The 288,358-nt window shown below is 37.5% G+C and overlaps 6 protein-coding genes, 3 long non-coding RNA genes and 2 pseudogenes across 20 annotated transcripts; 7 read left to right on the top strand and 4 right to left on the bottom strand.

Moving 5' to 3' along the window:
• The first annotated feature begins 539 nt into the window (after positions 1 to 539).
• On the top strand, positions 540 to 6,616 carry LOC143214801 (uncharacterized). Its single transcript, XR_013010227.1, has 3 exons — positions 540 to 1,167; positions 5,934 to 6,024; positions 6,099 to 6,616. It is a non-coding gene; the product is annotated as an uncharacterized LOC143214801 (long non-coding RNA).
• Positions 6,617 to 11,277: 4,661 nt separating this feature from the next.
• Positions 11,278 to 66,559, top strand: Nf1 (neurofibromin 1). Of its 4 annotated transcripts, none has more exons than XM_076437636.1 (25): positions 11,278 to 11,498; positions 13,983 to 14,310; positions 14,392 to 14,610; positions 15,268 to 15,958; positions 16,363 to 16,633; positions 17,482 to 17,859; positions 17,939 to 18,125; positions 18,519 to 18,560; positions 18,698 to 18,771; positions 20,067 to 20,929; positions 21,103 to 21,404; positions 21,485 to 22,046; positions 25,232 to 25,780; positions 28,702 to 28,896; positions 28,980 to 31,071; positions 32,514 to 32,654; positions 32,745 to 33,003; positions 33,093 to 33,208; positions 34,440 to 34,556; positions 42,045 to 42,104; positions 43,114 to 43,316; positions 47,162 to 47,348; positions 54,955 to 55,214; positions 57,157 to 57,327; positions 62,522 to 66,559. In XM_076437636.1, the coding sequence occupies exons 1-24, from the start codon at positions 11,439 to 11,441 to the stop codon at positions 57,242 to 57,244; spliced, it is 8,244 nt and encodes a 2,747-aa protein (XP_076293751.1). In that variant the 5' UTR covers positions 11,278 to 11,438; the 3' UTR covers positions 57,245 to 57,327; positions 62,522 to 66,559. The 4 variants fall into 4 exon arrangements, with proteins under 4 accessions (XP_076293751.1, XP_076293750.1, XP_076293753.1 ...); XM_076437635.1 differs by having other exon boundaries at positions 42,018 to 42,104; positions 62,522 to 66,558; XM_076437638.1 differs by lacking the exon at positions 18,519 to 18,560 and having other exon boundaries at positions 42,018 to 42,104.
• Positions 66,560 to 81,007: 14,448 nt separating this feature from the next.
• Positions 81,008 to 84,247, bottom strand: LOC143214846 (uncharacterized). 2 transcript variants are annotated; one of them, XM_076436324.1, is made up of 3 exons: positions 82,845 to 83,763; positions 82,590 to 82,768; positions 82,036 to 82,264 (listed from the first exon to the last, which is right to left on the bottom strand). In XM_076436324.1, the coding sequence occupies exons 1-3, from the start codon at positions 83,380 to 83,382 to the stop codon at positions 82,184 to 82,186; spliced, it is 798 nt and encodes a 265-aa protein (XP_076292439.1). In that variant the 5' UTR covers positions 83,383 to 83,763; the 3' UTR covers positions 82,036 to 82,183. The 2 variants fall into 2 exon arrangements, with proteins under 2 accessions (XP_076292438.1, XP_076292439.1); XM_076436323.1 differs by having other exon boundaries at positions 81,008 to 82,768; positions 82,845 to 84,247.
• A 26,045-nt stretch (positions 84,248 to 110,292) lies between these two features.
• Nplp1 (Neuropeptide-like precursor 1) lies at positions 110,293 to 206,088 on the top strand. Of its 4 annotated transcripts, XM_076436169.1 has the most exons (6): positions 110,293 to 110,757; positions 184,770 to 185,233; positions 187,855 to 188,642; positions 191,132 to 191,294; positions 191,432 to 191,552; positions 199,112 to 199,234. In XM_076436169.1, exons 1-5 carry the CDS (start codon positions 110,683 to 110,685, stop codon positions 191,532 to 191,534), a joined length of 1,593 nt encoding a protein of 530 aa, XP_076292284.1. In that variant the 5' UTR covers positions 110,293 to 110,682; the 3' UTR covers positions 191,535 to 191,552; positions 199,112 to 199,234. The 4 variants fall into 4 exon arrangements, with proteins under 4 accessions (XP_076292284.1, XP_076292283.1, XP_076292282.1 ...); XM_076436168.1 differs by lacking the exon at positions 191,432 to 191,552 and having other exon boundaries at positions 110,315 to 110,757; positions 191,138 to 191,294; positions 199,112 to 206,087; XM_076436167.1 differs by lacking the exon at positions 191,432 to 191,552 and having other exon boundaries at positions 110,317 to 110,757; positions 199,112 to 206,087.
• A 10,616-nt stretch (positions 206,089 to 216,704) lies between these two features.
• Positions 216,705 to 217,725, top strand: LOC143215028 (pyrroline-5-carboxylate reductase 3-like). The gene is made up of 2 exons (XM_076436716.1): positions 216,705 to 217,162; positions 217,230 to 217,725. Exons 1-2 carry the CDS (start codon positions 217,072 to 217,074, stop codon positions 217,352 to 217,354), a joined length of 216 nt encoding a protein of 71 aa, XP_076292831.1. The 5' UTR covers positions 216,705 to 217,071; the 3' UTR covers positions 217,355 to 217,725.
• Positions 217,726 to 237,086: 19,361 nt separating this feature from the next.
• Positions 237,087 to 246,923, bottom strand: LOC143214772 (DNA repair endonuclease XPF-like; annotated as a pseudogene). The gene is made up of 21 exons (XR_013010208.1): positions 246,562 to 246,923; positions 244,448 to 244,551; positions 244,251 to 244,378; positions 243,628 to 243,748; positions 243,406 to 243,561; positions 243,184 to 243,315; positions 242,930 to 243,109; positions 242,662 to 242,842; positions 242,426 to 242,579; positions 242,229 to 242,342; positions 241,948 to 242,102; positions 241,707 to 241,868; positions 241,393 to 241,620; positions 240,906 to 241,080; positions 240,654 to 240,821; positions 240,439 to 240,582; positions 240,148 to 240,366; positions 239,795 to 239,968; positions 239,582 to 239,670; positions 238,911 to 238,962; positions 237,087 to 238,834 (listed from the first exon to the last, which is right to left on the bottom strand). The product of XR_013010208.1 is annotated as a DNA repair endonuclease XPF-like (transcript).
• LOC143214774 (uncharacterized) lies at positions 239,070 to 239,982 on the top strand. Its single transcript, XR_013010210.1, has 2 exons — positions 239,070 to 239,702; positions 239,783 to 239,982. It is a non-coding gene; the product is annotated as an uncharacterized LOC143214774 (long non-coding RNA).
• LOC143214773 (uncharacterized) lies at positions 246,212 to 252,673 on the top strand. The gene is made up of 4 exons (XR_013010209.1): positions 246,212 to 248,452; positions 249,213 to 249,319; positions 249,750 to 249,872; positions 250,053 to 252,673. It is a non-coding gene; the product is annotated as an uncharacterized LOC143214773 (long non-coding RNA).
• Positions 252,674 to 256,601: 3,928 nt separating this feature from the next.
• On the top strand, positions 256,602 to 264,870 carry LOC143215115 (uncharacterized; annotated as a pseudogene).
• Positions 264,871 to 265,429: 559 nt separating this feature from the next.
• LOC143214771 (uncharacterized) lies at positions 265,430 to 275,675 on the bottom strand. Of its 2 annotated transcripts, XM_076436155.1 has the most exons (3): positions 274,779 to 275,675; positions 274,471 to 274,641; positions 265,430 to 265,802 (listed from the first exon to the last, which is right to left on the bottom strand). In XM_076436155.1, the coding sequence occupies exons 1-3, from the start codon at positions 275,016 to 275,018 to the stop codon at positions 265,797 to 265,799; spliced, it is 417 nt and encodes a 138-aa protein (XP_076292270.1). In that variant the 5' UTR covers positions 275,019 to 275,675; the 3' UTR covers positions 265,430 to 265,796. The 2 variants fall into 2 exon arrangements, with proteins under 2 accessions (XP_076292270.1, XP_076292268.1); XM_076436153.1 differs by lacking the exon at positions 265,430 to 265,802 and having other exon boundaries at positions 271,396 to 274,641.
• A 6,970-nt stretch (positions 275,676 to 282,645) lies between these two features.
• Positions 282,646 to 286,457, bottom strand: LOC143215029 (uncharacterized). Of its 3 annotated transcripts, XM_076436717.1 has the most exons (4): positions 285,682 to 286,457; positions 285,088 to 285,258; positions 283,168 to 285,001; positions 282,646 to 283,091 (listed from the first exon to the last, which is right to left on the bottom strand). In XM_076436717.1, exons 3-4 carry the CDS (start codon positions 283,798 to 283,800, stop codon positions 282,660 to 282,662), a joined length of 1,065 nt encoding a protein of 354 aa, XP_076292832.1. In that variant the 5' UTR covers positions 283,801 to 285,001; positions 285,088 to 285,258; positions 285,682 to 286,457; the 3' UTR covers positions 282,646 to 282,659. The 3 variants fall into 3 exon arrangements, with proteins under 3 accessions (XP_076292832.1, XP_076292834.1, XP_076292833.1); XM_076436719.1 differs by lacking the exon at positions 285,088 to 285,258; XM_076436718.1 differs by having other exon boundaries at positions 283,168 to 286,457.
• Positions 286,458 to 288,358: the final 1,901 nt, after the last annotated feature.

The raw sequence follows: 288,358 nt of genomic DNA on the forward strand, positions 1-288,358 counted from the left end.
GTAATCCGAAAAATCTGAAAAAATACACATTAATAATCAGGATGAGACACAACTAACGTAATAATATAAATGTGGTCAACTGAAGACTTTGATGTATGTATATACATAAAATCGGCTATTTTATGTTTTCCGATTTGTTTAAAAATCGATTTTGCAACCAAAAATTTTGAAAAAAATCTCAGTAGTGTATGCTATTCGGTAGAATATTCATGAATTTTTTCATAATTTTCTGTTGAACATGACGTGACTAAAAACAAATTTGGTTGGATACTTCTGACCATCTTTTCCGGCTATACCTTAAGAATCAACGAAAACATTATTTAAAAAATACAAAATATATTTCTTTTTACATCGTTAAAACCGATTTTTCAAAAAAAATTAGGCCTACATAATTTCTCTTCGATATCTCATTTAGATCAAATGTTATAGCAAAATGCGCGCCGTCTCCAGATTCCGACTTTTCGCCTCATGCTTCCGAAACTTCGGCAACGTGAAAATCGAAGGAACGCGTCGGCGTCGATCAGTCGAGCAGGTAGTCACACGGCATGGTAGAGGTACGTTTGTTGTGTAGCGCGCGTGCAATCGAACATGCACCAACACGGGCAAGCGCGGTGGACACCGCTCACGGATACGACGATACGTCAGGGAAGGGGAAACTGCCGTTCAGTTTTCAGCAGTTTTCAGTTATTCTCTCAACTCTCAACAGTTCGCAAGTTCTCGTTCGCTTAGCTCGGTCGTAATATCTGTGGTTGTCAGGAGGACGCCGCCGCATGTCCCATTGTACTTTCACTTTCGAGATATTGTCGTTTAAAGTTTTGATCACTAATGCTTTGACAAGGACATTGGTTATAAATTGTATTATTTTTTCGAGCCTTTTGAATTGATTTTCGTGACGTTTTTTCTGGTAAATACCTAATTCTACACTATAAAGTTCAATAAATGCATAAACTGAAATTTTTTGAAATTGTGACATGCAGCGTTTTTCTTGACACAATCACAGATATATTTACATAACTTCGCTCTGTGGTTACACGTTACACTCGCGAGTGCGGTCTGCGTTGCGGCATTTGACTATTTGACTATTTATTAGATTGACTTGCTTGGATTATGTGATTACGTGGATTACTTGGATTACGTGCACTACGTGGAAGGCAGGAAGAACGGAAGGTATTTGTACATATTTATATTGGTTAATCGGTTTCATTTTGCTCAAATGTCTCCAAAAATCTTCGCGTGAAAAAGCGTGAGAACGCTTGTCGGCACACCACGCGACAGTGCCATTTGCCATCACGTATGAGGTGCTACGGGGCGAGTATGTTCACTTCAATGTAGAGTCCAAAATAGTAAATTGTGTTGAATAAAAATCAGGAGCAGTCCGTAGTATGGTGTACACATCCATTTATTATAATATCACACATAACTTATAACTTATAGTATAATGAAAAGTAAACTATGAGATCTGTGTATAATAAGTGTTCGCTTAAACACGCGGGACGCGAGAGAGCACATGCCCGCAAGAAGAACTCGCAAGAAGGAACTAGGCTGCGCACGCATCGCCCATAGGTCGCACGCACACATGCGTATAGCGGGAAGAGCAAACTGCTTCAATCCCCCACTTTTGCTGTTCCCAGTTTCAAATCTTTGGTACAAGCCTTGTGAGCCACACATTTTAGGCCCTTTGTCATTATGTCCGCCAAATTTTCGTTGGAGGCAACGTATGACAATGCGACTGATTTCTTTTCGACCTCTTCTCTTATAACATGGTATGCTATATCGATGTGTTTAGTTCGTCGGTTTTCAATGCGACTTTTTGAAAACTCTATTGCTGATTTGTTATCGCAGTATATATTGCTAATTCCCGAGAAGAACTCGTAAAGTTCCAGTTCGCTTAAAAACATTCTTAACCATATTGCTTCTTTTGCCGCAGACGCTAACGCGATGTACTCGGCTTCCATGGTCGACATGGATATACATTTCTGTTTGGATGACATCCATTGTACAGGATTAGATCCTATCATTACAACCATACCTGTGAACGAATGCCGATCGTCCATATCGCCTGCCCAATCTTTGTTCCGTGAAATAGCTATCCAGTTCAGCATTCCAATTTCTGCCTGACTGTTTGAGTCCATAAATGGGCTTGTCTAATTTTACAATCCTTGCTTCCTCACATTTGTTCGACGGAGGTAGCTTCATAAATATCTCCTCCTCAAGCTTTCCATAAAGGTATGCGCATTTTATATCCAACTGCCTAGTGTGCCAACCGAAAATACCTGAAATTGCTAATAACAACCTTATTATTGAAAAACTAGCTACTGGTGCATAGGTTTCGTGGTAATCAACCCCCTTTTGTTGGGTGAAACCTTGTGCCACCAATCTGGCCTTATATCTAAGTACGTTACCATTACAATCTCTCTTTAATTTAAACACCCATCTACTACCTATAACCTCTCGGTCTGCTGGTACGCTGTCTATGGTCTTCCAGGTTTTTCTTTGTATCAGGCTATTCACTTCATCTTCCATGGCGTTTTCCCATTGTTTTGCTTGCGGAGACGACAGGGCTTCGTCTAGGGTATTCGGTTCCGTAATCTCCATAAGATTTAGTTCTATGCTTTCCCTGTCCTCTTCTTCAGTGTTGCTTATTTGGTTCTCTTCTTCGGTGTTGCTTATTTGGTTCTCTTCTTCAGTGTTGCTCATTTGGTTCTCTTGGAGACGAGGTTTGCCTTTTCTTCCATATGGATTCCTTACGACTTTCTTTGGTCTTCCACCTTTCTTTTCCGGCTGAGTCTTTTTCACCCCCACTGTCTCGTTAGTCGGGTTATTAACTGTGGTTGAAGTTTGCTGCTGCTTTACTTCATTCGTGCTCGCGATCTGTGCAACAGTTTGTGATTCATCTTCTTCTTCATCCGACCAAATGTCGTTATATGCAAGAGTATCACATTCATAATCTATATTTTCGCGGTGCAACCATTCAAAACCCATCTTCTCTTCTATGAAACGTACATGTTTGGTTACTATTACATCCCGTTTCTCCGGGCACCATAGACGGTAGCCTCTCGTTTGCGTTGCGTAGCCGACTAATACGGCTGGAGTGGCTCTATCGTCTAACTTCCTCTGTCCTTGCTTTGGTAAATGTGCGTAAGCCAATGCTCCATACGCTTTTAAGTGTTTTACACTTGGAGTTATACCTGACCAAATAGCAAGTGGAACTTGATCCTTATTGGACGTGTGAATTACTCGGTTCCTGGTATACGCTGCCGTAGCGACGGCTTCAGCCCAAAATTTCTGGGGCAATCTGGCAGATTTCAACATTGATCTGGTTAAATCAAGTAGCGTTCTGTTGATTCGTTCAGCTATGCCGTTCATCTGGGGAGTCTCTACGTTCGATCTTTCGTGTTTAATCCCCTTTTCCTCAAAATAGGTTTTTAGATCTTGATTACAGTATTCTTTTCCGTTGTCGGATCGAAATCTCTTGACTTTCTTTCCCGTTTCGAGTTCTGCGCTGGCTATATATTTCTTAATATAATCCTTGATCTCGTCCTTCGTTTTTAGAAATACAACTGTAACATATTTTGAAAAATCGTCGACAAACGTTGCAAAATATTGTTTCTCACCTAATGACTTAGTAGGCATCGGTCCGCAAATATCCGAGTGAATCAGCTCGCAAACATCCTTGGACTGTCTACCGCCAATTTTTCGGCAAGGCATTTTTGTTGACTTCCCAATATAACAATCTTCGCATGCGTTTTCTCCTATTGTTGTATTTTCTAGTCCTCGAACTCGACTTGCTGTCTTTTCAATTGTCTTCATGTTTATATGGCAGAATCTGTGGTGCCATAATTTACTGTCTTGTATGGCTACGCTATGAGATTCCAAAATTTCCCTCTGGTTCCTAATCGTTTTTGCACGAACTACGTACAAATCATTTTGTCTGTCGGCTATGCACATAAGTTCTCCATTTCTGCTTGTATCATAAATACTTGCTTTTCCGTTCTCAAATACAATTTCCTTGGCTCTTCGCTCGATTTGGGAAACAGACAATAAATTTTTTCTAATACGAGGTACGTAATATACATTATGTAATGTTATTTCCTGCCTTCTATTACCAACGAAGGCTGTTATTATGATATCACCTATTCCTTCGGTTTCCAGTGTGAGACTCTTTTCTCCATTGGATTCAGCAGCTGTGTTGACTGGTTCCAAGCGAGTTTCCTTGAATTTTACAAACCAATCTCTTCGCTTACATACATGGTGCGTACATCCGCTATCAAGGATCCATGTATCTTCCATGTCTATATTGTTAAGTGATACCAAAAAACCTTCGTTGCTTTCTTTCCTCTGGTCATTGTGGTTCTGACTTTTAGTTTTGTTTTTAAACCAACAATTCTGTATATTATGGCCTGCTTTCCTGCAATGCGAACAAAATAGAGGTTTTGGTTTATGTGTTTGATAAGTACCTTTGTATGTTGTCTGTTTTGGTCCCTTTCGTAGACTCAATGCTTCCATGCGGTCTTCGTTGCTGTCAGTGCATCTGGATTTGCGCCTATCATACTCAGTCAGTAGTATTTTTGTTATCTCTGACGAGGTAAACTGTTCATCTGGTAAATTAGCTAAAGACATGTTCAAGTTTTCATAGTCGTTTGGCAATCCAGCTAGTAAAGTGTACGCTGTGTCATCGTCTCGTACTTCACAGCCTGCTTCGTTGAGATTCTTGACAACTATTTTAACTCGAGATACATATGACGACATTGATTCGTCTTCTTTCATTCTAGACTGGTAAAGTTGTTTCTTTAGCTGCAATATTCTTACTCTAGATTTGGGCTGATGCACTTGTTCTAAGGCAACCCATGCGTCATGGGCATCTGTGCAATCTTCAATGTGAACTTGTTGATTAGGTTCAATGTGCAATCCAATGGCTGCTATAGCTTTATCATCTTGTGTTTGATGTGCTTTCCTTAATTCATCTGTAGTCAACTTCGCTAAGTCAACTTTCCTAAGCACGTGGTCTAGTAATCCCTTGCCCTTGAGAAACCACTTCATTTCTATCTTCCACGTTCGGTAATTATTGTCTGATAACTTTGCGATTCGTAAACTCAATTGCTTATCTATATCAGCCATTGTTTTGTCTATTTCTTTTGTTTAATTCGCTTTAGTAAATATTCAGACTCACCGGGCGTGTGTGCTTGACCACGTGGCTTGTTTGAGGTTAGATCGACCTTTCTACGCTCCTGGGCCCATAACCATTGTTGAATAAAAATCAGGAGCAGTCCGTAGTATGGTGTACACATCCATTTATTATAATATCACACATAACTTATAACTTATAGTATAATGAAAAGTAAACTATGAGATCTGTGTATAATAAGTGTTCGCTTAAACACGCGGGACGCGAGAGAGCACATGCCCGCAAGAAGAACTCGCAAGAAGGAACTAGGCTGCGCACGCATCGCCCATAGGTCGCACGCACACATGCGTATAGCGGGAAGAGCAAACTGCTTCAAATTGTTTGTTTCTTTATCACTTTATCACTCTCTTTTCATTATCATTATTATCATTTATCACTTTAAACAAATCCAACACAATTCAGCTTTGGCCCATTCAGATTATAATTAGCTTAGCATTATTCTAAATCGGCAAAATGATGGCTTAAACCAATTCAGTAAGGCAAGTATTTAATCTTCTTCACTTGCTTCTCATCATCGAATTTTTTTATTTCTGGTAGTACATTCTTTTGTTTGTAGTTCACTTTAATCGATTTTTTATAAATATCATTGCAATGTTTGAATCAGTTAGGTATATTAGTTGATGAAAAACGTCAGAAGACCTTTTGTAATTGTAGCACCAGAAATTAGAAAATTCGTTGAGATGAGCAATAAGCGAAGAAGATTAAATACTCACCTTTACTCACTGTGTAATTGAAAATCTAATTACAGAACGGAGGATAAATATAATGTGCTATCCAGGGAAGGAGAAGAAGGAAGCTGCGGCAACCGGGGAAGAGGAAGACCTCTAATTTTTCACGTGGTACGTATATCTAATTATGCCATTCAACACACATGCATATATTGTACATTACTGATTTTCTTTGTATTTTTTAGGTATCCCACCTATGCCAGAACGTGCTACGGGCCACAAGTTTTGGGAAGCAGAGGCAACAACGTGTAATAATCACAATATACAGGGTGTTCCGTTTAAATACGAACACCTAAATATCTCTTCAGGTTATTGTGATGCAAAAAATATTTGTTACGTAATGTGCATGGTGTCAATGGACCAAATATCTGGCACACCGTGCACATTACGTAACAAATATTTTTTGCATCACAATAACCTGAAGAGATATTTAGGTGTTCGTCCAATAATAAAGCATAGTAATAATAAAAAATTATAATATTTATTATATATATATATATATTCCTTGTGTCATTGTCCATGTGTCTTTACCAACTCCCTGCGGCGTATTAAAAAATAAGAAAAAGTAAATTTTCTTTTCCCTTATATGACACTTTGTCTTTTTTTGCATGGGGACATTTTAATCTTAGCTTCCATCTCTTGCAATCGATGCAGAGAATTTTTATTTTGCACAGATTATTTTTTTTTTCGTTTTCTCTCCTTGCATGTGGCTGAATATTCATTCAAAAATCAGTATTGTCGGTAAAAAGGAAAACTGCTACATATTTGTACAATAAAAATTTACTTTATCGACATCTGCCACATTAGTGCGATCTGCCCTTACCGACGGCGCTGCCCTGTACAACGACATTTGCCGCATTAATCAGTGCGACCGTGCTGCCATCTTGCGGGGAAGCGGAATCCAGGATAGAGTGGCGTTCCAGCTGGACTGCAGAAAGCTGCATTCCGCGTGGACTGGTTCCAGGTGGAGTCTACCTGTAATCGTTTTCGTCACTCCCCGTGGAGTCCGTTGTGCTATCAGGGTCCTTATACTGTACATACACATTCAAGTTTCCCAGACAGCCAAAATCCTTGATTGTGTCCAGGCCACAAATGCGCGTGTGGGCTCGTAGTGTTCCCCTGGACACAATCTTGGCACATGATGTCGTTGCCACAACCCGGGATATCGTGCCCAGATTAACGATCGGGCCGTTGTAAGATGGCAGCACATAGCCGCACTAACTCTTCCTTTTTACTTATTTTGTACGCATTCGAGGCGGGAAAATTAAATGATAGATTTTATTTATTGTAGTATTTGTAGTAGTTTTCCTAGACTGCGGATCTTTATGCAAAATAAAAATTGTCTGCATCGATTGCAAGAGATAGAAACTAAATTGAATGTGACTCAGGGGAACGACCCACGGCCCACGAATATACCATCACTGGTCCCAAGTCCCAAACAGTCCCAAACCTTCGCGGAAAAAACCGTTACGTTTATTACTCAGGTATAGATCGTGGGGGAGAAGTAAAAGAACGACTGGCGACGAGAGCCCTTGACGAAGGCTCAATAGGCATAGTGGCTCTGGAAGTCAATGCGAGCAGATCGAACTGCACAGCGTAGAACAGCTTAGTACCGAGTGGACTTTTCTTTTCGATATAGTTAGTTTAGGTTAGCTTAGTATCGTTAGATCTTAAATAAAGTATATTTAATTTTACGTTATCTTACCCTTGCAATCCTGGAAAAAGGAGATACTGGAACTGCAGTTACTCGAATTAATATTCGGACGTTCTAAAACAGACGAGAATTTTTTTAATATTGTACTAAACGATTTGAACTTTTTGGGGAGCTAGAGCAATTAGTTTACTACAGGATGTGAAAAGAAATTTTTTCAAAAATTGCAATTGATCGGAATTGTATGGAAAAATACTAAGAGTTGCATTTTACAACTTTTTTATGTGGGCCCATATTGAAAAATTGAAAAATACGCTTCGTAGATCTGTGTCGACTAAACATATTTTGAAAATTTCGTCAAAATCGGTTAACGTTGCAATGAGCTACGTTTAAAACGTTTAAAAATGGTAAAAATCGCAGATTTTCAGCCTATATCGAAGAATTCTTACATCTTTCAAGGCCTGTCGTGTTTTTCCCGCATCAACCGATTTCGATGAAACTTTCACAGTGCATATTATTTACGCAGGCCTAGAAAACGTACTTTTTAAATTTTCAATATAGGCCCGCACGAAAAAGTTGTAAAACGTAAGATCTAGTATTTTCTCTGCAATTCCGACCAAATGCAATTTTTGAAAAAATTTCTTTCCACATGATGTAGTAAACTAATTGCTCTAGCTCCCCAAAAAAGTTCGAATCGTATAGTACAATATTAAAAAAGTTATCATCTTTTTTAGATCGTCCGAATATTAATTCGTGTAACTGTACGTATTAGGGGATAATTAATGTATTACTAGTTTATTAATTTATGTGTAGGTTTACTCTTAATGTAACTGTAAAGATAATGGAACGGCGAGGGGGGAAGAAGTAACATAAGGAAGAGATAACAAAAAGGAAGAGAGTGCCCTGTATAACTCACGGCATTCGGCACATTAGTGCGACTGTGCTGTGCTAACAAATAAGATTGTCACGCCTTCCTTTTTAAATGAAATAAAATTTGATTCGTTTCTAATGAATATTTATGTGAGCATTATAAAATAAATGTAGCTTTTATATGACGAGAATTTTTTTTTTGCATAAAAAAGTAACATTCAATTTAGTTTCTATCTCTTGCAATCGATGCAGACAATTTTTATTTTGCATAAAGATCCGCAGTCTAGGAAAACTACTACAAATACTACAATAAATAAACTCTATCATTTAATTTTCCCGCCTCGAATGCGTACAAAATAAGTAAAAAGGAAGAGTTAGTGCGGCTATGTGCTGCCATCTTACAACGGCCCGATCGTTAATCTGGGCACGATATCCCGGATTGTGGCAACGACATCATGTGCCAAGATTGTGTCCAGGGGAACACTACGAGCCCACACGCGCATTTGTGGCTTCGACCCGCTTGGTTGTCTGGGTTAATATACAATAACGTACACATGTGATACATTCATATTTCGAAATTGTATAAAATAAATTTGTAAAATTATGCGGGGGGGGGCCAAGGTACCCCGTTTTAGCCAAACTTTTACTTTACTAATGCTAAAAATCATCGCGCATGCGCGAAAAAACCGTGCAATATCCCACCTATACGCTCATATGCCTACGCTACGCTCTCGGTGACCGTATCCCCACCTCACCGCAGTCCAGCGATTGTCAGTGCCGTAGGCGCAGACACTGTTATGGGAGACATTGGAACCCTCAACAATTTAGCCTAAAAGAAGATTTATTTATTTCACTAAAAGTACTTTTCAACTTAAAAATTTTTATTACATATTGACTATTGCAAATATCTGTTTTTAAAATTTGCAAAGTAATTTTAACAAAGTTCACAAAATATAGAGAATCAAAATACTGATTAGTTTTAAAATTGTCTTGAACTTTTATTGATAAAATTTTATTTACAAAAATAATTTACAAAAATATAAACAACCCACCTAATGATCTAAAAAAATGTTAGATACCAATAACCATGAAGACTGATTTATCGTTTTCGTTAACATGTTCTAAACTGTACAATAAAATAAAATCTATATGCATGATAAATTGTATATAGTGCATTCTATACATGTCATAAGCGACAAGAAACTTATTATATCTAAAGTTGATAAGATGAATTTAATATTGAAAAATACCTTCAAAGAATGTTATGATTTAATTGTGTAAGAATCATGTGTGCGTAAAACATATATGTATATTATTTACACACTTATACATATATATAGATACTGGATATAGATATTAATAGATCTACTGCTATGAGTCACTGTGATTTAGTATACATATAAAAAACATTTTCTGTTTTCAAATGTACTGTGAATTGTTATGTAGATGTACAATATAAATGCAATACCCTATTAAATAATAAATTAAATTATTAACTTTCCTTACTAAATTATTAACTATCCTTACTAAAATAAAAAAAAATACAGTTTATACAATCATATTAATAACATTTAAAAAATAATTTCGCGTTAAACATATAAAATTATAAGTAAATTTTAGGTTTCATAATTATAACAGTACTTTATGGAAATACATAATCACTATTACAGCCTATTTTTTGAAAGAGAACGTCTGACATACATATATATACCTGGATAGTTCATAATTACACTGCGGATGTTTATGCAATTTCCAATTTTCATAGACGAATTTTAAGAAATTCGAAGGAAATAGAATTTTATTTTCCGTAGTTTTTTTTAGACCTTTTCAGATCTGAAATAAATTAAAACCGTACTAAACTCTGTCATATTCTATCCTAGCATCTTTTGAAAATTTTCAAAAGCCATAATTGCATAAAGATCCGCAGTCTAGTCATAATATAGTTGTCCAGCTCGCTCGTATTTAGTTCACACTTGGAATGTGGGAGTAGGGTGGACAAATATTATGACTGTGGCGATATTTCAGATGTTTTCTTTCGAAAACGGAACATTAACCCTTTGCACTCCGAATTATTCTTCAATTTTATTGCCAACAACTCATCCCTCCTATTTTAAGTGTTTTATCTGAAATTTACTTCAAGGAACAGTTCTGACTGCTACTTATTTTAATCAATAATATAATTGTAATTATATTAACCCCTCGCACACACGATTTATTTTACGGTTTCTGTGATTAGAACTTTTTTGTAGTTCGTAATTTCCTAAAAAAGGGGAAAATTTATATCCATCGTATGCCTGTAAATTGTCCAATAGCTATACATTAACAAAACCAAAATAGAATTTATATATGTATTAGACTCCGTTCAGAATCTTCATCACGAGTCTCACTCGATATTGTAAGGATAAGGCAAGTTATTTATATTTGGCAAACTTATATTTGTTTTTACTCAAAAATAATATAAAAGCCCGTTTCATTTACAATTATCTTTTTCTGATTTTGGAGTGCGAAGTGCAGTGCGTACATTGCGGAGTGCAAAGGGTTAAAAGCGTAACATTATATATTCTACGTTGAATTGCAAAACTTGTACGCAATCATTATTTTTCTTGGCCAAGCTGTGTTTCAAATAATTTGTCGAAGTTTCGAATTGTGCTGTTGGCGACGATCGATGAAAAGCAAATGGAAGCAAATTTTTCATACATCCCGAAAGATAATATTTAACAGGGTTGGTGCACAGAATTCGAATATCGGATAGCTTCGGTCGGTATCGGATCCATCTACTCGGATCTTCGTCCCAGACCCCGCTGTAATTCTTGAGGGCTCTGTGACGGCGCCCCTCCCCAACGAACGGGAGAGAAAGAACGAACGAGCCGTTGCGGCGCGGCGCTCTCTCGGTCTCGGCTGGCAGTCGACGTTCGTAAATGGCGACATACCGATGTCGAATGTTCGTAGCGAATTGGTGAATCGTCGTACGTGATGATGGCTCGTCACTGAACCTCGGACGGCGATGGGCACGCAAAAGCCGGAAGAATGGGCGAATTTGCTGATCACACGTTTCGAGGAACAGGTACATCCCAGCTGTGACTCGGTCTACAAATCTGTTTAGCTTTCTTTTCCCGTTCTATCCGCCTTTCTTCTTCTCGTAGCCGTCTCCTCTCTTTTTCTTACCTACCCTCTTCCGGTGCTTTCTCTCGCTCTTTCTCTTCCCTTCCTTTCTGTTCCTTTCTATTTCTCTTTCTTTACCTTTACCTTTACCTTTACCTACAGACACTTCTTATTTAGACCTTTCTTTTGTCTCGTCCTACCTCGTCTCCTCTTATCGTGTCTGTCATGCTTCCTTTTGTTATTATTTACATCGTTTCGTTTCCGTTCGCCTTTCGGTTCACATTGTATCGAAATAATTCTACTGTGCTCCGTACACAATAGGAAAGGCCGGTAGCGGACACTTTGATTGCTTATATAAAGTTTTATAAGAAAACACGATTCCGTGCGATTGACATCATTCGTGCACTAGAGCCATAGATCAAAGTGTAAAACACAGTTTCTATTAATAAGTGAATACATATTGGTGAACAGTGAACAAATTAAAGAACGAGAGGATATTATACTTCAAGGAAAATTTCACACCATCTAATATCTACAACACAGAACTATAGGAACAGTTGACCGAATAGAACTCAGAATGAGATCTACATGTTACGTTCAATCCATTATTTCCGTTGTCCTCCTTTAACTTTATCAATGAAAAGAAATACGCGTCTGTATGTTTCTATCTGTTTTATCGATTTGTTTTTTAACTTTATCAATGGCGTAAGTACGTTCGTTGTCTATAAACGTGACGGTGTACCGCGGTGATTTTCATTTTCTTTGAGAAATTTCGTATGAAAATGTTATTTAACGTATTTATATAGACAATTTATTATTATCTTCTCATTTACTGGTGTAGTCATTAATAGTTGGTATCATTGTCCTCATGACTGCCTGTATCGTTCAGACCGTCCTTCGTTTGTTCGTTGATTGATTCGTTCATTCATGGGAAGATGCTTTCTCGCGGTCTCCTCCCTCTACACGCCTTGGACTCCACGATTTGACCTTCGCCCCTTCTCCCTTTCCTCTCTACCCTGTCAGCTATTCAGTTAAGGTGTATACAAGGTGTTCGAAAATTCCAGTGAAATTAAAAAAATTCATTACAAATCATATTTTTTAATTAATGGCTTATATATGCTCGTAAAATACAGTTATGAGATTTTCAAAACTGACGTAAAATTAAATATATTTAAAACCCCTGAAAAGATGCGATTAATCTGATTAAACGGATTAAATGGAAACGTAAACACATGTATTACATTTCATATTAATGGTACATATCATTTCATAAAACATCGATCCATTCTGACTAATATTCATTGTACATATGTATCTTGTTTTACCACGAGGATAATACAAATTTGTTAAACAAAAAATTCAAAAGTCACATTATTGGAATACTTTTTATGGTTTTCGTGCTTGTTTTGCAACATTTTTATACACCACGTAACATCACTTCTATTGTATAACATGAACGGATTTGTGAATGAAAATTACACCCGGCTTATAGTAGAAGAGTTCGATTCTGTGATACCTACACTTCGAGGCATTTAAATATGTACCGACAAGTCAAATCCAATTATACGAATATGCATGTAATATTAGAGTTTTATGACAATGGCATATGCCATTGCAACGGTCTCTTCGATCGGTTAACATACATGCACACAAATGCAGTGTATATGAATCTTGATAATGTTTTATTGTAAATAATATTAATTCTCGGAATAATCGTTACGTCAGTAAATAACAATAACAAACAGGAGATTATATTTCCGTAACAAAATTTTTATCTGATATTTTCATATTCGAAAAACCGCAAATATATTGGTTATATGCATACATATGCGTGTATAAAACTATGTAAAATGTAAAAACTCGAAAGTTTAGCAATAAAAATATGTTTTCAACCAACAATTGTATGTTTTATATTTACGTTTGATACACTTCATTGACAAGTTTGTTTTCTTACTTATCCATCCTTCTCATTTCGTGTGTTTAATAATTTATTTGTTTGTTTATTACAATTTATTCATTTTAAATATTAGCAATAAATATTGATAATGTTGTATGAATTGTATCATCCATTTTGTTCAAGTTATTTTGCTAGTAATTTCGAATATTAAGCGGTTAATATTGAGGGATCTTATCATGTAGAAAATTGTATTAAAGTAATAACAGTTTTAACCCTTAGCACTCGAGTGGTGACTCTAAGAATTGGTGTACCATTATTCACAATATTGTTTAATTATTAAATATGTTAGTATCCAGTCAATTATTAAACATTTAAAATAAAATGAAGAAATCACATAGAATGGAATTATTCTAGGTCGGAAGAAATGTTTAATTTTCGTGTTAAAATAAGTCGGAGTGCAAAGGGTTAATAATTGTATGGTCAAGTTTAATCGCACGCAACATTGTCCGTATTCAGAACTAATTAGATAATAATTTTTTTTATACATAGTTGCCGTGTCGCAGTGGCCCACAAACCACCCATTCTCGTATGAACGAAGAAAGAAACAAAAAATGCTTGATAAAAATTTCTCGCTATCGTTTTTCCCTTGTAATATCCAGTCTCACTAAGATACTTCAAAATGTTACTGAAACTGTACCATGTCCTGGAGGTCAACGCATATGCCACAATACGGACCAAGATCGGCATTGCTACGAATCTATCATCATTGTTTTGGACACTTTGGAAAAGTGTCTTGCGAATCAACCGAAAGACACAGTTAAATTCGATGAGGCTATGAACGTCAAGTTTCTGCTTAGAGAAATATGCCAATTTATAGGTATTGAAATTTTCAATATAATCTTTGTAACTCTGTATTCTTTTAACATTGAAAATCAAAATAATCGAATACTATTTGCAGATATTCCAAACGATAGTGCCCAAAATACTCATTTAAAGAATTTGGCGAGCAAAGTATTGTTTGCATTGAGCTTAAACTTTTTCAATGCTGTGTTTAACAGAATATCTGCTAGACTTCAAGAATTAGCAAAATGTGGCGATGAAAATGTCGATTATAGCGATATCGAACTAATTCAGCATATTAATGTGGATGTTCATAGACTAACAAAACTTTTAAACGGTAAGTTTGCCATTTTTAGAGACACTTAGAATGGGTATTATACAAATATTAAATCGTAGCATGTAGTAGCATATAATAAATCATAAAAATATTACATTTCAATAATAAGTTTATTCTAATTTCACTAGACATAATCTTTTTCATCAGAATTCTAATGTGTTCAGAAAGAAAAACAATAAAGTACAGCTTGTCAAATCTAGCTCTGCGGCTGAATGTCCCCCGCAAGGGGAAATGACCCCGCTGCGCAATGGTAAATAGGCGGAACTACGCAATGATAGAGAAACTGATTGTCACCTGTCAAACGATGCACGTGGTGACAGTTCAGTTAAAAAGTAAAGTGACACAAGTGTATTCACACAAACATATAAACAGTTGTTTTGTATGTTTACTGCTGTAAGAAATAATGAACAGTATGCACTTTCGACGAGGTGTATACCTTACCGTTCATATGTTGCATCCTACTCTCGTCGAGTGTGGTCTTTGTTTTTGTCTGCGCATTCCTAAGTTTTGGTCAACCGCACAGCTAGATTTGACAAGCTTTAGTATATTTTATTTGTACATTAATTAACAGTTTCTTATTTGCTATTTTCTTAGTATTTGTTTTATCGGTAATGCTACATAGTTTATTTACTATTATCATATTGTTTATTATTGCAGAGACCATTAAAAAATTTAAGCAACTGAGAAAGTCTGCGCACATAGTTCTCATGAATTCATTGGAGAAAGCAATTTGGAACTGGATGGACACTTATCCACATGAATTTGCTGATATTCAAAAAAAGCCTATCGAAGATCTTGGGAAAGCATGCGAAGAATTGTTCGACATTCTTGACACATTCGCAGACAATAAAAAAGGAAGAGCTGCAGCTGTTTGGCCTCTACAAATCATGCTTCTGATACTTTCACCGAAAGTTTTAGAGGAAATAGTTAATGCTGATTCTGGTTCTCCTTGTCCGGCAAAGCATATGAAAAAGAAGCAATTTATTGAAATGGTTAAAAGAGGTGTAGGAATGCATGGTAGCTCTAGCAGACAAATAGTAGAAGCTGCAGCAGCAGTCACCCGTATTAAACTTTGTAAAGCGTCAACATACATAAACAATCTAGATTCAAAGAACGTCATCTTCACGCTTGTTCAACATGTAATCAATGATTTAATGACACTACTTTTTAGTCCAGGAAAGCTATTCTCTCGTGGTCAAAGCTACGTTGCCCAAGACATCGACCTAATGATAGACTGTTTTGTTAGCTGTTTTCGCATTAAACCTCACAACAACGAAGTACTTAAAGTCTGCTTGAATCTGAGTTTTCCATCAACATACCAATTTGTCTTGGTCAGCTCATTGTACAAGTAAGACCGAAGTTATTACAACAGAATCAATTTGTAATTTGTTTGAATGTCTTAGAGATTTTACTTTAACCCATTGCACTCCTTCGTCGAGTGTGATTCGACATCAGAGAAAGAAAAATGTAAATGTAACGGGTTTTTTTATTTTTTAGTTGAAAACTGATATAAATTACAACAAAGCTTGAAAACTATATTCAATATAATTAGTAAACAAAATTGTTTAAAATAAATAGCAGCCAGGAAACTGTCCTTCGAAGTAAATTTCAAATGAAACACTTAAAACAGTAGGGAGTTGTTGGCAACAAAATTGAAAAATAATTCGGAGTGCAAAGGGTTAATATTTCCATAAAAACATTTAACTTTTCCGAGGTCTTAAACAGGAAATTTTAATGCATCTTTTGTTTTAGAATTGTAACTCAACCAAGACTGCCGTGGTGGCCTCAAATAGATCTTCTGTATTCACGCAGTACAGAACTTAGGAATATGTTTACCGATATTTTAAGTAAAGTGACACAGAGTTACACAACACATACACCATTGCGAGTGATTCAAAGCTTCACGCTGAAAGGTAAAGAGCAGAGCAAGTATAGAGACCGTGGAGAAGAAATATCCAGTTACAGAAATTTGCTGCTGTGGATGGTGAAACTTATCCATGCTGACCCCATGTTATTGCTAAATGTAAGTATTTTATATACAGTCGAACCTCCATAACTCGAATCTCATTGTCAGGGGAAGGACTGAAATCTTCGAGTTACAGGGGGTTTGTACAAGTGTTAATAATTTACTGATTGTAATAGTTTTAAAGAAGAAAAAGTTCAATTTTTGGAGATGAGTAATTTATTATATGTATAATGTATATACTAGGCTCTTACATATTAAAAAAATCTGTGATTTTACTCTGCGTTAATGAATTAACAGATTGTTGATCAATGGTATCTTCGGTAACCAAAGCAGAGATATTTTCTTCAATATCGTTGCATCTTTCTACGAAACTTCGTAAAACATTTACTGCTGTTTTGGCTCGTTTCGCTTCCAGCTTGTTTTTTCAGCTTGTGGAAAATAATTCGAGTTAAAGGAAGTTTTATTTCGATTTATAGAGATTTTTAAAGTGCAGCAGAAGGGAATGAACAAAATTTTCCAGTTAAAGAGGTTCGAGTTATCGAGGTTTGACTGTACTAAAAGGAGATTTGTGAAGAACTTATGAGAAAACATATTGTTAACACTTTACCTACCGGAAGCCTATTAATAGGATTTTCAATAATTGTGCTGTACCAAAAGAAAGCGAAGAAATTTTCTTTTACGTTGCAATCTTAAATGAAACTATTACATGACGATATTGTGAGTGACTTGTTAGTTCTCAATGAAAATTGCTGTTGCCATTGAAGGTTCCATTAAAAAGTGTTTAGCCATGTACCATAGATTTCTTAAAATTATGCAATAATCACCGGTCGGTAATGTGTTAAGTTTTATATTTATATGTATATGTATTACATATGTATAATACAAACTTCTGCTTTTCTTTACAGAATCAAGGGAAAGCTGGTCATGAAATACAAAGTTCTACATTAGAATTAATCAAAGGTTTAGTTTCCTTGGTTCATCAACCGACAATGCCAGAAATAGCATACGAAGCAATGGAAGCATTATTAGTATTGCACCATCCAGATAAAATAAAAGCATGGAACCCAGAAGCTCCGATCAATACATTTTGGGATGTTAGTTCACAAGTTCTGTTCTCGATTTGTCAAAAATTAATTCAACATCAAATTGTTAATTACACCTGTATACTAAAATGGCTTAGGGAAATATTGATTTGTAGAAATGCTTTTCTAGCACAGCATAAGGATTATGCGAATGTGGGTAGTCAGATTGCTATCTGTAAGCAGGCACACATTGAACTGGAGGTTCGTTTCAATTCGAACGAGTAGTTAAATTTATTTTGCATCGCTTACACTGCACATTCATTACAATCTATATTTTCAGGTTGTACTTTTTATGTACTTGTGGAGTATCAATATGGAAGCGGTTTTAATATCAATGTCTTGTTTTGCGTTGTTGTGTGAAGAAGCAGAAATACGTTGCGGCAGCGATGAAGTAGCCGTTACTTGCTTACTTCCTAATTATCATTTATATCTTGAATTGGCACAAGCTTCTACTGTGTTAATCACTGGTAAGTTTTAATATTTTATACATCAATGTGTGGTTTGATTTACTTTTAATTGACATGTCATATTTTCTAGATTAAATTTTGAAAAATAGGAACTCGAATCGAAAAACGAAAAACAAACTGATAATAACTAACTTTTAGGTATACAATAATATGTTCGTTTTTCCATTGGGAAAAGATTATTGTAAAAAATACACTTACTATTATTATTATATTAGTTTTTCTTGCGAACTTAACTTACTATTTCAAAATTAATTTCGCTTCGAGTTTCTAAAGCAAATATTTTTACCCGAATTCAAACATTCATTCATGAATTTTTGAATTCACTTTGTATTTTGATTAGTATAATCCTTATACGGCTGCAGTAGAGTATTAAAGACCTTGTTACCATAACAGCCAGCGGGGAAAGTGAAATATGTTATCACGATCATAATCATGGTACGTGCTATTCAAAAGATACATTTCAGATATGATTGAGATTACATTACTATTTCTTTTTAAATTAATTCAGTTGTAATGATTGATATATAGCTATCTAATGAATAATGGATAATAATGTATAGAATATATTTTAGGACGCGCTGCTTTACAAAAGAGGATTATGGCCTTATTGAGGAAGATAGAACATTGTGTGAATGGTGTACAACCTGTATGTATAATGTAACAATTTATATTTTATGTTTTAGATACTGTAATTAGTAATTACTAAACTGTACAATTTCAAATTAATAGTATAAACTAAATATCTGACTAATAACTAACAAATTAAATACACTCCTCAAAAGAATTAAGGGATCACTTCTGCGAACTCGAAAAATTGCTCCCACTTTACGTGATCATAACTCCGTCAAAAATTGCTGTATCGATATCGTTAAACAATGGTTTGAAAGCCTGTTAACTTCTAGTTCCAGATGCTCTGTTTCAAATTGTTGCTATGTTGGTTTTTTACACAGTTATAGCGAGATGAAAACAACATTGACGGTTAACAAACACTTTGTGCAACTTTGGAACATCACATGGGGAGCAACAAAATTTTTTGATAAATCGCGTTAATATCATTTGGAAGGGTTATCTTTCCTGTGTAAATTGTGTGGTTGTTGAATATTGTGCGATTTTTTTTATTCGAGTTATTCAACATTGAAGTAAATATGAGCTTTTTAACTTTAACTGTTTCCAGAAAGAGAAAAAATTATCGTAGAATCTTGTGCAAAAAAGAAATAGAAAGAGCGTTTCTTTCTCTTCAAGGCACTCCTTTTGTTCTTTCAATTTCATGAACATTTCGATATACCAGGTGTTTCTGAAAACATACTTAAAAAATGCACAATTTCCATTTTTTCTTTAACTCGCTATATCTCGGCGAGAAATGATCGTAATACCATGATCCGAACGTCAAATCCGAGCAGAGATTCTGCCGATTCGATTGAGTACTCCATGAATTCGCTGCGACAATTTTTTACCTATGACAGCTGTGTTTGAAGTTAGTGCTTCGCAGAAATTAGTGCCAAAGTTGCACAAAATTTTGCTTAACCGTCAATGTTGTCTTCATCTCGCTATAACTGTGTAAAAAACCAACATAGCAACAATTTGAAACAGAGCATCTGAAACTAGAGATTTCAAGCTTTCAAACCATTGTTTAACGATATCGATACGGCAATTTTTGACGGAGTTATGATCACGTAAAGTGGGACCATTTTTTCAGGTTCGCACAAGTGACCCCTTAATTCTTTTGAGGAGTGTAGTATAAATAAACTTCAATAATGTTTAACAGATTCATTGCATTTGAAATATACTAAAATTGTTCATAACGAAGTAGATTTTTATCTAATTGTAAATTCTTTATATTGACCTACAAAAATATAAATTTACATATACTCCCACAGTCTAGTAATTACTTAGTATTTATAAGTAAAAAGTGATGTGAACACAGCCTTTCTTTATATTCAGGCTTGGGAAGAGACATTTAAAAATTGGAAAATAACTTCTCAACAATTGGTGAATTATCCTAAGTTTAAAATCGAGGACGGCCAAATGGAATCTCACCGAAGTACAGGAAAACGTAGAGCATCACATCAAAATTCGGAACATGAATTAGAGGATCAAATCAACGAATGGGCAAATATGACAGGAGTTCTCTGCGCTTTAGGCGGAGTGTGTTTGCAAGAACGCTCTTCGAATAAACCGTTGTCAGGGATGCTACCAAATTCTGATTTAAAGAAATCTTCTCTAAAGCAAGACCATTACGTATCAAATCCGAGTCAGGAAGTCCAACATTGCACGCAATTTGTTTCGCACCTGTTGCATTTGCTGGTTTGCAACAATGAAAAGTTTGGAAATCAAATTCAGAACCACGTGAAAGAATTGGTTGGTCATGAGATGAGTCCTGCGTTATATCCAATACTTTTCGATCAGATCAAAAGTATGGTCGAGAAATTCTTTAATCAGGCTGGGCAAATTGTTGTGGAAGATATTAATACTCAGTTCATCGAACATATAATATTTATCATGAAGAATATATTGGATTCGAAGACAGAACAACCTTCTGAATACCTTGGAATGACCAGTATAGAGGGAATGATGTTAGCAATTGTCAGATATGTTCGACATTTGGACATGACTGTGCATTCTATACATATTAAGACAAAATTATGTCAGCTTGTTGAAGCAATGATGGAAAGACGAGATGATTTAGCGTTTCGACAGGAAATGAAGTTTCGAAATAAACTCGTGGAATATTTAACCGATTGGGTAATGGGTGCCACACACCAAATTACTCCATCAACTAGTGGAGATATAACTGTTTATACTAGGTAAATTGTTCTTTATGTTAGTAATTATTTAATTCTATGCGATTAAAAGCAATACGAGTGTTATGTTTTTTAAAAATACGCAATACCCGGATTACTTTTCGTACGTAATTCGAAACTGTAATAAATAAAAGATTCAGATGATTCGTTTGAATATTTGTATTTTGGCGTTTTAGGGATTTGGATCAAGCTTGCATGGAAGCAGTGGGAGCATTGTTACGAGGTCTTCCTTTGCAACCGGAGGAATCTGACCGTGGTGATTTGATGGAAGCAAAATCTCAATTATTTTTAAAATATTTTACTCTCTTCATGAATTTGTTAAACGATTGCAACGAAGCCGCTGCGGAAGAAAAGGAACTCGCATCTCAGCAGCCACGTTTATCCAGTGGTAAATTGTCTACACTACGCAATGCTACCATACAAGCAATGAGTAATCTTCTCAGCGCAAACATCGATAGCGGTTTGATGCATTCGTTAAGTAAGTCATACTATATGTACAACTTAAATTGATTTGTTTCTCAACATTTTTTCCATTTTTAAATGTCTCAATAATTATAGGTTTGGGCTATAATCCTGACTTACAAACACGAGCAGCATTTATGGAAGTTCTCACAAAAATTCTTCAACAAGGAACAGAATTCGATACGCTAGCAGAGACAGTGTTAGCTGATAGATTTGAACAGTTAGTTCAACTTGTTACGATGATCAGCGACAAAGGAGAATTACCTATCGCGATGGCTTTAGCTAATGTTGTAACAACAAATCAAATGGATGAGCTTGCTCGAGTGTTTGTCACATTGTTTGATGCAAAACACTTATTGTCACCACTTTTATGGAACATGTTCTATCGTGAGGTTGAAGTTTCCGATTGCATGCAAACCTTATTTCGAGGAAACAGTCTTGGAAGCAAAATTATGGCATTCTGTTTCAAAATTTATGGCGCAAGTTATTTGCAAAATTTATTGGAACCGTTGATAAGACCACTGTTAGGCGACACGACAACTGGTTTCGAAGTTGATAGCGCAAGAATGGACACCAATGAAGACATAGAACAAAATGGACGTAATTTAATAGCGTTGACGCAGAAAGTATTCGACGCTATAGTATCTTCAGCCGATCGGTAAGTTTTTAAAACGTACAAAATTAAAGTATACAAAATGGGTCGCTTAATACTATCTTTTACATGAAGAGAATGTTTATACAATTGTTCTATAGTATTAAGGAGTGCTTAACGTACATACAGGGTGGCTGAAAAGTTCCCGGAATTTTTTAAAGCATTTCAGCAGCATAAAAATACCGCACAAACGAATGAATCCACACACTTGACCGAATAATAAGTTTTATCAATTCATTAACAATGAAATGAACCAAAAACATTTACAACAAATGTTCGAAATTGCCTCCTTTTGATTCGATACATTTACGGGTCCGCTTTCTAAGAAGGTTCTTTTCACGGATGAGAAAATTTTTACGGTCGAACCCCTACACAACCGTCAGAATCACCGCCAGCTGCTCAAGAAGGGCCAGCAGAAGACTTCGGCCCCGAAAACCATCGGCCGCAGTCATTTTCCAGCCTCGGTCATGACTTGGGCAGGTATCTGCACCACCGGGAAGACGCCACCGGTGTTCATCCCGAGAAACGTAAAAATCAACGCCGCCGAGTACCAGGAACGTGTCCTCCGGAGGGAATTAAAGCCGTGGGCAACGCGACACTTCGGCCAGGGCGTATTCACGCTTCAGCAGGACTGGCCGCCGGCGTATTCCGCCAAATCCACCATCGTCGTCTGCAAAGAGCTGTTTCCCGGCTTTTGGGGAAAGGATGTTTGGCCGCCGAACTCGCCGGATCTTAACCCGATGGATTACTCAGTATGGTCCATCATGGAGCAAAAAATTTCAGGAAGATGATACGCCACGGTGGAACAGCTGAAAGCGGTGTTGACGCGTGCCTGGGACGAGATTACGGTGGAAGAGTGCGCGACCATCGTCGGGAATTTTAGAAAGTGGGTCCGTAAATGTATCGAATGGAAAGGAGGCAATTTCGAACATTTGTTGTAAACGTTTTTGGTTCATTTCATTGTTAATGAATTAATAAAACTTATTATTCGGTCAAGTGTGTGGATTCATTCGTTTGTGCGGTGTTTTTATGCTGCTGAAATGCTTTAAAAAATTCCGGGAACTTTTCAACCACCCTGTACAATTGTACATACATTAAAAAATTAATGATTACTGATATGTTCTTTAAATTTTTTGTTGGAACTAATGTTCGAGATATGTATTAACTAATAGAGATGTAGTTTTTTATTTCTTGCATGAATAAACTGTACGTGCTTCTTAAAAGTATATACGCTGTTATTACCCTAAGTATTAAAAATGCAAAGAAATGTTCAGACGAATGTTGTATGGTATCAAGGACACACAAGTACATTATAACGAGAACACATCGTGATGACAATTATTTGATCTTTCTCGTCAGTTGGAGAGTCCTGTGAAGATCACATTTATATTTAAAATAGTTCTGCATTCTTTTTTTACTACATATTCTTGTCAGTGACATCAAATTGTTTACACTAAACACTATTTACACAATGTAAATACGGAATAAAATACTGCGTCGGATTTTGTTTATGCGCGCAGCTCTTCCTACTTGACGTGTTATATGATTAAACTTCAATTTTGTCATCATGTCGACAGTAGCATTACCCGATGTAGGTACACATTGTAAGGTGGTTGCACAATTGGATTTTGAACTTGTATGTGAAGTGTAACATTGGAGTACACTATTGTATTGCTACATTACTAAACTTTCATTCAGTGTTATACTGACTAAAATATTAGTACAGTTTGCTATGCTATTTTCTCCTACAAGAATATGCAGAGCCAAGTGTTTGAAAATCAAAAATAAATGGGTCAATCATATAAGTAGTAATCATAAAATAATAGAAGAATTTTTAATAATGGAAAACAGTAGACAGACATTGCGACTTTTGCAGGATTCTTCAAGGCTGTTGTAAAGTCAAACAATTATCGTCATTATGTGTCCTCTTTGATACAATACAAGATTTTTCTGAACACATTATTCGTGATTTTAACACTAATGTCTAATTTAATTTAATATTTTATTAATTTAATATACAGGGTGGTCATTTTATCTGAAGACATTGAAATATCTCGAGAACTATGCATCGGATCAAAACAAGTGGGTAATGAAAGTTGTTCGTCGCGAAGGGGGACATTCAATGATACCAAACTCGACCCCCCACCGTCATCCCCTGGTTGTGGGGGTGGGGGAAGATATAATTAAGAAGATATACTTAAATGGGAAACCCCATTTTTCATTGCAGATTTGGATTCTCCAGAAAAAAATACACGAATGTGATCTAGGAGTTCTTGCATTTTGGTTCACAGATGGCGCTGCAATGGACAAAAATAAAAAATGGGTAAAAAATCGTTGAAATTTGGGGATATCTCGAGAAATACACATCAGATCAGAAAAATAAAAGTAGACGTATTTGATATTTTTAACAATGCTATTCAATAACACCATAATTGACCCCCCACCCTCACCTCCTTAGGGTGGGGGAGAGGGAATTATTTCAAAATCTTCAATCGGAAACCCTTACGAAATTGTTAAAGATGCTTTCAGTTCTAATTCTGAAAGAAAAGTGACCTCTGACCGCACTGCACTGCCTTTTATACCTAGTAATAAGACGTAGTTCGCCACACGCTCACAGCGGCGCGTCGAGCAGTCCCCTCTTCGATTTGTCGGAGAAATACAACGTTGAGAATGGGGTTTTCCATTGAAGATTTTGAAATAATTCCCTCTCCCACCCCCCCCCCCTCAGGAGGAGGGAGTGGGGGGTCAATTATGGTGTTATTGAATAGCATTTTTTTAAATATCAAATACGTCTACTTTTATTTTTCTGATCTGATGTGTATTTCTCGAGATATCCCCAATTTTCAACGATCTTTTACCCATTTGGATTTTTGTCCATTATCAAAATGCAAAAACTCCTCGGTCAAATTTGTGTATTTTTTTCTGGAGAATCCAAATCTGCAATGAAAAATGGGGGTTCATATTTCAGTTTTTTATCTTCCCCACCCTCACACCCAGGGGGTGTCGGTGAGGGGTCGAGTTTGGTATCATTGGATGTCCCCCTTCGCGACGAACAACTTTCATTACCCACCTGTTTTCATTTTATGCATAGTTCTCGAGATATTGCAATGTCTTCAGATAAAACGACCACCCTGTAATATTGATTCTATTTTATGGATGCCATTCATAATACTAGTCAACAATTCTTCCAGGTTTCCACCGCAATTGCGATCCATGTGTCATTGCCTATATCAAGTACTGAGCAAAAGATTCCCACAATGTCCACAAAACAATATTGGCGCAGTAGGAACAGTAATATTTTTGCGTTTTATTAATCCGGCTATCGTATCACCTCTGGAAATGGGTATTGTGAACAAACCTGTACCTTCTCAAGTAAAAAGGGGCCTCATGTTAATGTCTAAAATACTTCAAAACATTGCGAACCATGTGGAGTTCAGTAAAGAACAACATATGTTACCTTTCAACGATTTTTTACGGGCGCATTTTGAAATTGGAAGAAGATTTTTCATACGGATAGCATCGGATTGTGAAACAGTAGATCAGGCCAGTCATCCAATGTCATTTGTGTCGGATGCTAATGTTTTAGCGCTGCATAGATTGCTTTGGAATCATCAAGAAAGAATTGGTGATTACCTTAGCAGCAGCCGTGACCACAAGGCGGTTGGCAGAAGACCTTTCGACAAAATGGCCACCTTGTTGGCGTACCTTGGTCCTCCTGAACACAAACCGGTAGATTCACAGTACGTAATCGTCAAAATATTTTCAATTCATTATAAACTGCAGTGTTGGGCAAAAAATTGTGCCATTGTATTTAAATACATTGTTTTTAAATTGTATTTAAATACAAATTTCGAATAACGAATAAAAGATACAAAATTTGTATTCGTTATTCGAAGGTTCGAATACTAAAATATCTTTTATTTAAATAATCTTGTATTCGCCGAGAATGTATTCGAGGAATAATAGTTACAAATTGTATTCGAAGTGGATGTATTCGAAGCTTCGAATACAATTTGTAACTGTAACTATTATTTATCGAATACATTCTCGGCGAATACAAGATTATTTAAATAAAAGTCGAATAACGAATAAAAGTTATGTATCTTTTATTCCAATCGGTATTTAAATCATTTTAATGGTTGGTTAATGGTTTATTCGTTACTCCATATCGTAGTACAGAGATGGCATTGTAGAGCCGAGGCGAGAAATATTTAAATACTGCCCAACTCTGATAAACTGTCATTATGTCAATCAGGGCCGTGTCGTGTTCTGATACAGAGAGGCGGACGCAACAAGCGTAAGCAGCGAAATCAAAATACAATTTAAATCATTCAATAATTAAAAATCTTTACGCAACCTTTTTCTATATTGATGTATATGATTTATTTTTTTTAAACCACCATTGAAGGGGTTGGTTTAAAGAAAAAATATTTAACGAGCGACATTTCGGAGACTTGCATCTTACCGAGAAAATCTACCGCACGGCCCTGATCTCAATCCGTGTCATTTTTAATGCCCGTGTATTTCTGTTTCACGGATACACGCGGCACGTGGAAGTGTTAAGAATCCGTGTGGACGGATCCGTTCGACAAGTTCGAGTCCGGCGACTCGTGCGTTTATGTTTTTCGATCGAATTCTTCTCAACTGTTGATGTTAGAAGTGAGACGCAAGCGAAACAGCAATAAATTCCGAGTTACCCTGGGATGTTTTTATCGACAACGCTACTTTTTCATCGACACGGTCAATTCGTCGACAAGTGTCTTCATCGACATGATTTGACCGACACTATGTTTTCATCGACACGGTAAAATCATCGACAGTCTGTGTTTAGCGACAGGTTTGAGTTTATTCGTTTCCACTGACACCAAGTTCGTATTTGCTAATGTAGATTAATCGTTATTATCATTGTTATGTTCTCGACACATTTAGTTGCTTGCATAGTAAACAATAAAGGTAATTACAAAGCATTGTTATTTAGATCAAAGTTTTTATTGCTACTTTATTAATCAGAGTTTCTTCAAATAAACAAACTTTATTAATAGGTACACACAAATGAACAAAAATCATAGTATTTCATTTAATTTCAAGCATAATTGTGTAAATACATATGTAAAATTTGAATAAACAGAACGAATGATATAAATATACGTACAGTAGCGGACAAAAGTTTGAAACCACTCCAAAGAAGACGATAACTTTTTTAATATTGTACTATACGATTTGAACTTTTTTGGGAAGCTGGAGCAATTAGTTTACTAAAGGATGTGAAAAGAAATTTTTTAAAAAATTGCAATTGATCGGAACTGTTGAAAAAATACTAAAAAGTTGAATTTTTAACCTTTTTTTGTGGGCCTATATTGAAAATTTAAAAAACACGTTTTGTAGATCTGTGTCAATTAAACATATTCTGAAAATTTCGTCAAAATCGGTCGACGTTGCAATGAGCTACAAACGTTTAAAGATGGTAAAAATTGCAGATTTTCAAGATTTTCGGCAATAAATCGTAGAAAATACGCCGAAAAAAGTGGATTTTATTTTTTTCAACAATGCAACATTGTTGCACCACTCACAAAAATCTGAAAAAAATTGAGCATAATACTTTCGATAATATCTCATTGCTAAATTAATTCTGAAGTGGTACGAGACCTACTTTTATATGAAATCTGCATTTTTTCGATTTTTTCCGTGTTTTTCATTTTTTACAACCATAGTTTGCAACGGAAAAATCTGGAAATGATACCTAATATGCGGCTTGGTATCCGAAATGTGTCAGATTTAATTCAGAATTTTGAATTGTCAATAAATAGGGAAAATGGGCCAAAAACTGGCATTTCGATTTTTTCAATAACTACCCTTACAGATGAGATATGGGGCTGATGCTTGTTAGAGAGGGGCCTTTTTCGGTAGGCTATCGAATGGTTCAAGTTCGATTAAAATCTCGCCGGGGGCGAATTTCACCCGGCTATTTTCTTTTTCATAATTAGTGAACTTTGAGCGCGGATATCTCGGAAACTATGCGAGATAGCGAAAAACTGAATCCAATCAATCTTGTGGCACATTTTGTCAGCTTTAATTTTGTATAGAATGGTGTTATCGCTAGGACGCATAGTTTCCGAGATATAAGCGGAAAACCTAAAAAGGGGACCTCCTAGGAGTGGGGACTTTTAGTATGTTTACCTCCTAACCAGTCCAAACACAGACCCAAAGTTAAAAATTGTGTTCTTTCCATTTCCCTCTACAACTTTTCGTTGACTGGACCATACTGTATCACCGTATAGTAAAATACTCGAATATTTGTGAAATTAAATTACACGGGCAACCCTATATTTAATATTATATGGATTAATATCCGAATTGCAAATACGCGCGGACACGTGTAATAAACCAATCCGGATCTTAATCCATGTAATATTAAATACAGGATTACCCGTGTATTTTAATTTCATTTGTGTATTTTAATACACGATGATATAACGTCGAAGAATTTACCGCGAATGTATTGCTGTCTTGCTTGCGTCTCACTGCTAACATTGACAGTTGAGAAGAATGCGATCGAAAAACATAAACGAACGAATCCGTTTACTTAATACCTTACTGCACGGTTCATGTGCCACGTGCCACTAGTACCAATGCCTAAAACACTTTAATTTCATTTGAACAGTTTAGTATTTTCTTCATCTTACGCTCGGTGGTCAAGCATTGATATGTCTTCAACTAATTTCGAAGAAATAATGGTGAAACACAATATGCATGAAAAGGAAGAATTTAAGAGTATCAAGAATTTAAATATCTTCTATCAAGCGGGAACCAGTAAACAGGGATATCCTATATTTTACTACATTGCCAGACGTTACAAGTGTGTACTTCTATCTTTAACATTTTATTCTTTAATACTAGGGATAATACCTACATATTAACTCGAACTTTATATTTTTATAGAACATGTCTTGGCGACACACACGACGAGTTGCTGATATATCATGTAATTCTCACGCTGAAACCATTCTGGCATGCTCCGTACGAATTGGTTGTTGATTTCACGCACACGTGTTCAGACAATCGGTTCAGAACTGACTTTCTACAGAAATGGCTGTACATATTGCCTAAAACCGCCTACGAGAAAATTCACGCTGCATATATTTACAATTGCAATAGCTGGGTAAGGGAATACACGAAGTTCCACGACAGAATTTTGGCGCCCCTGAAAAACAATAAAAAAGTAATCTTTCTCGACGGACCGAATCGTTTGAACGATGCGATTGACATTGACCAACAGAAACTGCCCGGTGCTACGCTCTCTCTTGACGAAGATCTGAAGGTTTTCAATAGCGCCTTGAAACTTTCTCACAAGGAAACTAAGGTATCCGTGAAAGTTGGACCAACTGCTATACAAATTACCTCGGCGGAGCGATGCAAAGTGCTTTCGCATTCCGTTCTTTTAAATGATGTTTATTACGCGTCTGAAATAGAAAAAGTTTGTTTACTAGACGACAATCAATTCACGTTAACCATCTCGAATGAAACTGGCCCTTTATCTTTCATTCATAACGATCGCGATAGCATCGTTCAGGCTATAATTCATATAAGAAATCGATGGGAACTGTCACAGCCAGAGTCTGTGTCTGTTCACCCAAAGATTCGACCGAAACACGTACCTGGCACGTTACTGAACATGGCTTTATTGAATCTCGGTAGCTCGGATCCGAATCTGAGAACAGCAGCATACAATCAACTGTGCGCTTTAACAGCAACGTTCGACTTGAAAATAGAAGGACAGTTATTGGAAACATCTGGACTCTGCATACCATCGAATAATACGATATTCATCAAACACCTCAGTGAAACGTTGGCCGCAAAGGATCCACACCTCACACTGGAATTTCTGGAAGAATGCATACAAGGATTCAGATTATCAAGCATCGAGTTGAAACATCTGTGTTTAGAATATATGACTCCATGGTTGAACAATCTCGTGCGATTTTACAAACCGAACGATGGGGGAGGGAAACGTCAGAAGCAAGTCACAAATATTTTAGAGAAATTAATTACATTGACCATCGAGGAGGTAGAAATGTATCCGAGTATACAAGCCAAGATATGGAGCACAATTGGAAGATTGCCGGACTTAATAGATACAGTACTGGATAATTTCATTCAGCGTAGCGCCAACGAACTTGGGTCCCCAACGGTTGAAATAATGGCAGACACAGCAGTGGCTCTAGCATCTGGAAACGTTCAGTTAGTCGCGAAGAAAGTAATAGGAAGACTCTGTCGAGTTGTGGATAAAACCTGTACTTCTCCAACGCAATTACTAGAACAGCATACAGGATGGAACGATATTGCTATTCTCGCAAGATATTTACTGATGCTGTCTTTCAATAACTGTCTGGACGTGGGGAAACACCTGCCCTATTTGTTTCACACAGTAACGTTTCTGGTCTGTTCCGGTAGTTTGAGTATGCGAGCATCTACGCACGGGTTGGTTATCAACAGCATTCACTCGCTTTGCACTTGTAGCTCTCCTTCGTTTTCAGAGGACACGTACAGAATATTGCGAATGAGTTTGGACGAGTTTTCTCTTCCGAAGTTTTATTTACTCTTTGGTATTAGCAAAGTGAAATCTGCTGCGGGTACAGCATTTAAATCTAGTTATAAACAGACGAGCGAGAAATGGGCTAGCAACGAGCGTAGCGTCGCGAGCACACACGACAGGGAGAGGCTCTCGTTAACTAGCTTAGAAATTATCACGGATGCTCTCCTTGAAATAATGGAGGCTTGTATGCGAGACATTCCACAATGTGATTGGCTGAAAACTTGGACTTCTTTAGCGAGAAATTTCGCCTTCTGCTATAATCCAGCTCTTCAGCCGAGAGCTTTGATCGTTTTCGGATGCATCAGTAAAAGTATCACCGATCAAGATATGAAACAACTACTAAAGATATTGGTGAAGGCATTGGAAAGTTTTAGCGATATCACTTTGCTTGAAGCGATTATCATGTGCCTCATTCGGTTACAGCCGTTACTGAGATCAGTAAGTTATAACTTATATCTTCCTTTATCGTATACAGGGTGGCTCACCAGATATTATCACCTCGATTTTCGTCGTTATTATTATTCGTAGCGAAGAATGTTTATACACTCCTCAAAAGAATTAAGAGATCACTTGTGCGAACCCGAAAAATTGCTCCCACTTTACGTGATCATAACTCCGTCAAAAATTGCCGTATCGATATCGTTAAACAATGGTTTGAAAGCCTGAAACCTCTAGTTTCGGATGCTCTGTTTCAAATTGTTGCTATATTGGTTTTTTACAAAGTTAATAGCGAGATGAAGACAACATTTACGGTTAACAAAAATTTTGTGCAACTTTGGAACATCACACGGGGAGCAACAAATTTTTTTGTTGAAATCGATTTCTTGCCAAATTTTCCACTGTGGGCCGGCGCGGCGGTAGCGTATTCAGTGATGTCAGGCAGCCGCTGTACGTGGCGTGCTAATTTCTGCGAAGCACCAACTTCAAACACAGCTGCTATAGGTGAAGAATCGTGGCAGCGAGTTCATGGGGTACTCAATCGAATCGGCAGAATCTCTGCTTCAATCTGACGTTCGGATCATCGTATTACGATCATTTCTCGCCGAGATATAGCGAGCTAAAGGAAAAATGGAAATTGTGCTTTATTTAAGCATATTTTCAGAAACACCTGGTATATCAAAATGATAATTAAATTGAAAAAACAGAAAGAGTGCCTCGAAGAGAAAGAAACACTCTTTCTATTGCTTTTTTGCACAAGATTCTACGATAATTTTTTCGCTTACTGGAGCCAGTTAAAGTTAAAAAGCCCATATTTACTTCAATGTTGAATAACTCGAATAAAAAAAATCGCACGATATTCAACAACCACACAATTTAAACAGGAAAGATAGCCCTTCCAAATGATATTAACGTGATTTATCAAAAAAATTTGTTGCTCCCCGTGTGATGTTCCAAAGTTGCACAAAATTTTTGTTAACCGTCAAAGTTGTCTTCATCTCGCTATAACTTTGTAAAAAACCAACATAGTAACAATTTGAAACAGAGCATCTGGAACTAGAAGTTAACAGGCTTTCAAACCATTGTTTAACGATATCGATACAGCAATTTTTGACGGAGTTATGATCACGTAAAGTGGGAGCAATTTTTCGGGTTCGCACAAGTGATCTCTTAATTCTTTTGAGGAGTGTATAAGGTTGAATAGTTTCGAGAAATGCATCCATATTTTGGTGTTGTGAGTTTGTTTGTAGGTGGACACGTAGAAGTGATACGAAGGTCATCAGTATTTTTTTTTAATGGGATTGTATGTTGTTTCCTGCACCAATAATCCTGTACGAATAATAATAATAACGAAAATCGAGGTGTTAATATCTGATGAACCACCCTGTATGTATTGTACCATTGAGTGTGTTTCGAATATTTTATAATCTAATACTTCTCAGGAATCTCCGATACATCGATCTTTATTTTGGGTTGCAACGTCGGTTCTTCAGTTGGATGAAGCATCTTTATATGCATGCGGCTTAGCACTTCTTGAACAGAACCTGCATACTTTAGACTCTCAAGGAAATTTCGATGACAAGGTTTGGACTTGGCTTGTACATTTATTTACATTTTAGCAGTGTTAAGTGCATTTCGTTATTGTCTCAAAAATATGTACTACTTGTATTTAGACTCTGGAACATGTGATGATGTCAACTCGCGAACCATTGGAGTCGCATTTCAAGCTTTTGGATCAGGCTGTAGGACTGTCATTTAAGTCCAATTTCCATTTCGCGTTAGTTGGACATCTTTTAAAAGGATATAGACATCCTACGCCAACTACTGTAACGAGAACAGCCAGAGTACTGACCATGTTGTTAGGTATTGTTGCGAAACCATCCAGAAGGGACAAATTTGAAGTAACACCAGACAGTGTAGCTTATTTAGCTGGTAAAGCTCTTTTTACCTTATTTTTAATTACATGTTTGTTTGTGTTTGCATACCGTAAAATAATAATTGATATGTCCTTATGCAATTAGCTTTGGTATCTGTGTCTGAAGAAGTGAGAAGTAGATGCCATGTTAGACATTCGGTCACCAAAAATGCAGAATCGGATAGTACAGATTGTATCGATAATTTGCTTCCTCATAATGCAGTGAGTAGGTTTTGTAATTCTCTTTATGTAATAAATTATTAGTGTGATATATTCAGAGTTGGGCAAAATGTAATTTCAATTACAATTACAATTACTTACCAATTACTGTAATTTGAAATTGCAGAGATAAAATTACAATTACATGTAATTGTATTTGGCAATTGCAATTACTTTGGCTGAACCAGTAATTGTAATTGCGGACCACAATTATAATTACAGTCATTGTGAAAGGAGGAATTGCAATTACTTAACACGATTACAGTAATTGTAATTGAGTCTAACAATTACTTCAGTGTAATTGTTCTTTTAAACCACTAATTTTTATGTTTTGGACCATTTAACCGTTTTCTTATCGTAATTATAGTCCACTTTTGCACATGTAATTGAAGATGTAATTAAATACTCTTGTAATTAATTATATTACTGCCCAACTCTGAATATATTATATTCCATATTATGCATTTGCAAATGTAAATGTTGATATATCTATAATTTAAAGTCTTAGATAAACTTTTCTTGGCAGTCAATATTTAACCGTTAGCACTCGAATGGTAACTTTGAGGCGCCACTAAAAATTGCTGTATCATTATTCAAAATATTATTTACATTATTAAATAGTACAGTCATTTAGTTCGAAAAAAAGATGTTACCTGGAAAGTTTTCCGGGAGTTTTGAAAATGGATAATTTTATAGATTTCGATGTGCGCTTCCCGAATTTCAACTTTGCCACCTCGTATCTTTGCCGCTCGCGCCGCCATATTGGAAAAATGGCGCCTAATAGCAGTTTTTTGACAATATCTCCTTTCCGACTCATTTTACGACTCATTTTCCGACTCATTTGATAAAAACATTTATATACAAAATTAAACTAGAGAAAATTTCCTATAATTTATGTAATAACTATTTTTTTTTGTAAAATCAATAGTTTTTGCGTACATCGCACATCGAAATCTATAAAAGTACACATTTTTAAAACTCCCGGAAAACTTTCCAGGTAAAACTACCAAATGACTGTACTAAAATGTGTTGGTATCTAATCAATTGCTAAACATTTAAGTATTGTACGAGGTATTATACCAATTTCGTATCCATAAAATTTGAAAAATCATAGGGAACGGAAATATTCTACGTCGCAAGCAATGTTTAATTTTCGAGTTAAAATAGCTCCGAGTGCAAAGGGTTAAATATTATATGTACGAATATGTTTTATAAATTATATCTTCATGTATAGGATACATCAAATGCAACAACTAGCAATCCTACAAATCGCAGACAGAAGTCATGGGATTTATTGGATCAATCTGCACTCACTCAGGCTAGGCAACAAAAACAGTATTCAACGCATCAGGTATGCGCCCCTTCATTTAATTACCGGTATATTAATTATTACAGAGAATAAATAATATTATACATATTAATTATGCATATGTACCGAGTCAGCCAGGCTGCCTCGAGCAGATATCGAGCACAGCCTGGCGAGCAGATGGCGAGCATTATCCTGTCAGAACGTCGTTCGAAGCTGCGCGAAGCGTAGGGTGCTGGGAATTTGCCCGATTCTGCGGGGCACATCCTCCCAGTAAGCAAAAATGCTAGATTCTGGCCATGGCACCTAAGCTCGCGTGGGCTCGTATTCTGCCCTCGGCACCAGCCCGGCACAATCCTGACCGCTCGGTTCATTTTAAGGGCGCCGGTCCATTTTAAGGGCGCGGTTACACACCGCTAGATACATATATTATTAGATCATGCATTTAATTAAACAAATTAACTTATTGAAGTTTTATTAACACATCTATGAGCACAAGGAAAACACGTCTATTCGATTTAAACATCACACGTCAATTAAGAATCATTCAGGCTAGAAAGCATTGAACGATACATCGAACAAGTAAATAACGGGTTTATAAATAAACTGAACTATACACACACATATTTCAATATATATATATATGTATACACGAGGATTGCAAGGATTCGGGAAATTTCAAATCACGTCTCAGTAATGCACATTTGGGGTCCGCACGTAGTCACAATCGCTAGATAAAAGACCAACCTAGCGCGCATGGTGTCTAAGATGGCCTACTTTTGCGTTTTCGAGGCGTAATCTTCATTATTCGACAGCATGTAGCGGAGTTCGAGAAGCATTGGGCGCCGCGACAGTGCTGCCACTGTCAGGACACATACATTTTCTTAAATATCGATAGATTTAGGGTTCTTATAGAAAAAGCATACACCAAGCACACTTGCGGGGACACATACAATGTCAATGTAACCTTTATTATGTTAAACTATACGTGTTTAAACTTAAGGCGGTAGGATAATCACACACACACGTGACAAAACTAGCAATTAAATAGAATCTAATTAGATTTTGGGTCGAAACATGGGTTTGCGAGCCGCGGCTTTTTGTCCTTATTTGAGCAGATTTTGGGCTGGGTAAGGGCTCATTCTAAAGAGGAAGGTTAGATGCAGCGTGCTGTGCCCCATCATATGAGACAAAAAAGTCTTTTAGTGACTGAAAAATACATTGGAATCTGCGGGTATTTTCACGATTTTTTCCTTCACTTTGGGCACTCATATTATTATATATGAACATAATCTCGTTAAATCAATAGCTGCGCGCACTGCATCTAACCTTCCTCTTTAGAATGAGCCCTCACCCAGCCCAAAATCTGCTTAAATAAAAACAAAAAGCCGCGGATCGCAACCCATGTTTCGACCCAAAATATAGTTAGATTCTAATGGATTCTAGTTATTTGCTAGTTTTGTCACATGATTATCCTACAGCTTTAAACACACAGTTTGAAATTTGCCGAAGTACATCCCTAGGCGGAGGGTTGGGTACAACTATAGTTCCGGCATTTTTCGCTAGGAGCGCTAATGTCTGTTTCTCATCATTCAGTCACTGTTTTACTGATACAGTCACTGTATCGGTAAAACGGTGACTGTATGATCAGAAACAGACATTAGCGCTCCTAGCGAAAAATGCCGGAACTATAGTTGTACCCAACCCTCCGTCTAGGGGTGTACTTCAGCAAATTTCAAACTTTGCGTTTAAACACGTATAGTTTAACATAATAAAGGTTGCATTGACATTATATGTGTCCCCGCAGGTGCGCTTGGTGTATGCTTTTTCTATAAGAACCCTAAATCTCTCGATATTTAAGAAAATGTATGTGTTGTCACGTTAACCTTTTTCCGACGAGCGGTTTGACTCGCGGAAGCCGGTCAACTTCGGGCCTTGCAGGCGCTGAGACCAGGCCGCGGGCAAGCCGAGTACACGCGGTCCGCCCGAGACAAACGAGACTCGAGGATTCGACGATTTCCTCACGACAAACGAAAGGTTCGGGCGCCAGGCACCGCAAGGATGCCACACGGAACGCGGAACAAGGCTCGAGCTCGGAGAAGCCGAGGTCGAGAGTCGAATCTTCGAGACACGCGGATCGAAAACGACGTCGCGACTGGGCCAGATGGTTCGAACACGGGATGACTAGGACAGCCCTCTCGGCAGGACGGATCTCACAGGGAATCGAGTAATTCGACTACGATATGGTCTCGAGCTATTTATTGTAGCAGTCGTTAAATTACAAAATCTGCGGCCACGTGACCGCGACCCGAGAGCCCGCGCTCTTCATACAAGATAGCGAGAAGGTGGTCGTTCGCCGCGCGGTTGTCTTACCCATTTTGCTCGCACGATACCGCTGACAATTACCGTGGTTTCGTTCGCAACGAACTTCGGAAACGCGAGGCGCAGATGCTCGGCGAACTGCGAGACTGTCGCGATGACTTCCGCCCGGGATTCGCCCCGACGCGTACGTTAACGATTACGCGATCGAACGCCGACGAAAACCCTACGATGTTCGGCGAGAGACACAGGATTCGAGAAACGCGAAGAGACCGAAAAGATCACTCGCACGAAACGCGACTCCTCTTAGGACACTCTTTCGCACGTAATTTAAAGACGAAAACTCTCAAAATAATCTCGAAATCTCAAAGCATTCCCGAAACGAACGCGAGCGAATTATCGAGGACGGAATGGGAAGCATTCGTCCTCTCGCGACGAAGGTCGAGCCGTCGCGCAACGAACTACCGAATGGATCACAAGTGCGGCTTACCGTTTCTCGTTTTCGATGCCCTTTTTCGGAACTGCTCTCGATAGAGCGTGAGGCACGGCCGGAGCGTAGGTGGACTTCATCTTAGACACCACGAAAACCTCCAACGGGCACTTCTCGGTTTCCCGACGCTAAGTTACAATTAGTTCGCAACGCGAGTGCAGAGCGCACGACATGCGATAACGAGAGCCAGCGCGACAGTGATCCATCGATTTTCGGCAATCTAGCGGATCGAACTCGGTTCCCCCCACTCGACCGCTTTTCCGAATTGCCTATGGCGTGTTTCCACGGCGTAACTCTACGGCACAGGAGCGTTCCCTCTTCGCGCCCTAGGGCCCCGGGCAATCACGAAATTGGTCAAGGAGCCTATCGCTCGACTTGACCAGCGGAGGGGCTTCCTCTTCTTGGCTACGAGGGCACCGACCCCGGGGTAGCTCTCCCTTGACGGGGCGAGACGGCGTCAGGTCTTCCAGTCCGTCACCTTGAACGAGATGTTTAAGAGAGCTACTGTCCTGGCGGCGCCTCCGGTTTGCTTGCCGAGTGTCCTCGCACCAAGCTCTAATTTCTCGAAACGGCCATTCGCTTTTCCGTCGGGCGCTTCCTGGCCTTGGGGCGATTGTTCATTTCCCGTGACAATTCGGACGGTCGGTGGTTCCTTCTGCGCGTTCCATATACGGCTCTGAAACTTGCCGTTCTCGGCACGCGCAACAGATGTCATTAGGAGGTCCTCGATAATATCGGGATCTCTTAAAGGAGCGCTCTCGAATCCTGTCTCGGTACGTGTCCCGTTAGAGGGCGGTCCGGTCCTTTATCGCTCTCGAAAATATGCGCGGAATTGACGGAGAAGGGACGTCGCAAACGTTGCAACGTCACAGTGTATAGTTAGCTAGAAAGGAACTAGAGAATCTTACTAGATTTTGGGTCGAAACATGGGTTTGCGATTTTTTCACTTAATGTTCTTATACGACCAAATTTTGGGCTGGGTGAGGGCTCATTCGAAAGAAGAAGGTTCACCGCAGGGGCGCTGGTCATCCCATCAGTCAAAAAAGGCTTTTAGAGACAGAAAAATACATTGAAATCTGCGGGATTTTTTCTCGATTTTTTCCCTACTTTAGACACTCATATTATTAGATATAAACATAATCTCGTTAACCTCATAACCTGAGCACCCCGCGGTGAACCTTCCTCTTTCGAATGAGCCCTCACCCAGCCCAAAATTTGCTCGTATAAGGACATTAAGCAAAAAATGGCAAACCCATTTTTTCTAGTAAGATTCTAGTTATTTGCTAGTTACAACCTGAAGGTATCCCTACACGCTTAAGAGTGCAGTACGGTCCCTAGATTTAGAAATTTTTTTCTTTTTGCATAAAGACGTTGTAATCAATGCAACTGTAAAGAAAATGGTACGGCAAGGGGTTAAAAGGGAAGAAGTAACATTCAATTTAGTTTCTATCTCTTGCAATCGATGCAAAACGTAAAACGGTCCCTAAAACTAGGGACCGTGCTGCCCTCTTAAAATGGACCAAGCGGCCAGGAGTGCGCCGAGGGCAGCTTGTGCCGGGATTGTGCCAAGGCAAGAATACGAGCCTACGCTAGCTTATGTGGCATGGCCAGAATCTAGCCATCGTGTGCTTTGAGCAGCTTCGAGCGAGATCGGCCAGTATAATGCCCGTTACCTGCCCTCGGCACGTTGGACTCGATTTCTGCTACGGCAGGCCTGGTTGACTGGGCTGGGTATTCTCCTGGCAGCGTCTGCCTGGCAGAAGCTGAAATACGGCTAATTGCACATAACATATTGTGAAATCGATCGACAGATAAATAATTGTAGAAATCAGGAATCCCAACATCCATATATTTTAGTTGCAATATTATCAATACAATATATTGACATGCCTGCTGTATAATACATATACATTCAAAATTTTTATGCGTTGACCCATAAATTTCTACCATTTAACTTTCATGTAAAACATTCGTGCCTGCGAGTAATAATAGTGATAAAAAAAAGATGTAAAAATCAGGTGAAGCATCCTCTATATACATAATAACTTATAAAATCTTAACTTCCATTTACATATAACTTTTTATTATATTGCGGCTATCATATATTAATTAATTTTATGTTGATAAACTTTTCGTTTTAACAGTTTCTATACTCAGACGTGATATTTTTCCGTATTTTATAATGCATAATTCTTGGCAAACGGAACCAGGCAATATTTGCCCATGTAAGAAGGGATTTTCATCCAAGGTGATCCCTTGGACCATCCCAAAATGGCGTACTTCTACGTTTTCGAGGCGTAATTTGTATTATTCAGCTGCATGTAGCGAAGCTGTGAGAACCATTATGGTGGCGCGACCGTGCTGCCGCCTATCGTGGCTGTCGAGTGATACATTTTCATGAAACTACGACAGCCGCATGCTGTCGAATAATGCAAATTACGCCTCGAAAACGCAAAAGTAGGCCATCTTAGGATACGTCCCCCCCAAGATTAATCTTTTATCTAAGTGATTGTGACTACGGAGAAGCCCCAACTTTACGTTATCGACAAATCAGAAGTGGAATCCCGGACCCTTGCAATCCTCGTGTACTACGCTCTTGCTGGAGCGAGGTCAAATGCGGACCCGCACCCTTAAGGATACAGGTTCGGATTTGACCTTGGCCGAGCGAGAGTGTGGTGGCGCCCCTTACACATCGCTAGATACATACAGGGTGTCCCAAAACTCCTTCAAGTCCGGGAAATGGGAGGTTCCTGAGGTCATTTGAAGCGACATTTTCCTTTGCAAAAATGGCCGCCGCGGCTTTGTTTAGGAGTTATTAACGAAAAACACAGACCAATCTCACCAATCCGAGCGCGACCTAGACGCGAGTTAGCACAGTCGGCCCAGAGCGCCAACTGTCTATTGGCCGACTGTGCCAACCAGGCTTGCCATATTCCGCGCGTGCCAGGCCTCTTACCGCTGCGCCCCTCGCCATGGTACTACGCTGAGCCCGCCCCACTCTTCCCACTAACACTGACGCGTACCGCTAACTTAGCTTGCTCCACGCGGTACGCGTCAGTGTAGTGGGAAGAGTGGGGCGGGCTCAGCTTAGTACCGCGGCGAGGGGCGCAGCGGTAAGGGGCCTGGTGCCAACTCGCGTTTAAGTCGCGCTCTGATTGGTCCGTGTTTTTCGTTAATAACTCCTAAACAAAGCCGCGGCTGACATTGGTGCAAAGGAAAATGTTGCTTCAAATGACCTAAGGAACCTCCCATTTCCCGGACTTGAAGGAGTTTTGGGACACCCTGTATACGTACACGAGGTTGCAAGGGTTCCGTAAATTAGAAACTACGTCTCGCTAATGCACATTTGGGGTCCCTACGTAGTCACAATCGCTAGATAAAAGACCCACCAATTGCGCATGGTGTCTAAAATGGCCTACTTCTGCATTTTCGAGGCGTAATTTTCATTATTCGGCAGCATGTAGCGGAGTTTGAGAAGCATTTGGCGGCGCGACAGTGCTGCCACTGTTAAGACACATACATTTTCTTAAATATCGAAAAATTTAGGGTTTTTATAGAAGAAGCATACACCAAGCGCACTTGCAGGAACACATACAATGTCAATGCAACCTTTATTATGTTAAACTATACGTGTTTAAACACACAGTTTGAAAAGTACGAAGTACACCCCTAAACGGAGGGTTTCGGTACAAGTATCAGTTCCATGGCATTTTTAGCTAGGAACGCTAATGTCGGTTTCTCATCATTCAGCCACTGTTTTACTGATACAGTCACTGTGTCGGTAAAACAGTGACTGAATGATCGGAAATAGACATTAGCGCTCCTAGTGAAAAATGCCAGAACTATAGTTCTACCCAACCCTCTGTCTAGGGGTGTACTTCGGCTTATATTGTTAATATATTTAATTTGTTGCTTATGTCTTGTGAAATTATTGTACATTATTGCAAAAACTTCGAAAAAGAAACAAAAAAAAATGTCCCCGCACGGGCCGCGAACCTGGGATATCCGCGTAGTACGAATTTTTTCCAATTTCAAAATCGATTTTCTGGAAAACGGGTTCCCGTTGGCGGCTAAAACCAATTGGATAGTTAATGAGGGTGCGTAAGCACCCTCAAAAGCACCCATACAAAAACTCGTTGCGATCCGGCGTTCTCGATACGCGAGATCTCCTCGTTTGATTGGAAAGCTCCGTCGCGCTTAGATGGTTACTTTACTGTATTTTTTGTTATTGTTTCTAACTTATAATATGTTCGATACCAGTTTTTCATTATTGATAAAACAAAATCGAATACAAAACTGCAAAATAGTAATAATATTTTTTAGGTATGGAAAAACTAAGAACTGCTACTATTTTAAAATATGATTTGCAAATGAAGGTGCTAGATTATAATTTATATAAAGATCGAAGTTTTTCATAATTCCTTTGCAACATCATATTTACTAATTCGTTATATATTCTTTAGTCACTTTAGTGTATCTTAAAAAATAAAAGTCGTTTTCATATTTATTAATATTATTTATTGTTTTTTTCTGTTCTGGTATGCTCCTCTGTTTTCTCTTACGGTCTCAATGCTCTCATCTACCTATGCCTATCTTGCCTGTGTCTGGGTTGCTTAAAACGCAATGCAACTTGTCACTTATGTGTGTCATACTCCTTCCATCTGTACGAAAATGATGATGTACGCAACATTAACCAGACTGGACGGATTTTATTTAAAACGCAGCGATCCTTTTCGGTACCGACTGCTAAGGAAACAAAATCCACTGAGGAAACGGAACCAAAGGTATAATTTATTCTATTTCGATTAGAAACACTTAATTTATTTTTCTTGTCTTCATCAAATTGTGTATTATATTATCAAATAATACAATATTTTAATCTCATATATTACGAAATGAAATATTTGTTTTTATCATGAACACATTTTAGGGGTAAACTTTTCCTTGCGTAACCATAAATGTTTGCCTTTCTCCTATAAATTTTTGCCTTTTTCCGATGTTATCCAGTAGATTTGGACGAGAAGATGTGAGAAATCCAAGTTTCGATCCTGGAGGATCAATGGTTCAAAAGTTATAAATGTTTAAAGTTGAGCAATTTTCAGTGTTTTTGACAGGTTAGCGGCGCCATGTTGTGTGTAATGACGGTCGCGCGCCGCTTACCGAGCGAAACCGCTGGGTGGCAGTGGCAGCACAAGGTTGTAGAGGTGTGAGATAGTCCTCAAAATAAAATGACGTGTTACTTATTTGAATATTTATTTGAATCTGTTATAATTTTATTAAAATATCAATAGATTTGTTGGTAGGAAACCAAAAACAAAATAAATGTTAACAACGACATATAAACAAATTAATCTATACAATTAACAGTAACAGAAATCTACATTATCTTCATATCTTTATCAGAAATTTACATTATCTTTATATCTACATCCGCCACAAGGTAATGCCGATATAATTAATTAGTTGGTTGGTGGTTAGGTTGGGTGGGGTGGAGAGGGCCGGCTTGGGAGTGCAGTACGCACAACATGGCGGCGTTAACCTGTCAAGAACACTAGAAATCGCGCGCTCAACTTTAAACACTTATAACTTTTGAACCATTAATCCAGGCTCGAAACTTGGATTTCTCACATCTTCTCGTTCAAATCTACTGGATAACATAGGAAAAAGGCAAAAATTTATAGGAGAAAGGCAAAAATTTCTGGTTACGCAAGGAAAAGAGCAGCCCATTTTAGTATTATCACTCTGATTTAAAGAATGTATCTATACATACTAAAGTTTTTATAATTCATACAGAATCGAAGTGCCAGGGTCAGTGTCAGCAACGAAAATAACGTATTACTCGATCCAGAAGTACTGACAGACTTTTCAACGCAAACTTTAGTTTTAACTGTTCTGGTTACTTTGGTAAAAAATACGACTGATGAAAATGAGCAACGAATTCTTTATGAATACCTTGCAGAAGCTTCTGTAGTATTTCCAAAAGTATTCCCAGTAATGTAAGTTCTTGTCCTACAAAAACTTCTACATTAATTATTAACACGTTGACTGCCGAGCGTATTTTGTTGGTTTTGGAGTCACATCATATCGATGTATTGTTACGGATATTGATTTGATATTGATACACCCCGAGTGATCCCGGTTGTAGCGTCGTTCTGGTAACGACGATGTAACAGGGACAAGAGATAGTCGGTGGACAGGCGCCGTGAAGAGCGGACGCGACGGATCAGTGCTCCTTGTCTCCGAATAAAAAGTTTATGTATACTTTAATCCGTCTATTTCATCGTAGCGTCGACAATGCCCAGGACACGGGGCCGCCTGCGCAACACTGGTATCAGAAGTGGGATTCGACTGACAGTGCGGATACTCCGGCGATGGTCGGCGATTTGTAGAACCGACAATTTTATAATTTGGAGGCTCGTATGGAGGAGCGATTTGCTGCTTAGAAGCGGTCCGCGGAACGGAGAGAGACGCGATTGGAGGAAAGATTGATGGAGCAGTGTGCCGTCAACAGGCTAGATTCAATCAACCTTTTAATTCACTGGAAATTATTGCTTCAAACTTCTCTCGCCATCATGTCAGCTCGTCAGAAATCAGGATAGTAGTAGTGGAGCTGCTATTTTGAACGATAGACGTTGTTAACGCTTGCGCAGGATAATCACTGACAAACTTTTGGGAAACAGTATTTAATGCGAACACTTATTACACCGAGTACTTAATGACTATACAGTAATACAGTAACTAGTCCAGTCAACGAAAAGTTGTAGAGGGAAATGGAAGGAACACAATTTTTAACTTTGGTTCTTTGTTTGGAGTAGTGAGGAGGTAAACATACTAAAAGTCCCCACTCCTAGAAGGTGAGCGGGGTGCAGGGGGGCACGTAGAAGGTCCCCTTTTTCGGTTTTCCGCGTATATCTCGGAAACTATGCGTCCTAGCGATAAGACCATTGCATACAATATTAAAGCTGACAAAATGTGCCACAAGATTGATTCAATTAAGTTTTTCGCTATCTCGCATAGTTTCCGAGATATCCGCGCTCAAAGTTCACTAATTGTGCTGAAGAGTTAGCTAGTCAAATAAGGCAAAAAATGTGAGGCAAAAATTTCTTTTTCACAATTCGTGAACTTTGAGCTCGGATATCTCGGAAATTATGCGAGATAGCGAAACACTGAATGGAATCAATCTTATAGCACATTTTGTCAGCTTCAATTTTGTATGGAATGGTATTATCGCTAGGACACGTAGTTTCCGAAATATAAGCGGAAATCCGAAAAAGGTAACTTCTACGCTCACCTCCTAGGAGTAGGGACTTTTAGTATGTTTACCTCCTAACTAGTCCAAACAAAGTCCCAAAGTTAAAAATTGTGTTCTTTCCATTTCCCTCTACGCCCCCCTTATGAGCATTCATTGACTGGAGTCAACAGGACAATAATCACACGCAATTCGTCGCGAGAGGCCGCGAGGAAAGCTTCTTTCGTATACCACCTCGTTTGAAAGACAGCGAGTGAATCCTTTTCGCTATGACGGTAACCGCCGACCCGCGGCTTCCATTCCCCTTCCTCATCGATAATTATGTTTTCGCCGTTCCTCGCCGGTTTCGCAAGCCTACTGGCCCCGGCTCGACCTTCAGGTCGTATCGTGCACGTTGACCTAATTCTCAGGAGGGTGGTAACACCCTCCTCCTTGGTCATAAAACGGGCCTAGTTACTTGCCACGTGGTCTTTATACGAGGGTCGTCCACAAAGTGAGTTTCCCTGGGACGGCTTGCAGAAACAAAACACAATTTCATGGAAATATTTACTGCAGCAGATACAGCAAGTGTTCAGCTATTTTTCAATGTAGTCGTCACCGGAATTGAGACATTTGTCATTCTGTGGGATCAACTTTCGAATACCCCTGTCGTAGAGGTCTGCCTCCTTCTTAAGGTGTAGGAAAAGATGGAAATCCTGGGAGCGAGGTCCGGGCTGTAACGACCCTCCTGTGAGAACGCTACGTCATTGCTCTATCACATACGCACAGTCGTTTCGCACAATATAAGGTTTGCTAGCTATGGGACGAGTGGGAAACTTACTTTGTGGATACCCCTCGTACATGTAGTCTCCAAGCATACACCCACTACGGGAGGCTCGCAAAAACTCTCGCTCTACCCGTGACCCCTTGTACAATCGTAATTCACAAATATTCAATTGGTATAACTGGAACTTAGAAATACAACGCAATTAACCCTTTGCACTCGGAGCTATTTTAACTCGAAAATTAAACATTTCTTCCGACCTAAAATATTTACATTCTCTACGATATTTTAACTTTGGTGGATATGAAATTGATATAATACCTCATACAATACCTAAATGTTTAGTAATTGAATAGATACCAACATATCTAATAACGTAAACAATATTTTCAATAATGGCACAGCAATTTTTAGTGGCGTCTCAGAGTCGCCACTCGAGTGCTAAGGGTTAACTCTATTCGGTTCGCAACAAAAACTGACACTGTCCGGTCCGCAACAGAGGTATAGAGGTATGAGGTTTAGAGATTTGCGAATCGAATAATGTTTGCGATATGTCCCCTGTTCCTCATCGCGGTAGACCTACTACGTTTAATGGGTCTAGTTCGTGGAAAGATTATCTGGCGCAGAAATGTTCTAGTAACGCTGATAATAATACAATAAATTAGAGAAATAACAGATTTGTCTTTTGTCTCGGACAGTTTTCGCGGGTTTGACAATTTAGTTTTGGGATAAGCAGGCTCGTGAAAAATTTATCGAAGCAATAGGGAATAATGACTTGAAAGAAATTGTTACCCTCGCATCAATTAATGCCACGTTGCTATATGCAGTTTTAGATGTAGCGTTGAGAATAGAGTCATTGCATAACTGCATTTACGATAAGAATCTGAACGCGACCGTTTCCTTGAATAACCGTCGCTTTGGACTTCCGGAATTCAAAAAGTAATTATGATAAGGCTCGGTCACGAAACTCTAATAGGGTATGCGGAAATAACACGCCTACTTGCTGGAATTGCGGAGGAACCGGACATTTTTGTAATTGTTTCGTTGCTAGTCAAGGTAGTCAAGGTAGTCTGCAGCTTCAGAACTCCCAGGGTAATAAGTAGACTGTGGATCTTTATGCAAAATAAAAATATTCTGTATTGATTGTGGGAAGCAGAAGTAAAATAAAAATTGATTTCATCCCTTAATGACTTTATCGCATTAAAGACAATATTACAATATTCTTCAATTTTCTAATCGGTGATTGTTTTATATAACTCACCCAGCCAATTTCTTCATAAATGCATAAAAATCCGCAGTCTAGCTATAAAAGGATAGGGATTAAAGACAATTTTTGGTTTCTTTTAAACGTGTGTTCACCAAAGACATAACCGAAGTGAGTTGTTTTAAGATTGTTAAACATAGGATTGATCTTGGAGATCAAACTTCTATTAAGCAAGCTCCTCGTTGGACTCCTTTTTGGACTTCTTCTTGTAGTTGTACTTGTTAAAAAGAAGGATAGATCCTAAAAAAGATTCCTATTACTCATTCCTTTACCTCGAATTGATGATACTTTGGATGCTGTCGCAGGATCTTCTTGGTCCCCAACCTTAGATTTGCAAAGTGATTATTGACAAGTTGAGGTTGAGAGAGGGTCGCGAGAAAACAGTCCTTTTCAGTTGGCGGAGGTTTATGGCAATTTAAAATCATGCTATGACAGCCACTAGTGACCATCACGGCAGCCAACGTGTTAAATATAACTATACTCATAACAACTGTACTTATTGCTGTAATTATAATATAGATATACATATATACATACGTTATTTACATTATTTTGATTTTTACAGTCACAATCTGCTCGATGCAAAAATCAATAGTGTTTTGTCTTCCTGTCACGATCAAGGCATATTAAATTCTGTACAAGCAATTATACAGAATATGATTGCATGCGAAGATACAAGCCAGCAACAATTACATTATTTACAAAGTTGTGGATTTGGAGGACTGTGGAGATTTGCTGGCCCATATACGAATGTAAGTGAATTTTATAGTTAATGTAATTCATTGAAGATACTAGTGTAACCAAAACTAAAGATACATAAACAGTATTCGCTCCAAGAGTGATCACAAGATTTAGTCCAAGAGTGAATAAATTACCATTACTAGTAGGTGCGCCCTTGGAGGCTCGATCGTGCAAAAGTGTAAGACAATTCGAAGTAGGATATCAATGATAATGCGAACGACTAATGCGAAGACAAAATTTTATTATTTTTAGTTATTTCTCCATATACGCGATTCTCTAACATATTTATTAGATTTCTTTTATTGAAACGAGATCATACACAATACAATTTCGATTGCCTACAGTTACTTATTTCATAACGAGTTAGAATCGCTCATTACACAAGAAGATATTATTCAAATTATATCGTGTTTGGACTCTGCTTAAGGATACATGTTCAGATTTGACCTTGGTCGAGCGAGAATGTGGTGGCGCCCTCACAGATTGCAAGGGTCCGGCTTTTGTCTAATCACGTCTCGCTAATGCATATTTGGGGCTCCTACGTGGTCACAATCGCTAGATACAAGATCAATCTAGCGCGCATGGTCCCTAAGGTAGCCTACTTTTGCGTTTTCGAGGCGTAATTTGTATTATTCGGCTGTATGTAGCGAAGTTTGAGAAGCATTATGGCGGAGCGACAGTGCTGCCGCCTATCGTGGCTGTCGAGTGACAGTTACTTGCTGCCGAATAATGCAAATTACGCCTCGAAAACGCAAAAGTAGGCCATCTTAGGGACTATGCGCGCTAGATTGATCTTTTATCTAGCGATTGTGACTACGTAGGGGCCCCAAATGTGCATTAGCGAGACGTGATTAGACAGAAGCTGGACCCTTGCAATTCTCGTATACGTATACAGCGTCGAGCGGTGAGCGAGTGTGCCACGACACTCTCGTTCGAGCCGAACCCACACCCTTAATCAGGAAAATTTTACAAATATTTTGATGAGAATTCCGTAAGAAAAGAATATAAAATGCCCACATGGTGCTTTTCCGCGTGTTGTTGGCACAATAGTTGGTTCGGAACCCACCTTTATAAACAGTAGGTCTAACAGAAAAAGAAAAAGTTGGAAATTGGCCCGGACAACAAGGCCGGCGTAGCTGATACGGAGTAATCCGAGGTGCAGCATTCCTCCGTAGAGGAGGATCGCCAAAACTAAATGTTACTTCCCGGCTATTTTTACTAGTATTCTATACTAGGAGACCGTAGCGTAAACACAGACTGAAATGGAGCTGGCGACGCAACAAAGTATTTAATATTGCGTTCGTAGCCGGTTGCGACCCACGCGTAGTCTTAGGTATCCTCTTTTGGCCCACTGCAGTCCGCGGGTTACTCATCACCAGAGCTGGAACTAGCCGCTTTGGCGCCTGTGGCAACAACCTGGCATGCGCCCCTACCATCTATGTAGTATAATGGGAAAATATATTGAACTCAAATATTTTTCCATATCGTATAATTATTACAAATGAATGAAACATACGTATAAATGTATAAGCCTTTACAAAATTTTTGGTAATAAATTATTCATATCAAAACTTTTTTTTTCTAGACTTCGCTTCCGCAAATAAGTTGATTATTTCATCGTAATTGAGGCGGGTTGCTATTTCTTTCTCAATTGACAAAATAGACATATTCGCCAAATGTTCTTGACCCAAAGAGGAGCGCAGATATGATTTAATAAGCTTCAGCTTGCTGAAGGAACGTTCGCACGTAGCTGTCGTTACAGGCATGCATAAGAATATTCTCAAAGCTGTGATTATGTTAGGATATACATTTTTAAGCGATAATTCGTATATTTTCTCCAATACATTTGAATATTTGAGAGCAAGATCGGCTGCCATTTTGGTGAGCTGAGTAACATCGGTGTCAAGAATCGCTTTTCGAATCGGGTATTAATTTGGGTAATCATCGAGTCAATAACTTGTATCAGTTCTACTTTAAATTGAGTTTGGGCACTTATATGTTGTGATTCATCTTTCGCCTTTTCTCCTGCCATCATCTTCTTTTTCCGTTTTCGAGTGTCTTGAAAGTCTGGTGTTACTTCTAATTCTTCAGCTGTCACAGCAGATGATTGTAAAATTGTTGGGAAGAAAGTTTCTCTGTATATTGTCAATTGTGACAGCAAACCTTTAATCATTCCTGTGGCTCGAGCAATATCGAGGTTTTTGTCTTGCAATGCTAGGTTGATTCGGTTGATTTTTGACAGGAGCGAATCCCAAAACTTTAGTCGACCTATAAACTCAAAGGTTTGTATCGATTTTAAAATAGACTTCGCTTGTACTATTGTGTCCCCTGTATTCTGATCAGACTCTGTCATTTTTTAAGCATTTTCACGATTGCCGGCAGTTGGCAGTTCATTGCATGCACGGCATTTGCTTTTGACGACCATCGCGTGTCACAAGACCCCTTTAACGTGGTTTTTAGTTCGGTTTGCAGTAATTTCCAGCGAGCAGCTGAGCCAACAAAAAAATTATAAGTTTGTTGGATAATACCAAAAAAAGTTTGCATTTGTGGTACTATATTCGCAGCATTAACACCGATCAAATTCAAGCTATGGGCAGTGCATGGTATGAATCGTGCATTCTCATTCAAGGCTAATATTCGTGCCTGCACACCTTTATACTTGCCCGCCATATTAGCTCCGTTATCGTAAGACTGACCTCGTACATTTGCAATTTCCAAGCCATCTTCTGCTAGTTTGTCAATAATTTCTCTCGAAAGACCTTCTCCGGTTTTTGCTTCAGTGTTAATGAAAGTGATGAAGCTTTCTTCAATTTTACATTTCTTATTTGAATCAATGTGAACGTACCGAATTATTTGAACCATCTGTTCTTTATGAGATATGTCGGTCGTACAATCGAAGAGGATTGAAAAATATTTACCTTTCTTTATGAATTGAATTATGTGCGATTGAACTTGTTTGGCAGCCGAATCAATCAATTCGTTTCGTATTTTTGGTGAAAAATAAGAAATTGCACCTTTATTGTGACTGTCAATATGTTTTTTGATAGTACTGTCGTAATGACTAATCAATTCGATCGTGTTCAGAAATTTTCCACAGTCTGGTCGCCCAATGATTTCAGATGTCCCTATAAGGGCTTCATTGTTTTTGACGCAGTGCCAAATTGCATCGAGTATTACTTTCAATACATGTCTCCACTTTCCCTTTTCTTTTTCGAGTTGTTCGAGTAAATGGTCATCTACGAAGCCGCCACATTTCAACTTCTTCTCAAACTTCTTCATTAACTTCCCGATTTTATAGGGAAGTTATTGTAATGACCCCGAAATTCGAAAATCGATTTTTTAGCAGATCTTCACGTTTCATGGTCATTGGAGTCATTTTAGACTATTTTTATCAAAATGTTCGTATGTGTGTGTGTGTGTGTGTGTGTGTGTGTGTGTGCGCGCGCGCGCGCGTATGTCTGTTTCTATGGTATCAAATTTTTCGTTAACGTTTTCTGAAAAAGTAACAACGCGATCAGAATGATGAATGATGCAATCGATGTGCCCCGTCGTAACTTAGAGCTGATTAGATTTTGGTCCATTTTGGTCCAGTAGTTTTTTAGTTTTTTAATTTTTTTTCGAAAGAAGTTCATTCAACAATGCAATTTATACGAGAGAACGGAAAGTTTCCACCGAAGAAACAAACGTAATTACACAAAAAAATTTTTTTTCATTTTTTCAAAATTAAAAAAAAATTTTTTTCTTTTGTACCTTATGCTAATGTTTCCGCTTACAATAATCGAAAATCATCCCAATGCAAAAGTGAGTTAATCATCTCTACTCCCGAGAATACATTTTCAAAGAATATCGATGAAAGTACAAAAAAAAATTTATATTACTGTTACGTCCCGCGATCTAAATTTGTTGCTTAAAGCAACAAGGAGCTCGCGGATCAAGACGCTAATAATTAACTCAGCTTTTGAGTCCACACGGCGAGTCTAACCGTGTCTAACTCGGGTCACGACGCTACGGGTTCCCTACGGTTTACAGATAGCACTCACCGGATCTTGACCTAGACAATAACGATACTAGCCGCCGCTCTCGTAAGATGATCCTTCCGGGCTCCGTTCGCCTTGGGTGAGTCGGGCGTGCCACGCGCTCGGCCGGCAGATAAGAAGATCGGTCTCGAGCGAGGTCGAGGGCCGGACCCTGACCTAGTCAACGGCGATACTGGTCGCCGTTCTCGTAATATGAATCCCCCAGCCTTCATTAGTCTTGGGGAGCCGGGTAGGCAGCGTGCTCAGCTGACTGATAGGAGGATCGATCTCTGACGAGATCGATAGGCTGCAGCGAAAGTCGAACAGGTGCCCTCCAAAGAATCTGCTCCTTCTGGATCGGAACGATGCGAACTTTCCCTGTGAATGTCGTATCGCGAATGATTATCGGAACTCCGCGCACACCGATGACTCTAGCGAATTCGTCTTTGACGGCCTCTTCGCGGAAGTAGTCGCGGAGGAGCTTCTTCAATTGGTACTTACGCCCGGCGCGACGAGGCATGTGGTATCGTGCGGGTAACAAGCGTGAATTTACGTTAGTGGAAACAATAGCTGGCTTCACACAGAATCCGTAGATTGTACCGAGCTACCTGATGGGCTCTGTCACACAATATATAAAGAATCTGTGTGAAGAATGCAACGAAGGATTCGATACCACATACGACGAGTGTTAGGGAGTCGGAATGATTAGAGGTCGATTTAAATGCAAAATGTGAACTTTAATAAAAAGGAACTGAAGGAATATGCCGTTGACGGCTACACAGAATACTTAATGTTAATAACGCAAGAACTAGAACGCGAGATTGACAAGAGAGGGGATGACTCCAGGTGGAGTCCGGAATGGAACTGCCAAAAAGAATGGGATGCTCCATTGAGCTCCTTAGATTTGGGAGGTGTCAATGGAGTGGGTAATTAGGAGTGGGAATGGTTGGCAGGTCAGGGAGCGCTAACGCGAGGAGTAGGGATCGCTGGACGCGATGACGTACTATCGAGCGTCGCGTGGCAACAGGGACAGTTGACGGGATTGGGTTTGGAATAAGATTTATGAGTGGAATGGGAAAGGAAAATGAAAGATAGAGCGGAGAATAGGCGGTGCGTGGATCGCTTACGCACGACGGTAACATGCACTTATAACTATTATGTTCGTGTTACAATGGGTGTGTACTTATTGTTAGCAATATATATATATATGATAATACACGATTATATAGTCTTATAACTACGCACTACGTCATCGGACGTAACATTACAATCTTTAAAAAAACAATCAGTTCAAAACGAATTATTAACTGAGATTAAATTGAAAATTAATGTAAACTATATGATAATTATTAATAACATTGATGTTGAAAACGGATTGGTTAATGGAGCACACACACACACACACACATGCGGAATATTAAAATTTATTACTTTTCAAGAAAATACTAAAATTCTGTCTATATTGTGGTTGGATTTTCAATTGGCCAGAGTAGGAGTGAAAGTAAGAACTCGTTATCGTGATTATATGAAAAATGCAAATATTGATCAAAATTTTACACCAATAATAAAAATATCGAATCAAGTAAATATGTCGAGTGAGGAAAAATATCAAATCACACGTAGTCAATTTCCAGTGGTTCCTGCTGAAGCGATTACGATTCATAAAAGTCAGGGACAAACATACGAGAAAGTATGTTTGGATTTTAAAAAATGAGAAAGGCGAACTTTACAAATGTTGTATGTAGCACTGAGCAGAGTTTCAAAATTGAGCGCGGTTTATATATTTTGGGACAATTTAAATTAACAGTATCGAAGAAAACCAAGATCAATACTGCAAACCCGGATAATGAGGAGTTGTATTGTTTGCGAAAAACTAATTAAGACAATTTATTTTGCAACATTAGTATGCTATAACAAGGAACCAAGCGAGCAACGAGCCTGCGATGTTCGTTTAATGCGACGCCATATAGCAAACATTTTGATAAGTAGAAAACTATTGAATTTCCCTGAAAACGTATAATCTTCTTAAAACGTACACTTAATAATGATAATAATATACTGCAACTAACGATTCGGGAAGTTCTTTGTGTGGCTCGTGGAGAGTCACACACCAAATAAAAAAAAACATTAATAGCTATAGGTACTACTAGACATGCGTACCACTAACCCTTTCGCAAGAGCAGTCCTATCCGCGAGCTCGCGAAGCGAGCGAGCAAAAACAACCCTACTCGCGAGCGAGCGAAGCGAGCGAGCAACAATAACCCTCTAGTTTTTATATAATTTGCTCTATGAGATATAGAGCTTTAATGTCTTGGTAAATAGGGGTTAAGATGTTGCCAGTCATTAAAACCGTTCAACCAAATGCTGCTTCTGTCGTCGTTGAACAGTGTGCACGGGAAACAAAACAGAGAGTCAAGTTGTTTACAGTAGATGAACCAGTTCCTGTGTACTTGTTCTCCATTTGTCATTGTTCTCGTGAACCACTTTTTCTCAAAACGTCTATTGTTAGTTAACGGGTACATGACAATATCGTCGCCATTAATAGGACCGTGTTCAATATACAGTTTGATAGTGTCCTTATTAACTGTCCACGATTTAGGATTATTGAAATCAACATCAATCGAATTTTCTACTGCGCAATCATGTTCTAATCTTTGTTGATTTGCGGAATTATTCTCAGTAGGTATTCCGTTTGAGCTGTTGGATTCTACGTTTTGTACAATATTTTCAGGTTGATTGAGTTCTGTATTTAGTTCGTTATTTGTGTTTTCCGATGTCGATGGTAGTTCTCTTGGGAAGAATTGCTCTATATTACCGCTGTTTTTTTAGAGCTACAGCCTTTTTCTCCTCGCGGATCTGTTTAAACTGAGCACCTGATTTCTTCTTTGGTGGCATCCCTATAGACAAATACATATATACAAAGGAATGTTGTTTGATTTCAGCGTGAATAAATTTGAACAATTTTGCTCGAACCAGATAATCTACTCACTTGAAACTTTCTTCTTTCCTGCGTCGCCGATGCTCCGGGCAGTCGTCGTCCGCGTGGCGACTGCGGTATCGTGCAAATCATCTTTTGTTTTCTTTCTCGCGCCGTTACGCGCTTGTTCGCGTTTTCATCCGTGGGTATCGTGCAAATCATCTTTTGTTTTCTTTCTTGCGTCATTACGCACTCGTTCGCGTTTTCCCGCCGAACGACCAACCGAAGACTGACCAGCGCGCGGCGCTATAACTTTCTTAGGCTTGGTCGTCAGGACGGGAGTCGGGCTCGGCGTTGCGGCTCGTCTCGAGCGCCTCGTGTGGCCTCGGAATCTCGGACGCTAGGGACTCGATAAAAATTCGCGCCTTTGCGCTGCATGTAAATAAAAAATTTGGCATAGCGCCCCCACGAGACCTGCGTGCGTTGCGCCCGTGGCAGGTGCCACCTTCGCCACGCCCTACTTCCAGCTCTGCTCATCACTGATCTATACGATAAATGATAATTTTCAGGGTTTCTTAGTTTCTTCACTCTTGGAGGGAATTACTATACTATTGTGTACACTAAAAATGTATTAAAGTACAAATGTTAATTCATTTTTAACACCTTTTTTTTAATATTTTTCAGTCTAATTGCACAGCTAAAAGTGCTCAGTTATTTGTGAATTGTCTAGAAGCAATGATAGAGACATGTTTGCCAGTTGATGATGGTGATGGATCAAACAGTAGTGAAGTTCTGTCTGAGAAAAGTAAACGAATTGATATACAAACTTCAGAAGGCACGTCAAAAGGCAAAAGTTCTAAACTATGGACTAATCGAACCAGTGTACGTACATTTTCAGAAAGAAAGGGTGAAACTTCTCGAAATACTATAACTGTTCACAGAGAGTAAGTGAATTATTAGTAATTTAATGAAGCTTTCATTTCGTTCGAGTTTATAGGGATGTTCTAGTAAAATATACTAACTAGACTGCGGATTTTATGCATTTATGACGAAAATGGATACGTACAATTTAAAGCAGTGGCCGAATTAAGAAGATTTAAGGACATCAATGTATTCATTTCAGCTTAATAAGAGAATTAAAAAAATAAAGAAAATTTGGCTTCTGCGTCTTGCGATCAGTGCAAACATTTTTTATTTTGCATAAAGATCCGCAGTCTAATAATAACATATACCCAGTAAGTCAAATGCTCGGTTTTGGCCAGGCAGCTGCGTCGGCAGAGTGTTACTGTTTTGGACGCGCATGCGCGAAAAAACGTATCCCGTCTGAGTCACTGATATATACAGGGTGTCTCAAAATTACCTCCGGAGCCGAAAATGGGAGGTTCCTGAGATCATTTCAAGCGACATTTTCCTTTGAAAAAATGTCGTCCGCGGCTTCGTTAACGAGTTATTAACGGAAAACACGGACCAATCAGAGCGCGAGCTAGACGCGTGCAGCCTGACGCTCCGGCAGCCGAGTGTCGGTGGCACGCCGCGATGTCGCAACGAACAAAAGTTTTTCTCGATGATGTGAATCCTCGCCAATTTCGATAAGCTTTGGATATGTTGTCAATACCATGATTCTGAACAACATTTCCCTTTACAGTTTCTGTCGATCGGCTTTAGTTTACGATATTATTGTAAAAATTTGTAATTGTAAATCGATCGATGTACATACTATCTCCTCGCCGATTTCGATGAGCTTTATTTCAAAGGAAAAAGATATTTAAAACATCGAATTTATAACATATTTCAAAGTCATCGAAATCGGCGAGGACCCACATCATCGGCAACTTTACCTGAACGATAGAAGAAGCACAAACTTATTGAATTAAAAACTCGCTTATTTTTTCAAAGGAAAATGTCGCTTGAAATGATCACATGAACCTCCCATTTTCGGCTCCGGAGGTAATTTTGAGACACCCTGTATACTATGGATGCGGTATTCGGGTTCTGGCCAAGTCCCGAATTGAACATAGAATACAATGCCAGCGCCGCCAGGAAGTGCCCGGTGTACTGTATCCCCCGTACTCCTTTTCACCTCCATGATCCTCTATACTTTGCCATGTGTTCGCGTCCCTTTAGGTAGCGCTGCTTTCAATCGAGTTGATTGGACGAATTCGAACACCATGGTGTCGATGGCGTCCAATCAACTCGATTGAAAGCAGCATCACCTGAAGGGACGCGAACACATGGCAAAGTATAGAGGATCACGGAGGTGAAAAGGAGTACGGGGGATACAGTACACCGGGCACTCCCTGGCGGCGCTGGCATTGTATTCTACGATCAATTCGGGACAAAAGGCTGTGCAGCTGGCTTATGGCAATACCGCATCCATATTTAGTATACAGTATACATATCAGTGGTCTGAGCACACTGACGCTGCCAGGAGAATACCATGCACAGCTGTGTCAGTAGAAGTAGCGATTTATGCTGGCAGGGTGTGCCCGGCAGAATCGAGCAGATTCCGAGCATCCTATGCTTCGAGCAGCTTCGAGCGTCGTTCTGACTGGATAATGCCCGCCATCTGCTTGCCAGGCTGTGCTCTATATCTGATTGAGGCAGGCCCAGTGTCGCCAGGTCGAGAAAATCGAGGGGAATACAAGTACCCCCTCTCTAATGACCAGTCCAGTCTACGGTACGGGCACCGTGGTCTACGGTCTTAGTGGGGGACGTTGGAGGGTGCGCATGGTGCTGGAATGGGATAGTGGAAGGGGAAAAGGAGGAGAGTAATTGATGACCATTTGGTCATCAACTGGCGACACTGGGCAGGCCCGGCTGACTGGGTATTGATACAAACAAAATGATGTCGATAATTATGATGTTAATTAACTGTATGAATTTTAGTCGCAGTATTGAAAGCAGAGGAGATATTTCTATGGATTCTACGAGTCATGGAGGAAATACTTGTAGTAGTAGCTGTTCACAACCTTAACAATTAGCGTGTGAATTTAAAAAACAGTGCTGTAAACATGTGCGAAAGGGGCAAGTTGGTTGGAAATTGCAACAAGAACTAAGGTACGTTTAAATAACTTGTTTAAACTTGTTTAATGTAATTATTTATTATTTACAATATATTTGTTTACTTACTTACCTTTAATCGTGATAAACTGTTGGGAAACTTTTATTATTTTAATAATGATATAAATGATGAATGTTCAACGTTTAATCAATTTTATTTTGTAGTTAAATTTATTATCAGTTATTAACAAATATAAAATTTACCTGGTATTCAGTGTGTTAAATAATTTATATATAATATTATATAACGAACGAACTTGGATTACTTATTTTAACAACATATTTTTTTACAATAAAGTTGCGCAATAAAATGATGCTGCCAGTAGCTAATTATTCGATTTGAAAGATTTGTACGAACTGATATTTTTTTAAAATGTTGGTTTCACTAATCAATTTTTCTTTGTGATGGAAATTCATTCTACATGACGGAAGCGATAAAATATACAGCACCAGTAAAGTTAATAGTTACTAAAAGATAGAATAAATTCTTCTACGTGCCTAACAAAATTAAAGCTTTTCATTAGTCTAATGATCTATGTATCGTGTAAAATATTATGCATAAATACAGAAATATTAATTCATAAGAGAAATTAATTTATTTGTAAATTATACGTCACACATAATATTTATTATCATAACGCGATGGATAATAAAAGAGTGAGTCATTTCGTACGGTTAAGACTTAAGAAGCTACTTTTGAAAAAATAAGAGAAGACGACATTCTCAAGGGTCGATTTTAATTGCATGTAGTGAATTTGAAACTTATTTCAAATAATTCTCTTAAGAACGGTTTCAACATGTTCTATAAACTCGTAAGGCGATATTAACCCTTTGCACTCCTTTATCAAGCGTGACTCGACATCGGAGAAAGGAAAATGTAAATGAAACGGGTTTTTATATGTATTTGGTTCTCCCTTTATTTATTTAATTTCTTATTTTTTAGTTAAAGACAAATATAAGTTCTACAAATATAAATAACAACAAAGTTTGAGAGCTATATTTAATATATTAGGAGGTTGAATAAGTCCTTGCTGTTTTTTCCATTAACTTAATTCTTTATTTTAAAAAAATTAGTAAAAAACACGTCATTAAAAGTATTGTCCATCGCTAGCCACTACTTTTTCCCATCTTTCTGGCAGCATACGAATTCCACGTGAGAAAAACGACACGTCTTTTGAGGCTATCCAAGAGTCGACCCATTTCTTGGCATCTTCGTAAGAATGGGAGTGCTGCTCAGCCAGGCCATGTACAAGGGTAGTCCCAGAAGTACCCGACTTTGACATATAGCTGACGGTTGTTATTTGAAAACTGACTATAGCCAAAAGTACAATCTTTATAAAGCTTAAGTTTGAAGTCTGAAGACGCTACGTTGTCTAGTATTTGTTTGACAGCCACCAATAGCATTTAGCAAGAAAGAAAGTGTTGTTCCATCAGGACAATGCACCAGTTCACACATCCGGTATCGCGGTGGCCAAAATCAATGAGTTAAAGTTCGAATTACTTCCTCACGCAGCCTGTTCGCCAAATTTAGCCTCCCTCAGACTATTTTCTCTTTCCAAACTTGAAAAAATGGCTCGGTGGTAAAAGATTTGCCAACAATGAAGAGGTTGAGTCTGCGGTTGATGACTATTTTGAGGAGCTCGACGGATCTCACTATAATCAGGGTATCTAAGCTATCGAACATCGCTGGGAAAAGTGTATCGAGCTAAAAGGAGACTACGTTGAGAAATAAAGTTATTTTTTCCCAAATTTTTTGTGTTTTCTTTGTTAGGTCGGGTACTTCTGCGACTACCTCGTATCATTGATCGGAACAAATGATAGTCGGAAGGGGCAATGTCTGGTGAATGTCGGATGGGGTAGGACTTCCCATTTAAGTGTTCTCCAAGTATGTTTCCACCGGTTTTGCAACATGTGGCCGAGCGTTGTCATGCTGCAAAATCACTTTATCGTCTCTCTGCTCGTATTGCGGCCGTTTTTCCTTCAATATTCGGCTCAAACGCATCAATTGTAGTCGATAGCGATCTCCCGTGATGGTTTCGTCCGGTTTGAGAAGCTCATGATACACTACACCCAGCTGATCCCACCAAATGCAGAGCAGAAGTTTGGAATCATGGATATTCGGCTTTGTCGACGATGTTGATGGATAGCCGGGCTTACCCCACGATTTTTTACGTTTAGGGTTATCGTAATGAATCCATTTTTCATCGCTAGTTACGATGCGATGCAAAAAACCTTTTTCTTTCTGCCATTGGAGCAGTTGCTCACACGTACAAAGACGCCGTTCGACGTCTCTCAGTTTCAACTCGTACGGCATCCAATGTCCTTGCTTTTGAATCCCTAACGCTTTCAAACGTTTTGAAACAGTTGTGTCATCGACTTTTAATGATTCTTCCAGTTCAGCTGGCGTCTGACACGAGGTTTCGCAGAGTAATGCCTCCAATTTTTCGTCCTGCAACATCTGGGGTGCGTTAGAGCGTTCTTCATCTTCAAGATCATAATTCTCATTTTTGAAACGCCTAAACCAATCTCTGCATATCGTTTCCGACAGAGCATGGTCGCCGTAAGTGTCCACAAGAGTTCTGTGTGCTTCAGCGGCAGATTTTTTTTTAATAAAGTAGTGCAGTAAAATTCCTCGCAAATACTGTTCTTTTGGTACGAAATTCGCCATGTTTAACACTATGAAAAAGATAGTTGTTTAGACTTCGGCTGAATGGGCATACAGTGAATTTCAAGCTTGCATGTATGTTGTACTTCTTTATAGATATGTTACCATCTTAAACTACACTCCTCAAAAGAATTAGGCGATCACTTGTGCAAACTCGAAAAATTACTTCCACTTTACGTGATCATAACTTCGTCAAAAATTGCCGTATCGATATCGTTAAACAATGGTTTGAAAGCCGGAAACCTCTAGTTTCGGATGCTCTGTTTCAAATTGTTACTATGTTGGTTTTTTACAAAGTTATAGCGAGATGAAGACAACATTGACGGTTAACAAAAACTTTGTGCTACTTTGGAACATCACACGTGGAGCAACAAATTTATTTGATAAATCGCGTTAATATCATTTGGAAGGGCTATCTTTCCTGTGTAAATTGTGTGGTTGTTGAATATTGTGCGATTTTTTTTATTCGAGTTATTCAACATTGAAGTAAATATGGGCTTCTTAACTTTAACTGGCTCCAGTAAGCGAAAAAATTATCGTAGAATTTTGTGCAAAAAAGCAGTAGAAAGAGCGTTTCTTTCTCTTCAAGGCACTCTTTCTGTTTTTTCAATTTCATTAACATTTCGATATACCAGGTGTTTCTGAAAATATGTTTAAAAAATGCACAATTTCCATTTTTCCTTTAAATCGCTATATCTAGGCGAGAAATGATCGTAATACGATGATCCGAATGTCAGATTGAAGCAGAGATTCTGCCCATTCGATTGAGTACCCCATGAACTCGCTGCGACAATTTCTTAACTATTGCAGCTGTGTTTCAAGTTAGTGCTTCGCAGAAATTAGCGCGCCACAAACAGCGGCTGCCTTACATCTCTGAATACGCTACTGCCGCGCCGCACCGCACCGCACGGGCGCACAGTTAGAAATAAGCGCACTTTCGATAGAAATAAGTTAGAGCGATGAAATTTTTTTACATTAATGCTGAAACTTTGCAGAATATGGGAAAAATAGGGAGATTATGGTACGAACGTTTTTTAACGTTGAGAAAATTCGTTAAACATGTAGAATTTCAAGAAAATGTGGTTTCTCCAGTACCACGCACGGAAAAAATTTTTTTTACATGCTATATATCATTTCTGGTATATTTTTTCACGCTGATTTCAAATCTGGTCTCAAAATTTTTCTACGACCTCAGGATTTTGCAAAATCGACTTTGTGGTGGCGTGCTAAGACTAGCTAAGATGAGCGTGGCGCGCTAATTTCTGCGAAGCACTAACTTCAAACACAGCTGCCATAGGTAAAAAATTATCGCAGCGAGTTCATGGGGTACTCAAACGAATCGGCTGAACCTCTGCTTCCATCTGACGTTCGGATCATGGTATTACGATCATTTTTCGCCGAGATATAGCGAGTTAAAGGAAACATGAAAATTGTGCATTTATTAAGCATATTTTCAGAAACACCTGGTATATCGAAATGTTAATGAGATTGAAAAACAAAAGGAGTGCCTTGAAGAGAAAGAAACGCCATTTCCATTGCTTTTTTGCATAAGATTCTACGATAGTTTTTTCGTTTTCTGGAGCCAGTTAAAGTTAAGAAGCCCATATTTACTTCAATGTTGAATAACTCGAATAAAAAAAATCGCACAAAATTCAACAACCACACAATTTACACAGGAAAGATAGCCCTTCCAAATGATATTAACGCGATTTATCAAAAAAATTTGTTGCTCCCCGTGTGATGTTCCAAAGTAGCACAAAGTTTTTGTTAACCGTCAATGTTGTCTTCATCTCGCTATAACTTTGTAAAAAACCAACATAGTAACAATTTGAAACAGAGCATCCGAAACTAGAGGTTTCCGGCTTTCAAACCATTGTTTAACGATATCGATACGGCAATTTTTGACGAAGTTATGATCACGTAAAGTGGAAGTAATTTTTCGAGTTTGCACAAGTGATCGCTTAATTCTTTTGAGGAGTGTATATGCGCGCAGTACAGAAAATAGCGAGAACTTATTCAATCTCCAAATAATTAATAAACAAAATTGTTTAAAATAAGTAGGAGCCAAGGAACTGTCCTTTGAAGTAAAGTTTTTATGTGTGAAATTCTTAAAATAGCTTGGTGGCAACAAAATTGAAAAACGATTCGGAGTACAAAGGGTTACCCTTAGCACTCGAGTTGATGAGTCAGAGTCTGACTCAGAGTCACCACTAAAAACTGATGTACCATTATTCAAAATATTCTTTACGTTATTAGACATGTTGGGATCTAACCAATTACTAAACATTTAAGTATTGTGCGAGGTATTATATCAATTCCATATCCTTAAATGAAAAAAAGTCATATACAATGGAATTATTATAATTCGGAAGAAATGTTTAATTTTCGAGTTAAAATAGCTCAGAGTGCAAAGGGTTAAAATCAGTATTGATAGTTTACTTTATCGATCAAAAAAAATGTTTGAAAACATTTATATTATCAGAGAGTGCTTCTTTATACTAACTTTGTTGTGTGTTTTCAATCAAGGAACGCAAACTTTCTGGCTCCGTGGTATTGCTGCAACATGTCAAATCAGTTTAATCCAATGCCGTCCACCTCACGTTAACGAACCCACTGGAATGGAATCCAACACACCTTACCCATCGCCAGACTTTTGTTTTCATCAATAGCAGTACATTATTCTCTTATCTCCGAAGCTCGCGAGATGCGTTGAAACGAGTGAAAACAGCGAGACACGAACGGATACTGCTATATCGATAAAAATTTTAATTATTTATTGGTAAAAGTTAAAACTTATGTAAATGTATTTAGTGATTTCAAACATTTTCTGTATCTATCATATAAATTCAACTCAAATAGAGTACCTACTCACGCTTAACCCTAGGACGCTAAAGGGAGAGTCACAAAATGTCCACAGAATATAAAATTTTCGAATTTTTTAGAAAGAAATTTGTATAGAAAGCTGATAGTTTGGTTTTGCGTCGGAAAGATATTCTATCTAATAATGGTAAGCAATGTATTAGATAATAAATAAACATATTTTTAATAAAAAAAGTTCCGTTATGTGGACATAAAATGATCCTACCTTTTCGTCTGCAAAATAAGTCGTGTACGCAGGCCTAATTGCAATAGTGTCCGTACGTGTTTGCTCTTGCCTATTTTGTTCGAAGTGAAACGCATATCCTTGTACCAACGGTCTACAACTCTGTATTGTTTAAAAGTTCGCTTCGGACTCGACGATTAATTAGAAATTTGTATTTAAAGTGGAAGGAATTATACAACGAAGTGTCAAGCCGTTGACCTTCGTTGTATCGTTGGCCTATGCCCGAATGCGATCAACGATTCTTGAACGAGAAATTATAAAATAATTTTAACAGTTAATCTAGTTTGTAATGTCATGGTAGAGGCGACATGTTTACCTAAATGTTTCTAACCCTTTACAGCTAAATATTTTTATATCATAGTCCGAATCTGTTTCTATTTCTGAACAGATTTAACATAGTCCCATGTTGTTAGAATAATATTATTATATACATAGTTTATCAGAGAATTCTTATTCCATGTACAGCTATAAAGGGTTAAATGCATTTATTTTTCATTTGAATGTACAGTAGAGGAAAACGGTATTTTACGACAGACACTCGGTTCTATTTCTTCGACTTGATTGCGGCAAACGAACAAAGAAGAGAACGTAGTTAATATTATAGTGCGACAGGTGAGAGAACAATCGTCGGATCGAAGACGATGTGTATTTAAATCGGGGAGTCGCTGAAGACGGCGGTGTGGAAACGTTCCAAGATGCTTACATAAATACATAAACAGAAGTTTTCTACGAACATAGAGATATATTATATCGAGAGGAATGTATTCGCGCGAATAGTCACGAACGTATCGTGTTGTCAGAAGCATCGTGCGAAGAACGTAATTCGTTCAGAGTAGATTTCTCGAGCAGTGCGGAAGTTCCGCGAAGTATTATTATTTAGTTTTATATTTATTATTTCGATGTAATTGAATTTTATTAGACAAAAAAACGAACAAAAACAAAATGCAAACAATAAGATGTATGTGTGCGTTTTGCGGAGTCGTGATTATTGAGAATATCGTGTTTTCTCTTTGCTAGAATTTCGGGAGGGACGGGACTTACCTCTCGAACACTACATATTATATACATATAATAGTATAGGTTCAACCCCTTGCGCTTCGCGTGTATTGCATGTATGTGGACTGAAAGTTAAATATCACAAATCAAAAATGATGTTTTGCTTCGTTATGGACACCCGTGATCGAAATTTGCTCTGCTACTAATTTGTTTCGGATAGGTTGTCCGAAGATACATTTGTTGAAAAATGAATACGATTTACTGTAACATATGTATAGCAGTTATAAAAACCTGCTTCGAAACCTTCCGAAAATATTTGGCGTTTTAAATAGTTTTGTTTCATTTGGATAAGTGAAAATATTAGGTTGGTGCATATGAAACGTTGGATTTTCTCTGCGAATAGCAGAAACCCGTATCATGTATTAATAGATGTTTATTTAATCAAAACATGTTCTATCAGCTTCGATCCAGTTTTAGAATCCACAAACTTCAGTATGCGCTTCTGAAGAACCAATCAAAATTTTCAAGAAGTTAGTAATCTATCGGGGATACGTTCACTGGACAAGGAAATTTAGTTCGTTCACTTTATTATTGTTCTTTGCGACGTATAAAAAATTTCAGGACATCATAATTAATGGTGAACTCGAATCAGGCCTGCCTCGAGCAGAAATCGAGCCCATCTGCCTGTTTTAAGAGGGCAGCACGGCCGCACTTACGACCTGCCTTGTACAACGGCATTCGCCACGTTAGTGCGAACGTGCTGCACTCTTAAGGGGCTAGGATACCTTCAGATCGTAACTAGCAAAAATAAATGGGTCTGCGCCCTGACGTTGTTTGACCTTATTTGAGCAAATTTTGGGCTGGGTGAAGGCTCATTCTAAAGAGGAAGGTTAGATGCAGCGCGCTCTGGTCATGATTTTAACGAGATTATGTTTATATCTAATAATATGAGGGCCCAAAGCAGATTTCAATGCATTTTTCTATCTCTAAAAGACATTTTTGACTTATATGATGGGGCCTGGCTGACTGGGTCGGTCCTTCGTTTAAGAGGGCAGCACTGTCGCACTAATATGGCGGATGTCGTCATGTATATCCCGTGTGTAGTCAACCGCGTACCCAGGTACACATTTACTGTATTTCTCTCAACAATTTGTTAATGTTCCTCTAAAATATATTACAAAATTTCTCTGAATGTCCACTCTTTACTCGCTAATATATTAATTTATAGTTTTATAATGAGAATTTGTGCAGTCATGTTAAATATAGAAAGGTTTTAAACAATCTGTATCAAGAGATATTATCGATATCCGCCCAGTCTTCCGATATCGTCCAAGATTTTTCGTGCGAAGGATGGCCGCTGGTGGCGCTTTCAGCCTCAGTAAAGTAAGATTCTCGATAAAATGGGGTACCTTGTGCACCCCGCAGAATTTGAAAAGATTTGTATGATTTGATTCTGAAAAATGAATGTATAACATGTGCATTTGCGTATATTTTGTAACTTGTAGGACACGTCCTGAAGTTTTTTTGTCCGGAACAGATTGTTTCGGTACTTCCGCGCCAATATAACTGTCTCGAGGCGCAGGGCTTCACTACCTCGTCATCGTAGATACGTTACTGTTTTGGCCGCGCAGAGCCACCAGCAGCCATCCATCGTACGAAAAATCTTGGACGATATCGGAACACTGCGTTCGCCACATTAGTGCGACCGTGCTGCCCTCTTAAACGAAGGACTGCCTTCTTTCTGCCCTCAGCTTGTCCCGGCACACCGTGCCAGCATAAAGCGATACTCATTCGGACACAGAAGCATGCTGTTCTGCTGGCACAGCCTGCTGTCTAAAATCGAGCATGTTTGCTTACTGGGTACATGTAAACAAAATCGGACAACTCATATCTATCAACCTAATAGCATCTTTTGAGGTCGAAAAACAACGCACATTTTTCTAAGCCGCTGATTGCTATTTGCTCAACAATCTCCCTGGGTTAAAACGAAATGATTAAATAATTTCTAGTAAACCGTGAACACAATAATTATACAGGTGTGCCGACTTATGCTTGGGTCCAAATAAGAAGGTACTTAGTAGCCGACAAATTTAAGACTCTACTGCGCATATGACTCTAACGGAACTCGTTCATTGGCTAATCCCCCTACTCGTACTCCGCCGATCACGCGATCATTGGCTTACGCCATGAATTTCATGGCTGACGCGCAACAACATGCGCAGAACAAGTACCTTCTTATTTGGGCCCATGTATAGCATCTCTGTAACGTTGATGTTTTGTGATAGATGGCTAGTAATTCTCTGGCCGCCGCCAGACGGCGCATGGGTCGTAGGTACCGTACGTGTGCGAATTACTGCGAATGAGATTGGTGTATTCAGCAGCGCGCCCGAATACATGCGCCGTCTGGCGGCGGCCAGAGAATTACTACCCATCTATCACAATTTTCTGAGGGAAGTCGGCAGTCCAGTGATGCCAGAGCTGTGGTACTGTGTTACTAAACCATACCCCCACCATAGCCTACTATTGCCCCTACGGTGTTTTCCAACGCGCCCGCGCGCTACACTCACCAGCGTACCTCTATGGATACAGTAGAGCAGGCATGGGCAGAAATAGCGCACGAGCTAGGGAATTCTCGGTGGACGCCTACTTCTCCCGCCCGCGCATCTCGCTCCCCGTGGTGGCCATAGTCTCGCGGAGCTCCTCAGGCCCGTACCTACCGCACGCCGTATGCACTGCGCGTGGCGCGTTGGGGCGACTCGCGTACCCATAGGTTTCCACATTACCCATGAGGTACTATGGTCAATCCGTTTTTTTTTTGTAAGTGGTTTCCCCTATAGGCCTATCCCACTGCGCGGCACGATAATTTTGAAAAAATAAATGTGGAAAATTGTATTTATTACACTGTCAAAATTTTACTGGCAATTAGGAAAGCTTGATTATTTCGCTATTCAAAAAAACCTATTCAGAGAAAGCTTCACTATTCCGCATGTTCATTAGAACTGCATGGCACATCGGAAATATCGAAGGGCAAGTTGGACGTTGATATTCGCATCAAAGACGTCAGTCAGCGAGGAATCGCTCAGCAGTGTACGCTGTTCTGTTTTTATGCTACGCATTTTCGAAAACGAACATTCGCACAAATAAGTCGACCCGAACATTGAGAAAATTCGGATCGCAAAATTTCTTAAAAGAGGATATTTCGATTCATTTAAACATTTAAAAAATTCGGCTCCTTTGCCTTCCCTCGTTTTCAAAGAAATGTCGTGCTGTGCGCAGTGCATACGGCGTGCGGTAGGTACGGGCCTGAGGAGCTCCGCGAGACTATGGCCACCACGGGGAGCGAGATGCGCGGGCGGGAGAAGCAGGCGTCCACCGAGAATTCCCTAGCTCGTGCGCTATTTCTGCCCATGCCTGCTCTACTGTATCCGTAGAGGTACGCTGGTGAGTGTAGCGCGCGGGCGCGTTGGAACACGACGGAGGGGCAATAGTAGGCTATGGTGGGGGTATGGTTTAGTAGCACAGTACCACAGCTCTGGCATCACTGGTACCCAAGTGTACCACAATCACTGATGCCAAGGCTGTGGTGCTGTGGTACTAAACCATACCCCCACCATAGCCTACTATTGCCCCTCCGTTGTTTTCCAACGCGCCCGCGCGCTACACTCACCAACTCACCAGCGTACCTCTACGGATACAGTAGAGTGATACGCTGGTGAGTGTAGCGCGCGGGCGCGTTGGAACACGACGGAGGGGCAATGGTAGGCTATGGTGGGGGTATGGTTTAGTAGCACAGTACCACAGCTCTGGCATCACTGGTACCCAAGTGTACCACAATCACTGATGCCAAGGCTGTGGTACTGTGGTACTAAACCATACCCCCACCATAGCCTACTATTGCCCCTACGGTGTTTTCCAACGCGCCCGCGCGCTACACTCACCAGCGTACCTCTACGGATACAGTAGAGCAGGCATGGGCAGAAATAGCGCACGAGCTAGGGAATTCTCGGTGGACGCCTACTTCTCCCGCCCGCGCATCTCGCTCCCCGTGGTGGCCATAGTCTCGCGGAGCTCCTCAGGCCCGTACCTACCGCACGCCGTATGCACTGCGCGTGGCGCGTTGGGGCGACTCGCGTACCCATAGGTTTCCACATTACCCATGAGGTACTATGGTCAATCCGTTTTTTTTTGTAAGTGGTTTCCCCTATAGGCCTATCCCACTGCGCGGCACGATAATTTTGAAAAAATAAATGTGGAAAATTGTATTTATTACACTGTCAAAATTTTACTGGCAATTAGGAAAGCTTGATTATTTCGCTATTCAAAAAAACCTATTCAGAGAAAGCTTCACTATTCCGCATGTTCATTAGAACTGCATGGCACATCGGAAATATCGAAGGGCAAGTTGGACGTTGATATTCGCATCAAAGACGTCAGTCAGCGAGGAATCGCTCAGCAGTGTACGCTGTTCTGTTTTTATGCTACGCATTTTCGAAAACGAACATTCGCACAAATAAGTCGACCCGAACATTGAGAAAATTCGGATCGCAAAATTTCTTAAAAGAGGATATTTCGATTCATTTAAACATTTAAAAAATTCGGCTCCTTTGCCTTCCCTCGTTTTCAAAGAAATGTCGTGCTGTGCGCAGTGCATACGGCGTGCGGTAGGTACGGGCCTGAGGAGCTCCGCGAGACTATGGCCACCACGGGGAGCGAGATGCGCGGGCGGGAGAAGCAGGCGTCCACCGAGAATTCCCTAGCTCGTGCGCTATTTCTGCCCATGCCTGCTCTACTGTATCCGTAGAGGTACGCTGGTGAGTGTAGCGCGCGGGCGCGTTGGAACACGACGGAGGGGCAATAGTAGGCTATGGTGGGGGTATGGTTTAGTAGCACAGTACCACAGCTCTGGCATCACTGGTACCCAAGTGTACCACAATCACTGATGCCAAGGCTGTGGTACTGTGGTACTAAACCATACCCCCACCATAGCCTACTATTGCCCCTCCGTTGTTTTCCAACGCGCCCGCGCGCTACACTCACCAACTCACCAGCGTACCTCTACGGATACAGTAGAGTGATACGCTGGTGAGTGTAGCGCGCGGGCGCGTTGGAAAACAACGTAGGGGCAATAGTAGGCTATGGTGGGGGTATGGTTTAGTACCACAGTACCACAGCCTTGGCATCAGTGCCACAGCCTTGGCATCAGTGACCACAGTACCACAGCTCTGGCATCACTGGTCGGCACACCTGTATAGTGCACCGTGGTTTGACTTATTAACAATATTTTTCAACCAGTTAACTGAGTTACCGCGCATATGTATAGATAATGTTACAAATTAATAAGAAGAATTTCAATCTTGACTTATCGTACATCACACGCAGAAACGATATAACGTACACCAGTACAGGTATAATATTATAATTACTAAGCGATCAAGTTACAATTTGAAAGCAAACTATACGTGTACTCGGTTGACAGGTAAAAGTACTTTCTCGAAATCGTAGCAGTTTCATTGAAAGCATTAATTACGAAGTCGCTGTTATAGGGATCACAGTTCGAAAATCTAAGGAAACTCTGCATAGAAACAGATCTTCCAGAAAAAGCGGCAGGGGGTTGATAATGCGACGATGCTCTGGACCAGAAATCGTCCGGTACATCGATGCGTCGATTCGTCGAAAGACGCTCGAGCAATCGGACGATTATTTCTAGAGTTCTCTAAAACGAAACACCAATGATTCTATTGTCTACTACTTATCGAAGTACAAAGCGAGACCATGCGTTATTTTTCCCCACAGTGTGTAAAGGCATAACGGGACATTTCTAACTACTAGCGATTAGAATGATAAATTGCGATCGGCCGCGGCCCAAGCCTCGATTCTTCCGGCCGAAAAATAAATGGCTACGAATACGATGAGTATATATGCATTGCATACATATTAGTAGCTTAATTGCAGCAATATAGAGGTGTCTGTATTGAATTCGATCATGCGTTTCTAGGTAGTACGTAACATACAACATACAGATATATGGTTTCGTCAGTTAACCGAACGTTCAACGGATAAGAATATACCATTTCTCAGAATCGTATGCGTTTAAATAACATTTGATATTAGGAATCTTTTGGTTTCGTGCGCACTTCAAATCTTTCATTTCAATCATTTCGATCGTCACATAAAGGAAAATTTAAAAGTGTCGGACCTTGTCTCAGTAACGATCTAATAAAATTCTGTAAACAGAGTGTTTCGTAAAGCATCCGATATGTAAGAAACTATTGCGTAAACTGAAGATGAACGAATATTTTATATTATACATACAATATATGTAGTTGGATTGATGCAAATCTACGATCGATGCTGAATTGCAGCTACTAAAGTTCGCTGAACAGAGAATCTTAATTTCGAACATTAATTTCCTGGATATGTCGTATCTTACAAAGCACTCTACGTATAAAATATTAGATAAACTATATTAATAACAGTATAGGATAATATATTTCGAAGAGTTCTAATCATTTCACGAGAATGAAATTGTTTCTGTCAGTTCGACTAAGGAAATATATGTTACTATTAGGAAAGATAATTCAATATAGATTCGAGTGTCCATGTAAAATGTTGATTTAAGGTGTACAGTCTTCTAAATGCTTGTACTTAGATATTTTTTAAGCACCACGAGTCGACTTGCGCTGCGGATAAAGCGTTGTTAATCTAGTTAAATGTTTAAGTGTTATACCTATTTTACGCGTTAATCGCAAATATAAAACGACAGATATCTTGGACAGAGATAATATGATTCTTGATGTTTTCATATTTTGAATCGGAGGCACCAAGTTCGTCGTTGATCTCGAGGAAACAAATCGAGTGATTCGATAAGAAGGTCATCTTTAACAGACGTTATTTCAACGATATATGTCGTGTACATGTTTTCAAACGTATTTTGCCGAGAGTGACACTCCATTGTCCATTACTTTTCATTAATAGATCAGTGAAACTATCCACAATAATTGTTCTACATACGTTTAATTTGTACAGTAATGTCCCGTTCTTAGTCCGGCGGAGGAGACCGCTTTGTATCACTTCGCCTACCCATTCCACTGGAGGGCATACCCCGCGAGGGGCCGAGAAGCTCGAGCTGCCTCAGTCGCCGAGCAGTGTAAATATGCCGCGTAATCCGATACCGGGTCGGGTATGTTGGTGTGAACCACTACTAATCCATTTACAAAACTTCTTTATTTTGCATTATTTTTTAATGGGGCTCTCGCCAACTTATTTGTGGCATTTTTCTGATTAAAACGACACTAAACGCGATATAATTTCAACTGTATTTAGTGGTTTAATTGACGGTATGGAGTAAATTTAGGACATAGAAGAGGGTAGTGATTGAAAAAAAAGAGAAACAGCGACCGCAATGGTCGGGAAAAATTCAAAACTTATTGTGTTGTTTAAAATACCAATGCGATGCTAACTTTTTTATTCTCAACTTTCTTCGTATACCTACAACCTTTCTCAAGATATTTATCACATTTTTCTGATTAAAATGAGTCGGTTAAAAACCTCCAACGGGCTGTAGCTCCGTTAATTTGCAAAATTCCAATCTAATTCTTTGGGAACATAATTTTCGAGATGGTAAGTTGTTTATTTAAAAATATGCTATATTGTAAGGAATAGCCGTAAGGAAAAGCGGGTTTATTAACATATTAGGGCACACGAATAACCAAATGATTAACGACAGACGTGTTTGTCGCGGACGCTCGTTTCGATCTGCATTCTTTTTACAATTCGTTGGCGATTGTAATTTTACAATTCTTCTGCTCTTTGCGATTCTCTATTTTTATAAATTTACCTATATATAGGGTTGCCTGTTAATACACACACATACAGTACAGGGTGTATAAAAAGTAATGGTCATCCGTCCTAGGGGTGAATCTACACCTCTGGATCGGTGGACATTTGTCAGTATAATTCCACACAATCAAATTTTGCAAAAACTTTAACAGCCAATATATCAACAACTATTTGTTTGCGACATATGGCTCCTTTCAAACATTTTCTCTTTTCGATGAGTAGAAGGCGTTGATGTAAAAAAAAACTTTAACAACAATTTTGCGGCAAGTTTCTCTTACAATTGTCCACCGATCCAGAGGTGTAGATTCACCCCTAGGACGGATGACCATTACTTTTTATACACCCTGTACATACACAATCCGTACTTCAACTCTATAGTGTATGTTAAATATTTGATAAATTATAAATCTTGCTTCACATGTACAGTAAATATGGGCCAAATTGCATCTTGTTTGGTGTCATTTTAATCAGAAAAATGTCACAAATATATTGGTAAAATTTCATGAGAAATAAATCAGAAATAAAATAGTTACATTATTGCACTAGTATTGTCTCACCGTACGTTGTTTTTTGTTGCGCCTTCGGCCGCGCGGTCTGCGTTTACATGCTGTCCTCTTCTACGTTCGGCGCGGCCTACGAAGCCACAAAAAACTAGTGTCCTGTTCCGATCTACATATGTCACAACCGGTTGTGGGCATTATTTGGCGAAACACAAATATTTCAAATACCATTTAATATTTTAGATTTTATTTTGCTTAAAGAAAATAAGATATTTCTATTTGAACAATCTGAACCTCAAAATAAAATATTTCTATTTCAACAATTTGATCCCCAAAATAAAATATTTCTATTTTAACAATCAGAAACACGAAATAAAATATTTTATTTATAAGAAACGATTTACACCCATAAATGTATTAAATTCGAAATTGAAAATAAAGACAAAATACAAATATTTTCAATATTCTTCAAATAAAATACTATTTTCAAAAATTACTGCATCAAATAAAATAATTTATTTTTAAGAATTACTGCATTAAACAAAATATTTTATTTTCAAAGTTGTACACATACTTTAAAAAATAAATAGGATTATTTACTATTTAAAATACTATTTTCTCCAGCTCTGTGGTCACAACACAGAACCGAGAATTGACTTAGAATTGGACATTATTGTAATTCGATATTTTCTGACGCGAGATAATCGTACCGAACTCTTTACCTTGCTATTAATATTCTGTTTCTATTGTTCTCACTCAAATCAGTCTAAACACCAATTAACAATTATTATAAGCCTTTATATGAAATTTTGAGATTATGAAAAATAATTTGGAACACTTCTGTTCTTTTTAATTTCACGTTCTCGCTCACAAATAAAATAGACGTTCATTAGTAACTGCCGTATTACGTGGTCGATGTTTTTACCAAAGGTATATATATGTATGTGTATTAAAAGATTGTTTTTAGACTGCGTTATACATATAAGGTGGCTAATAACATCAGTTATTAATAAATACCAATTTATGATAATAATAAACAAGGAAGTAATATTGAATTGATGTAAATTTTATGAGGTTATTTCTCTGACTTAAATTAATATCAATATTATCGTGAAACCTTCGCGCGAGGCGCGCATCACTTCAAGTATTACTACCTAAATAATTTTAATCCCTTATATGTATGCCCCCTTGATCTTCTACATTTATTCGAACAAAGTTTCATTTAATGCCACTATGGTCATTTAAAGAGTTGGCGAAAGACAGTTTGATCTGTAACTTTTCTTGAGAAACATTGTTTTCAACATTTAACAAAATTCGATGCTAGGAATATTGACATTTGATTCGATGTTGATAATAAAACTGTGAGCTAACAGATTCTGTAAACATGAGTACAATGTATTTATGTTAAATCAGACCAGAACACAGAAGAATAATCAAAGCCATACATATCAATGCGATGAGTGTATCCATGCAGGTACCAATTAAGAAAATGAAGTTTAGAAAGAAAAAGTTTAAAAGAAAAAAGTTTGGTTGCTCTTTTCCTTGCGTAACCAGAAATATTTGCCTTTTTCCTATAAATGTTTACCTTCTTCCTATGTGATCCAGTAGATTTGGATGAAAAGATGTGAGAAATCCAAGTTTCGATCCTGGAGGATCAATGGTTCAAAAGTTAGAAATGTTTAAAGTTGAGGAATTTCCATTGTTTTTGACAGGTTAGCACCGCCATGTTGTGTGTAGTGGCGGTCGCGCGCCGCTTACCGAGCGAAACCGCTATATGGCAGCACGAGCACGTGGTAATGCCGATATACTTAATTAGTTGGTTGGTGGTTAGGTGAGGTGGGGCGGAGAGGGTCGTCTTGGGAATCGACGTAATCAACATCAGCGCGTGCTTCACTACACACAACATGACGGCGCTAACCTGTCGAAAACACTGGAAATCGCTCAACTTTAAACACTTATAACTTTTGAATCGTTGATCCTCCAGGATCGAAACTTGAATTTCTCACATCTTCTCGCCCAAATATACTGGATATATATAACATAGGAAAAAGGTAAACATTTATAGGAGAAAGGCAATAATTTCTGGTTACGCAAGGAAAAGTTTACTCAAAGTTTTGATTTTGTTCACGATTGACGCAGCGAGCATTGCTTCTAGTGGCCTAAAACGAAATATTCCAATTTCTTTGTACTCTAATCCATACTTATGTTTATATTGTGTCTCATTCTAAGTAAATGGCGGCCTATAAAAACGCAAATATCGACTATTCAACGAATTTTGAAGCTTCAATTATCATTGTAAACAAAATCTTGAGGAAATTGTCAAGGTTTTAAATATCCGCTGTAAAACATATTAAGACTCACACCTGAGCTACTAACTTATTTATTCTTCCGTAATTTTTCATATGGATAAACAAAAATATGCGGACGAAGTTATAGATCAAAATGCCTGTTAGTATCTTAAAGAGATATGATAGAAGTAATTTTTAGACTCCATCTTTGCAACAAAACGAATGTCCTCTTAAATGCGTAAATTGTTTGGAACTATTATTGCAAACACGATTTTCAGGTTGTTTTAAACAACACGAAATGACATTCATTTAGTGTGTCCTTGATATGTGAGAACACCTTTAATGGATGTGATTTATCCGTTGATTAAAAGTTCTGCGTTTTAAATATTACTTTGAGCATTACATTCTGCGGATGAACACTGTAAATATTGATATATGATTGCTTTTTGGTATATACACGTCTAAGTTTATTCGACTATACCTTTATATGTATGTCAGGACAGGAAAGAACGTACGTGTGTGTATACACAGATAAATTCGTGAAAATACCAATTAATGGCTGCTCGTTTCCTTTCGTAACCAGAAATTTTTGCCTCTTTCTTATGTTGTCCAGTAGATTTGTATGAAATGATGTGAGAAATCCAAGTTTCGATGCTGGAGGATCAATGGTTCAAAAGTTATAAGTGTTTAAAGTTAAAGAATTTCCACTGTTTGATAATTAATTAGTTGGAAATCGCTCAACTTTTTAAACGCTTATAACTTTTGAACCATTGATCCTCTAGGATCGAAACTTGGATTTCTCGCATCTCCTCGTCCAAATCTACTGGATAACATCGGAAAAAGACAACAATTTTTAGGAGAGAGGTTAAACTTTCTGGTTACGCAAAGAAAAGTTTACCACGATGGATATTTTTTGAGTTCCTAATTGAGTTCCTATTGTGACTTGTCTTTTGCATTTTGACGAATATTTGGTGAAAACTAATTGACTTAATATTAGGTAGAATATCGAATATTTATATTTATATTTATAAAGGATATATTTATAAAGTTTTCTATTGGCGCATATTAAAACTACTATAATAGGGTGCCTCCGATGTAGGTGAAATATTTGCAGACATGGTAAGATAGACTAGAAACGGAACGGAAGTTTCTATGGTAACAACGCTTTAAAGGTGGAATGTATTTACATTACAGTATACAAAATAATATTGCTGACTGAGTTGATTTATAATCTTTACATTAATCAAATATGTTTACATTAACCCACATTACATATTGTAAAAGAACAATTTATATGGCTTAAGGAGATTTATCTTCCTCTGGCGCTATTTGTTTGTAAACTTATCAGTACAGTTACAGAATGCAAGAATGCAAGTTTTTCATACTATAATCGTAAATTTTTGTTTTTACGTAAGTTAACGAACATATTCCTTCAACTTCGATATGAGAGTTTTAAGCTCGACCTTTCTAAATTTAGGATTTTATTGTTGTATAAAGCAAATGAGATACAACGCCATAAAAATATCTTTGTTTCATTTAGGGTTCCCTATCATCATAGTATAAATATTTGAACGCATATGGAAAATCATCTGTATGTATTTATTTTATGTATGGCATCCGAAAGCCTTGACAGTGCGGACTGTATCTATGTATTTACTACATTTTTTAGTTATTTTAATGTGAACAATGATATTTTACTGTTTGAACTGGAGAATTTTATTTTTCAAAACAATAAAAAATCAATAGATTTTATCATTGCGTGTATTGAAAATATGGTAACCAGTATGATTATATGTATTTATGTATTACATATTATGCATAAGTGTTTGGTTAATGAAATGTGTAGAATTTGTCCATGAAACTATTCTTGTTGATTATCAATGGATAACGACAAGTTCTTCCCTTTTTTGCATCGAATATCTGTCAATTACAATGGGTGTACGAAGTGTTCGTACACATTTCAAAAAGGAATAATTTTTTCAAAATTGGACCCAACGGCTTGAGTTTTTTTGAGACGTTAGAAGGATTAGTTTTTTTTTTAATTGTTATTGGTCGCAATTGCGGATGGTACAGCGAAGAGCACGATTTTTAAATTAATTATCTGTGCCTTTGGTAGGTCTAACTAATTTATATACAGGGTGTCCCAAGACCCCTTCGACTCCGGGAAATGGGAGGTTCCTTAGGTCATTTGAAGCAACATTTTCCTTTGCACCAATGTCAGCCGGGGCTTTGTTTAGGAGTTATTAACGAAAAACACGGACCAATCAGAGCGCGACCTAGACGCGCGATGGCACGTTCAGCCCGGCGCGCTGGGAGACGAGCGCGGTGTAACGCCGCGATGCCGCAACGAACAAGAGTTCCTCGAGATTATGTGAATCTTCCCCGATTTGGATGAGCTTTGGATATGTTGTCAAGACCATGATTCTGAACAACATTTCCCTTTACAGTTTTTGACGGTCGCGGAAGAACTTTACTTGTCAATTCATATGGGTGGATCTTTTTACCCGACTTACGGCAACGTTACCCGAACGAGAGAAGAAGCAGAAACTGATTGAATTGAAAACTCACTTATTCAGCCGTAAATCCATTTGCTGCTTCGAAATGTGTGTCACTGGGTCACTCGGTGACGAACTGCACAGATGTCTTCAGGTATACGACAGTACCGAAAGCTAAGGGACGTACGGTCAGGTGAACGAACTGCACACGTGGTGGTAGATAGCAGGTATACGACAGCCCGAGGGATGTGCGATCAAATCAACGAGATCCGGACTTTTCACTTTCACTTTCACACAGATGCCATGAAATTTTTCCATGAAATGTGTGCTGCAATACAAATGATATTGCAATTGTTTGTGGAATTGTGGTATTGCAATTAAGTGTGGAAAAATTTCATGGCATCTGTGTGAAAGTGAAAAGTCCGGATCTCGTTGATTTGATCGCACATCCCTCGGGCTGTCGTATACCTGCTATCTACCACCACGTGTGCAGTTCGTTCACCTGACCGTACGTCCCTTAGCTTTCGGTACTGTCGTATACCTGAAGACATCTGTGCAGTTCGTCACCGAGTGACCCAGTGACACACATTTCGAAGCAGCAAATGGATTTACGGCTGAATAAGTGAGTTTTCAATTCAATCAGTTTCTGCTTCTTCTCTCGTTCGGGTAACGTTGCCGTAAGTCGGGTAAAAAGATCCACCCATATGAATTGACAAGTAAAGTTCTTCCGCGACCGTCAAAAACTGTAAAGGGAAATGTTGTTCAGAATCATGGTCTTGACAACATATCCAAAGCTCATCCAAATCGGGGAAGATTCACATAATCTCGAGGAACTCTTGTTCGTTGCGGCATCGCGGCGTTACACCGCGCTCGTCTCCCAGCGCGCCGGGCTGAACGTGCCATCGCGCGTCTAGGTCGCGCTCTGATTGGTCCGTGTTTTTCGTTAATAACTCCTAAACAAAGCCCCGGCTGACATTGGTGCAAAGGAAAATGTTGCTTCAAATGACCTAAGGAACCTCCCATTTCCCGGAGTCGAAGGGGTCTTGGGACACCCTGTATATGTACAAAGTTTCATCGTAATCGATCAAGGTTTTGTTATGGTATATAATTGATTGAAAATAGCAAAAATTGTAAGAATCTGCGATTTAAATGATTCGAAAACCCTAAATTCAAAGATCTTTACGTTTTACCATGCTTTTTAACGCGTCAACCGATTTCAATGAAACTTTGTACAGTAAAGTCCCAATCTAACAGTCGATTCTCGGTTCCGTGTTTTTTTTAAGGAGGTGGCTAGGACAGCCCATAGGCTGCCCCTCTACTAGCTACTTGGCGTACTTGGCTCGGGATATTACAGAACTGTTTTTCGAATTACATCCTCTGCCAAGTATCCACCGAGCTGGACCGATACGGTTCCGTGTTGTGACATAGATCGGTACCGGATATAGTATTTTATTGATAACTAGCTTTTGCACGCGGCTTCGCTCGCACAGGAAACCGTTTATGCCCTCGGAAATTGATATTGTTTCTCCGCAAAACCTTTTAACCCCTCTCTCACCCCTATAGAGTTTTAATTTTATGTCATGTCGCCACCTTAGATTTCAAAACCCCTTTTCACCCCCTTAGGGGTTGAATTTTTGAAAATGCCGAAATAAGTTGTAACGGTTCTCGTTCGGTTCGCGGCGTATCGTCCTCGGCCGTTGTTGCTCGTCGTGCCAGGGTCGAATTATGAACGAGGACGGGATCGGAATCGGAAGACGTGGTGCACGGGGTGAAATAAAGACTCGTGGTGTATTTTGATAAAACCTCGCTGTGTTTGTTCCGCGGAGCTAATGAATCGCGGTGTCGGCAGTATCTGTAATCGCGGTGTCGGGAATATCGGAGATCGCGGTGTCCAGCATAACGGAGATCGCGATGATGGAAATATCGGAGATCGCGATGTCGGAAATATCGTAGATCGCGGTGATGTTAATCGCGGCTTAGTTTCGCGTGGACCTGGTGCACGCGGATTCTTACAGACTAGGACTAGGATTTCGGCAAGGATGCATCATTCTACCCGGGTCTGGATTATCGGGATTCGGAATGTCGGTAGCGTACCGGACATTTACGGTTCCCCGGGTAGGTCTTTCGGTGACGGGGCAGGATGGCGCATCTCTTCCGTTGAGCCGACTCCGACGCGGTCGGGATTTCCACGGGGCAGCGTGCCTCCGCTGCTTCGGTGTGCGAACGCGGCCGTCATCGGCGCGGCGGGAATCAGGGATGTCGACGCGGTCGAGGTTTCAGCGGGGCAGCGTGCCTCCTCTGCTTCGGTGCGGACGCAGTCGTCACCGGCGGAAAACGGAATGCCTTTCGACAGGCAGGAGTTCGCGCAGCGACACAAGCTCGTCGTCGTAGGCCAGGGATTAGGACGGTGTTCACCTGGGATATAATTACGTAGTCATAAGCTTGCAGTAGGTGTTTCTCATGCAATCGTTGCGAACGGAATGAGAGCTCGACTCGTGGACGTTGCGCCTTTTATAGGCCTAAGTGGGTGGTGAGGAGGTGAACTGCGGCAGGGTGTTCGGAGTGACGTAAGATTTCCGTTTCCCGTCAGATTTACCGTAATTCGGTATCCGGTTCCCGCCAAGTGCGGTTTCTAGACGAGGGGAACGCGCGGAGGTGTCGGTATAGGCTCGGCGGATTGTTGGCGCGGGGTACCGCGGTGAGGGGCGACTCTATTCGATAGCGGGGAGCCGGCGGTTCGCTACTCGGAGTGTTGCCGACTCGATTCGGTTTCGGTCGGGCTCGCCCGGCTATATTCGGTGCGCGGACTTAATAACAGGCATGCTTATGATAGGTCTGTTACAAGGTGTTTGATTAATTATATCAAAGAGCATTAAGAAAAAGTTTCGAGCAAATCCGACCACAAATAAAATATTCCTCATACAAACGGTGCAACCCCTTCTCACCCCCTTAGGGGTTGAATTTTTGAAAATGCAGAAATAGGTGTTTGATTAATTATATCAAAGAGCATTAAGACCAAGTGTTACGTGCTATATGGCTTCCTTTTTGGGGAGAGCCTGTAACTTAAGGTTGAGAACAGACGAGCGGCAACCAGGCTTGTGCGAGAACCCGAAATCTCGGGTTCGGGTCGGGTCGAGAATTCTCGGGCGAGAACTGTCGGGCTCCTGAACGTATGATACGCTTCGGTTTCCCGAAAGTATCCGGCTACCTATGTCCCTTTCGGGTTCCCGAAAGTATCCTGCTTCCTCTGTCTGTTCGGGACCCCGAAGCTATCCGACTACATCATACGAACGTATCGAGATTATCAACAAAAAGAGACGGTAGACGGCGCGGCGCGCGGCACAGCGTCTTTGACTTTGACTTTGACACGTCGAAACGATCTAACCATTCTAACTTAACTACCTACATAATATCTACATCGATATCGATATACAATCTATGTACATTAGGGTGGACCTTAGTTACTCTTGGTGAAAAAATTTTTTCGGAATTTTAATGGTGCGACCCCGTCAATTTGTGCCATTTAGTGAAAAAATAAACCCTGTAAAAAATCAACTCGATCGGGCAATGAGAAGACGTGCCACAACGACTTTGTTTATGTAAAAAAATTAAATTTCACTAAAAATAGGAAAAACAGTTTTTAGCACATTATTTCATTATTAGATGTCATTTTAGACCAATATCTTTAATTGTAATAAAAAAAAGTTATTTATTAACAATTAAATTAATTTGTTTAAACGAAGATTGCAATATTTTTTTGCAATATATTTTGTTATTAATAAATACATACGTTTATAAATATTGGTGGTATTTATTATAAATGTTGACTTAATGTTTTTTTATCGACTGTAGGGTAACGCTGTTTATACTCTGATACAATTTGTAAAATGTCCTGTCTCTCGTTTTCATCTTTGGTAATACAATCGGAATACTCTTTCATTAATTTTACTGCTCGTTCAGCTACATCATTAACGATTTGTAAATTCCCTACAATTCTTGTCGCCGCTTTATAATTATTATCCCTTCCCACAATGCTGGGTCCTTAGACATAAAATCTATATTTATATCAAATCTAGAAAAGAATTTCAATGTTTGTGTAGAAACAAAATTGTCCATAGTAATATCTATATATAGTTTAATATCTTTTCTAGGAATGACCAATTTTTTACAATTTTGTTCTTCTTCTTTGTTGAGTGCTTCAACCATCTTTTTTTTAATTTCTACAGAAATGTGTGGATCAAAAAATGACAATCCCACATTTTCTGGTGACAAGTACCATAAGTGATTGCTCAGTTTTTGCAACGTAGCATTACTTATGGTTTCGTCAATCTCTTTATATTTCCATAGATCACTTAATAGTTCTAAATCTAACCGGGGTGCTATCGCAGGTACAGTGGTACGTACCCAAGCGAGTATGTATATATTAATTAAAAAAATACAAATACTTTGTATCCATAACTTTTTCTCAATACTTAAATGAAATTCATTCCTAAAAATATAAATTTTTATGCAATATATAGCCTTAGCCATCCACCTCGCATGGTGGAATGCGCCAGGCATCCTAAATCTAACACCTTTAGGTGGAGTTCCGCCTAGAAAAATTATCATAAGTTCTATCAGTTCCTTGTAATCATCCCTCGGTTGAATTTGTTGCAAATTGTGTATTGCCGCTTCAATCTTTTTATCAATCTCTATTACATTTTGACGTACAAATTCATCTTCTACGCCGGGCTTAAAATTGTCTTTATTTATTGAACTCCAAGAATTTTTAAATTTCTTAAAAAGAGGAACATCTGGACCCGTCGACTTTTTCATTTTTGTATCAAATGCAGCACGTAAAATTAATTCATAAATATGGTGACGGCATGGCAAATACAATAATTCTTTTTCTAATTTTTGTTCCAATAGAACGCAGGCTCCTTGTATTCTGCCGGTGTTGGTTGCGGTCGTATCAAAACAAAGGGCTTCTACTTGCTGTGATAAATTCCATTCTTCTGTCTTAGAGAAGATTGCCGACGCTTGATTGGCCCCACTACCCGATGGTATAACTGGAATTCCCAATAATTTTTTAATTTCCCCGCAACTTATAACTATCGGTAATCGTTCTACATTTTTGTGGCTTATATCTGGTATAAGTGTAGCATCCCAATGAATAGTTATGCCCCTAAGATTAATTTGTCCGAACATTTCTTGCAACTGTGCTGCATGCTCAGACCGATAATTATGTCGATATCTTCGAATAGATGTTCTATTTATTATTAATTCATTTAGGTCATGACCTAAACATTCTGCTGTTGCCATAACAATTCGAATTGCATCACGGTCGCTTATTCTACACGAATCTAAAACAGCTACTAATTTTGGAGTAATAACCTTCTGCTTTCCTCGTCTTTTCTTGGGGTTACTCGGCCCAGGTATATTGTAGTCCTCTGCCTCGGTGTCATCACCGTCAGGTACCTGAGGCTCGTCCGAAAGAATTTCTATGGTTCTTGCTAACGGGACTTCTGTCTCTTCATCACTGGATGTGGACGTTGATTCTAATTGTACTGAATCTATAACGTAAAAATAAATTTGTTATAATTGGAAAATATAAATGTGAAAGCATTAGAAATAACTTCAAAACATTACCATTGATCGATGATTCCTGAGCCCGTTGCCACCGCATCTCTTGTTGTTCCTTCCGCTCTGCTTGTCTTTCTTCTTTCTCTACTAATTTACGATCAATAGATGCCATCGAACCGATTCGTCTCTTTTCCCTCTGCTGCAGGAGGAATATCTTATCTTCCTCTACAGAAATCATTTCTAAGGCATTCGCATGTGCGATATCGAATAAATCCTCTAATGAATCTATAAATTCTTGTTCTCGTTTTCTCTGTAGATCATTTTGGCGATTCGCGGTTTTATTAAGCGTTCGCCATTTGTTGTATAGTTTTTCCACTTTATTAATACTATCCGATGTTTTTTTTATTGGAATTCTCGCCTTTTCCCAGAAAATTTCTACTTCTTTCATCACTAAAGCCGCACTTTCACGTAGATTTAAGTTCACTTTTCGCATATTATAGAACAATACACGTAAAAGTTGTCCGTTGCTTGGTAATTTAGCCCCAACAATTTGTGACTCAAAGTGATTTAATAGGAATAACTGATCACTGCTCCTTGTTTCCATCTTACTCAACTCTCTGTAGTATTTCCAATGCGAGTGCTACGAAGATTCGGCCTAGACTGCAGTGAGAAGTGAGTTCTCTTGTCGATGGACGTACGAAATGAGTTTAGGTATAACCATAAAAGAGGGGAGGCTTCTAAAGGGCCTAACGGAAAGTTTCCGAGGGTCAGTGGAATAGGTAAAAGGTTCTCAGGTAGCTGCAGCAAGCAAAACCTTGCTGACAGGTAACAGTGGTTTTCATTTCATATTGTAGTACTCTTGTACTCTTATACGCTAAAGGTTCAAACTTTCGAATAAATTATTCAAACTTATAAGTAAATATTGTTATTAAATAACCGAGAAATGATACTTTTGGTAAATAATAATAATTTTTTCAGCGGAAATGTTACAATGGAGTTATATATAGAATTGGAGTAAAACTAGTGAAATTTCCAAACTTCAAGTCAATTGTGGCACCCTTTCCCTTTGTCCTATCGACTTCCGCTTTTGCAGAAATTATTTTATTATCAAATGGAACAAATCTAGAGGGTCGCACATAAAAATTTCGATGGTGGAAAATAAGGTCCACCCTAATGTACATTTGACATTTGTACATATACAGTATACATTATACAATATTATGCATATGATGAATCTCACAAGCGCAAGCGCTACATATTATTACAATTACGAACATATAGGCATATACGTTATATGTTATATATAAATTACATATGTGTGAACAGAAAGATATTACGTAGGTAGTTAGGTTAGAATGGTTAGATCGTTTCGACGTGTCAAAGTTAAAGTCAAAGACGCTGTGCCGCGCGCCGCGCCGTCTACCGTCTCTTTTTGTTGATAATCTCGATACGTTCGTATGATGTAGTCGGATAGCTTCGGGGTCCCGAACAGACAGAGGAAGCAGGATACTTTCGGGAACCCGAAAAGGACATAGGTAGCCGGATACTTTCGGGAAACCGAAGCATATCGTACGTTCGGGAGCCCGACAGTTCTCGCCCGAAAATTCCCGACCCGACCCGAGCGTCGGGTTTCCCGAGATTTCGGGTTCTCGCACAATCCTGCGGATAATGGATTATACTGGAACTAAATTTTGCACGATCTTTTAGAGGAGATCTTGCCGAAAATGTTCCACTTTGTCAGAACATGGACATCCCCGGACATTTTAACTTATCCCTTGTCAAAGGTGAAAAACTTCGACAATTTTCCTTAGTTGATTAAATATTTTTTTTATAATAAATTATGAACAATGATGTTTAGTTCCTGGTGCGTTCTCAACATAGATATACATTCTTCATATAAAAAAAAATTGGTCACTTAATCTTCAGTAGGTTTTCCAGGACATCATTATGAAGACAAGGAATTTTTTCGGTGATAAATCGTATCTGAAAAAGTTTGATCTTTGAATGTTTATTGTAACGAGAGTTTTTAATAGCTTTAATTAATATTATCGTTTTCGAATGTAATAGACATTTAAGGAACATTGTGCATTCGTTAAAAATCGATATGTGGACTTTGAGTTTTTAGCCCGTGAACAGCTAGAACGTCGATTTTACCCACTGTGCGGCGCGTCATGGGTTCGCTCAGGGGTCAGGCGCGTTCCATGCTATTCTTGCATGAGAACGTGACACAAGTTTCAAGCAAATCCGACCACAAATAAAATATTCCTCACACAAACGTGGCAACCCCTTTTCACCTCCTTAGGGGTCGGTTTTTGATTAATTACATCAAAGAGCATTAAGACCAAGTTTCAAGCAAATCCGAGCATGTTTGCTTACTGGGCGTATTGTGCGCAATACAATACCTCTCTCACCGCATGGGGTGGTACTGTGTCGTCGGTTCCCGCCCGATCCTGTACAGGTACTTTCGGGAGCAACCATGCCCGGAGAACACCTGAATCATGCGGCAAGAGAGTCGTCCCCGCCCCCTGCATCAGGACTCCAGCCTGGGCAGAATTATCCGGACAATCTGAAAGTCCCATGCAGAGGTGGTAAGTTGCCGTCTCCATCGGCTAGGGAATCTACGTGATCAACATCAGCACGTGCTTATGGTGCAACCTAGCGACTCCGCTCGGTAATCGGCTCGGTAAATCTGTCAAAAACACTGCAAATTGCTCAACTTTAAACATTTATAACTTTAAAACCACTGATCCTTCAGGATCGAAACTTGGATTTCTCACATCTTCTCGACCAAATCTACTGGATAGTATAGGAAAAAGGCAAAAATTTATAGGAGAAAGGCAAAAATTTCTGGTTACACAAGGAAAAGAGCAGCCTAAATTCGGAAGATAAACTTTTAAAATAGTTTTTAATTGTATTGTCAAAATTTTGTTCACATCTGGGATAACTATATTAGATTTTCTCGCACGTTTACAAGTGCTTAACAAATTGGTAAGATCTACGGGAAGGTTCGTTACGGCGAAGAATCATTTAAGGATGTGCGCTGTTCCGTTTTAATGTAGCGCATTTTATAAAATGAGTATTCGCACGAATAAGTTAATCCGAACATTGAGAAAATTAAGTCGCGAAATTTCGAAGAATAGGATATGTCGATTGGCAGACCATAAAGTTTGTCGACCGAGCTGCGATATCTTTTGTTGGAAAGTGACAGAATCACACAAAATATGGCAACCCATTGTTCTGGCACGAAACAGTGCGGTGTCGAGCGAGCAGATTCAAAAGAAGAATAGGGTATAGCGATTTTCTTATTTCGAAAGAAATATCGTCGTCTTATATCGAAAGACAACTGTGTTGACATTTTTCTGAAATTTGAATAGTTTTTCTTTATCCAATGACTTTTCCGGCGTTTTCCGGAGTTACTGTTACGGATATCTGTGTTAGTTTCTTGTTGTAAGGATACATTTTACTGACACAGATTCGACACCGGCTTTGATATGTATAGATTTCTTTATTCACGACGTCTATTCACGATTGCGCCCTCTGTCGCCACTCTCATACATGTAACAATATCACATTTGGATTATAGGGTCTTTGCTATCAACGTTTGCTAGGCATGATATTACGCTAATGGAGTCAGAGAAAATGATGTATTTTGAATCCTTGACATTGATAATGGATACACACCGGATAAAAATTTGTAGGCCTCTAGAAGAGAATTGTAGTAGTATATTTATTTCTTGTTCCCTTACGGGTTACAAGGAGGTCCCGTTTCCTTTACAAATGATTACAATTACTATTTATCTCTCTCTCCGTACAAAATATATACATATACTACTTAACACTTACAGGTAATAGATTCACCCAAAGCGGCGGACGAGAACGGAGATAATTGAGACGGCGCGAATCTTCGCAGGGAAATGTTTAGCGACTTATCGGACAGTTGAGTATAGCGATCGGTGAATACAGGCAGGCTTCCTTTATGCGAACTGCTTTCGTTGCTCGTTGACGGCTGCAGTCGAATCAGGCTGGATCGTCGTAGGGAGAACGATGATTCTCACTCGTCCTGGGAAGATCACGTCGTTGGTGATGCTCGGTTGACGGGGGATACCCCGCTATTGTTCTCCGTCTCGCGTTCGTTGACGCGCACGAGCTTTCGTAATTGATAGCGACTGAGGTCGAATATATAGGTGTCTTATCTTCTACGCGATGTCTCGTTAGACATAACGCTACGGATGTTATAAGATGCGCGATTAATGATTACGGGGAATGCTACGTAATACTGCTACGGGGAATACATTAAGATATGATTATTATACAAGGGTTAAGATAAGAATGGGTGTATGGTATGAGGTGAGAATGGCATGTGATGATCGGAGCGAAGTATGACTACTTATAACTAACTAGAGGGGAGTTGTTGCTCGCTCGCTTCGCGAGTAGGGTTGTTGTAGCTTGCTCGCTTTGCGAGCTCGCGAGAGGGTTAGTGATAGACGAAATTATCTAACTGGCGAATGTTTATAATGTCGATAATGTAAATTTCTATTGAAATATTGATTAAAAGCTACGACGTTCGTTTTTTTGTTGTATTGAAATATGATTCTAAAAGCAGTTTTAGTTTTTCCCGAATTTTCATGTTTCCGGGAAACTTTTCCAATTTTTTAAAATCTAAAAACCTGATTCGGACTACAGCGAACATTAAAAAAAACATTAGCCAAATCGGTCCAGTCGTTCTCCCGTGATGTCGTGACCAACGAACAGCATTTGATTTTTATTATATAGACGAATATTATTAAAAATTACGGTTACAATATCCTACTCTTATTAACTATACTTATAACCTATGGCAACACGTCAGCACACGTGACATTAGTAATACTTGAATGTCCAACCTTTCGAACACATCGATGAACCCAGTATTTACCCAGTAGCCTGAGTGAATGCCTTAATTCAGAAAAGAATAGTGTCAATGTTCTTAACTTCTTAAAAGCTACTGATTTATATAACAAAATCTAACCCTACTAACACACATGTCAGACGATAAATAAGAAAATTACGCCTTTTTTTTACACTGCACTATTCGTATACAATGTAATCCACTGCTATAATTGTATTAGCTCTCCGTGGTCGCTAATATCCTAGCTGTTGATGCGACCTTAATAAATAAATAAATAAAAAAAAATATCATTTATTTCATACCACGTTCAGAACGACAATAAAATCAGGCAAACGTCTCCCTTTTAAGATATGTCCCAAGTTCATATTTTCACCACTTTGTATTTACACAGTACATCAAATCTAATAATTTCACCCATTTCTTCCAATTTTGAAATGAACCGACTGACCCCTTAAAATCGTTGAATAGATAGCATGAAACTTTTACACCACTTTTGGTTTGTGTTTCGGTAATGTTTGCACAGAGATTCCTGGAGAATCACCAGGAATATCGATTTCTCGTGTTACCACTCGGAATTCTCTTTCCATTATCTTTCTAAGTTAGCATAAATTCAATTTCATACTATAAATCTTACTTGACATTAGTGTTTCGAATACCCGCAATAATTTCATGCTAGTCTACCAGCGAATTCTATGCTTTTACGAGATCTTTGTAGATTAAACGTTTGAAGCAGTGTTCAATGAAGTTCAATCCGGCTCAGCTTCTTGTACCCTACTAATTAGGGATATTGATTCGATTGGTCCATGAACAGCGTCGTGTAAATTGACCTTAATTGTGATGTCTTACCATGAGTTTGAGGAATTCATCCGTTTGAAAAGTATATAGGTTCTCATGTAAAAGTCATTGTCTACAGTCTACACCATTAGATTAGATAAAACTGTGTGCTAGCCAAATCTAAACAAATTTCTTTTAACCTGATTCAACTTAATTAACGAAACCAAAGTCAAATCAACTGAAAAACCAGTTCAGAGAGGGGAAGGGATGAGGGACAACTCATGTAACTTTTAGAAATCCATCTTAGGAATTCTATACGTTGTACATTTGGTAATTATATAGAGAAGTACTGCCCTCTCCGATTTTGATGAAATTTAAATATGTTATATATATTGACATTTTGAACAACTTTTTCCTTTTCCAATATAGGGGGGTCGCTTTTAGTTTTCGAGATATTTGCAAAAAACTATCGCGAATAATGTATTCAATTTTTCGTATTCATGAACGCTCCGCTGCAACGTAGACTGTTTCGGTGCGGCGTTTGTTTACATTTTGACGCTGTAGAGATAAGAAAGAAAACAGGGGGGGGGCGGAAAGGGCCAGCCTGACACCACACACACCCACCCAGTGCTTAACACGCACTGTTTCTAAATTATACTCTAGATTCTTACGTATTTTTACGTGCTGATTACGAATATGATATTGAAAATTTGCACAAATGTTAATTTCTTAACGGAAACCTTCTTTTTAGAAACATTGGGTGCGTGTTAAGCACTGGGTGGGTGTGTTTGGTGTCAGGCTGGCCCTTTCCGCCCCCCTGTTTTCTCTCTTATCTCTACAGCGTCAAAATGTAAACAAACACCGCACCGAAACAATCTACGTTGCAGCGGAGCGTTCAGGAATACGAAAAATTCAATACAGTATTCGCGATAGTTTTTTGCAAATATCTCGAAAACTAAAAGCGACCCCCCTATATTGGAAAAGGAAAAAGTTGTTCAAAATGTCAATATACTATATAACATATTTAAATTTCATCAAAATCGGAGAGGGCAGTACTTTTCTATATAATTACCGTACATTTTTTCACTTTTGGGTCATTCCATGCCGAATCGATCACTTTTTGCAGGCACCATCGCCGATTTTGTTCTAACTGAAATATGTTGTAGTCCATGCGAAATTAGGGGGGTTTAAGTCATCATTTTGCCGGTTTCGAATTTTTTTAAAAATAGCAGGCCTTCAAAGTTTTCAATTTTTGCCCATTTCGGCGAAAACGGGCCTCACTTACGAATTTTTATCTCAAGAAGGGTTTGTCCGATTGAGCTAAATTTTTTTTGTTTTATTCGGAAAGGATTGGGCTATTACAAAATAATTTTTTCAACCTCGACAATCAACTTTATAATGTCAAAAAATTTAAACAAATTCTTCTTTTGCGTTTTTTGCGATGATGGGGCGGAGTGATTTAAATTTTGAAAAAAATATGGTTATATTCCTTGAAGTTTCCCCTTTAAAATGAGCCCTTGAACAAGATGGTATCTTTAAAATTGGCGTCACAATGAGCTGGTAAAGGACGCCGTGTACCTCCGTTTCAGGTAGAGGCGAGTCGAGCGCATGGCTATTATGGTCTGTTGTCTATATCGCTGGTCTCAAGAAAATGCCAGCAGACTGTATACGACTAAATAACCCTATTTATACCTGGAGAACAATATTAGTAATCACTCTTGGTTACAATAACAAACATGCTGATTGTTTACAAGCTCGCTTTGCAACAACATTACCAATTAGAAGCACTAGAGGCTTCCATAGCTTAACCCCATTATCGAATAAAGAACTGCTATGCAAAACTTGCTCGTGCGATGATGATGGCTCTCTTTTTAGTGTGATGAAATAGTTTTCCTTACATTTTTTCCATATAATCCTTAAGTCTACCCCACACAATGATCCTATCCATATTTCTTACCATAAACTCTCCTTATCCCTCCCCGAGGGAAGAAAACCACCACCTTCACGTGGCTTCCATTGAGCAACGACACCTTTTTTGTAGAACATATGAAATTCGTATAAATACTAATATCTATAAATGAAGTCACGATTAAAAAGGTGTTGTTGGCCAAGAATGGTTACTAATATTGTCCTCCAGGTATAAATAGGGTTATTTAGTCGTATACAGTCTGCTGTCATTTTCTTGAGACCAGCGATATACATAGACAACAGACCATAATTGCCATGCGCTCGACTCGCCTCTACCTGAAACGGAGGTACACGGCGTCCTTTACCAGCTCATTGTGACGCCAATTTTAAAGATACCATCTTGTTCAAGGGCTCATTTTAAAGGGGAAACTTCAAGGAATATAACCATATTTTTAACTTCCCGATTTTAAAGGGAAGTTATTGTAATGACCCCGAAAATCGAAAATCGATTTTTTAGTAGATCTTCACGTTTCATGGTCATTGCAGTCATTTTAGACTATTTTCAGCAAAATGTTCGTATGTGTGTGTGTGTGTGTGTGTGTGTGTGCGTATGGCCGTTTCTATGTAATCAAATTTTTCGTTAACGTTTTCAGAAAAAGTAACAACGCGATCAAGATGATGAATGATGCAATCGATATGCCCCGCTGTAACTTAGAGCTGATTAGATTTTGGTCCATTTTGGTCAAGTAGTTTTTTAGTTTTTTTAGTTTTTTCGAAAGAAGTTCATTCAACAATGCAATTTATACGAGAGAACGGAAAGTTTCCACCGAAGAAACAAACGTAATTACACAAAAATTTTTTTTCGATTTTTTTTAAATTTCTTTTTGTACCTTACGATGCTGTTTCCGCTTACAATAATCAGAAAATTATCCCAATGCAAGACTGAGTTAATCATCTCTACTCCCGAGAACACATTTTCAAAGAATACCGATGAAAGTACAAAAAAAAATGTGTATTACAATCTTTAAAAAAACAATCAGTTCAAAACGAATTATTAACTGAGATTAAATTGAAAATGAATATAAACTATATGATAATTATTAATAACATTGATGTTGAAAACGGATTGGTTAATGGAGCGCACACACACACACACACACATGCGGAATATTAAAATTTATTACTTATCAAGAAAATACTAAAATTCCGTCTATATTGTGGTTAGATTTTCAATTGGCCAGAGTAGGAGTGAAAGTAAGAACTCGTTATCGTGATTATATGAAAAATGCAAATATTCATCAAAATTTAACACCAATAATAAAAATATCGAATCAAGTTGATATGTCGAGTGAGGAAAAATATCAAATCACACGTAGTCAATTTCCAGTGGTTCCTGCTGAAGCGATTACGATTCATAAAAGTCAGGGACATACATACGAGAAAGTATGTCTGGATTTTCAAAAATGAGAAAGGCGAACTTTACAAATGTTGTTTGTAGAACTGATCAGAGTTTCAAAATTGAGCGCGGTTTATATATTTTGGGACAATTTAAATTAACAGTATCGAAGAAAACCAAGATCAATACTGCAAACCCTGATAATGAGGAGTTGTATCGTTTGCGAAAAACTAATTAAGACAATTTATTTTGCAACATTAGTATGCTATAACAAGGAACCAAGCGAGCAACGAGCATACGATGTTGGTTTAATGCGACACCATATAGCAAACATTTTGATAAGTAGAAAACTATTGAATTTCCCTGAAAACGTATAATCTTCTTAAGACGTACACTTAATAATGATAATAATATACTGCAACTAACGAATCGGGAAGTTCTTTGTGTGGCTCGTGGAGAGTCACACACCAAATAAAAAAAAACATTAATAGCTATAGGTACTACTAGCCATGCGTACCACTAACCCTTTCGCAAGCGAGCGAAGCGAGCGAGCAACAATAACCCTCTAGTTTTCAAAATTTAAATCACTCCGCCCATCATCGAAAAAAACGCAAAAGAAGAATTTGTTTAAATTTTTCGACATTATAGAGTTGATTGTCGAGGTTGAAAAAATTATTTTGTAATAGCCCAATCCTTTCCGAATAAAACAAAAAGAAATTTAGCTCAATCGGACAAACTGTTCTTGAGATAAAAATTCGTAAGTGAGGCCCGTTTTCGCCGAAATGGACAAAAATTGAAAACTTTGAAGGCCTGCCATTTCTAAAAAAAGTTCGTAACCGGAAAAATGATGACTTAAATCCCCCCTAATTTCGCATGGACTACAACATATTTCAGTTAGAACAAAATCGGCGATGGTGCCTGCAAAAAGTTATCGATTCGGCATGGAATGACCCTTTTAGACCATATGACGAAATATTCTTCTGATAAAAATTATTATATATGTATTATAGCTTGTATTATAATAGTCATCTATTACATTATAGTTTATGTAAAAATGATTATATTTGATATTATTACATATTACGAATTTACATTCAAGAAACATACATTCAATTACATTCAACAAAGAAAAGTAACGGAGATATTTAGATGTTCTGTTTCTTCGGACTCACCCTGTATAGTGGTGTGTGAGTGTGCCACCGCACTCTCGCTCGAGCCACCATTAATGAAAAAAATAACATTCAATTTAGTTTCTATTTCTTGCAATCGATGCAGATAATTTTTATTTTGCATGAACATCTGCAGTCTGCTCATCACCTTCCAAGTTTCAGAAATCGAAGCTTCGGAATTCGATGCTTCGAAGCTTTAAAATATTCCATGTTCGGAGAAAAGTAACAGCCCTAGTACTTATGTACTTTGATCAGTAAGTTTCAAATTAGAAAAAGGTTGTGTTTGTTTCAACATTACTGTTTAACGCTAATATTTCGATAAGCAGAATACATTGCTGAGAAATTATTCGTTTAATCAGTTGAAAAATTGACGGAATGTCTTCACTTTGTCGTTGTCGAAAATATTCAAGACTAGCTTTTGCCCGCGGCTTCGCTCGCATAGAAAACTGTTTTATGCCCTGGGAAATTGATATTGTTTCTCCATAAAACCTTTTAACCCCCATTCAACCCTATAGGGTTTTAATTTTATGTCATGCCGCCATCTTAGATTTCAAACCCCCTTTTCACCCCCTTAGGGGTTGAATTTTTCAAAATGCCGAAACAGCTGTTTGATTAATTATATCAAAGAGCATTCAGACCAAGTATCAAGCAAATCCGACCACGAACAATATATTCCTCATACAAACGTTTCAACCCCTTTTCACCCCCTTAGGGGTTGAATTTCGAAATATCCTTTCTTATCTCTTGTACAGATCATAAAAGAAACCTCTGTGCAAAATTTCAGCTTTCTAGGGCCAAGGGTTTAGCCTGGGTGTTGATAGGTGAGTCAGGACTTCGTTTTTATACAGGGTGTCTCAAAATTCGTGAAAATCCCGAAAGGGGGTGGTCCCTGAGACCATTCTAAGAGACATTTTCCTTTGCACCAATGTCAGCCGGGGCTTTGTTTAGGAGTTATTAACGAAAAACACGGACCAATCAGAGCGCGTCCTGGCCCGCCGCGCCGCGCCGGCAAGCGAGTGTCGGTGGTACGCCGTGACATCGCAACGAACAAGAGTTTCTCGATAATGTGAATCCTCTCCGATTTCGATGAGCTTTGGATACGTTGTCCAGACCATGATTCTGAACAACATTTCTCTTTAGACTTTTTGGCGATCGGCTTTAGTTTACGAGATAATCGTAAAAAAAGAGAAGAAGCAGAAACTGATTGAATTAAAAACTCACGTATTCAGCCGTAAATCCATTTGCTGCTTCGAAATGTGTGTCACTGGGTCACTCGGTGACGAACTGCACAGATGTCTTCAGGTACACGGCAGTACCGAAAGCCAAGGGACGTACGGCCAGGTCGACGAACTGCACAGCCGGTGGTAGAAGGCCTAAGGGATGCGCGGTCAAGTCGACGATCCAGAATTTAACTTTCACTTTCGAATCGATAAATAATTCGTATGTTTATTTTACACAGATGCCTTGAAATTTTTCCACACTCACAATCACTGTTCACATTTGTCAACACATAGTTATGCACTAATAATAATTGCCATATCCCTTGTACTGCTGCACAAATCACAACAATCAGGTAATGCAATCACTAGACTGCGGATTTCATGCATTTGTAGCAAACATGAGTAGGTGCATTTTAAGACACTAGAGAGATTAAAGTAATTTCAGAACACCAATGTATTACTTTCAACTTCTTAAAATGATCACAGTAAGAATCAAATATGTATCTGTCTGGCTCCTGTCCCTTGTAATAGCGGCAGCCAACTTTCATTTTACATAATGATCCGCAGTCTAGTGATTAGATTAAATAATCGTTTAATTAGTTTAAGCAATTATTATTAGTGCATAACTATGTGTTGACAAATGTGAACAGTGATTGTGAGTGTGGAAAAATTTCAAGGCATCTGTGTGAAATAAACATACGAATTATTTATCGATTCGAAAGTGAAAGTGAAATTCTGGATCGTCGACTTGACCGCGCATCCCTTAGGCCTTTTACCACCGGCTGTGCAGTTCGTCGATCTGGCCGTACGTCCCTTAGCTTTCGGTACTGTCGTATACCTGAAGACATCTGTGCAGTTCGTCACCGAGTGACCCAGTGACACACATTTCGAAGCAGCAAATGGATTTACGGCTGAATAAGTGAGGTTTTAATACAATCAGTTTCTGCTTTTTCCCTCGTTCGGGTAAAGTTGCCGTAAGTCGGGTAAAAAGATCCATCCATATGAATTGACAAGTAAAGTTCTTCCGCGACCGACAAAAAGTCTAAAGGAAATGTTGTTCAGAATCATGGTCTTGACAACATATCCAAAGCTCGTCCAAATCGGGTAAAAGATAGTACAATCGATCGATTTACAATTAAAAGTTTTTACATTTATCGCGTAAACTAAAGCCGGCCGACAAAAACTGTAAAGGGAAATGTTGTTCAGAATCATGGTCTTGACAACATATCCAAAGCTCATCCAAATCGGGGAGGATTCACATAATCTCGAGAAACTCTTGTTCGTTACGGCATCGCGGCGTTACACCACGCTCGTCTCCCGGCGCGCCGGGCTGAACGTGCCATCGCGCGTCTAGGTCGCGCTCTGATTGGTCCGTGTTTTTCGTTAATAATTCCTAAACAAAGCCCCGGCTGACATTGGTGCAAAGGAAAATGTTGCTTCAAATGACCTAAGGAACCTCCCATTTCCCGGAGTCGAAGGGGTCTTGGGACACCCTGTATATATAAATTGTATAGAGTGGTCTATTTAAACGTAACGATCCAAAGATCTCGTTGGGTGATGATCGGAATTCCACGAAATAAATATGTAACGTTTTTATATAACATAATGTAAATATTATTCGGTTCGAATTCTGCACGTGAAAATTATAAATTTCGGAATACATTATAATAACGCATATGGGAACTTTTTTGACTGGCTCCAAAAAGCGCTTTGAATTTCGTGTATCGATTACGCAACCTACAAGCACATCCCTTATGACGGAAGACCGGGCATCGTATTTTGATACTACTTTCTTTGGGAATATACAATTTCAAACATAATTGAAAGCATATCTCAGAGTTCGATCCAATAAGTGTAATGGCACAAATAAAACGTGAAAATGATACATCATATTTTTATGCCAAAATAAATGGGAGGCTAGATCTAAAAATAAATTTCGCTCCTTGAAGCGACTAACAAGAACGCGCGTATACAGTATCGTCTGTCAAGATTAATAGAATCTGTGTAGATTTACAGGCTTGTCAATTACAAATGTTTTCCTTAATTTTATCGTGAAATTTGAAAAATGAAGAACTCACAGAACAACTTACGTACACGTTACGTACATAGAAATTATAATGAGTATGGCCAAAATAATTACTTTCCTCGCTTTTCATGTAGTCTTCAAAAACTTTTTTATGGAATCGATAAATTGAGAACACCTTTAATGCCAACAAATAATGGTGAAACTACTACTTTCTTCCAAAATGATTTAATGTATACATTTACGATAAAAGAAAACCAAAATTTCCTCAACTATGATATCTTTAACTTTACTAATTACTTCATATCTATAACAAAATAAGATGCTTCAAATGTGATGTTCCAGTTGTTGACTGTAGAGGCTAAAATCAATCGTTTGACCGGATGGCAGCAGCTCGTAGCGAATGATACCTTTATTATCCCACCAAACGCACAGCATCACCTTTCTTGGCGTCAATCCTTAGTCCAGTCAACGAAAAGTTGTAGAAGGAAATGGAAGGAACACAATTTTTAACTTTGGGTCTTCGTTTAGAGTATTGAGGAGGTACACATATTAAAAGTCCCCACTCCTAGGAGGTGAGCGAGGTGCAGGGGGGCACGTAGAAGGGGGGCACTTTTTTCGGTTTTCCGCGTATATCTCGAAAACTATATGTCCTAGCGATAAGACCATTCTATACAAAATTAAAGCTGACAAAATGTGCCGCAAGATTGATTCGATTCTGTTTTTCGCTATCTCGCATAGTTTCCGAGATACCCGCGCTCAAAGTTTACTTTGGCATTATTTGTTCCAGGTAGTGTTTTTGCTTCAATTTCAATTTCAACACTTCAATTTTTCAGTTTCAACATCAATTTCTCAATTTCAACTTCAATTTTTCAGTTTCAACATCAATTTTTCAGTTTCAACATCAATTTCTCAATTTCAACTTCAATTTTTCAAGTTCAACTTCAATCTTCCAATTTCAACCACAATTTTTCGATTTTATCTTCAATTTCAATTTCAACTTTAATTTGTCAATTTTAACTTCACTTTCAACTTCTATTTTTCATTGTCAATATCAATTTTTCAATTTCAATTTCAACACTTCAATTTTTCAGTTTCAACATCAATTTCTCAATTTCAACTTCAATTTTTCAGTTTCAACATCAATTTTTCAGTTTCAACATCAATTTCTCAATTTCAACTTCAATTTTTCAAGTTCAACTTCAATCTTCCAATTTCAACCACAATTTTTCGATTTTATCTTCAATTTCAATTTCAACTTTAATTTGTCAATTTTAACTTCACTTTCAACTTCTATTTTTCATTGTCAATATCAATTTTTCAATTTCAACATCAATTTCTCAATTTCAACTTCAAATGCGCGTAGAAGGTCTCCCTTTTCGGTGTTCCGCTTATATCTCGGAAATTATGCGTCCTAGCGATAAGACCATTCCATACAAAATTAAAGCTGACAAAACGTGCCATAAGATTGATTGCATTCAATTTTTCGCTATCTCGCATAGTTTCCGAGATATCCACGCTCAAAGTTCACTAATTGTGCTGAAGAGTTAGCTAGTCAAATAAGGCAAAATACGTGAGGCAATAATTTCTTTTTCACAATTAGTGAACTTTGAGCGCGGATATCTCGGAAACTATGTGGGATAGCGAAAAACTGAATAGAGTCAATCTTATGGCACATATTGTCAGCTTTAATTTTATATAGAGTGGTCTTATCGCTAGGGCGCATAATTTCCGAGATGTAAGCGTCAAACCGAAAAAGGGGATCTTCTACGTGCCCCTCTGCACTCCGCTCACCTCCCAGGAGTGGGGACTTTTAGTATGTTTACCTCCTAACTAGTCCAAACAAAGTCCCAAAGTTAAAAATTGTGTTCCTTCCATTTCCCTCTACACCCCCCTTATGAGCATTCATTGACTGGACTACCTGGCTTTGCCACGGTTTGCGGAGCAGCGCCTCGCTTCGACCACGATCTTTTTCGTACATTATTGTCGTACGTGAACCATTTTTCATCGCCTGTAATGAGCCGTTTCAAAAATGGTTCGATTTTGTTTTGTGTTAGCAACGACTCGCAAATTGAAATTCGATCCATTAAATTTTTCAAGGTTAACTCGTGAGGCACCCAAACATCGAGCTGTTTTTAGTATCTAGCCTTCTTTAAACGGTTTAGAACTATTTTGTGGTCGATGTTTAGTTCCTTACCGATGTCACGACTGTCATTGTGCCGGTCTTGCTCAACTGTTTGTATGATTTCATCGACTTTTTCAGTGACGGGTCAACCAGAACGAGGTATATCTTTGACATAAAAATTTCCAGATTGAAAACGCTTGAACCAACTATGTGCCACACGTACTGATACTGTATCACGACCATAAACATCACAAATTTTTTTAGCAACTTCGGTCGCGTTCTTTCCTTTTCTGTAATAAAATTTCAAAATGTGTGTATCGAATTTCTTCTTTGTTTTCACTCATTTTCAAAACGTAATAACTTTTAACTAAATAAACGAATATCACAATTTCTTGTTTGTGATTACTCTGTGATATGCCACGTTATACAATACGTGATCTGTCTTCGTTATACAATACATTAATTTCTTCATTCACGCACACACATCATTTCATTACGAATCCTTCTGAATGCTAAATTACATAAGCACTATTTTCATGGGAGATATGTAAATCTTAATAGCTGCGAAAGTTCCCAGTTGTCAAATTAATTAGCTCCATAAATTCGAAACATGAATATATGTAATCCCATAAATAAATAAAAACATTCTGTAAACAGGAGCCAAGTTCTTATGGCAGTAAAAAGTTGTGAGATCAAACAAAATACAGCCAAGTTCGTTAGCTTAGAAATACCTGTTGCAATACTGAAAAAAGCGTTTGTAAAAATTAGTTTAAAAGAACGCTATTTAATTTTTAAAGAGTTACATGGAGGGCTAAATTATTCAAACTTGGCCGTTACTTTTTAAACCAATGGCCATAAAAGGTGTTAGGTAGCGGCCAAGTTTGAATAATTTAGCCCTCCATGTAACTCTTTAAAAATTAAATAGCTTTCTTTTAAACTAATTTTTACAAACGCTTTTTTCAGTATTGCAAGAGATATTTCGAAGCTAACGAACTTGTCCGTATTTTGTTTGATCTCACAACTTTTTACGGCCATAAGAACTTGGCTCCTGTTCACAGAATGTTTTTGTTGGGATTTCATAAATTTTTGTTGAAATCTGTATCTACACCCAATAAGCAAGAAGTTTCACTTCTGTCGCGCGTGGTTTTCCACGCGTATGTTTTTTTCTCTGTTTTTGAAAAAATCAAAAGACTACATACGTCATGTGGTTGGGCATACTCTATGTATATGCTTTTGGGTTGAGCCTTTCGAAAATTTCGTTATTTTTGCGGTAGGACGCACCGTTCCCGAGATACAGCCATTTTTTATATGTTCTATCCTACGTACCTATTTCGTAATGTTTTTTTTTCAATACAACCCCTTTGAGGTGTAAAATTTCAAACTTGGATAATTATTCCTTTGAGTGTTTGTTATGGTGGACCTATGTACCTTTCAAGCTTGTAGGTCAATGGTAAGTATACCCAAAAGGTTTTGATGATCTGTCAGTCAGTCAGTGACAAATTTAGCGATTTTTGAGGTCCTATATCTCGGAACCTACTAATCTTGGAAGATTAATGTTTTGTCAATATTGAGACATGATAGCATTTAAGAAGTATAGGAAATTACATCTCTCCATCTGCCTCCAGTGCCAAGTTATAAGTAGACTGCGGATGTTTATGCAATTTTCAATTTTTGAAGACGAATTTTAAGAAAGTGGAATAAAATAGAATCTTAATTTCCGTGGTAGTAGCCCTTTTAGATCTGAAATAAATTAAAATCGTACTAAATTCTGTCATATTTTATATGCTAGCATTTTTTGGAAATTTTCAAAAGCCGCAATTGCATAAAGATCCGCGGTCTAGTTATAAGCCTCTAAAAAACGGCTAAGTTGCTTCGTGTAAAAGGAGGTATGTAGTGCGAGAACTTGGGAAATATTAAATAAAGTGTATATCCAATTCCAACGAATTATGCATTATTTTTTGTATTGTATTATTAAGAAAATAAACGTTGTAGAATACAGGGTGTTTCCCAAATCATGCTACAAGTGGTGGTGTTTGTAGTTTGTACACGTAAAAACAAATCATAAAGAAGCAATCAAATTTTCTTGTTAGCGTTTAGTTCTAAAAAAAAAATCGAGTTTTACGATCTGTCGGGTTCGCGTACTTTCGTACACAGTAGGACCTCGATTAACGGGATCCCGATTATAAACAAATATGCGTTTCAATATGATTTTATTATGAAGGGACATAAATTTACAAAAGTAAAAAATTTATTTTTGAATATAATATACAATTTAATCATGTCCCTCGGGTCGCAACTATCTATCGGGCCTTAATTTATCCAGGCTGCGCTTGTGTGTGTGTGTGTGTGTGTGTGTGTGTGTGTGTGTCTCTCGATCAAGCCGGTTAATCGAGGTCCTATTGTATTCAGCAAGTAGAATTAGTTGGTTATGGTAATAACCAATGCCGGTAATAATAATAATGATTAGTTACATTTTTCTGAATTATACAAATTATCAGTATTTCTTAAGTTTGAAAGATTAAGTGGAAAGGTGATTCCATTGTCCATATTTTATTTAAAGTTCAATAAAACGTTCAACAAAAATCGTACATAAAATTTTATGGGGTCGTTGTAGAGGGGAGAGTTCAACCTTCATCCGTGAAGGTATGGTTCGCAAGAAAAATTTTTTATACTCCATGAAACCGTTTGAGTTTGTACTATTTATGATTCGCTGTATCTACTTACTAATTAGAGTTTGTAACGGTACATTTACTCGATACTTGATGCAAAATGAAGCTAATTTATTCAATATAGCTGAATAAGATAAGATAGAACAAAAGGGAAAAGATCGCAGAAAGATAACCCTCCAAGAACGGACCAAAACGATCCAGTATTCGTGTAAATGTTGTTATTCTTCTGTTAATAACGTGTTAAATGTTCAATCTGAATTTGTACTATCCACCAAAAAAGCAATGATATATCTATATTTACAGTGTTCATCCGCAGAATGTAATGCTCAAAGTAATATTTAAAACGCAGAACTTTTAATCAACGGATAAATCACATTCATTAAAGGTGTTCTCACATCAAGGACACACTAAATGAATGTCATTTCGTGTTGTTTAAAACAACCTGAAAATCGTGTTTGCAATAATAGTTCCAAACAATTTACGCATTTAAGAGGACATTCGTTTTGTTGCAAAGATGCAGTCTAAAAATTACTTCCATCATATCTCTTTAAGATACTACATAAAAGGCATTTTGATCTATAACTTCGTCCGCATATTTTTGTATATCCATATGAAAAATTACGGAAGAATAAATGAGTTACTAGCTCAGGCATGAGTTGTAATATGTTTTACAACGGATATTTAATACCTTGACAATTTTCTCAAGATCTTGTTTGCAATGATAATTGAATCTTAAAAAATCGTTGAATAGTCGACATTTGCGTGTTTATAGGCCACCATTTACTTAGAATGGAACACAATACATATAAAAACAAGTACGGATTAGAATACAAAGAATTTTGAATAATTCGTTTTCGGCCACTTAAAGCAATGCTCGCAGCGTCAATCGTGAACAAAATCAAAACTTTGAGTAAACTTTTTTTTGCGTAACCAGAAATTATTGCCTTTCTCCTATAAATGTTTACCTTTTCCCTATGTTATCCAGTATATTTGGGCGAGGAGATGTGAGAAATTCAAGTTTCGATCCTGGAGGATCAACGATTCAAAAGTTATAAATGTTTAAAAAGTTGAGCGATTTCCAGTGTTTTCGACAGATTAGCGCCGTCATGTTGTGTGTAGTGAAGCACGCGCTGATGTTGATCACGTAAATAGATTCCCAAGCAAGCCATCTCCGCCCCACCTGACCTAACCGCCAACTAACTAATTAATTATATTGCGAATTATAGCGCGACGCCACTACATACAACAGTTTTTATAGGCCACCATTTACTTAGAATAAAAAACAATGTAAAAACAAGTAGGCTGCATCCACGTGACCTAAAATCATTATTTATTGAATTTTTAATTGTAAATTATAAAATATTGTTATTCGTAATCTCTCTTGCCGTAGTGTCCAACAAAAAACTATTCTTCTGACTAGTAACTACTAAAAAAAAAATTCCCCAGTATTCTACTTGCTCAATCAGTCAATATATTTATAACATTCGCTATTACGAGTTGGGAATTATATAAACTCGCGCACGCCCCTCCCCCCGGTTAATTTGATAAATATTCAATAATTTATCACATTTACTGTAACATACAGTGAACCACGAAAGTATTTGAACGCACTTTAAAACAGTATAACTTCTTTATAATTGTACCAAACGACCTGATGTTTTACAAAAGTTGCTTACAAGCAATTAGAACTATCGGTTTACTAAATAATCTGCAAAAAAGATTCTCCAAAAATTACAATTTACAAGGTTACATGCAAAAATAAAAAAATCATCTTTTAAAACTTTTTTATTTGGGCCCTTAATGAAAATTTAAAATATATGTTTTGTAGATCTATGTTTGAGTTACAAACATGCTGAAAGTTCCATAAAAATCGAGTAACATACCCAAGAGCTACAAGTAGTTAAATGTGGTGAAAATCATAGTTTTTCCGTTTCTGCTAAAAATCCACAGATTCTTACATCTTTCGATGCGTGTCGTTTTTTTCTGCGTCAACCGATGTCGATGGAATTTTCAGCATGTGTATAACTACCATACATCTACGAAACGTATAAGTTAAATTTTCATCACGGGCTCTAATAAAAAAGTTATAAATGGTGTCCGTTTTACTTTCTCATGTAATTCTTAGCTATTGCAATTTTTTCAAAATCTGGTACCGATTCTAATTGCTCAAAAATAGTCAGGTCGCTTGGTCCCATCATAAAAAAGTTATATTGTTTTAAAGTGCGTTCAAATACATACTTTCGTGATTCATTGTATATACAGGGTGTCCCGAATTTAAATGGCAAAACTTCAGGAGCGTGTAGGGGACCGAAAAACTAAGACAAAAAGTATTTTAGAGATTTGCTTATTTTTGCTTCGTTTTGGAGAAAATCACAAAAGAAGAAACAAAACAAGTTTTCATTTTTGTACTTATTTATTTACATTTTATTTACGTTATCATCTATTTAATGTAGTTATTGTTTAAAATGTTGCCCTCTTGCAGCAATGCAAGCATTACATCTAGCACTGACTTGATAAATTGCAGCTAAACATTGTTCTAGTGATATTTGGTGCACTGCATCTATGAAAGCTTATTCGGTGCCAATCAATTCAAGAGAGCAATTAAGAAACCGAATCATATGTAGATGAAGTGCACCAAATATCAATTCATTAACGGTTCAATATTGATTATCAACACACAATAGTATTTAATATTTAATTTCTCGTACAACATTATTAGAGCAAGCATAAAAAGAAACTCAAAAGGTATATGTTATACATGATTGATTATATCAATTATTATCGATGGCTGAACCACTGGACGTGACAATGTCGATAAATAAAAATTTAATGAACATATCTCCAAAGAAATAAGTTATAAGAAGGTAGAGTGGGGAGACGAGTCTCTCTTAATCTGGCGACTCTGCAATGGTTATTGCAACAGTGTCGGATCAAAATAACACGGAATTCGTTGAGCGAGGATTAAGATTGCTTCTGACTTGCAATATCAGTCAAAAATAACATTTCACCCTCTAACATAACACAGACAGAACCACTTTTCCTTTAGGGTCAGCGACCCTAACAATCTTATATAATTTACCCCAGCACGAAAAAATATTTATTTTTCTAGATTTGTTTGAAAGTTTATCAGTCAATATAAAATCTCCGTTGCAGTTAATTGCTATACAATTTTACACGATGATGTCAGAATCATGAGCATGTTTCTTCATATTTTTATTAGAGGTGTGCGAGACCGGGACAGGATGGGAATTCCGGGACGGGAGTACCGGACGTATTTCGTACAGTATCAGAAATCCCGAAAAAATTCACGGGATACCCAAACATCCCGAGAATCCCGAAATTATTGGGGAGTTCCCGAATATTCTCGCACACCTCTAATTTTTATGCTTTTAATCCCTTTCTTGTGTTTGTCTTTTTACTAAACGGTTTCTCCTTCATGTAAAATCTATAGAAACTGCATCGTGTATGTTTTCATCTCCACGAATTAATTTTTTCAAACAGTTTTTATAACTTTCATTCGCAAAGTTACCTGTAATTTCCTATCTCTTTACAGCGCCCGCTCTAGCGATTACGTCGCCCCGGACAAAAAGACAAATTGCCGCCCCTTAAGAATATATATACAGGGTGAGTCACCAAACGTTACCACCTCAAATATCTTTGTTGTTTCTAAAGATACGTAAAATATGGTAAGGACAAAGTTGAATGGTACAATGGGGCTGACACGATGCAAAAAAAAAAATTTTGTTTTTATGTCATTTTTTCAGAGATATGAAGGTGACCTTCATTTTTTTAAATGGAATGAGGTATTTTTTAATACATCAATCGATGCAGCTGGACATTCGTTATAATAAAGTACTAACCTATGTATGTCGAAAAGTTATTAGTTCAGGAGATATTTCAATTTAAATAACTCTAAAATACCATTACTGTCGTACTACGACGTCAGTGTTTACTTACTTATGTAACGTCTTATCACGACAGTAATGGTGTTTTAGAGTTATTTAAATTGAAATATCTCCTGAACTAATAACTTTTCGACATACATAGGTTAGTACTTTATTATAACGAATGTCCAGCTGCATCGATTGATGTATTAAAAAATACCTCATTCCATTTAAAAAAATGAAGGTCACCTTCATATCTCTAGAAAAAATTACATAAAAACAAAATTTTTTTTTTGCATCGTGTCAGCACCATTGTACCATTCAACTTTGTCCTTACCATATTTTACGTATCTTTAGAAACAACAAAGATATTTGAGGTGGTAACGTTTGGTGACTCACCCTGTATATGTATATATATTTTTTTTTAAAATAAAGATACATATTTTTTATCTTCTATAAAAATCAATTCATTTTATTTAAATTTTAATAAAAGCAAATTTCCTGTTAATTGGGTATTTAACACATCAATATTTTTCTCAGTTACAGCCAAAATGGCGCCCCTGAATTTTCGCGCCCCGGATAAATGTCCGGGTTATCCTCCCCCCCCCCCTAGAGCGGGCCCTGCTCTTTACAATGTTGTATCTTGGTTTGTAGATTTAATTCCACTGAAAACACATAGCCTACATTTTTCTGATTATTAATAATAATTCTTGCTCGCACTATCCTGAATCTGACTTTGTTGTGTAATTCCTCTACCATGACAAATACGCGTAATTATAGCATGACTAGACTGCGGATGTTTATCCAAATGCATATTTTTACAGAAAATAGATAGACTGATCAAGGTAGCATGATCAAGTAATTTTTAAAAAATATTTTAAAAATTTACATATTTGGCATACAGCATATGATTTTCATAATGCATATTTTTGCATATCGTGCATATTTTTAGTATTTCTCCCGTATAATAATGACCAAAAATATAAGTATTTCTAATGAACATCTATCTCGCTAAGAAAATGTGTTTTCGTGCTGTTACGTGATAACATTGTGAATAATAATAAGGTATGTATGTATACGGGGTGAGTCTCGTAACGTGACGATCGCAAATAACTCATAAGTTATTAGTAGACAGCGGATTTTATAAATTTATCATAAAAATGAGTGGGTGTAATTTAAAACAGTCAGAAGATTAGAAGAATTTAAAAGTACCGTTATATTATTTTCAACCTATTAAATATATTCAGAAAGAAAATAAATTTCCATTTCACTCCAGTTTGTTGCAAATCAGGTAGAAAATGTTTATTTTGCATAAAGATCCGCTGTCTAGTTATTAGTTGTACGAAAAAATGTTTCAAACAAAAGTTGCATGGTTTCCTGGGGAACATACAGTGCTCTAGTGTGTTTTTTATTACTTTCCTTCTTTATCGAGATGTACGGGTCACCTTCAGTTTTTTAAATGGAATGTCTAATATCTTTTCTCACACACACAAATTCGGATAAATTATGAAATTCTGCGTAAACCCAGTCAGCAAAAATGCTAGATTCTGGCCATGCCACAAAAGATCGCGTGGGCTTGTATTCTTGCCTCGACACCATCTCGGTACAAGTTGTCCTCGGCACAATCCTGGCCGCTCGGTCCATTTTACGAGGGCAGCAGTGCCGAGGGCAGCTTGTGCCGGGATGATGCCGAGGCAAGAATACGAGTCCACGCGATCTTTTGAGGCATGGCCAGAATCTAGCCATCGCACAGTGGTCTAGATGTCAGTTCTAGTGCGAATTAATTATTGTGCGAGGAAAAAGTTGACATTTTGTGTAAAAATTACTTTTAAATATTTGAGTAAAGTAAATAAAATATAATTTACAATACTGACTACTTGTTTATTAATATAATAATTAAGTGTTACAAATATAATATAAAAAATTATTATTCACTGTCGAAGTTTGTATTTGATCGAATTTTTGGTGCTTTTAACATCTGCAATGCTTCGGGATCGAGACGTAACTTTTTACTACACTTTTCCTGCAGTCCTAATTCAGATATAATTGGATCTGAAGACAATAAAAAATAATTAAACAAATCTATGTTTGTACGTTCCGCAGATCCTTCCTACTTCTGTCTTCCCTTATTTTAAAGTACTTGTTTTTTGCCTCTTACGCTTCCCCTCCAAGCTGACCAATAGGTAAAATCGCATGTTTTATCATTTCTGCTCCATGTATCAGCATTTTGTCAGTTATTATAATGAAGATAACTGTAAAATTTTAATGCAACTGCTAAGATAGAATTCGAGATATCTTGTACGCCGTTTTGAAAAACGTAACTCTGAGAAAAACGCGTTTAAAGTTGAAGGATGTAATTTTTCTCGTAGGTATACGAACTCACTCTCGAAACGGTACTTCGAGAAATAATTTGTATTGAAGCCTGAAATCCATGTAAAACCTTTTGCATTCTGTTCTCAACCAAACCCCTTAAGAGTTAAAGAAAGAAAACAATTTCTGTTTGATTTCTGCGTGTTGCAACTGATGCAAACAATTTTTATTTTGCATGAAATAATTTCTAATATCATTTCTTAGAAATAATGTCTAATTTAATCAGGATTAAATGCAGTGATTACTTGTCGAAAGCAGTGGGACTGGCGAAGGTTGTTATTTTTGTGTTGGAAGGACAAACAGAAATAGTTGAAAGTGCCAATAAAGTGTGGCTCCGTGGTCAAAAATGAGAAACGAAGCATTTCCACCCCCGACTGACACGCAATAATCCACGGCATATTAACCGAGTCGTGGTTTAAAATCGTATCTCTCTTTTACCTCGATAGCGTCACACAGTGGTCTATTTGGCCTGAAAAAGTGGAGAAAAGTCGATTTCTAAATTTTTGCGTATGTCAAAAAATGTTTGTTGCCTTTAACTATAAAGGTCTGAAGAATAAGGCTTCAATGTTGTTTTTTCTATTTGTACACTCGTGAAGTAGTAAACTTCGTCGAAAGTCAAGAGATTTTAAGGATATTTTGGAGGTACAATGGGAGACAGAAGTACAAGAAATTCGAAATCCATCAATATATTGGCAATGAGAGCCATTCATGAGTATATTTTGCATTAAAAAAATAGATTAATTTAAAAAGCTTTCGTTTAATTAGTGAATTTCATGTTATATTTATTTTTTAATCAAATTGTCTTCATATTATAAAAAATTGTAAGTGAGTTTTGCGAATAATTGTACCCTCTGATTGCAGCTATATTCAGTGGTCTACACAGTTGTCGCGTTTCCATGCTAGTGAGAAGGACAACACGATAAATTTGACGTAACAGTAAGAGTTTATAAATTTTTGCTCTGTAACTGTTTAGTGAATCCTAATAAATTTTGAACATAATTAATTACAGAATTTTTACAATATATATAAAAAAAACTGGAGTTTCTAGTTGCGTTGTTCCAAGGTTAAAATAGGGTTTCAAGTGGAATTTAATGAATTCTCCATAAGAAGACGTGTTAAAATGTGCAAACTTTAAGTTGCTATAATTCTTAAACGGTGCAGTGAATCGAACCCAAACTTTGGTAATTGCATTAATTTAGTAAGAATTACATCTTGTCAAATTTTCAAAAATTTTGTTGCGTTTTTATATACCTCCAGAACATCCTTAAGGCGCGCTTTGCGTTCTTAAACAGTCTCTAAAACAGCGTACGTTCATTGGCGATTTTCAAGTGTTTTAAAGAAAATTCTGTAAATTCTTGAAGTACAAAAGTTTTTCAGGGAGATGTACATAGCACTTTCGCACAGATTTCATTTTGTTATCATCTAAATTAGTATAGTTATTCATATTTGAACATTAGCAATAATTATGTGCGTTTTTTTACGGTCACAAAACTTTATTGACGATTTTGTTATAGTTCTGTGTGAGTTTGGATGCTCTTTCGGGTCTCATTAGATTCGGTAAAGATTTGTGATTATAAGCCAACAAAATTTGATTCCGACTATGTCCGAATTGAAATTTTATAGCTAATTTAGTATTAAGCGTTTAGCAGTGTTTCGCGTGCGCCTGTACGTTCGGCTACGCTTGGCCTCAAACGAAGAACCATTATCCGAGGAAGAAATTTCTAATGTATTTTCGGATGAAAATTAATGGTAATGATTTTAAAATGTTCTTATAATAAACCGGGTGAGTCATTTAAAGTGAAACAGACGTATATCTAGAAAATGAAGCATTTTGTAGGAAAATGTTTCAGACAAAACTTGTATGGTTTCAAGGGGGACATAAAATGGTGTCATTGATTTGGCCTTGGATAGTCGTTTGAAAGTCACGTGAAGGTCGTCTTCAATTTCTTAACACATTACCGACCGGTGATCATCGCATAATTTTGAAAAATCTGTGCTGCGCATGGCTAAACCCTTTTTAAAGGAACTTTCAATAGCAACAGCAATTTTCATTGTGATCTAACAAGTCACCCTCAATAACGTCATTTAATAATTTCATTTAAGATTGCAATGTAAAAGAAAATTTCTATGCTTTCTTCTGGTACAGCACAATTATTGAAAATCCTATTAATAGGCTTCCGGTAGGTAAAGTGTTAAATAGAACTGCCTATGTGTTTTATTGCATATTATTGTATCAGAGCTGGGGAAAATAGTATTTTAAATACATAGTAAATAGTAAATAATCCCATTTATTTTACAGTGTCTGTACAACTTCGAAAATAAAATATTTTATTTGATGCAGTAATTTTTGAAAATAAAATATTTTATATTTGATACAGTAATTTTTGAAAATAAAATATTTTATTTGTTGCAGTAATTTTTGAAAATAGTATTTGAAAATAGTATTTTATTTGAAGAATATTGAAAATATTTGGACTGTCTTTATTTTCAATTTCAATTTTAAATATTATTGCTCAAAATAATGGTTCGCACAGGTTCGATCCAAAATCAAAACAAAGCAATTTAAAAGATTTTTCTCAACGTTTCGATCCAAGTTTTGATCATCTTCAAGAGAATTTCGCGTTTGCTATGTGTAAATTGTTCATTAGTGTATAAATTTGCAACTGTATTCCATGCTGGCACGAACTAAACCAAACTATCCAAACGAACAATTTAGTTCGTGCCAGCATGGAATACAGTTGCAAATTTATACAGTTATAAACAATTTACACATGCAAACGCGAAATTCTCTTGAAGATGATCCATACTTGGATCGAAACGTTGAGAAAAATCTTTTAAATTGCTTTGTTTTGATTTTGGATCGAACCTGTGCGCCGACAACATAAACTAATTTCTATTAATTCGTTACGATCGACAAAACGGAATATCTCTCGATAATCTGAGGAAAAAATGTTTCGAACAAAAGAGGAGCAGTATTCAGACGTCTACAAATTTCAATATATGAAAGTTGGAAAAAAAATGTATTTCACAAAAAATTGAGGTGAATTTGATTTTTTAAATGCTGAAATGTATTTTGGATTTCATAATGTTGTAGCTGATCTTGAGACCAATCCAACGATATATAATATTGTAACCTTGAGCCTGTAAATAACGCTAAAATAGTTCTCTCCACCTTTTCTGGTCAAATAGACCACTGTGCGTCGATGCGTTTTCTTTTTTTCTTCCGGCAGAGTATAGTGTATCAGCGGAAGACAAGATCTACAGTATCGCACATATATGCATTATATTGCATATTTCACACTAACAGGACTGTTAGCGATGGTGGTGCGAATAGGGTACATTCAGTGTAGGTGTGCTATGGGGGTTGAGACGCCTGCGCGGGGTGAAATGGATCCTATATAAGGAAGCGGACACGTTCTAAAATGGTATTCGGATTTGTAGAACGACATCGAAAGGATATTGTGGAGTTTTCGTCGAAATGAGCCTGACCAGAAGCTACCTCGTGACCTTCCTATTTTACATCTCTATTGTCAACCAGATTCGGCTGCCCCTCGTAAGTTTGTCACTTTTTTCCCTACACTACCACTTACCATTCTCTTATTACTAGACAGCGGATCAAAAAATTAAAATTGTCTACATCGATTGCAAGAAATAGAAACTAATTTCAATGTTACTTCTTCCCTTAATGATTTTAACACTTTACCTACCGGAAGCCTATTAATAGTATTTTTAATAATTGTGCTGTACCAAAAGAAGGCATAGAAATTTTCTTTTATATTGCAATCTTAAATGAAATTATTAAATGACGTTATTGAGGGTGACTTGTTAGATCACAATGAAAATTGCTGTTGCTATTGAAAGTTCCTTTAAAAAGTGTTTAGCCATGCAGCACAGATTTTTCAAAATTATGCGATGATCACTGGTCGGTAATGATTTTAATAGAGGAGAAATCATATATTGACATCTTCAATTTCAATAATTTTTCAACAATTTCCAATTTTCTTATAATGAATGAAGATCCGCAGTCTAGTTATTGCAAACCGCTTTTACTTCGTATAACACTTCTACCAGAAAGTTTTTCCCACAAACTTTACAAGCTCCATTATGTACATTGCGAAAAGTTTTGATTTCATAGTTTCTACCGTAATCGTTTTCCGCGGTGTGTTTCTTCGTGCTGCGTAACAACCATAACATACTGCGTGAATTAACACGACTAACATACATACGATAACGTGTAACGTTCTATTTTGCGTCAACGTAATAAATTGATAGTCTCTCGAAACGTTCAGCGGTGAAACTTTGCTGTGTTATACATGTATAAGTGGAATTCGTACGGGCCCATGTGTCTAACAAAATTGTTTGGTACACGAATTTCCAATATATCCGACGGTGCGTTGTTTGTACGTAGTTCAAACATTTTATTATTAGACGGATATATGAACAACGTCTCGATTTTAATACCTTCACTTGCTATATAGTGGAGAACACGGTATGGAACAAGCCTCGGTCTAACAAATTTGAAAATGCTTTCGGCGCTACCGTTTCGATCAATTAATATAATATAGCAATTTTGCAAAAGATTTACTCCTTTCCTGACGTTTCGGTTCTGTTTTGAACCTTTATCAAAGGTGGAAATTTGCTTCTAAACAAAAAATATGTGAATATAATTTTCAATAATATGCAATGAAACATTTAGAAAATGATGGTTATCGATTGCTGGTTTGAAACCTACTGAAGCAACCGTATCGAACTTGAACAAAAACTGAACACATTGAAAAAAGAAACCTGTAGACACGTTTGAATACGACGATCTACCATATTATATATGTATATCTGATCTGCTATATTATATTAATTGATCGAAACGGTAGCGCCGAAAGCATTTTCAAATTTGATAACATTTACGATCGATAATTGGAATTATTTTACCTCAGTCTAACAATCGTTGTTTAACCTTTTGCACTCGGAGCAATTTTAACACTAAACCTACCACGAGGCGTCAAATGACCCATTTCAGATTTTTTGTTTGACGATTCTTGAAACTGTATAGGTGTTTTAATTTTTGAAATCGCACAAAATATATACAAAAATTTAATCTTGTTATTTTTATAATGCTCTACACATCAGTCGCTTTTGATGGTCGGTGGGTTCAGTGTTAATTTGAAAATTAAACGTTTCTTCGAAAGTAATACTAACCGTACCGAGCACAAAATGCGACTGCTATACGTTGTTTTATTATATAAAAATGGCAACATTGAATTTATTTAAATGTCTTGCAATTTTTATAACATATATGTGCTTGAATGAAGAAATTCATTTAATAATTTCTAGTGGAATTGTCTTGCAACTTCAAGAATTATAAAGTAAAAAATGCGACATCGGTCATTTGACCGGTCGTTCTACGATTAGTGTTAAATAATCTAAACAGTATTGTGACTCTCTGAGTCACCACTCGAGTGCTAAGGGTTAATATACAATTGAAGCCTGCAATCGTAACTTACCAAGATCGAAAGATGCGAAGAAATCCCCCCGAGGCGTTCGCATCTATAGAGAATTTACTGTATTTAGAAAATACTTTTTATATTTTTCTTATTACACTCTCTATATATTAAACTTTTCTGAGAGAAAAAGATTTCAATTATTGAATTTTATATACCGCAGAAGTCAACTATTGATAGGGTTAACAAGTTATCAATTTAATTTTGTGTTTTGCAATTGCACTGTAACGCTTGCTCGTTAACTATTTGCACTCGGAGCAATTTTAACACTAAACCTACCACGAGGGGTCAAATGACTCATTTCAGATTTTTTATTTGACGATTCTTGAAACTGTATAGGTGTTTTCATTTTTGACATCGCACAAAATATACAAAGATTTAATCTTGTTATTTTTATAATACTATACACATCAGTCGCTTTTGATGGTCGGTAGATTTAGTATTAATTTGAAAATTAAACGTTTTTTCGAAATTGGTATAATGCCTCATGCAATCTCTAAATGTTTAGTAATTGATTAGGTACCGACATATTTAATACTAACCGTACCGAGCACAAAATGCGACTGCTATACATCGTTTTATAAAAATGGTAACATTGAATTTATTTAAATGTCTTGCAATTTTTATAACATATATGTGCTTGAATGAAGAAATTCATTTAATAATTTTTAATGGAATTGTCTTGCAACTTCAAGAGTTATAAGTGGACTATATTGTATATTAATTTGCGATATTTATGTGCAAGCTTCGGCTTCGATTTTCCATGAATTAAGCTCTTCTCGTATAAAGTCCCATTCTGTTAAAGTAAATGATAAAAACTCTAATCGAATAAGGAGTATTCATTTGAATGTGAAGATAATATACATATAGTTTGTCGTGAACAAGAAACTCTTTAATCTGAATTGCCAACATATAAATTGATATTTAGTATGTTATAAAAATCAAGTTGGTACAGCATTTGTAAATAGAAAGATAATCAAATAGAATTGTCATTTTCATTTATACATAATTGAATATTACACTCTCTATATGTATATTAAACTTTTCTGAAAAAAATTTCAATTAGAAGTCAGAAGTCAACTATTGATAGGGTTAACCAGTTATCAATTTAATGTTGTGTTTTACAAAATTGCATTGTAACGCTTGCTCGTTTGGCCAATATATGTACCTTTAAAACGTGCTTTGATTTCCGGAACAAAGGGATAAATCACTTGGAAAGCGGATTAAATCGGCCATGCCACTGATAATTAAACTACAGGTTAAATAATTGTGGTTCTATCGTGTTTCCTATACTCGAATTTTTTTCCAGTATTATAAATTACATTTACTCACGTTAATCTTTCACTGATATTTTATATGCTCATTAATGCCAACTCAGATTATTGTAAACACGAGGGAAGTACTAATTTTAATTTGTTATATAAAAAAGTTGATAAGTAACTAATTTTTCAATACATTAATCGCGTACATATAATTGTTTTTCAATTTTTTAAAAGTATTCGTAATGAATTTCATTTCAAATTTTTTTTTTCAACTATTTCATAATTACTGTGAGCTTTTATTTCTGAAGAAATTAATTTCATAGAATGTTATAGAGTTTGCCTTCTAGGATTTGCCAATTTCACCCTTTTGAAGTAATTTCACCCTTTTACGAATCAAATTCAACCTTTCGTAAATCAATTTCATCCATTAACCCTTTTTCGATTTTGTTGTCAACAACTCCCTACTATTTTAAATGTTTTCTTTGAAATTTACTACAAAAGACAGCTCCTTGACTGCTACTTATTTTAAACAATGTTTTTTACTAATTATATTAAATATAGCTCTCAAACTTTGTTGTACTTTATATTTGTTTTTAACTAAAAAGTAAGACAATTAAATACAATAGAACTTCGATTATCCGTGCTAAGTAGTGGAACATTATTGTTCGGATAATTCAACAATTGCATAGTTTCAGTGCTGAACTTCATCCTTATTGAAGTGTGCAGTAAATCGTGTAGAGTGTAGAGTATACTCTACACTGTAGAGTATGGATTGGTTTAACGCAAACTAATTCTTTGGGGAAAGTATTCAGACGATAGAGAATTCGAACATCAGAGGCCCGGATAATCGAAATTCTACTGTACATAAAGGAAGAACGAAATACATATAAAAATTCCATTTTATATATTTGATTTCATACATATTTTTACACACTCGACAAAGGAGTGCAACGGGTTAAGAATATTTAAAATTAACTATTTATTTATGTAGATTAAATCATATATTTATTTATAGACACACGTGAACGGTGTCATTATGGTGGATTTGACTTGTAAAAGGGTGAATTTGGAGTGCAAAATGGTGAAATCGATTTGCAAAGGGTGAATTTGGAGTGCAAATCCTGTAATGCGATTTTGATACAAAAGATTCTAGTACAGCTAATTTCAATTGAAAGAATGCTTCTAGTTTTGAAGAGCAACATTTAAATGTATCAAATTGACATTCTTAACGTAAAGATAATTGTGTTCTGGACTACACATGTGCTTTGTAACAAACTATATATCTAGTGTTCCTTTAATAAAAGAGTATTACTCTATTCTTTATGCAGAGACTGAATAGTTCAATCAATAATATAATCCTCGTCGATCTGTATTAGTCCACACAATGCTCCATAAACTTTTCAATCCATTCTTTGTAGATATCTCGTAATTGGGATAGAAATTGTTTTCGGACACAGTTATCGACATCCTCATATACAGGGTGAGCCACCTGACTTCATCATCTTGAATAACTTCTAAATGATGCGATGTAGAAACAAATTATTTGGAAAACCACTATATACATGGTATCAAGGTGGACATAATGTGGTGTACATGACTTCTTTATAAGAATGGATGCGTGAAGGACTTATGAAGGTCAACTTTGATCTTTTAAATGGAGTCGTATATTTTGTTGCATCAATCGATACAATTGTTTATTCATTATAAAAAAAAGTATTAACACATGCTTGTAGAAAAATGTTTAGTTTAGCAGATATTTTAATTTAAATATTCCTAAGAAAACCTCACTTTATGCATTTCTGAAGAAATTGGTTGGGTGAAATATAAAACGGGAAAAGATTTTTAGAAATCATGAATGCTGTAGTGTTGTTTTTTATGTAACATAGTCGTTAAAGGATCAAATCAATTTTTATTTTATTCCTGCATTTCACAATCAATGCAAAACATTTTTATTTTGTAGTTACAACTTTGTATAGCTACATCACCGCGACAATAACGTTGTTTTAGCAATATTTAAATTAAAATATCTGCTAAACTATTCATTTAATGCATGGGTTAATACTTTTTTTGTAGAATATTTTATAGAATTAAAAACTGCATCGATTAGTTCATAAAAAAGGCTCCATTGAAAGAATGAAAGTTAACCTTCCAATCTCTGAAATTCGTTGTATTTGTCACTGAATATTCGTTTAAATTTATATGGATCTGTTTTGCATACAATATATATATATACAGGGTGAGTCCCGTAACGTAACGATCTCAAACAACTCGTAAGCTATTTGTTGTGCAAAAACAATGTTCAAACAAATGTTGCATGGTTCCTAGGGGGACATACACTGCTGCAATTTGATTTTTGTTACTTCGATTTTAAAAAATCGAGATATGAAGGTCACTTTCACTTTTTTAAATAGAATGCCCAATATTTTTACTCGAACTCGGATGAAGCACAAAATTTTACGTAAAAAAGAATTGACTTTCGTGTATCATAAATCTAATAGCTGACGACATATTATCGATATAATTTCCCATATGTACATATAATAGCTCTTACCTGGAACCTAGTAGGTGCTTAAACTGATATCCCTCAATTTGAATAAGTACATACGGAAAATGATTTCGATAATATCTCGTTAACTATTAGATTTATGATACACGAAGGTCAATACTTTTTTACGTAGAATTCAGACTTCATCCGAGTTCGAGTAAAAATATTGCGCATTCTATTTAAAAAACTAAAGGTGACCTTCATATCTTGTTTTCTTCATATTGTTTTTGTACAACAAATGACTTATGAGTTATTTGAGATCGTCACGTTACGAGAATCACCCTGTACATTCAGAGTGGTCATTTTATCTGAAGACATTGAAATATCTCGAGAACTATGCATCGGATCAAAACAAGTGGGTAATGAAAGTTGTTCTTCGCGAAGGGGGACATCCAATGATACCAAACTCGACCCCCCACCGCCACTCCCTGGGGGTGGGGGAAGATAAAAAACTTAAATGGGAACCCCCATTCTTCATTGCAGGTTTGGATTCTCCAAAAAAATACACAAATTTGACCTAGGAGTTTTTGCATTTTGGTTCACAAATGGCGCTGTAATGGACAAAAATCAAAATGGATAAAAAATCGTTGAAAATTGGGGATATCTCGAGAAATACACATCACACATCAGAAAAATAAAAGTACATAGACGTATTTGTTATTTTTAAAAATGCTATTCAATAAGACCATAATAATAATGCTATTCAATAATTGACCCCCGCCACCACCTCCTGTGGGTGGGGGGGGGGGGAGAGGGAATTATTTCAAAATCTTCAATATTCGATTGTGCTGTGTTTTGGAATTACACAGTGAAAGACTTCTGTGGTCGTAGATATTCGGAACAGAAGCTGCAATCATCGTAATTACTCAAATGTTTATCGGAATATACAGGGTGTCCCAAAACTCGTGAAAATCCCGAAAAGGGGTGGTTCCTGAGACCATTCTAAGAGACATTTTCCTTTGCACCAAAGTCAACTGCGGCTTTGTTTAGGAGTTATTAACGAAAAACACGGACCAATCAGAGCGCGCCCTGGGCCGCCGCGCCGCGCCGTCACGATGCGATGTCACGGCGTACCGCGACACTCGCTTGCCGGCGCGGCGTGGCGCGCCGGGCCAGGGCGCGCTCTGATTGGTCCGTGTTTTTCGTTAATAACTCCTAAACAAAGTCGCAGTTGACTTTGGTGCAAAGGAAAATGTCTCTGAGAATGGTCTCAGGAACCACCCCCTTTCGGGATTTTCACGAGTTTTGGGACACCCTGTATGTATAATCAATCAGAATCTCGGAATAGCATTGACTTTTTCACCGTGAATATCGAGTGATTAATTGCTATCACAGACACATACGTGTGAGCACTAATTGCACCAAAATTCATTTTAATAATGGATTTTGTTCAGAATATACAAACAGGCTGTTTCGAGAGGAACAGTAAATATCTTCAAAGGTTCAAATATCGATTAATTCGAGCAAAACAGTGCGTGTGAACGTCTGTTCAATTTTGAACGGAAACGCAGATACGGTTGATTGGAACCAGCACACATGAAGCCATTAGGGGAGCTATTGATGAATGATAAATGTTTTATTGTTCTCTGAACACTATGCAAAACATAAGTAATTCGTTTTTCAGCAATTCTCGATAAATCTTGAAAGAATACCCCCACCTACTTGTGCGCAAAATTAAATGTCATACACAGGGTGTTTCGTTTATCTGATAACAGAAATAAACGTGGTACTCTGAAAACATCGATATAAAATCGGTAGTTTATGCATTTAAGTTTTTTAAAAAATCAATTTTCCAACCAAAAATTCTGGAATAATTCACTGTCGTGTGCTATTAGGTAAAATGTTCATGAATTTTTTATTGAGCAGAACTGAAAAAATAGAGCATAATTTATTAAAACCGTGCTGACGCTATAACTACCCTTGTGGTAGGGGTACCGACTTAAATATCGGTATAACGTAAAAATGAATGGTATTTTACGAAAGAAGATGTCTCAACCTTTAAAACGAGACGCGGTTTATTGTTGTACTATTTTATAAACGAAATTCTCACAGTTTGAATATCCAGTATTTTCCTAGAATCGGAAATTTCGTGTTCAAATACTTCTTGAATCCACTGTATATCGGCCAATGTGGAAATCAAATATTCCCGCATGAACAACAATTTTGAATCACTGCTACAGAGCGATCGATAACATTGTCCTGTTCAGAAGTAATGCAATATGGACAGCACACTTCTTAATTTGTTCTTGTATTCATTCAACGATGGCGACGTCAGTCTTTCCATTGTAGTCAACGTCTCAAAACCATTATATTGTCCCGACCCCAAATTTATTTATATTTAGGGGTACTATCAGCGCACAATAGTTCCAAACGTATTGGCATACTTCTCTGAGTTTTCACGATGAGGAATTTATGCCAACAGTACATTAAATATTTGTTTGAATGAAGATTACATGCAAACGTATAATTGTAACTTTAATCGATGGTGAGCAGTGAAAGTGAAGTATTAAAGGTTTTTTAACACGTATACGCGTGGATTTTGTTTAAACAATCGTTGAAGATGGAGAGATACCACTTTTGCATCAATTGTTGACGATATTTTTCAGCTTATCTTAGAAAATGAGGGTCCAGCGTAAAATCGAACTCTATCACGCGATAGAGCAGACTTTTATCTTGAGAAACGACACTTTGAAGTTTGCAACGTCGACGTTTTTATGAACCAGAAAACAAAATATCTTCGCCCGACATGAGTTGCCGCCAGTGGCGCTCACCATTAGAACGGCGCGGCGCGGCCGTTCGATGCGCCGCGCCGCACAGTGGGTAAAATCGACGTTCTAGCTGTTCACGGGCTAAAAACTCAAAATCTTCATATCGATTTTTAACGAATGCACAATGTTTCTTAAATGTCTATTACATTCGAAAACGATAATATTAATTAAAGCTATTAAAAATTCTCGTTGCAATAAACATTCAAAGATCAATCTTTCTCAGATACGATTTATCACCGAAAAAATTCCTTGTCTTCATAATGATGTCCTGGAAAACCTACTGAAGATTAAGTGACCAATTTTTTTTATATGAAGAATGTATATCTATGTTGAGAACGCACCAGGAACTAAACATCATTGTTCATAATTTATTATAAAAAAAATATTTAATCAACTAAGGAAAATTGTCGAAGTTTTTCACCTTTGACAAGGGATAAGTTAAAATGTCCGGGGATGTCCATGTTCTGACAAAGTGGAACATTTTCGGCAAGATCTCCTCTAAAAGATCGTGCAAAATTTAGTTCCAGTATAATCCATTATCCGAAGTTATGATAGTTTAAAGCGTCGCGTGACACGCGCACAGTGGTGAGTTCGATCGAAATCGTGGCCAAATTATTCATTATTCACACGAGTTTTCAGACATTTCCGGTGGTGTGACAAAAAAATGTTTCCTACAAAAAGTAATCAGTACACAGTCTTTTTACAAATATCAATACAAAAAATTTCCAAAAAAATTTTTTTTCAATAAAAAATTGTGGTCATCTTCATTATTTATTTATAACTATATATTTTTTATTCAATAATGTTATAGCTGACGGCAAGACGAATCCAACGACCTATTTATGTATTGAAATAATGGTGAAATAGGCGTGAACACCCAGTTTTCAAATATTATTCATTATTCACACGAGTTTTCAGACATTTCGGGTGGTGTGACAAAAAAATGTTTCCTACGAAAAGTAATCAGTACACAGTCTTTTACAAATATCAATACAAAAAATTTCCAAAAAAATTTTTTTTCAATAAAAAATTGTGGTCACCTTCATTATTTATTTATAACTATATATTTTTTATTCAATAATGTTATAGCTGACGGCAAGACGAATCCAACGACCTATTTAATGTGGTCTTTATGTATTGAAATAATGGTGAAATAGGCGTGAACAGCTAGAACGTCGATTTTCTGAATTCTGTGTCAAAATCAAAGAACTTTCAATAGAAATGAGATAAAGCGGTGAAATTTTTTTAAATGACAGCTGAAACTTTGTAGAATATGAAATAATCATGGAGATTGTGGTACGAATGTTTTTTAACCTTGAGAAAATTCGTTAAACTTGCATAACTTCAAAAAAATTGTGGTTTTTCCCGTAGATTTCAAAAGTCTACGACCTCAGGATTTTGCAAGAAATCGATTTTTGTGAACACAACTTATGAAATCAGTTTTTCGTTGAAATGATTTGGTAACCCACTAGTTTGAAGGAATATTGTATTCTCATATATAAAACACATTAAAAATAATCATAAAATGAAGTATTTGAACGTTTACTTAAAATCAGCGTGAGGAAATCTACGGGAAATGATGTGTCGCATGTTTAAAAAAAATTTCTTCCGCGCGTGCTTTTGGAAAAACCACAATTTTCTCGAAGTTATGCAAGTTTAACGAATTCTTTCAAGGTTAAAAACCGTTCGTACCACAATCTCCATAATTATCCCATATTCTGCAAAGTTTCAGCTTTCATTTAAAAGAAATGTCATCACTCTATCTCATTTCTATCGAAAGTTCTTTGATTTTGACACAGATTTTACTGTGCGCCGGCCCGCAGTGGAAAATTTCGACCAAACTTGATTCAAAATCAAAGAACTTTCGATTGAAATGAGGTAGAACGATGAAATTTTTTAAAAATTAAAGCTGAAACTTTGCAGAATATGGGAAAAATAGGGAGATTATGGTACGAACGTTTTTTAACATTGAGAAAATTCGTTAAAAATGTAGAATTTCAAGAAAATGTTATTTCTCCAGTACCATTTCCCGTAGATTCTTTCACGCTGATTTCAAATCTGGTCTCAAAATTTGTCTACGACCTCGGGATTTTGGAAGAAATCGATTTTGCCCGTGTGATGTTCCAAAGTTGCATAACATTTTTGTTAACCATCAATGTTGTCTTCATCTCGCTATAACTTTGTAAAAAACCAACATAGCAACAATTGGAAACAGAGCATCTGAAACTAGAGGTTTCAGGCTTTCAAACCATTGTTTAACGATATCGATACGGCAATTTTTTACGGAGTTATGATCATGTATAGAGTTGGAGCATTTTTTTGGGTTCGCAGAAGTCATCCCTTAATTCTTTTGAGGAGTGTACTTTAAATCCACAAAGTTTAATCAAATAGTCAAATATAATAGTGTAATCAAATAATTTACAAATGTTCCAGGTAATATAACATATGAATTTGTTAAATAGATATTTGAGTATAGTAATAGCACACGTTTTAATCGCGGAAGGATATCAAGGTTCAAGGGTATCCACTTCGACTTATATCATGGACGTATGTATTAAATTTCAAATGTTTAACCAATGACATGATAAAGCACTTTTGTTCATTTAATTACATTTGCATGTTCATAAAAGAGTAGAGAAAGACTATTACATTTATATTAGGTTGGCATATAAATTCGCGACCTTTTGATTCGTAATTCTTGTATTTTATCATTATAACTTTATTCAGTGACTATCCTTTTTATCATTGGAAAGCTCTGAATTCTGCGATTAATTTGATATAAAATACTCGTGCTTAAAAAATATATATAAATGACTTTGTTTGAGAAAATGTCGAGGTCGTGAACTTAGTTGCCAACCTAATATATTCAAATGCGTTGAAAATAAGTGTTATTTTAGGTATTTCCGTATCTGGTAGTATAGTATCTTTCACAAACACTGACAGTATTTTCTGATAAATGTGTAAATGTTTCGATAATCACCTGCAAATATAAGCATTTAATAAACTATATTCCGTTCTTCTATAAATATTTTTAAATGCACATTTAAATAGTTTACCTTGTAAACCTGATAAAAAAATTTCGATTTAATTGTAAGAGTTGAGAAGAATTCCATCACAGTTTCAAAATTTTAAATAAATTATTACAATAGTTGAGAAGAATTGCATTACAGTTCCAAAGTTTTCAATAAATTATTACTATAGTTGAGAAGAATTGCATCACAGTTTCAAAGTTTTCAATAAATTATTACAATAGTTGGGAAGAATTGTATTACAGTTTCAAAGTTTTAAATAAATTATTACAATAGTTTACGTTCCGTGATTTCTGTATGATTTTTTATTTCATTTGTTGGTTTAGAAATGATTTGACATCGAATTGCGACTTACTGAATATTGTCGCTGTAAACATGAAGTAAGAAGTAATAATTAGACTGCGGATCTTTATGCAGAATAAAAAATGTTCGCATTGATTGCAGGACACAGGAGCCAAATAAAAATTGTATTCTTCTTTTAATTAATCTATTTTGCTGAAACTAATACATTGATGTCCTTAAATATTTTTAAATTGTACGTACCCATTCTCCTCATAAATGCATAAAATCCGGCAGTCTAGTAATAATGTAAAAACATTAAAATATCTACAAAATTACTGAATTGATTTTATTTGAAAATCTCACACACAGGGTGCTCTGAATTTTGATTAAAACTGTTATTAAACGTTGTAATTATCTGGAACTCAACTACTTTTGCACTGGTATCTCGCGCAACATTGCGCTATTATTACAAGAAACAATTCTGCGAATATTTTTAATTAAAAATGTTCATTGAACACACAGGGAGGACAATGGAGAAACATCTTAGAACTATTTTGCTAAATATACTTTATTATCACGTATTCAACGAAACAATTATTACCTAGGAAATGCTTTCCTTGGAGAAAATATAATTAGTCTTGAAGAGTGGTCGTGGATTCTCTTTCATTGGAGCAGCGTGACTGTGTGCTGTGGGCTGTGGGTGACAAGTGCCGAATTTCATTTAAATTCCACCATTGTCAACTGTGCTTTGAACATGATATGCGAATCATTTGACTAATATGCCAGACGCCATATCAATTCCTTTCATTATGACGTATATAATTATTGAATAGAACCACTATCGAATGTATATATGTATACAATACAGTTACGGGCAAAAGAAAGTTTAACTAGTAATGTACAGGGTGTAACAAAATTCGGTGTCATGGTTCTGGCAGATGTAAATTCAATATGTTTTTAGATCGTAATTTTGATAATAAATGTGTGATGGGGTGTCGGCGCACAGGTTCGATCAGTGATATAAACACAAGCAATTTTGCAAATTAATTCAAAAACTCAACGTTTCGATCTCGATGTGGATCATTCTCAAGAGTAAATTTTGCGTCTGAAAAATAATGCGAATATAATATATGTTGACAGTAAAAATAATACAAAAATACCAAATAGTATGAAAATACTAAATAAACCACTTTTCCATACTTGCTATATCAGCATTCATATTTTGGCAGATGGTTGCACACCTTCGTATCGGTGGAGATTTGTTAAAAGATCGATTAACATACCCAAGAGCTACATACCCAAGGTTAAATGTGGCGAAAATCGTAGTTAAAAAATAATACAATATAATATTTTCCCTCTTTTACTTTCTCGCGTAATTCTTACCAATTGCAATTTTCTCAATATCTTTTTTGCATGTTATTTGGTAAATCAATTCTTCTAATTGCTCAAAAAATGTCAGACCGTTTGGTCCGATCATGAAAAAGTTATATGTACTGTTTTAAGGATGTTCTGGAGATACAATGGGAGACAAAAGTACAAGAAATTCGAAATCCATCAATATATTGGCAATGAAAGCCATTCATGAGTATATTTTGCATTGAAAAAATAGATTAATTTAAAAAGCTTTCGTTTAATTAGTGAATTTCATGTTATACTTATTTTTTAATCAAATTGTGTCATCATAAATGTCTCCTTATGTCGATCGTAGATTGTTGCTAACAAAATTTTGATGATTTCGGCGCACTGGTTCGATCAATTGTTATTTAAACACTATTTGTAAATTATCACAATGTCTTTTTTCGACGTTTCGATCTTACTTTAGATCATTTTCAAGAAAATTATAAGAATTGCGTCTGTAAATTGATCATTAATGATAACTGATCATTAATTTACAGACGCAATTCTTATAATTTTCTTGAAAATGATCTAAAGTAAGATCGAAACGTCGAAAAAAGATATTGTGATAATTTACAAATAGTGTTTAAATAACAATTGATCAAACCAGTTCGCCGAAATCATCAAAAAATGGTCTTCATATTAGGTATAAAAAATTGTAAGTGACTTTTGCGAATAAATAATTGTACTCTCTGATTGTAGCTATATTCAGTGGTCTACACAGTTGTCGCGTTTCCATGCTAGTGAGAAGGACAACACGATAAATTTGACGTAACAGTAACAGTTTATAAGTTTTTGCTCTGTAACTGTTTAGTGAATCCTAATAAATTTTTAACATAATTAATTACATAATTTTTACTATATATAAAAAAAACTGGAGTTCCTAGTTGCGTTTTTTCAAGGTTTAAATAGGGTTTGAAGTGGAATTTTATGAATTCTCCATAAGAAAACGTGTTAAAATGTGCCAACTTTAGGTTGCTATAATTCTAAAACGGTGCAGTGAATCGAACCCAAACTTTGGTAATTGCATTAATTTAGTAAGAATTATATCTCGTCAAGTTTTCAAAAATTTTGTTGCGTTTTTATATACCTCCAGAACATCCTTAAAGTACGTTCAAATACTTTCGTGGTTCACTGAACGTACCAGATAAGTAAATATTATTCGATCTTCACTTTTTTATCTATTTCTCTCTGACATCTATAATTATGTATTGATTAAAATAGATGTGTCTGATATATTGAAATTTAATGTTTTTTGTAATTGACACAAGAATAACTTTAGCCAATGAAATAAAGGTATCATTTTCAAGAACAAAGAAATAATATTTATACATTTCATTCGCAGTAACAACTGTTGATTTATAATTTCCTTTAATACCACGGGAACTGTTTTCGTTTCTTACAAACAGAAATTAAATACTTACTTGATAAGCTAACATTCTTTAATGAAAATTGTTAAACATTGGAAAATATTCACGCAAAACATTTTCGTATTGTTGACCTAGAAAAAGATCTTAGCTGAAATCATTCTACTATTGTGCTCATACAGTCGGTGTAATAAATAATTTTTCAAAATTGGACTCGGCAGCTTGAGTTTTTTTTAAGACGTTAAAAGAGTTACTTTACTAGCTAATGTGTAAATAATTATTTTTGTAATTGTTATTGGTCGCAATTACAAAGGAAACAATAAAGACCACGATTTTTTAATTTTTTATCTGTGCCCGTAATAAAAATTTAAAATATCTATTTTGTAAATCTAAGTAAATATATGTACAAAGTTTCATTAAAATTTTTGGTTGACGGATAAAAAAGCTATGGGCATTGTAAGATGTAAAAATCTTTGAATTTACGCGATTTATTTAAAATTTAAATCGCAGATTCTTACGATTTTTGCTATTTTCAATCAATTATATTTCGTAACATCCTTGATCGATTTCGATGAATCTTTGTACAAGTATACATATAACTTGCTTATTGTTAGACCTACCAAAGACGCCTTCTAAATTTTCATTACAGGTACTTACAGATAAAAAATTTAAAATTCGTGACCTTTACTATTTCCTTCGCAATTGCGACCAATAACAATTTAAGAATAAAATTTTTTACACATTAGCTAGAAAACTAATCCTTCTAACGTCTGAAAAGAAAGTCAAGCTGTTGGGTCCAATTTCGAAAAAGTAATTCGGTTTTTTAATGTGTACGAATACTTTGTACACCGACTGTAAGTGTCTGCAAAAATTAAACGAGTCGAATCAGATGGCCCAGTTATTAAATGTCTCTGTAATGTAGCAACACGGCTGTACGCCGCATACTTGAAAATGGTAAACAGTAAGATCTGAAGAGGTTATCAAGACGCGAATGCAAGTTTAATCTCCGATGGAGACATTGTTCGTATCATCGTTGTACTTTTATCGACAATCAGTAATTTCCGTTTCATGCGAGAGTAAATGAGAACATGTTTCACGAAAGTCGAATACACACTTGGAATACTTGTTTAAAGACGATGCGCTCGTCCCTCAATCTGGTTGCCACTGCAAAACTTGAGTAATTAATAGCTTACAGTGAAACGAATTAATATTCGGACGCTCTAAAAAAGACAATAACTTTTTTAATATTGTACTGACTTGAAGACTTGAACTTTTTTCGGAGGCTAGAGCAATTAGTTTTCTACAGGATGTGAACAGAAATTTTTTCAAAAATTGCAATTGATAGGAATTGTAGAAAAAAATACTGAAAGTCGCATTTTACAACTATTTTATGTGTGCCTACATTGAAAATTTAAAAAATACATTTTGTAGATCTGTGTAAATGAAACATATTCTGAAAATTTGACATTGCAATGAGCTACAAACGTTTCAAGATGGTAAGAATTGCAGATTTTCACGATTTTCGGTCTCCGACTGCAATAAAAAGGATTCTTAAATCTTTCAATGCCTGTCGTTTTTTCCCGCATCAACCGATTTCGATGAAACTTTCACAGTGCATATAATTCACACAGATCTGCAAAACGTATTTTTCAAAATTTTCGATATAGGCCCACATAAAAAAGTTGTAAAATGCAACTTCTAGTGTTTTTTCTCCAATTCCGATAAATTGCAATTTTTGAAAAAATTTCTTTTCACATCCTGTAGTAAACTAATTGCTGTAGCTTCTCAAAAAAGTTCAAAAAAGTTATCGTCTTTTTAGAGCGTCCAAATATTAATCCTAGTCACTGTACATATAAGTATAACTTGAAATGTTTGCAATAAAATAATGTATAAAAACTTGGAGAACGTTGGAAAAAGGTCATCAAAGTTAATGGTGACTTTATGGTTAGAAATCAAACTATACTTTAATACACAAATGTTATAATATTTATATTTAATATATGTAATATTTATATATATTTTGTAATAAACTAATAATAAATATATTAATGTATTTTGTAATATATTAATAATAAATTTATTAGTATATTTCGTAATATACTAATAATAAATATATTAATGTATTTTGTAATATATTAATAATTTTATTAATGTATTTTGTAATATATTAATAATAAATTTATTAATGTATTTTGTAATATATTTATAATAAATTTATTAGTGTATTTTGTAATATATTGATAATAAATTTATTAGTGTATTTTGTAATATATTAATAATAAATTTATTAGTATATTTTGTAATATATTAATAATGAATTTATTAATGTATTTAGTAATATATTAATAATAAATTTATTACTGTAGTTTGTGTAATATATTAATAATTTTATTATATTTTGTAATATAAATAAATCCTATAACTTTTACTGAAAACATTTTCGCATATTGTTAAAGTAACGAAGATATTTCGGTGGGCAGATGTCGTGGTACACAGTGTACATGTTATACATATTATACCGATTCATTTTCGCCAACTCCTAACAATAAGGCAAGTAGATGGGATTACACCGACGCGCGGCGTCTCAATTCCGCGAAACAAACGATTTATTACCGCTGCGTGGAGAAATCTTTCACCAAGTAATGCATCATTTGTAATAAATCACGGAAATCCAGGAACGTGCATATAAAATGGAAAACTGATTCCTGTCACGTACAAAGGTTATCCGTTGCCGATCCATTTCCAGGGAATGAATGATAATGAAAGGTCACGTCCTTATCAAATTACGTGAAAGCTTATTCGTCCATTGAGTTTGTGCGTCTTTCCGGTTATAGAATTTTCACACGACCGAACATCCATTTATTACCGAAAAAAGTATCAAGTCAGTTTCGAACGGATCTCCCCTGATCTACCGTGAGACGCGATACAGGTTCCTTTCTTTGAACATAAGGAAGGACTTTCTCCCAGTACTGATTGACATTTTTCATCGCGTATCTAGGGAAATGTTTTGTGCGTTGGTGCTGTCAACACGTGCACTGCAGTGATAGGCAGCGTCGAATGCTTTGTAATTGAAATATGCGTAAAAAATACCGAATACAATAAAGCCTCGATCTTTTTTTTAAGAGTGTGGTAAAAAGAATGCAATTGCGCACACCCCAGAAGGAGGTAGTGTGGAGCTCACGTAATGGATGTTCGGTCACGCATACCCACTAAAAAACAATCCGCACCTGGGACGGTCAATGGACCACCCCTCTACTATCATCTTTTGCCCAAGAAAATTCGTTAAACATGTAGAATTTCAAGAAAATCTGATTTCTCCAGTACCACGCACGGAAAAATTTTTTTTTCAACATGCTATATATCATTTCCCGTAGATTTTTTCACGGTGATTTCAAATCTGGTCTCAAAATTTGTCTACGACCTCAGGAAAAAACAAAAGGAGTGTCTTGAAGAGGAAGAAACGCTCTTTCTATTGCTTTTTTGCACAAGATTCTACGATAATTTTTTCGCTTTCTGGAGCCAGTTAAAGTTAAAAAGCCCATATTTACTTCAATGTTGAATAACTCGAATAAAAAAAATCGCACAATAGTCAACAACCACTCAATTTACACGGGAAAGATAGCCCTTCCAAATGATATTAACGCGATTTATCAAAAAAATTTCTTTCTCCCCGTGTGATCTTCCAAAGTTGCACAAAGTTTTTGTTAACCGTCAATGTTGTCTTCGTCTCGCTATAACTTTGTAAAAAACCAACATAGCAACAATTGGAAACAGAGCATCTGAAACTAGAGGTTTCAGGCTTTCAAACCATTGTTTAACGATATCGATACGGCAATTTTTGACGGAGTTATGATCACGTAAAGTGGGACCAATTTTTCGGGTTCGCAGAAGTGATACCTTAATTCTTTTGAGGAGTGTAGTTTATTATAATACAATTACAAATGCCATTATTTATAATTAATGCATTTTTTGCATTGCAATTTGATTTTAAAATTATCTTGTTTGGCAAATATTGTTTGATTTTTGCGTGAGACACCTTTAAGTTTACAAAGTTAAATGTAATCGATAATATTTCTAAAGTAAATAGGTACAACGTTATTCAATTTATTTTTATTCTCTGCGTTGTAATAAGTATACTATTCTTGCATTATTTCTGTATTTTCAATACTTTTATGATTCCACCTCCTTTTCCTACGTTTTACGATTTATAAGTGGTACTGCAAATCCTATCGGGAATGAAAACACGCTCAGACTGTATTGACAGTCGGCACATAACGTGAAAGAAATATACTCGTGCTCTACTTCTGCTCTACTGAAAACGGTGGAACTTGTTTACTTAAGAATTACTGAACGATTCATGTACATCCTATTTTTAAAATTAAGTATGGCCAGTGACAGCTAAAAATATATTCATTCTTAAATCCTATGTGGCTTTGATTGTGGAATTGGAACGAAGAAATCGAAGTTGGGTAAACTCTTTAAAAATGACTTGAAGTTTTGATTTGAGTAAAAATTAACAAAAGTATATTGTAAACATCAAATTTTGGATACATAAAGTAATTGTGATCGTATAATAAATTGTTAGTATTTACCGTTCGCTGATCACGCTCGATTTTTCGCTCGCAGGAAAAGAACAATCGTTTCGGCAACGAAGTCGATATTCATGATGATGATGATGATGATGATGATGATGATGATGATGATGATGGTGTTGTTGGAGATGATGTAAAATCCGACTAACTTGAACTTTTGAAAAATTGACTCTGACAAACCACGGCTTTTGAACAGCGACTGAACAAATTTGAACATAGACTGGATTGGATTTCTTGAAGAGCTATCCCTTTTATAGATTAATCAATCCAGTGTTCTAAACCTAATCTTCATGGGGTGAGTGCATCTGCAGGCGTTCTTCGAAATCAGTTTTCTAATACTTCTTGACCGGATGAAGAGTCTTTGATTCCCTTTTATCGTTCTCTTGGCTCGCGATTATGTTGCCCTACACATCCTGCCAGGTAATTAGTCACCAGCTTATTATTTATCAATCTCTTATTCATTTCGAATTATCTATCTTCACATTCTTCGGCGATGAACAGTCTTCAACGGATATTCATTCGCAATTTATATATCAAATCATTACTTTGTTATTTAATAAAATACATTTCGCTGTGTTCTAAATTTATTCGATGATATTGCAAATTAAAGTCGAGTTTAGGTTTAAAATAAATCACATGAGTTACACAACAATTCCATATACATATTCAACTGCGAAATATATCCTATAGATTTTCCTTAATTCTATTGATTCGGCCGCTCGCAATATAATATAATATACAACAGTTCAATACTAGTTATCAACAATAGTATTTAATATGACAATTTCACATAGAACATTATTAGAGTAAGTATAAGTATAATAAGAACTTCTCTCAGAAATTATATGTTATACATGATTATGATCAATTATTATCGATGGATGAACCACCGGACGTGACACTATTGATATAAGGCGGTAAATTTTAAAGGTCATAGTATGTTCTTAAATCCACTCTTACGAATATACCTTGATGGTAAATCGTTATTAACGTTCAACTTTTATTGGAATCAGTTTCATACAGTATATTGTATGGGAGAATCAGCTAGTTCAAACTTTTTAGATAATGACAAAACTAAGGTTTATTGGAAATTGTTGCGCCGAAAGCATTTAACATTTATTAATTTCCAAAATATTTCAACCGTTACAATGTTTAATAATTTCCACAATGCCTACAAAGGATTGCACAAGAATAAACCAAGACTCATTTTAACGCCTGGAAGTCTCTACCTTTGTAGTCCATCGTTCATTTGTTTCTAACAATAAGATGTTTTTGCGTAATATAGAGGGTAGGATATTGAAGACACTTTGCATTGTGTGTCTTCAAAATGGTGCGAGACTTTCCGTTTACAATGATCGCATATAATTTGAATTTCTTGCAAAGTTAGAAAAATTAGGTTACTACATGATGTGCGAAAAAAAGTTTTGAAAAAAATTACAATTTGCCGGAATTACACAGCAAAATATTGAAAGTTGTATTTAACAGGTGTTCTATGTGAAAAATTTTAAAAATAAACGTTGCAGATTTGCATTAGACATACAGTGACTCGAATTTATATTCGGACGCTCTAAAAAAGACGATAACTTTTTTAATGATTTTTTAATATAATAATACAATACATTGTACGAAAAAAGAATAGTCAAATCTCTTTAGTTTTATTAAAATTTTCTGCATAAAATACAGACGTCAAACAAATCGTAGTAAAATATAGTGAAGTTATATAAGAGAAATATGTAATATACTTATATGTATAATAATATACATATATAAAATAATATTTGCAATTTTTACCATCTTTACACGTTTGTATCTCACTGCAACGTCGACAGATTTTGACGAAATTTTCAGAATATGTTTAATTGACACAAATCTACAAATCGTATTTTTTAAATTTTCAATATAGGCCCACATGAAAAACGTTGTAAAATGCAACTTCTAGTCATTTTTCTACAATTCCGATCAATTGCAATTTTTGGAAAAATTCCTTTTTACATCCTGTAGTAAATTAATTGCTCTAGGTTCACAAAAAATTTCAATTCGTATAGTACTATATTTAAAAAGTTATCGCCTTTTCGAGTCACTGTACACATTCCGAAAATTTTATCTAAACATTTCTTCGGACCTAGAATATTTCCATTCTTTATGATTTTTTAAATCTTCTGGATATGAAATTGGTATAAAACCTAGTACAATACCTAAATGTTTAGTAATTGATTAGATGCCGACATATTTAATAATGTAAACAATATTTTGAATAATGGTACAGCAATTTTTAGTGGCGCCTCAGAGTCACCATTCGAGTGCTAAGGGTTGAAAGAGAAAATGTCTCGGTTTGTCATTTTATCTACAACATCTGTGAAACATTTTCCTAATTCGGTTATCCTGGAATAAGCATAGGCATGCGGTTTCTGCAATTCGCTGCACTTGTGGTGCCGCCATTCGGTCTGTAGATTAAAAAAGGTCAATCTGATTCAGCAATTGTTACTCATAAATGCATGCTTACAACCGCAAAGATACATTAGCTGTCGCTATACGATTCAAATTAATAACAAGTTCGCTTGTGAGTGTTAATTTTATTCAATCTAGAAGCCAATAGGCTGCAGATTTTATGCATCTATAAGAAAAATGGGTAAGGGAATCAAATAAAGAAAATAGAATCATTAAAAAAATTTAAAATATTCATTAACTACAATTATTAGCTTCTTACAACCAAAGCAAATTTTGCAAATAAATAAAGTCATGGAATCATTATTTCTCAGTACATACATTTTTTTACAGGCGTGTCCATTTACAGAAATCTAGTTTTATAAATCCTAATTATTGCTATCTGTTTCTGTAACTAACGAATAGCTTTCTTTTCACTATTCTATTCTGTAGACTAGCAGAATGTAATTAGTAGACAGCGGATTTTATGCATTTATGACAAAAATTAGATAGTAATTAATTTGAAACAGTAAAAATATTAGAACAATTTAGAGATGCTGTTATATTATTTTCAACCTATCAAACATATTTTGAAAGAAAATAAATTTCTATTTCACTCCAGATTGTAGCAGTCCAGGTGGAAAATTTGTATTTTGCATAAAAACCCGCTGTCAGTAATTACAGTCGAACCTCGATGACCAAAATCTCAAGGGAAGAATGAAAAGAAAATTCGACTTAAAGAGGGGTTGTACAAAAGTGAATAATTTGCTGATTGCAACAGTTTTAAAGAAAGAAAAACTTCCAAAAATAGTTGAATTTTTGGAGATGAGTTATTTATTATATATATACACATAGTAAATATACCTACTCTACTAGGCTTTTATGTATATCTTTTTTGGTATGAATATTTTCATTCTTTATCGTATTTGTTGAAACAGACCCTTTCATTCATTTAAAGCAAACACTACATTTTTAATGAAAATAACATACGTAGAGTCTTCTTTCATAATAGAAGTCCTAGAAGTAAGTAAGAAGTAATCGAAGTACTAGAAAGTACTGTTCCACGTGACATAACTAAACAGAATTGTCAAGGATGTTAAAATCATGAAGGCTTTGGCTACAAATGAATTCATTAATAGTTTAATATTAATACAATAGTTAAGCGCTTATCCTGATAATTTTCGGAGTGGTTTAAAATATTTTACCATTAGCATATACGTATAATACGAAGGAGTGTAATATGTATAATGCGAGGCGTCCGATTATAGAAGATTACAACTACGGTTGCCCTGCTCTGTTCACAATTTCAAATTCGCCGCCAATTAAGAAATGGAATTTAATGAGGACACATTGTAGAACGTGGCCATTTTCCTCGAAGCAATTATGATGCAGAAATAAATGAAAAATAAAGATGTTCCGCGCGAATTGTTTTTAAATTGTCAAAATTACGTCCAGAAAATTACGTTCAGTGTAATAATTGCAAACGTGGCCATTTTCTTCGAAACAATCATGATGCAGAAATAAATGAAAAATAAAGATATTTCGAATGTTTTTAAATTATAAAATAATAAAATATAAAATTAGAAAGAACAATTACTTACAGTCAGAACAAAAAGAATTGTATTCGTTCAGTGTACTAATTGCAAACGTCAACATTTTTCTATGACAGTAGTTTTTGTATGACTTGATAAAAATTGCTTACTTTGAGAGGTTTTTCATGCAATATTTAAATCGGTAAAATAATGTTTGAGATTGTTCTACATATATTCGTGAGGGTTACAACATATTTTACCTCGGACAAATTCCCAGACATCGAGCACAATGGTGATCAATTTAGCGTTAAGTGGTTTCAGAGTGTTAAGCAAATAGTGCAAGGTACACACCACAAAGAGTGTTGGAATATCTTTATTAATCAGAGCGTGGCACGCTCTGCCCGTACTTAACTGCCAATATTATATATTTCACATATAAAACGCGGTTCGGTACGCGCGCGGCACGGAACGTGGTTCGCGGTAAAAAGGCACGTCTGTCTCCGTTCGACGCCACAAGAAGAAGACCGCCGCAAACAGAAGCGAACCAACATGAGGCAACTCGCCACGAGGCGGCGCGGCGCCTCTACGAAACACACATACGCAATGACCCACGGATTAGCGCCAAATTTCAACACTCCCCCTTAATCCCTGGGTGAATGCGCTCACAATAATTTTCGCAACCCTAGTCGCTCCACGCATTCATCATGCTTTATCCTTGATATTGCTTTAGTTAGTATGTCCGCAGTCATCTCGCTGGTAGGTACATACTTTACAATTATGTCGCCTCGCTCTTGCGCTTCTCGCGAAAAATGATACCTAATATCGATATGCTTACTTCGCGTATGATACACACTATTTTTGCACAATTGTATCGCACTTTGATTATCACAGTAAATTTCAGTCGCTCCTTTTAATACATTACAATGTCGGATATGTCTTAGTAAGTCTCTTACATATATTATTTCTTTGGTCGCATCTGAGAGAGCCATGTACTCGGCTTCCATGGTAGAAAGTGCGACTGATTTTTGTTTTCTGCTGTTCCAGCTAATCGGCCCCCCAGATAAGTATGTCACGTATCCCGTATTCGAGCGTCTATCTGTCGTATCTCCTGCCCAGTCGGAGTCTACGTATGCCATCAAACAGTCCTCTTTCTTAGTGTATTCTATTTTGTAGTTTATCGTCCCCTTCAAATATCGCAGTATCCGCTTTGCCATTTTCCAATAAATTAATTTCGGACTGTTACAGAATCGACTTAAAAAGCTTGCCGCAAATGCTATGTCCGGTCGCGACGCGTTAGCGAGATAAATTAGACATCCTACAAGTTCCCTATACGGTACGTCCACTATTTCATCCTCGTCATTTTCGCTTACGCTTTCTATCGCGGCGATATTTATATTCGTTTCTAAAGGGGTGCCTATTGGCTTACAATCACTCATTTCGAATCTTTGCAACGTATTTTCAATATATCTTCCCTGCGTTATCGTTATATTTCCGAGATCGCCTTGTCTCTCTACACGCATACCTAGGATTTCCTTAACGTTACCGAGATCTTTCATTTTGAATTCGCGCCCTAGCTTACGTTTTATCTCTAGTATATTTGGTAAATTTGAAGACGCAATTAATAAATCATCGACATAAACAACGATTATAGTGTCATGAGTTTCTCTAGAGTCTATATACACGCACGGATTCACTACAGTATTTTTAAATCCTAACTTGACTAAATATTCATCTAATCGTCGGTACCACTCACGACCGGCTTGTTTTAGCCCGTATAATGGCCTGTTTAGCTTGCAAACCTTTTCTTCTTGGCCCGGTCTCACGAACATCTCAGGTTGCTCCATATATATGTCGTCGTGTAGGTCTCCCTGGACGTAAGCCGTCACCACATCCAGCTGGTGAACGTGCATTCCCCTGGCGACACTCGACGCAAGTAGGGTGCGTATCGTCTCCAGTCTCGCTACTGGTGCGAAGACCTCGTCGAAGTCGACCCCTTCTCTTTGTTGATCGCCTCTAGCAACCAATCTAGCCTTATACTTCTCAATGGAGCCGTCCTGGTGTCTTTTAACCTTAAAAACCCATTTACACTTTAATATTTTATTACTTTTTGGTCTACTTACCAAGGTCCAAGTATTATTTTCCATTAGGCCATTGTATTCCGTGCGTATAGCCTCTAGTCAGTCTTCTCGTTCCTGCGTACTCATGGCTTCAGTTATCGTCCTTGGCTCTTCAGGGGCACCCTCTTCTTTGGGGCACATGTGAAATAGTTTCTTTGGTCTCCCCCTTTTTCCAGTTCTTTCTATTCTGGGACGCCCAGGACCTCTGTTTGTTGCTTGCTTCGATGGTGTTTCTGTTATCGGTGACAGTTTCTCTTCTTCTCGACCATCTTCTTGTCCATCTTCTTGTTCGTCTTCTTGTTCATCTTCTTTTTCATCTTGTTTTTGTTGGGCTTTCTGTTCGTCGTCGCTCTCGTTTGCGGCTGCATGAATCAGAGGCATTTCGAAAAACGTATCCTCGTTGTCGGTTGATTCGATCTCTCGATCTTCCAAGAATCTTATGTCTCTGAATTTCTCTACAGTTTTAGTCCCTCTCTCCCATAGCCTATATGCTTTAGCTTCTTCTGAGTAGCCGACTAATACAAACTCTTTTCCCTTGGGTGCGAACTTGTTGTATCTGTGTCTTTTGTTTAATGCGACGACACGACTACCAAATATTCTCATGAAGCCGACGTACGGCTTCTTTCCCGTCCATTCTTCGTACGGTGTGCATTTTTCCAATGCCTTCGTTGGGCACCTGTTTCTAATATACGCTGCTGCGTTAACGGCTTCTGCCCATAGGGTAAAAGGTACTTTGGCCTGTAGGAGCATGCATCTTGCCATTTCTACCAATGTTCTGTTCGCTCTCTCGGCCACTCCATTTTGTTGCGGCGTGTATGCAACTGACAGCTCCCTTGTTATTCCTTCGCTTTTTAGGTAACCTGTAAATTCTTTTGACAAGTACTCTTTGGCATTGTCGGTACGGAGCTTCGTTATTAATTGACCCGTAAGTCTCTCCGCTTTGGATTTATACTCCTTAAATGCCTTGAATACATCGGACTTCTTCTTTAGCATAGCAACTTCAGTGTATCTCGTTTTGTCGTCAATGAAAGAAACGAAATATCTCGCTCCCCCTAGCGAGGATACATGCATCGGACCGCATATGTCACTATGTACAAGGCCTAGGACTCTCTTTTCCCTTCTCGTTGATGATCTGAAAGGCAGTTGGTGAATTTTGCATTTGTCGCATATTTCACACTTCTCTGTTTGACCATCCATGTTCTCGTTTATTCCTTGTACCATATTTTTCATCCTTTTGACGTCATTGAAGTTCAGATGTCCTAGCCTGTTGTGCCATTTTATTAAATTATTATTATGAATCTTTGACATACCTGCATACTCGGGAGAATTCTCGTCAACCACATACAACCCATTTGTCATGGTAGCTTTCATCGCTACTGATCCATCCTTTCTGGTTACGACAGCATATTCTTTATGAAATGTTACCTTATAACCATGCTTCGTGATGCTTGATACCGATAATAGGTTACTTGTGAATTTTGGTACCAGCATTGCATCTTGCAATCTGATGTCGTTTGGTTTGTTACCTTCGGCTCGCACCTTAATATTTACGTCTCCCTTTCCTGCTGACTTGACGCAGTCCTCTGCAGCTGTGTAAATCTTCGTTGTTTCTTTCCTATTCAACCCGTTGAATCTGCTGCTGTCATTACACATATGTGTTGTTGCGCCACTGTCTAGGCACCATGTGCCTGACTTTGGGAGACCGGTGTTCAAAGCAACTGCTGTCATAGCATCGTCTCTTCTTTCCATGCTCTTTCCTTTTGGATTGGATCTGCAATTTTTGGCCAAGTGGCCCACCTTTCCGCAGTTAAAGCATTTAAATATCTTTTTACCTTGTGGAGGCTTCGTGTGATCCTTCGGTGGTATATTCTTGTACCCTCCTTTCCTCTTTGTTAGTAGGGCTTCTTCTTCTTTTTCTGCTTCTTGATCCCTTGTACTCTCCAGTTTTCTAGCTTCCTCCTCGAGCAGCCTTGTCTTCAGTTCTTCCAGAGTTGGCATCCCATCTCTGGATTGTATCGCTATGCTTATAGTTTCATACTCGCTTGGTAGTGAATTTAGAAGCCAAATAGACAGCAGATTTTCTGGTAATTTCATATCACACTCCTCCAATTGTTCTGCTATTCTTACAAACTCATTTATATATTGAGACATATTCTGGTCTGTGGACTTCTTTAAGCGATATAACTGATTGAAAAGTACGCATTGCCTCATGGGCCTTCTTGATTCATAAATACCTTTGAGCATTTCCCATGCTTCCATCGAAGTGCTTGCCCTTTTAATATAGTTGTACTGATCTGATTGTATGCTTAGGGTGATTACGTCCTGAGCCTTCTCGTCCTTCATGGTCCAGTCACCATGGTTTTCTGCGGGCTTGAGTATGGTTCCATTCACGTAACCCCACAAATCATTGAATCTAAGTACGCTCTTCATTTGTATTTTCCACGTCTCATAGTTCTTGCTGTTCAGTTTTTCTATCCGTTCAATCTTTCCTAGATTCATTTTACGACTTTACTGAACACGTGGCGCGCGACTCTAACCTCACTTTTTACTGTTTTATATATTTATAGGCGCAGTTAACGTTTCTGGGCCCATAACCTGTTGGAATATCTTTATTAATCAGAGCGTGGCACGCTCTGCCCGTACTTAACTGCCAATATTATATATTTCACATATAAAACGCGGTTCGGTACGCGCGCGGCACGGAACGTGGTTCGCGGTAAAAAGGCACGTCTGTCTCCGTTCGACGCCACAAGAAGAAGACCGCCGCAAACAGAAGCGAACCAACATGAGGCAACTCGCCACGAGGCGGCGCGGCGCCTCTACGAAACACACATACGCAATGACCCACGGATTAGCGCCAAATTTCAACAAAGAGAACGCACGAGAAATACGAGTTCTATACAAAAGTTTTATAATTTAAACAAGGATTTATAGTACGCGGCATTTACAAATAACTTGCGATGCTTTGACATGTTTTGTCTTCAACTACTTATATCCTAACGGTGCGTTTTATTAGAATCCGTATATCCATAGTAGGGTAAACTGTACTATACATATGTATATTGCTGTCACTGCACTAGTTATTGGTACTTTATTGGCACATTTTCATTAGTGAATACTTCCATAAATATTGACAGTTAAAAAGCATATAATATGCAGAATCCATTTTTTCCTGATCTACGATTTTATGCAAAATAATCCTCATCCACATTGTGATGAGGACGAATATTGTTTACATTTATGCGGATCTTTATGAATTTATAAAAATTTTCAGAAGACGTCGGAGTATCAAATTCGACAGAATTTAGTACGATTTCTATTTATAATCGATATTCAGAAGCAATTGCCAATGAAGATAGGATTGTAATTGGTACCACGTTCTTAACACATTACCGACCGGTGATTATTGCATAATTTTGAAAAATCTATGGTACATGGCTAAACCCTTTCTAATGGACCCTAATAGCAACAGCAATTTTCATTGTGAACTAACAAGTCACCCTTAATAACGTCATCTAATAGTTTCATTTAAGATTGCAATGTTAAAGAAAATTTCTATGCTTCCTTTTGGCACGGCACAATTATCGAAAATCCTATTAATAGGCTTCCGGTAGGTAGGTAAAGTGTTAAAATTTGTCTACAAAACTTGAAAATTGCATAAACATCCGCAATCTAATAATAACACTGATTTAATGTAATAATTTAATTTAAATTGTTATGAAAAACGAAAGCATAAAAGATCGCTTGTCTCAATCTCTGCGCGGGAATGTCTATCCCGTTACAGCAGGTACATTCCGTAAATAGCGCGCATAGTGCCCGAGATTTTTCCTTAAACTATTTAGTACGATCCTCAATGCCCACCTTAAACGTTCTCTCTACATATAAGATCATAATTGGTACAAAACGTGGCGATGATTAGTAAACAAAAAAATTAAATTAAATGTTTATCGATCGTATTTTTGGTAATCAAAGTGTGATGATATCGGCGCACAGGTTTATCATTGATCGAACCTGTGCGCCGATATCATCACACTTTGATTACACTGTCCAACGATTTCAATATACTGTTGGGTCCTTCTTATAGAGTTTTTTGCGCTGATTCTGAATCTGTCCTTAATTTTTCTCCTATACGCACAGTTTTTGAAAAACATGACTTTGAAAAGAAAACATATTTTTCAACTTTAAACAAATATTGTGATGTTATTATAAAAGATATTGAATTGTTCTTTACAGCAAAAGATTCTGTAGACTTTCCCGAATACAATGATATCCAATATTAATACATTATGATTGTTTAAACATGTTTAAACAATGATTAAAGACGGAGAGACGCCACTTTTGCACCAATTTTTGAGGATATTTTTCAATTTATATCAAAAAATTAGGGTCTAGCGGAAAATCGAACTATACCACGCGATAGAGCAGACTTTTATCTTGAAAAACCCCCGTGTGAAGTTTGCATGGTCGACGTTTTTTTCGAACCAGAAAGCAAAATATCTTCGCCCCCGACATGAGTTTCCGCCAGTGGCGCTCGGGACGGGATACGGAGCGACGAACGACCGTTCTGGTGGTGAGCGCCACTGGTGACAACTCATGTCGGGCGAAGATATTTTGCTTTCTGGTTCGAAAATAACGTCGACCATGCAAACTTCACAGGGTGGTTTCTCAAGATAAAAGTCTGCTCTATCGCGTGGTATAGTTCGATTTTCCGCTGGACCCTAATTTTTTGAGATAAATTGAAAAATATCCTCAAAAATTGGTGCAAAAGTGGCGTCTCTCCGTCTTTAATCATTGTTTAAACATGTTTAAACAATCATAATGTATTAATATTGGATATCATTGTATTCGGGAAAGTCTACAGAATCTTTTGCTGTAAAGAACAATTCAATATCTTTTATAATAACATCACAATATTTGTTTAAAGTTGAAAAATATGTTTTCTTTTCAAAGTCATGTTTTTCAAAAACTGTGCGTATAGGAGAAAAATTAAGGACAGATTCAGAATCAGCGCAAAAAACTCTATAAGAAGGACCCAACAGTATATTGAAATCATAAAAAAAGTTGAAATTTGTTGGACAGTGTTAGTAAACAACGTCAGTATTAGTAATTATTATTATATAGCTTACATTATTAGAGATACGCTGGTATCTAATCAATTACTAAACATTTCAGTATTGTATGAATTATATCAATCTGAATTATATTCACGGAAAGAAAAAAATTTTAGCCCCGGGGAGACCGATCATTGTTACGATCATTATTTGTAAAAAAAGGAGAAGAACGCGCGATTCGTTTCCAGTTGTTTTTGTTATACAGGGTGTCCCAAAATTCCTTCAACAGCCGGAAATGTGAAGTTCCTGAGAAGTAACATTTTCCTTTGCAAAAATGTTATCCGCGGCTTTGTTTAGGAGTTATTAACGAAAAACACGGACCAATCAGAGCGCGACCTAGACGCGAGTTCGCACAGTGGGCCAGAAACCGATCTTGTTGGACAAAAATCTGCCGACAACTCGGTTCTTCATCGATTCAATTGGAATATTTTTTTAAATGTTCGTGAAGGACTATACTTTGATGACGTCCTGCACGAAACTGTCACAATCAAGAATCCTTATCTACAAAGCCCAATAACTCCGATACTTCATCCGCCCATACCATAAATTTGCATGTCCCAGCTGAGTTGGCGACACTTCTTAACCCTAAACCCTAAACCGCAAAATTTTAAACTGTAAATCTGGCTCTGAGAATTACCAATTGAATAGAATTACATTCGGCACTTATGAGACTTACCATTAATTTATTTGATCCAAGAACAGCGTTTTCGCTTCTTGAGAAAGAACTTCTTTCTGCTTGCCATCCTTTATTCTTAGAGAGCTTATAAGTGGATCGGATGACAATAATACATGCCGTATAATATCTATATTTGTCTTTTTGCGGCAATACATTCGGGTGTTTTCAGCTCGTGATTTCCCGAAGACTTTATTATTTGCCTCTTGTGGCTTTTCTGAATACAAACCAATTGGCAGTTGAAATGTAGCAAGTACTTCAGTTCCATGTTGCAGTACCTTATGAACTGATGGAGGTAGTTTATGCCATGGATAAATTTTAATGCACAATTTAGCCGTCTCCGAACAATATTCTTTGAATTTCACAGAATCAGCTTTCTCGTCACATGTAATTACCTGAAGAATGTTATGCAATCTTGTGATTTGCGTTTAATCGCGTTTAATCCAGTCACTGCAGCAACTGATTCGGCTTTTCTAAAGAAAGTTCGGGCCACGTTCCCAGTATTTGATGTACCAGCTCCATGTTTGACAACATCAACTGTGATTAATAGCTCTTTCAAAGAATTTTGCACTTTAACTTAACGATTTTCGCGCAATACGTCATCAAAGTATAGTCCTTCACGAACATTTAAAAAAAATTCCAACTGAATCGACGAAAAACTGAGTTGTCGGCAGATTTTTGTCCAAAAATATCAGTTTCTGGCCCACTGTGCGGCGCGCCAACTGTCTATTGGCACTGAACACTGTATGCCCCCCAGGATACCATGCAACTTTGTTCGAAACATTTTTTCGTACAACAAATAGCTTACGAGTTATTTGAGATCGTCACGTTACGAGAATTAACCTGTATAATTCTTGCTGTTTTAGTGTAAAAAAAATTATTAGTTAGTATTTTATTGAAAAAAGTAATAATAATCGCGAGGAACTTCAATATCTGTCACATGACTTTGTCGAGATTTATCCAGAAAAAAAGAATCGTCTAAAGACGATGAGCATGAAGAAAAGATTATGGCAAAATATCTTTCGAAATGTTCATCTATTTATTTTAGTGTTTTTCCACGAGAAGCCGGAAAATTAGCGTTCGAATGCGCAAGAAAATTTAACTTACACAAAATTCCACCTTTTTGGTGGCTAAAGAATTGATCGCAATGTATACCAGACTAATTGCATACCAAAGATAATGTTTGAGTTATTGTATTGTTTTGATGTGCTATTAAACTTAGCATATTCTTGTTAACCTGTGTGTGTGTGTGTGTGTGTGTGTGTGTGTGTGTGTGTGTGTGTGTGTGTGTGTGTGTGTGTGTGTGAATCTAAATAATAAATCAATATTATTTACATAATAGTGTTAAAGCTTCTTTAAACTTAAAAAATTTCGTTAAATCTTTAATTATATTGGCAAATTTTATTCTCTCTTCAGTAACAACTTGTCCTACAACGGGGCAAAACGTTCCGCTTCGTCCAACGACAAATAAATGAAAAAATATAAAAAACCTATTACAATATTTTAATTTTCAGGTTAGAATTTTAAAACATAATAAGTTTAACAATAAATTACTCATTAAGGATGAGAATATTTATACTATTTCTACGTCATTTTATATGTTTCTTCAAAATCGGAACTTTATCCTACTCTTGATGGTATAAAACAGAGGTAGCCAAACTGTGGCGCAATTGGATGATTGCAAGTGGCGCATTGGATCCTTGCGCCTCTATTTATTCTTTTGAAGTAGGCGCCATAAATGAATCCATCTTCATATTTTCAACACCTGAGAGCTCTCAGTTAAATTTATACAGCCTTCTTACTCATAAATCCGTCGGAATTTTTTGACAGTTTACAATTATAGGATAGGAATTAGAGTGTTCATGACAGCGATCGCCCTCTCGTCCAAAAGATCATTTCTCACTACTATAGATTGGTGCTCCAATGAACGTGTGTCTTTTCAACTGGCTTAAGTTAATTAATTTAGTTGCGCGATTGAGTTATCCCTTTTCCTCCCCTAACCGAAGCAGATCCTACCCCTATTCCTATTTTCTAACCGCAACAATGAACGTAAGAAGGTAGAAAAAGTGCTCGAGTTGTACGGCGCATCTGAACTCGTATGTGAAAAAAATTTACGCATGGTACGCAGAAGGTTGGCCACCTCTGGTATAAAACGATGCCGGAATAGAAAGTTTTACTAGTTCAAACAGCTGGTGATGCGAATTGAATATTTAATAAATGTTGTCCCTCGGCTATAATACGATAATGGTATTTGGATAATAATGGTTTTTAATTAAGACACGTACTTACACAATGTCTTATGAAAGTAGATTTTAAAATTATTTCGATTATTGTGTATAATAAGTAAATGAAACATTGCTTTGCCGTCTGTGATATTATTCCTGCTACACCTTGTACGTGTACGGTGAGCTGCATTCCACTATAGCAGCCTCCTCCCCGCCCTATTATCGTTCGAGCATATACCGCAAATCTGCACTAAATTGAAGACTAAACGTACAAACTTAATTAAGCTGACACATGCAGCCAGTGTGCACGCTACGATTCTTGCAGTCTGTAAAATATTTGTTTGTTGGAAACATGTTGCACGATATTATATATTATCATGCAACTTGATAATAACATTTAATTAAGACAAACCGAGTAACTTATTGATTTTAATAATGTGCTTGGAGGCGGGTAATTAACAAAAATTACGGTTTGAATTAACAATGGATTTGCGGAGCATTCAAAGTGAACGTTTTACATTACTTCATAAAAATGACAAAGATGTGCTTATTCAGATTTTTAGCAATTTTTGACATAGTATATAATGTATAATACAATATATAATATATATATCACTTTATTGATCGCCTCGGGGTTTCAATCTTTGCTATTCCCCTCCCCTTTCCCCTTTCACCACATTTCCCCCTAACCTTATTGTTAACTTAACCTATCTTATATCCTAATGCTTAACTATTCTTATATCTATTTGCAACTCTACATATATACAATTATTTATAATTACACTTAAACTCAAAGAACTTTAATATTATTAACTTACATTTAAACGCACAATATCCTCAATTCTCTCTCTCTCTCTCTCTCACACAGATACATACACACACACGCATCCCTCTTCCGGTCGCTCCTCATTCATCCCAATCCTTTCTTCCTTTTTCTCTCCATTCATCCACCTTTCTCAGCCATCCCTCCCCCCTCTCAAAATAGCACAGTACGTCTTACAGACGTCGTTTTCTCGTCATTTTTACGTTTTTGATTTCTTCTGAATATTTCTGTGGTTGTAAGGAAGAACGCCGCATGTCACATACTTTCAATTTCGAGATATGTATTGCCGTTTAAAGTTTTGGTGACTAATTCGTTGACATAGGATATTGGTTAAAATGCATTATTTTCTGAGCCTTCCGAATTTGTTTTCATAACTGTTTTCTGGTAAATACATTCTGGTAAATACTGTAAAGCTCAATTAAAGCATAAACTCAAATTTTTTGAGATTGTGACATGCAGCGTTTTTCCTTAGAACCATAGATTTCATCCCTCAAGAGGCTGTAATTTGTTCGGGAGATGTTGGTATTTGGAAGATATTGTTCCACGCGTAACAATCTGCGCCAGAACTTCGTAAATCCGGCGTGCAGCGACGGAGAACTGTAAGCTTCAAAACTTAGTTAGTTTGAAAACATGCCTGATCTGAGAGAATGTTACTATATGTACCTGCAAGCATAATGAATACATTACTTTCTGTGTCGGTACATATGTATATGTATCTCGAAGTATATTGATAAAGTTTCACATGTCCCAACCACTTTTTTCTAGTTTTGCATTTTCCTCTTATCATTTCTTATTTATCGCTTTTATACCCTTCATACTTTATTTCTTGCGGTGTTGGGGTTTTTTTTACTGATTTACTACCTTTTTTTAATGACATCTTCTAGAAATATGTTTACGTAAATACGATTAGTTTTGCCATCTAATATTGTAGGATTTGATAAAATGTAATTTATTATTAATAGGGGTGTGCGAGAACCCGAAAATGTATGGATCTCGATGGTCGAGACGGATCGGGAAGACATCGAGACGAGACCGTACGAGTTCTCGAGAATTTCGGAATTCTCGATTATGGCGAGATTCTCGAAAATGTTCGAGGTTCTCGAAGATTCTCGAAGGCTCTCGAAGGTACGACACCACAGGATTATTATGATGTTATAAAACAATGTAAACAAATAATAAATTTATTTTACACGAAATGAAACACACACACACACACGAGAGAATTTCGTTTTAACAAAAAATCTCCAAAACGCAATTAAAAAATGGACAGTCTTCGCGAGGACGCAAGAGACGAGAAGATTGAAAATCATTGTAGATACGTTCGGGCATCGTCAAATTACGGAACGCAAACAATTATTTATTTGTCTACAAGATTTTCAATCTTAAAAATACTAACGGAGAAAAGGTAAACTGGCTGAAAATATGTTGGATGTGGTTTTGCAAAAGTGCGCCGTATACTATTTTATATAAAACATCGATGGAGGGCACAGAATTTAAGATGTTAGCTTTATCACCTACACGTCGGGGAACACCGCTAGAATTTGAAAGAATCGCATTGGCGCCTTTGTATAACGATGCCCCAGACCTATTACATACGAAAAATATAAGAATATGGAGCAGTTATTACCCTGTGAATATGTACCTCCTGTACATCATGAATATTTCAAAACACTGCCACATAAAGAGCATAAATAACTAATAGCAATATCTTATGTTAAATTTAACACAATATACATAATAATAAAAAATACTACTCCTATTTTATTTCTTGTTATTATTTATAAACAAAATTGGATTAATACAAAATATATTTAAAGTGATATTTAATTTTTTTGAATTAAAATTAAATGATGTTTACAATTGACTAATTATGAAATGGTGTAAAAGTCCATTTATACAGTCGGTAAATATATATTGCTTCAGTTAAATTCGCCTAAAAAAAATTGATATAATCAAATTACATATGTATATACAGGGTGTCCCAAAACTCGTGAAAATCCCGAAAGGGGGTGGTTCCTGAGACCATTCTCAGAGACATTTTTCTTTGCACCAAAGTCAACTGCGACTTTGTTTAGGAGTTATTAACGAAAAACACGGACCAATCAGAGCGCGCCCTGGCCCGGCGCGCCAAGCCGCGCCGGCAAGCGAGTGTCGCGGTACGCCGTGACATCGCATCGTGACGGCGCGGCGGCCCAGGGCGCGCTCTGATTGGTCCGTGTTTTTCGTTAATAACTCCTAAACAAAGCCGCAGTTGACTTTGGTGCAAAGGAAAATGTCTCTTAGAATGGTCTCAGGAACCACCCCCTTTCGGGATTTTCACGAGTTTTGGGACACCCTGTATATACAGTGGCTCACGAAAGTATTCGAACGCCCTTTAAAACAGAATAACTTTTATATAATTGTAACAAACGACCTGATTTTTTATAATCAATTAGAAGCACTGGTTTATGAAATGATATGCAAAGAAGATTTTCCAAAAAATTATAATTTACAAAGATACATGCAAAAATAAAAAAGTCATTTTTTAACTTTTTTATTAGGCCCCTTAAAGAAAATTTAAAATATATGTTTTGTAGATCTATGTTAGTTATACACATGCTGAAAATTTCGTCAAAATCGATTAACATACACACGAGCTACAAGCGATTAAAAATGTTGAAAATCGTAGTTTTACACGATTTTTGATCAGTTTCTGGTTAAAATCCACAAAATCGTACATCTTACGATGCGTGTCGTTTTTTTCTGCGTTAACCGATTTCGATGAAATTTTCAGCATGTGTATAACTAACATAGATCTACAAAACATATATTTGAAATTTTCATTAAGAGCCCTAATAAAAAAGTTAAAACAATGCCTTTTTTATTTTTGCATGTAACTTCGTAAATTATAGTTTTTTGGAAAATCTTTTTTGCATATCATTTCATAAACCAGTGCTTCTAATTGATTATAAAAAATCAGGTCGTTTGTTACAATTATAAAAAAGTTAGACTGTTTTAAAGGGCGTTCGAATACTTTCGTGAGCCACTGTGTGTATATGTATATACATATATATTGTATATCTATCTATAGGTCCATTTGTTTTAGTTTTTTAAACGATTTAGTTTCTGTTGCGATCGATGCAGAATTTTTTATTTCGCATAAAGATCCGCAGCCTGGTTATTAACATTTGAAAAGCCATCTAGTGTTAGTCACTTTGTCAAGAAGTATCAGAATAATGGAGTATGTATCAACAATACGTGCCAGGGTAGCTATGTAATTCAAACTTTCGGGATAACATCGATGTCTGGTGTGCATATTATCCAACATACAGTATATTATAAAATAGAGTATTGAGTGTTACACTTAAGCATGAATAGCTCTCCGTTTTGAATAGGTATAAAAAGATTTTTCCCGAGGTCACTCTTTTCGCATTTATCAATGTCATCGATATCTTTTGCACGAAAGGATTTTAACCGAGGAAATCAACCTACACGCAAAATATGTATTATTTTTCGATCAGTTACACGATGCAATAAAATAAAAATGTTGTTACGTATCAAAAAACATCGATGACCTTCATAACTTCGAAAAAAATGACCTTCGGAAAAAAATATTCGTGCCAGATATAAAAGATATAATATTTATTAATTTTAAAATGCAATTTTAATGTTATATTTTAACTAATATTCTTTGTATGGTCCATTGACACCATGCACAAATATTTTTTGCATCACTATAACCTGAAGAGATATTTAGGTGTCCTGTTTTAGACGAAACACCCTGTATATTTCCCAAAACTGTTTTTTGTATGAAGAATATCGGGGTGTGCATGTGTGTGTGTGTGCACCCTAGTACACAGTTAAGCACAAGTTCCTTTTCAAGCCTTACTATTATATGTATATTAAAATTCACCAATTTTAAAGGTTCGAATCTTTCGTGAAACATATCACAGATAGCATTCATCGGAAATCTTTTAACGCGCTGAGCCAACCGGCTGTTGGAAACGTGATTGATATTTCTAGATGTAATGTTTATACTGTAGAAATATTAATTAAGTTGATTTCATTTTTCAATTACTTCTGTACAATGCTCAAGGTTTATCAGTGCCTGATAGACTTACAGAATAAATAGAACGTAATAATTTTAAGGTTAGCTTCGCGGAGAAAACGTCGAGAAAATCGGTTTTTATTTTTTTTAACAACGGCGCACCGAACCAAAAAATCTGAAAAAATTCATGAACAATACTTATAACAATATACCGCTACTGTGAAAATATAAATGTTGTCACTCTAGAACTTCCATGTAAAATCTGCATTTTTTCGATTTTTTTGAGGTTTTTGATTTTTTTACAAGCAGGATTTTCACTTTAAAAATCTGAAACCAATTGCAAAGTATGTATTTGGGTTCTTGACATGTGTCAGGTTTTTCTCAGAATTTCTAAACGTCATTAACTAGGGAAAATAAGCCAAAAACTAATTTTCCGATTTTACCCCATAACTACCCTCCCGATCGAGATACAGGGTTAAAATTTTGCACAGTATGTTTTTTTGTGGTGCCCTATCGAATGGTACATCGTCGATAAAAGTCGGTTCAAGGGCATTTTTGAATATCTTATCCGGCTATACTAACTTTTATTTCCGTTTTTATCAGTATTATCATTTGCACCTCACACACAGAGTGAAGGTTAAACCGGGCATACTCATACTATATACACATAGAGATGGAAACGTAGTATTCATTTTATGAAACGTTGGTAATTAACTTAGTTTGACGTTGGAAATGAGATTATGTCGAGAAGTAGTTACACTATTTACCCACAGTTATAAATGAAAGTTTCAGCCACATTACATTTCAGATGAAGGTTAAACTTTCCAAACCATCCTCGTACGTGTACCGTTTAACTTTGCAACATTCTACCCTGCATACAACGTATATACATAGATATATGTAGATATACAGGGTGAGTCTCGTAACGTGACGATCTCAAATAACTCGTAAGCTATTTGATGTACAAAAAGAAAAGTTCAAACAAATGTTGCATGGTTTCTAGGGGGACATACAGTGCTGTAATCTCATTTTTGTTGCTCTGATTTTTTATCAAGATATGAAGGCCACCTCCAGTTTTTAAGTAGGATGTATAATGTCGCAATGAAATTGACTTTATTGTGTTGGCGGGCTCAAAAATGCATTTACTAGATGTTTGTAAATCGACATAATGTAAGTCGAGGCTGGTATTTATTATTTTATAAATTGAAATAACTTAAAAGTTGCAATAATAATCCACAATGTCTATAAACTACTCCCATAGAAGAATTAAACCGAATCTATAGGCCATTGCTATTAAGACAAATTGGAATCATTTTTCTTTTGCTTGTCCTGTAAAATTTTAATTTTTGCAATTGTGTCATTATACTTCCGGAGCAGCAATATTATCGATATAATTTCCTCGAGCCAAACGAATTTAAAAAGACATTCGTCGATAGACCCGTACCAAACAAATGATTGTCTCCCTGTCCATTCGAATCATAAAATTGAAGTTGCAAAATGTGAAATAATACCTTATTCATTATTACACATAAGAACATTAATCCTACATTAATCCTAGAATTTAAAGATACTATTACATTATTTTCGACCTATTAAATATATTAGAAAAGAAAAGAAAATTTCAATTTCACTCGAGATTGTTGCAATAGAAGTGGAATATTTTTATTTTGCATAATGATCCGCAGTTTAATTATGATGTTTCTAAGAAGACGATGCTTCGGAGTAGCGGTGTCAGTAACAAAACTTACTTCACCTGGCGTAAATAAAATCTCGAAAGTACATGGCCGATTGCATTGAAACATTGACAAACCAGCCCTAGTGTCAAAATTATATTATTACGTTGGATTTATCATACTTACTGGGGGAAACTCATGTCGGGCGAAGATATTTTGCTTTCTGGTTCGAAAAAAACGTCGATATCGCAAACTTCAAACGGGGGTTTTGAAGATAAAAGTCTGCTCTATCGCGTGGTATAGTTCGATTTTCCGCTAAACCCTAATTTTTTGAGATAAATTCGAAAATATCCGCAAAAATTGGTGCAAAAGTGGAGTGTCTCTCCGTCTTTAATCATTGTTTAAACATGTTTAAACAATCATAATGTATTAATATTGGATATCACTGTATTCGGGAAAGTCTACAGAATCTTTTGCTGTAAGGAACAATTCAATATCTTTTATAATAACATCACAATATTTGTTTAAATTTGAAAAATATGTCTTTTTTTTAAACTCCATTTTCTCAAAAACTGGACGTATAGGAAAAAAATGAAAAACAGATTTGGAATCAGCGCGGAAAACTCTATGAGAATCGCATAGTGGGAATCGAAATACTTTTAAAAAGTTGAAATTTGTTGGACAGTGTAATTTATTTCGGTTGGGGCGACGTCAAACATACTGAGTAAGAATCATCTTAATTTGTTTGTTTAGTTCACTCTGAGATTTTTGATCATTAGACTGCGGATTATGCAATTATGCAATTACTGGTTTACGAAAATTTTCACAAAATGCTAGGATATAACAGAATTAAATAAAATATAACAGAATTTAGTACGATTTTAATTTATTTCAAATCTAAAAAGGCTACTACCGCGGAAAATAAGGTTCTATTTTACTCCACTTTCTTAAAATTCGTCTACAAAAATTGAAAATTGCATAAACAATCACTAATCATCTACATCTAGACAACAGTTTACTAATCATCTATGCCAGCAAGACACGATTTCTAAACATGTATTTATTGTGGGCGAGTTCGAACCAAGAAACAAGTAATTCAAACTAAAAAATTATACTTTTAATACTGAAATAATAGTAAGTAGCATCATGCTCATGTTCTCGATTCCCGTGACAACGGAAACAGGGTTGGTGAAGCTCGATTTACGCGCGAGTGAAGCTTGGACGGCACTGTCCCAGACACCACACACACACAACCGTAAATAATTACACACTCTGATCTTCCACTGTTCGCCGACGACTTCTCAGATACAGGGTATTATATCAATGTCAGATGATGCTACTAATGCTCGAATGGAGTTTCGATTGAACTGAAAGCAGTCAATAGATTTCACAAAGAATTTCATGCTTTTATACACGGTGTTCGACTACAGGTGGGAGAAAATTTAAGAGGTGGTTCTCCGTGACAATTTAAGACGGAGATGAAAAATTAAAAAATTGCGATTTCGACTTCATTTTTTAGTTAGTAACAATTAACCCTTAGCACTCGAATGGCGGCTCTGAGAGAGGTGCTACTAAAATACATATGTCGGTATCTAATCAATAGACAGCGGATTTTATGCATTTATGACGAAAATGAGTAGGTATAATTTAAAACCCATTGAACATATTGGGTCTGGGAAAAAGTTCGTGGCGTTTTTTTAGTAAAATTCAACTGGTTTTCTTATAGTGTGAAAATGAATTTATTTAAACCAAATATGCTCCATTATTATCGAAAATGTTTCGCCATTTTTCGGGTAGAGCCACGTTGCCATCGGTAAAGAACTTCTGTGGTTTCTGGTTGATAAACTGAATCCAGTGGTTTTTACAAGCTTCTTTTGAAAGCAGCTTAATTCCATTGAGAGAGTTCTGCAGAGATCAAAACAAGTGATAGTCTGAGAGTGCTATGTCTGTACTATACGGTGGATGCAACAAAACTTCCCAACCAAGCTCTCGCAATTTTTGACGGGTCGCCAAAGATGTCGATCCATTAAATTTTTCAATGTTAACTCACGAGGCACCCATACATCGAGCTTCTTTTTGTAGCCAGCTTTGCGTAAATGGTTCAAAACAGTTTTGTGGTCAATGCCTAGCTCCATACTATATCGACACTGCTGATATGCTTATCTTGCTGGACTTTTTCATCAGCTTTTTCAGTGATTGGACGACCAGAGCCGTGACTCATCTTTCACTTCAAAATTACCAGAACGAAAGCGAGCGAACCATTTCTGCGCAGTAGATTTTGATAAAGTACCTTCACCGTACACAACACAAATTATTTTACAAGCCTGCGCAGCGTTCTTCCCTTTGTCGTAATAATATTGCAAAATATAGCGCAATTTTTCATTATTTTTCTCCATTTTCAAACGCAAACAACTATCCAACCACTATCACCTTTCCAACGAGCGTTTAGTGGTATCGCTGCGATCTGTGTTTCCTGAGTTATCTGCAATTGATGTCATCTATCGGGTAAAACGCCACGAACTTTTCCCCAGGCCCAATATTAACATTAACTGTACCACGACGTTTTTAATTATTGAAATTAATTACCGGACTCAAAATTTGTGCCATTCTCGTATAAATTATGATGTATTTGGTGTGCAATCCAGTAGATTTGTACCCCGAAAATCTGCAGATCGAAGTTTCGATCCTGTAGGATCAATGGTTCAGGAGTTATAGTTGCTTAAAGTTGAGCAATCTGCAGTGTTTTTGACAGATAAGGGCGCCGCCATATTGGTTTGTAGTGACGACCGCGAGCCGCTTACCGAGAAGAACCGCCGGTCCTTGCCGCCGCCCCTCTCCCCCGATCTAATCGCCAACCTACTCAAAAACCTGTCAAAAACACTGCAGATTGCTCAACTTTAAGCAACCATAACTCCTGAACCATTGATCCTAGAGGATCAAAACTGCGATCTGCAGCCGCCCCGGGTACAAATCTACTGGATTGCATACCAAATACAACATAATTTATAAGAGAAAGGCACAAATTTTAAGTCCGGTGAAGTAACGAGCAGCCAATTTCTTTGTTCGAGCACGTATTATTATAAAAATTGTGAAAAGTCTAAATAAATTCAGCCTTGTAATTTTTATAAAATAATATACATATTTCTATGTCGCTACGGTTTGTTGCAATTCAGGTGGAAAATTTTTATTTTGCATAAAGATTCGCTGGTCTACTAAACAATTACTAAACATTTAGATATTGTATGAGGTATTATACCAAATTCACATCCATAAAATTTAAAAGATTAAAGGGATCGGAAACGTTCTAGGTCGGAAGAAAATTGCTATTTTCAAGTTAAAATTGCTCCGAGTGCAAAAGGTTAAAAACCTGCTTAAAATGCGGCAATCTAACCAACAGAGGTGCACGTTGCGTAGGTCATAGAGGCACGCGACATTTTTAACGCTTTATGTCAATATCAATGTCAATGTCAATTGATTTCGTTATTCCAAATAGCACCATAACCATATAAACGCATTTAAATATTCAACAGATAGGATGACACATACAGTGAGCCACGAAAGTGTTTGAACGCATTTTAAAACAGTATAACTTTTTTAGAATTGTACCAAACGACCTCATGTTTTGTAACCAATTAGAAGCATTAGTTTACTAAATGATCTGCAAATAAAATGTATAAAAGAAATATATAAAAAAACTTTTTAAAAACCACGCTTATATTGAAGTGCACTAAAAAGGAGAAAATAATTTTTTTTAGACATTAGCGACAATAAATTTAAGCGTGGAGCGCTAAAATATATTGACGCAATATTCGTGGGCGCTCCTAGCTTTTATTTTTATAGTCACTAATGTCTAAAAAAAATTATTTTCTCCTTTTTAGGGCACTTTAATATAAGCGTGGTTTTTAAAAAGTTTTTTTATATATTTTTTTATTTTCTACTTTTTAGTCTTTACATATCTTGTATAATCGATTTTAATTACCACTTCAACCTGTAAATTCAACCATCTTTTCTAAAAGCAAAAATATTGTGTCATGGCGACTGCAAATTGAAGTTTCCATTCTGTAGGATCATTAGTTCAGGAGCTATTGCAGTGTTTTTGACAGGTAAGGGCGCCGCCATATTGGTTTGTAGTGACGACTGCGAGCCGCTTACCGAGCAGAATCGCCTCGCCCTCCACCCCGACTTAATCCTAACCAACTCGGTAAGTAAACTTACTGAGCTCCTTCTATGCGAAGTGAGCCAGTGGAGTGGGGATGAGTCGGAGTGGGAACATGTAGTGGAGTAGGTAAGGCGCTTGCGCGCGGAGTGGGGATCGCTGGCCGCGATGACGTACTACCGAGCGTCGCGCGGGGAGGTGTAATGGTTAAATTTTTAATAGTTTATATCTCCTAAACGCATAGTTTTTTTTAAAATTTGTTTTTTAATATTGCATTGTCACCCAGTTCTGAGCTATGTTTAAAGTTTCATGTCTCTAACTCATCGGGAAGTGGTTTAAAATTCGATTACAAGATTTGACGCATACAACAACAACAACGCGACACGGCAAGCTAATATAAGCGTGGTAATAATCATAATAAAATATAAGCGTGGTAAAAAGACTTTTTAAAATCCACGCTTATATTAAAATGCACTAAAAAGGAGAAAATATTTTTTTTCTGTTTCTCCATAAAATACCGAATCCAGTTAACTGATTAACAATATTTTTCACCAAAATTTTAAGCAATTAGTTAAAAATTTCTTCTGTTCTAAAATTAGTGTCGGAATACATAGAAAAATTTAATATAAATTTAAATAAAATCGTGACATTAGTGACTATAAAAATAAAAGCGTGGAGCGCCCACGAAGATTACGTCAGTATAGTTTAGCGCTCCACGCTTCTATTTTTATAGCCACTAATGTCTGGAACATGGCTAAACACTTTTCAATGGAACCTTCAATAGCATCAACAATTTTCATTGTGAACTAACGTAAGTCAATCTCAATAACGTCATATAATAGTTTCATTTAAGATTGCAACGTAAAAGAAAATTTCTATGCTTTCTTTTGGTACAGCACAATTATTGCAAATCCTATTAATAGTTTTCCGGTAGGTAAAGTGTTAAAAGATACATGTTTCCTTATAAAAATGACATGATTGATTTTATTTAAAGTTAGACCGGCTCCTATTTGTGGGAGATTTTAAATATACTTTAATCAAATAACCCAAAAAGATCATTTAACGAATAAAAATTTATTACGAACACAATTGTAATAGAAGAAACATTATACAAAAGTACGTCTGAACAGAACTGTGTTAAATAGAAGAGTGGGGGAATACGCTGGCTTGATAAATCGATATTTTGTGTCGCAAAGGAACGATTCCATATTATTTTTATAAACAACTTGAATCTATATACTGAGTGATTAAACCCAAATGGAGCAAATCTATCTACACAATTTTAATACGTGTTTCTTTATTATTTCTTATTATTTCAATAATTGTAAAATAAAAAATCTGGAACCGGTCATTACGGCCGATGGTGGTAGGTTTCGTGTTAAAAGTACACAATATTACAGAACAGTTTTTTGATTTGTGTTAGAAAATCGTATTCGAGTACGAAACATGTGGTACCAGAAAAAACATTTATCAAATTCCGTCGTCAATATTTCTTCGTGTAGTTTATGGACGACTCGATATACATACATATGTATACAATGTATATCCTGAAAAATACAATGCATTCGGCGCTAATGTGCAACATGTGTACATATACATACAACAAACACAAATATTGGACCATTACAACCAGAATTTGAAAAGACCTATTCGATACATTAGCATTAAAAGATATAATATAATATACAAAGATATACATAATTATACAGTATACGGTGTATAATGAGTTTTATTCATCCCGACCATTTGGTATATTTTGTTAACTTCTAAAATTTTAATAGTTATCATTCCTAATAACTTTCTCGGTGATACACTTTAGCTTCAAATATTTTTAGACTTTCGTAAAGAAACATCATTTTTTATTCAGGGGTTTTTTACTAAGATATTTAAAGAAATTGAATATATTTAATTTTCATTCATGCTGCATCGGAAAAATGGCCAAAAATTTGGACTGACACATTCTTATTATGTTTATAAAATAATGTGAAATATTTATTTCCAGAGCTCCGTAAACCTAGTGTTAATCATTTTAATGTAGTGAAAATAATACATTAATACTCGGAAAGTGTTAATATTGGTTTGGCAAGAAAATAATTTTCGTATTTTAAGGTAAAATAAGATCGAATTCTTTATTCAAGCGACGAACTTTAATCAGTAAAATATTTTCTTATTTATTCTTTTTGGCAAAAGATCATCGGACGAAAGGGAAAATATCTTATTCATCTTTCACCTTAAAATATCTCTATTTCACCTTAAAATACTGAAATTACTTTCGAAAATTTAAAAGATGTGTTTGGTTAGCTCGTATAAATTATATACGTTCCGAAAATTTCATTGAAATTCGTTAATTGGTTTGCGAATTATAAACGATCAAAAGTGGTAATTTGTAGTGTACCATGAAGTGGCAAGTTTTACCATTTTTGATCGTTTATAATTCGTAAACCAATTACATAACCAATTTCCATGAAATTTTCAGAGCGTATATAATTTATACCAGTTGACAAAACACATTTTAAAAGTTTTCGTTATTGGCCCAGCTAAAAAATTTGCAAAAATCAATTTTTAGTATTGTTTTTCACAATTCCCCGACCAAATGCATTTTTTCAACTTATTTATTAAACGCCATTTACTAAACTAATTCTTCTAGCCTTACAGAGAAATTGAAGTCGTTTGGTCCGTTCATATAAAAGTTATTCTGATTTAAAGTGTGTGTAATCAGTTAAGCTCCTTACTGTATGTCTATTTATATATTTTCACGTAGTTTCTAATAATTTAATTTTTACTTCCCGCATGGATACGTTTACAATAGGTATATCTCTGAAGTAATTTTACGTTGTATCTATATTAGACAACTGTTCTGTCACGGAAACGTATAATACTACTGGCAATTCTATGTAAAAGAGAGGAAAACACGAAAAGAATGCGGAATGCGTCTTTCAATCTTCAAGGGGATAAGAACTGCGTGTCGAACGTATCTCATGTAGAAACTCGTTTCGGTGAATTGGAAAACGCTTTGTCAGTTGTCACTACCTATACTCTATTCAAACGATTTCCAATTCTCTATAGTAAATTTTTGCAAATTAATAATAAAGAGTGTCCCAACAAGAGTGGAATATTTAAATTCCAAATAAAATACACAGTTTTCTCGATTTACTACCGAAATTTTGATGTAATCATAAAGTAGACATGTGGTAATTATGTATGGAACAACACATCTGATAAATGCCCCTCCTCCTTTGCTGGCACATTTGCGTTCTTTTGACGAAATTTTCAATCAAAGTTTGCCATAATTGTGGCTGGATCTCAGGGATACAGCGTCTAATCTCTTCCTTCCAGGCTTGGGTAGTTGTGGGCTTGTTCACATAAACTTTTAACTTCAAAAAACCTCCAGAGAAATTTTTGACAAAAATTTTTAGCACTAACTGTTTCCTTGATCTCGATCGACAATTTGTTAATAACGTATATTAATGTTTTCAGCGCACTGGTTCGATCTGATGCTACTACTTAAGCAATTTTCCAAATTACCACAAAATTTTCAACGTTTCGATCAACTATTTAGACCATTTTCATATAATTGCATCTGTAAAAATTATTAAATTAATATAAAGTGTAATTTATGTTGCGTTCCGCATAAAAACCAAATGTTCTAAGAAAAAACAAACATACTTGCTAGGTGAACAAAATTATTTTAAACTCTTTACAACTTTATAACACATGTTGATTATGACATCTTCCAAATTACCAATTACCAATTACAATTACATGTAATTGTAATGAATGAATTGTATTGAATGACCCATTGGTCATGAAAAATCCAAGCAACAAGTTTCCACTGTTTGTATACCATACGAAGTTGTGGTAATTTATTAATTGACATTCAATCTACTTTTGATGTATTTTAAACCTTTAACAGATTTTATTTGTTAGAAAAATTCATCATAAAACATCACTGGTTCCGTAATGTCGCGTAATATTCATGTATCTTAGGTGTCATACCTAAGATTTACGCTCTGATGTTTAATCATGTGAATTGTTTCTAATAAAATCCTTTGGTGTAAATTGGCTTCTTTTTCTACTATTTCTACATTTTCGAAATCAAAAGCATGGTCAAACGTTATTGAATGTCTCGTCAATGCAGTGTGTTGTGCTGGGGGCAAAAATATGTTATGTCTATGTTCTCTAATCCGAGTTTCTAAAAGTCTAGGCGTTTGTCCTATGTATAGTTGGCTACAACCCTTACAAGGTATTGAATAAACTAAATTGCAGTTTTTTACCAATGGTACTTTATCTTTGATCGCGAGGAAAAATTCCCTTAAATAATGTGGTATTTTGGAAATTGTGTGAATTCCTACCTTTCTAAATATTCTCTTAATATCGTTAGAAATATTTTGAACGTAAGGAATAGCGACGATATTTTTCCAATTTATTGGTCCAGTCCTCAAAAATCTTTTTTCTTTTTGTTTTTCAATAAACCAAGGGTGGTAAATCTCAAAAACACGTTCCTTGATAATCTTAGATGTAAGCAAGACAAGATAACCATTATCATAAGTATATCACAGGCATGGAATCAACATGTGTTATAAAGTTGTAAAGAGTTTAAAACTAGAGGGTTATTGTTGCTCGCTCGCTAGGTAGGATAGGACTGCTCTTGCGAAAGGGTTAGTGGTACGCATGGCTAGTAGTACCTATAGCTATTAATGTTTTTTTTTATTTGGTGTGTGACTCTCCACGAGCCACACAAAGAACTTCCCGATTCGTTAGTTGCAGTATATTATTATCATTATTAAGTGTACATTTTAAGAAGATTATACGTTTTCAGGGAAATTCAATAGTTTTCTACTTATCAAAATGTTTGCTATATGGCGTCGCATTAAACGAACGAACGGTTCCTTGTTATAGCATACTAATGTTGCAAAATAAATTGTCTTAATTAGTTTTTCGCAAACGATACAACTCCTCATTATCCGGGTTTGCAGTATTGATCTTGGTTTTCTTCGATACTGTTAATTTAATTTAATTTTGAAACTCTGCTCAGTGCTACATACAACATTTGTAAAGTTCGCCTTTCTGATTTTTTAAAATCCAAACATACTTTCTCGTATGTTTGTCCCTGACTTTTATGAATCGTAATCGCTTCAGCAGAAACCACTGGAAATTGACTACGTGTGATTTGATATTTTACCTCACTCGACATATTTACTTGATTCGATATTTTTATTATTGGTGTTAAATTTTGATGAATATTTGCATTTTTCATATAATCACGATAACGAGTTCTTACTTTCACTCCTACTTTGGCCAATTGAAAATCTAACACCAATATACACGGAATTTTAGTATTTTCTTGACAAGTAATAAATTTTAATATTCCGCATGTGTGCTCCATTAACCAATCCGTTTTCAACATCAATGTTATTAATAATTATCATATAGTTTATATTAATTTTCACTTTAATCTCAGTTAATAATTCTTTTTTGAACTGATTGTTTTTTTAAAGATTGTAATATAAATTTTTTTTGTACTTTCATCGATATTCTTTGAAAATGTATTCTCGGGAGTAGAGATGATTAACTCACTCTTGCATTGGGATAATTTTCGATTATTGTAAGCGGAAACATCATCATAAGGTACAAAAAAAATTTTTTTTAATTTTTTTAAAAATTTTTTTAAAAATTGAAAAAAATGTTTTGTGTAATTACGTTTGTTTCTTCGGTGGAAGCTTTCCGTTCTCTCGTATAAATTGCATTGTTGAATGAACTTCTTTCAAAAAAAACTAAAAAAACTAAAAAACTACTTGACCAAAATGGACCAAAATCTAATCAGCTCTAAGTTACAGCGGAGCACATCGATTGCATCATTCATCATCCTGATCGCGTTGTTACGTTTTCTAAAAACGTTAACGAAAAATTTGATAACATACAAACTGACATACGCACACATACATACGCACGTTTTGCTGAAAATAGTCTAAAATGACTGCAATGACCATGAAACGTGAAGATCTGCTAAAAAATCGATTTTCGATTTTCGGGGTCACTACAATAACTTCCCTATAAAATCGGGAAGTTAATAATTTTGTTCACTTAGCAATTATGTTTGTTTTTTCTAATTAGAACATTTGGTTTTTGTGCGGAACGCAACATAAATTATACTTTATCTTAGTTTAATCATTTTTACAGACGCAATTATATTAAAATTTTTCTTGAATACGGTCTAAATAGTTGACCGAAACGTTGAAAATTTTGTGGTAATTTGCAAAATTGCTTAACACATTACCGACCGGTGATTATTGCTTAATTTTGAAAAATCTATGGTTCACGACTAAACACTTTATTATGGAACCATTAATAGTAACAGCAATTTTCATTATCAATTAACAAGACACCCTCAATAACGTCATCTAATAGTTTCATTTAAGATTGCAATGTAAAAGAAAATGTCTATGCTTCCTTTTGGTACAGCAAAATTATTGAAAATCCTATTAACACGTTGGTCGCCACGTCTTGTTCGAGTTAATTAAAAATAAGATATTATACAGGGTGTCCCAGCTAACTTGACCACCTTGAATATCTTTGTTGTTTTTAAAGATACGTCAAATGTCTGAAGGACAAAGTTGAATGGTAAAATGGGGCTCATAAGATACCAACAAAATTTTTTTTTCATGTAATTTTTTTTAGAGATATGAAGGTCACCTTCATTTTTTTTAATGGAATGAGGTATTTTTTAATACATCAATCGATGCAGCTGGACATTCGTTATAAAAAAGTACTAACCTATGTATGTCGAAAAGTTAGTAGTTCAGGAGATATTTCAATTTAAATAACTCTAAAATACCATTACTGTCGTGTGTGTGTGTGTGTGTGTGTACTAACAATAAGACGTTACATAAGTAAGTAAACACTAACGTCTTACAAGGAGACCCCGCGTATCGAGACACCCAGATCTGAACGAAATTTTGTGTGGACATAGCTTAGACATCCTCATGAACTATCCCATTGGCTTTCTCTTGAATGGGCAGCCGTTTTCGAGATAATCGATATTGAAATGCGACATGTAAGTTATTTTCAATGAGTGAAAGCCTCTTGTCACAGCGGTCCGCGGCCGAGTGGGTTGAGCGAATGTCTACCACGAGGTTGGTCGGGGTTCGCGTCCCGTGTCGGCATTTTTTTTCACTTTTTTTTAATTTTTCTACGTTCTACACATTATTTCTAATATAATAAATAACAAGTAATCTAGTTTTACGATAGACAAGATATATGTTTGATAAAAATCTAACATATTCGTTGTGGTAAGTATTATAACGCAAATTATTTTTGCTGTGTTGAGGCCTTTAACCAAAATACGAAGACTCTAATAAATTATCATAAAACAGTATCTTTTCAACTTCAGTATTTTTAAGTAATCGCCCTGTAGCGGCCATCGGCACGCACAATGAAACATTTGGCGTGCAAATGGTCGGGACGGTTTGCGAGGCAAGCAGCAATAAAGCTATTTTTGAGCCGTTTTTAATGCGTACAATTTATTGTTAGATGTTGTAGACCAGACCTGGGCGACGATGGCCCGAAAAACACATGTTGCTCTACTACTTTGGGACTGTCTTACCGAGCAAGAGAAGGAGAGAAACAGCAACATGTGTTTTTCAGGCCACCGACGGCCAGGTGAAGGGATAAAAGAAAGGAAAAGAAATGATAAAAAAAATATAAAAGATAAAAAAAATATTATAATTATATAATATTATATTATAATTATATAATATTATATTCATTTACGCCAACGTGAACGAGGTAGCGTTTCCGGAAGATTTAAAAAAAGAAAAGTGCAACTGCAACGAAAGTGCAACAGTATTTGTGCGGTGTTCGTGGTGCAGAATATACTTATGTTTCGGGTGCTTTTTCGACGCTCATCACCCCACTACGTGCTGGCGGGAATCGTGGTGTTAATATATTTAATTTCTTGCTTATTTGTTGTAAACTTATTTTACATTATTGCAAAAACTTCGAAAAAGAAACAAAAAAATTTCCCCGCGCGGAAACATATATCTTGTCTATCGTAAAACTAGATTACTTGTCATTTATTATATTAGAAATAATGTGTAGAACGTAGAAAAATAAAAAAAAAGTGAAAAAAAATATTTTTAAAAAAATGCCGACACGGGACGCGAACCCCGACCAACCTCGTGGTAGATATTAGATCAACCCACTCGGCCACGGACCTCTGTGACAAGAGGCTTTCACTCATGGAATATAACTTACATGTCGCATTTCAATATCGATTATCTCGAAAACGGCTGCCCATTCAAGAGAAAGCCAATGGGATAGTTCATGAGAATGTCTAAGCTATGTTCACACAAAATTTCGTTCAGATCTGGGTGTCTCGATACGCGGGGTCTCCTTGTTAGTACGACAGTAATAGTATTTTAGAGTTATTTAAATTGAAATATCTCCTGAACTACTAACTTTTCGACATACATAGGTTAGTACTTTTTTATAACGAATGTCCAGCTGCATCGATTGATGTATTAAAAATACCTCATTCCATTAAAAAAAATGAAGGTGACCTTCATATCTCTAAAAAAATTACATGAAAAAAAAAATTTTGTTGGTATCTTATGAGCCCCATTTTACCATTCAACTTTGTCCTTCAGACATTTGACGTATCTTTAAAAACAACAAAGATATTCAAGGTGGTCAAGTTAGTTGGCACCCTGAATGACTGTATACATATAGGATATACAACATGAATTCCCGCTTTTCGCTCTGCTTACGTTCTGTATACCAACGCACAGTGGGTTGAAACCCGAAAAACGCGGACAAAAATAATTTCTGAGAAGCTATTTCTAAGTTTAAATTAATAAAAATGGTATCGTTTTATAGATTTTGAGGTGCTGAATTCAAATTAACAATCAGATTTTGTTTAATTCCAAACCCATAAAAGTTATATAAGGTTTTTTAGAAACGGTTTTCTCGAATTGGGACATACATGTCATTAATTGTTTTATTATTAATAATGGTATATTTTTAAGTTATTAGTTATTATATACTAAATTCTGTATAATTTACTTGATGTTAATCGCCGGACCATATCCCTATAGTACTCCACTTCACTGTTATCTTCTTCACCGATGTGTAAATCATCTTCTGCTTTCAATAGCTGTAGCACTTCTTCTGGCAAATCTGACACTGATTTCCGTAGTATTTGTTGGTGTGAAATTACTGGATCGGGGATGTTGTCAACAATCTGTAGAATAAATCACGGTTGGTATGGTACCTGGAACGTTTCTGAGTATGTTCTCTTCTGAACTGTTTCACGTATTTATTTCCAGCTTCCATAGATTCTTCGGAAAATTGCCCTATACGAATAATCTCTCTCATAGCTTTCACTATTTCTGCCCTGTGAATCAGCACTTTATGGACAGAAGGTGGCATGTAGTACCAACTATAGTTTTCTATATACATATAACTTGGCCGTGTCCTGACAATATGTATCGAAAGCAATATCATTAATTTCGCGACTACTATTTAAAGCAGTTAAGATGATGTGGAAGCGAATGATTAATTGTTCATTCACGCCAGTTATTTCCGAAAATAATTTTGAATTTCCAAATGCGCGTCTAGCAGTATGCATATATTGCCGTCATTTGATGTACCATATCCTGGTTTAGGTACGTCCTCTAAAAGGCCCATTTTATTTTTAAAAAATCTTCTTGTATTTTACCCTTTCTAGCTTCTAATAGTTCCTTATTTGAAAATTCCTGTGTTTCACTTTTCTTTGATGTTGCTTGCCATTTTTTAAAATCACGTCGGTATGCTATGTGAAGCACACACTCAAAAAAACGAATGATTACCAGATTTGAAATCAGCGTGAAAAAATCTACTGGAAATGATATATAGCATGTTAAGAAAAAATTTTTTCCGTGCGTAGTATTGGAAAAATCACAATTTTCTTGAAATTGTGCAAGTTTAACGAATTTTCTCAAGGTTAAAAAACGTTCGTACGATAATTTCCATAATTATCCCATATTCTGCAAAGTTTCAGCTTCCATTTAAAAAAAATTCATAGCTCTATCTCATTTCTATCAAAAGTTCTTTGATTTTGACACAGAATTCATCGGTTTTACCCACTGTGCGGCGCAACCGCGCATTCACCTCGCGCGTCGTCGTTTTTGTGAGACAGTATACACATCTGCAGCTATCTGCTAGTGAAACCTTTTTAGTTTTATTGTACACATGTCTACCAATAACGTGTATAGATTTTAATGCGTCAATCGTCGTTGTTCGGTTGATAACTCTATTTGAATAGAAAAAAAGCTTGAAAATTACTCTTTGTTTCATCCATGTTTATAGGTGCTGTATACAACAAAAGCATATCAAATCCATGCTTATTATTTTCGTCTTGAAACACGCTTTTAGTTAAGTACATGCAAAAAATCCTTACTCATACGTGTATTAAGTTATAACGTACTAAATGAAACGATATTCTAAAAAATTCAGGAGAAGATAAGCTCATGAATTTTTATTGAACTTCAACATTTAATTGTGGGATATAGATGTGGAATTTTGGAAAATGAAATGTAGAAAATGACGCCTCATTTATCTACTAACAAGTTAATTGTTGAAGCTTGTGTGCAGTGGACAGGTGGATATGAAAGTAAACACGGTAGCTCAGGATTTAGACAAAGCGCGTCTTCTTTCGTCTATTCGGGTTTGCTCGTGTTCCCTCGCGTTCGCATGTTTTATTATACATACACTTGTTCCAACATTAATAATACAATTTTACATTTTTCGTTTAGTCAGAAAAATGACTTTTGTTCGCGTTTTTCGCGTTTCAACCCACTGTGCGATGACGGTCGGATTTTAGCCCCGCGGGAAACTTAGCCGAATTACGCTGGGCGATCAACGGTTAATAGGCTTCCGGTAGGTAAAGTGTTAAGTAGTAGCATCAGATCGAACCAGTGCGCTGAAAACATTAATATACGTTATTTTCAGCACTGTTGCGCCGCCACATTGCTTCTCACGACTCCGCTACATGTAGCCGAATAATGGAAATTGCGCCTCGAAAACGCAAAAGTAGACCACCTTGGGATACTTCTGCGCTAGATTGATCTTTTATCTAGCAATTGTGATTACGGAAAAGCCCCAACTTTTTTTTGGATAGCCATTCGTTCTTGAATAGGCCCTTTATTGCGACAAATACATATGTCGAGAAGAGGGTCAAAACCCGCAAACGGAAACATCTGCATACGTAACGCGTGCATTTGCTGTCTTCATCAATCAATCGATTCGAATAGCGAACTAAATCTGTTCCACACACCTAGTAAAATAACTTTGAATGCAATGGGTTAAAATTATTAACCTCAATCGGCTTAAAAATATTGAGTAATCCAAGTTGAAAATTACGACTGCAACATCACATTTCGAGCATCTTATGTTGCTAAAGATATGAGGAGAGATTAGTAAAATTAAAAATATCATATTTCATTAAATTTTGGTTTTCTTTTATTGTAAGTGTATACATTAAATCATTTTGGAAGAAAGTAACAGTTTTACCATTATTTGTTGGGATAAAAGGAGTTTTCAATTTATTTATTGCACAACAAAAGTTTCTGAAGACCACATCGAAAATTAGGAAAGTAATTATTTTGGCCATACTCATCATAATTTCTATGCTCGTAACGAGTTGTTCTACGAGTTCTTCATTTTTCAAATTTCACGATAAAATTAATGAGAACATTTGTAATTGATAAGCTTGTAACTCTGCACAGATTCTATTAATCTTGACATACGATACTGTATACTGTATACGTTCTTGTTAGTCGCTTCTAGGAGCGAAATTAATTTTTAGATCTAGCCTCCCATTTATTTTGGCATAAAAATATGATGTATCATTTTCACGTTTTATTTGTGCCATTACACTTATTGGATCGAACTCTGAGATATACTTTCAATTATGTTTGAAATTGTATATTCCCAAAGAAAGTAGTATCAAAATACGATGCCCGGACTTGCGTCATTAGGGATGTGCTTATAGGTTGCGTAATCGATACACGAAATTCAAAGCGCTTTTTGGAGCCAGTCAAAAAGTTCCCATACGTGTTATTATAATGTATTCCGAAATTTATAATTTTCACGTGCAAAATTCGAACCGAATAATATTTACATTATGTTATATAAAAACGTTACATATTTATTTCGTGGAATTCCGATCATCACTGAACGAGATCTTTGGATCGTTACGTTTAAATAGACCACTCTATACAATCTTGAATATTTTCGATGACGACTAATTTGTGAAGACATTCCGTTGCAACTCAATTTTTTAACTGATTAAACGAATAATTTCTCAGGAATGTATTCTACTTATTGAAATATTAGCGTTAAACAGTAATGTTGAAACAAACACAACTTTTTTCTAATTTGAAACTTACTGATCAAAGTACATAAGTACTAGGGCTGTTACTTTTCTCCGGACGTCGAAGATTTTAAAGCTTCGAAGCATCGAATTTGGAGCTTCGATTTTTGAAACTTGGAAGGTGATGAATGACTGCGGATCTTTATGCAAAATAAAAATTATCTGCATTGATTGCAAGAAATAGAAACTAAATTGAATGTTATTTCTTTCCTTAATGGTGGTGACACGAATAACCTCGATTTCGCGAATAACCTCGAATAGTTTGACAAGTAACACGTTCATAATTAATTTACTAACGTTAAAGACTTCATTGGTGAACTTTTAAGATTGTAGAATGTAAAATGAAGCCTTGGCTACATTCCCATTTCAGTTTTATGCACGTTTGATGCTTAAATTGTTAGATATTAACAAATTTCTACCCTCCTTGTCTTACGCATTATGGGAATTTCCGAAACAATCAGCCCGCGCAACAATTGTAAATAACTAATTAACCAGAGTTAATTTGTGAACATTTGCAATTGGATAACATAGAATCAACCTCCAGCTACTTTCACATGCAGTTTCTCATTCGGATTTTGTTCCGACTGAAAGATTTATAAACAATTATCCAAACCCTTGTTCTAAACTAATCTGAAAATTTTGACAGGGTCAGGTAAGTAAAAAAACATACGCGTGGAAAACCACGCGCGGAAGAAGCGAAACTTCTTGCAGCCTAGTAATGTTTAGAAGTAAATTATGATTGGAAATGGTAAATAATCCTAATGGACCGACAACAAGATCAGGAACAACTCTCGATGCGGTATTTGCAAGACATTTAGACAAAATTGAATCAAGAATATTTATTTCATATTTTAGCTACCACAAGCCAATTGTTTCAATGATAGAATTATAGAAAGAAAGAGAGCGTATGGGAAATGCTATGAACTATGTCTCTTCCTTTCCCATACGCTCTCCTTCTTTACGTCGCAAATTTTGATCGTTCATTATTTTTTCTAAGATTTTCTATGATTCCATCATTGAAACAATTGGCTTGTGATAGCTAAAATATGATATAAATATTCTTCATTCAATTTTGTCTAAATGTCTTGCAAATACTGCATCGAGGGTTGTTCCTGATCTTGTTGTCGCTTCATTAGAATTATTTTTTTTGCAATTAGTTTAATTGTAAGACGACTGAATTTTATTTGTATTTTGAGTCTGATGGTGAGCAAAATTTAGTGGTCGGAAGTTTAATTAAGTAGTATGTTGCAATATTCGTGTGGTTCGAAAGTGAGTGACATTTTCTCTCTGGAGGTAATATTATAATTTAGTCGGGCAAGGACAGTATTACGCGTACTATACGTTCTAGCAAAAGAGGAGAGGGAGAGGTTCTATATATTTAATGAGATGTCATCTAGATTATCGGAGAGAGATATGTGTTCCAAGAATATTACAACGCAGCGTCGTCTTTAGTCGTGCATTAATAATTAACTGCACGAAGCGTGTGTGTAATTTTACGTACATGATTTTCCATCCATTAATAAAAGAGAAAGCTTGATTCGTTGTCGTTTAACCCCTTGCTGTACTATTTTCTTACAGTTACAGTGATTAAAACGTCTTCATCTCCAAAAATGTCTTAGAAGGGAAAAGAAAATTTATATTTTTTGTATGGCTACATTTATTTTAATGCCTAAATATTTATTACTAGACTGTGGATCTTTATGCAAAACAAAAATGTTCTGCTTTGATTGTGGGAAGCAGAAGTAAAACAAAGAATAAATTTTTAAAAACACCACGTTTAAAAAACGGACTAAAAAGTATAAAATAATTTTTTCTAGCCCCATACAGATTCCTAATCCCGTACAGATAGTCCTGAAAATTTGTGATTGTGAATTTTTAATAGCTATGAAAATACTTGTAAAATTTAAAACGGAAAACGTGGGGCGCATGCAATAGATAATTGATGCATGAACATTAAACACCTAAATCACTAACAATTTTATTGCACTGCAAATAAAATGCGGGGAGGTGTAACGGTTAAATTTTTAATAGTTTATATCTCCTAAACGCATAGGCTTTTTCAAATTTTGTTTTTAAATATTGCATTGTCATCCAGTCCTGAGTTATGTTTAAAATTTCAAGTCTCGAGCTCATCGGGAAGTTAGTTTAAAATCAGTTGTAAAAGTACCGAACAAACAGACAGACAAGAAAGCGAGCTAATAAAAACGTGGAAAAATCGATTATATTCAATGTTACTATTTGACCCAACGCATTTTTGTCATAAATGCATTAAAGCCGCTGTCTATTGATTACAAAGAAACACACAACATTCATATTTTGTTAGACTTTGTTAAAATCTTCATGACGAGTTTGACTCGTTAAAATACGGCGAGGGGTTAAAAAAAAAAGAATGTAGACACGTGTGTAAACTATATGATAAAATATGATAAATATACAGGGTGTCTCAAAATTAGGTCCGGAGCCGAAAATGGGAGGTTCCTGAGATCATTTCAAGCGACATTTTCCTTTGAAAAAATGTCGTCCGCGGCTTCGTTAACGAGTTATTAACGAAAAACACGGACCAATCAGAGCGCGAGCTAGACGCGTGCAGCCCGGCGCGCCGGCAGCCGAGTGTCGGTGGCACGCCGCGATGTCGTAACGAACAAAAGTTTCTCGATGATGTGAATCCTCGCCAATTTCGACAAGCTTTGGATATGTTGTCAATACCATGGTTCTGAACAACATTTTCCTTTACAGTTTCTGTCGATCGGCTTTAGTTTACGACATTATTGTAAAAATTTGTAATTGTAAATCGATCGATGTATTATTTCCTATCCGATTTCGATAATATTTGGATATGTTGTCAAGACCATGATTCTGAACAACATTTCCCTTTACAGTTTCTGTCGATCGGCTTTAGTTTACGATATTATTGTAAAAATTTGTAATTGTAAATCGATCGATGTACTATTTCCTATCCGATTTCGATAATATTTGGATATGTTGTCAAGACCATGATTCTGAACAACATTTCCCTTTACAGTTTCTGTCGATCGGCTTTAGTTTACGATATTATTGTAAAAATTTGTCATTGTAAATCGATCGATGTACATACTATCTCCTCGCCGATGTCGATGAGCTTCATTTCAAAGGAAAAAGATATTTAAAACATCGAATTTATAACATATTTCAAAGTCATCGAAATCGGTGAAGACCCACATCATCGGCAACTTTACCCGAACGATAGAAGAAGCACAAACTTATTGAATTAAAAACTCACTTATTCAGCCGTAAATCCATTTGACTACCACATACAACCACCACACTTTTACATAATCTTCGAATCGGTGTTTTCGAGAATCATATGATTCTCGAAAAATCAATGCCATATGATTCTCGAAAAATCAATATCTCCTTGGGAACGATTTCATTTGTTTTAAACGACGCCTTCATCGAATACATTGTATGCTGGAAGAGCACAGTTTCGCGCGGCATCGCGAAGAGCATCGAACTCTTTCCGCGTCGGAGTAAGTAATTTCGTTCGATATCGATACGAGTTATAAAAGTGTGCTACGAGTTCAACAATTATGTAAAAGTGTGATGGTTATATGTGGTAGTCAAATGGATTTACGGCTGAATAAGTGAGTTTTTAATTCAATAAGTTTGTGCTTCTTCTATCGTTCGGGTAGAGTTGCCGATGATGTGGGTCCTCACCGATTTCGATGACTTTGAAATATGTTATAAATTCGATGTTTTAAATATCTTTTTCCTTTGAAATAAAGCTCATCGAAATCGGCGAGGAGATAGTATGTACATCGATCGATTTACAATTACAAATTTTTACAATAATATCGTAAACTAAAGCCGACCGACGAAAACCGTCAAGGGAAATGTTGTTCAGAATCATGGTCTTGACTACATATCCAAAGCTTATCGAAATCGGACAGGAAATAGTACATCGATCGATTTACGATTACAAATTTTTGCAATAATATCGTAAACTAAAGCCGATCGTCAGAAACTGTAAAGGGAAATGTTGTTCAGAATCATGGTATTGACAACATATCCAAAGATTATCGAAATCGGATAGGAAATAGTACATCGATCGATTTACAATTACAAATTTTTACAATAATATCGTAAACTAAAGCCGATCGACAGAAACTGTAAAGGGAAATGTTGTTCAGAATCATGGTATTGACAACATATCCAAAGCTTATCGAAATTGGCGAGGATTCACATCATCGAGAAACTTTTGTTCGTTACGACATCGCGGCGTGCCACCGACACTCGGCTGCCGGCGCGCCGGGCTGCACGCGTCTAGCTCGCGCTCTGATTGGTCCGTGTTTTTCGTTAATAACTCGTTAACGAAGCCGCGGACGACATTTTTTCAAAGGAAAATGTCGCTTGAAATGATCCCAGGAACCTCCCATTTTCGGCTCCGGACCTAATTTTGAGACACCCTGTATAAATTGATTTCCATTTATTATTCCCAACTTACTATGTCGCATGTTGTGGAAATACTTTCGCACTGACGATAAGTTGATATCGTGTGCGACATGTGCAACGTGTATGTGACATTAAATGTTACAGTTGTTCTTGACATGTGACACTTACAAATGATTATACAGATAAACACACTGATTCGGCAACTATCAAAACTTCAGTATAAAAGAGTTGTAATAATATCTTCGTAATTTGGGACTTCCTTTACTTGATATTGTTACATTTAAATAAATGTGTGATGAGTAGACAGCGGATCTCTATGCATTTATAGAAAAATTGAGTAGATGAAATTCAAAATTGTTGAAAAATTTTCAAAATTGAAGATGTTCATATACGATCTCTTCTACTGCAATTTTTTAAATTTAAAAAGAATCGATTTTCAACAAAAAAATCAAGGTTGCTGTCATATCTTTTAATGGAACTGGGTATTTTTAATCTCATAACATTGTAGGCGACGTTGAAACGAATTCAACTACCTGTTATACGGTGATTTTCAGATGACCTTCAATGAAAATATCGCCATGAATCAATTGCCAGAATATTTGAAATATTTCGACGGTACGTAATAGCAACGCCTCCCGATTACAGGTAAACAAATGAACGTAAACATTGCTTCAGAACTTAACTCACATAAAACCAAATTTAGTCCAGTCAACGAAAAGTTGTAGAGAGAAATGGAAGGAACACAATTTTTAACTTAGGGTCTTTGTTTAGACTAGTTAGGAGATAAACATTTAGGAGTTGGTGTTTTTGCTTCAATTTCAATTTCAACACTTCAATTTCAACTCTTCCATTTCAACATCAATTTCAACTTCAATTTCAACTTCACTTTTTCAGTTTCCACTTCCATTTTCCAATTTCAACCTCAATTTTCCGATTTTATCTTCAATTTCACAACTTCATTCTCAACTTCATTTTCAACTTCACATTCAACTTCAATTTTTCATTGTCAATATCAATTTTTCAATTTCAACTTCAATTTTTCAATGTCAACTTCAATTTTTCAAGTTCAACTTCAACTTTCCAATTTCAACCTCAATTTTTCGGTTTTATCTTCAATTTCAAAACTTCATCTTCAACTTCAATTTCAATTTCAACTTTCATTTTTCCATTTCAACTTCAATTTTCCAATTTCAACCTCAATTTTTCGATTTTATCTTCAATTTCAAAACTTCATTTTCAACTTCAAGTTTTCAATTTCCACTTTAATTTTCGAGTTTCAACATCAATTTCTCAATTTCAACATCAAGTTTTCAATTTCAACTTCAATTTTTCAGTTTCAACATGAATTTCTCAAGTTCAACTTCAAGTTTTCAATTTCAACTACAAATGCGCGTAGAAGGTCCTCCTTTTCGGTATTCCGCTTATATCTCGGAAATTATGCGTCCTAGCGATAAGACCATATACAAAATTAAAGCTGAAACTAAAACGTGCCATAAGATTGCTTGCATTCAATTTTTCGGTATCTCGCATAGTTTCCGAGATATCCTCGCTCAAAGTTCATTAATTGTGCTGGAGAGTTAGCTAGTCAAATAAGGCAAAAAACGTGAGACAAACATTTCTTTTTCACAATTAGTGAACTTTGAGCGCGGATATCTCGGAAACTATGCGAGGTAGCGAAAAACTGAATAAAATCAATCTTGTGGCACGTTTTGTCAGCTTTAATTTTGTATAGAATGGTCTTATCGCTAGGACGCATAGTTTCCGAGATATAAGCGGAAAACCGAAAAAGGGGACCTTCTACGTGCCCCCCTGCACCCCGCTCACCTTCTAGGAGTGGGGACTTTTAGTATGTTTACTTCCTAACTAGTCCAAACAAAGCCCCAAAGTTAAAAATTGTGTTCCTTCCATTTCCCTCTACACTCCCCTCACGAGCATTCATTGACTGGACTAATTTATACGGAGCCACATTGAAAACACAAATGTTAAACGTGTACATGTAATGAAATATTAAGATATTAATATTAATATAATAAAAATAATAATAATAATATTATTTAATATTAAATATTTCAAATATGTTCTGGCAATTGATTCATGACGATATTATCTTTCAAGGTCATCTAAAAGTCATTGTATAGCAGGTCGTTGAATTCGTTTCGACGTCGCCTACAATATTATGAAGTTAAAAATACCCAGTCCCATTAAAAGATATGACAGCAACCTTGATTTTTTGTTGGAAATCGATTTTTAAAAAATTTATAATATCGCAATTTCTTGTTGGTTAAATACCGATTAACTTTGGTATGAAATTTTTCATACAGAATTTGAACTAGTAATGGAAAAATCATGCGATCAGAATGAGTTAGGAAGAGGGGCGGGGCGGAGAGAGGGGCGCATACGAAAATCCAGAAGTAATCTTTCAAAATTGAAAGCTCACCCTATATAGAGTGACACTCTGTTTTGTGTTTCTCTCTCATCCCCACATCGTTTTGACAAACAAAAAATAAACAGATGCCGCCAACATATGTCAAGGTGAAATTCATCCGAGATGGCTCAAAGCTACATTTACCCTAAGTTTCACCATTCTCTCTACCGCTTGTGTATGACCAGGAAATCGTAGAAACTGACGTTCAATGTGGTCTTACGATGTTATGTTGAGTAATTCGTCCTCTATAATATTTTTCAGTACAGGTGGTTCAAAAATTTCACAATTGTGCCATGAAATTAAATCAACGTAGTCATTTCTGTCAAAGTTGATTTTTTTAATCTTACATTTTCTAATCCCCTCTGTACAAAGGGATCTTACTTTCAAAATTGTACTAATTGTAAGCCCCAATTCTTAAATATTTTTTCGTTTATCTGTAAGAAGTCCCAAGAGAAGACTTTCAGGAACAACAAAATAGCCATTTCTTCAACACTAGGTTTACAGAGCTCTAAAAATAACTATTTCATATTATTTTATAGACATAACAAGAATGTGTCTATCCAAATTTTTGGCCATTTTTCCAATAATATATACCCAACGAAATAAATTTGGTGAATAATTCCTCAGGGAAGTTTCTGGTAATTATTTACAAAAGCACCACCCTCTCCGATTTTGATAAAATTTATATATGATATAGATATGGACATTTTGAACAACTTTTTCCTTTTCCAATATAGGGGGGTCGCTTTTAGTTTTCGAGATATTTGCAAAAAACTATCGCGAATACTGTATTGAATTTTTGGCATTCGTGGACACTCCGCTGCAAGGTAGACCTGTTTAGGTGCGGCGTTTGTTTACATTTTGACGCTGTAGAGATAAGAGAGAAAACAGGTGGGGCGGAAAGGGCCAGCCTGACACCACACACACCCACCCAGTGCTTAACACGCACCCACTGTTTCTAAATTATACTCTAGATTCTTACGTATTTTCACGTGCTGATTACGAATATGATAGTGAAAATTGGTGCAAATGTTAATTTCTTAACGGAAACCTTCTTTTTAAAAACACTGGGTGCGTGTTAAGCACTGGGTGGGTGTGTGTGGTGTCAGGCTGGCCCTTTCCACCCCCCCTGTTTTCTCTCTGACACCACACACACACACACACCCAGTGTTTTTAAAAAGAAGGTTTCCGTTAAGAAATTAACATTTGCACCAATTTTCAGTATCATATTTGTAATCAGCACGTGAAAATACGTAAGAATCTAGAGTATAATTTAGAAACAGTGGGTGCGTGTTAAGCACTAGGTGGGTGTGTGTGGTGTCAGGCTGGCCCTTTCCGCCCCACCTGTTTTCTCTCTTATCTCTACAGCGTCAAAATGTAAACAAACGCCGCACCTAAACAGGTCTACCTTGCAGCGGAGTGTCCAGGAATGCGAAAAATTCAATACAGTATTCGCGATAGTTTTTTGCAAATATCTCGAAAACTAAAAGCGACCCCCCTATATTGGAAAAGGAAAAAGTTGTTTAGAATGTGTTGCTGCATAACATATATAAATTTCATCAAAATCGGAGAGGGTGGTGCTTTTGTAAATAATTACCAAGTTTCTTTACAATCTCAATAATCGCAAATTAAAAATATTAGAACACCTCATTTTGACGGATCCCGTAAACCTAGTGTTAATTACTGGATTAATAACGCTTAGCAGCTGCTCTGGCAGGTATCGCGACGAATTTAAGACTAGAACTAACTAACAAACTCATGAAAATGAGTTTTTAAGAGCTTATAGTGAAAGCATAATAGAATAAGTTCTCGCTGTTTTTTTCATTAACTTAATTCTTTATTTTTAAAAAATTAGTAAAAAACATATCATTGAAAGTATTGTCCATCGCTAGCCACTACTTTTTCCCATCTTTCTGGCAGCATACGAGAATTCCACGTGAGGAAAACGACACGTATTTTGAGGCTATCCAAGAGTCGACCCATTTTTTGGCATCTTCGTAAGAATGAAAGTGCTGCTAATTGTCAGCCAGGCCATGTGTCATTGATCGGAACAGATGATAGTCGGAAAGGGCAATGTCTGGTGAATACAGTGGGTGGGGTAGGACTTCCCATTTAAGTGTTTCCAAGTATGTTTTCACCGGTTTTGCAACATGTGGCCGAGCGTTGTCATGCTGCAAAATCACTTTATCGTGTCTCTGCTCGTATTGCGGCTGTTTTTCCTTCAATGCTCGGCTCAAACGCATCAATTGTAGTCGATAGCGATCTCTCGTGATGGTTTCGTCCGGTTTGAGAAGCTCATGATGGTAGCACATGAGGCTTACCCTATGATTTTTTACGTTTAGAGTTATCGTAATGTATACATTTTTCATCGCCAGTTACGATGCGATGCAAAAAACCTTTTCTTTCCTGCTGTTGAAGCAGTTGCTCACACGTGCAAAGACGCTATTCGACGTCTCTCGGTTTCGACTCGTACGGCACCCAATGACCTTGCTTTTGAATCATTCCTAACGCTTTCAAACGTTTTGAAACTATTGTGTGATCAACTCCTAATGATTCTTCCAGTTCAGCTAGCGTCTGACATGAGTTTTCATTAAATAATACCTCTAATTTTTCGTCTTGCAACTTCTGGAGTGCGCCAGAGCGTTCTTTAAACGCCTAAACCAATCTCTGCATGTTGTTTCTATATTTTATTTCACGATAAAGATTCTTGAAATACAAATATTTTATTTCGTGGTTTAGATTGCCAAATGAAAATATTTCACTTTTCAAATTGTACATCCTATTTAGAATACTATTTTTTAGACCAGATAAAATCTAAAATATGAAATAGTATTTGAAATATTTATTTCGCCAAATATTGCCCACCTCTGTTCAACAGAAAGTTGAAGCGCGCTTCAAAGTGGGGAATCTTTACCTCAATAATATTCCTCGATCCGCGAAATCATCCGACTTTGAAGAAGATTAATTAACCGCTTTAATCCTAGAAGATTCTCGGCAAACTACCAGCAAATTACCTTAATCCTCGGACAATGAACTCCTTGAGCAACTATACAATCCATTATGCTTAGAAGTATTTCGAAGAAACTTCGATCTGCAGCCGCCCCGGGTACAAATCTACTGGATTACATACCAAATACACACACATCATAATTTATAGGAGAAAAAGGCACAAATTTTTATTCGTCGTTTTGATTCGTTGATTTTAATTCGTCATTAAAACAATGGACACATTACTAAATCTGTTTATTTTTAACAAATTACTAACCATTCCACTCAATTCTAGAAGCATATATTAAATAATCCGCTAAATTTGTCTGTCCTTTTTGGAAAGACCGCTTCACAGTGTTCGGTGTATTAACAAGTGAATACTAAAATTCTGAAAATTACTGCCCAGAATTTTCACGAATTATGTCTCGGAATATAATGAAGCGCACTGATGAATATGACTCAACAAATCGAAGCCTAACATAGACATGTTTGAAAAGTATACCATACACTACCGACCAAAAGTTTGGAATCACTTGCTGATTTTTGTAAAAATCGAATATATTGATAAATTTTGAAATGATGCACCGTTATAATGTCAAATATTAAATAGTTGAATAATATTTGTAAACAGATTTCAGCATTTTCTTATGTCCAAAATGCTCTTTTATAGTTTATACACCTCGTGTAAAACAATGTTCGGAATGCACTTTTCTAAAGGGACATCTTTGGCAACTTCTACAAGAAGCATGGAAAAATATCAAATTGAAAACATTCGAGAAACTAATTGCCAGGATGTCCCGAATATGTCAGGTTGTTATTAATAATGAAGGCAGTTTTTTAATGAAAGAGCAATTTGAAGAAAAATACGCATTCCTTGATAAGAAAAAATAATACAAAATATACAACATATTGTTTTTTGACAATTTCATCTTCCTCGGTTGTTCTAAAGGCATTCAGTTCTTCTTATAAACCTCCTGTTTCTCCAAATTTACGCCGTGATTCAAAAGGTTTGGCCGATAGTGTACAGTGTACATACATACATTAAGAAGTTTCTCATACATTAACAGCAGGCGCGACTACATTGAATAGAATTTGTTTTTTTCTTTTTCTACCTTGGAACAAAGTCTTCTCGCCTTGAAAAAATGTTGTTCCTCTATTTTTGCGTATGTTTCGCGGCCGTATTCAAAATATATCGCAAGTGATCTTGTTCTTTTAGAATATACGAGAATTTTCGTTCCGGACTCGTGGGTGCATGACATCCCATTTTTATCGCGGGATTTTTAGGGATTGCTTTGGAGTACAGTGCCGAGGATCAAGGGAACGCATGCTGTATCCCAGGAGGACCACATACGCATGATCGACCGTGATCGACCGTGCATGGGTTGGATTTTTCTTCTATAAAAGCCTCCAGCTCGTGCAGTTCCAATCCCCCTAGAGGCTTGACCAAATATGTATGCGGCATTATCGAGACTATTCTCGTGAAAATAGGGCTAAATATGATACTAGTCAGGGGTCATTTCATGCCAAATCGATCCGGTTTTGCAGGCACCATCGTCAATTTTGTTGTAAATGAAATATGTTATGATCCATGTGAAATTAGGGGAGGTTTAAGTCATCATTTCGCCGATTCCGAATTTTTTTTAGAAATGACAGGCCTACAATTTGCAATTTTTACCCATTTTGGCGAAAACGGGCCTCGCTTACGAATTTTTATCTCAGGAGCTGTTCGTCCGATTGAACTACATTTTTTTTGTTTTATGCGGAAAGGATTGGGCTATTACAAAATAATATTTTCCACCTCGATTATCAACTTTATAATGTCGAAATATTTAAACAAACTCTTTTTTCACGTTTTCTTCAATGAGGGGCCAGAGTGATTTTCATAATAAGGGTTACACCTTATTTATTATCATATGATGCACGCCTTAAAACCATGTACATCCTATTTAGTTATTTTTTCTTACTTGTACAAGTTAAAATTAACACCTTGTATACAGGGTGAGTCCGAAGAAACAGAACACTTAAATATTTCCGTTACTTTTCGTTGTACAAAAAAACTTCTTAGGACGAAGTGACACTGTTTGAAGGGCCACATGATACGGTGTAACGGAAAAAATTTTAGATATTTTTTTAAATAGAATGAGGTATTTTTTAATACATCAATCGATGCAACTGGACATTCTTTATAAAAAAGTACTAACTCATGTATGTCGAAAAGTTAGTAGTTCAGAAGATATTTCAATTTAAATAACTCTAAAACACCATTACTGTCGTACTAAGACGATACACAAGTAGGTAAACGCTAACATCAACTTTAATTTCAACTTCAATTTCATCTCTTCCATTTTAACTTCAATTTTTCAATTTCAATTCGTTAATTTCAACTCTTTAATTTCAACATCAAATTTTCCATTACAACTTTAATTTTAACTCTCCCATTTCAACTCTTCCATTTCAACTTCAATTTCTACTCGTCTATTTCAACTTCAATTTTTCAATTTCACTTCGTTAATTTCAACTCTTTAATTTCAACGTCAATTTTTCAATTTCAACTTCAATTTCAAAATCAACCCTTCAACTTCAATTTTTCAATTTCAGTTTTTCAAATTCAATATCAACTCTTCAACTTCAACTTTCACTCAACAATTTTCAATTTCAACGTCACTTTTCCAATTTCAACTTCAATTTTCCAATTTCAATTCGTTAATTTCAAATCTTAAATTTCATTTTCAACGTCAATTTTTCCATTTCAACTTTAATTTCAACTTCAATTTTAACTCTCCCATGTCAACTTCAATTTCAACTCTTCCATTTCAACTTCGATTTCAACTCTTCCATTTCAACTTCAATTTCTACTCTTCCATTTCACTCTTCCATTTCAACTTCAATTTTTCAATTTCACTTCGTTAATTTCAACTCTTCAATTTCAATGTCAATTTTTCAGTTTCAACTTCAATTTCAATATCAACCCTTTAACTTCAATTGCACTTGAATTTTTCAATTTCAACTTTTCAATTTCAATTTTTTAATTTCAATATCAACCCTTCAAGTTCAACTCTTCAATTTCAATTCGTTAATTTCAAATCATCAATTTCATTATCAACGTTAATTTACACTAGCAAGTAAATGGTAACGTCTTATTGTTAGTGCGACAGTAATGGTGTTTTAAAGTTATTGTATTTAAATTGAAATATCTCCTGTACTACTAACTTTTGTATAATGAATGTTCAGCTGCATCGATTGATGTATTAAACTAGAGGGTTATTGTTGCTCGCTCGCTTCGCTCGCTCGCGAGTAGGGTTGTTTTTGCTCGCTCGCTTTGCGACCTCGCGGATAGGACTGCTCTTGCGAAAGGGTTAGTGGTACGCATGGCTAGTAGTACCTATAGCTATTAATGTTTTTTTTTGATTTGGTGTGTGACTCTCCACGAGCCACACAAAGAACTTCCCGATTCGTTAGTTGCAGTATATTATTATCATTATTAAGTGTACGTTTTAAGAAGATTATACGTTTTCAGGGAAATTCAATAGTTTTCTACTTATCAAAATGTTTGCTATATGGCGTCGCATTAAACGAACATCGTAGGCTCGTTGCTCGCTTGGTTCCTTGTTATAGCATACTAATGTTGCAAAATAAATTGTCTTAATTAGTTTTTCGCAAACGATACACCTCCTCATTATCCGGGTTTGCAGTATTGATCTTGGTTTTCTTCGATACTGTTAATTTAAATTGTCCCAAAATATATAAACCGCGCTCAATTTTGAAACTCTGCTCAGTGCTACATACAACATTTGTAAAGTTCGCCTTTCTGATTTTTTAAAATCCAAACATACTTTCTCGTATGTTTGTCCCTGACTTTTATGAATCGTAATCGCTTCAGCAGGAACCACTGCAAATTGACTACGTGTGATTTGATATTTTTCCTCACTCGACATATTTACTTGATTCGATATTTTTATTATTGGTGTAAAATTTTGATCAATATTTGCATTTTTCATATAATCACGATAACGAGTTCTTACTTTCACTCCTACTCTGGCCAATTGAAAATTTAACCACAATATAGACGAAAGTTTAGTATTTTCTTGAAAAGTAATAAATTTTAATATTCCGCATGTGTGTGCTCCATTAACCAATCCGTTTTCAACATCAATGTTATTAATAATTATCATATAGTTTATATTAATTTTCAATTTAATCTCAGTTAATAATTCGTTTTGAACTGATTGTTTTTTTAAAGATTGTAATATAAATTTTTTTTTGTACTTTCATCGATATTCTTTGAAAATGTATTCTCGGGAGTAGAGATGATTAACTCACTCTTGCATTGGGATAATTTTCGATTATTGTAAGCGGAAACATCATCGTAAGGTACAAAAAAAAATTTTTTTTAAATCGAAAAAAATTTTTTTTTGTGTAATTACGTTTGTTTCTTCGGTGGAAACTTTCCGTTCTCTCGTATAAATTGCATTGTTGAATTTCTTTCGAAAAAAACTAAAAAAACTAAAAAACTACTTGACCAAAATGGACCAAAATCTAATCAGCTCTAAGTTACAGCGGAGCACATCGATTGCATCATTCATCATCCTGATCGCGTTGTTACGTTTTCTGAAAACGTTAACGAAAAATTTGATACCATAGAAACAGACATACGCGCGCGCGCGCACACACACACACACACACACACACACACACACACACACACACACACGAACATTTTGCTGAAAATAGTCTAAAATGACTGCAATGACCATGAAACGTGAAGATCTGCTAAAAAATCGATTTTCGATTTTCGGGGTCATTACAATATCTTCCCTATAAAATCGGGAAGTTAAAAATACCTCATTCCATTTAAAAAAATATCAATGACCTTGAAATCTTGTAAAAAAATGACCTCGAAAATTTTTTCCCTTACACCGTTACATGTGGCCGTTCAAACAGTGTAACTTTGTCCTAAGAAGTTTTTTTGTACTGTTACTTGTTCTGTTTCTTCGGACTCACCCTGTATTTACTTATTTAAAGTTTAAAGTGTGATCATAACTGTCTATGATATAGGTAAATATGATTGAAATTCTGTGGAGTTTGGTATTTTCTTAACTAGGGAAATTTCACAGATGAAAGTTTCGTACAAGTGGAACTAAAAATGAAGAAATTATAAATATATGAAACTAACAACGCAACGTATTCTTCAGTGATCACTTTGGGAATCGTGGAAACGAATGCGGCACTATTTTATAACTCAAAATAATTACTATCGACATACATATATACTATTCGCAACAATAATTACTAAATATGGACAGTTAATTGTGAATTGCTGTCATAAAATGCATAAACAGTTTCATACCCCTACTTCTAGGAATAGAAAACATCGTATGAATATTTTATAATGCATTGTCCACTGACTAAAGCGTGAAATGAGAATTTCAGGGTACATTGTATACGTATACATAATATCTATCTTATATTAGACCAAGATATTCTGTTAAATTATGAATTTACATTTACAACTTGAATTTATATTTACAAGGATGCATTCTACAATATTATCCAACAAATATTTCTTTAAATTATCAAACTATATTTACAATCAGTTCAAATTACTTTTGAAGTATTAAAAAAAATACTTCTCTAAACAGCTGCAGTGTTGAAGGTTCCGGTTTTGTCACGATTTTATTTATTATTTTTACTTTCCTCACAAATTTTGAAAAAATACTGAGAGAATTCATACGTCATCTCAGAAAGAAATTGCAAGTGTAACTATGTAGATAAGAAAATTATTACGCGATCATAATAGTATTAAACGTATACAGGGTGTCCCACCCGATTTCGACATCTTGATTTTCTCGCTATTGTTACTCGTAGCAAAAAATGTTTCAGCAGAGACTTGAATGGTATCGAGTGGAGCATATTTTGATGTTATTAGTTTTTTCGTGAGTGGACGCGTAGAGGTCATATAAAGGTCAACTTAATTTTTTTAAATGGAATGATGTATTTTTAAATACATCAATCGATGCAGCTGGACATTCGTTATAAAAAAGTACTAACCTATGTATGTCGAAAAGTTAGTAGTTCAGGAGATATTTCAATTTAAATAACTCGAAAACACCATTACTGTCGTACTAAGACGTTAGCGTTTACTTAATTGCGAATTCGATAAAGTTTGCTACATTACGCTGTCGAGGAATGTCAGCCCCCAAATTGCGACTCTGTACACTAGCCAACGAATTCGATGGGAATCAGTTCGGATCAGTTTGTATCTCAAACTTATTTTTCAACGCAGAATTCTGTTCGTAACTGTCTTATTTTTTATTGTTTATTTATGAAACCTCCACTGGCACACGGGCGGCTCTTTTCCGGTTAAAATGATATCCCACACAATGCAGTTTGAACTATAATTGTTTGCCTAATCCACGATATAGTGGAGCCTCGACTATCCGAACCAGATCAGATACGACGTCTTCGAGACGATTTTAGAACGTGTTCCAGTGGGAGTTTTGCAATGTTCGAGGGCTTGAATGAAAGGTGAAGAATGGCGCTGTGTGATAGAGGTGATCACGTTTAAAAAGTCAACAGAACCAGTTTACTTACTTGTGTAACGTCTTAGCACGACACAGTAATGGTATTTTCGAGTTATTTAAATTGAAATATCTCCTGAACTACTAACTTTTCGACATACATAGATTAGTACTTTTTTATAACGAATGTCCAGCTGCATCGATTGATATATTAAAAAATACATCATTCCATTTAAAAAAATTGAGTTGACCTTTATATGACCTTTATATGACCTTTACGCGTCCACTCACGAAAAAACTAATAACATCAAAATATGCTCCACTCGATACCATTCAAGCCTCTGCTGAAACATTTTTTGCTACGAGTAACAATAGACATCCTGTATAATAGTATTGAGTTGAAAAAGACCACAAGAATATACAGCAAAGTTAACTGTAACGCGTGTTAAATATTTCCATCAATTTGAATACATAGAAGTTTTCATTTTACTCTTGATAAGAAGATTCGTGCATATTAAATACTAATATTACAAAAGTTTACATGTTATACGGTCTAGTCCTACTATTATAATAAACTTTGTTATTATTATAATATGATATGATATAACACAACATGAAATTGTTACTTCGTTGATTTATTGTTTATTTAGGAAATACTAGGTATTGATTGAGAAAGCTATTGTTTTATAAAAATTACAAGACTGAATTTATTTAGTTTTTCACAATTTTTAAAATAATACGTGCTCGAGTAAAGAAATTTATTAAATAATTTCTGATGGAAGCACACATCTTTATAATTTTTAATGGAAGCACACATCTTTATAATTTTTTATGAAAGCACACATCTTTATAATTTCAATAATTAACACTTTACCTACCGGAAGCCTATTAATAGGATTTTCAATGATTGCACTGTATCAAAAGAAAGCACAGAAATTTTCTTTCACATTGGAATCTTCAATGAAACTATTAGATAACGTTATTGAGGGCGAGTTATTAGTTCACAATGAAAATTTCTGTTGCTATTGAAGGTTCCATTAAAAAGTGTTTAGCCATGTACCATAGATTTTTCAAAATTATGCAATAATCACCGGTCGGTAATGTGTTAAAGAATAAAGAGTGTGAAAGCGGTCATTTGACCGATCGTGGTACGGTTAGTGTTAATAAGTTGAAAATAATACACAGGAATTTTTTAATTCTTCTAATGTTTTTACTGTTTTAAATTACACCAACTCATTTTTGTTATAAATGCATAAAATCCTCTATCTAGTAATTAATCATATCGTTTCTTGACGTAGGTGAAATGTCAGGATGAGGACAGCGTGCAGTGTTTACCTAAGAGAGCTTTACTGGCTCTTTCACGTCTCCCGGAAATCGGGTTCAATTTGGCGGCTTATTCAAGAACGGCGAGGGTGATTCAGGACGCAAAAACCCGCAACGACATGGCGCACTTAAAGGCTTTAACCGAAGAAGGCGACGACGACACAGAAATCTGCATACCTGCAGGGATTTACTCGGTACTGTTTAAAGACCCTGCTATGCGCGGACACTTCGCCGCTATCGGGGGTACGCAAAAACAGCCAGAGATATCGGGACGCTTAATGGACGATAGCGAAGAGATCGACACGACAGGAGTGCTGCAACCAAACTATCAGAAAAGAAGTATCGCCATGTTAGCCAAAAACGATGATCTGCCGATCTCTCTGCAGGATCGCCTTGAAGAAAACCAAGACGATGAAGAGAAGAGAACTATGGTTTCCAGGTGATTAAACCAATCATTACAATGTTATTAACTGTGGTGACTTCTTTTCAGAGCGCGCACCTATACAGGGTGAGTCACCTAACGTTATCACCTCAAATATCATTGTTGTTTTCAAAGATACATTAAATGGCTTGAGGACTAATTCGAATGGTAAACTGGGGCTTATGCGACACCAACAAATTTTTGTTTTCATGTCATTTTTTAGAGATATCAAGGCCTTCAGTTTTTAAAAATGGAATCACCCTTTTTTAAACATATACAATGATAGTCTCTTTCATTACGAATTCAGAGACTATAATTTCTCGAGGTAATTCAAGGTCTTGGACGAAAGACCAAGGTTCAAAAAATTAGAGTAAAGGTTCAGAAGAAAAGCAGTAAAAGCTCATAGACTATGAGTCATATTAAAAGGTTCATAGGAAAAGTTCGTAATAAAAGTTCATAATAAAAGTTCATATACAGCGTGAGTCACCTAACGTTGCCACCTCAAACATCTTTGTTGTTTTTAAAGCCTAAGTATGAAGTCTACAGAAAAGGGGCTTCGAAAATTAGTGAATGATTAACGAGTAGACTGCGAATTTTTAATGGTTAATGCAAAATAATAATGTTCTGTGCCAGTTATAGGGACTAGGAGCTACTTAGAAACTTTATACGTGCATGGGTAATTATAGTTATAGAATTCCTAATGAAAGGGACTATCATTGTAGGTATTTAAAAAAATATACTTTCATTTAAAAGAATGAAGGAGACCTTGATATCTCTAAAAAAAACTCACATAAAAACAAAAATATTTTTGGTATCATGTGAGCCCCACTGAACCATTCAACTTTGTCTTGCAGACATTTGACATATCTTTAAAAACAACAAAGATATTTGAGGTGGCAACGTTAGGTGACTCACCCAGGTATAATAAAGGTTCATAATAAAAGTTCATAAAGAAGTTCACAAGAAAAATTCAAAAGAATAGTCCATAAGAAAAGTTCATAAGAAAAGTTTATAGTAAAGATCATAGTAAAGTTCTTAGAAAAGTTCTTAGAAAAGTTCATAGAAAAGTACGTAGAAAAGTTCATAGAAAAGTTCTTAGAAAAGTTCATAGAAAAGTTCGTAGAGAAGTTCATAGAAAAGTTCATAAGAAACTTGAAAAGAAAAGTTCATAAGAAAGTTGAAAAGAAAAGTCTATAAGAAAGTTCATAAGAAAAGCCCATAAGAAAGTTTATAAGAAAAGTCCATAAGAAAGTTCATGAGTTCATAAGAAAAGTTCGTACAAAAGTTGATAGAAAAGTTCAGAAGAAAGGTCACAGTTCACTTCACAATTCATGATCACAAGTCAGTTAATACTGTTGTAAAAGGTATTCTCCTCGAAAGAGATCTTAAAGTTCTGAATCCTATTTCTCCTGCAATTCCCTACCAAAGCTCGGGACGAGATAATTGCTTTGGTAGGGATAAAAAGGGGACCAATCACCAGTTCGGGGCGTAATCCAAAATCTATGGAACGCGTACTAAATCCGTGATTTCATTTCTCACGCAAGCCTCGTAAGACGCTGCACAAAGATCCTTTGTTCAAAGATCTATCCCCAAAACTGGTGTCGCCTTTCCGTTGAGTCCACACCACGGTGCATCATACAGGTGTGCCAACTTAGCTCAGAAAACTGTGATAGATGGATAGTAATTCTCTGGCCGCTGCCAGACGGTGCATGGTCGTGGGTACCGTACGTGTCCGAATGAGATTGTGTGTATTCGGGCGCGCTGCTGAATACACACAAACTCATTCGCACACGTACGGTACCTACGACCCATGCGCCGTTTGGCGGCGGCCAGAGAATTACTACCCATCTATCACAAAACGTCAATGTTACAGAGATGCTAAGTCGGCACACCTGTATAATGCACCGTGGTCCACACTCAGCCTGCGATGCGTCAATTGTCATTGACTGGGGTAAGGCTGGTTTGTTTTCCTGATACGAAACAAAACAAGCATGCCAATAGATAACTCAGAAATGACAATGTTCCACTTGATCGTAGCACAAACCGAGACACGATGTCTAGACCTAGACAATTCCGGATCCTCGTATACATGACCTTGTACAGAAGACATTTTTTCAGGAGCCCTAAAAAAAGGGCTCTGTACGAGGATCCAGACTAATACAGAGAATATTTCAACACAGAAAGCATGAAAAAATATTGCTTCTTCGCTTCAGGAAGTTGTTGTAAGATCATCGAAAAATCAAGCTGCTTGGTTATCTCTCTGTCTTTGTTTCTCCTGCGAGTGACATATCTTCCTTTCTGTCACAGCTTTGCAGGAGAGACAAGGATCTCTCTATCCTTGTCCAGGAGCTTCTTAATTTTGCCGCATCTGTCGCTGTAATCACTCAAAATTACCTGAACAATAGCCCTGAACATAATCTTAGGGTTTGTCCCGAAAAAATTCGGAGGTCTAAAGTAAGGTACACGCATGAAAGAGAGGTTGGTAGAAGAAGCAAGCGTTTGAGGGGCCCGTACCGTGGCCACCAGTGTCTTAGATCAAAGATTTACTGTATATCCTTTTCGCATCACTATTCAGTTTATGTATTCGAATGAAGTACTTAAATAGTGAATATAATAATGCAAAATTTTTGTTCGTACAGCGACGAACCGGCAGTACCGAGTAGTTCGAGAATTCTTCCACGGCCGGTGTTGGATTCGGAAGGTTTTGCACCGGATTACGCGATAGACAAGAGGAATGTTGGCACTCTGGCTAGAGATTTCGCGCTGCCACCGGGTCGACGAAATATTGCGTCGTTGGTAAGAGATTACGAACTGCAAGGCAACGAGAATAACGATGACTACATGGTACAGTTCCCGGGAAAACGGAATGTCGCTTCCCTGGCCAGGGATTACACGTTGCCTCAAAATGGCAAGAGGAACGTCGGAGCGGTAGCCAGAGACTTCGGTCTCCCATACGGCAAACGAAACCTGGGCTCCTTAGCTCGAACGGGTGACTTTCCGACGCGCGAACATGGCAAAAGGAGCGTGTCCTCTTTAGCAAAGAACAGGGCCTGGCCGATTTCCTTGAAGAGGGGGATCTCCGTCCCGGCGAGTGTAATTTTGAGGACCATCTCTCGCCAGGGCAGATCATTGGCGGACCAATTGAGAGCCAGGAACGATCTCTCGAACATACAGGAACTCTCGAGTGCACTCTCGCAGAGAAATAATTACGACAGCGACACCTTCGGAGATGACAAGTTAAATGATTCTCAGGCGATCGACGCGTTCTACGAAAGAATTGATTCCGCGAACAGGAGGCCTAACAAACAAGTCAGTTTCTCCGATGAATATCCATTGCCTGTAATGCAAAGTAGCAACGGATTCGATTACGAGGAAATGATGGAGGCACTCGGTGATCACTACTTGAATGCTGAGAAAAGGTTCATGGGTAAGTAAAACGTTTCCCAATTGTAATAACGTTATGGTTCTTCGAGAGGTCTTACAATTCGATTCGACTAGAATAGAACCTTTTAACCTTTAAAGTATGTACATGAACGAAGAGAACCCCCGTTAATACAAAAATGAAGTCCTGTAGAACCGACAATTTTTTTATATTTATTTAAAGGGGTAGACTTGTTTTTAGGATTGCAAGGGTGCGTTATGCGCCTAATTTCGGTTTCTAGATGCTGCACTATACAGGCTGAATCCGAAGGAACAGAACACTTAAATATCTCCGTTACTTTTCGCTGTACAAAAAAACTTCTTACGACAAAGTTACACTGTTTGAAGGGCCACATGTAACGGTGTAAGGCAAAAATTTCAAGATCATCGATATTTTTTTAAATGGAATGAGGTATTTTCATTTTGTAATACATCAATCGATGCAACTGGACATTCGTTATAAAAGAAGTACTAACCTATAATTATATGTATATTGTTTATTTATTTATTTATTTATTTTATTAATATTGTTTTATTTTTCTTACAGACGCAATTCAATTCAATCTTGAAAATGGTCCAAATTAGTGACCGAAACGTCGATTATTTGAAAATTAGCAAAATTGCATAGTTAATTTTTGTTTTTTTGTATTTAACGATCGAACCGTAGCGCCGATATCATTCAACAATTGTTAGTACTAACCAATGTATGTCGAAAAGTTAATACTTCACGAGATATTTCAATTTAAATAACTCTAAAACACCATTACTGTCGTACTAACAATAAGAATTACACAAGTAAGTAAACGGTAACTTCAATTTCAATGTCAATTTTTATTTCAACTTCAATTTCAATATCACTCTTCAAATTCGTTTCCAATTTCAATTTTTCCATTTCAACTTTAATTTCAACTTCAATTTTAATTCTCCCATTTCAACTTCAATTTTTACTCTTCCATTTAAACTTCAATTTTGCAATTTCACTTCGTTAATTTCAACTCTACAATTTCAACGTCAATTTCTCAATTTCAACTTCAATTTCAATATCAACCCTTCAACTTCAACGTCAATTTTTCAATTTCAACTTCAATTTTTCAATTTCAGTTCGTTAATTTCAACTCTTCAATTTCAATTTTTCCATTTCAACTTCAATTTCAATATCAACTCTTCAACTTCATTTTCGATTTCAATTTTTCCATTTCAACTTTAATTTCAATTCCAATTTTAACTCTCCCATTCCAACTTCAATTTCAACTCTTCCATTTCAACTTCAATTTTAACTTCAATTTTAACTCTTCCATTTCAATTCCAAGTTTTCAATTTCATTTCGTTAATTTCAACTCTTCAATTTCAATGTTAATTTTTCCATTTCAATTTCAACTCGTCAATTTCAACTCTTCAATTTCAATTATTCAATTCCAACGTCAGTTTTTCACTTTCAACTTCACTTTTTCAATTTCAATTCGTTAATTTCAACTCTCCATTTTCAATTTCAACATCAATTTTGCCATTTCAACTTCAATTTCAGTATCAACTCTTCAACTTCGTTTTCGATTTCAGTTTTTCCTTTTCAATTTTCCTTTTCAACTTTAATTTCAAAATCAATTTTAACTCTCCCATTTCAACTTCAATTTCAACTCTTCCATTTCAAATCTTCAATTTCAACTCTTCCATTTCAAATCTTCAATTTCATTTTCAACGTCAATTTTTCAATTTCAATTTTAACTCTTCAATTTACACTAAAGTAAACGCTAACGTCTTAGTACGACAGTAATGGTGTTTTCGAGTTATTTAAATTGAAATATCTCCTGAACTACTAACTTTTCGACATACACGATATGTCCAGCTGCATCGATTGATGTATTAAAAAATACTTCATTCCATTTAAAAAAATATTGAAGACCTTGAATTGACCTCGATTTTACCTTGATTTTTTCCTTACATTACACCGTTACATGTGGCCCTTCAAACAGTGTAACTTTGTCCTAAGAAGTTTTTTTGTACAACGAAAAGTAACGGAGATATTTAGGACTCACCCTGTATAATATTTATTGCAAAATAGTTGCAAACACGGAAAAATATTGGATTTCCTAATTATATAATATGGATGGTAGAGTTATTCTATTTGTATTTGACAGTGATCATCTAAATATGTCAAAAGTAATTCTAATGTTTTTATTAAATATACTTTTGCTTGTACTTACCTGTCAAAAACACTGTCAATCGCTCAAGTTTAAACACTCGTTACTTGTGAACCATAGATCCTCCAGGATGGAAACTTCGATCTGCAGATTCTCGGGGTACAAATCTACTGCATTACATAGGAAACAGGCGAAAATTTATAGGAGAAAGGCAAACATTTCTGATTACGCAAGGAAAAGTTTACCCATCTCCTGTCTAATGAAACGAGTTTCATAGAAACCTGGATGAATGTTCGAAATTATTGAACGCAATCAATCTAGAACTAGGCGTATAGTCAGCACTGTCTATGAATGTCAGAAACAGGTTCTGTAGCAGAGATGCAGCCAAAGGTAGAACAGATTGGGTATCCGGAAACATTTCAAGCAAGTAAAAGGCATCTCGGATCTGTGGCACGATCTGGTTGGCTTTCATCTTTAAGGGCCGCTCGATTTTCGCGATCGCCCCGGTATCTAGTTAGCAGGTCAGACCATTAGGTTCTCACTTGCTCCTTCTCTTTCTCTTCGTCTCTTTATGTGTCTCACTTCTCTTCTATCGATATCGTCTGCCATCGTTCGACATCATTATGCTGTTACTGCACCATCGCTATAAAAACGACAGAAACGTTCTCGACAATCATCAGAACAGGGGAGTTGAAATCCAAGATGGATCAGGAAGCATGTACTTGTCCGTGGGGGTCCCTATTAGAGGGCAATCCCTCTGAATGTTAAGTCAAGCGAAGGTACTGTTCTCATATAATATAGTATCCACAATCACGATGCTAGTTGCAGCTGCCGTTACCATTTCACACGCCATATCTTCATCAGATGTACTTCCTATTCAACTTCTATTTCTTTTACGTAGATAGCCGTGGTAGTAAAATGTCACGTTGATGTTTCGATGTTAGAATGTTGTATCGGCTGTCGCTGGAACATTTCTAAACGATAGCTTTAGACTCTAATTCCATAATTATTTGTCGTTAGTTGAGTGTAATTATGTATTCGTTTGTTATACAGGTCGATATAACCAATATCAAACTGTCTGCCAGAAGAACAATCATTTTAAAATAGTCGTTCACGATCTCACAGTCTCTGTATCCCAAACATTTACAACCAGTCTCTGTATCCCAAACATTTACAACCAGTCTCTGTATCCCAAACATTTTGTGAAGTTCTCTCACCTCCACTCCTGAAATGACACACCAGACATGTTTGTGAATTTCACCTGAGGAAACCAGAAATTTTTATTTCTTGGGAATCTTCGTGATCAATTTCAGCGCGTGCTCTACACACTAGTAGTAGTAGTCGTGTCACTGCATACTAGTAGTAGTAGTAGTAGTCGTGTCACTGCATACTACAACTCCTCAAAAGAATTAAGGGATCACTTGTGCGAATACGAAAAATTGGACCCACTTTACGTGGTCATAACTCCGTCAAAAATTGCCGTATCGATATCGTTAAACAATTTTTTGAAGGCCTGAAACCTCTAGTTTCACATGTTCTGTTTCAAATTGTTGATATGTTAGTTTTTTACAAAGTTATAGCAAGATGAAGACAACATTGACCGTTAACAAAAATTTTGTGCAACTTTGGAACATCACACGGGGAGCAACAAATCTTTTTGATAAATCGCATTAATATCATTTGGAAGTGCTGTCTTTCCTGTGTAAATTGTGTGGGTGTTGAATATTGTGCGATTTTTTTTATTCGAGTTATTCAACATTGAAGTAAATATGGGCTTTTTAACTTTAACTGGCTCCAGAAAGCGAAAAAATTATCGTAGAATCTTGAGCAAAAAAGAAATAGAAAGATCGTTTCTTTCTCTCCAAGGCACTCATTTATTTTTTCAATCTCATTAACATTTCGATATACCAGGTGTTTCTGAAAGTATGCTTAAAAAATGCACGATTTCCATTTTTCCTTTAACTCGCTATATCTCGGCGAAAAATGATCGTAATACCATGATCCGACCGTCAGATTGAAGCAGAGATTCTGCCGATTCGATTGAGTACCCCATGAACTCGCTGCGACAATTTCTTAACTATTGCAGCTGTGTTTCAAGTTAGTGCTTCGCAGAAATTAGCGCGCCACAAACAGCGGCTGCCTGACATCTCTGAATACGCTACTGCCGCGCCGCACCGCACCGCACGGGCGCACAGTTAGAAATAAGCGCACTTTCGATAGAAATAAGTTAGAGCGATGAAATTTTTTTACATTAATGCTGAAACTTTGCAGAATATGGGAAAAATAGGGAGATTATGGTACGAACGTTTTTCAACGTTGAGAAAATTCGTTAAACATGTAGAATTTCAAGAAAATGTGGTTTCTCCAGTACCACGCACGGAAAAAATTTTTTTCTACATGCTATATATCATTTGTGGTAGATTTTTTCACGCTGATTTCAAATCTGGTCTCAAAATTTTTCTACGACCTCAGGATTTTGCAAAATCGATTTTGTGGTGGCGTGCTAAGACTAGCTAAGATTAGCGGGGCGCGCTAATTTCTGCGAAGCACTAACTTCAAACACAGCTGCCATAGGTAAAAAATTATCGCAGCGAGTTCATGGGGTACTCAAACGACTCGGTTGAACCTCTGCTTCCATCTGACGTTCGGATCATGGTATTACGATCATATTTCGCCAAGATATAGCGAGTTAAAGGAAACATGAAAATTGTGCATTTTTTAAGCATATTTTCAGAAACAACTGGTATATCGAAATGTTAATGAGATTGAAAAAACAAAAGGAGTGCCTTGAAGAGAAAGAAACGCCATTTCCATTGCTTTTTTGCACAAGATTCTACGATAGTTTTTTCGTTTTCTGGAGCCAGTTAAAGTTAAAAAGCCCATATTTACTTCAATGTTGAATAACTCGAATAAACAAAATCGCACAATATTCAACAACCACGCAATTTTGCACAGGAAAGATAGCACTTCCAAATGATATTAACCCGATTTATCAAAAAGATTTGTTGCTCCCCGTGTGATGTTCCAAAGTTGCACCAAATTTTTGTTAACCGTCAATGTTGTCTTCATCTCGCTATAACTTTGTAAAAAACTAACACAGCAACAATTTGAAACAGAGCATCCGAAACTAGAGGTTTCAGGCTTTCAAACCATTGTATAACGATATCGATACGGCAATTTTGGACGGAGTTATGATCAAGTAAAATGGGACCAATTTTTCGAGTTTGCACAAGTGATCCCTTAATTAATTTAAAAAACACACAACATGGCGGCACTAACCTGTCAAAAATACTGGATATCACTCAACTTCAAACATTTATAACTTTTGAATCATTGATCCTCCAGGATCGAAACTTGGAGTTCTCACATCTTCTCGTCCAAATCTACTGGGTAACATAGGAAAAACGCAAAAATTTCTGGTTACGTAAGGAAAAGTTTACCCATTATCAAATATTATCATGCTTTCTCATACGATTCACTTGATTTTCCTCAATCATTCTTCGAAAGTTGAACAATTTTTAAAATATGGGTGGCGCTATACATAGTTATGCACCGCAGTAGACATGCTATCGTTGACGTGAAGTAGTTAAATGTTAGCTAAATGTCGTATTTTCAGAATCGTTTTAGGTTGGGACACAGTGGATCGCAGAATCCAGTTCGTCGAAGTATCAACAAACATTCTATGTCTTTTATTTGGCTTCTACTTTAGTCACATTACTGTGTAGTAGCAAAGGAGAATCTGTTATATTCTTCGAAGAGGCAGTGTGTTTTCCTTAAATCTGTGTGATTATAATTAGCGGATAAACGTTTAGACACTTGGCAATGTGATTTAGTCAGGAGAAAATACACATTGTGTAATGCATCTGGTGTGTTAGTCTAGATAATATGATTGTAATTAGAAGGAACATTGCTTGGCAGTGTAAATGTGGGATCTCCTTTGCGCGTGCGGACGCAGCGTTTTGTTATTCACACTCTATTCGTCGTAGCTCTCTGCTGTGCGTCTGGACGCACAAGTTTGCATTCCTATGATGCGATTTGGTATGTCTTTCCTTGTTCTTCACTTGCGAAGAAAAACGAAAGAGCATCGCCCAAACTCAAACACGTCTGTCGATCGATTTACGATATGTGTTCGACGCACACGTTTGCAGTTGTATTTTCGCTTCGAAACTTCCGAGTGTTGCGCCAGACCCAATCGTACGCGTTTGTCGACCCACTGCTTCAAAATACTTTTTGGACTGCTGTTTCGGATTTTGTTCAAAGTTATAATTTTTAATGATATATAAACGTGTCTCTCTACCAGAGTTGGGCAAAATGTAATTTCAATTACAATTACAATTACTTACTAATAACTGTAATTTGAAATTGCAGAAATAAAATTATAATTACATGCAATTGTAATTGGTAATTGCAATTACTTTGGCTCAACCAGTAATTGTAATTGCGGACCACAATTACAATTACAGTAATTGTGAAAGGACTAATTGCAATTACTTAACACGATTACAGTAATTGTAATTGAATCTAACAATTACTTCAGTGTAATTGTTCTTTTAGACTACTAATTTTTATGTTTTGGACCATATAACCGTTTTCTTATTGTAATTACAGTAATATAAAAATCATTTTTTAATGAATTTTAGTGGAAATTTCATCCCGATTTCAAGAGTAATAGTAAAATGTTACGATTTAGCCCACTGTATTCTTCGGCCGTCCGAGGCTGTATATCGCGGTGCAGCGTTCACTTCAAATAATTTTTATTTCGTCAATTTTCACATGTCCGTCTTTTTAAAAAGAAGTCCTAAAGGGGACACCTGGGGCTATATCCCCATTTTTTCAGTTTTTTATAAAGGGGCCCACTATGAAAACACGGCATTTGTTTAAAACAATTGCAAAGTGAATGGTAAAAAAACAGTTTTTTCAAATAACAATATTTTGAGTGGATACACTTTATAAGTTCCTAAGCACTCATTTCTATCGACTTGTCAGTTCTAGTCTTACAATTTAATGGAAAAAAGTTGACACGTTTTTTTACACCTCTGTAAAATCAACAATTTTTAAGACATCGAAAAATCCTTTCAGGATATTTTTTCTCATTCATAGGTCACTAAAGACTACAACATATTTAAATTTGAACAAAATCAGAAATTTTACAAAAAGTGTCAGTTTATGGCGCGGAATGATCCTATTGTAAGGGATTTGCGTCACATTTACATCACCCGTAATTCATATAATATTTGAAATTGAAAGAAAGAAAAAGAAAAAATTAGCAAATTTATTGTAATTCATATAAATTCAAAATTGAAATATAATATAAATTAATAAATTTATTGTAATTCATATAAATTTCAAATTGAAGGGATTTTAAATTAAAATACAATAAATTAGTAAATTTATTGTAATTCACATAAAATTTGAAATTGAAGGGATAATTCAAATTAAAATTTAGCAAATTTATTGTAACTCATTTAAATAATAAATAATAATTTATTACAAATAATTAATTTTTACTAATTTTAAAATTAAAATTTAGGGTATTTTAAATTGGAATATAATAAATTGGCAAATTTATTGTAATTCATATAAAATTTGAAATTGAAGGGATTTTAAATTGAAATATAATAAATTAGTAAATTTATTGTAATTGTTGTAAATTTAATATTTAAGAGATTTTAAATTGAAATATATAACAAATTAGTTTATTGTAATTCATATAAAATCTAAAATTGAAGGGATATTTAAAATTAACCCGCTTGCTTGAACGGGGGTACGCATTAGGGCTGTTCGAGTACTCGCAAAATGCGAGCCGAGCTAAGCTCGACTCGATTGGTCGAGTCGAGTCGAGTACTCGCACGAAGCGAGCGGCTCGCACGATCAATCCAGTCGAGCTTAGCTCAGCTCGCACCGATCCACAGTGCGCCGGAATGCCTGTTTCTTGGACAAAATTCAATAACTTTTGTTCTGTTTATGATAGAGACATGAAACAAAGTGGTTTTTTATTTATATTGAGAGCAATCACAATATGATATTATTATAAATATAGTATTTATTTAAACATTAAAAAACGATATTTATAAACAAAATTTTGTTTTATTGGTGGTTTTCAGTAGATATATGAATTCGCAGTTCAGTTCTTCCGAAACTGAAACTTCGTTTTAAATTAAATTTTTTTCATAAATAGCAACTGATCGGAATTGTGGAAGAAATACTAAAAGTTACATTATACAACTTCTTCATGTGGACCTATATTGAAAATTTAACAAATACGCTTTGTAGATCTGTGTTAATTGAACAACAAACGTCTACTATTTGATCTTCCTAAAATTCGCGTACAGATTCGCTTGTAACTAATTTCCTACTGAATTTTTTAAATCTTTTTCTCAAAAACTGATTTATTTTGACATAGTATGAACATTGTTTTAAATCGATATGAAGCAGTGACTTTTTCGATTTTTGTCAATGGTTCGGCGCACTGTGGCGAGCGTGCGATTCGTACGAAACGAACGGCATGCATGAAGGAATTGATTCGAAATAAATTCAAGCGTAATACGACATTGAAGTTCTCGCCGTGCCACGTTTAAATTATTATATTGTACAAACTTTAAAAAACGCAATACTCTTAAAAAAATAATTTTAAAAATATTTTATTTGTCTATATTTCAATATATGAACAATACTTCCAGCAGATACGATTAGAATCCCACACCGAATGATTTTCTTTTTCGTTAAACACTTTTTTTTCTTCTTTCTTAACCATATAATTGTTGTAGTGATATTTCTCAAATATATTGTCAAAGCAATATTTATATTGCATTTTTACGTTTGTTAAAAATGGTCAATATTACATAATACACATACAAAAGGTAAAGAAATATCGAAAAAGTTGATTTTTATTTTTTTTAAGTACATTGCACTATATATATATATATATATATATGGTATATATAAAATTCTGAAAAACATTAAGAAAAATGATTTCGACAATATCCCATTACTGAATTTTTATAAAACTGTTATCTCCCATACTTCAATAGGAAATATGCATTTTTTTCGAATGTTTTAAAATATGCAATTTTTTAAAGACGTTCGCATAATTCGAAAATCTGAAAAGCATATGCATTAATAATCACGATGGGACACAACTAACATATTAATATAAATAAACGAGTTATGTACTCTGGAAACTTTAAAATAAAACTCATTTCACGGCTACACATCAGATACATTGTATACATTGTTCGTTTCGTGTAAGCCGTTCGCTTCTGTGCGAGTAAGCTATCTTCTCGCATCGGTGAGATCGGTGCTTTGAAAAATATATTTAATATATCTCTACAACAATTATATGGTTAACAAAAAAGAAAAAAAGCGGGATTCGATTTGCAGCGGGAGACCTTGCCGTCTGCACTAATTGTATCTGCTGGAAGTATTGTTCATATTAATTGAAATATAGGCAAATAAAATATTTTTAAAATTATTTTTTTAAGAGCATTGCATTTTTTAAAGTTTGTACATTATTTTTCTGAATACAAGAATGTTCACTATTACATAATACACCTACAAAAGGTAAAGAAATATCGGAAAAGATTATTTTTATTTTTTTTAAGTACGATGCACTACATAAAAAATTCTGGAAAAAATTAAAAACGGTTGTTTTAACAATATCTCATTATTGAATTTTTATATACCTGATATTTCCCAAACTTCAATAGGAAATATGCATTTTTCCGAATTTTTGGTAATTTCCAATTTTTTAAAACCTGTTCGCAAAGTCTGTAAAATCTGAAAAAATATACATTAATAATCATGATAAGACACATCCAACATAATAATTTAAACGTGGCACTGCGAGAACTTCAATGTCGTATTACGTTTGAATTTATTTCGAGTCGATTCCTTGCTCGACTGGACTCGCATCGATGCAAGTAACTCGCACCGATGCAAGTAACTCGCACCGATGCGAGCCGATGACGTCGACGCGAGTAGCTCGCTTCGATGCGGGTAGCTTGCAGCGATGCGAGCTACTCGCATCGTGCGAGTACTCGACTCGGCTCGACCAATCGAGTCTCGACTCGACTCGACCAGTCGAGCTCGAGCTTAGCTTGGCTCGCCTGCAGCCCTAGAGTACGCATGTGTCTTATTGTGAAATATTCCTCGAAAGGATAACGCGATATTGTTTCCTGGCGTAGACGCACTCGGTTAGGCGCAGTGGCTCACGCCTAGACGCAGTTCTGATAAAGTATGACGAATGGAGTATAAAAGTCGCTGGGATAACAAAACGCAGTGTCCAGACGCGCACAGGAGACCCCACCTTAACCCGTATTAACGTTATCATTGATTTTAGGGAGAATCCCGCAGATGGGCCGACGTCCAACACCTCCTCCGCCTCGTCAACAAGGTCTTTAAGGATACACTTGAAACCGGGTGTACCCCACGTTCAAGCCTTGCACGGAGATTGTCGACACGGCTTCAGAAGGTTATCCTTGTAATCGACGGCCGATAATTTTCATCGTCAGAAATTTCTGAGATCCATGGCAATCGATTACTCGCCTATTTGTCTCAATTTGTATCAATAAGTTTATTTCTACAGTTTTACCCCGACGAATGCAGAAACAGACAAAAAATCTGAACATCTCAAACACGATCCTCCGAAATATTCTTCAGCTTCTTAGCGCAGCGTAAAGACTTAGGATATAGTTTCTTAACCCTTTGCACTCCTTTGCCGAGTGTGACCCGACATAAGATTAAAAAAAATGTAAATAAAACGGGTTTTTATATGTATTTCGTTCTTCCTTTATTCATTTAATTGTCTTTTTTATTAGATAAAAACAAAGATAAGTTCCACAAATATAAATTACAACAAAGTTTGAGAGCTATGTATATCTTATATAATTAGTAAACAATTTTATTTGAAATAAGTAGCAGTCAAGGACCTGTCCTTGGAAGTGAAAATGAAACAATTAAAATATTAGTAGAGAGTTGTTGGCAACAAAATTGAAAAGTACATAATTCGGAATGCAAAGGGTTAAGTCTATTAATCTGTGGTTATCCATGTCAATGCCGCACTGAAGAGAAGGTATAGGATACATTTTATAAAACTTTTGAATGGAAGTTTTTATCGTATTTCCTATGATACTAATCTGCTAGAAATTGGTTTAAGAAAACTATTGCAGTACTGAAATTGCTAACCTGTCGATTTGTAGTCGATTCTTGGATACATATGTATGACGATGCTAAACAAATTGAAGTTCTCTGTGCTTGCTGAAGATTAGACTAGAAAGCAACAGCATCAGTTATCACTAGACAGCGGATTTTATGTATTTACGACAAAGACGAGTAGGTATAATTTCAAACAGTAAAAACATTAGAAGAGTTTTAAAATACTGTTATATTATTTTCGACCTATTAAACATATTAAGAAAGAACATAAATGTCTATTTCACTTCGGATTGTTGCAGTTCAGGTAGAAAATTGTTGTTTCGCACAAAGATCCGCTGTCTATTTATCACTAAACTGTGGATCGTTATGCATTTATGAAGAAATTGGTTCGGCGAAATATGAAACAGTAAAAGATTTAAAAAGTTCAAGAATGTTGTAATGTTGCTTTTAATGTAACAAAGTCGTTGCTTTCCAGAATCGATGCGAATATTTTTATTTTGCATAAAGATCCGCAGCCTACTTATCACTTTTAGCTTCAATGAAAATTATGCATCGTTTCAGTACCGTAACAAACTGTGTTGTCAGAATTGTAAATATTTTTCGTGAAACATTTCTTTGTTTAAGATCGCAGAAAATATATTGAACGGTAAATATATCCTATACCTCGTCTCCGGTTTCGCAATTTTAATTGTTATCATTTTATTGATTCTATCGCCACGCTGAACAAAAATTTTCGTCGCGTTATGTTTATATAGTTTTTATTACAGTTGAATATTACGGTTGTTTATTATATTAATGTAATATTAATAGTAGTAATATTAATAGTAATATTGTTGATTACGGTTGAATAATTTTAATACGTTTAATTGCTTTTGTGAGAAATGTTCTTCCATTTCCATGTATCATTCTCGATGAAAAAATTCGTTTATCAAAGCTTGGCGAAAATTGAAAATTTACTAAACTAATTTATTTTCATTTATCATAATATTTAGTTTAGTATTATTGCGTAATGATTTCAACATACTTGTAGTACATTTGCGGGCTAAACTGTCGAGGACGTCCATGCTCAGAATTGAATAAAATTTTTAGAATAGGTTCCTTCTTGACTAAAATAATGATTGTCAGAAGGATTTTTGGATTCTTGGTACTCGAAAAAATTTTTTACCATTTTAATGTCACTGTCCTCCTTACCGACATAGTTGCAGGCGGCCAACATGGTTTCATACCTGCACAGACTTCAATTAATTCCTTTCGCGCACAAATTCATAGCCAGGCCTAACCCAGACCTACAGTCAGCGGCAATAACAAGTGGACACTCTTAAAAATCGCATAACTTTTTAGAAATTGGTCCAAAGGACTTGAATTTTTTAAAGATGTTAGACTGGCTAGTTCGCTAGAGAATAAGTAAACAAAAATTTATTACGATTGCAATTGGTAGGAATTATACAAAATTTTAAAAAATGATGATTTGTCAACTTTTTTATCTGGGCCTGTAACGATAATTCAAAAAATGCGTTTTATGCATCCTGGGGGATAACCGAGTGGGACCCTTCTTGGGTGGGTGTCGATCCTTTCCCGAGGCCTACCGCACTAAAAACTCACGCCCGCCCTAAGCCACAGAGGAAGTGCCTGGATCACGCGAATACTCTACAGGACACTTCCCAGCTAACATGCAACCCGGGGGAGGGGTTAACCTCCCCCATAACCTAATCTAATCAGACCCCGAGCGGAGGGACCCGCTCGGTGTCCCCATCCCTGGAGCCTTCGAGTTGAGCTTCCCGAGCCCCAGCTCGGTCCACCCACAGCTCCCGGAAACCTAACCCAGACCTAACACAGCCTAACCCAGGCATGGCCAGAAATGGCACGCGTGCTAGGGATTCTCAAGGAATACTCGCACTTGTCCCGGCCGCGCGTCTCGCTCCCCGTGGCGGCCGTAGTGCTCGGAGCAACTACGGCCGCCAAGAGGATTCAGACGCGCGGCCGGGAGAAGTGGGGTATTCCACGGCTATTCCTTGAGAATCCCTAGCACGCGTGCTACTTCTGGCCATGCCTGGCCTAACCCCACAAAAAATTTTTGTGAATGAAGTAGAGAGTGACATTAAAATGGTAAAAAATTGTTCTTCGAGTCGCCAAAAATGCTTCTGATAAACATTTTAGTGAAAATGGAACCTATTTCCAAAATTTCATCCAATTCTGAGCATGGACGTCTTCGGAAGTTCAGCCCATTTGCGTACATTTACGTACAGACATTTAAGCATATTTAACAGTACCAATTTGCACCAATTGCTGAGCGACGTACAAATTTTGATGACATATTTGTTATTAGCTTGTAAACGTTTAACTCTTTGCACTCGAAGCAATTCTAATTCGAAAATCAAAATCATTTCTTTCGACCCAGATCATTTTTATTCTATGTAATCTTTCTTACATTGTGCACATGAAATTTAACCAGCTCATGCAACAGTTCAGCTTTTCACAATTTATAGATAACAGACGAATTTAATAATGTTAAAACTGTTTTGGATAATGCTGTAAAGGCCACTTTACTGGCGCCTTACAATCGCCATTCGAGTGCAAAGGGTTAACACTAACCGTACCACGGCCGGTCAAATAAACGCTTTCACATTGTTTATTTTTTAATTATTAAAATTATACAGATGCTTCCATTAGAAATTATTCAATGAATTTCTTTATTCGAGCACGCACTATTATAAAAATTAGAAAAAATCGAAATAAATACAGTCTCGTAATTTTTATAAAACAATATACGTATGTCCGACAGATTTTGCTCCCGGTACGGTTAGTGTTAAGAAGATTATGTTATTGCAAGAACTTTAGTCGATTTAATTATATTTGACCGCGCGCGCTTCCCGTCGTATTGATTAGGAGATATCGATAACAAATTAGTGTTTCCTTGAGTATAGTTTGTAAACATTTACTTCTACTACCGTTGCATTTTGTAACAATTTCTTGGACAATGAGACAATGTGTGTTGCTTTAGACAGGGCCGGCCTTCTCTGTAAAGGGGTTTGGATGCAAGAAATCATGTGGGGCCCTAAATTTTTTGCAAAGTAAAAAAAATTACAAACACGAACATATACTACTAATTTTTGCTAATACATTAATTTCTTCGGAAAAATTACATTATTTTAGTTCTTGATCATGTTGGGGCTCTCTCAATCGCGGGGCCCCGGTGCGTAGCATCCGTCGGACCCCCCAGATGGCCGGCCATCTTTAGTAATGCTTCTTGTCGAAATTTGAATATAGTTATTGTTTAGTTTTATTTTTACACAGATACAGATGTAACTGGATAATATGAACTAGCGGACACGGAATGGTGTCTTATTAAAAGAAATGCGAAGAGAAGATAGAATAACATTTTTTCATTCGACGCGTAATTTTTTAAAAAATCAAGTTTGAAAATCGACTGCGTACTGTGTTCATACGCAACGTATACACAGCATTTAGAAGGAACTTTTACAATTAGTTCAAAGAAAATGTTTAGCGAACAAAACTTCATTTTATCAACTACAGAATTGATGAAATTGATTACCTTGATGTTGTATATTAGAAACGTGTTCTAATTTTTCAAATCTTTAAAAGCTTCATGAACATTTTGCACTAATTAGTCCGACTTTCTTTTATAGCCGACATACTGAAAGTCGGGTCACATTGATCGACAAACCTAATCTATATTACCGTCAGAGTCGCCAGATGAGGGGAGGGAGCACGAATTGAGGGGAAAAAGTTACCCTCACTCTGCCAGCAGCGGATTAGTCACGTGACATTGTGACGCATGCACGACCATGGATCTACAGGACAGTGCATAAAGTGGATTTAATTGTTGTTTAACCTCTAAAACGCCCTTTAGCCATCTTGGTAGGCAAACCTGTTGCTGCCATCTACAGTGGCTGTCAAAATAATGGAGCCGGTCAGGAAATTAGCGCGTATTTTTATTAAAAATGATGATATCGAAACCTTGTTGACGAAATAATAGCGTCTTGATTCACAATTTCAAACATACTGACAATGACCGATACATGCGCCACATGTGGGATTACGGGGAACTAAAGAAAAGTCCATTTTGACTCTACTATAGGTGGCTCTACTGTTTTGGGCTCTACTGTTTTGGCCGCTACTGTATGACATGTCGCGGTAAATTTTAAAGTTACAACTCTTCTTGAAAGTTCTGTTTACACAACTGTTGACAACGCACGTGGGCATTTTTACCACTGACGATCACTAAAAACCTATTAAGGATTCATATATTTATAACAATTTGTATGCTTCAAGTACAGTACTCTCACTATTTTATTTGGGACAAAAATACTACTTGAGTAATTATGAAATTGTACCAAACAATAATATGTAGACTGCGGATCTTTCTGCAAAATAAAAAATGTTTGTATTGATTGCAAGACACAGGAGCCAAATAAAAATTTTTTATTAAGCTTAATTTTCATATTAAACTGACAGTAATACACTGATGTTCTTAAATCTTTTTGATATGTCCACTGCTTTCAATTGTACGTACCCATTTTTGTCATAAATGCATAAAATCCGCAGTCTAATAATATGTTTCAAAGTAACCAACGAAACACAACGCAGGCGAAAGCAAACAAATATCACTGACGAAAGATTGGAGTAACCGCCACTTTAATACTAAACTCGGCTGCAGAGGGCACTATGTAGTAGGTTTGCCTAGCAAGATGGCTGAAGGACGTTTTAGAGGTCTACTCTCCTTCCGTCTTTCGCTTCAACCCTGCAGAACTAGGTACCGTTCTTTAGGTACATGTGCTCGACAGAGACGAACGCGTCACGTAACCGGGCCGCGGCGGAAATGGGGGGAGTAGCGTCGTAGAAGGGGAAGGTGGGGACACAAATCTTGATCTAGCGACTCTGGTTACCATATAGGTACGCAGCGTACTTTAAAACTCAATTTTTCCGAAAACTAAACCCCGGATGAAAAGCTTTCATTCTATAGTCTTTTCTTATTTGTTCATAAGGAGGCACGCCGTGCCCGCTTGTATATGTTCTTCGGCCGCACCCTGTTTATTATCATGCTATTAACGTAGCCAATTTTGTTTACAAACGTAAATTTGTTCGACGACAATGTAGCTACGTATTCGACAATAAACCATGACATTAATATCATGTTATTGACAATAACAGTGTAAAATCTATATATAGTATTAAACGCGCTTGTACGTTGTTTTGTATAATTGCGCAAATGTTTGTGTTCGTGGCATAAAATAAGTTTGAGGGACAGATATATTCAGATATTCAGAAAACTGAAATATGTAGGTGTTTTCCTTATATTTGATGTAACCTATATTTGTATTCGATTGAATTCTACTATTCCAAAAGTATCAAAAGTGATTGGCTTTTGCTGTTGAGATACAGTACATTCGTGAATAATTATATATATAATTACTGAAAGACAATAATTAAAGTAAACGATGAAATAGGATTATTTGGCAATTTCTGATGTTTCTGTATTTGACATTAAAAAAGAATCTCCGTCTAATTCGAAAAATTCAGTCGGGATGCAACTAATAAAACTTTGTCTAACTAAACGAAGAACTTTCCTGAAATTATTGCGGATCGTTTGGATAAACAGTTTAAGGAATTTTCATTCGAATTGTAGTATGTCAATGTTCCGATGCTTCTATACAGTAGATATTTCCATAGCTGAAAAGTAAAAATTAAGGAAGCCGTGACGTGATCTTCGATATATTCTAGTAGTCGGTGTAAATCTTAGTGCTCAGGGCTTGCAAGCTCGATAGTAATAACGCAAATTCAGCTTTTATTTATTCGTAATATATATATTTCAGTACTAATAAGTAGAGGTAATAAAATATTGTGTAATATGTGTATATTAATGTGATTTTCAATCAGGAAGATTTCGACGTGGTTGTTTCCAGTTGAATAATATCATCGATTTATTACGATGCGAATTGTGCACAATGTTGTTTAATCGTCTTCGATTTTATGATAATGTATTTATGTGTTTATCTAGACAATAAAACGACTAAATAAAATGACAATAAAACGAATAATAATAATGATGAAATAAACGTTTCTGCAGTTGTTTTGCTATCCTACCATAATTATAAGATTGCTATGTTATCTTGCAATCAATACTGATAATTTTTATTTTACGTAAAAATCCGCAATCTCTATATTAACCAGGAAAATTATTATTGCTTTAATCACTTTTTAAACCTCCGGGAAAATGATCATAAATATTATACATATAATGGATAATTTCCTATAATTGTATGCATATATCCTTTGGACGAATAAATACTGTATAGTTTTTGGTTATATCCAAATTTTAACAATACAAATCGAACTTGAATATAAATGCATACTGTTAGAGTTGTATTAAGTTAACAAATATCTAATTTAAATTACATTACAGTCACACATAGCCTACAAGGAGTGCCAGCGACAATCGCAGCGATACGTCGGGTGATCGTTTGTCAAGTGATATACGTCAAATAAACGTTCAAAACTTCATTATGTTTAATTTTATTGTGTTTTATACAGGGTGGGGCATTTAAATGGGAACTGGGAACACATAAATATCTCGGTTATTATTAGTCGTACAAAAAATCTCCACAGAATAAAGTTGTACTGTCTCAAGGGGCGAATTTGATGATGGTAAAAATTTTTTCTTGTTATTTGTGGAATGTCGGTTGAAATGGAAATAATTGTAGTTACACTTTGTAATATTATTTATTATAATGATTTAACTTGTACACTATATTTGTTCCGTCTCAAGAATCGTTGTCCCTCGCAAATATTCGATTTCTAACGAACGATTTATTAACGGGTCTTCCCTCGAAAATACATTACGATCGAGCCCCCCTTTACAATGTTTTTCCTTATAACAGCGACACGACGATGCAAGATCGGTATTTGTTTTTAGCAATCGCTCGTCCCCCCAAACATCAGAGACACGGAGAGTCGATTCTCGAATGTTCTGCAACATTGTCGTGCCCAGGAAACCGTTAGAGATTAAATAATTTGATATACCGTAACTGACCAAAAACAGTCGGCATTCGCTTCAGGTATTGCAACCTTCGGAACAACCCAATCGCGATATGGGTCGATTGTATGCACAGTCATAAAATATCTACAGTCTAAAGTCTAAAGAATCCTCGCGTTCGTTAATCTCGGTCAAGTATCCACGTTCACCCTCGACCATCTTGTTTCAAGGATGCGCGCTAGCTCGTAAATCTACGGAAAAGGGACACCATTAAATTCTTACAACATGCTTCCAAGGGTGCATCGGCCGACCCATACACAATTCTTAATATCGAAGATTTGTGTACGTATATTTCGGACAATAAACAATTCGCATGTATACGGTTCATCTGCACTGCTGCTCTCGTAAACCAAGAGATGGCATTGCCCTCGCAGGCCCGTCACATGGAAATGCTGCATGTTCATAAACAATCGAAAACCTCTCGTTCTCCAACTCGGGCATACTCCTACTCTTCTTTCCAATCGACCAATCGAAAGAAAGTGTAAAGAGTGATCGATGTCCTGATTGGAAGCGAAAGATCGACAGCACCAACCAGGTTGCTTACCATTAGAACAAAAGACGATTCATTCTTTTCCCTACTCCAAAGCTAACCTCTCATCCACGAGGCGCTTCTCAAAAAACTCGTGTTGTATGGAAGTCGAGTTCACTCTCAGTTCGTTACGATCCTTCGAACGAGTGACACTAACCACCCAACCGAGCGTTACACTTCTTGCTACCGATATCGTGCAAGCGAAGTAATACAGATCAACACGGTTTGATCTGCGCGCGTATAAGGCAAGACTTGTCGGCACAGCCTTACTGACGAGTCCTCCGGCAAGTCTAGGACGAAACGCAATTCTTTCATTTTTTACATTTCCTTCATTCCATCCAATCCGATCCGATAAATTGAAATAGTTGTCCAAAGTTAATTCGGCGGACAACCAAACGATAGACTCGCGGACACGACGGTCGCGACAAAACAATATTTGTATTACAATTAGTCTCACTCTATAATACACTGAACTGTCTCTATGTTAACTATACAACCTTTCTCTATGCTAGCACTTGCCGAAGTGACGCTATTCATTCGTCCTCGCACACACGCGCTCACACATGTCTAAAGGAGAATCCGCATGACTGATAAGATGTAATGCATTATCCTCAATGATTCTCAACATTTCTCAAGGTCATTTTTTTACAAGATTCCAAGGTCACCGATATTTTTTTTAATGGAATAAGGTATTTTTCATACATCAGTCGATGCAGTTGGACATTCGTTATAAAAAGGTACTAACCTATGTATGTCGAAATGTTAGTAGTTCAGGAGATATTTCGATTTAAATAACTCTAAAACACCATTACTGTTGTACTAAGACGTTAGCGTGTACTTGCTAGTGTAAATTGAAGAGTTGAAATTGAAATTGAAAAATTGACGTTGAAAATGAAATTGAAGATTTGAAATTAACGAATTGCAATTGAAAAATTAAAGTTGAAATTGAAAAATTGACGTTGAAATGGAAAAATTGAAATTGAAAACGAAGTTGAAGAGTTGATATTGAAATTGAAGTTGAAATTGAAATTGAAAAAGTGAACTTGAAATTGAAAAATTGAAGTTGAAATGGGAGAGTTAAAATTGAAATTGAAAACTTGACATTGAAATAGAAAAATTGAAATTGAAAACGAAGTTGAAGAGCTGATATTGAAATTGAAGTTGAAATGGAGAAATTGATGTTGAAATTGAAGAGTTGAAATTAACGAATTGAAATTGAAAAAGTGAAGTTGAAATTGAAAAATTGACGTTGAAATTGAAAAAGTGAAGTTGAAATTGAAAAATTGACGTAGAAATTGAAAAATTGAAATTGAAATAGAAGAGTTGAAATTGAAGTTGAAGGGTTGATTGTGTGACGGTTACAGAACCGATCTTCTTCGACTTTCCCACGAAAATCGTAGTCAAGATCGTGTCTTGCAGGAAGCGTCCCTATACGTTGTTACGGATGACGAACAGGTGTTCAATATCATCTCTGGCAGGAACCGTCCTAGATAAACGAACAGAGTTTTTCCCTAGATAAATCTACATAATTGTTTAGGTTAGTTTAGGGCCCAAACGTACGCACGACCAACTGGTCGTTGACAAAATACGAATGTTCACTTGAAGGGTACTGACAAGTACCACCCGTCATTGCAGGGCTATATAAGCCCTTACATTTCTACTCTCGTGGGCTAGTACTGTCGTAATCACGAATAGTGTCGCGTCGTGCTGCATCTCGGAAGTCAACTACCAGTGAGATCGGACGTTCGTTCCTTTTGAATCAAAGTTTAACCGTACAGATTCCGCGAGTTCGGTCTAAAATCTGTTAGGCAGTGACAAGGTTGCTCCGAGTCCCCCGCATTGCCAGTGCGTCAACACCGTGCGTCTTAGCTTAGGTAATATCACCTTTCAATTTCTTTCCTATTCTAAATTCAGTTCATTCGCGACACAAGTACACTTGTAGAACGAAACTCTATAGTAAGAATATATTTGTCTTCTTTGATAATTAACTTAAATTCATTAAACCCATAATTATCGTCCAATATCCTAACCAAGTAATTGAACGTCCCCACATGATACAATCTTACCGCTCGGATTGTATCAATTAAATTATACTAGTTACGAGGCTTACTAATTATCCTAGCAATTCCCTGATTAACCATCAGGTTCTTTCGCGACATTCCAATTGTCCGAACAGAGATTTATCCAACCTAGCGGCTCCCCAGTTTTGCATTGGGTTCGTCCGCATCCTAACAGCTCCCTGATTTCGCATCAGGTTCGTCTGTGCTATTATACAACCTCCTAGCAGCTCCCCGGTTTTGCATCGGGTTCGTCTGCGTTTGACTCCATTCCTAGAGGCTCCCTGACTTCGCGTCAGGTTCGTCCTCGCTGTCAATAATCCTAGCGGCTCCCCAATTTCGCATTGGGTTCGTCCGCGTTCCTTAACTAACAAATTTATATCATATTCCTAGGGTAATAACCCTTCGTCGGCCACTCGTGCTGCTCGCGGCCCTGGCTCGTAACAGAACTGGTGACAGCGGTGGGATAGTTCAATTATTTTAGGATCACTTTAATTTTGGGTTTACTACGTTAAATTACTCGTACCTGAGTATTGACAATATACTAGTTTTCCTAGTTACGTCTCAATATTATTAGCAATATACTAGTTTTCGCTAGTCACGCTTTTATACCAATAATATACTAGTTTTCCTAGTTAAAAGGTTTCGATAATATACTAGTTTTCTCTAGTTACATTCTTTAAAAATGCCGAATTCAGCTGCAAATATTTCTTTCGTTGACATAATGAACTTGACGGTTTCGCTTGCAAATTCTATGTCGCTGTTGACGCAAAAGACATGCTTACAGAATGTTACTTCGACAATTCCGACCTTTAACGGGGAAGACCCCTCTTTGATTCGTTTCGCGCAAACTTTAGAGGACGGGTTAACTTTGATTCCGGAGGGTACGGAAACCGAGTATCTGGCAATTGTTCTTACTAAGCTCGTCGGGCCAGCACGTAGATGCACATTAGAGCACAAGTTTACTACCGTAAAAGCGTTAATTCAACATTTGAAGAAACGGTTCGCTCCCGGCAAGAGCCTATCATATTATCAAGTGGAAATCGCGAAACTACATATTCGCGAAGGAGAAAGCCTACGACAATACATCGATAGGACAAGCCACTTGGTCTACTGTACGCGCGGAGCCATGAGGGAAAAATACGAGGCACATGCTGAAGAATTTATCAAATTGATGGAAAAGGACGTCATTGAAAACTTCATCGATGGATTACCGGATCGGATTTCCCTGAAGGTGTCGGCTATCTTGAAGGATATAAAAAATCTGGAGGATGCTTACGACTCCGTGCTACAGATAGATAAAAGATTAAGAAATCGACGACAGTCGCCTCGGAGTGAATCACCATCAAGGTGGTCCCGCCGAGATTCATATGACCAGGACTCTCGCTACCGCGATCGTGAAGTGTCATATCCCTTATCTCCAAGCAAATATGACCGACACAGGGATCAACGCACGAGACCATCTGGTTTTGAGGAGGAAAGAGAAGGACGAGCGTCTGCCTGGACCTTGCGTCACAGGAGCCCCTCCGGTTCCCCCTCCAACCGTTCGGATTCGTCAATTGTGAGAGACGGAGAGAAACGGTATACAATTTTTAAAAATTCCGATAGGAATCGCATGTCAAAATCGTATTGTTGGCATTGCGGAACATCCGGACACGATGGAAAATTCTGCAAGAATCGACCGCGTAGTCCGCGATTCCAAAGAGATTCGCGAGATTCGTCCGTGGAATCGAACAAATCTTTAAACTTCGATCGCGCTCACCGTACAGGCGACACGATGAGCGAAAACAAAGAAGTTCGCCAAAGAACTGTCCGCTTCGAGGAAAAACCCTCATCAAGGAAGCTCCAGCACCACGAATCAAAATCAAAATCCCAGAACTGGAATCAGGCACGGGAGAATTTCTAATTGATGGTGGAGCATCCGTAAATTTAGTAGTTCTTGACGTTTTAGGAGAAGGAGCAGAAATTGTTTCACGCGAAGAAATTGAAATAACTGGTCTTACTACAAATCCAATTCGCACTCTAGGAACTACGATACTTCACATACACGAAGCTCCTGCGTTTTTCTACGTAGTGAAGCGCCTTGCAATAGAAGCAGATGGACTTATAGGAAGCCCATTTTTAAAACAGGAAGAAGCAGAAATTTCTTATTACCATGGGACACTGGTATTAAAAAATAAGCCCATCAGGCCTATTCGATTTTCAAATTACCAGCAGGACTCCGATGTACGGACCAAACATCGCATCGATGCCCGAACATCTCAACAGATTGCCATAAGAATAGCTAATCCAAGGATAAAAGAAGGCTATTTACCACGCATAAAAACACACAAACAACTCTACATAGGAGAAGCCGCCGTCCTGAACGACGGAGGAAAATGTCATGTTATGGCAACCAACACTAGCGAGGAAGCCATAGACGTAGAAATAGAGCCACAAATCGTGGAACCTTACGACATTTTGAGCACATCAGATGAAGATATTTATTCAGAGGTACGTCAACATTGTAATTTCAAAACTAGAGAAGATAGGATACAGGGAATCTCCGAAACGCTAAATTTGAGTCACCTGAACAAAGAAGAACGGTGTAGCATCACCGCATTGATAAAGGAATTTCCCGATCGATTTTATCTCCCCGGAGATAAATTAGGGAAGGCATCTGATTTCAAGCACTCCTTACATACAACTGATGAGATTCCGATTAACACGAGACAGTATCGCTACCCTCCTGTACACCAAGAGGAAATAAAAAAGCAAATCAATGGCTTATTATCCGATGGTATTATTACTCCGTCGAAATCTCCGTACAATTCACCCTTGTGGATTGTACCCAAAAAACCAGATGCGCAAGGAAACAAACGTTGGCGCATGGTAATAGATTTTCGTGCGCTTAACGAGAAGACCATTTCCGATAAATATCCACTGCCTCAAATTACGGAAATATTGGATCGTCTCGGAGGAGCCAAATACTTCTCCGTTTTCGATCTTGCCAGTGGGTTCCACCAAATAGAAATGGATCCGAAAGACAGACAGAAGACAGCTTTCACCACCCCTAATGGACATTATGAATTTTCACGAATGCCGTTTGGTTTGAAAAATGCACCACCTACTTTTCAACGCCTCATGGATCAGGTATTAACTGGACTCCAGGGAACGGACGTTTTCATTTACCTGGATGATATCGTGGTTTACGCTGCGTCATTACACGAACACAACATTAAAGTCAGGAAATTATTAAACCGCTTGCGAGAACATGGTTTAACTCTTCAAACCAATAAATGCGAATTCTTACGAAAAGAAGTTGCATACCTTGGACATATTATTTCAAGACAGGGAGTAAAACCTGATCCCCGAAAATTAAAGGCTGTCAAGGATTTCCCAACGCCTACCTCACAGAAAAATATACAACAGTTTTTGGGTTTAGTAGGATATTACCGAAGATTCGTACCAGATTTCACTACAAAAGCAAAATCTTTAATTGACCTTCTAGGAAAGGGCAGAAAATTCAAATGGACTGAAGAACAGGAAAACAGTTTCAAGCAGTTACGTGAAGAACTCTGTCGAGAGCCTATTTTACAATATCCAGATTTCAGCAAACCATTCGTCATTACAACAGACGCCTCTGAATATGCCGTTGGAGCCGTGCTTAGTCAAGGCGAAATAGGAAATGATCTGCCGATCGCTTATGCATCACGTAGCCTCAACAAAGCAGAGAGAAATTATTCAGCCACGGAAAAAGAATGTTTAGCAATGGTATACGCCGTCATATATTTCCGACCATATGTGTACGGAACAAAATTCACATTGGTTACAGATCATCGACCATTAGTTTGGCTACATTCTGTGAAAGATCCGACATCAAGACTCATGAAATGGAAGCTCCGACTATTAGAATATGATTATCAGGTCGTCCATAAATCTGGAAAAACAAATAAGAATGCTGATGCATTGTCACGTAATCCTACTTCCATCTGTTTACCACTCACCCCGAGGGAACTCAAAGACCCCGATTTTAAAATCCAAATACCGAAAACAGCTGTCGACGCTGGTTCAATAGGACAACGCGTCAGACAACTACATCGAGACCGAGAAAAACGGCCGAAATATCAACAAACAAGCAGCAGTTCAGATGAGACGGAACAACCCGCCCTGGGGAAGGTTCAACACTCACCAATTATTAACATAAATAGAACTCTTCCGAGTTTATCTAAAGAGATAGTGATGCCAGACGAAGATCAGGACAACGCACACCATTTTTTGCCAGCAACAAACTCCACAGAAATTTTTTCTACGGATAAGAATACGACCTTATCTGGTGATTTAATTTCGTTTGAGGAGCCACTGGAAAACACCGTTATAGAGAATAGGAACAATTTACAGGAGGATGTACCCAACATACCGCAGATACCATTTCCCGAAATAGGTGGAATTTTGCAACGCAACGTAATTCGATTTCCAAACAATATAATACGCGAAGCAAGGGCGCGGCAACTGCCTGATCGCACAGCCGACCCTTACCCATTCTTTGACGCCGATACCGATGGTTCTTCTACCGAAACTGACCTGGAAGCGCCGCCGGAACCGAAACAGAGGATTAGCATTTCTTCAAACACCCTTACCGCAAAGGAAGACCATTATGTACATTTCATATCAGCTGATCGCAACCTAATAACCCCCGTAGGAAAACTGTTACTGGACACGGGATTGATAAATAAGCAAGAACTTCTAGCTGCACGACCGAAAAAGGGACAGGTCATAATTTCAAACAATGGGTTATTTAAAACCTTCAGCATTGTAATTTCCGATAACTTCTATGATAAACCAAAAGGATTGGATATAATTAATGGATTGAAAACTCTTCAATCTGCTTTAGAACAAAATAGGAGCAAATCTTTTCGAATATCCGCCACCGGAGATCATCATAAATCATCGCCTGATGAACTTTTCAAAGCATTAAAAGAAGTCTTTACAGATTCAACTTATCAAATTACAATATGTAACTGTGTTATTACTACACCTTCCGTAGAAGACAGGCAAGAAATCATCCATGAAGCACATGATAGCCTAATGGGAGGGCATAAAGGAGTTACAAAAACCTACAATCGCATTCGATCAAGATTTCATTGGCCGCACATGCGCAACGAAATTCAGGATTACATCCGAAAATGTAAAAGTTGTCAGGAGCAAAAATTAGTCAGAACGAAAACTCGACAACCTATGTTGATCACCGACACACCGTTGGACGCATTTGAAAAAATTTCATTAGATACCGTTGGACCATTACCAATTACACCTGGAGGGAACCGATACATTCTCACCATGCAGGACAATCTAACCAAATATTGTATTGCAGTAGCGATACCTAATATCCGAGCCACTACCATCGCAGATGCTTTTGCACGGCATTTTATTGCAATATATGGGACACCTCGAGCCATACTCACGGATAAGGGAACCAGCTTTATTGGAACTCTTATGACAAATCTGTCAGAAATATTCAAGATTAAACAAATCACCACCTCCGGATACCGACCACAAACTAATGGATCATTGGAGCGAAGCCATATTGTTCTTACAGAATACCTCAAACACTATATGGAGAACTACGAGGATTGGGATTTATTAATTCCGTTTGCAATGTTTTCTTATAACACGTCTGTTCATGAAGCTACCAACTTCACACCATATGAATTAATTTTTGGTAAACAGGCTCGAGAGCCAACCTCATTTCCAACCGGTACAATTTTGAAGACATATGGAGACTATTTATCGGAACTAATAACAAATATAGTCCGAATCCGTAATATAGCAGCAAATGGAAACCATGCATAACGATCTTCTAAGGAGCAGGACTACCTCCACCGACAGCAGTCTCTACCTGAGCACCACCTAGCAATAAGTACACTTACACCTACACTACACTCGTTAAAAATTTTTCTCTTCAGTTTATTTTTTTTTTCTCTCCACTTTTTTCTTTTTTTTCTTAAAGTCTATTGTATCTAGGACGTTTCCTTCCTGATGAGAAAGCATCACGGGAACCGCGATGTTTCTTCTTGGTGGGGAGATGTTACGGATGACGAACAGGTGTTCAATATCATCTCTGGCAGGAACCGTCCTAGATAAACGAACAGAGTTTTTCCCTAGATAAATCTACATAATTGTTTAGGTTAGTTTAGGGCCCAAACGTACGCACGACCAACTGGTCGTTGACAAAATACGAATGTTCACTTGAAGGGTACTGACAAGTACCACCCGTCATTGCAGGGCTATATAAGCCCTTACATTTCTACTCTCGTGGGCTAGTACTGTCGTAATCACGAATAGTGTCGCGTCGTGCTGCATCTCGGAAGTCAACTACCAGTGAGATCGGACGTTCGTTCCTTTTGAATCAAAGTTTAACCGTACAGATTCCGCGAGTTCGGTCTAAAATCTGTTAGGCAGTGACAAGGTTGCTCCGAGTCCCCCGCATTGCCAGTGCGTCAACACCGTGCGTCTTAGCTTAGGTAATATCACCTTTCAATTTCTTTCCTATTCTAAATTCAGTTCATTCGCGACACAAGTACACTTGTAGAACGAAACTCTATAGTAAGAATATATTTGTCTTCTTTGATAATTAACTTAAATTCATTAAACCCATAATTATCGTCCAATATCCTAACCAAGTAATTGAACGTCCCCACATGATACAATCTTACCGCTCGGATTGTATCAATTAAATTATACTAGTTACGAGGCTTACTAATTATCCTAGCAATTCCCTGATTAACCATCAGGTTCTTTCGCGACATTCCAATTGTCCGAACAGAGATTTATCCAACCTAGCGGCTCCCCAGTTTTGCATTGGGTTCGTCCGCATCCTAACAGCTCCCTGATTTCGCATCAGGTTCGTCTGTGCTATTATACAACCTCCTAGCAGCTCCCCGGTTTTGCATCGGGTTCGTCTGCGTTTGACTCCATTCCTAGAGGCTCCCTGACTTCGCGTCAGGTTCGTCCTCGCTGTCAATAATCCTAGCGGCTCCCCAATTTCGCATTGGGTTCGTCCGCGTTCCTTAACTAACAAATTTATATCATATTCCTAGGGTAATAACCCTTCGTCGGCCACTCGTGCTGCTCGCGGCCCTGGCTCGTAACAACGTATATGGAGGAATATATTTGAATCACATTCTTCCATTAACAATATTTCATTAATTGATGGTAACCGGCCGATTTTGTTATCGATTTTATTTTTAGTATATATTTATGTCCCATATGACATTTGATTTTTTTTCTCAATCGAACGCAATATTTCAAACGCGACGCACGTGCAACATTTAACTTCGAAGAAAAGTTGAGAACAAACGAAGTTACCATATAATAACGAAATAATTTATCAAAATCGAAATAAATGAGAAAATTTGTTATTTTCCATTATTCATAAACACATTTTAAGATATTCATAAATCGTACAAATTCTCACACTGTTGATAAAAATTGAAGTACATTGGTTTTAGTAGCTGTAAATAAATATGGCCAAACACAATTTTGAATCCACCAAAGTTAGTTTCATTGGCGGTGGAAATATGGCGAGAGCCATTGGAGCCAGTTTGATTAGAAAAGGTGTGTACGATATCAATAAATTTGTTTTTCAGTGTAACTCATTTAATAACGTTATGTGTCTTCGCAGGTATTTTCAATCCGAATAATGTTTGGGTATCCGCACGTACAGACAAGACTTTGGATTTGTGGAAAGATCTTGGAGCGAATACTACATTAACTAGAGGGGTGTTGTTGCAAGTAGGGTTGTCGTAGCTCGCTCGCTTTGCGAGCTCGCGAGAGGGTTAGTGGTACGAATGTTATTTGGTGTGTCACTCTCCAAGAGTCACACAAAGACCTTCCCGATTAGTTAGTTGTATACTATTATCATTATTAAGTGTACATTTTAAGAAGATTATACGTTTTCAGGGAAATTCAATGGTTTTCTACTTATCAAAATGTTTGCTATATGGCGTCGCATTAAACCAACATCGTAGGCTCGTTGCTCGCTTGGTTCCTTGTTATAGCATACTAATGTTGCAAAATAAATTGTCTTAATTAGTTTTTCGCAAACGATACAACTCATCATTATCCGGGTTTGCAGTATTGATCTTGGTTTTCTTCGATACTGTTAATTTAAATTGTCCCAAAATATATAAACCGCGCTCAATTTTGAAACTCTGCTCAGTGCTACATACAACATTTGTAAAGTTCGCCTTTCTCATTTTTTAAAATCCAAACATACTTTCTCGTATGTTTGTCCCTGACTTTTATGAATCGTAATCGCTTCAGCAGGAACCACTGGAAATTGACTACGTGTGATTTGATATTTTTCCTCACTCGACATATTTACTTGATTCGATATTTTTATTATTGGTGTAAAATTTTGATCAATATTTGCATTTTTCATATAATCACGATAACGAGTTCTTACTTTCACTCCTACTCTGGGCAATTGAAAATCTAACCACAATATAGATGGAATTTTAGTATTTTCTTGAAAAGTAATAAATTTTAATATTCCGCATGTGTGCTCCATTAACCAATCCGTTTTCAACATCAATGTTATTAATAATTATCATATAGTTTATATTAATTTTCACTTTAATCTCAGTTAATAATTCTTTTTTGAACTGATTGTTTTTTTAAAGATTGTAATATAAATTTTTTTTGTACTTTCATCGATATTCTTTGAAAATGTATTCTCGGGAGTAGAGATGATTAAATCACTCTTGCATTGGGATAATTTTCGATTATTGTAAGCGGAAACATCATCATAAGGTACAAAAAAAAATTTTTTTTAATTTTTTATTTAAATTTTAAAAAAATTGAAAAAAAAATTTTTTGTGTAATTACGTTTGTTTCTTTGGTGGAAACTTTCCGTTCTCTCGTATAAATTGCATTGTTGAATGAACTTCTTTCGAAAAAAACTAAAAAACTACTTGACCAAAATGGATTAAATTTTAATCAGCTCTAAGTTACAGCGGGGCACATCGATTGCATCATTCATCATCCTGACCGCGTTGTTACTTTTTCTGAAAACGTTAACGAAAAATTTGATTACATAGAAACGGCCATACGCACACACACACACACACACACACACACACACACACACACACACACACACACACGCATACGAACATTTTGCTGAAAATAGTCTAAAATGACTGCAATGACCATGAAACGTGAAGATCTGCTAAAAAATCGATTTTCGATTTTCGGGGTCATTACAATAACTTCCCTATAAAATCGGGAAGTTAACAAAGACATCGGTGATTTAAATTATCTTATTAAATTAAATTAAATTATAATTTGTCTCAAATTATTAAAGATGTCCTTGCTATGAAAACATTGCATTTTTTTCCCGGATATTTTACGGGAATTCTGAACATTTTTGGGAATCTCGCACACCCCTGCAGAAATCCCGAAAAAATTCACGGGAAACCCGAACACCACCGGGAAAAACTCAGGATTTTTGGGATTCCGTCCCGACATGATACGAGGCTTCCCATCCCGTTCCCGTCATCGGGATTCGGAAATTCCCGGGTTTTTAGCGGGGTTGCCTCCAACTTTTTCTATAAGAACTCTATTCTCTCGATATTGAAGAAAATGTATGTCTCTTGACAGTAGCAGCATCATCGCGCAGCCTAATGCTTCTCGCGGCTCCGCTACATGCTGCTGAATAATGCAAATTACGCCTCGAAAACGCAAAAGTAACTTAGAACGCTCAGCCAAACCGAAGAGGGCTCGATGTGTGACCAACCTTGTTGTTTACGGAACGCGCTCTCAGAACTTAACCCTTCCGTTTTTATTCAGAATATGTATCGTAGAATCATATAAGGACAAAAATTCATCATGTTGCAACATCTCCAAAAATTCAAGTCATTTAATCTCGAATCTGATGCTTCGTACAGACCTGAACATTACAACTCAATAAACTGCCAACATTTTCTGTATTTCTTTGTGTAATATACGCCGCTACAGCTCCTATAGTTGTTCGCAAGAAAATCTGGAAATAACACAAATCCGTTCCGATCATCATTCGTCGAAACGTTCGTCGAAATGTTCGTCGAAATGCGCGGTTCGCGGCGCAGTTCGTCGAAATGTTCTAGTCTGTACGAAGCATTATAGAAAAGCCTAAATTGTTTTTCTGAAGCGATTTTAAGGTAAAGAAGTTTATTTATTAATACATGTTACTATAATTGAATAATTGAATAATATATGCATAGAACAATAACACTACTCCATTAGAAATGCAACAGAAATCCATCAAAGTATTTATATGTATACCGCGTATGTAATGACTTCAGATTGCAAAATGGTCTTGCCAATGTTATTAGTGCAACTACATATATTGTAATATATTCCAGTATATTCTACGATATTCTAGTACAATGTAGTACCCTAGTAGCATTTACAGTTGGCCAACGGTTGGGAGTTTGTTGGGGAATGGTGGGGGCATGGTTAGTGGTTTTGCCAACAAATCCCCAACGTAGGGCCAACGACGAAAAATTACGTCAAGTTGCCGACGAATACCCAACGTTGGGCCAACGACGAATACCCAACATAGGGCCAACGACGAATACCCAACGTATAAAGACGAAAAATTATGACAGTTCACCGACGAATACCCAACGTTGGGCTAACGACGAATACCCAACATAGGGCCAACGACGAATACCCAACATAGGACCAACGACGAATACCCGTCGTTCAAGATATATGTAGCGTCGATCGTCATTTGGTATTTGTCGATTTTCACTATTTCATTCTTCGGTGCTGTGTCGAACTGTCGAAGTGGTCGTTCTTTGTGTCGCGTGTTTTATTTCATTTCATTAACAAAAAATTTTGATAATGTACAAAGTGATGGAATTCAACACCATTAATTTAATTCAATTCAGCACCATCGTTCGGTAGAAAAGCAGCCATATGGATGCAGCTACGCCAAATATTGGTAAGTATATTGTTAAATTAGTAATGAGTGGTTTAGTTTAACAATTATTTATACCTATACTTAATTATACGTGTTACCGCGTATTGTAGATACTTTCTAAAGAATGTTTGTAATTATTCATGCATTCAATTGCAATTAACAATTTTGTTTCCTTTTGCTTTTCTTGTTGTAAGATTAATTTCTATGTTATTTTTCAGATTTTACTGATGCACAAGTGTTCGATGGATCATCAGCCATGCAGCTACGCCAATATCTATAACTGCGAGAAACAATTGTATTTTAAGTACGTCGTTATCCGATTCTTGTTTCACCATCTTAAGCGGAACTGTTGTAATTATCAGAACTATTGAAGAGGTGTAATATGAATGTAATATCATATTACTAATGTGCAATATGTAATGTAAGAAATCGTGCTATTGTAATATGTAATATGTATGTAATATGTACAAAATAATTGAGATATAAAAATAAAAATCTCATAATACACATATATATGTATGTATGTATGTATGGACATGATATTTGGTCCCCTCAGGGTTTCAAATTCATTTACCAATCCTCTTCCTCTTTCCACTCTCACCATCGCCTTTTCAGCGGAACCTACTGTTTATGGTAGGTTCCGAACCACCTTTTGCCAACAACACGTGAAAAACACCCCGAGTGGGTCACTTTCCGGTTTTTGACCAGACGGTCACCCATCCTAGTGCCGTTCACGTTCCACGTTGTTTAACTTCGGTGATCTAACGAGAACCGGTGCTTTCAACGGGACTACGGTTGTTGGAATACACATATATATGTATATATATATATGTATATAATTCCCAAATATATATATATATATGTATATAATTAATATTGACCCTACACAAAAAAAAATCCTCTAGTATTGTAGGCCCTACGTTGGGTATTACCGTTGGCCCTACGTTGGCTATTACCGTTGGCCCGACATTGGACGTGATCGTTGGCCCTACGTTGGGTATTACCGTTGGCCCGACGCTGGCGCAACGTTGGCTGAACGTTGGCCCAACGTTGGCCCTGACTGTTGGCCCAACTTGTAGGGGCAATATGCGCTTCCGCGCATTGCCACGGCGCTCGTGTCGCCTGGCAATAGCCGCATGCGAGCGGCATAGCGAGTCGCCCCTCTTGAGATTCTTCGTTGCCGCCTAGAGCGCTTTCCCGCCGCGTTGACAATTACCGCGTGCCCAAGCTGCCGGTCTTTTTCAAAGCCGAGCCGAAGACCTGGTTCGGGCAGGTCGAGGCGTCATTTCGCACGGCTCGCATCACGAGCCAATCGACGATGGCCGACATCGTCATAGCCGGTCTCGATCCTGAGACAGCGACCGTTATATCTGACCTCATCGCGTCACCCGATCCCGTCGCGCCGTTTACGCGTATCAAAGAACGCCTTATGGCGACGTTTTCAACGTCCGCGGAAGCGAAACTCCGCCAGCTATTGAAAGGGCAAATCGCGTCGACGGCAAACCCTCCCATATTCTTGCCGTCATGCGGAATAAAGATAACGGCGAGTGCTCGGAGGCCGTCCTCCGATCTATCTTTCTCGACCAGATGCCAGAACAATGCCGCGCGATTCTGGCCGCGTCTAAGTGCGACGATCTGCAGGATCTGGCCCTTCTGGCCGACAAGATCGTCGAGACCATGAACCCCTCTGTCGTGCATACCATCGCTGCCGCGACATCGATGCCTGCCGCCGCGACATTGACAACCGCTGTCGCGACAGCGAGACCCGGTTCCGTTCAGGACCAGCTCGACCTCATTATGCGCCGGATATCGAGTCTAGAGGTGTCGCAACAGCGCAACCCGCGTCAGAGTCAACGAAATTTCGGTCGAAACGCTGCCGGTTCCCGATCGAGGAGACGCTCTCGTAGTCGCGACCCATCGGGACTCTGTCGAATTCATATGAAATATGGGGAGCGTGCGAACAGGTGTATCAAGCCCTGCGCGTGGTCCGGCCTTCTGCGAGCGCCAGAAAACTAAAGTCACTCTCCTCCTCGGAGACTGTTGGAATGTGCCAAACGTCCTCTAAACGTCTCCATGTACGCGATCGTAAATGGGGCCGCATGTTTTTGATCGACACAGGTTCTGATCTGTCTCTGCTGCCGGTTTCCGCGGAATCGCGTACCCGCCCCAGCTCGTTGAAGCTGTTCGCCGCGAACGACACACGTATCAATACTTACGGTGAAATTCGCGTGAGCCTCGATTTGGGTTTGCGTCTCCCAATCGAGTGGAATTTTTGCGTAGCAGAAGTCCCGTATCCCATAATAGGAGCCGACCTGCTTACGCACTACGGTCTCACGGTCGATCTTAAAGGGCGTCGTGTCATTGAGGGCACAACTAATATTTGTATCGCTGCCGGTATCGCCGATCGTACCCCCGCGCCCGTGAATGTCCTTGGACCGTCGTCCAAATACGCGCATATTTTGGCTCGTTTCCCTCAAGTCATCGGACTTGAGCAGCCAACACCGGCCCACCCGTTGCCGAACGCACTCGACGTCTCACAGCCGACAAGCTGAAAGCCGCGAAGGCTGAATTTCAACATTTGATCGCCGCCGGTATTTGTAGACCATCTAGCAGTCCATGGGCCAGCCCCATACATCTCGTTAAGAAAAAGTCAGGTGAATGGCGTGTTTGCGGTGATTACCGTCGCTTAAACAGCGTAACCGTGCCCGATAGGTACCCCGTTCCTCACCTTCACGACTTTCCTGCCAACCTTCATGGCAAAACCATATTTACGGCGCTAGACCTCTACAAGGCATGTCATCAAATACCCGTTGCCCCCGAAGATATTCAAAAAACCGCTGTCACCACGCCGTTCGGACTTTTCGAGTATTGCGCGATGACGTTCGGACTTCGAAATGCGGGCCAAACTTTTCAACGTTATATCAACCGTGCGCTAGGCGATTTGGATTTTGTCTTCACATTCCTCGATGACATTCTCATTGCCTCTTCCTCTCCTGAAGAGCATGAGAAACATCTGACAATCGTCCTGCAGCGCCTGCGTGATTTTCATCTGCGTGTGAACTTAGACAAATGCCGCTTCGGCGTGTCTGAGCTAGTTTTTCTCGCCCATCTAGTCAACTCGGAGGGATTCAAACCCACTCCCGATAAAGTTGAGGCCATTAAGAATTTTCCCAAGCCGCGCACGATCCATCGATCGCCATCGTAAGTCATCACTTACGTCGTTTTCTGGGAATGGTGAATTTTTATAGGCGTTGTATCCCACACGCCGCCGCCACTCAAGCTCCGTTAAACGCATATATGCATGATGCGCGAAAACGCGATAAACGCTTAATTAAATGGCTGCCGGAAGCCGAAGCTGCTTTCGTGAAATGCAAGGACGATCTTGCAAACGCTGCTTTGATAACGCACCCTAGTGAAAAAGCCACTGTTCGACTTGTTGCCGATGCATCTGACGTGGCCATGGGCGCAGTTTTAAAGCAGCTGCGTGGCGCAAACTGGAGACCACTTGCATTCTTCTCACGCAAATTCTCCCCGGCCCAGTGTAGGTACAGTACGTACGATCGCGAGCTCACCGCGATATACGAGGCCGTGAGACATTTCCGCCATTTCTTAGAAGGTCGCGAATTTAATATATATTCCGATCATAAACCGCTCATCTACGCCTTTGCGCAGTGCTCTGAGCGTGCTTCTCCTCGTCAGACGAGACAATTGTGCTACATAGCACAATTCACGTCTAACATTCTCTACCTGCCGGGCAGTGATAACGTCGTTGCCGATTCTCTCTCACGTACCGAGGCTATACGGCTGCCGACGCAATTTGATTTAAATGAGCTGTCTCGCGAACAGGAAAATGACCCCGAACTCAGGGAAATTCTTCCAACGCCCGACCACTCTCTCGCTCTTAAAAGGCTGACATGGGGCCCGGAGCACTCTCCTGTATATTGCAGTGTTTGCGATAAGTGCATTCGTCCGTATATACCCGCCTCGATGCGCGAGCGAGTGTTCACGCTCTTTCATTCACCCGCTCATCCGAGCGCGAAAGTAACCGATCGACTCATTCGACAGCGCTACGTCTGGCCCGACATGCACCGTGACATTGCTTGCCAGTGCAAGTCGTGTGTAGATTGCCAGCAATCGAAAATCTCTCGTCACGTTAAAATGACACCGTCGCAGTTCGTCGCTCCCGACGGACGTTTTATGCACGTGCATATCGACATTGTCGGTCCGCTGCCGGTCAGCGAAGGTTTTCAGTATTGCCTTACTATGATCGATAGATTTTCGCGCTGGGCCGAAGCCGTTCCTCTCCGCGACATTTCCGCGCAGACAGTCGGCCGTGCTTTCTTCGATAATTGGGTGTCGCGTTTTGGCGCACCCGCATTTCTAACGAGCGATCAGGGTTCGCAGTTCGAATCGCAGCTTTTCTCAGCCCTTCTTGCGCTTGTCGGCTGCCGGAGACAACGAACGACGGCGTACCACCCCGCATCTAACGGTACGGTCGAGCGTTGGCATCGCGTCTTGAAGGCAGCGATCATGTGCCACGCCGATCAACAATGGTCGCGTGTTCTACCCGCGGTATTGTTAGGTTTGCGTACACACGTCCGTCTCGACACAAATGCGTCTCCCGCCGATTATGTATATGGAACATCACTGCGTTTACCGAGAGAATTCTTCCTAATGGACGATTATGAACCCGATCCGCAGCCGTTCCTGGACGAGTTTCGACAGTACATGCGTGCCGTTAAGCCGGTGCCTGGGGCACATAAGCGCAACGTCAAGACCTTCGTTTTTAAGGAACTAGAGTCGTGTTCGCATGTGTTCATGCTGGTAAAATCCGTGCATAGACCTTTAGAACGGCCTTACACGGGACCACACCGAGTACTCCAGCGTATTTCAGATCGCGTGTATTCCATCGAAGTCAACGGTTCACCGCGTAACGTTTCTGTCGAACTCTTAAAACCTGCGCACATCGTTAACGATGGACTTGAAGCTCCTGCATTCGCTGCCGCGCAACCGACTACAAGTGCGCCGTTACGCACCTACTCGCGTAAGAGAGTCACCTTCGCAGACTCCGCGCCTTAGGTTAAGTTTTTCTCTTTTGTAAGCGTCACGCGTAGCATGTAGTTTTTTTTGTACTTAGCATATAAGGGGGTAGTATAGGCTCGATTTGGAACTAGAAAATACCTAGAATATTACTAGAAAAATGGCTCGAAACATGGGTTTCCTGGTTTTCACTTAGTGTCCTTATTTGAGCATTTTTTGGGCTGGGTGAGGGCTCATTCTAAAGAGGAAGGTTCACCGCAGGGGGCTCTGGTCATGAGGTTAACGAGAATATGTTTATATTTAATAATATTAGTGTCCAAAGTAGAGTAAAAATCCAGGAAAAAAAACCAGCAGATTTCAATCCATTTTTCTGTCTCCAAAAGACTTTTTGACTGATGGGATGACCAGAGCCCCATGCGGTGAACCTTCCTCTTTCGAATGAGCCCTCACCCAGCCCAAAATTTGCTCAAATGAGGACACTAAGTGAAAACTACGAAACCCATGTTTTCGACCCAAAATCTAGTAAGATCCTAGTAAATGGCAAATATCTAGCAAATAACTAGATTCTTACTAGATTTTCGATCGAAAATGTGGGTCTGCGCGAATCGGTTGTTTGTCCTTATTTGAGCTAATTGTGGGCTGGGTGAGGGCTCATTCTAAAGAGGAAGGTTCACCGCAAGGGGCTCTGGTCATCTTAGCAGTCAAAAAGTCTTTTAGAGACAGAAAAATGCATTGAAATGTGCTGGTTTTTTCCTAGATTTTTTCTCTACTTTGGGCCCTCATATTATTAGTTATAAACATAATCTCGTTAACCTCGTGACCAGGGCGCTGTGCGTCTAACCTTCCTCTTTAGAATAAGCCCTCACTCAGCCCAAAATTTGCTGAAATAAGTACAAAAACCGACAGCGCACAAACCCATGTTTCAACCCCTTTTTCTATTAAGATTCTAGTAATTTTCTAGTTACAAATCGAGCCTATACTACCCCCACAGAAAGGATAAGAGAGTGCTCACGCCCGGGTCTGAGTTGCCACCACTTTCTGGCACGCTCACGCTTAGCACGGAACAGCTCCTAGGTCGACGGTAGAGCCCGTTTTTACCACGAAACAGCGACCATACCATGCAGCAGCATGTGTTAGCACAGACGAGATATAGCAATAGACCTGACCACCGACGAGATACTGTTAAGGGTGTAGATCCGTTTTTGACCTCGAAATTAGTTTGAGCTCCGTCCAGTAGGGGAGCTGGGTACATGTTCTACCGTTGAATCGTCGAGACTGTCGAGAGCACGGTGCTCCGTGGTCGAGAGGCACAGCAGCGCCAACGAGAGACCATCTCGGCGGAGACAGCAGTAACTGTATCAATAAATGTTGCCGGTAAGTCAGGCTTCATACGCAAACGTGAAGTCACTATACGGCTGACGATGATGCTGCGTTGGTGTGCTCGAGTGAGAGTGTGTAGCACAGCTCACCGCTCGGGAAGCGTGTACGTGTGCCTAGGCGGATTGCAAGGGTTCAGTTCCAGACGTTATTCGTCTCGCTAATGCACATTTGAGACCCCTACGTAGTCACAATCGCTAGATAAAAGATCAATCTAGGGCGCGAGCTAATAAAACTGGCCTACTTTTGCTTTTTCGAGGCGTAATTTGCATTATTCGGCAGCATGATGTCTGCTCGGGAGGCTCTGTAAGCAGGCGTGAAAGCCGGACCGCGCGGCGCACTCACACACTCACCGCTCGGGCAGCGTGTACGTGTGCCTAGGCGGATTGCAAGGGTTCAGTTCCAGACGTTATTCGTCTCGCTAATGCACATTTGAGACCCCTACGTAGTCACAATCGCTAGATAAAAGATCAATCTAGGGCGCGAGCTAATAAAAGTGGCCTACTTTTGCGCTTTCGAGGCGTAATTCACATTATTCGGCAGCATGATGTCTGCTCGGGAGGCTCTGTAAGCAGGCGTGAAAGCCGGACCGCGCGGCGCACTCACACACTCACCGCTCGGGCAGCGTGTACGTGTGCCTAGGCGGATTCATGCAAGGTTTCGGGATGCTTCAAACCATGTAAGCGGACCTTGACGTCGGACAGTTTAAACTTTTTTTTCTTTACAATTGTGCAGTGCCAGCTGATGGAATCAGTGGTACTGCACTTGTAAGCGGACCTCGACGTCGGACAGTTTAAACTTTTTTTTTCTTTACAATTGTGAAGTGCCAGCTGATGGAATCAGTGGTACTGCACTTGTAAGCGGACCTCGACGTCGGACAGTTTAAACTTTTTTTTTCTTTACAATTGTGAAGTGCCAGCTGATGGAATCAGTGGTACTGCACTTGTAAGCGGACCTCGACGGCGGACGGTTTAAACTTTTTTTTTCTTTACAATTGTGAAGTGCCAGCTGATGGAATCAGTGGTACTGCACTTGTAAGCGGACCTCGACGGCGGACGGTTTAAACTTTTTTTTTCTTTACAATTGTGCAGTGCCAGCTGATGGAATCAGTGTGCATTAGCGAGACGAATAACGTCTGGAACTGAACCCTTGCAATCCGCCTAGGCACACGTACACGCTTCCCGAGCGGTGAGTGTGTGAGTGCGCCGCGCGGTCCGGCTTTCACGCCTGCTTACAGAGCCTCCCGAGCAGACATCATGCTGCCGAATAATGCAAATTACGCCTCGAAAAAGCAAAAGTAGGCCAGTTTTATTAGCTCGCGCCCTAGATTGATCTTTTATCTAGCGATTGTGACTACGTAGGGGTCTCAAATGTGCATTAGCGAGACGAATAACGTCTGGAACTGAACCCTTGCAATCCGCCTAGGCACACGTACACGCTTCCCGAGCGGTGAGTGTGTGAGTGCGCCGCGCGGTCCGGCTTTCACGCCTGCTTACAGAGACTCCCGAGCAGACATCATGCTGCCGAATAATGCAAATTACGCCTCGAAAAAGCAAAAGTAGGCCAGTTTTATTAGCTCGCGCCCTAGATTGATCTTTTATCTAGCGATTGTGACTACGTAGGGGTCTCAAATGTGCATTAGCGAGACGAATAACGTCTGGAACTGAACCCTTGCAATCCGCCTAGGCACACGTACACGCTTCCCGAGCGGTGAGTGTGTGAGTGCGCCGCGCGGTCCGGCTTTCACGCCTGCTTACAGAGCCTCCCGAGCAGACATCATGCTGCCGAATAATGCAAATTACGCCTCGAAAAAGCAAAAGTAGGCCAGTTTTATTAGCTCGCGCCCTAGATTGATCTTTTATCTAGCGATTGTGACTACGTAGGGGTCTCAAATGTGCATTAGCGAGACGAATAACGTCTGGAACTGAACCCTTGCAATCCGCCTAGGCACACGTACACGCTTCCCGAGCGGTGAGTGTGTGAGTGCGCCGCGCGGTCCGGCTTTCACGCCTGCTTACAGAGCCTCCCGAGCAGACATCATGCTGCCGAATAATGCAAATTACGCCTCGAAAAAGCAAAAGTAGGCCAGTTTTATTAGCTCGCGCCCTAGATTGATCTTTTATCTAGCGATTGTGACTACGTAGGGGTCTCAAATGTGCATTAGCGAGACGAATAACGTCTGGAACTGAACCCTTGCAATCCGCCTAGGCACACGTACACGCTTCCCGAGCGGTGAGTGTGTGAGTGCGCCGCGCGGTCCGGCTTTCACGCCTGCTTACAGAGCCTCCCGAGCAGACATCATGCTGCCGAATAATGCAAATTACGCCTCGAAAAAGCAAAAGTAGGCCAGTTTTATTAGCTCGCGCCCTAGATTGATCTTTTATCTAGCGATTGTGACTACGTAGGGGTCTCAAATGTGCATTAGCGAGACGAATAACGTCTGGAACTGAACCCTTGCAATCCGCCTAGGCACACGTACACGCTTCCCGAGCGGTGAGTGTGTGAGTGCGCCGCGCGGTCCGGCTTTCACGCCTGCTTACAGAGCCTCCCGAGCAGACATCATGCTGCCGAATAATGCAAATTACGCCTCGAAAAAGCAAAAGTAGGCCAGTTTTATTAGCTCGCGCCCTAGATTGATCTTTTATCTAGCGATTGTGACTACGTAGGGGTCTCAAATGTGCATTAGCGAGACGAATAACGTCTGGAACTGAACCCTTGCAATCCGCCTAGGCACACGTACACGCTTCCCGAGCGGTGAGTGTGTGAGTGCGCCGCGCGGTCCGGCTTTCACGCCTGCTTACAGAGCCTCCCGAGCAGACATCATGCTGCCGAATAATGCAAATTACGCCTCGAAAAAGCAAAAGTAGGCCAGTTTTATTAGCTCGCGCCCTAGATTGATCTTTTATCTAGCGATTGTGACTACGTAGGGGTCTCAAATGTGCATTAGCGAGACGAATAACGTCTGGAACTGAACCCTTGCAATCCGCCTAGGCACACGTACACGCTTCCCGAGCGGTGAGCTGTGCTACACACTCTCACTCGAGCACACCAACGCAGCATCATCGTCAGCCGTATAGTGACTTCACGTTTGCGTATGAAGTCTGACTTACCGGCAACACTTCTCAACCCCCGGTTTATCGATACAGTGATTGAATTGCTTGGTGACCGAATGACAAGAACCAGACTTCAGCGCTCGTAGCGGAAAAATGCCGGAGTTGTAGTTTCAGAGAACCGTCCCTTCTGAGTGTATGCTTCGGCCACCGACGTCGGTGCTTCGGCTCTAGACGAACGGTCGGTTTAAATACGTTTGTTTTAACATAATAAACGTTGCATCGACATTGTATGTGTCCCCGACAGGGAGCGAGATTATCACCGTTTCTATAAGGATCCCAGTTCTCTCGATATTTAAGAAAATGTGTGTCTCTTGACAGTGGCAGCACTATCGCGCCGCCCAATGCTTCTCGCGGCTCCGCTACATGCTGCCGAATAATGCAAATTACGCCTCGAAAAAGCAAAAGTAGGCCACTTTTATTAGCTCGCTCCCTAGATTGATCTTTTATCTAGCGATTGTAACTACGTAGGGGCTCCAAATGTGCATTAGCGAGACGGATACCGTCTAGAGCCGGACCCATGCAATCTCGTGTACGTATACAGTGTCTAGCGGTGTGTGAGTGTGCCACCACACTCTCGCTCGAGCCGGATCTACACCCTTAACAGTATCTCGTCGGTGGCGAGTGGCATAGCGAGTCGCCCCTCTTGAGATTCTTCGTTGCCGCCTAGAGCGCTTTCCCGCCTAGGCGCCATTAGCACTTCGTCTCTGACTCTTGGTACAGACACTGACAGACACCACGTTGCTTTTCCTTAGCCGTTGCTAAGCGTACACGTATAGACTTCTTTGTACTTTGTAGGCAATTACATGCCTTAGTAACAGTGAATAAAGTTATTGTTACTAATTATACATAGCAGCAGTGTTACTGATTCAATCGCAATCTTTCGGGCCAATAACGCGTCGTAGGTCGCCTTCCTTATCTGGTCACCATAGGGATTAAACCTACAAACTGCAAAAAAGAGCCACATCTCTAACGGTTGCCCAACGTAGGCCCAACGAAACGCCAACCGTAAATGCTACTAGGGTTAGTTTAGGTGTATTGTCATTTTGTATATACAGGGTGACAAGAAATAACGGAGTTAATCATTTCTTATTATAATTCTGTCAAATTGACGAATTTCGAAAAACCAAATAATAACAACCATAACATGGACCTTTAGTATTCATGTATTTAAGAAGTTTCGAAATGGCCACCCTTTGCGCCGATACAGAGGCTCAAGCGTGTCTTGAAATTTTCGGCAATGGGCCGCAGCTCTTCTGGCGTCATTCGGTACAGAGATTTTTTCAATGACTCCAAATTTTTATGGGGCCGAGCATAGGCCCTGGCCTCCAAAATCGACCACACGCTGTAGCCTATCGGGTTGAGATTCAGTGAGTACGGCGGCCATTCCGCAGATGTGATGAAACCTGGAAAATGGGCTTTGCACCACTCCCGAGTCGTTTTCGCCCTGTGGGCCGGCGCGAAATCCTGCTGTAACGTCCATTCCGGATCGCCGAGGTGCGACTCGGCCAACTCTATGAACTCCAGCGTTTGGTCGATTTTGGAGGCCAGGGCCTCTGCTCAGCCCCATAAAAGTTTCCAGTCGCTGAAAAAATCTCTGCGCCGGGTGTGGGACCGAATGACGCCAGAAGAGCTGCGGCCTATAGCCGAAAATTTCAAAACACGTTTGAGCCTCTGAATCAGCTTAAAGGGTGGCCACTTCGAAACTTTTTAAATATATGAATACTAAAGGTCTATGTTATGGTTGTTATCATTTGGTTTTTCAAAATTCGTCGATTTGACAGAATTATAATAAGAAATGTTTAACTCCGTTGTTTCTTGTCACCCTGTAATACAAACTCTGCTTACGTGCTTTTATGTACTTTTTCGATCATTTCTTTTTTTAATAACGATTGACGATTAACTTCCTCAATCGATTGAATCAGTCTCCGATTTTTCGACGATTTCTTTTTTAATCAACGATTGACGATTAACTTCATCAATCGATTGAATTAATCGTTGATTTTTCAATGATTACCTTTTTAATCGTACACATTAATCAATCAATCTTGATTAAAATTTTAGTCGATTAATGCCCAACTCTGCCCCATGTTCTCTCATTATTAAAAATAGGTTGCAGTTATTTATTATAGTCTAGATAAGAATTTAGTGTTCAAGAGTCGATTGTTCAAAACCCGTTGTCTTTTTTATAGGTGTCAATATATAATTTTTGTTACACTTTGTACTATTATTTCAAATGCAATTATTGTTGTTATTATTATTGTATGTTAATGACTCATGTAAAATAAAAAATTTCATATTTTTCTTTTTTAAACATTAACTAAATACAGTTAGTAAAAGTATTTCCATTAATTGACACTGCTCACATGTATGAAATTAGAGTTTTCTGAAACGTTTCTTAATTATTCAAAATACACAGTTGTTAATACTAGCTGTATGATTTTGTTTGGTTTTGATTGATGAGCTGTATTTTAACAAACATATTGCAGCACATAATTATTACTACTCATATATTTTGCATAATTTCGATGTAGGCCAATAAATGTTCAAAGAGAATTCGTAATTATGAAAATTCATTTATTGATTCATTTGTGATTATTTTGTGTTACGTCAATGTATTCAGTACTTAGACACACGTACGTATCAAATAGAGTTTTAAAATTACACTGAGTTGGCAAGTTTAATTAAACTGACAATATAATGTGTTGTATTTCAATTTTGACAACGATCAATTCGGTATTTTTGTTTCAATCCTCTCAGGTTTGTAAACCCAAGATTAACTGTTCTGATAGCCTGGACTAGGACAAGAGCCAGCCAAGCTGATGCGTATGAATATGTATGATATGAATCCGATTATTTTTTATTTGAAAAATGTGTCCGGCGTTAATGTGTCGTGTTGACTCGTTATTTTTCGGAACTGATATAAATTGTAAATTTGTTACCTCATCATTCATTAATCTCGTGTATTTTCACACTGTGTATCACTTCCAATAAACGTTATCGACAGAATATTTTGTATCAACTACAGTTAAATATAATATTTCAAGTACTATGCCTATTAGACATGTGGTCCATAAATCATTGTGGTTAATTATTTGCCATGTATTATTTACACACGTTTACATATAAAAAAATCACAAGACATTTTCAAAGAAAAGACAATGTAAACTCCATCGTTTTTCTCAATTCTTTTCATTTTTATATCTTAAAATGTCCATTCTTTGTTTGTTTCTTAAATTTTCGGTTCCATAAGTAGATCTTTCGTGCACTTCACTTTACGTTGTGTTTTACTTTGGTTACTGCTTTTTCCATTACTTTTCGATTTAACTTCTGCCATATCTTCTTATTTTATCTATGATACTCTTTTTATCTAGAATGGTATCCTACCCATTTAAATAGTTATTTACGTCAGTGTGCCCAGATAACACGCTTTTCCGCGCATGCGCGGCGTTTTTCAGCCTCAGTAAAGTACGCTCCGCGAGGAAATATGGCACCTTGAGCGCCATGCCAAATGTTAAGAAGTTGATATGAACTGATTATGAAAAACGAATGAATGACAAGTGTATTTATATAAATATTCGTATATACATATGAAATATATTGAAATATAATATATATACAAATACACTTGTCATTCATTCGTTTTTTCATAATCAGTTCATATCAATTTGGGTGTCCCAAAATTCGTGAAAATCCCGAAAGGGGGTGATTCCTGAGACCATTCTAAGAGACATTTTCCTTTGCACCAATGTCAATTGCGGCTTTGTTTAGGAGTTATTAACGAAAAACGCGGACCAATCAGAGCGCGCCCTGGCCCGCCGCGCCGGCAAGCGAGTGTCGGTGGTACGCCGTGACATCGCAACAAAAAGAGTTTCTCGATAATGTGAGTCCACTCCGATTTCGATGAGCTTTGGATACGTTGTCAAGACCATGATTCTGAACAACATTTCTGTTTAGACTTTTTGGCGATCGGCTTTAGTTTACGAGATAATCGTAAAAAAAAGAGAAGAAGCAGAAACTGATTAAATTAAAAACTCACGTATTCAGCCGTAAATCCATTTGCTGCTTCGAAATGTGTGTCACTGGGTCACTCGGTGACGAACTGCACAGATGTCTTCAGGTATACGGCAGTACCGAAAGCCAAGGGACGTACGCACGGCCAGGTCGACGAACTGCACAGCCGGTGGTAGAAGGCCTAAGGCCTAAGGGATGCGCGGTCAAGTCGACGATCCAGAATTTCACTTTCGAATCGATAAATAATTCGTATGTTTATTTCACACAGATGCACAGTGGTCCCAAAGCCCGAAAACGTGGACAAAACCTAAAAAATGAACTTTCAGCTAGGTAAGTTTTAATTGTGGGGTTGGCTACTCTAAGAGTATGTCTACTTGGAGGTAAACGGCAAAAAGGTCGCATTTTTATACCTAACCCACAGTCGCAGTCCGAACTTCGGTTTCATTAGACAGTGCCTTCGTACTCTTCCAAGTCTCGGTGCGAGTTCTAACTGTACAGTGCGTAAATTGTATTGGAACGTATCGATTTTAAGTGTGCATTATGGATGCTGTTTGTGGAGGTAAGTTGCATAGTTTTTAGTGCAAAATATTTATTATTAACTGATAACTATGTATGGAGAAGAAAGGGTAAAAGTGAAGGCATAAATTTTAAAGATTGGGGTAAAAGTTGAGTCTCGTCCACCCTCGTTCGCTGAAACTTGTTCGAGCTTCTAGTTTATACTATTATGTTGCAATTTTAAAAAAAATTAACTGCCCCCCTCTGCCCGGTTTTTCGTATCACTGTTTTTTGTAATGCAGAGTAGGTATTTTGTGAGCTTTCGTTGCATTTCTTCTCAAACTGTGAGAGATATCCACCAAGTTTTTCTGTAAAATTTAAACAGTTTTTGAAGGATTATGCTTAGAACGTATGGAGGACACAGATTGCCAGTTTTTTTTATAAACAATCGTACAATATATCTGAAATTTTTTTATATTTTTCGAAGACAAACGCTGTTTTTAGACGTAAAGTAACGTGAATGCTTCTTTGGGAATTTCCAGAAGCAATTGCATTGCTACAGACACCGGAAGTAAATAACGGAATAGAAGAGACGGAACCAGATGCCGATTCTGAGTAGATGTTCAAAATGTTATCCTGTTATATTATATCGTAATTTATATTATATTGTAATTTATATTCTATTATATTATTATATTATATTGATATTATATTATATACTATGTATTAAAAACTAAGTTATCTTTTTTTTTAATTAATTTGATTTATAATGACTATGTTTAAAATCTTGATAAACAATTTTTGAGAAGAACGAATAAATTTGTGCCGCCATATTGGATCCGCCATTTTGTTTTTTGTAATTTTAAGTTCAGATTCGTAACCAGCAACCCCAAAAACGGGTCAATACCAATTTTCAAGCAGATCCAATAATTTTTTAATGTATATGTCCGCCATATTGGATCCGCCATTTTGGTTTTTTTATTTTTAAGTTCAGATTCGTAATCAGCAACCCCAAAAACGGGTTAATACCAATTTTCAAGCAGATCCAATAATTTTTTAATGTATATGTCCGCCATATTGGATCCGCCATTTTGTTTTTTTAATTTTAAGTTCAGATTCGTAATCAGCAACCCCAAAAACCGGTTAATACCAATTTTCAGGCAGATCCAATAATTTATTAATGTATATGTCCGCCATATTGGATCCGCCATTTTGTTTTTTTAAATTTTAAGTTTAGATTCGTAATCAGCAACCCCAAAAACGGGTTAATACCAATTTTCAAGCAGATCCAATAATTTTTTAATACGATTTGAGGTTTTGTCCACGTTTTCGGGCTTTGGGACCACTGTGCGGCGCACAGTGGTGCCAAATGGCCAAAAAGCGGAAAAAATCTATAAAAACCAAACCATCCAACAAATTTGCTTGAAAATTTGTGGAAAGCATGCCACAGGTACAACAGTTATGTGGCAAGAAAATAAATATTTATTTATTTATTAATTAATTTATTTTTTCATTAAAAATTTTTTTTACTTGTTTTACTGTTCTCCAATTTTGATGAAATTTAAATATGTTATAGATTTCAACATTTTGAACAACTTTTTCCTTTTCCAATATAGGGGGGTCGCTTTTAGTTTTCGAGATATTCGCATTTTCGTATGCAGGAACTGACCAGGAGCCGTAAGAGCTGTGTACATACTACATACATATGTGTACATACCAAGATTTTCACCACTTTTAACCACTTATACCTCGTGTGTATGTTAATCAATTTCGATGAAATTTTCAGTATATATATAACTAAGATAGATCTACTAAACGTATATTTTAAATTTACTATACGGGGACAAATAAAAAAAATTTTTAAACTGCCTTTTTTTTACGTAATTGCTATTCTTTCAAAAAAAATTTTGCACGTTATTTAGTAAACAACTGTATTTAATTGATCACAAAAAATCAGATCGTTTGGTAAAAGTTTAGAAAAGTTATTCCGTTTTAAAGAGCGTACACGGATACATGCGTCTGACTATAGTTAGCAGGAGTTCGCAGGAGTTCGCAGCCAAAACCTGGTTGGATATGTACTTTAAAGTGTGTTGCATGATTTGCAACAAGTTTTATCTTGGCGCTTTTTGGCGCAAACAAGTTATGTCAAATTAAACTTTAATTCTACTATTCAAAATAGCTCTTTTTCAATTTGTGTTTTAGATAAATAAATGACACTTACATTAATTAAAGCTACGTTAAATAAATCATCTATTATAAACACAATCAAATTATAATATTGTTCAAGTGTTATAATGTTTTAGATTCTTGTGGCTGCGTTTATACGTAGACGCATTTATAAGCCAAAATCGCAGGTTTCGTTTTTCCAAACTTTCATGTCATATTATTCCTAGAAATAAGTGATACTTATAAAAAATTTGTATTGGTTTAAATACTCCAACTATATAGTAAACGAAATTGCAATGAAAAATCTATGTACCTAACATTCGAAAAATTGATTTTTTTCCCTGCTCGCACCACTGTGCGGCGCGGCGCACAGTCAAAGTCCTCATATCGATTTTTAACGAATGCACAATGTTTCTTAAATGTCTATTACATTCGAAAACGATAATATTAATTAAAGCTATTAAAAACTCTCATTACAATAAACATTCAAAGATCAAACTTTTTCAGATACGATTTATCACCGAAAAAATTCCTTGTCTTCATAATGATGTCCTGGAAAACCTACTGAAGATTAAGTGACCAATTTTTTTTTATATGAAGAATGTGTATCTATGTTGAGAACGCACCAGGCACTAAACAGCATTGTTCATAATTTATTATAAAAAAAAATATTTAATCAACTAAGGAAAATTGTCGAAGTTTTTCACCTTTGACAAGGGATAAGTTAAAATGTCCGGGGATGTCCATGTTCTGACAAAGTGGAACATTTTCGGCAAGATCTCCTCTAAAAGATCGTGCAAAATTTAGTTCCAGTATAATCCATTATCCGAAGTTATGATAGTTTAAAGCGTCGCGTGACACGCGCACAGTGGTGAGTTCGATCGAAATCGTGGCAAAATTATTCATTATTCACACGAGTTTTCAGACATTTCCGGTGGTGTGACAAAAAAATGTTTCCTACAAAAAGTAATCAGTACACAGTCTTTTACAAATATCAATACAAACAATTTCCAAAAAAAATTTTTTTTCAATAAAAAATTGTGGTCACCTTCATTATTTATTTATAACTATATATTTTTTATTCAATAATGTTATAGCTGACGGCAAGACGAATCCAACGACCTATTTATGTATTGAAATAATGGTGAAATAGGCATGAACAGCTAGAACGTCGATTTTACCCACTGTGCGGCGCGGCGCGGCGCGGCGGCCCAGGGCGCGCTCTGATTGGTCCGTGTTTTTCGTTAATAACTCCTAAACAAAGCCGCAGTTGACATTGGTGCAAAGGAAAATGTCTCTTAGAATGGTCTCAGGAACCTCCCATTTCCGGGACTTACACTTAGTTTGGGACACCCTGTATACATATGTATAAGTACTACACAATCTAACTCTTTCTTTAGCAATACCATAAGGTATCCTTATGAAGTACCACAACATATAAATGGAAATACTAAAAGATGTCCAATGTATAATGTACCGACAAGTATGAATAATGTTGGAAATATTGTCAGACAGAAAAGTACCATAAACTGTCCAATGTATGATTTGCCAAGTACAAATGATGTTAGGCCTACTGTAAACCAGGAAAATACCATAAGTTGTCCAAAGTATAATTTAAGCATTTATTTTCTTTCTTAATATGTTTAACAAGTTGTGAAAATAATATCAGATGATTGCATAAGTTCGTGCCCGATATGTATAGTCACCATTCTTTTCTACAATTAGAAAAGAATAGTGTCTATATAATTTTTTTTACTGAAAATCGGGCACGAATTTATGCAATCATCTAATATATAATAGTATTTTAAAATTCTGCTAATGCGTTTACTGTTTTAAATTACAACCACTCATTTTTGTCGTAAAAGCATAAAATCCGCTGTCTAATTATTTTGCGCGAGTTGTTCACTCGAATATAAAAGTATATACTTTTGTAAGTTTGCTAAGATGGTCTAGCGATTGTCCTTTACTCAAAATTGAATACAAATTTTTAGTGGTCACTCCCGGTAGTTGCGCGATAAAATCGTGAATGTACGAATTAAATTTGTCTGTATCTATCTGCTTGTTTTCTTCAACTCCGACCTGGGAAGTTGTAATCGAGTTTGGTTGGGGTCTTCCTTGCTGCAATATTTTATGGAACATTAACAAACGCGATAAAATATGTTTATTATGTTTTATGGGATGTTTGCTTTATTACCTTCAACTCTTCGAACAATTGAGCTGTTGCGTGAGGTCCTGGCGACCATATATACCCAGACGGCACACCGGCTCGATTTCAGCCGGGCATCTGTGCACAAAATGGCGCGATTTTCACCTGCCGGGGGCTCGAGCCCAGGGCCTGCCGGCCGGGCTAGGATTCAGCCGATTTGGAAGATTGCAAGGGTGCGGGATTCGCGTTCTCATTGCGTGATAATACAAACACGGGTTTTTTCAGTAGTCAAAAACGCCAGATAAAGGTCAATCTAGGCAACAATCGCCCTCAAAGGTCTTATTTATTAACTTATTATACTTTTGTCGGTAACAAGGGAGACTGCTACGCATTTGCAAAGTACTGCCACATTGATGCGACCCGCCCTGTGTCGCGCATGCGCGAGAAAAGTTGGGCTCAATCGAAGCACTGATTGGCCACATTAGTGTGATACCGTGCTGCCCTCTCAAAAACAGGCTGAATCCCAGCCCGGCCGGCAGGCCCTGGGCTCGAGCCCCCGGCAGGTGAAAATCGCGCCATTTTGTGCACAGGGGCCCGGCTAAATCGGCCTGTCTTGGTCTCAACGCTGCTCCAAGCATTGTGTTTGCCCGTAACCTGTCGGGCAGGGCTCTGCTAGCTGGGTCCGGCATTAGGCTCGGTCAGACTGTGCTGTCTGGGTAAGTTCCAATCGTGGAAAATGTACAGTCGACAGTTGCAATTTCGAAGTTATCGCCATGTTTTGTACATCTAAACTGGCGTGATAGTGTCCCTGTAATTAGATAATTCATTTTTTCAAATGAGGTAACAATAGAATAGAAAAACCTTCTTTACAATACCTACTACTGGCTATTCTAATAATATTTCTTATCTGTAAAATGCAGAAATCAATCTACCTGGAAACAGAATGCTTTGTTCGGATCAAACTCAATTAAAAGCATCGGTTGGGCATAATGTCTTGTCATGGAAACAGCCTGATTGTATAATCTGCCGCTGATTAATGAACCAATTAAATCAGAAATACTTTTCCTTTCCACGCATATTTCCGGCGACAAAATATAATCGCCAAACTAGAAATTGAAAATGAGATTTAAGTTCAATAATATATTCACCCCTTGCTGTATCCTTTTCTTTCAATTTATATTTTTCGTATGGCTACATTTATTTTAAGGCGTAACAGTCATATTTGTTAAACTTTCTCTAAAACCTTCACACGAGTGTGACTCATTAAAATTCTCGATATACATACCAGCAATGTTATAGGTTCAACTTTTATCCCCCTCGTATAAAGTATCGCAGGAAGTTCACTTCTGAATTCCCTTATATCAATTATCACAGTGTTGGTAACTTCAGACGGAGCAGATAATCCACCTTTCCGTGTATTCTCTTCAGTATTCGCATCTGTTTGCACTGAAAGATTGAAACAATCTCCAGTTTTACCATCTTGGTCTTCCGGTACAACCATTATCTAAAATCGGGCGAAAACAGAATATATTAATGCACAAACAAACAAAGTAATATACAATAAGTATAACATTACCTTTTTGACATTGATCAATTTGTCGAATGCTTCCTTTTCTCGGCGCAACGATGTGAGATATTCTTGTTCTTCCACAGCACACACACCTCCGTAGATTAAAAAATACACTTTCAAATCCATCGATGGATTATTATTTTGGTAAACCTACAGAATATTACTTATTCAGACGTGTAACTTTGTTTAGAAAGTAACAAAATCTTTTCTTTTATACATACTTCGATTTGCCGCACAGCAGAAATGTCACCTACATACATGATAATATTTCGTGGCGTATGTTCTTCTAAAGCACGCTGCAAAGACATTGGATCATCGTTCTTTTTCAAAGACTGTATTAAAACAATGGGTGCGTCCGCTGTCCTGTTGGTTAAATCTAATTCTCCGATCTGTTGAAATATTACGTTACATAACGATCTAACAATGTAAAATACATTACTCGATTTCCAGAAAACAATGTAGTGAAATATTACTTGCGAGCATTCTTCAAATAAAGTTTGATGACCGTCCCTTTCTTCCGCTGAATCCGTTGACTATACCTTTGGAAACTTTTTGACTTAACGTTAACATGTAAGTTCTCGCTCGTTCTCGTCTGTATCGTTGTTAGCGTTCTCTTCCGATGTGGATACTTTCTCAGCAGTTTTTTCTCTGTTTGTAATAATTATAATGTATAATTATAATAATTAGACTGCGGATCTTTATTTATTCCAGAACTACAAGACTATATACTCTACCACTGAAAATAAGATTCTACATGATTCTACTTTCTTAAAATTTGCCTACAAAAATGAAAAATTGCATAACCGTCCGCAGTTTAATAATTAGACTGCAGATCTTTATGCATTTATGGCTGAATTTTGTAGAATTTTGATTTGGTTTAGATCTCCAAAGGCTGTTCCGATTAAAAATAGGATTTTATTTCATTCCGCTTTCTTACAATTGGAAAATGCTTATTATTACCTTGTATTTTGCATTTCCTTCTGGGAAAGTTTCTTCATTGACTCGTATAGCAAATACTCGTTAGGACCCATGATTAAGTAATTTTTTAATTGGCGGCATGTATTACGATCGTGTACCACAACAAGAATTTTCTCACCATTTTCGTTGTCTTTTCTCGTTTCAATTTGATTTTGAATTTCCAAAAGTATTTCGGTCAAGCCCCATTTAGGATTGGCTCTGGTTTCAATTCTATTTAAAAGTGACAGAATTATCATCGCATTCGATCGATTTCGCATGGAACGATACTGTTATATAAATCTGTACACAGTACACACTTACCACCAGTTTTCTCATTGTAAACCCTATTCTTTGCATTTTTGAATAATACGTCCACAGCATCTAACATTAACCAACCACTGTTTTTCACAGCATACTCCATGGTGCGTAGACGATTCAACATCGAATAAAATGAGACGCAATCCTCGTATGTCAAAGAGCTGCACAGTTTCGCACAATATTCTCCCATTGATATAATATTAAAATTTGTTAGATAATATTTTATATATAAATACTTACGCGAGAAGAGCTCTTAAAGTTTTCAAGTCGGACAACAATTGTTTCGATGTTGGACTAATTGTAAGTTGATGCCAAATAGGATCTAGTTGCGATTGCAGTTGTTTGTGGAACTTTTTAGCGATTGCATTTTCAGTGTTCAATTCGTCTAATTCTAACTGTAAAAACACATTATAATTGAATTCTGATGGTAATACATATATGGTACACACACACACACAATGGTAGATAATAAATAAATTCAAATTCAACTTTCATATAATATGATACGAATCAATACTTACATATTTATTGAGTCTTTTCAATTCTTTCACTACGTAATTCATTAGATCGAGTAAACAATTTTGTATACTCATCATTTTTGGTGTGATCTTTGCATGCAATTCAATCACCTCAGGCTGCGAAATGTAATTAGTAGTTGTCGTTTACAATGCGCAATGTGTGTTGCGTTAAAAAATCATCGACTACATAATTTAGTTACCTTGTGTTTTCCTAAACTACTACATACAAGCGAATGGAAGCATGGCCATAAGTACAACTTTCTAACGAATAAAGTCCTTCATTACGCGTTCTACTTGCATATACCCGACAGTGAATGCTAACGCAGAAGTAGTAAATGCCTTGATGAAGCCTGTCTAGAAAAATTCAATAAAATGAACAATCGTGCTTCATTTTATGTTGTACAGGAATGTATCATGTTTCATTGTTAATACATACTTTATTAGTTTGTCGATATAATCGAAGAGAGAATGCTTCTTGATATGAACGTAGAATGTTATGCGCTCTATATACAAGAATGCCAGTAATTAAATTTAATGGAACTCTATTTTTCAATAAGTCCACCACAAAAATTCGACCCGATATAAATAAAGCTCCACCTTCTAGATACATTAATGTCCTGTAGTACATACAAAGATTAAAAAGAAATGAGAAGAGCACGTAAAGAAACAAATTTCTATGCTCGAAATGAAAAACTGATTTAAACCTCTCGTCGGAATTGCATTCTGCTGTTACAACACGGGTTAATTGTTCTACACAAAATTTCTTCAATCTATCGATAAAGTACTATTCGTCGTGAGCTGTAGTTCCTAGGACTATGACCAAATTTCCTGGGTCTATGTAAGGTCTTAATATATTCGCAAAGACAGTTTCTATGCCAAGTCCCCTAAAATAAATAAGAAATTAAAATGTGAAGAATATTTTATGGTAAAAGCCGAAAAGTGAAAATGTAGTAGGTACTTTGTTGCAACAACGAGACCATCTTCATGCAGTATTTCTAAAAGCATTTGATTCTCGTATTCCAACATGTTGGCTTTTAAAATTGTTCACTATAATTATTCGTTCATCAAAACAGAATTTGTAGAAGTATATCTAAAAGTTGCCACACAATGAACACTGAAACCGGTGAAGTTTGGTCCTGAAAGAAAGTTTTTGGATAATTGGATACTTCAGAAAACATACCTTATTGTTATCATCTTCTTGGGCATCCTCTGAATTTTTATTGTAAAATATAGTTTCCGTATTCTCTCTCTCTGTTTCATACACTAAGAGAATATATTTACTAACTTCGTGAGACGGATGTCCATAAATTCCTACGCTCTAACTGGTCTCTGAAAGCTAAAAATTTCCAATTATTAAAATCTTTTGTCGTATAGATGATTTTACACTAATTCGAACAATTACCTGTTAGGTATAACAACTGTGTCTTTTCCACGAGTAGCGGATTGTAGACAATATTAATCATGCTCGTAAGTTGGTTTCGTTGTTATTTGGGAAGCATATATGTATATCTGCATCCCCAGTGCTGTAAAATGTAAAATAGAAACATTTTGTTCGCATGGAAGTCAAGAAATGTGCGCTGATAAACTGTGCGACTATCTCACTGATGTTTTCGCGATTATTGGAGTTTCAAATTATTTATCTTAAAGGGGTATTCTCCTTTCCAGGATTGCAAGGGTGCGATCTGTCCCTTCTCATTTCAGATCGTAGTCGGAAGCACTAGATAAGAGATTAATTTAGACCGCAGTCTCTCTCAGAAGTCCTACTTATACATTTACAATGTGTACTTTGCATTATTCGGAAGTATGTAACTGTCACAGCTTTATGATAACTACGTGCTGCCGAATAATCTAAATTACGCCTTGTAAATGTAAAAGTAGGACTTTTGAGGGCGACGGCGGTTTAGATCGATCTTTTATCTAGCACTTTTGACTACTCCTTGGATTTCGACAATGCTGGAAAGTGATGAGAGAATGCAATGTGTCTTATAAATAATTGAATTATTACAATTATACAGTATTACTTACTCAGACGTTACTATTATTTTGATGAATCCATCATGCGTTAGGCTATACTACCTGTATGAACCTCCGCTAACCTCATCAGGTATGTAATGCAGTAGTTTTTCTTGAAATGTTAACACGCAGGATACTTGCTACAAAAATGATTGTCTTGAAAAAAAGCTAACAAATCAACTTACCATCGTCTTATTAAATCAACTTACCAGGATAATGAAAAGAAATATATTCCCCATAGTACAATGCAGTTGAACATGATCACCAATAAGATATTGTTGTAAATCGAATCATTGCAGATATATACCTGAAACTTTATTGAAACCAAATATTATACAACTAAGTATATAAATAAATAACCTTTCTACCTTATTCCTGAGAAACTTTCAAATAACATTCTGATTTACGAAGAATAATTAAAACTTTGACGCGTTAAACATTAACTAAACATACATATGAAAATAATAATTTTTCTGAAATATACAATTTCACTTTTGCTTCTCCCTGTGAAAACGTTTAAATTCGGACAGGTTATTTGGCAAAGACGACACGCTATTTATATAGACATATCTTATAAACTACTCAAAATGTCATGCTATATTTATAAACAAATATTGTATAATACCTACGACTTTATGAGTTTACAATTACGATTACATTAACTAATAGCAACATTTTGCATATCCAACACAATATGCATGTATTTAACGTATTTAAACATGTAAATGACTTAAATACGTTTAACAGCGTTAACATTTTAAATAAGTTATATGTACAGATATTTCGTAGATTTCACATTAATATCTTTTTATTTATCTGTTTTATAAGTATACGTAAATATGTATAGTCACCGACCTCATCGGTGGTATAAATAGTTATGTATTTATGTATATGTATATTTTTTTACTATTATTCAAGTGTACACCACTTTCTCGTAAATGTCAAAACAATTCGTACTGTGTTACCGATTGTTACCGAGGAGCGCGATTGTTTGTTTTGTTTTTGTTAGACATTTAGAGTTAGCGAATATATATATATTATCATCATTAAAACAACATCATTATCAACATCATTGAATGATGAGAATATAATATTTATATGTATATATTGTTTAGTAATCAATAGCCATGATTTATAATTGGATTTCATATTAATCGTAATTTTCTTAATTGGATTACGTTTGGCCCAACTCTGCTGGAAAATAATTTATATTACTGTTTTATTGTGATATAGCAACTGCTATTAGTTGGGGTGGGGGCGGAGACGACCACACATACGAAAATCCAGGATATATATATATATACCCCGACGGCACACCGGCTCGGTTTCAGCCTGGCACCTGTGCACAAAAGGGCGCGATTTTCACCTGCCGAGGGCTCCGAGCCCAGGGCCTGTCGGCCGGGCTAGGATTCAGCCGATTTGCAAGATTGCAAGGGTGCGGGATTCGCGTTCTCATTGCGTGATAATACAAACACGGGTTTTTTCAGTAATCAAAAACGCCAGATAAAGGTCAATCTAGGCAGCAATCGCCCTCAAAGGTCTTATTTATTAACTTATTATACTTTTGTCGGTAACAAGGGAGACTGCTACGCATTTGCAAAGAACTGCCATATTGATGCGACCCGCCCTGTGTCGCGCATGCGCGAGAAAAGTTGGGCCCAATCGAAGCACTGATTGGCCACATTAGTGTGATACCGTGCTCCCCTCTCAAAAACAGGCTGAATCCCAGCCCGGCCGTCAGGCTCTGGGCTCGAGCCCGCGGCAGGTGAAAATCGCGCCCTTTTGTGCACAGGGGCCCGGCTAAATCGTCCTGATTTGGTCTCAACGCTGAGCCAAGCATTGCGTTAGCCCGTAACGTGTCGGGCTGGGGCTCGGCTAGTTGAGTCCGGCGGTGGGCTCGGGCAGACTGTGCTGTCGGGGTATATATATATATATATATATATATATATATATATATATATATATATATATATATATATATATATGTATCCTTTCCTCTCTGATGTATATACATATGATCAGAGTGAGACCCTGCCCTACTCTCGTGTCCACAGCGTGTTTAGAAAAAAAAGTAAACAGACGCCGCGCCGCGCCGAAACAGGCTTACATTGTCATGGAGCGTGCATAGTAAGGGGACACTACTTTTTTTGTGACAGAGTCAACGTGCCAAACGTCGAGCAATCACATCGAGCGAATGCTACGAAAATAAAACAATTCTTCGACATGATTTCCAACTTTTTCTTTTAGACCTTGTTGTTCGAGCTGACGATATAGGAGTCTATTGCTTTCTCCATGTGCTCTGCTCCTATAGCAAAGTACCAACCTCTAATGAATCTTAAAATTTAAGATTCAGATATTCCAACTGCGCAGAAATAACATAAGTAACAATAACAACACAAAAAAAATATAAACATAGGTTTTGCCGATGTCGCGGATGTCTACAAGATGCTGTTGCGACCGTGTTTGTACGTGGTAGAATGTCAGGGCTAGTAGTTTACCAGCAGAATACGATTATTTCCGATTCGTATCGAATTGGAACAGAGTTGTGCAGAATTACAATTGAATTGCTCCAGGAATTATAATTACAAAGTAATTGAATTACATTGTAATTCAGTCATATTGTAATTTATAATTCCAATCTTCATTCAATTAAATTACAATGTAATTCGTAATTGCAATTGCAGTATACAATTATAAAACACATTGTAATTAAATGATGTACAATGTAATCCGTAATTGCAATTGGAGTACAATTATAAAATACTTTGTAATTAAATTACATTAATTACGAATTGCGATGTAATTAAGTTAAAATTAAAAATTAAAGAATAATAAAGTAACAGGTTAGAAGAGGTTGGAAAATCCATGTGAAGGTTTCAAACAGAAACTTCTACGTTACACATTTTCCAAATTTCAAACATAAACATGAAATAGCGTTACGTATTATAAACGAGGACAAGAAATAGAAACTACGCCGCACCGAAAGCAAACAAGTATATATATATGAAAGAAAAACATAAAAATATATCGCACTTCTTCAAAGTTCTGGGCTATAATTTGGAGAGCTGTATTTCAATTATATTGTATTTCAATAGCACATCTGCATGATTAAAATACTTATTATTGGTAATTGAATTAATTGCAAGAAAAAAGAAAAATTTTCGAACTTTTTTTTAATGCAACGTATAGCCAATCGAGAACTGATCAACTTTTGTTGAAAATATTTTTTTGTCAGATTATCGCAAGTACGTGAGAAATCGTGAAAAGTGTTACGTGGGACACCCTGTGTATTACACAGAATACAATTCTTCTTTCTCTTAAATCGCATTTCTTAAGTCAAACAATTGCTTTTTCCAATGTAATAACGTTAAAAATTACTTGATATACGCACCCGTGGTAAAATCAACAAGTGTATAACTTTCCTCCTCACAGTAGAAACGTCGAAAAATTCGGTTTTTATTGTTTTTGACAATTATATCCCGCAAAAAAAATCTGAAATAAATTGACGGCACTGCCTGTTATAGTACTTTATCAGAGAGCCAAACAGTAGAATGGCATGTTTTCATATTTTCGAGAAATCTGCATTTTTCCGATATTTTGGGGGGTTTTTCAATTTTTACGATCACAGTTTGCAACAAAAAAAATCTGAAAAATTCTCTAAAACACGCATTAGGATCCAAAATATGTCACATTTTTTTCAGAATTTTAGAACGCATTTGAGACCGGATAATGCATAGAAAAGCGCAAAATATAATTTACTCTGTAGCTACCCTCACGGGCAAGCTAGAGGGCTGAAATTTTACTCGGAGGGGTTTTTCTTGCTCAGCTTTCGAATGGTTCAATAGTAATTGAAAAATCTCTACGGGCAGAGTTTTGATCATCTTAATCGGCTAGGGCCATGTTTTCGGCGATTCTGAATCACTGTGGGTCGTCAGGGGCGGCCATTACAGTATTTCACGCGTAGATCCGAAGCCCGAGGACTATTCGCGGATTAGGATTCGCGCGTGAAGCGCGCCAATGAGGATAAGTTGTGACTACGGCGGCGGGGGGAAATAGGATCGGCGCTCCGCCGCGCCGCGGAGCGTTACCGAGAAGACGGGATGGCAATGTCGCGCTGGCTTTCGTAACGGACGGTTGTCGCGGTTGTAAACTTACATAGTGTTGTGATTCATCGATTCAAGAGATCATGGCCGATTCGGGATTTTACCGACAACGTAAGTACAGACATCTTTTTCTGTAACCATTCTGTACTTGTATCCTTCCACTTTCGTATAAAAATAGTCTTATTACACTATATACATATATACTGTTGTGCAAAAGAATGAAGCACCCGGCCATATTTAGTAGAAAAGCGTTAAAAATCAAATAAGAACACAGTAAGCTTTGAAAAAGGATTCCGCTGTTTAATTGAATAGTTCTGAGAATATATGTGTTATTGTGGATTATCTAATACTCTCTTTAAATGCAATAAATCAATCATTGTACAATACAATTTCTATATATAATGATATTATTTGTCATTGTGTCTTATAATTATACTGAGTGCTTGTTTCTTTTGCACAGTGGTGTATACATATACTTATAAGAAGAATTAGACATAGTCGGTTTATATACGTGTTGTCAAATGATGTTAATATTTTAATATCGAATTGTCTTTAAAAGTCGTTATAGTTAAAGTTGTTGTAGATCAAAGACGTTAACGGTCAAAGTCATTGCAAAAACGCAAGAATTCGGGCCATTTAGATTTGTTATTCCCATAACAGGCGTCTCGGCTAGGGGGAGGTCACCGCGTCCGGCAAGTCGCGTAAATAAATATGTATACCGTATACCGAATTCGTGTTTCTAGCCGTTAAATTATTTATTTATTATTAATTGTGTGATTTAGTTTTTAACTGTTGTCTATATTATATGTAATTGTTGTTGTAATTATAACTATTGTATATGTAATTAATAAATTTGCTTTTTCTGTTGCAGATTCCGAAGAGCAGCTTGGTAGCCGAGATCGCTGATTTCGAAAATTGAAAGCGAGACGCAGCGGCAGCGTCGTGTCGTATTTTCTTCAAAGAGGAAAGGACGTGAGCGTGAGTAATTACCTATTATGTACCTTCCAAATTAAATTGTGTTATTGAATATCCACTAATGAACAATTTATTAATTCGATTTGAATTCTTTACTTATTATTAATTCGGATGTAGCCAGAGCTGGGGAAAATAGTATTTTAAATAGTAAATAATCCTATTTATTTTTTAAAGTATATGTACAACTCTGAAAAGAAAATATTTTATTTGATGCAGTCATTTTTGAAAATAAAATAATTTATTCGAGGCAGTAATATTTTTGAAAATAGTATTTCATTTGAAGAATATTGAAAATATTTGTATTTCTTGTCTTTATATATCTTCAATTTCAATTTTTAATATTGCTGAAAATAATGGTACGAATTCTATTGTATTTTATCTTATATCTTAAATAGAAGATTATTTAATATTTTGTTCCTTTTTTTGAATCCAGGACTTCACAACAACTTCACATCAACCCCAACGCAGCTTGACACCAACCTCAACGCAGCTTGACACCAACCCCAACGCTGCTTGACACCAACTCCAACACAGCTTCACTTCACCTCAACAAGTAGTAAGTGAACAAACAACTGTCTTTCTTACTGGTAGATTTTGACGAGTACAATGACTAATCACCGGATCAATCATATTTACCGTAACATATATATTTTCTGTCGAAAATCAAATGGACTCGATATATTCCGATGGAATTTTACAAAGATTTTTTAATACCTCGTTTCCTTTTTTATTTCAGGATTCTACGCAGCTTCACTTCAACACCTACGCAGCTCGACACCAACTCCGACACAGCTTCACTTCAACACCTACGCAGCTCGACACCAACTCCAACACAGCTTCACTTCAACACCTACGCAGCTCGACACCAACTCCAACACAGCTTCACTTCAACACCTACGCAGCTCGACACCAACTCCAACACAGCTTCACTTCAACACCTACGCAGCTCGACACCAACTCCAACACAGCCTCAACAAGTAGTAAGTGAACAAACAACTGTCTTTCTTATTGGTAGATTTTGACGAGTACAGTGACCGTGGAAACGCTAGGCGTTCCTGCGGGTAATAATCTGTTTCTTAGCTAGGTAGGGTCGCTTTTTGTACGTCGCGTTTGTTTTTATAAATTTAACAATTTTGATAATATGATAGATTCTCGAATTTGTTAAAAGATAACAATCTTCCTTAATTTGGTGCATAATTATTAGAGTCGTTTTTTATCATCAAGAATATCGTTTGTATTTTAAAATTATTTTAAATTGATCGGAAGCATTAGATATCAGGTACAAAAAGACAATTCGCGACGGATAGATTCTTTAGACAAAACAAGTTAACATATATTACTGTTATAAGTACTTTATGTTTAGTACTTTTTCCATTAGTTCGAAACGTTGCTTTGTCCAAAGGATCTTCCGAGGGTTTTTGAAATACATATTTCCATAAAAATTGAGAACAAATAAATCAATAAATTATTGAATATTTTTATTAAAATCTTTCTTAGTCTCTTTTCGCTCAACAATTAAATTTTTCTGAGCATTTTCATTAATTTAATATTTGATTTGTAAATTGAGATTATATTTTGAGTTGAAAGTAGAGTCATTTTGCAAAAATGCATGAACGTTAGCCCGTACAAAATCTAACGGATTCTTTTAGTTAGGATTTTCAGAATAATGAGGTTCCCTGCTCGTTGCCCGAATCCTCTCGCGTGCCCAGGTCCTACTCAGGAGGATGACAGCAACAGGCACATGGAATATTATTTTTTAATTGTATGTGTGGCGACTGACAATCGTTAGTGTATCGTGCACGATGGATTTTCGACTTCTGTGTGTGTGTGTGTTAGGCAGTGGAATTGCGTCGGTTTCTTAAACTAGATTCGGTAGCGCATATTCCCGTTAATCTGTGATATGCTACATGGCTTCTCGTGGAATGTGTGTGCGTGTAGCTTTCTCAATTCATTAAAAATAACATGCAATATTAAAACTTACGCGCGTAATTAAATTCAGTGTTAATTCAGCTGTTATTTCGATTTATCCCGCAATGATTACTAACATTGTCAGTCAATTTCAGGAAAACTGGTACGTAGTACCTTAGAGTGTGCTTGTGATTCGAACGTTAGGGTGTCGGAGGCGTCCCGGGACGTTCTCTCTAGGTGTTAGGCTGTTGCACCCTGGCGTCTGTGTGAAGATCGTGTTGCGAATGTGTCGGAGAGCTTGTCTTTTGCCATTTTTTAAATATAGGGCTAGGTAGGTAGGTAGCTTACCTTTTCTTGGTGTGATTGTTTATTGTAAGTAGGTAGGGGCCGCGGCTGGCTACCGTTTTCTCTTTCGGGTAGGCCGCGATTCGTACGGTAGTCAGTCACTGGAGGAGCTCGAAGTTTCGTCTCGATTCTTCCTGCTCGTGTAGCTTTTCGCGGACGCGGACGCGAACGCGCGCGAATTAGGGTTTCGAAACGTTGCGCACCTGCTCGATTGCACCAGCGGAACGGTCGGCTTCTATCGAAACTTGTGATTTGTCTCGGAAGTCGTCGATCGTTTTCGCTGTGAGCACGTTTAGGGTTTCAGTTATTTGGTGGAGCGCCGAAGAAAAAGAAGAGGCTATATGCCGAAGTGGCCCCGACAAACTGTCGCTCAAGAGGGCAACTACAATGGCCTCGCATCTTCGGATGCGAGGTCATATCGTTACTATCTTGTCACTGTACTCGTCTGTAGAAATAGTAGTAGTAGAAGTAGTTAGTCATACATATGGGCAGGCCTTGCCGCCCCAACGATCAGCGGAGATGGGCACGTCCGCGATTTGCAGTAACGTTGCGAAAAAATCACAGAGATCAAAGTTAGCGTTGCGGTGATGCTCGCGATTTCCATTCACTTCAATCAAGTATATTCAATTAACTTCAATTTCCATTGTATTCAATATGTAGCGTTGCGAATGAAATACTCGCGATTCCCTTTTCCATTTTTACTGCTACTTGAAGCAATTTTGAGATATTCCAATTTTGTAAGAGTAAAGTTTGCATAGTTGATTTGCACAAAATTGACAGTCATCATTTGGATCTATGTGTATGTTCGTTGAATTAGCGTTGCGCAGCAGAAGAATCGCGTTTGCGTTCGAATCTTTCGACATTTCAGGCACCCATGCTCCAGCTGCAACGAGCCACTGCAAAAGCGGTCCACGTAGTCGATGCGGCAGTCGGGTGCGGTGTAGGTATTTTCGATTTCGGTTAGAGTTGCGAGAAAATCATAATTTGTTGTCGCGATTGTCTTACAAGGAGAACCCCCGCTCTGTCCCTCACGGATTTTGTTCAGACTTTACAGAGTTATAGATCTCGTTCCCCTGATTACGAAAATACCCCATTATAGGCGCAGACGCTCAATAGTTTTCGAGATATTTGCAATTAAAGTTTCATAACCGTAAAATATATACAGTTTAGTTCAAATTTTTACCAAGCAATGGTATGGCGTAACAGCAGCGAGCTGAACTGTTACCCCGCAGGCCCGGGTTCGAATCCATTTGTGGTAAATTATTTTTTATTGTTTTTTTTTCATGGAAAATGCATTTTCAATGTTAAACAAATTTTAAATAATATATTTTTATTCGCTAAAGGACTAATTGAAAATGATACCTATCATTTTATAGAAGAAACACCAGATCTATTACTACATATACAAAAGATAATAATTATAAAACAATAATAATATTAAAATAATACATAACACATAGAAACAACAAATATAAATATGAATACAAATACAAAATAGAATAAATGCAATGAATAGTAATCAGAGCGGTTAATGTGGCTTGCCATCACGCTTCCTGTAGCTTGTATAATATAAACAATATACGTTACGTAGAGTAAATATAGAAATCAAATACTTATAATTTTTGTTATGTGCAACAATGGTATTTATTTTAAAAGACAGTAATGTTAGTCGACGAAGATTTCGGTGTAGAGATCTATTGGCTACGATCTGGCAACGAGCTATGGGGCTTGCGCTCTTTAGAACTTTCGGTAAACTGTTGACGTTATCGTGAGATTTGATACTAGCTCTGCCTCTTGCATCTTTCAAATTCCAAATGCATATTTCGTTCGTCAGTCAGTTTCTTTTTATAGTCGTAGCATTTTGTGTTTTGTATTTTTCATATTTATTCCATTTTGTGTTTTGTATGTGTTGTTCTTATATTTGTTGTTTGTGTATTATGTATTATTTATTATTATTATTATTGTTATTGTTTTATAATTATTATCTTTTGTATATGTAAATATGTAGTAATAGATCTAGTGTTTCTTCTATAAAATAATAAGTATCATTTTCAATTAGTCCTTTAGCGAATAAAAATATTTTATTTAAAACTTGTTTAACATTGAAAATGCATTTTCCATGAAAAAAAAACAATTAAAAATAATTTACCTCGAAAGGTTTCGAACCCGGGCCTGCGGCGTAACAGTTCAGCTCGCTGCTATTACACCACACCACTGCTTGGTAAAAATCTGAACAAAACTGATATTTTACTGTTATGAAACTTTAATTGCAAATATCTCGAAAACTATTGAGCGTCTGCGCCTATAATGGGGTATTTTCGTAATCAGGAGAACGAGATCTATAACTCTGTAGAGTCTGAACAAAATCCGTGAGGGACAGAGCGGGGGTTCTCCTTGTTAGTGTCGCGAAAAATACCACCGCGTTGTCTATAGGCGGACTTAAAGTGGACGCGATAGTTGAACGATCGCGTTTACACGCATATTGAAAAACGCACCTAAACGATTCGATTTAATTATAAGAGTCGCGACCTCGTATGATAGTAGAGGATCAAGATGGCGGAACCAGTAGCGCACGGAGCATACGACCATTAAATTCCAGAGATACTTAATATTACTAGAGTTTTTAATACCGTCAAAAAAATGTGGAGCATACGCCCACCGGACCACTACGTAGAGAAGAAATGTATTGGTACGTTCTCAGGCCAGGTTGCCGTAAGCAGTTAGCGCAAAATCACGGTGCACGTTACTACGTTCAATTCCCCGCGGTGTGCCACAACACGACACGTTTGCCGTTCCAGCAATGGAACAAGTGTTTCCGCTGTCGTTCGATAATACCGTACGCAAAAAGAAGACGTATTAAGTTACATCACCTGTGGCGGTATGCACGACAATGCCATGGTGAGCATCGTATTAGCATCTAATGCGGTGCAAGCCATGGTGTTGGGCGTGACTTGCGATGGCGGAAAACACTGTAGCTTACCTGAACGTAGCGACGCGTGCCTTTGGCCATTTGATGGTGTGTGAGCGCTAAATGCAGGGAACGGACCACTGCGTTTCACCAGCATGTATACTTTTCGGACTAATCCCCCACAACGTAGTGGTTCGATTGCGTTGGTAGACATACACAATGTGTATGTAAAACGCATCGAACGCCTCGTCGGCCCGTAAGGTAAAAGACGAGGTATCATTGCGTTAAGCGAAGTAGTTTTATCGATGGAATTTCATCGCGCCACTGGTTTTTGCAATTCTGCAATAATATTCGAGGTCGCGAAGTATTGTAGTCCCCTTATCGTATGTTACTGTGAGAATTTGCAGAATCGAATCAGTTCAATGTGTAAGTTTTCAATAAGTGGTAGACAATTCCGCCTCCTAGAGTTGCAATAAATCAAATGCCGCACTGCACCTCAACACGACTGCTTCTAAAATAGAACAGCAATAGTTGTTCCGTTTCATCGTTTTACTATATTTTTGTGATTTAAAGGCGCGCCTCTCCCTTTATTACTGCGATATTTACTGCATTCGCACAATGGTACACATCTGCGTACAGTATGCAGCGAAATGTTTCAGAATCATGTGCTTTCTCGTACCGCGGGCTAATCAGTCAGGAGAATCGTTTAAGTAATATGAATAAAAGCTATATGGACGCTTTTTTTTCAATATAAAGTATAAATATAAGGTATAAAGTATAATGTTCGACCATTTTATAAGCTATTTTAGTATTTTGTGAATGACGGTCGAGGGATTAGCACGGAAAGAAAGGAACTTGCCGCGACATTACGGGACGGGGTTCAGGTAATCAACGACTCCTCCTGGCCCGAAATGAAGGTTATTTAAGGTCGTCGCCCACTAGACCGCACCGCACCAGCGTTTTCAGTGGCGCTCACCACTATAACTGTCATAACTGGGTTAGGTCGTTCGACGGGTTACAGTTACGGCGAACAGTGGTGCCAAATGGCCAAAATGCGGAAAAAAAATATAAAAACCAAACTATCCAAAAAATATGCTTGAAAATTTGTGGAAAGCATGCCACAGGTACAACGGTTATGTAGCAAGAAAATACATATTTATTTATTATACTCCTTGATCTTCGCTTCTTTGGAATGACTCGTTCCTGGAGAGTCGTTCTTCTTAACTGTTGTTACTTCTGTCGGTGTCATCTTCGGTGTAGATGCATCGATCTTCATTATGGATTGGCGCTCTATAAGATTTGCTCCCTTGGGCGCGCCTCTGTTCCCTGGGGAGAACTTCTCGTTTCCCGACCTTTGCTGAGAGTAGGGTACAATCTCACCAGATTCCACCTTAGCTTTGAATTTATAACATTCCTTAATCGTATATGACCTAGTTTTTTACAATAATTACAAGTAACAGGTGGAATATTCGTTTCAGCTTGGTTACTGATCCCTGCTTGTCTGTTGGGTCTCGGATTGCCGTTGTCGCTCCTATCATTGTTATTGGTAGGATCGGAGCGACAGCGTGATGCCGCGTTGTAATCTTGCCTTGGAGGCTGTTGATATCGATATTGCATCTGTGACGAATTTCTTCGGTCTCTGAGATTAGGTTGGAATGCTCTCCTTCTCTCCTCTTCCTGTTGCATTTGTTTCGAGACTTTAATTGCATTGGTGTATGCTTCTTCTAGATTTCTATTTCCTTCCAATTGTACTCTGACACGAATATTAGATGGTAGACCGTTTAAAAATGCTTCAATTACATCAGAGTCTATAATAATTTGCAAATTCCTAGATATTTCCTCGTATTGACTACGTTCTTCATCCATAATTGCTAATCTCAAATGTTTTGTGCGGCTTATGTAATCTAACATATTTTCATTGGATTTTTAAAAATATGTTAACTAATTCACCCCTATATTGATTAAGTGTTTTCTGAGCTCCGAACATGATTTTAATTTTTGTCGCAAACTCTTCTACAGTACTAATATTCGAATCCTCGATAGCCATATATAAACGCATGACCTCTTGTTGGTTTTTGGGAAGCAAGGTAATGGGCTGGAGTACAGTCGAATTTTGTGAAGACCATGGTGGACGCTTTGGAGAAAGGGAGCTCATCGCTCTTGAATGACATTACTCATGAATCGTTCACCTCTACGATCAGAAACGAAGACGATTTAGGAAGGGCTAGCGAGTCGGATGCCAAATACTCCTCAACGACAGTGTATTCCAACTACACCGAGAACAGCCACTCTGAAGGAAGGTCTGCAATTTTGGTGGAACGATGATAGTTGCAAAACCTTCGACTTCGATATGTCTCTGGATACCAGCAAAGTTTCGGAGCAGAAGCATCGTCAAGAAGACGAAACCTAAATAAATGTAATTTATCTTTAAACTTCAAGAATCAAGACTGGAGGTACCGTTCCACTCGCACGCGACCAAGACTATAAACGAGATGGCAACGATCCTGTTCAACCTAATGGAAGCGAAGGAATCAAAATGCTTGGCAGCGGATTTGACGAAAGCAGAGTCTATTTTGGAAATTGCTGATTTAGTGGGACCACAGATTGTCGTCCTTAAAACACACGTGGACATCGTAGGAGACTTCAACCACAATTTCACAAATAAATTAAAAAATCTGGCTAGCAAGCATAATTTTCTGATAATGGAGGATCGGATATTGGTAACACAGTGTCCTTGCAGTATCGGGACGGCATTTACAAGATCGCGGAGTGGGCAGACATTGTTACTGTGCACGCAGTGGCAGGGAAAGGTATTATAGACGGCTTGAGTAAAGCTTTGAAAAATGTGAAGGAACCGCGTGGTATCTTTATAGTAGCGCAGATGTCTTCGAAAGGAGCGTCAACGACGAATGACTATGTAGCGAATGCTTTAAATATCGCGAATTATGGTTCGAGCAAGATCAGTGAGATCGTTTGCCAGTCGTGTACATTCACGAATCCAGGTCTCGTTCAACTGACGCCTGGAGTGAGGCTTGCCCAAACCTCGGACGATTTGGGGCAACAATACAATACTCCAGAATCGGTTGTGAATTCTGGAGCAGACTTGGCTGTCGTTGGCAGAGGTATAACCGAGGCCGAGGACAAGTTGGCCGCCGCGTTAGAATTCAAGCAGGCACTTTGGGCCGCTTACGAAAAGCGATTAGAGTAAAAAATATTTGGTGTCCCTGGACACCAGCAAAGCTACGGAGCAGAAACATCATCACCAAGACTAATCCGTTTATTGGATTCCGGTGGCCAGGGGCAAACTATCCAGGACTAGCTGCCTTCTAAGCATGATGTCGGACTCTCAACTTATGGTGATTCGTCTCTGTGCATCAGCCCCATCAGGGGCGACAGTGAGAATGAAAACGTGCACATTCCATGGGGATCAACCTTCAGAAAAAATCCTGCGCTGTCCAGGAACCCCTTCAGGAACGACGAGAGAACATCGTCATCGATTCTGGGTACTCGGATAGATCCGATAAATCGCCAGCCAGCTGCACGACCTCAGATAGCTCACTGTAGGAAAAATTTCGATACCGAAACGTTGGCAGAAGAGCGAAGATTGTAATGAAAAAAATTTTATAAAAAAAATTAAACCGACTCCGAAAAAACGCTCTAAAAAGTATAAAATAATTTCCATTTAATTTATGTGAGTACACGCAAACTTAAATACAATACAATCTTTTCAGAGGCGGCGCAAAATTGAAAATTTTCGACACTAGAAATTACGAAAATCCTTAAATTCTTCTACATGCTTTCACATATCAATATATCTTCTCTTCCCACCTACTGATTTCCAAACCCACCATATTCCAATGAAATCATAATCAGCAACATCTGTCAGTTGGAAAATTTTTAATTTTTGCGACGCCTCCGAAAAGATTGTATTGTATTTAAGTTCGTGTGTATTCACATAAATTAAATGGAAATTATTTTATTCTTTTTAGTGCGTTTTTTCGAAGTCAGTTTAATTTCTTTTTATAAAATTTTTTTTATTTCACACTTTTTATCTCTGTCAGCCGTCACATTCCCAATCGTAATTTATAAATGTTGTTTGTATAAATGTAATTTATAAATATCTGAAAGCCGCAATCGGTAACGGTAACGACGTGACGTCGCGTCCCCGATATGGTTCCTCGAATGTATATGTATACAATAGTTCTCGGAACAGTATAAATGACGTCATATATTAATAGCGTCCGAATTGAATTTTATTGAAAAAGGATTATTTCGGGTGTTATATAGAAACTGTCACGTCGCTTTCTTAACTTTTCGTATGGATGGTCGAACGATGAATAGCGACACCGAGAATTTACAGGCGAGACGCCGGGCCACGCTCGGCCGCGCGATGCGTGGTCCTCTCGGGACAAAATACGCTCACAGTCTCTTTATTTGAAAATCAAACTTGATGCAATTTCGGGCGCCAGACACCTGAAGGTGTCACACGAAAGAATCGTAATCTAAACACGAAAGCGTAACGCGGTTGGACTCTCGAGGCTGTGACGTAGCAAACGAATTCTGAATAGCTCTCGCGAGGGCGCAGGATTCTACGTCGGGAGAACACGAGACGTTCCCCGCGACGGGAAGGTTTTCACACAAGGAATAAACAACGTTTCGGCTAGCAGGATGTTTATTAAACGATTCGACTGGGCTGCCGACGACTCGGCAGCGAATACAAAGTAGCCGGCGCGTATTATCGCGACTGACGGACATCGCACGCGCAGTTTCTCCCGTACTTTACAAACTCGCGAAGAATTCGGCAGCGATAGGAACTTCGCGACGCGGAAGGCCTCGAAGGCCGATTTCCGACCGAACTCAGATGGAATTCGCGATTTCTCTCGGACTTGCGTCGATCGAACAGAATTTACGACCACGAATCGAACACGCGACGGCTTCACACCGTGGAACGAGCGCAGGTTAATTAGAATTAACGGCGGCGGCGATAGTATCCCGAATCCGCGACTTCGCGTTTAGATCGGCGTCGTACAACCGCCATAAGGCGGTCACGCGGCCCCCCGCTATCCGACCGGATTCGTACCGCGACAACGATATCCTTCACAATACGAAGGATTCGTGATTCGACACCAATAGTGTCACCCAAATATCGTCCGCCTCGGTTGCCGTTAACTCTCGCGACACGAATACCTAACCTCGCCGCGCTACCCGAGCCAACACGAAATTCACGAATAATTAATATCGAAAGCCTGATCGGCGCTTACCACTGGTAATTCAGCGATAGCTGAACGGCAGCGAATCTCTAGGTCCTTTGGTCTCAGCAGGCGCAAAATACAAGAATTATAAGCAATCGTTCAAAGCGACAACTGTCCGTTAACGATTCCAAAGACGCAGTGATCGTTCACGCAGCAGCTCGGGTACGCGGAAGCAGGGCGTCCCCCACTTTTCGATTCTACTTCCTTCGCGCAACGTCTCGACCTATCGCTAATGCGGAATTTCGCGTTGACGAATCCCAGACGACGGCGTTCGGCTTCCGGCGTCTCACGGCATATCCGGCAGCGCTGTCTTCCGATTGGCCGCTTCCCGAGGAGACGATCGGCGTCAGCCAATCCGGTTGCTCTGCTGCTTCTTCCCGGACGAGGCGACGACAGGGCAGAGTAGTTGATCGTCTCAGCAGCGGATGCCCTCGTCGGCGCCTCCAGGTTGACAGTCCTGGGCCTTGACGATCTCTCGTTATTTCCTTTCGGGATCCTGCCTTTCGCCTGCCTCGAGGTGCTCATCCTCGAGGCTCGTTGCTTCTGCGATGAAAGTAGAATTTCCGGATCCCGCCTGGGACCCGGATATGGTCCTGTAAACTCCCGTCGCGCAATTTGGCGCGACATTCAAAACATTAGAATGCGCCTTTTTGGGTCTCACTCGTGCCCAGGGAGAGCGCTCGCAGCGGCCCTTATCGCGATGCTTGACCAAAGGGTGGCCCGGTCTTCCGTTATGGAAGTTCGAGTGACGTAGGCAATCTTGCCACGTCACAAAACATTGTTTTTAGTTCACACACACAGTAAATGTATAATTATCTCTGTCAAGTTAATTGGTAATGATGGATAACTTGAAGTTATATAATACATATAATGTTGGATAAGGTATAGATTTTTGGTTGAATATGTAGAATTGGTTCGCGCGTACGCGCCGGCGCGGCGCGGCGTGACTAGGAGGGGGCTGCGCTTAGCAGCGGGTCAAAATGTTGGGTTTCGGTAGAGGGCCGAAAATTCTGTTGGTAAATGGGTTTAGAAAATTACATAATCTCTGAAGAATTAACTTTGAAAAACTGCTTTATTAACCCCTTGACCTACGATTTAGATTCGAAAATTTCGGGCCGAAATCGTACGATGATCGGGCCAATTGTAAATATTACGGGCATAGCCCGTAGTAGAGGATCGGGCCAAACTTGAATATTACGGGCATAGCCCGTACTAGATGATGTGGGTAGTGTGATGATGATGTCTAAGGTTGTATGATGATAAGGGATGTGAAGAAGGTTGGATGATCGTGTTCGAAATAAGAATAGAAACAAGTTCGCGGGAATGTCTCTTTATTCGATCGTAGTCGTTGCTTCTACAAGTCTCTCTGTAGCTTCTCCTCGACTCTGTCTTCGGTACGCCTTTTTATCCTTTTTCCGAAAGGCGGATTCTAAACACTAAACTGCACTGATTGGGCAGATGATAACAATTGCCTCCAATCAGGCAGTTTTTTCGTTTAGGACACTCCCACCATCCTTGCGCCAGAGGCGCGCTTTTTCGGGGATGCAGAAAGTGACCGTTAGGGTTTTTATGATATAGCGGTATTTTCCTCCAGGTCGGCGAGGTACTTATCGTGGCCTTGCATGGGCTCCTCGGACCTCGGTCGGCGCGACCCTTCGGAAACTCGGGGTTTACGATATCAGCATTTGCTATTGAGGCCGTCAACGAAAGATTCTACCGAACGGGACATACATTGTCTACAACATCTAAATTGTACGCGATAAAAAACGGCTTTCTCAAAAATAGCTTTATTGCTGCTTGCCTCGCAAACCGTCCTGACCATTTGCACGCCAGATGTTTTATGGTACGTGCCCATGGCCGCTACAGATGTAATAATTGTGGTAGATGTAAGTACTACAAAAAGTTTATTTATACAAAAATCAGTAATACAAAATTAATAATCGGCAATGGTGTGATATAATTCAAAACATTCTGGTAGATGTAAGGGAACCTTGCATTTCTTACACTCCCACGTTGTTTCTCTACGTTTTTTATTTTTCTGGCAAACTGTACAAGGTTTGGACGGTCTTAATTTTGATGCTGTTGGGTCGATGTGTTTGGGAAAATGAGCCCAATGCTGCGCGTGCCGTCTCTCTGGCATATCTCCGGAAGATAATTGTCCTCGTTCCCTATAATTCGGTTTTGGCATATTCGCTAATAGCAATTCGGCTATGTTGCTTCTATAGTCAACGTAACATTGTTTCCTCCCGTTATTTATTTTCTTCCATAAAATGTAAGAATTAAAAAGGCCAATATCGAATAAATAAAAAAAAATTTTTTATATCCCTTCATGTATTTCCTTATTACTGGAAAGCATGCTAATATTTGGTCTTGGAGATCAATTCCATTCATACCCTTGTTGTACTCTGTAATGCAACTTGGTTTTGGAGTATGATTGGATCCTTGTGTAGTCATTTCGACTGTTTCATTCTTTGTTGTCATAATATACACATCTCGCTTGTCTTTCCATTTTATAGCTAGTATTCCGTTGCAGCTTCTTATTGCGTATTCCCCCCTTTTTAATTTTACATTACATCAATCTTTTGGCATATTCTTCCTATTTCGACGTACTGTGCCAATTACATTTGTTTTATAATTAAACGATAATGTCATATACAATTTTGGGGAGGAATACCAGTTATCCATGTACATAGTGTGACCCCTGTGCAACACTGACTGAGAAAGCTCTTTGACAACACTCTCTTATTTTAAATTCATAGCAATAGCCTGAATCGGACTCGCACAATTTATAAAATTTAACGCCAAATCTTTCCCTTTTTGATGGGTTAAATTGCCTATAAGATAGGCGCCCCTTGTATTTCATGAGCGACTCATCAATAGCAATATCTTCTTGTATTATATTAATATACTTCTTTAAATTTTTTGTTAAAAAAATTGATCACAGGTTTAATTTTGCTCAATTTATCTGAATTGGGAACCAGATTATTGTTTGCGAAATGGATACACCTTGTAATTTGCAGATATCTTTTCAATGGCATTGAGTTTTGAAATATCGGCGTTTCGATAACAGCCCTCTTCGACCAATTCATTTGTATCCTTGGTTTTTTTACCTGTGCCATTATTATGGACAATGCGACATATCTTTTAATTTCGATAGCATCTACAGGAAACCAAGTGACGTCAAGTTCTCGTGTTCTGCGTGGATTCTCTCGTATTTGATCTGCATACCGATTAGTTGCGGTTACAATATTGTCCCAGAATACGTCATCAAATATGAGATGAAATATATCTAACTCTCTTCTACTTCCTCCTAATTGACGTAAGGCTGCCTCTCTTATGCCAGGAGTCATCGTATAGTCCCAGATTTTTGGACTATTTCTTCTTTCTTCCCAAAGCCAGAGCTCTGGTAGTTGATCGTCGTCAGAAGTATCTTCAATAACAATTCGCCTGCATTTTCTTCGCACACGACATATATCATCACTACCGTCACTTTCGTTATCAGAATTATTACCACACTTCTCACGGCTCTCATCACGAAATCTTTTTCTTGAAATCATCTTGTGGGGATGCTTCTCAAGAATTTATGGAAATCAATTTCTATGTGCGATTGGGACCAAGAATAACTTGAAACTGATCACGATACGAAGAGATAATAAGAATGTATCACGAGCCTGATCTGTGCTATCTGTGGTGGGGCAAATTCCAAACTGCGACCGTCGTACCACGAGTGATACCCGTAATATTTACGTTTGGCCCGATCATCTACTACGGGCATAGCCCGTAATATTCACGTTTGGCCCGATCATCTACTACGGGCATAGTCCGTAATATTCACGTTTGGCCCGATTATCTACTACGGGCATAGCTCGTAGTTGTAGGTTAAGGGGTTAAAAAGCACAGAAAGATGACTTGACTATCTGGCGAGTGGACTCGAAGTGAGGAAAAGAAATAAAGAAAGTTGTAGGGGCAGAAGAGAAGGTCTGTCGCCCCCTTGACTTAAAAGGAAAAACCCCCAGCCCGGCATAGTTTATAGCACAGACCCTTGAAGTCGACGAATACCACAGGCCTATGGGTCCGGTTACATCCGGTCTATTATTCTATGCTACAAAAACTGCAGCGTTACTCATAGTAAATGAAATTAATTTTTGCTCTGTGGCAGTTGCAATATTATTTCTAATAATCCAACAAATTCACCCCCAGAATATTGGTATACCTGTTGCGCTGGCCAACGTCTTATAAAAGGGCGGTCGCGACGTGCAATCGTCTTACCAACGAGATCTCTCACCTGAAATTTTCTGCTTGTCAAAGTTACGCGTTAGCTGGAATTCATTACGATACGCGTGTCATAGAATCAGTGGCGACTATAACATTACAAACTCTTTGTGTGAGTATTCTGTTTACTTATAAACTGTACAGAGCGATTAACGTTAATGATGCAGAATTGTTTCAAGTTTTCTTACCGCCGGGTGCAAGTTAATTTTCATACTTAGAGAAATTACTAAATTAAAAATCGCTTATTAAGCGAGTAATGACAATCGTAATTATACCGTGTTCAGAGAAGTCGTTTCAACTTTTACGGCAACAACCAAAATTTTCTGCGATATTCAATGATGTTCTACTTTATGGTTTCAATGCATATTTTGATTCCTAATCTATAGTTTTCCTTCTGGTAGTTACTAATCTAGTTTTCCGTTCCTCGGAAAAATAGGCGACGTGATAGTATATGTAACTATTGTAATATATACATTTAATATTTATTTAAATACGAATTATTATCATAAGAAATTATTGTATAAGACCATTGATTAATGTGGTTATAAAACAATATAAAACGAATAGAATGTTATAGGTTGTGTGCTGAAACCTTGACAGAGAGGGTATTGTGAAGTTCAGCCAAAACATCATAATGGCGGAAAGAACAAAATTAAGAAAATTAAGACCTGCGGAGTTATACTCACTCTGAGAAATACTGAACATTTCAGATTCGTGGAAAAAATTAATGGGTGCTATACCAAAGAGAGAACATGGTGACTTTCCTTTTCATTCGGAACATGACGGGTAATTCGCTAACTGTACCACTATAGGAGGGTGTTAAATATTGTCTTTATAATATGTAAATTTCTGTAGAATTATCGAGCAAACTGCACGAAACAAAGAAGGAACCCAGCAGAACTATTTTTATTAGAATGGAGAACAATAGGAAAAAAGAGGCCAACGTTGGGGATTCTTTTAAATCTGTTAGTGAAAGCAGAATTACATATATAGAGTTGCTGATTATGTAGCAGGCATATTGAAAGGTATTATGAACCAATATAGTCATTTATACATTCAGTACAATGTATAATATAAATTTTTGTTAGCAGATATTGGTGTTGTGGGAAGCAGGATCTGGTATTTTAAATGAAAAACGCGTTAGTAAAATTTACTATTGCACAACTGTTCTCTCTGCCTTCTCAAAAGCGACTGACGAAACGAATGCAGAGAGGGTGTCTCTGCCGACTGCAACCGAAAAGAAAGAAAGAGCAGGTCTGTTGGGCTGAAGGCCCTTAGCTTTATCTGCTTTTCAATAGCACATGACTTTTGGGTGGTTTATTACCGATGTCCTTGGGTCTAAGAGGCCTGGTGTAGGAAATAAACATTTGACCCTCGGTATCTACCATAACACATAACTGAACCGATGTGATGCAGTATTAATTTTTGCTCTTATATCAATACTCCCACTCAAAATTAAGTATTTGTAATAAAAGGATGAGAGAACTTTGTCTTGCAATTCTGTTTATTAATTATTAATATTTTGGGTAGTTACAAAAAAAAAAGATCCAACATTCGTTGCAAAGGATTGGGGAAAACCCAGTATAAAAACCCAATCAGATCACTGCTTATCTTATATTTTAAGTATCACTTAATGAATATAATTATTTCCAATATTATAATATCTATATATATATATATATATATATATATATATATATTTGAAATTTACTTTGGTTCCTCTAAACCAATGTGTCTCTGGATGTAATTAAACTGGATTGCTGGTATTGGCTTCGTGAAACTATCCGCCAATTGTTCACACCTGTGGGAATATATTTAAGTATTACTTCCTTTTGTTCTATTTTTTCTCGCGAAAAATGATATTTTACGTCTATATGTTTTGAGCGCTTATGGTCTGTCGGATTATTAGCTATCGCTATACAACCATTATTGTCTTCAAAAATTGTTATTGGTTTGTTTAAATTAACGTTTACGCTTGATAATAACGATTTTAGCCAGCAGGCTTCTTTAATGCCTTCATACAAAGCCATATATTCGGCTTCCGTTGAGGAAGTTGCAACCGAATTCTGCCTTTTTGTATTCCAGCAAATCGTATTTTGATCAAACATTTTAAATATATACCCTGTTGTGCTTTTACGGTCAAGCTCATTTCCTGCCCAATCAGAGTCTACATATCCGACTAGTATGTCTTTATAATCATTTCTTCTATAAACTAAGCGGTGTTTCAATGATCCTTTAACATATCTTAGCACTCTCTTTAGACTTTGCTATAATTCTTTATTATTCTTAGTCTGGTATCTACTGAGTAAGTTAACAGCTAAACATAAATCAGGCCGTGTACACAACATAGCATACATTAAGCAGCCAATAACATTTCTGCACGGTGCTTCATGATACTCGTCTGAATTTAAGGCGTTGTAATCTATTTTTTCAGGCATCGGAGTGCTTACACTCTTACATTCATCCATACTGAATTTTTTTAAAACATTTCGCAAATAGACCTGTTGGTCTAAAGTAATTATACCCTCCTTTCTTTCTATATTTATTCCTAAAAATAACCTTACTTCGTTCATATCCGTCATTAGAAATTTGTTTTTCAAGTAATTTTTAAAACTTTTCATTGCGTGTTCATCGGAAGTTGCTATCGAAAGATCATCTACATACAAAATCTCATATATATTTTTGCAAATGTGATCTTTGTTAAGAAAACATAAGCTGCGATCAACTGAGGAGTTTTGGAAACCGTGCTCCTTAAGTATTACGTCAATACGTTCGTACCAGCATCGCGCCGACTGTTTTAAACCGTATAGAGCTTTATTTAGTTTACATACATGACCCTCTTTTGTATCAATGCCTTCCGGGACACGCATGTAAATCTCCTCTTTTAATTCGCCATTTAAAAAAGCCGTCTTAACATCCATTTGATGAATTAATAAATTATTTTGATTGGCAAGGGAAATTAGCATCCGAAAAGTCGTTATTCGCGCAACTGGCGCGAAAGTTTCATTGTAGTCAAGTAGATATTGTTGACTAAAACCTTTGGCGACTAATCTTGCTTTGTTTTTGCATGGATTTCCTTTCTCATCCATTTTAATATTAAAAACCCATTTGCAATCCACAATATTTTTATTGTTTGGACAGGGAACTATATCCCATGTGTTATTATAAGTGTTACGAGCCAGGGCCGCGAGTAGCACGAGTGGCCGGCGAAGGGTTATAAACCCAGGAATATGGTATCAATTTGTTGGTTAAGGTACGCGGACGAACCCAATGCGAAATTGGGGAGCCGCTAGGAATGTAGACAATGCGAAATTGGGGAGTCACTAGGAAATGACGCGCAGACGAACCCGATGCGAAACCGGGGAGCTGCTAGGAGGTTGTTGAACAGCGCGGACGAACCCAATGCGAGATTGGGGAGCCGCTGGGAGGTTGGATAAAAGCACAGACGAACCTGATGCGAAATCAGGGAGCTGCCAGGATGCGGACGAACCTGATGCGAAATCGGGGAGCCACTAGGTAGGAAAAATCTCTATTTGGATAATTGGTAAGGCGCGAACGAACCTGATGCGAAATCAGGGAGTCGCTAGGATAGATAGTAGGCCTCGTAACTAATATAATCTAAATAATAAAACCCGAGCGGTAAGGTTGTATCGTGTGGGAACGTTCAATTACTATATAAGGATTTTGGACGATAATTATAGGTTCAATGAATTTGCTCTAATTACCAATAACACAAATATATTCTACTTATAAAATTCTGTAGTACAAGTGTGTATGTGTCGCGATTGGAAATGAGGGAAAAAGATATAAAATGTGAAAGAAAGAATTTACCTAAACTACGGTGCTCGGTTTTCACGCACTGGCAATGCGGGGGACTCGGAAACAACTTCAACACTGACCAATAGACTATAAACCGAACAAACGGAATCTGTAATGTTAGACTTTGATCCGAAAGGTACTTTAGCCCGATCTCGTTAGAAGTTAACTTTCCGAAATGCAGCACGACGTGACGCGATACGTGTCTACTGCAGTACTAACCCCCGAGAGTGTGAATCTAAGGGTTTATATACCCCTACAATGAATGGAATACTTTGTTCATTATCTAATCGCGCTTAGAGATTAGGGCTTAGGGCCAGACTCTCATTTTTGTCACTTCTAACGAAATCGGAGCCAGAACTCGGTTCTAAATCAAAGGGTTCGAAAGGTTATCTAGGACGCTTCCCGCCAGAGACGATCTGGAAGAGATTCCTGTGAGAAAACGAACGGAATATATTCTCTATCCGTAACATCTCTCCACCAAGAAGAAACATCGCGGTTCGCGTGATGCTTTCTCGGAAGGAAACGTCCTAGGTACTATTGACTTTTAAGAGAGCAAACAAAAATGAAGTGAATAATAAAAAAATTTGAAGGGAGAAAGAAAGAGAAAAAAAAAACAAAAAAAACAAAGAGAAAACGCAATAGTAAAAGTTAAAAGGAAATGACGGGTGTAGAGTAAGTGTAGTGTATGTGTATACTTAAATCTAAGAAATCGTTCAACGCGGGACCACGTATCCCAGTTGCAGCCATCCCTTGGTAACGTCATAGGGTGACTGGCCCGGGAGCCTGTCGAGGAGAAGGCGCCCTTCGATAAATCCATCTTCCGCCCTCGATATCCTGGTGACGCAACCCCTTCTGTTGCCCATCACGTGCTTTGCGATAGCCACGATTCTCGCAATGGGGCGAGCGCTGCGAGGTTCCACGCCCTCCAGGCACAAGCGGATCGCCTGCCAGGGGAGAGTGCGGAAACGCGGCGGCAGGATCCACACCTGACTAATCTCCCGCTCCACCGTCAGGCCGCTGTCCCCCAGGAAGACGGCGACGATCCCCTCGTTCACTGCAGTTACCTTCCCCCTGGACCAGCAGGATCCTTCCTTCCTTACGGCCGCTAGGAGGCCCGGTCCGACTGCAGTCAGCAGAGGCACGCACAGGCGGTGGCGCTCCTCCATGTGCCTGCAAAAGGCTCTAAAAAATGATCTCACCTCCTCCGGGTGGTGTTCGGCAGTGATCCATGCCGTTGTTGGATCTTCAACTTCGCCAACAATGCAGCGAAAAGGTACATGCACTTCTTCAGCCTTCATTGTACCCTCGTTTTCTTTTTCCACGGTTCCCCTGGAGTCCAGTCACGTATGTTGATGTCCGTGACCACGAAGAATTCGAGGTGGTGTGGCTGCTTCTCAGGCTCGGCTGGTAAACGCTTTGTCCCTCTGGTGGTCGTACCTCTGCCCTTTACAACTCTTCCCTCCTTCGCAGGTTGATAGGGTCGAGGAATGATCGTTTTGGCACCCTCCTGCGACACGTGCTCGCTACTCTCCGTCTGGACTGTAACACTGTGCCTGCCCTTCGGAGACTCTGCTGTTCTGTCCTGCATGGAGGCTGCGACTGTGGTTTTGGTGACCCAGTGCTCCGCTTTTATAGGGGCTGAGGTCCTTTTCCCTAAAGATGCAGAGCGTCGCCGCGGGGTGGGGGTAGTCCTGTTGCTCAGAAAATTGAAGCGGAAGGCTTCGTATTTGGGGGCAACTTGCCCGCCTCCGGAGATTCAATAATGTTTATCTCCGTCTGTTCTACACTATCACGGCGTACCTTGTATTTATTAAAAATTCTAAATTTTAAGATGAGCATGACAACGAAGATTAGGCATGCTACTACTATTCCCGTGGAGGAAAAAATTGTAACCTGTTGGTGCTTGACCAATTCTCGATGAGTCACAATACCCTTCACCTGTTTTTCTATTTCACCGAGAGAGATAGCTGCCGGAAGTTGATCCCAATGATTGACGAGCTGCTCTTTACTCGGTGCATTTAATTCTATTACCTTGAAATGATGTTCCGATAGCTCTGGTAATAAAAATGACAAATTGTATGAAATGGCAGGACAGTATACTATTTCTTCTGAGGTCTCTATTATATCCAGCGCCTTCAACTGTACGGAGTTGATCGTGGTCTGGCATCCTGCTTCTAATTTGAGAATTCCTGTTTTATGAAAAGTCTTTACTAATGCCTTTTTCCCTTTGCAATAAATTTGCGCTTTCCTTTCCCCCGGCATGAAAAATAGCCACGCAGCGGGTGCATTTAGCGCTCGCCAGTAGGGTTCCACATGCCCGGTTACCTTTATATTGCAGGTACTCCAGTCTATTGTGCTGGGGTTCAGCAGCAGTGTAGTTTCGCATGTTGACTCGTCTGGTAAACGGGTAGTGTCACTGGCCCTAATAACTGCTTATGGTGATGATGGCAGGTTCTTAAATAATCCTCAGTAGGCGAAAAATATTGCTGTTCATCCGATGATATTGCAATGTACGTAAACCGCGGCTGAATGTATGACGTCACCGTTTTCGATCCCAGTGATTGAACAGACGGACAAGGATAAACCTTATAGAGATTGAATATCTGATGATCTAACAATGGTACGGTAAGCTCAAAAACTATCCTGCCCTTTGTGAAAATTATATTCAGCTTAGTAATTCTTTCGAGCTGTCCTGTTAACAGCTCTTCAGGTGAGGAAGGGAATTCATGAGAGGAGGTCTGCCTAATTTTCAAAGCGGAATTCAATAGTTGTTGAGGCGAGAAAATCGCTGGATGGAGGATACCCTGCTTCGCCAGAAGTATTGCATCTATTAATAACAGTAAATTTGTACTATAGTCATCTAAACCTTTTTCAATTTCGAATAATGCTTCGTGAAAAAAAGGAAAACGAATAGTAAGAAATAAAACGCGATAGTTGAATCTGAATAAAATTCGGTTATAGTTAAAGTGAAAGTGTCGGGTGACAGTCGGAAAAATGAGCGAAGACGCGAAGAAAACGAAAAGAAACATCGCGCCCTTTGACGGGGCAAATGGAAGTACAGAATTCGCGCGTTGATATGGCCGAGGAGAATGCGCTAAAGGTTTCGGAACAAAAGACGTCCGTCGAAACAAGACGACGAGTGGATGCGATGCGAAAGAATAGCGAAAGGAGAAATAATCGAATGTTTAACGGACTCTATGTTAGGTTTTACAACGGAGAAAGATACAGCCGTGGATATAATTGAAAAATTAGACGCCATATATTCGAGAAAGAGTTCAGCGACTGAACTGGCTATCGAGAAAAAGTTATTAGGATTTAAAAATTTAAAGAAGATATGCCGCTTGCGAAACATTTTATACCCTTCGATGAAATGATCGTTGAATCGGAAGCTGCTAGTGAGAAGATGAAAGAGACGAGCGAAGTTGCAAGATTACCGTTAACTTTGCCAAACTCGTACGATACTGTTGTCACTAGTGTTGTATAAAGCTCGAGTCTTCGAAGCTCCAGAGCTCAGTCTTAAAGACTTCTTATAAATCTTCTTCTATAGAAACTTAGTCTTTAAGACTGAGCTCTGAAGCTTCGAAGACTCGAGCTTTATACAACACTAGTTGTCACTGCGATTCAGACGCAATCGGATGACAGGTTAAACCTCGCGTTCGTGAGAATAAAACTGTTAGACTACGAAAGCGAAATTACGAGGTGAAAAGAGTGAAACAAGCACGAAAGTGTTACAAAGTGAAACGAGAAGTAACAATGACGAGATAAAGAAAAAGAAAGGATTCAGAGTTAATTTCGATAAAAGGCCAAATAATAACCAATGAAACCACGCCTTTCAAAATAAAAGGTTTTATAGAAACCTAAATGGAAAAATGTGATCATTGCGGTCGGCGAAATCACGAGAAGAAGGATCGTTTCTGTTAGAAGAGATCTTTCGCGCGAGTAACGATAAAGTAATGACAAGTAACGACAAAAAATGTAGGAGTATCCGGTGTCTTGGAGAACGTTTCACGCGCACCCGAGGTATCGTATGATCCGTCATCGGTACGCCGAATCCAGAAAGTCGAAATGAGTGTTATATTTGGCGAAACTGGAGGCGTCTTAGTAAAAAAAGAGGTGACGAAACCATCCTTACCGGTAAGTCGATTCAAAATCTAATATGCGTAATATTCACAATCGATAAAAATATGGATAATAAAACGTATGCGAATAATGCTGTGGCTTCGAATGCGCACAAATTATGGCGTGAACGTTTAGGGCGCATTGAGAGTTCAAAATTTATCGAAATGAAACGAAATGATTTGATAGATGATGAAAAACGAATGGAATCAATAAATCCCACACAAGATTTATGCGAAGCTCGTGTTTTTGGAAAACAAGCACGCCTGCCTTTCTCGAAAGAGAGACAGAGAGAGACGGAAGTCACGTTACAAGAACCTTGTTCATTGTCCATTCCGATGTACGCGGACCGATCAGGGGCCTTCGACGATTGATAAAAAAAATTATTTCGTGACATTTATAGACGAATTCACGCATTGTACGGTCATTTATCTCATCGCTTCCAAGTCTGAAGTGTTTACAGTTTTTAAAGATTTCCTAGCTAAAAGCGAATGACATTTCAGTTTAAAAAAATCGCTTATTTAAACTGTGATAATGGGACGGAATACCTGTGAAACGAATTCAAAGTCTTTTGCGTACAGAAAGGGATCCAATATCATTCGACTGTTCCGTATACACCACGGCAGAATTCTGTAGCGGAGCGAACGAATAGAACATTGTTGGAAAAAGCTCGCGCAATGATTCACGGTGCTGAATTGAACAAAGAGTTATGGGGAGAGGCTGCTGTTGTATCAACGGCAGCCTACTTAATTAACATTTCCCCAAGCAAAGCCATTGCGGAGAACGAAACTCCTTTTGCGAACTTTGGCATAATAAAGAGACCGAAACTAAATTGGTTAAGAATCTTTGGGAGCACCGTTTATATTCGTGATAAAACCAGGCAAAGTAAATTCGACGAAAAATCGTTTAAAGGCATATTCGTCGGTTATGTAAAAAACGGATATAAAATGTTAAACGTGCATACGAGTAAATTCATAATAGCGCGTGATGTCGTTTTCGATGAGCTTAACTTTAAAAAATCTCGAGACCTTCCGTACGCATAGATAATTTCGAAGAACGAAGTATTCAATCGGATGAATCAAAAGCTGACGAAGGATCAAAAATCAGCGAGAGTGAAAATGAGTCTGATAAAACAAACGACTCGAATGCGAACGCTCTAGTTGATTCCGGAATCAACTCGAGTTGCGACGAGGTGCGAGAATTAGAAATAAAACTTGTGTGAATTATAACGAAGAGCATGATTATCATGCCAACGTACTGTCGGCAACTCTCGAAGTTCCCAAATCATACAACGACGTAAAGGACCGTGGTGATCGAATTCAGTGGGAGAAAGCGACGAAGAAAGAAATCGACTCCCTTGCTTGTGAACAACACGTGGGATATAGTTCCCTGTCCAAACGATAAAAATATTGTGGATTGCAAACGGGGTTTTTAATATTAAAACGGATGAGAAAGGAAATTCATGCGAATACGAAGCAAGATTAATCGCCAAAGGTTTCGGTCGACAATACCTGCTTGACCAAAATGAAACTTTCGCGCCAGTTGCGCGGATAACGACTTTTCGGATGCTAATTTCCCTTGCCAATCGAAATAATTTATTAATTCGTCAAATGGATGCTAAGACGGCTTTTTTAAACGGCGAATTAAAAGAGGAGATTCGCGTGCGTGTCCCGGAAGGCATCGATACGAAAGAAAGGGTCATGTATGTAAACCGAATAAAGCTCTGTACGGGTTAAAACAGTCGGCGCGATGCTGGTACGAACGTTTCGACGTAATACTTGAAGAGCACGGTTTCCAAAACTCCTCGGTCGATCGCTGCTTATATCTTCCAATTAACGAAGACCACGTTTGCAAAAATATATATGCGATTTCGTATGTAGATGATCTTTCGATAGCAACTTCCGATGAACGCGCAGTGAAAAGTTCCAAAAATTACTTGAAAAACACAAATTTCCAATGACGGATACGAGCGAAGTAAGGTTATTTCTAGGAATAAATATAGAAAGAAAGGAGGGTACAATTACTTCGGACCAACAGGTCTCTATTTGCGAAATGTTTAAAAAAAATTCGGTACGGATGAATGTGAGAGTGCGAGCGCTCCGATGCCTGAAAAATAATAGATTACAACGCCTTAAATTCAGACGAGTATCACGAAGCACCGTGCAGAAATGTTATTGGCTGCTCGATGTACGCTACGTTGCGTACACGGCCTGATTTATGTTTAGCTGTTAACTTACTCGATAGATACCAGACTAAGAATAATAAAGAATTACGGCAAAGTCTGAAGAGAGCGCTAAGATATGTTGAAGGATCATCGAAACACCGCTTAGTTTACAGAAGAAACGATTATAAAGACATACTAGTCGGATATGTAGACTCTGATTGGGCAGGAAACGAGCTTGACCGTAAAAGCACGACAGGTATATATTTAAAATGTTCGATCAAAATACGATTTCTCATCTCGTATCGCTCGTTCTCGACGACGGCGACGACGACGACGATGCGAACCGTTTTACTATCAAGTTTCAACGAACCTTCACTCGGGCGAACATTCCTTCCTCTCTCGTCCTCGTGATCGTCGTGCGACACAGTTGATACGTCGGTTCCGGGAGATGCAGCCCGACAGCTTTTTGTTTCAAATCTTCCCGCGGATCGCCGGAGTACGGTGTTCTTGGCTCGTTTTCTGCGCCGTCGAGTACAGGTGGCTGTGAAAAAAGAAGATGTACACGTTTCTCGTCGCGTGACCCGAATTTCGAAAACCCGAAACGAAACGATGCGACGCGCGAAACTCGTCGAACAGTGCCGCGCGCACGCAAATGCCGAGATAAAAAAAAATATTTACCACATTCGTCGCTGTCTCCGCCGGTGACGTATTCACCGGTGATGGTCCAGGCGAACGAGTCGACGACATCCTGAATCGTCGAAGACTCGGTGGTACCTCGAGACGCAAATCGAGCAACGACGGAATGGCGGACGCAACTTCAACGTCGTCGCTGGAATCGCAACGTTGGCGGTTCCTACGAGTATCCGCCGCGTTCGTATGCCCGGTCTTTCTCCCTGGATCCGTCCTGGGTGCCGACATGTTTCGAGCTCGTCTCTCTCTCTCTCTCTCTCTCTCTCTCTCTCTCTCTCTCTTTCTCGGTATCTGAAAATGTATGAAAACGATCGAAACGTTTTCACCGGGACAACGATACGCGCGGCGTTCGAGAACCGCTCGCTTTACTCGGAGATGTCGCGTCGGTGGCGACGCTTCGAAATTCCGTCGAACGTATCTCGATTTCTCGCTGTTCCGATGAACGGTAACTCTTGTCGGCTGCACAGCGAGGGGGGATCGTATTTTTCCCGAACAACGCGTTTAAGAAAAAAACCTTCGCGATCCCTCGTCGAATCGAGATTCTACGTACACCGAGTCGATCTTTCCGAAAAAGATATTCGTTGTATCCGACCGTGAAGTACTCGCGTCGATTCGAACGAACATACGATTACCTTCCGTTCGCGCGAGTAGCGTCGATTCTCGCGAAACGGTGATACGCGATTCGCCTCGTCGTTACGGGTTAACGACGCGACGTCGAACGTACGTTTGTCTGTCCGGTGTATTCACCCGAGGATAAATAATCGAACGAACGCGTCGCATCGAACGCTTAACGGGAAGAGAAAATTCCGGCGACACGCGCGAACATTTACTTCCGTCGTCCGCGGCGTCCGAAGCAGTGCTTGAATCGAATCCAACCGTTACGATACGACGTATGGCCGCTAGAGGCGCTGCGCGGAAAGACGGTAACGTATCCGCTATTGGGTAGCGGAGCGGCCAGAGCCCCGAGGCAGTTATATCGAGGCGGGAATGTATCGAAATAATCTTACCGAACGAGAAGACTTCGCGGGACGCGTCCTACGAGTCTACGAGTTACGAAATGTACGCGAATACACTCGTCGCGCGTTCGTTCGTTTCGGAATCGAATCGAATAAATTCTTTAAAATTCTGCGGGGTACTCGAGGAACCCCGTTTCATCCACCCAACACGGTAGATACGTTACCGTCTTTCCGCGCTCTAGCGGCCATCCGTCGTATCGTAACGGTTGGATTCGATTCAAACACCGCTCCGACGTAACTTTTTTGCACGCGAAATGGACGGAGAGAATTTCCGCGAAAAAATCTCTCCCTCTTTCGCGGATTCCGCGATCGCGGATGCGAGATACGAACTCCTCGATGGATGGATCGCGTCGCATCCACTCGTCATCTGGTTTTGACGGACGTCTTTGTTCTAAAACCTTTAGTGCATTCTCCTCGGCTATCAATGCGCGAATTCTGTACTTCCATATGCTATATTTTGCCCCGTCAAAAGGCGTGATATTTCTTTTTGTCTTCTTCGCGTCTTCACTCATTTTTCTGACTGTCACTTAACACTTTCACTTTAACTATAACTGAATTTTATTCAGATTTAACTATCACGTTTTATTTCCTACTATTGGTTTTCCTTTTTACGAACTCTAATTTACTTTTGCAATAAACTATATTTTTGTGCCTGGGCCCATAACCTGTTGGTTTTGTGGGAAGCAGGATCTGGCATTTTAAATGAAAAACGCGTTAGTAAAATTTACTATTGCACAACTGTTCTCTCTGCCTTCTCAAAAGCGACTGACGAAACGACTGCAGAGAGGGTGTCTCTGCCGACTGCAACCGAAAAGAAAGAAAGAGCAGGTCTGTTGGGCTGAAGGCCCTTAGCTTTATCTGCCTTTCAATAGCACATGGCTTTTGGGTGGTTTATTACCGATGTCCTTGGGTCTAAGAGGCCTGGAGTAGGAAATAAACATTTGACCCTCGGTATCTACCTTAACACATAACTGAACCGATGTGATGCAGTATTAATTTTTGCTCTTATATCAATAGCAGAGGAGCTACCTAACCGACCAGAATGTGGACCAGCAGCTCCCGTAAATATTTATGAAGAAACTTCTTTGAAGTTGGAAGAGTCACAAAATACCTACTCTAGCGAAGTAGTTAGAGTACAAAATGTATTGAATTCGCAAGAATTACCTATCACAGTTTTAGAATACAACAATTAATATAATTCATAGTTGGTCATTTATATTACTGATTAATGACAATTCGCCTTACTTTTTATAAGGAAAATGTCGCTTGAAATGGTTTAAGGAACCACCCCCTTCCGGGAAGTACACGAATTTTGGGACACCCTGTATATGACTTCCGCAAAAAACTATTGATATAGTTTAATTTCTCGTAAAAAGTACATTTCTCTGAAAGCGTTCGGACGTTTTTGTCTGAAATAGTTTTCAGGATATAAGGACTTTATGGAGTTACACTGAACTTTGATGATTTTTGTCACGCCTTCAAACTGAATCATCGCTACTAAAAGAATGTCTTGCATCTTAAAATTCAAAATCGGTGTTTTCTAATTGGCTGATTTCCTTAACACCTAATGTTCTCTGCACCCGTGTTGCAGACGTGTCAACGTCTGATACCAACATTTAATGTCAACGTCTGCAACACGCTGCAACGAAATATTCCAATGCAAAGGCGGGAGAGAAAATCTTGCACTCATGTCAGTGTGCAGCAAGTTGTCATCGGTTAGTGGATTATGCGATTGCATTTTCCACACACACCCGAATATTCAATCTATTATACAGGGGGTCCTGCAAAATGTCTGATGAGTTTTCGTAGACCACGGGGCCTTTCAAAACGCGAGGCCGGGTTCCGGTGATCGCGCTGAATCTGCCTCGCGCCGGCCCACAGTGCGGCCGGATTGCGAATTCACGCGACATTTGTGAATAACTTTTGACTCGTAAGAGATATCGTAATAAAATTTGACATACATATTTATTAATATAATTCCTTATCAATTATATACAGGGTGAGTCACCAAACGTTACCACCTCAAATATCTTTGTTGTTTCTAAAGATACGTAAAATATGGTAAGGACAAAGTTGAATGGTACAATGGGGCTGACACGATGCAAAAAAAAAAATTTTGTTTTTATGTAATTTTTTCTAGAGATATGAAGGTGACCTTCATTTTTTTAAATGGAATGAGGTATTTTTTAATACATCAATCGATGCAGCTGGACATTCGTTATAATAAAGTACTAACCTATGTATGTCGAAAAGTTATTAGTTCAGGAGATATTTCAATTTAAATAACTCTAAAATACCATTACTGTCGTACTACGACGTCAGTGTTTACTTACTTATGTAACGTCTTATCACGACAGTAATGGTGTTTTAGAGTTATTTAAATTGAAATATCTCCTGAACTAATAACTTTTCGACATACATAGGTTAGTACTTTATTATAACGAATGTCCAGCTGCATCGATTGATGTATTAAAAAATACCTCATTCCATTTAAAAAAATGAAGGTCACCTTCATATCTCTAGAAAAAATTACATAAAAACAAAATTTTTTTTTTGCATCGTGTCAGCCCCATTGTACCATTCAACTTTGTCCTTACCATATTTTACGTATCTTTAGAAACAACAAAGATATTTGAGGTGGTAACGTTTGGTGACTCACCCTGTATAATATAATACGTTTTTTATTTGTTTAATCACTTTTTTATTAATTTTATAAACAATTTTATTATAGATTATATAATAAATCAAACATAAAATTTATTTTATTATGTAAATAAAATGTAATGCTGTAAATAAAAAAAAATAAGTTATTGCATACAGCATAAAAGAATAAAGTGCTAAAAGTAGAAATATGTAATGTAAAACTTACGTGTCATGCAATGTTTGAGATCGGATACGAGGATCAGTGGGAATTCGTGAAAGTTCAGTGATAGTATGTCCACTGGTGTCACACACACTTTTAATGTAACGCAGTAGAACAAAACTTAACAATAGACGCGATGTACAACAATAATTATACGCGTATGCGGTGTGAACGACGATGGAGCGAGACGACTGCTAACGGTTGTACGAAGTGTAAACATGTAAAGCGGAGGCCGTTAACAGTACGAATACCGTTGATCCGCCGGTATCTGCCGAAAATCACGCGTTCGGCGTATCGCGAAGTTGGGGGTCGCGCGGCTGACGTGACGTCATTCGCTCGGCTACCCGACGTCATTCGCTCGGCTACCCGACGTCGGTTGGAGCGCATCAGCCGAGTCTAGATCGGCCGGAACATTACTCCCCCCCTTGCCGAGACGCAGTCTCGGTAATAGACGCGGGGTTGTCGAATGTAACGAGCGGAAGCGCGAGAGCGGAGGTACGAGGTGGACGCGCGCGAGCGCCCGAGCACGCAAGAGCGCGAGAGCGCAGGAGCGGAGAGACGAGAGCGCACGTGCGCAGGCGTGAAAGAGCACGAGCGGAGGCGAGAGCGTGTACAAGCGCAGGGACGAAAGCGGAGGCATGATAACGCAAGAACACGAGAGTGCACGAACGGAGGCGAGTGAGCGGCGGAATAAGAGAGTTAACGCGAAGGCTTGACGGCGCGAACGTGGAAGCGCAAGAGCACGCAAGCGGATGCGCGAGAGCGCATTAGCGGAGGCGCGATAGCGCGGGAGTGGAGGATCGAGAGCGCCCGAGCGGAGGCGTGATAGCGCGCGAGCGGAGGCGTGAAAACGCACGAGCACAAGTGTAAGAGCGCACAAGCGGAGGTGCGAGAGCACTAGAGCCGATGCACGAGAGCGGAGGCGCGTGAGCGTACGAGAGCGCTAGCGCGTGAGTGCACGAAAGCGGAGGCGCGATGGCGCACGAGCGGAGGCGTAAGATCCCACAAGCGCACAGTGGGACGGATGGCCATTCTCGGTGGAAAAAAATCCTACACATTAGATGCGGCTAGTGATATCAACGTATGTGGTGTCGTTGTGAAGAGAAGATCTCAATCTTTAAGTTTATGGTAATTTTAATCGAAAAAAAATTTTCAAAAAAATTTTTGAAAAATTTTTTGAATTATATGTAATTTTTTATAGATAAAGTATCATCAATTTAGCACTCGATTTTTAATATAAAGGAAATTTTAAGAAAATTGAACTTGGTGGAGAAAAATCATAGATCACGCTTCTTGAAACCGATTCAACTTTTGTGTTAGGCGAAGAAATTAGATTTAACATATATACAGCCTTTAAAAATAATATTTATGTAAAAAATATTATATAAATTACATAAACAAATATAAAAAGGAATAAAAAATGCAATAATAATATTAAATAATAAATAAATAATGTAACAGTAATATTAAACAAGTATAACAATTAAATCTAAATATAACAATATAACTACAAAAAAAATATAACTATAGTTCTTTGGTAATATCATTGTCGCTGTAAACTAAGAATACTATCACTATTACTACTATTATAATACTTCGGTATTAGACGGTATATTAGCTGGTATATTTATTTACAAAGATATTCTTCTTTCTGTGACAAGTTACCCATTTGTTCTTAAAGTCACGAAATAATCTTTCCAATTTACATTTCATTGAGCTTTCAGAACTTTGTGTGACATCTTTGATATCAAATTTATTTATGATATAATTGTATATTGAATTTATATTTTTGGAATGTCTATCCGATATCCATAATTCAAAAATTTCTAGTTTCGATACTGAAACAGTTGAATCTAAAAAATAAAATACAAACAATGTAGAAGATGTCAGCAGCTAATTTCTGTGGGAATTTGTTTTAAACAGTCTAAAGTAACTTCTATGCAAATTTTATGGCAAGATCTTTTAGCATTTTTCAGTTATTCAATTTTCAAGTGGGTTATATGGCATACAAAAATGGTATTTGTAAAACCAACAAAATCTTTACGAAAAAGATTACTTAAATAACTTATATATGATCAAATAGGTACTTACGGGTAGTAACATTCTCCATGGCACTTAGAAAAAATGTATAACGGAAAATGACTTGCTTAAAGATAAGTTTTCTAAGCAAGCTAGCTGAAGAAAACAATTTCGATCGCTGCAGTCTAACAAAGTGATACTTTCAGTTTCACGTCTCTGAAGGCACTAAATGAATTTCTTCTATGGCTCTTAGAAGAAGTAAACATTTCTGAGTTATCTCTGCGTGTGTTTATATGACGTTTTCCCGGCCAGCATGCCCATTCAGTCCACTACTGCAGCGCACCGTATGCACCGTACGCACGCGGCGCGCACGGTGATACAGAAATTTAAAAAATTGTAGCAGGCGGATCCGCAGCATTCCGCAGGGTTTTTTTGTCATAATCTCTTTAGTATAGATTGAACTTTAAAACAAAAAAAGTTTCACCCCCGCTATACCTCGCGGTTTTTAGTTCTGCTCTGTTAAAGTCAAGTAAATTACGTAGAAAACTGGTACTTAAACAATGTCTAAAATTTATTAGTAAAGGACTTTACTAACAAACTTTGTGAACATTAATGTAAACATTTATTTATATTAATATAGAAAATCGTGTATAGAAGCTTAAAGAATCTTATTTATTGCTCTGACACAAGTTTCTTTGTAACGAATATAAACGTACGATTTCGCCGTATTACGGTTCGGAGTTTTCACGTATTGATTTCTATGCTTATATCACTGTTAAATGAATTACTATGGGTATAATTAGGGTCAGTGAACATTCCCAAAGAAGTATATATGAATGTTATATCTATTTTCTGACATGACTTTTTTCCACCTAAAACGGCCATCCGTCCCACTGTGAAGCGGAGGTGTGAGAACACGAAAGTGGAGGCGCGATGGCGCACGAGCGGAGGCGTAAGATCCCACAAGCGGAGGTGCGAGAACACGAAAGCGGAGGCGCGATGGCGCACGAGCGGAGACGCAGAGCGCACGGGCGGAGGCTCGAGAGAGCAAACGCAATGACCCGAAAGTGCAATCGCGGAAGTCCGAGAGTGTAAATGGGGTGGCCCGAGAGTGCAAGCGCGCAGCCGCGAGAGTGCAAGTGCGGAGCTACGACAGCCTGACAGCGCGAGATCGTGAGAGTGAAGGCGCACGAGCGCACAGACGGAGGCACGAAAGCGCACAAGCGGCGGCCCGAGAGTGCAAGCGCGGAGGCCCGACAGTGCACGAGTGCGAGAGCGAAGACACGGAAGCGCAGGAGGGCGAGAGCGGAGGCGCGAGAGCGCACGAACGGAGGCACGAACTCGCGTGTGCACACGAACGGGGCACAGTGGTCCCAAAGCCCGAAAACGTGGACAAAACCTCAAATCGTATTAAAAAATTATTGGATCAGCTTGAAAATTGGTATTAACCCGTTTTAGGGGTTGCTGATTACGAATCTGAACTTAAAATTACAAAAACAAGATGGCGGATCCAATATGGCGGACATAAACATTAAAAAATTATTGGATCAGCTTGAAAATTGGTATTAACCCGTTTTAGGGGTTGCTGATTACGAATCTGAACTTAAAATTACAAAAACATGATGGCGGATCCAATATGGCGGACATAAACATTAAAAAATTATTGGAACAGCTTGAAAATTGGTATTAACCCGTTTTAGGGGTTGCTGATTACGAATCTGAACTTAAAATTACAAAAAACAAGATGGCGAATTCAATATGGCGGCACAAAATTATTCGTTATTCTCAAAAATTGTTTATCAAGATTTTAAACATAGTCATTATAAATCAAATTAATTAAAAAAAAAGATAACTTAGTTTTTAATACATAGTATATAATATAATATCAATATAATATAATAATATAATAGAATATAAATTACAATATAATATAAATTACGATATAATATAACAGGATAACATTTTGAACATCTAGTCAGTATCGGCATCTGGTTCCGTCTCTTCTATTCTGTTATTTACTTCCGGTGTCTGTAGCAATGCAATTGCTTCTGGAAATAGGCTGCGTAATTTTTTTTTTGGTAATTTTCTGAAACTCGATATATACGGGTCGGAATTTAAAAGAAGTCGATGCATTACATCCTCCATCGTTTTAAGACGAGAAGATTTCCGTGATAAATTTTCTCTAAATTTTTTGATACATTTATTAAGAGACTCCTGAGCGTCCTCAGACATTTGTCCAATAGGAAGGTTTGATGTTTGTATTATCTGGGCTCCATGAATTAATAGTTTATGCACAGAGGTCGGCATATAATACCAAGGATACAGATCCACGTACAGCTTCGCAGTGTCCATGGAATATTGATAAAATTTTGTGGAATCTATTCCAAATCCACTTGAAATAACCTGCAATACAATATGAAAAAAATATAATTAATGTTCATTAATTCTCTTTATTAGAGTTAAGACTGCTTGAAATTACCTGCAGTATAATATAGAAACGTTTAATTAGCGTTTCATCAACTCCGGTTACAAGAGCTGATATCTTATAGTCTTCAAAAAATCGTCGGGCTGTATTGCCATCATTGGTAGTACCAAATCCCGGCTTAGGCATATCTACAACTAATCCTAATTCACAACGGAGACCGTTTTGAATGATACGTTTCCGTTCTTGTACCTTTTCTTTTTCTTCGTGATTGCGTGCTTGCCATTTTTGAATGCCCAATTTATAGGACAGATGCAAACAGCATTCGAAGAAACGTATCCAAGCATGTAGCGTAGAAAGCCCGAAACGCACGTGATCTTGATTTACTTCCTTCTGTGCAATCATGTCTAAATCATTAAATTGTTTTGACGTTGCTCCACATAGGAAACAACGTTGCGCAGAAGCAGTGTGTGTGACAGCATTGCACACTTTTCCGTCGACCATAGTTAAATTTAAGTTATATTTTACTACAACTTCTTTTCCTCCTATTACCGTTTCCAGTGGTTTCAGGTGTATTATTTGCTCCTCTATTTCTGAAACCTCGTTGATAGTGACTTCTGTCGTTTCGTGGAGAAATTGAATTTTTATTGGCCTACAGAAACGAGGTGAGGAAGTCTTGGATTTTTCCATATGATAGTTCCATCTTCAGACAACAACTGTAGTGGAACTATTGTTGTCAAAAAGATATCGCTATCCCATTTTGTATTATCGGAGAATGTTTGTTTGTAGATACTTTGCCCGGAGGTTCCGTCACACCCCCATTTGCAAATTAGCATCATACTTTTTAGTGTTTTCTCCTCCAACCTATTAATTACAGTATTTTGTACTAGTAAAATACGTCGGGTGGTATGGTCTAAGAGACCCTGCAATTTGACTTCCGCACTGTATTCCTTAATAATAATATCCGCTGTGGGAGGATAGCATTCTTTTTTACAGTTTAATATAAGTTTATGTTGTTTGAAATATAAGTTTATAGCTTGGAAATAAATGAGAATTATTTTCCAAAGCTAGTATTCTTAGGTCTACGTAGTCGCCTTTTGACAAGTGTTTTTCAACAATATATGCTACTGCAGCTTCGGCGGATAATGATTTCTCCTTTTTGAATTTTGAAGATTCAATGTATTCTGCAGCTTTTGATGGATTTTTTATAATGTTTTGCAGAACTTTCGACGCAGCCAAATTTCCAGTTGCTCGAAGGCTCATTTGTGTAGCGTAAGATAGTTCTTGTACCGAGACAGTAGATCGGATCTCTTCCGTTTTCCTCCGCTTTGTATGTTCAGTACAATTTATAAATTCTACAGAAGGACGGCCACCGCCTTTCTGTGCAGGTTGAGTGACTGCAGCTACAGGTATCCGAAAGGCTACCATTTCATTCAGCCAATCGGCACATTTTGTAAAAAATCTGCTCTCTGTCCTCTTATAACTTCGCCACCTTCCGCGCATTGCGTAAAATAATTTCGCCAGGGCAGACTTCATTTCATTGTCTACTTCGATGATGCATTTATTTTTCTCCAACACTTTGTTTTTTAAATCATCAATTATGACATCATTTTTCTGATTCAAAGAGTGTTTTATCATGAGAAAAACTTGTTTTCTTGTGAATCGAATTTCACTATTACGAGATCCTGAAAATAAATGGAAAAAATATAAATATTACAAAACTGAATATTACATTTAAATAAATAAATATGTCGTAAATAAATATTACGTTTCAACCATCGGAGTACTGGGATCTATAGTGCTGTGCCGGGGGGTCATTTCTGACTCACCACCTTCACTAATACAGACACGTTCACAGTTTCTCGGGGTTCCCTCAGGTACAATATACCATCTTGACGGTCAAAAATTAGAGGGTTAAACATCTGTTTAAGAGTCAAAGTAAAAGCAAAGCATATTTGTGTGTTGGTCGGGGATTACCTGACCACCCCTCTACCTTCCCTCTCGCTCTTTCATATTGATCTCTACGAGGGGGACGACTGACTCTCGGGAAGGCCAACTCTACCCTTTGTATTGTATAAAGCAGGTATTCGCACTTCATAGTTCCCAAAGAAGCATTCACGTTACTTTACGTATAAAACCAGCGTTTGTCTTCGAAAAATATAAAAAAATTTCAGATATATTGTATGATTGTTTATAAAAAAAACTGGCAATTTGTGTCCTCCATACGTTCTAAGCATAATCCTTCAAAAACTGTTTAAATTTTATAGAAAAACTTGGTGGATATCTCTCACAGTTTGAGAAGAAATGCAACGGAAGCTCACAAAATACCTACTCTGCATTACAAAAAACAGTGATACGAAAAACGGGGCAAATTGGGGCAGCTAATTTTTTTAAGAATTGCAACATAATAGTATAAACTAGAAGCTCGAACAAGTTTTAGCGCAAGAAATTGCACGAGACTCAACTTTTACCCAAATCTTTAAAATTTATGCCTTCACTTTTACCCTTTCCTCTCCATACATAGTTATCAGTTAATAATAAATATTTTGCACTAAAAACTATGCAACTTACCTCCACAAACAGCATCCATAATGCACACTTAAAATCGATACGTTCCAATACAATTTACGCACTGTACAGTTAGATCTCGCACTGAGCTTGGAAGAGTACGAAGGCACTGTCTAATGAAACCGAAGTTCGGACTGCGACTGTTGGTCAGGTATAAAAATGCGACCTTTTTGCCGTTTACCTCCAAGTAGACATACTCTTAGAGTAGCCAACCCCACAATTAAAACTTACCTAGCTGAAAGTTCATTTTTTAGGTTTTGTCCACGTTTTCGGGCTTTGGGACCACTGTGCGGGGGCGCGAGAGCGCGGAAGCGCAAGAGCGGAGGCGCAAGGTCGCGAGAGCGGAGGCGGAAGCGATGCGAGCCAAGACGTGATCCTGGAGGTGGTCCCCGGTGGCGACGATGATATAGACGAGTGCGGTGGCCAGGCGCATCGGCCGGAGCAGCAATACCCTCGGACAAGGCTGGAGTGACCTGATGAGCGGCGATGGATGATGGCTCGCTTGTCGGTGCTGACTCCATGGACGTTGATGCGAGGGTGTCGTGGGAGGCGTCGTGCTGCGACGTAGTGTGTAGCAAATGAGCGCTGTACAGTCGCGGCTGCTGCGTTGTCGCGACAGAGTTTGATTCGGAGCTTGGCTCATCGTTCGAGTCGAATGCGCGAGTTGTGAGCTTCTTGCGCATGGTGTGCAGCGCGGCGTCAGTGTCGATGACCAGTTCTTCACATTCTTCCCACAGATCCCGGACGAAATAATCATGCGTTTTTCGTTGATTCATACAGAGCTCGAGGAGATGTGCATGGTTTGCACGGGATTCATCCCAGTTGCGGAAGAGAGCCTCATACCGGGTCTGTATGTAAGCCGCTGTGACGATGTCCATTTTCTTCGTCGGTAGATTGCTGAGGATTTCGCCGATGGTCTCGTACAGTTCGACTTGTCTGGCAAAGAGTGTGTTGGCCATTGTCATTTTGAATCACCGGTGTTGTACCGAACGCGAGGTCACGACACAAGCGGGCGCGACACAAACACCAAATTCGCGAGCGGTTGCAGACGGTTAACGAGCCGATTTGAATGTGTAGTGCAAGTGTCTTGCAAACCGCACACGCGTTTATTGTTGCGTTTTCACCACAGTGTTCACCCACGACTGATCTCGAATTTAGATGTTGAAAGCCGCCGATCTATCCGGCTCGAAGGACCAAAAATGTTTGAGATCGGATACGAGGATCAGTGGGAATTCGTGAAAGTTCAGTGATAGTATGTCCACTGGTGTCACACACACTTTTAATGTAACGCAGTAGAACAAAACTTAACAATAGACGCGATGTACAACAATAATTATACGCGTATGCGGTGTGAACGACGATGGAGCGAGACGACTGCTAACGGTTGTACGAAGTGTAAACATGTAAAATGGAGGCCGTTAACAGTACGAATACCGTTGATCCGCCGGTATCTGCCGAAAATCACGCGTTCGGTGTATCGCGAAGTGGGGGGGTCGCGCGGCTGACGTGACGTCATTCGCTCGGCTACCCGACGTTGGTTGGAGCGCATCAGCCGAGTCTAGATCGGCCGGAACATGCAACTATATTTCTCGTACTTAAAAAGATAACAATTTCATAGCTTCTGGATCCAATTTTTTCCGTGTTTTATCGGTCGATTGAATTCTTAAACTAGACATGTATGGGTCTGATGTTAAAAGAAGTCTGTAAAATGTATCGTGATTGGTAGTGATCCTTGACATTTTTCTACTACTGTTCGTCCTGTATTTTTTACAATCTTTATGCTTTGCTCCTTGTGTTTCCTCGGACAAGTGTCCAATAGGAAGCAATGCATGTCTTATTATATCTGCCCCGTGAATAAGAAGTTTGTGGACAGAAGGAGGCATATAATACCATCCATAATTTTGAACGAAATAGTTTGCAGTTTCAAAAGTATATGCCTGAAATTTATCCGGATCTATTTTATATGGCGATGAGATTAATTGTAGAATAATGTGAAATCGTTTGATCAACGTAATGTCCAATTTTGTTATTTCTGCCGAGATTTCAGCATTTTCAAAAAAACAACGTACGGTATTTCCGTCGTTTCAGTTACCCCATCCTTGCTTTACGTAATCTACGAAAAGACCCAGTTTCTTTCTAAATAATTCTTGGATCTTTTTTTTTCTTTGTGCTTGCAACTGTTTCATTTCTGGATTGGTTACTGACTATTTTTTAAATGGCAGATTATAAGATATATGCAGCAAACATTCAAAACTACGTATCCAGGCATGCAGTGATGAAATGCCAAAAGAAGAGCTAGCCATGTCGCACGATTTGGTAGATACTAACTTTAAATTGTTCATTTCTACTGGTGTAGCGTTGCAAATATAGCAACGCATTGTAGACGTTGTACCCGTGCTAGCTTTACATACTTTGTTATCAACCATTGTTAATAACATGTTATATTTGATCTCGGTACTTGCTATTATAACCGATTTTAGGTTTTTTATTTCATTCTTGATACTGGATATTTCTGAATTTATAACATCCGTACTTTCTTTGATAAATTCAAATTTTATGGGACGACAAAACCACGGGGATGATGGGCGTGGATTTTCCCATAAAATTTTTTGATCCTCCGTATCATGTAACCTTAAAGGCACAAAACTAGAAATGAAAGTAAAGTCTGTCCCAGTTAAGA

This window comes from Lasioglossum baleicum, chromosome 13 (assembly GCF_051020765.1).
Source record: "Lasioglossum baleicum chromosome 13, iyLasBale1, whole genome shotgun sequence".
NCBI classification, from domain to species: Eukaryota; Metazoa; Arthropoda; class Insecta; order Hymenoptera; family Halictidae; genus Lasioglossum; species Lasioglossum baleicum.

Coding starts and splice junctions, on each gene's coding strand:
- Nf1 (XM_076437635.1), top strand. CDS start 11,439: ATGGGCACGCAAAAGCCGGAAGAATGGGCGAATTTGCTGATCACACGT. Junction 18,126..18,518: donor TTCTACTGTGTTAATCACTG/GTAAGTTTTAAT, acceptor TTACCATAACAG/CCAGCGGGGAAAGTGAAATA. Junction 18,772..20,066: donor GTGTGAATGGTGTACAACCT/GTATGTATAATG, acceptor CTTTATATTCAG/GCTTGGGAAGAGACATTTAA.
- LOC143214846 (XM_076436323.1), bottom strand. CDS start 83,382: ATGGAAACAAGGAGCAGTGATCAGTTATTCCTATTAAATCACTTTGAG. Junction 82,769..82,844: donor TCAGGAATCATCGATCAATG/GTAATGTTTTGA, acceptor TTTACGTTATAG/ATTCAGTACAATTAGAATCA.
- Nplp1 (XM_076436167.1), top strand. CDS start 110,683: ATGAGCCTGACCAGAAGCTACCTCGTGACCTTCCTATTTTACATCTCT. Junction 110,758..184,769: donor ACCAGATTCGGCTGCCCCTC/GTAAGTTTGTCA, acceptor TTCTTGACGTAG/GTGAAATGTCAGGATGAGGA. Junction 188,643..191,131: donor TGCTGAGAAAAGGTTCATGG/GTAAGTAAAACG, acceptor TATGAATGTCAG/AAACAGGTTCTGTAGCAGAG.
- LOC143215028 (XM_076436716.1), top strand. CDS start 217,072: ATGGCCAAACACAATTTTGAATCCACCAAAGTTAGTTTCATTGGCGGT. Junction 217,163..217,229: donor AGCCAGTTTGATTAGAAAAG/GTGTGTACGATA, acceptor GTGTCTTCGCAG/GTATTTTCAATCCGAATAAT.
- LOC143214771 (XM_076436153.1), bottom strand. CDS start 275,018: ATGTCGGCACCCAGGACGGATCCAGGGAGAAAGACCGGGCATACGAAC. Junction 274,642..274,778: donor CGGAGACAGCGACGAATGTG/GTAAATATTTTT, acceptor CTTTTTTCACAG/CCACCTGTACTCGACGGCGC.
- LOC143215029 (XM_076436719.1), bottom strand. CDS start 283,800: ATGGAAAAATCCAAGACTTCCTCACCTCGTTTCTGTAGGCCAATAAAA. Junction 283,092..283,167: donor GTTTCTATATTATACTGCAG/GTAATTTCAAGC, acceptor ATTGTATTGCAG/GTTATTTCAAGTGGATTTGG.